The 288,358-nt window shown below is 43.0% G+C and overlaps 1 protein-coding gene across 2 annotated transcripts; it reads left to right on the top strand.

Moving 5' to 3' along the window:
- Nucleotides 1-117,891: 117,891 nt before the first annotated feature.
- On the top strand, nucleotides 117,892-272,007 carry GALNT2 (polypeptide N-acetylgalactosaminyltransferase 2). Of its 2 annotated transcripts, none has more exons than XM_073338037.1 (16): nucleotides 117,892-118,063; nucleotides 198,351-198,444; nucleotides 208,291-208,444; nucleotides 223,023-223,121; nucleotides 223,218-223,285; nucleotides 224,137-224,202; nucleotides 227,222-227,343; nucleotides 235,034-235,121; nucleotides 239,292-239,379; nucleotides 240,546-240,649; nucleotides 243,153-243,279; nucleotides 250,741-250,833; nucleotides 251,017-251,100; nucleotides 255,634-255,760; nucleotides 268,416-268,535; nucleotides 271,502-272,007. In XM_073338037.1, the coding sequence occupies exons 1-16, from the start codon at nucleotides 117,953-117,955 to the stop codon at nucleotides 271,655-271,657; spliced, it is 1,701 nt and encodes a 566-aa protein (XP_073194138.1). In that variant the 5' UTR covers nucleotides 117,892-117,952; the 3' UTR covers nucleotides 271,658-272,007. The 2 variants fall into 2 exon arrangements, with proteins under 2 accessions (XP_073194138.1, XP_073194139.1); XM_073338038.1 differs by lacking the exon at nucleotides 117,892-118,063 and adding an exon at nucleotides 163,116-163,157.
- Nucleotides 272,008-288,358: the final 16,351 nt, after the last annotated feature.

The raw sequence follows: 288,358 nt of genomic DNA, 5'->3' as shown, positions 1-288,358 counted from the left end.
TCATTCCTAGACTTCTCTGCCAGTTGTGGTGGTTGGATTTGTGACATGGACACCAATCCACTAGGAACTTCGTTGAGGGGCAACATGTCTTGTGGTGTGTGGTAGGGTTCTTTACCTCTAACTACAGTAGGATGATCTAGATTCCAAGGTCAGAATCTGTGATATGGACGTCTCCCCAGACCACATCCCCAGGTGGTTAGCCATAGCACCTAGTGGCTCAAATCCAGGGATTGGCAATAGGGGAACCTGGGCCCTCCCACTCCTCCAGGTTCCCACTCAGGGGCAGGCACATCAGGTGTGCACCCTGGGCCAGGATATCATCCAGCCTACCCTCTGGGTTACTTCCTACCACTTCCCTGCTTCTCCAAAGACATGGTGAAGGCCTAGCCAATAGCCTGCAATGCACCCCCTCAGAAGTGGATCAGAGGGTTCCCTTCCCCACTCACAAACAGATGTTTTGTATCTCTTCTCAGAGATGCTAGTCACTCCAGTTGAGGTGAGCTTCAGGGTGGTGTGCAGCTCCTACTGGACTCCTGCAGGAGATATCTGTGCAGGCTTGTTCCCTTTCACTGACTGCCCTGAGTGAGCTGCGCTGCACCCTTTTCAGCTTCATCTCCACTACAGCACACTCACCAGGTTCAGCTGGGTGGGGCTTCCTGTTACCAGAGCATTCCGTAACCCTCTCTTTCCCAGTGTGGGGTTTGTACACCCCATCGTACCCTGTGATAGCTATGTAGTAGAAAGACACCATGCTCCTGGATCCCATTCCCCAGACCAGTGAGAAATAATGCTCGACTCTGGGATCAGCGTTGCCAAACATTGTCGATAAAACCTGAACTTCTCCAGGCTCACTTACACGCAGTCACCACACCAGCTGGATTAGGGGTGGTATTAATTGCATTGTCTGCTCCTAAACTTCTTTACAGGGCTTGGTGGAGGCTTATTAGGGGAGGGAAAGTATGGTGAGGATTATCAGGGTCCTGTCTGAGTCTGTCCAAAAAAAGAAATTCCTGAAGGGGGGGGCAGGGGGAGTCTTGTACAGCTGACGGCAAACGTCTGCAGACTAACTGGGATATTCAGTTGGCAGATGGACTAAACACTTCCTGGGTTTGTGCCAGTAAGTCAGACTGAATTTAAAGATGAAGCACCCATTGCCTGGGAAAGAAAGCCTGTAGTCCACTGATTAGGAGCACTTCCTGGCAGCTGTTCGTGCACTAGCTGCTACACAGCTCATTCTTTCTGCAAACCCCTCGAAGATGGGGCGCATGGGTGACTCTCTGTCGTAAATATGACCACCGGGGGCTACATACTGATACAAGGGTCAGTTTTGTGCAGGTGGCTGAATGGAAAATAATATCTGATTTGTAAAGGAAGCTAGGAACTCATAGCTTGCAAGAATTACTCTACCATAACAGAATAATGGGCCATTTAGTCAAATATCCTGTCTCCAATAGTGGCAAGTGCTGGATGTTTGAAATGAAGGTACAAATCCCTCTCCAATCCACCTAACTGCAGTAGTATTCCAGAGGGAAATTTTTTTGCCTGACTCCAGCTGGTGATTAATTTATGGTCTGAAGCATGATTTCTCTCCCTTGTGACTTTAGCTGTGCTACAGATCTATATTAGATCGGAACGTGTAGGGTCAAATTAATCTGAGGGGTAACTATAGTGATGCTAATGGCATTTAAACTAGAGATGAATTTGGAAAAGTATGCTACTAAATGTCTTTAAATTCTCTCGCTCTCCCCTCCCCCCATATCCTTTCCTATAGAAACAGTATGAGCCAGAGGGTTTGTTCCCCTCTTCATTTTTCTTAAAATGAAATGAAAACCCCAGTGTCAATGAAATATTGAGGTACATACTCTGATTAGAAACCCACCAACTAATAAAAATTTATGAAGACTAAGTGCGTTCAGTAAAATAAGTATTTTCCCAGCAGCTTATTCCATCTTAGTATGTCTAAATGGCCCATCTAATTTATGATGGCAATTCCATGGTCATTCCTCTTAATCTCCCATTCTATATAATTTGCTTCTCTCTTTTAAGCATATGGTATACATTTTTATTGCATGCATGGGAAAGAGACACAAACTCAGACACTGAACTGGTGCCAACTCAACATCTTGACTTGCCCCTTGAACATAAGCTTATATAAAAGATAATCAGTTTTTCGGCTGATTGTACAACATGTGCAGTGGTGATTAGAGTCTGTATTTAAGACTTGGCTGCCAAAAAAGACTTCTTCACTTACAGGCTTAAAAACTATTTCCAAGTAAGATTCAAACAAACCTGGGATTGGCAAGCAGATCTGTACAATTTACATACAGACACAAGCAAATATATCTCCTCTTACCTCTATGCCCCCATAGTATCGTTCCAGTGTACAGCATACATGTTCACCATTTGCAATATAAATACCACCTCCTCCTCAGGGCTGGAAAGTAAAAGATCTGGACAAAAGTGATTCTACAAACTTGACAAAATGCAACAACAGCAAATAAAAATGAGGCCATTGCTGGGAGAGGGGTGCACAAGGGTGAAGCTTGAATCAGGGTCTCTTGATTGTCAGCAAAGGTCCTGGTGTTTCCTGATTTGTGCTGCAGCACTGGTCAGGCTGTTTGCATTCTGGGCAATTTGGATAAAACAAGAACCAAAACAAGTCTTCACTCAACACCCGAACTTAACTTTGTCTGACTGTTTGTACCTGTTTGTTTAACTTTACAGTAGTTCCTGACTTGCTGAAGGCTGATAACCTGATCTGAGGGGCCTGCAGTTAGATTTCCAGCTTTAAGAAGGTTAAATAAAACTCTTATCTGCCTGCTTATCCAAGGCAAGCCTGGATCTCAGGATTGGGGGAGAGATCCTTTCACTGCTGGGTCATCAATTCAATCTGACTCACATACGTAGAGCGACTTCCTCATTACCAGCCGATGGCTGTTCAGTGGCCTATATGAAATGAATGTGATCATCTCAGTTTACTTCTTAGGAGGCCAGTGTTTGTCCATGTCAGAAGAGCTATGGAAGATATGGAAGAATGACCCCATTTTACAGATGGGGAGCTGAGGCACAGGTAGATGAACTGTTTTGTCCAAGGTCACAGAGGGAAATTGTGAGCTGAAAACCAAACCCAAATCTCCAGAGTCCCATTCCAGGTCCTGATCCGCTAGATTATCCTTCTTACCCCTCTGTAAGTGGGTGTACATAGGAATAAGGGAGCCTAAGTGGGTGTAATTCAAATGCCAAAGGGCTGGAGGAGAGGGGTGTAACAGGAAGAGCAGGTAACTGAAGGGTGTATATTGAAGTACTACCCACCCTACTGTAACTTACATCATCTTGAACTTTCCTTCACCCCTCTGCTCTGTAAGTTACATCACTATGCACTCACTTACATTCATGTAAAACAACTTGCCAGCATGTAACTCACCCCACCTTACCTGCCACCCGCGACTTCAACCCATTGCTTCTAAGATTCCACATCATGGCATCTAGAGACCTTCTACTACAGGGACCAAAATTATTTGAAATTGTTGGGAGCCAGGTATGCGCATCCAGGGCATTTGTCTGAATGAAAAAGAGAGACCTTCTGAGTCTCAGAGAAAGCTGTCAGGCTCAGTCAGACTGGGGCTATAGAAGTCATGTAGAGGAAAAGCCATTTGACTTCTCTTCTTTTTTTTTTTTATAACCTCTATTTCTGTTAAGATCATAGGCCTACAGCAGATGGTGAACATGTCCATCTCTATGTACCTGTGTTTAAATTCATTTTATTTCCCTTTACTTTGCCTTATTTCTGCCCCTTCAATTTAAAAAATAAATCTGTTTATCACATACAAAGTGACTACCTCCAAATCTTTCCACATCACTGTAAGGCCTTAGCAAGTCTTTAGTGCAAAGCTGAGGAGACAGACAAAAGGACAGACTTATCTTTGCACTTGTGCTGGTGGAAGGGCAAAGAAAGCTGGCTCGTGTCTCCCCTATTTAGGGATTGGGTCAGCTCCTGGCACAGACCAGAGCAACCAGAAAGGCTGCCCTAACGTGTACCCCATTTAATAGCCTCTCTGAGCCATTGTAGGGTCTCACTCTTATCCGGCTCACTTTCTACACCCAGAGATGCTAAGCCCAGCTCCCTTAAAGGACCAGCCCACCCTGCTACGCTGCTGGAAGTCAGTGGGAACTGAGGCCACTTAGGACCCTGCCAAAAGGGAATCTTGCAGGATTGGGCCCTATACAGGGAGGCTGGAACAATTTGTGTAGTAGGGTGCTGAGAGCCATTGAACCAAACTGTAAACCCTGGATATGATGGAAACCACTTTAAGCCCGGGGGTGCAGCAGCCCCCCCAGCACTCTTCTATCCAGCACCTATGGTCCTATAGAAGCAAAATAGCATGCAATATGTTCCAAAGTTACTAAATGATTATACTGTGTGAGTGTGAAGCACCAATGGTGTGCTATATCTCTTGTTGGTATGGAAAGGACACAATGCTCTGCAAGGTCTCTTCAATTTATAATAGCTATGATCCTATATGTCAGGATGCGGGGAACATAATTACTACCTGAGCAACACTTAAAGGACCAAAACAAAGACAATAATAGCTTCCAGGGTGGGTGGGTGATTTCATAGTGCTGCAGATGATGAATAAGGGGTGGGGGTTACTGGAGGCTCAAAACTGCCTAGTGACTTCCCCATTATTGGCACAGGGGTCTGCTCAGTTATCTCATGTTTCATTTGAAATACATTTGCTTGCTGCCAGCAGCTTTGCAGTCTTAGTCTCAGACTTGCATTGCCATAGAAACAATCTCTCACCTCCCTCTGTTCGTAGTACATTTCCCTTAAAGCATCTTTCTTCTTTACTTATCCACTTCATCTTTTCATTTGCTACTTCTCTCCTCATTATGTTGTTCCAATTCCCTTGCCTTCTATCTTACTCCACTATAGCTAAATATTTACCTCATAATCGTACTCAACTCGCAGCCTCTGTCTGTGTGGCTGTCAAAATCCTGTAATGATGTATCTTAGCTAGGGAAATCAGGCCAACTAAGCATGTGTATGTGTGTGCGTGCACACATGCGGGACAGGAGGTGGTGTCATAGGGATAGACGGGAATTGGAGCGTCTTGACGTTGATAGACCAATTTTAACTTGTACCTGATAAATAAGGAATGGGCCTGTTTTAACAGAAAAGGTAGTGTGGAATTGTGAGGAATTTCCTACCTGGGTCACTTCCTCTGCTCTCCGAATAACTAGAAGAAGACAACAAACATGATTCTAGGCACTGTGGTCAAATGGAATCACTTCAGGATCACTCAGCTGGTGATTTTTATTTTGTTTATTGTATGGTTGTTGCCACCCTCTGCTCTCGAATCTAAACTTTAAATTAAAAAAAAAACAGTAATGTCAGTAGCCCTTGTGGTTGCAAAGGTGACTCAAATCTTATTAGAGAAGCTTTTCCAAACTACCAGGATAGAGTTTTCAAACATGGATGCTTAATGGTTATAATTACTCCTTGCCAAGAATCCAGCCTTTGCTTAGACACTCCAACTCTCAGAGAGCTCTCAATTTAACTCAATTTAAGAGTCCTGGCCTGAACTACCTTAGAATCATAGAATATCAGGGCTGGAAGGGACCTCAGGAGGTCATCTAGTCCAACCCCCTGCTCAAAGCAGGACCAATCCCCAATTTTTGCCCCAGATCCCCTAAATGGCCCCCTCAAGGATTGAACTCACAACCTGGGTTAGCAGGCCAATGCTCAAACCACTGAGCAATCCCTCCTTGGGGAAACTGAGGCACTGAGCTAGGCAATGACTTGTCCCAAGTTATCCAGCAGGCCAGTCACAGAGGCAGGAGTAGAATTCAGATTTCCTGAATTCCAGTTCCATGCTCTATCTGGTAGGCAGCACTGCCTCTCTAGATGATTCCAAGATGGAATCTCCCAGTGGCAAATTGGCATTGCAGGCTTCTTTTGTATCACTGGATTCAGAGGACCCCCAGAGCACTAGAGATCATTTCCTCAGGTCTTTATTTCTGTAGTGCAGCATGCAAGAGAATGGAGGGTGACGAGCTCTGTAGTGTGTGTGCCTTTTCTCTGTTTCTAGCTTGGAACCCCATGCTGGGGTCTAGGGCAGGGGATTTATATTATTAGGATGCCCTTCTGGGTTAACACTTCAGTAAAGCCCTCTGCTGATGTAGGCTTTCCCTTCAGTGGCTGATTGTTTAATGATCAAATAAACCATTCTGGTAATAAAAACAACTATAGATGGTGCTGGGGTGGGGTAATAAAACAACTATAGATGGTGCTGGGGTGGGGTAGAAAATCTCAAGATGCCACAGGCCTGCTTAGCATGGGTGCCACCAGGATGGATAAATATCTAATTGCTAATATAAAAAGAAAAGAAGCAGAAAAACAATTAATCTTTCCGTGTTTCTTTATGCATCAGAAAGATGTGATAAAAGGGGAAATCGGGAAAAAATCTGAATTTGTGCCCCCTTTGCACATCATCCATTGATGTTGAAAGAAAAACCAAGTGGGACTGTAATAGGTGGGTGGCCCTTCACTTGTTTCTTCTGATGTTGAAATGCCTTCCATCCTGTGGAATGAGTTTAGGAGAGTTTCAGACTTCTTCCTTTTCACAGCGATTCTGCGCTTCCCTTCATTTTTCCCCTGAAGCAGCCAGGTACCAAAATCTGTTTGTAATAGCATATGACAGTCTTTGTTTTCTGCAGGAATTTCTACCATTCTATCATTTCTACCATTCTACCATTTCTATCAGTCCTGTCAGATTAAGTGAACAGTCACAAGGTCTAGCCATCCATCAACACAAATCAACCTCCCCATAAACATACTGCTGGCACATCTCATGGGGATTAGGAAGATTTATTCCTCTACTGTTTCTCTTTTTCTGATGTCAGAATGATATAAGTATAGTTCCTTCAATATTGTGCAAAACTCCCCTGGTCACTTTGGTGCCATCAGATCACTCGTAATCCCCTTCTCTCACTCATCTTCTCTTTTTCATGCCGTGGTGTCCCGTATACCTGGAACTCCTTCCCTATTGTAATGTATTGAGCTGGCTTCATGTGCATAGATGAAGTTGCCCCTTGAAGGTGACTGTCACAGGGTGGCTCTGTCGGCATCCAGTGTGCCACATTGCCTGGCCTGTTTCTTGAGCTCTTATCCACCAACACACACCAGCTTATTAGCCTTTCACCATGTGTATATTTATTCTTCACTTAAGTAGTATAACAGAACATATGCCATCTTACAGCAGGAAACTTCCACACAGCCTTCTCTCCCCATCCTCTGAGCTCTCCCCTGCTTCCTCTTCCTCCCAATTACTCAGCCAATTGCCTTGTTAGCCCAGCAATTGCCACCAAGTGTCAGTAATTCCCAACACAAACTGGTCGATTGGCTTCAATTCAGCCTGCATCTTCCCAGGGCTGCAGCAACTGCAGTGACCAGGGTGTTACTAATAGTGTGTGCCCAGTCACAGTGGTTCACATAGACATTCAGGCAGAGGTCCCCAAACGGTGGGGTGCACCCACCTAGGGGGGCGTGGAGGAACATTTTGGAGGGGGCAGAAGCTGGGGCCTGGGCCAGTCCCCATGGTAGGTGGGGAGAGAGCACCACCCAGCCCCACTCCCAGCCCCAGCCCCATGCCCAGGGTCCCAGCTGCTGGCCCCATACCCAGGGCTCCTCTCCCAGCCCAGTTGCTGGACCTACGCCTCCACCTCGGCTGACGACCCAGGGCCCTGTGCCTGGCCCCACCCCAGTCCACAGCTGTGGCCCCCGCCTGAGCCCCCTTACCCCTGTCCCTGTCTTCCCACTCCTGGAGCTGTGGCCCTGCTCCCAGTTTGGGGGGTGGGGGAGGTGCATGGACAGGGGTAAGGAGGGGCATGAGATAAAAAGAGTGGGGACCACTGAAGTGAGGGATCTGCAGCTCCTAGCAGCTACAGGACAGCCTAAGTGGTCGCAGTCTGTGTTTCTGGAACTGAAGGAGCAGGGTTCCCATGTTCTTTAAAATGAGATAGTGGCACGGTGTAGACTGGTTCTTATTAGAGACTGTCTGCAGTAATGGGAGAACTGGAAGAGGCCGGAGATGTTTTGAATAGTGGGAACAGAAACATGTATTATTAGCACTAAACTCAAACACATTCTCTAGCCTGTGTAGAGCAGGACAAGCCTTGAGCTGTGCTACATCAGGTCAATATTTCCCCAGTAGGGCCTAAGATATAGACAAGGAATAAACTCCAGGGGACAGATTCTTCCCTTTTATAACTCCATTTAAAGTCAGTGAGTTAGACAAGATATGAATCTGACTCCAGGTGTTTTCTGTGTTTAAAATCTAGACTCTCTAGTATCAAAGCTCAGGGGGGCTAGTCCAGATGTGCCGAATCCATATAATATTGCAGCACCCTTTCAATTGCTGTTGATGTTTTTCTGTGATTAAGCTTGTTTCCCTCTGGAAACTTAATTATACAAAAACCGGTTGCATGAAGGATCTATCACAGACTTTTAATGAACTTTGCATCTCAGTAGCACCGAGAACCATTAGCACCTACAGATGTTTAATTCATTATCGAGAGTATCCTAGTTTTCTGGCCTGAATTCCCACTTGCACTATGACTCCTTTTGACTGCTCTGGCAGAGTGAAGGGGTCTTAAAGTGGGCGTGACTTTAGAGCTTCTTTTCACTGTCAGAGCAGTGTAAAAGAGCCTTAGGGTAAATGAGAATCAGGCCCAATATGATGAGTAACAAGCACTATATAAAGGATAGAAATTTTATGCTATCACCTATAAGATTGCTAGCAGCTTTCTACATCTCAGCAGCAATCAGGATTAAGCTCTGCATAAGAGTACATGCTGTCATGGTGGCCCACTTAGTAGTTTTCTTGCCTTTAGACCAGAAGGTTGAGATTAGAATTCAACACTAGTATTTGGGTCTCTACCCAAGCCTGACATTCCAGGGCAGCTGGACAGGTGGCTGCTCTTTCAGAGGTGCCAGCCACTGGATGCCTGATTAAATGGAAGTCCCACTTGCCCATCCCTGTTGGCTGCCAAGGTGGCCTATGGCCCTTCTTGAAAAGAGCAGGGGCTTATCCAAATTTCCAAATGAATAGCCCCATTGACCAAGCTGTTGTGGGAGCCATTGCTCAATGCATAGTGGCCACTCCTTCACCTACACAGTCAGTACGCTGCTGAGGGCCTGATCCTGTAAACTCTTACTACTGGATGAAGTGCTTGCTTCCATGTGTAGTCTCAATGGGCCAAATTCTGCTCTCGTTTATACCAGTGTATATCTGGAGTAAATCCCTTGAAGATCGCAGCTCTCCTCTGGATTTATACCTGGGGAAGATAAGCAGAATTTCTTCCATGGAGACCACTTGTGGTGGTAAGCATTGTGATAGGTAGTAACTGGTTGTAGGATCAGGCCCTTGCTTGGGACTATTTAAAGGGCTCTGTGATACCTTGAGTAAGAAAGATGCTACAGAAAACCAACTTGATAAACGATGATGTTTTATTAAAAAGCAAAAAGTGAATGTCCCCAAAAGTCACCAACTCCCACAAATGCTCAGCTGTTACTTAAAAAGACTGGTACACTTTATCATTTTATGATGTCCATTGCTTTAAAGGTAACTCTGGAAAAACCGTAATAATTAGAATTTAACATCCTACTCAATGCATTTTTTTTTCAGTCAATTTAAAAAGGGTGATAAAAATATGCTAAAAATTGCATTGACGCATCTGTTAGAAAATGGGTACAGCTTTGCATGTCATTTGGGGTCAGAAAGCACTCAGAATGAAATTTTAAGAAAACCAATGTAGAGCACACATCTCTCCCCAACTCACATAAACCACCAAAGTGTCTGACCCAGTGCCTGCAGTGCTAATATGTCATCTGTATGCATGCAACATATGGTTGATCAATATTTGAACAAAGTCTGATACTCACTCTCCACTCACGTATGCCGGTGTACTCCCATTGCCTTCCACAGGATTACTCCCAGTTTATAGGATAATGAGAGGATAATTAGGCCCACAATATCTGCAGTATATTTGTGTATCTATATTATATAAGAACCAAAATGTACTTGATGAAATACATAATTAGGAAGTTAATCACTGCTTGGATGCTCCCAGAGCTCTCTGGCGCAACGCAATTTATCTTGACAAAGATTCATATGTCTCTATTCTGTTTCCTTCTCCTTTTTAATCTCGCGGGATCACATCAATGCTTCTATCCTTTCTGAGTGTGTGTCTGGGAAGATGTAGCTCCCACTATGGCTGTGTTAAGTACACATGCATTGCATTGCTTTCACTGTAGATACTTTTATCATATGTGGGGTTTTTTGATCATACAGGAAAAAATCCTTCCTCAGATGCACATAACAGTGGTGCTGTGTTCTGGGGAGTTCTTCCAGGTCTAAGGCAGGGAAAGTCTTCCAACACAGCTGGAGCTGTACTTTGTCTGTTATTCCAGCCTGAGGTTTGGAATAGCCTCTGTACCATTTACATCTCCTCTCCTTGGTTGGGGTAGGGCAAAGGGTGGATCCACTGATCCCACTCCCAAATCCTTGCTTTGCACCAGTGACGAGCGAGTCCTCCTGGAGCTGTCCCTCTCTCTGAAGAACAGAGCCACTCCACTGATTCTGGCCTTCTCTGATTGCAGAAGAAGAGGGAAGAGTTAAACAAGAGCCCACTCACTTGCCAACTATTTGAACTATATTAATATGTTACAAACCAGGAGAGAATGTGGTCTAGTTGTTATGGCAGGGGCTTAGTGTCAAGATTCCTAAATTCTGTCCTCAGCTCTTCCGTTCACTTGCTTTATGACCTTTGACATGTCACCTGACCTCTCTGTTCCTCGATTTACCTTTCTGTAAAATGGGGAATAATAACACCTACCTTGCTGGAGCTGAATATTGGAAGATCACTTGGAAATCCTTGGTGCTGCCCTACCACATATATAAGTATTTGTATAAATGAAGTAGGAATAACCATTTCAAAGGAAAGCTTTAGCAAATGCTTCCACTGTCATGTCTTTGACATAACTCATGCTGACTCTTGTCTTCCATAGAATAAATGGAACTGCACACTGCATTGAATGGCATATGCTGAATTCTTTTCTAGTCTGTTTGGGGAGGGGAAAGAAAAAATGAGATGGTAGCAGTTACTGGCAGGGGAGGCTGACAGAATACAACAGTGCTGTGTATAAAATATTTAATCCCACAGAGTACGGTGGTACAATGAGGCTGCCATTGACCCGGGTAACCTTAGTGAATATTGCATAAAGGACCCTCTCTTCTTGTCGCTATAAATAAAATCCTGATTATTCATAATGAAATTTGAGTCTTGATGGCCACACATCTTAACAAAAGCATTGAGCTCAAGGGTTCTGCTGCTTTATGTGAGCTCCTGGGTCATCTGAAACAGGTGGCTTCACAGACAATTGTCTTGGAGTGTGCAGGATCTGAGCTCTAGCACTTTCTTCCCCTGGCAGTACCTGCACTAATATGGAACTAAAAACAAATATTTGGCGTCAGAATAATGATACAATGATTTAAAAAGGGAAACAAAACACGAGGAACACTACACAGAAAGGATACAGAAGAAAGAGTGTTAACTTCGGGTATGCCCACACTGCATTGTAAACCTGGGCTTACAACAGCTGGACCCGAGTCTCACAGCTGTGCTAATGCATCCATACTGCACTGTGCAGACCTTCTGACTTGGGTCTGTGGCTTGAGCTACCTCCACATTGCAAAATGACAGGACTTGGACCTGAATCACAGTGGGACTCAAGCTCTGACCCACCCCTAGCAGGGTCTTAGGACTTGGATCCTGAGTGCCAGCTGGCCCGAGTCAGACTGTTTTGTGTGTGAATGGAATTGGGGCTTGGGCTCAAACCTGAGTCAGAGCCCAAGTTTAGTGTGCAATGTGGATGTACCCTTAGGGTATGTCTACACTGCAATTAGACATCAGCAGCTGGCCCATACCAGCTGACTCAGGCTTGTGGGGCTGGGGCTAAGGGGCTGTCTAATTGCAGTGTAGACATTCAGGCTCAGGCTGGAGTCCAGGGTCTGGGACCCATCCGAAGCCCCAGTGTCTACACTACAATTAAACAGTCCCTTAGCTCAAGACCTGTGAGCCTAAGCCAGCTGGCATGAGCCTTCCATGGGTTTTTAATTGCAGTGTAGACATACCCTTCAAGGCTCCACTGGACTAATTCTCATTGCTGGTTACTGTTTTACAGTATGTTCTCCTGTACTGACCCAAACATTTGAATTATGCTGCTTCACATGATGTGAATTTCTCCTTGTGGTGGGGTGTACAGGTATTTTCATGCCTCCAGAAGGATATCCAGAAGCCCAGCCACTCCCTGCTCCAGTGGTGTCTAGGAGGAAACCCCAATGAGCCAGATAATGATTTGGAGTCACATGGACTACTTTCTAGCAGGGTTCAGAAGCAGCTCCAGGAGCTATTACCAGCTGGGAGATATTAGGTGGACATTGAGCATATTTAGTCTCAATGCCCTAAAGAAGAGGTGGTGCTCTCAGACGTAAGACAGCATCAAGGGCTGTTGTGCTGACCAGAAGCCAGAGCAGAGAGCTCTGGGGAAACATTGGAGCTGCCCTTGATGTTTTTTATTCTTGAGTTTAATTCTGGTTAAACAACAAGGAAAGAAATGCAGCAAGAAGTTGATTAGAGCCAGTTATGGCTCCATGATCCTCATGGCCAGATGTTGCTGTCAGACCTCACTGATATAGGGTCCTTAATGGTTCATATGCCAGTGGAGGGTTGGTGAAGTGGAACTGAACTCCACCCTGCCCCTTTCCTGCCCTCTCCCACTCCCTACTCTGAGAGATGGGGGTCTCAACAGCTGGGCAGAAGTGCTAGCAGTCAGCTCCCCTCTGAGGGTATGTCTACACTACGGAATAAGGTCGAATTTATAGAAGTCGGTTTTTTAGAAATCAGTTTTATATATTCGAGTGTGTGTGTCCCCACAGAAAATGCTCTAAGTGCATTAAGTGCATTAACTTGGCGGAGCGCTTCCACAGTACCGAGGCTAGAGTCGACTTCCGGAGTGTCGCACTGTGGGTAGCTATCCCACAGTTCCCGCAGTCTCCGCTGCCCATTGGAATTCTGGGTTGAGATCCCAATGCCTGATGGGGCTAAAACATTGTCGCGGGTGGTTCTGGGTACATATCGTCAGGCCCCCGTTCCCTCCCTCCCTCCGTGAAAGCAAGGGCAGACAATCGTTTCGCGCCTTTTTTCCTGAGTTACCTGTGCAGACACCATACCACGGCAAGCATGGAGCCCGCTCAGGTAACCGTCACTGTATGTCTCCACTGTATGGCAGATGCGGTACGGCATTGCTATACAGTAGCAGCAACCCATTGCCTTCTGGCAGCAGATGGTGCAGTACGACTGGTAGCCGTTCTCGTCGTGTCCGAGGTGCTCCTGGCCACGTTGGCTGGGAGCGCCTGGGCAGACATGGGCGCAGGGACTAAATTTGGAGTAACTTGACCAGGTCATTCTCTTTAGTCCTGCAGTCAGTCCTATTGAACCGTCTTATGGTGAGCAGGCAGGCGATACGGATTGCTAGCAGTCGTACTGTACCATCTTCTGCCGGGCAGGCAAGAGATGAGGATGGCTAGCAGTCGAATTGTACCATCTTCTGCCAGGCAGGCAAGAGATGAGGATGGCTAACAGTCGTACTGTACCATCTTCTGCCGAGCAGCCATGAGATGTGGATGGCATGCAGTCCTTCTGCACCGTCTGCTGCCAGCCAAAGATGTAAAAGATAGATGGAGTGGATCAAAACAAGAAATAGACCAGATTTGTTTTGTACTCATTTGCCTCCTCCCCCATCTAGGGGACTCATTCCTCTAGGTCACACTGCAGTCACTCACAGAGAAGGTGCAGCGAGGTAAATCTAGCCATGTATCAATCAGAGGCCAGGCTAACCTCCTTGTTCCAATAAGAACAATAACTTAGGTGCACCATTTCTTATTGGAACCCTCTGTGAAGTTCTGCCTGAAATACTCCTTGATGTAAAGCCACCCCCTTTGTTGATTTTAGCTTCCTGAAGCCAACCCTGTAAGCCGTGTCCTCAGTTGCCCCTCCCTGCGTCAGAGCAACGGCAAACAATCGTGCATCTGAGTTGAGAGTGCTGTCCAGAGCAGTCACAATGGAGCACTCTGATGGGGCTAAAACATTGTCGCGGGTTGTTCTGGGTACATATTGTCAGGCCCCCGTTCCCTCCCTCCCTCCGTGAAAGCAAGGGCAGACAATCGTTTCGCGCCTTTTTTCCTGAGTTACCTGTGCAGCCGTCATACCATGGCAAGCATGGAGCCCGCTCAGGTAACCGTCACTGTATGTCTCCACTGTATGGCAGATGTGGTACGGCATTGCTACACAGTAGCAGCAACCCATTGCCTTCTGGCAGCAGATGGTGCAGTACGACTGGTAGCCGTTCTCGTCGTGTCGTCAGTCGTCCCTCCCTCCGTCAGAACAATAGCAGACAATCGTTCCGCGCCTTTTTTCTGTGTGGACGCCATACCAAGGCAAGCATGGAGGCCGCTCAGCTCACTTTGGCAATTAGGAGCACATTAAACACCACACGCATTATCCAGCAGTATATGCAGCACCAGAACCTGGCAAAGCGATACCGGGCGAGGAGGCGACGTCAGCGCGGTCACGTGAGTGATGAGGACATGGACACAGATTTCTCTGAAAGCATGGGCCCTGCCAATGCATGCATCATGGTGCTAATGGGGCAGGTTCATGCTGTGGAATGCTGATTCTGGGCTCGGGAAACAAGCACAGACTGGTGGGACCGCATAGTGTTGCAGGTCTGGGACGATTCCCAGTGGCTGCGAAACTTTTGCATGCGTAAGGGCACTTTCATGGAACTTTGTGACTTGCTTTCCCCTGCCCTGAGGTGCATGAATACCAAGATGAGAGCAGCCCTCACAGTTGAGAAGCGAGTGGCGATAGCCCTGTGGAAGCTTGCAACGCCAGACAGCTACCGGTCAGTTGGGAATCAATTTGGAGAAGGCAAATCTACTGTTGGGGCTGCGGTGATGCAAGTAGCCCACGCAATCAAAGATCTGCTGATATCAAGGGTAGTGACCCTGGGAAATGTGCAGGTCATAGTGGATGGCTTTGCTGCAATGGGATTCCCTAACTGTGGTGGGGCCATAGACGGAACCCATATCCCTATCTTGGCACCGGAGCACCAAGCCGCCGAGTACATAGGGCGTACTTTTCAATAGTGCTACAAGCTCTGGTGGATCACAAGGGACGTTTCACCAACATCAGCGTGGGATGACCGGGAAAGGTACATGACGCTCGCATCTTCAGGAATTCTGGTCTGTTTCAAAAGCTGCAGGAAGGGACTTTATTCCCAGACCAGAAAATAACTGTTGGGGATGTTGAAATGCCTATATGTATCCTTGGGGATCCAGTCTACCCCTTAATGCCATGGCTCATGAAGCCGTACACAGGCAGCCTGGGCAGTAGTCAGGAGCTGTTCAACTACAGGCTGAGCAAGTGCAGAATGGTGGTAGAATGTGCATTTGGACGTTTAAAGGCGCGCTGGCGCAGTTTACTGACTCGCTTAGACCTCAGCGAAACCAATATTCCCACTGTTATTACTGCTTGCTGTGTGCTCCACAATATCTGTGAGAGTAAGGGGGAGACGTTTATGGCAGGGTGGGAGGTTCAGGCAAATCGCCTGGCTGCTGGTTATGCGCAGCCACACACCAGGGCGGTTAGAAGAGCACAGGAGGGCGTGGTGCGCATCAGAGAAGCTTTGAAAACCAGTTTCATGACTGGCCAGGCTACGGTGTGAAAGTTCTGTTTGTTTCTCCTTGATGAACCCCACCGCCCCTTGGTTCACTCTACTTCCCTGTAAGCTAACCACCCTCCCCTCCTCCCTTCGATCACTGCTTGCAGAGGCAATAAAGTCATTGTTGCTTCACATTCATGCATTCTTTATTCATTCATCACACAAATAGGGGGATGACTACCAAGGTAGCCCAGGAGGGGTGGTGGAGGAGGGAAGGAAAATGCCACACAGCACTTTAAAAGTTTACAACTTTAAAATTTATTGAATGCCAGCCTTCTTTTTTTTGGGCAATCCTCTGTGGCGGAGTGGCTGGTTGGCCGGTGGCCCCCCCCCACCGCGTTCTTGGGTGTCTGGGTGTGGAGGCTATGGAACTTGGGGAGGAGGGCGGTTGGTTACACAGGGGCTGTAGTGGCAGTCTGTGCTCCAGCTGCCTTTGCTGCAGCTCAGCCATACACTGGAGCATACTGGTTTGGTCCTCCAGCAGCCTCAGCATTGAATCCTGCCTCCTCTCATCACGCTGCCACCACATTTAAGCTTCAGCCCTGTCTTCAGCCCGCCACTTACTCTCTTCAGCCCGCCACTTACTCTCTTCAGCCCGCCACCTCTCCTCCCGGTCATTTTGTGCTTTCCTGCATTCTGACATTATTTGCCTCCACGCCTTCATCTGTGCTCTGTCAGTGTGGGAGGACAGCATGAGCTCGGAGAACATTTCATCTCAAGTGCGTTTTTTTTTTCTTTCTAAGCTTCACTAGCCTCTGGGAAGGAGAAGATCCTGTGATCATTGAAACACATGCAGCTGGTGGAGAAAAAAAAAGGGACAGCGGTATTTAAAAAGACACATTTTATAAAACAGTGGCTATACTCTTTCAGGGTAAACCTTGCTGTTAACATTACATACATAGCACATGTGCTTTCGTTACAAGGTTGCATTTTGCCTCCCCCCACCGCATGGCTACCCCCTCAACCCTCCCCCCTCCCTGTGGCTAACAGCGGGGAACATTTCTGTTTAGCCACAGGCAAACAGCCCAGCAGGAGTGAGCTCTTCTGAGTGTCCCCTGAAGAAAAGCACTCTATTTCAACCAGGTGACCATGAATTATATCTCACTCTCCTGAGGATAACACAGAGAGATAAAGAACGGATGTTGTTTGAACGCCAGCAAACATACACTGCAGTGCTTTGTTGTACAATGATTCCCGAGTATGTGTTACTGGCCTGGAGTGGTAAAGTGTCCTACCATGAAGGACGCAATAAGGCTGCCCTCCCCAGAAACCTTTTGCAAAGACTTTGGGAGTACATCCAGGAGAGCCGCGAATGCCAGGGCAAAGTAATCCTTTCACATGCTTGCTTTTAAACCATGTATAGTATTTTAAAAGGTACACTCACCAGAGGTCCCTTCTCCACCTGCTGGGTCCAGGAGGCAGCCTTGGGTGGGTTCGGGGGGTACTGGCTCCAGGTCCAGGGTGAGAAACAGTTCCTGGCTGTCGGGAAAACTGGTTTCTCCGCTTGCTTGCTGTGAGCTATCTACAACCTCATCATCATCTTCTTCATCCCCAAAACCTGCTTCCGTATTGCCTCCATCTCCATTGAAGGAGTCAAACAACACGGCTGGGGTAGTGGTGGCTGAACCCCCTAAAATGGCATGCAGCTCATCATAGAAGCGGCATGTTTGGGGCTCTGACCCGGAGCGGCCGTTCGCCTCTCTGGTTTTCTGGTAGGCTTGCCTCAGCTCCTTCAGGTTCACGCGGCACTGCTTCGGGTCCCTGTTATGGCCTCTGTCCTTCATGCCCTGGGAGATTTTGACAAAGGTTTTGGCATTTCAAAAACTGGAACGGAGTTCTGATAGCACGGATTCCTCTCCCCATACAGCGATCAGATCCCGTACCTCCCATTCGGTCCATGCTGGAGCTCTTTTGCGATTCTGGGACTCCATCATGGTCACCTGTGCTGATGAGCTCTGCATGGTCACCTGCAGCTTGCCACGCTGGCCAAACAGGAAATGAGATTCAAAAGTTCGCGGTTCTTTTCCTGTCTACCTGGCCAGTGCATCTGAGTTGAGAGTGCTGTCCAGAGCGGTCACAATGGAACACTCTGGGATAGCTCCCAGATGCCAATACCATCGAATTGTGTCCACAGTACCCCAAATTCGAGCCGGCAAGGCCGATTTAAGCGCTAATCCACTTGTCAGGGGTGGAGTAAGGAAATCGATTTTAAGAGCCCTTTAAGTCGAAATAAAGGGCTTCATCGTGTGGACGGGTGCAGGTTTACATCGATTTAATGCTGCTAAATTCGACCTAAAGTCCTAGTGTAGACCAGGGCTGAGAGAGGAATTATCTGTGGCTGGATTACAGCCCCTTTGCACCACCATCTCAGTCCATCAAAGGACTTGTGAGTCAGCTAGAGAATCTAGCTCAGTGACTTTTTCCAAGGTATTGTCAATTTGGGCTAAGCCCACTTGCACTGAGCCAGAGAGGGAGATCTGTCCTCAAACACAAACCTCTAGTCAGCTTTCCCTTTCTTTATTCTGACCTCTGACTGCCAGAAGCTGAGGCTGGATGATAGGATGGATCACTCAATAAATTGCCCTATTCTGTTCATTCCCTCTGGAGCATCTGGTGCTGGCCACAGTCGGAAGGCAGGATACTGGGCTACATGGACCACTGGTATGACCCAGTATGGCCGTTCTTATGTTCTTATGACCTGGGCCTTCTGCACCCTCTTTGAACACTAAACAGACAGACCCAGCAACATGCCAAGTTTAATGGGAGGAAGTGATGGTTCTGTGGCTAAGATGGATCCAAAGGAGTGCCACAGTAACATATCACCATGTTGTGACGTTTGCATCAAGACTTCTTGGTGCTTCATCATGTTACAACACAAAATCTCAGTCTGATGCTATGTTGGCCTTAAGCTCTTTTAGGAGAAGACCTGTACTCAGTGGAGACTTTAGGAGAACGGATAGATCAGCCTTTCAAATTTCAGGAGTCCTACTATATAACTATTCATCTTGGGCTTTACATTTTATTCTTCATACAGACCATGGAACTGCAGCATATAGAAACGTCTCCCTCATTAACCCTTAACATCTGCAAAGTTCTGTATGAATATTAATTAAACTTCCTAACTAGCCTGTACACAAGTTAGGCTAAATATTACTAGCCTCATTTTACAGATGAGGAAATTGAGACCATGGAGATTCTCAATGTTTAGATACAAAAAGTCAGAGGTTAAATTATTTGCCCAAGGTCACAGACCTGTTCGGTGTCAGAGCAGAATTTAAATCCCAGGAGTTCCTCTGCTCATAACATTACAGTCTGCCATCATAATGGTGAGCATGATAGGTGGCACCATATACCCTGCCAACAAGTTCAGAGAAAATTATCACACTAGACTGCTTTTAAAATATTTTAAGTGTACTAATTGAAAGCACTAACTCAGATACCAGGAAGATGGGGACAGTGGTAAACACCTTGATAATACAGTCTGAAAGTGCTGATCCTGCATGTGAGTAACATTACTCACAAGGGCTTACAGGACCAGGACCAAAATACACAATACACAGCTTGAAAATTTCCAGCTTATTTGAAAAAGACTTAGAGTGCACATTTATGGTAATCTATATAAAGGCTCCTATCGTTAGAAACAGCTAGCAACAGTCTGAGGTCTTCAGGGCAAGATCAACCAGTGAGAGTTTGTTCTCATGATGTACTGCCTAATCTTGCTGGGAGCTTTGATTTCATTGGAGGTGGAATCCTCTCTCTACTGATCGGATAGTTCCACTTAAGCGCTGCATTAGCCTCTTACCCTTGAAAGCTCATTTGATATATTTCTGACTAATCTCTGGACTTCTAAAAATTGTTTACCTTAGACACAATCCCGTCACCTCCAAGCATTCACACAGTATTTACACTGATACTACAGTCTACATAAAGACAACGAGGGATAGATTTCCATTGTTAAATATGCAGCTAAATAGGCACATGCATAAGAATGGAAATATTTTCAGGAGTATGAGAGGCAGTGTATTCTAGTGGTTCGAACAGGGGGCTGGAAGTTGGAAGAACCAGGGTATTCTACCTAGCTCTGCCACAGACTTTCTGTGTGTTCTTGGTCAAGCCACTTAGCCTTACCGTCTCCTTTTTTTAACCTGTAAAATAGTGCTGATAATACCTTCCCCTCCTTTTTATAGCACTTTGAGATCCTCTGATGAAAAGTGTTGTAGAAGGGTACCGTGTTACCTGGAGTACCTTGTTCAGCTGGAAAGAATTCTTTTTTATTTGTTTGAAATTCTGCACACCTAAAGGGCTCTCCAGTTGCATATATAGCTTGCCATTAAAGTTTAAAAAAACCCAAGAAATTTCTGTACTCATATCTACACCCTGGTCAACATCCCTCATGCTCATTAACATACACGCAGTTTATGTCTGCGTTTGCACTATGTAACCTTTCATACATCCTTTGTACCAAAGTTGGGCATTATTAGTAGGGAAAAGCTTTTTTTTTTTTAAATCATGCTGACAGAGAGCGCAAATAGTTATGTAACTTAAAAAGCAAAAAGTTATTCTCCCCTTCCAGTTCCCTTATTTCTCATTTTTTCATACCTATAATTTGGAAATACTTGCTTCTCCAAAACAGTTCAAAAACACACCCTTTGCCTTTATAACCTACTAGCTGGGTAAAAAGAGTTTAGATTTGATTTTAGTTTATCTAACAAAAACACAGGGACTTGCTGGGGATTTATATAGGTGGTTTCAGCAGATTCTTTTTAATTATTGGATTTGGATTGTGACAGAGAAATCGAACTTGGGGCTGTGTCTGGCTCCAAGAATGCGTTATTAAGGCCATGTCTACATTAGCAAGCTTACAGCATGAGGCACAGCTGTACCGGTACAGCTGTGCTGCTGTAATATCGCTTGTGTAGCCGTGCTATGCTGGTGGGAGAGAGCTCTTCTGTCGATATCATAAAACCAGCTCACTGAGTGGTGGGAGCTATGTTGATGGGAAAGCATCTCCCGCAGACAGCACTGTGCACACGACCACTTATGCCAGCAAAATTTGTGTCACTCGGGTGTGTTTTTTGCACACCCCTCCGCGGCAAAAGTTTTGCTGACATAACTGCTAGTGTAGACATTTTTAATCTGAGTAAGTCTTAGTAATCAGACTTGAACAGAGCATGCTGCTGATCGTGGTCTGTGCTACATCTGATGTAGATTCTATATTTCAACAGTATTCTTTCATTTGTGATTACGCAATTTGGTGCCAAGGATTTTGCTTTATGCATTTTTTCATTTTTTAACTGACTATTTGAGCTGTGTCATAAGTTTATTAAACACTGAAAATATGTATGGTCCTGTGCCAGGGTGCAAGAGCATGGTAAACAAAAGGTTAACTCTGATTTCCTCTCCCTCCTCCCTTTCTCAGGAATGGGGCAGCTGGGGACTAAGGGAGGGGAAAAATGCCTTTGGGATGCAGGCTTCCACACCAAAGTTTTGAGGAATGGATGAACCCCAGGGTGGAGGATTTTGTGGCTGTTTTTTGCAGCTTATGGTAAATCATTTGAATTCTTTCATGGTTATAAAGACTTGCTGCTCACAACAGACCTGACTAGTTTCTGATATGTCTTGTTTCTGGTGAGTCACCACCATCCCCCATCTGCACAGCTCCCTCAAAAATTTGATTTGTTGACAAGGAGAGCAAAGCTGATTCACTTCAGGGTGTGTCTACTCTTGGAGCCAGCTTGAGGAGACATATCTGTGCTAGATCTGATTAAGCTAGTGTGCTAAAAATAGACATATGAGGTAGGGTTGCCTACCCTCCAGGAGTGTCCTGGAGTTTCCAAGAATTAAAGATGAATCTTTAATTAAAGGCTATGTCACGTGATGAAACCTCCAGGAATACATCCACCCCAAATTGGCAACCCTCGTACAAGGTACATATTTGGGGCAGCTATCCCCTCCCACCCTTTGCACCACCACAGCTACCCTTCTATTTTTAGCACACTACCTCAAGCAGAGTTAGCATGGGTACATCTACCCACCCACTAGGTGAAAAAACACTGTGTGTAGACATACTATGTCAACAGAAGAGGGCTTCTGTTAATGTAGCTAACTCTGTTCTGGGAGGTAATGTTCGTGCACTGACAGAAATACATCCTTCTGCTAGTATAATTTCCATAGTGATATAACCTTTGTAGGTTTTTGAGCTTGCTTAAATTCCATTGGATGCATAGTTCTAAAATGCTTTGAGATTCTAACAGATGAAAGGTACAATATAAATATAAAATGTTATTTTATTAATACTTACATATTATTTTTTCACATGGAGCTGCACTGAAGAAGTCTCTTGAAAAACTTCCTGATTGATCTAAAGATCCTCCTGAGTCCTTAGGATGTCCTTGCTTTTGCTTTTATTATTATTTCTTCTAGGAGACCCTGACTTTCCCATCACTGGGACATGCTGACTTCTGCCTGCCACATTGATTAAGCAACTTGCCACTCAGTGTTACAAAGGGAAAGCTTTCTACTGGCTTTCTGATATGCTGTCTGGTCTCTCATGGCTAGCTATCAAATGACATATTCATGTGTCTGTTTGATTCTTAACACAGAATCACTGTAAAACAGCCTGTCTTGAGTTCTTTATCTAGCAAGTGGCACTGTCCTTTATACATAGGAACCTCCTTGTATAGACAGGATCAAGGTTACTTCGTAGCTTTCCCTTTTCTGGACAGGGTCAGATTAAGTTACTAAAAGTTATTTATAACTGTGAGGTGGGTTGCTAAATATACTAAATTGAAGGGGAGTCAAGTTCTATAACAGAAAATATATGAAAAAGTTAATTAGCTTATATTTGCTATAACAAACTCAAATACAACATTTCAAGTTTGTTACATGATTAAGGCTGGTTTGGTTTTGTTGTTTTGTTTTGTCATAATAAAAATGGGGACATGTAATTTTTGTTTAAAAAAAGAAGAGGAAACTCATGTTACAATATTTTAATTGTTTGTTTTTCCCTGTAGTAAAGTATTAAGTATCAGTCATTACATATATATATATATATATGATCACATGTGCTGACTGGTATATCTTATGTTGTGATGCATGGTATACACATGTCTTATTTTACTGAAGCATGGTATACATTGCTAAGTAATGTGGTTTGATGGATCCCTAAATTGTGGTTTTATTGATCTTCTGTCACATCTTAAAAAACAAAACAAAACCAAACCTTACAAAGTGCTATTCCCCATGTTGGATACATATGATTTTAGCTGATGACTGTGATGACTGTTTAGTTGCCATGGATCACTAACTCATTTTAGGTGTTGAGTGATTCAGAGCAATAGTTTTTAGATTCCCTCCCCCCCCCCAATTATACAGTTCTCATGGAAGGCAACAGGAGTTGAAGGTTTACCAACACTTTCCAGGGTGAGTCTTTGAATCCAAATTATTTACACACACAGAGGAAATGAAATGTTCATGTAGTAACACACCAACTCAAAGCAGCACCACACCCTGCCAGAACAACAGATGCAAAAACCTGCAGACATCTCTCCACTGCTACAATGATCAACATCCCCACAACGCACGTTTCAAGATCCACAGGGTGCCTATCATAACGTGTTCCTCATCCAGTGCACTAACTGTCCCAAAACCAACTAAGTGGGTGAAACCAGACCATCACTATGCTCTCGAATGAACTCTCACAGGAAAACGATAAAAGACAAAACCACCCTATCACCTGTAGGCGAACACTGGTCCCAAAGTGATCACTCTATGTCTGACCTCTTAGTCCTCATCCTCAAAGAAAACCTGCACAACACTTTCAACAGACGAGAGCTTAAATTCATCACTCTGCTAGACATCAATAATCATGGACTGAACAGAGAAAGAGGCTTATTACAAGTGTTAACAAGCCACTCTGCCTGGAATGGTCCCTTACAATATGCACTAACTACTTATGCTAAACAATCTGCATTTTGTTGTGAGGCTGGGAGTTCCTTTCCCTGACCTAAAGAAGAGCTCTGGGTGGCTCAAAAGCTCCTGTCTCTCCCCCACTGAAGTTGATATCGCCTCACCCACCTTTTCTCTCTAATGGCAAAAAGAGCTGGCAATTCATGCTTTGTGATTACTCATTCTGGAAGGGTTTGATATTAAATGGGGTGGGACACAACTGGCACAGCTTGGCAGGATATTTGTTCTAATGTGACATGTCCGTTGAAACAAATCCGAACATGTAACTCCCTTCATGACAAGCAACTGCCCTGTTATGTGGCAGTTCTGTGCCAAAAACCCTGTGGGTAAACTCTCCACTTCCCCTCCTAAAATCTGTTATGCGTAGGAAGGCTGAAGTGTTCTACCCCAGAAAAGATAGAGTGATCCCTGGGTCTGCAAAGTCTAATGCCTAGGATCTGTGATGACAGGCATTAGGAGTCCTATTGTCCCTTGTATGGTTACCCACATGCGTAGACTAAGCTCTTTAGGACAGGGGCCGCCTGTTCGTTCTGTGTGCATGCAGTGTCTAGCACGGTGTGGTCCTGGTCTGTGAGTAGGAGGGCTGCTAGTGACTACCACAATACAACTAATAGATAATAACAACAGGGGACAGGAAGCTCTTACAGTGTTTACAGCTGTGGAGACAGCAAAGGGGCCCTTCTCCATATAACTAATGGATCTGCAGAGGTCAGGGACATCCTCGTAGAAACGCTGTCTCTATGTGCCAGCCTCCTGGCTCCTCCAACTCTCAGAGAGTGTAACTCTTGCCAGGAGGGAGCTGTGCTGCTAGGGAATCTCCACCAACCACATCCCCTGGAACATGCTTTCCAGGAAAGGTTGTTCCCTCTGCAGGGACGGGGGCAAGTGAAGAAGCTAGGGCAGACAGGGACAGTACTCATTTACACACAAAAGCCTTGAGAGTTTTGAAGGGTGAGGGATGATGCCAGAGTGAACAGACATTTCTTCCCCTCCCAAGTATAGTCACCAGCCCACACAGAGGCTAGTTCTCCCCACTGTGTGTGTCCCCCACCTGGATTTGCTAGGTTCTTGTCCCTTCTGTCCATGGAAGCAGAAGGCATGATAGGGCCCTACATAAATATGAGTTAACTGTGCAAGCGCCCGGAGCATGGTTCTAATGTGCATCTTTCAACATCACTTTTTAGATGGCACTGCAGTTTTCTTTATTCTATCGGAAAATGTAACTTTAGTAACAGTTTAGGCTTATTTTGTTTGTGAAAGCAGGAGCCTGGTAGGGATGATTTTGGGCCATGGCTGGTATGTATGAGCGGTGCCGATTCACTGGCCCACAGCTGCATGAGGGAGTGGGAGCCACAATCACTTCTCCTGTCCATACTCTGCAGTAACCACCAAACAGCCACGGCTGCACTGCATACTGCAAACTGGTGCTATGAGGATTCTGAGCCTCCTTTACATGTGGTAGAATTTCCCTGAGTCCGTGGCAGGGTGTAACATAAACTGAGATGTTTCCATTCTAGCCAGGTGGCCAATCCAGCCAGGGATACATTTGGCCCGCCTTGTCGATCTGAAATATACAACCAAAGGACAGTTATTTATATTTCTGTAAAACTGAGGCTGGTGGGAAACAGTGCAACTGTTGTTTTAATAGCAATCAGGAGGGGTGGGAGGCAGAGTGAGATGGAGACGGGAATGCAAACGTGACAAGGACTGAGAAATTATTTAGGATGCACAACCCAAAGCAAATGCATTCTTCAGTAACACTGTGCAAGTAACCCTATTAGTACTGTAAACTTAACAAAGTTGGAACTGGCTAAGAACAACTGCTGTGAATGACGTTACACTGGAATTCTGTCCCTGCATTAGTCTGGAGAGGACACCGAAATCAAAGTGAAGATGTGTTTATATTTCTGGGCATGAATGAAACCTATATTACTGAAAATTATCTACACACCTTTAGGGGGTCTAAGACTGCCTCTGTCAGTCTGTTTCCATCTTGTGCAGTGGTTATTCACAATGCCTCGGAATGAGCCAGAGGTCCCTATAAAATATAATGTATCTCAGTGAAAGGCCGCCAAGGCACTGTCTCTTTACTCTGGAATTATGGCGTTCATATTAGCAAGTCTACTAAGAAATTCATATTCAAGAATTGTGCACTCTGCAGAAATGTCTCATGGAAATTAGATTTCAAGAGGCGAAAATAGCACAATGCCCCGAGATTACAGAAAGTGCAGATCCTTTTTTGTGTTTTCCCCCATTCTCCCAGCAATTAATTTTTCCCTCTGGCACAATTTGAAGACAATAATTTTCTTTCATTAATTTACTGTCTACCTGTTACAGAACATTATTTTGATGAGTTTTTTAAAACACAAGCACTTTTTTTAAATCGCACTTTCATCATAAATCTGCCAGAAACATTTAATGCCCCCAAGCGACTGCTGAGGGCACTCATCCATGTTGTGCATATTTGGCCAAATGCAGCCCTGGGGTAAGCAGACATCAGTCTCCTGAAGTCAGTGGACTTGCACCTGCTTATATCACAGCTGAATTTGGCCCAATAGCTTTTGCAACATGAAAAACAAGCAGCGGTGACTTTTTATATTCAGATTGTGTGCGACTAAATAATGCCATACAGACAGATTAAATTCAATGTGCTCCACTGCTGGATGTGCATATCCACTCTCTTACTAGACTCCCTGTCTCAGAAGCTGACCGGCTTGCTCACTCAGTTTGAGAGAGACCAGGAATGTCCTTTGATCTTGGCCTTAACTAATTCCTCCAGACTAATTTTGCCCTCCCTTCCTCAGGATGGCAGAGAGAAAGGTAGCTGCCACCTCTGTCTGGCCAGCCAGCTCCGTTAATTTCACTCCTTTTGTATATATAAGTGTACATGGACAAGCCCAGTGGCTCGGACCATATGGCCTTGAGATTCCAGACTTCCTTCTGCTCCCTACTTACTGGAGTAGTAGCCACCACCGGCCTCTTATTGCTTCACCTTGGAGTGCTTCAGAGCCATCAAGAATGAGACTGTGCCCAGCTCTACCTAATCCACTGGTTAAAACCGTTCTCAAAATGTTATTAAAATCCTGCCTACCTGACAGTGCCTCTCCCTGTGACATACAGTCACAGTTACAGTCCACAACAGCACCTGAGCTGGATCCCCCTCATTTGAAGAGAGCAGCTGCTGGCTGGAGGTTCTCTGGACAGGGCTTCTCCCCACCTTGGTCAGAAATAGCCCAAACCTGATGGCCTGTTAGATGTGATGGCTGCCATCTTAACACACCCTACATACTTATTCTGGACAGGAACTTCCTGAGCAACTGCGGTTCATACGAGTTTGAAACCTAGATGAGCCCCTACTTATATGCTATCTGCTACCTTGTGCAACACACTGGGGGTTGACCTAGGAACCTCTAGAGCTATCAGCATAAGTGCTATGTTGAGTTAAAGAACCAGGATCTGTAACTGAAGGCTGTAACAGTCTCAGGGTCCTCCGTGGATTGGGCATGGGAGGCGGGGGGCATGTAACATTGACATCTTCTGTGACTTTGGGCAAGTCACTTAACACAAGTGCCTCGGTTTCCCCATCTGTAAAATGGGAATCACTATATTTACCTACCTATACCACAGTGTTGTACAACATGTGTAAAGAACTTTCAAAAAGTGCTACCTTCTAAATGCTAACGGCTGCCTTTTTCATCCTAGGAGTCCTATTTACAGCGGCTCAGCTTCAACAATAAATTTAAATGGAACTTTTTTATCGTTATAATGAATACATTAACTTATGCCAGGGCGATTTTATGATGTGATATGATTTCCTTTAGAAGGTGATTTTGAACATTTAATGATACAACCTTAGCTAGAGCTTTTCACTTCTACAGATGCCATAGCAATTGTGTTTTAATGTAAGGATCTTGATATTTTAGAATAAAAAGAGGAACTATTCTTTGATGCAAGCCCAGCATTCCTTCTGGTTTGCTGACGTCCTTTCAGAAGACAAAGGATCTAATTCATTACGGCCTTACACCTTGTATAGTCACTTGCGCCTGTGCACAGTGGGCGTCAAAGGTTAGCATTATGATCTTGTAACATAATACACCCATTTTGCATCGGTACATGGTGCTACACAAAGTGGCAATGATGGAGAATCAGACCCAAGGACTCAGAGAATACTCAGCTCTTAAGGTCTTCAAAATATGATACTGAAATTCCTTGTTTTCAGTTCAGCAATGTGGCTTTGTCTACCTTACAGAATTAAACAGTTACTGAGCATGGCTGTCAATCAGCTTAACTGAACTGGGACAGCTAAACTGCAAACATAGACAAGGACAAACCAAAGAGTGCCGAAGGCAGTTAGGCACTGTCTATACTTGCAGACACGACAGACCTGAGAGAAAACCAGACAGAGCTTGGCTCTAGAAGGTCTTTCAATTACTTAGCCATAGCTGGACTGAGTGTCTTAGTTCTGGTTCAACCTTTTATAGCCCTTAACTACACCCCTTTTCCCATCACACATTGCTTCAGTTAGAGAAAAAATAAATGATACACAGTGGTGCTGGAATGAGGGCAGCTGGGGATGTGACTGAGCCCCCTGGCATGAAGTAGTCATAACAAACACCCAATATATGGTTTCCATGGTTTTCCATGGTTTCTGTCATCAGCACCTTCCCTAGAAAAATTGTTCTAGCACCCCTGGACCATACACCTGATGTAGTGGAATTGGTGCTGTTCTGCAAAGCCCTGCTTTGGGTTATGCTTTTGTTTGTGTACAGACACTCCCTTGAAGCAGGATACTTGACTGAAATGGAGTCTTCCTGTGGCACAGGTAAATACCTAGGGCTTTACTTCCCTTTTAAACTAGTAAGCATGCTCCTAGCCTTAGGATCTGTAACATTGTCACACTTATCTATTCGGAGAATCTTTCTCCTTGCCTCAGCCCTTATGCTTCCAGTCTGGGGTGGAACAAAGGTTTAGTGGAAGGAGCAACCTGGCCAAAAAAATAAAAAGAGAAATTGTAAGGATTGCTGGGACTAAAACCTATGTCTGGGAGCAGCTGACGTTGGCCCAATGCCACTGGGAGGCCATGCAGAGCCTCTGCCAAAGAGCCCTAGAGAGATTAGATGTCACAGGAAGTACCACCCAAAAGGGCCAGCACAACAGCATCTGCAGCCCTCTGATTGGCTCACACTTACTATTAACCCTTGAGGGTGCCCCAGTTGTCTGGTCAACCACACAGACTTCTGGCTTGCTGCAGCTCCGGACCTTGCCTCACTTTTCAATCTCCAGCCCTGGCCTGACTCTGACCCTGACTCTTTCCTCTTGCCTTCCGACTTCAGCCCAGTAACTACTCCTACTCTTTGCTCTCCAACCTTGGCTTGACTGCGACCTTGACTCTTGCCTATTGATCCCAGCCCTAGCAGTTACTCTGATCCCTGCTCGGTGACTACCACCTTATGACTTTCCTTGGTACTGTAACACCAGCCCAGCATTGACCCCTAGGCCAGACTGCCTACACCTTGCTCTCTTAAGGTTTGTCAAGACCCCTTTTGACCACCTCCGCAGAAGCCCCTTAGCAGGGATATGTAAGGGGCAGGTCTATCGCCACCCAAGGGACACCAGGGGGTACCAGATGAGCAGGAGCAGATTGCCCAACTCTGAACCAAGAACCATGTGCTGTGGGCCCCAGTGACAGTTCCTAGCAGAAAATCAGACACTCCACCAGCAGCTGGCATGCTCCCAGGAAGAAAGGGCTGTGCTCCAGGTTCAGGGTGGGCCACTGCCCTCCAACCAGGATCCATAGTACCATCACCTGAACATTTTGATGGGAACTGCCTGAAGTTCAGGGGTTTTCTGAACCGATGCCCATCTCCTTTTCCCACTCTGCCCTCTAATATAACCCACCAGCCAGTCCCAGGGTGGGATTGATGGCCAGCTTGCTAGCTGGAGAAGCACTGGATTGGGCCTGCAGGACAGTGCAGTGTTAACCAGTTGGAACACCTCCCTGAAAGCGTGTTCTGCAATTACTGATAGCCCTTATTGGGTTTGCTCAGTGGAAGCTGCCTCATATGCTGCCTAGTTCCAGCGACTTGTGGCTGATGTCAAATGGAACGAGGCAGCCCAACTTCCCTAATTTCAATGTGTACTTAGTGAGAAGATAAAGACCGAGCTAGCTTGTCTGGAGACCCCGAACAGCTTGGATGCCTTTATTGATGTCTGTCTCCATGTCAGCAGTTGGCTGCATGAACGAAAGAAGAGGGGAACCATGCCACCACCTCACTCACATGCCATGCCAAAAAAACCCAGGCCCAATAACAAACCAATCCAAGGTGATCTGGTCTGCTGATGCTTGACACTGGAAGAGAAGGAAAGGTGACGGCACAATAACTAATGCTTTTATTGCACAGTGCCAGGACTTCCCGTTGCCTCTTGCCCATTGTGGACCTTGACCAGCAAAGAATCAGGAACAAGCAAGCCCAGGTCTGGCTTGTAGGGAAGGCCTGGGCACTGTCAGGCACTATACTCTGGAACTATCTCCCAGTCCTAGACGAGAACCTGATCTAGCTCTTGTGGGTCCTCTCCCCACTTCCAAGTACAGATACAGTTACTTACCGTGGACAGGGCATAGTTGATTCCCCCTCAGTGAGCCCTGATCAATTCTGGGACCACCAATAATTTCATAGACACCAAGGCTATTCAAGCCCTACAAATTCCCCTCCGCTTGAAGCCTATGTCCATTCTTGTAGAGATGATAGACGCATTACTGGCCCTGCAGACAGGAATGACCCAGGAAACTGTAACCCTAGAGACTGTACTCCAGTGACATCAGGACAGACTGCAATTTAATGTGATTTATTCTCTATGCTTCTCCCTGGTTCTTGGCATCACCTGGCTGGACCAGCACAATCCTTGTATCTCCTAGTGAGAGAAGAGGATCAGCTTCCCATCTCTACATCACCAAAGGGTCTCCCTGCATTCTGCTAGCCCCAACCTGAAAACTCTAAGGTTTTTGCAGATAATAATCCAGGGCCTGCCTTAGGGAAAATGGCACTGTGGGCATACTTGTATTTTGGCACCCCCCCATTACTCCTTGCCCCCACAGGCTCCCTGGGCTTCCCCCGCATCACTTCTGGGCCCCTTCCCCAGTGTTTAATTTGTATTGAAAGAGATGCCATAGGCTAGAGCTCAGCCCTGGCACAAATTAAGCACTGGCAGGGCGTCCAGATACTGGTGGGCGCTGGCTGGGCACCCAGCTCTGAAGGCAACGCCACCACCATCAGCAGTGCAGAAGTACGGGTGGCATGGTATAGGGTGTATTGCCACCTTTTGGCGCTGCTGCTGTGGCTTGTGGTGCCTGATGCTCGGCATGTGGCTCAAGGCGGGCTTCACACTGTCACACGGTGGCTGCATCTTGCCATAGCCCATGACCCTCCTGGCTCACCCCGGGCACTGTTTCAGGTTTTGGGGGGTGGGAGGAAACTTCAACCATGATTCCAGGGACTTAGGCACCTGAAAACTCTAAGGTTTTTTGCAGATAACAACTTAGGAATTAGCTGACAGGAGCACTGTATCTTATTGTTATATAAAGAAAAAAAAAATATATACAAACTCCAATTAAAGCCATGTTTAAAGTTTATATGTAAATTTAGAATAATCAGGAGATAATACAACAAAAATATTCCCAATCCCAAGCCTTGAGGTATCAGTTCTAGAGCTCTGATACAGACACAGAAACACACGTTTGATACATTGTACACTATTTTTATTAGAGATACATAAAAATAAATAAAATCTGCTTAAAATCTGTGTTACTGCCATTATCTACTCTATTTTAGTCAATTGTTTTTCACTAAAAACATAATTTTAACATGTGATTAAGGTTTTTTTCCTTTTATTAAGAAAGGGAATTTTTTTAAAAATTATTTTGGCATTTATATTTACTGATCCCAATTGTGTATGTGACTCACTAGCATTTGACTCCATCATTGCTATTGTATCATAGTTGGAACTGCATTTATTTTCATGCAGATTTTAAGTTATTTTACAGATATAACTAAAAATACAATTTGAAAATAAACAACCTTCATCTGCCCAGTGTCTAAAGTTATGTGTTTAGCTAATGTTTTTTCAACTGGCACTGCTAAGGTAAGTACAAGCTAAAGTTACGTTCTAGAAGGATACTATTATTTGATTGTACCACTTTAAATAACGAATGACAAAGCACAATATGATAATAAAAGTAATAGTGATAATTACTGCAGCCAGGACAGGTTAGGCATTTTAGAACTCACTACTCAAAGAATTAAATGTAAGCATGAGAGAGAAATAAAATTATTACATGCACAGACCAGTCAAAAAACTAAAATAATTGCACTTGTAAAGAATAAAATTACAGAGAACATATATGCATTGCAGGAAGATCCACCAACAACAACAACGTAAGTATGTGTTGGGGGGTGAGGGTGAACGAGACAGCGTGTGTGAGCTGGGGGAGTGTGTGAGCTGGGGGAGTGTGTGAGAGACCACACGCTACCCCTTTAAGAGAGTGGCACTCACCAGCCTGAAGGAACCAGCAACTCCGTCCCTCTCTTGGTGAGCCCTGTCCTCACCCCCACCCCCCACTCTGTGGAGATGGGGTACATGGGCGGGGGGGCCAGGGATCAACACCTGATTAAGAGAGCTTTAAACTAGGAATTTGGGGGAGATGGTTGGGAGATGTCCAGGTAATCTCCATGCCGGATTTTAGCATTGAGAGGAAAGAAAAGGAAGTAAGAAAGGATACAGCCGTGGGTAGGAGGAAGGGCAGTGTGGATACCAGTCTAATAGGTCATACTGGCTGTAGAATGACTGTGCCTAATAGGGTACAGAGTGTGAGCGAGGCCAAACAGCAAAAATTAAGATGTTTGTACACCAATGCGAGGAGCCTAGGTAACAAAATGGAGGAACTAGAGCTACTGGTGCAGGAAGTGAAACCAGATATTACAGGGATAACAGAGACCTGGTGGAATAGTCGTCATGACTGGACTACAGCTATTGAAGGGTATGTGCTGTTTAGGAAAGACCGAAATAAAGGTAAAGGTGGTGGAGTAGCACTGTATATCAATGATGAGATAGAATGTAAAGAAATAAGAAGCGATGAAATGGATATGACTGAGTCCGTCTGGGCAAAAATTACACTGGGGAAGAAAACTATTAGAGCCTCCCCTAGGATAGTGCTTGGCGTGTGCTACAGACCGCCGGGATCTAATTTGGATATGGATAGAGCCCTTTATACTGTTTTTAATAAAGTAAATACTAATGGAAACTGTGTGATCATGGGAGACTTTAACTTCCCAGATATAGACTGGAGGACGAGTGCTAGTAATAATAATAGGGCTCAGATTTTCCTAGATGCGATAGCTGATGGATTCCTTCAGCAAGTAGTTGCTGAACTGACTAGAGGGGATGCCATTTTAGATTTGGTTTTGGTGAGTAGTGAGGACCTCATAGAAGAAATGGTTGTAGGGGATAGTCTTGGCTCAAGTGATCATGAGCTAATTCAGTTCAAACTGAACGGAAGGATTAACAAAAATAAATCTGCAGCTAGGGTTTTTGATTTCAAAAGGGCTGACTTTCAAAAATTAAGGAAATTAGTTAGGGAAGTGGATTGGACTGAAGAATTTATAGATCTAAAGGTAGAGGAGGCCTGGGATTATTTTAAATCAAAGCTGCAGAAGCTATCGGAAGCCTGCATCCCAAGAAAGGGGAAAAAATTCATAGGCAGGAGTTGTAGACCAAGCTGGATGAGCAAGCATCTCAGAGAGGTGATTAAGAAAAAGCAGAAGGCATACAGGGAGTGGAAGAAGGGAGGGATCAGCAAGGAAAGCTACCTTATTGAGGTCGGAACATATAGGGATAAAGTGAGACAGGCTAAAAGTCAAGTAGAGTTGGACCTTGCAAAGGGAATTAAAACCAATATATAATCTATAGTCATATAAATAAGAAGAAAACAAAGAAAGAAGAAGTGGGACCGCTAAACACTGAGGATGGAGTGGAGGTCAAGGATAATCTAGACATGGCCCAATATCTAAACAAATACTTTGCCTCAGTCTTTAATAAGACTAAAGAGGATCTTAGGGATAATGGTAGCATGACAAATGGGAATGAGGATATGGAGGTAGACATTACCATATTTGAGGTAGAAGCGAAACTCAAACAGCTTAATGGGACTAAGTCAGGGGGCCCAGATAATCTTCATCCAAGAATATTAAAGGAATTGGCACATGCAATTGTAAGCCCATTAGCAAGAATTTTTAATGAATCTGTAAACTCAGAGGTTGTACCGTATGATTGGAGAATTGCTAACATAGTTCCTATTTTTAAGAAAGGGAAAAAAATTGATCCGAGTAATTATAGGCCTGTTAGTTTGACATCTGTAGTATGCAAGGTCTTGGAAAAAATTTTGAAGGAGAAGGTAGTTAAGGACATTGAAGTCAATGGTAAATGGGACAAAATACAACATGGTTTTACAAAAGGTAGATCGTGCCAAACCAACCTGATCTCCTTCTTTGAGAAAGTAACAGATTTTTTAGACAAAGGAAACGCAGTGGATCTAATTTACCTAGATTTTAGTAAGGCGTTTGATACCGTGCCACATGGGGAATTATTAGTTAAATTGGATAAGATGGGGATCAATAGGAAAATTGAAAGGTGGATAAGGAATTGGTTAAAGGGGAGACTACAATGGGTCCTACTGAAAGGTGAACTGTCAGGCTGGAGGGAGGTTACCAGTGGAGTTCCTCAAGGATCTGTTTTGGGACCAATCTTATTTAATCTTTTTATTACTGACCTTGGCACAAAAAGTGGGAGTGTGCTAATAAAGTTTGCGGATGATACAAAACTGGGAGGTATTGCCAATTTAGAGAAGGACAGGGATATCCTACAGGAGGATCTGGATGACCTTGTAAACTGGAGTAATAGTAACAGGATGAAATTTAATAGTGAGAAGTGTAAAGTCATGCATTTAGGGATTAATAACAAGAATTTTAGTTATAAGCTAGGGACACATCAATTAGAAGTAACGGAGGAGGAAAAGGACCTTGGAGTATTGGTTGATCACAGATGTCTATGAGCCGCCAATGTGATATGGCCGTGAAAAAAGCTAATGCAGTCTTGGGATGCATCAGGAGAGGTATTTCCAGTAGGGATAAGGAGGTTTTAGTACCATTATACAAGGCACTGGTGAGACCTCACCTGGAATACTGTGTGCAGTTCCGGTCTCCCATGTTTAAGAAGGATGAATTCAAACTGGAACAGGTACAGAGAAGGGCTTCTAGGATGATCCGAGGAATGGAAAACTTGTCTTATGAAAGGAGACTCAAGGAGCTTGGCTTGTTTAGCCTAACTAAAAGAAGGTTGAGGGGAGATATGATTGCTCTCTATAAATATATCAGAGGGATAAATACTGGAGAGGGAGAGGAATTATTTAAGCTCAGTACCAATGTGGACACAAGAACAAATAGATATAAACTGGCCACCAGGAAATTTAGACTAGAAATTAGACGAAGGTTTCTAACCATCAGAGGAGTGAAGTTTTGGAATAGCCTTCCAAGGGAAGCAGTGGGGGCAAAAGAACTATCTGGCTTTAAGATTAAACTCGATAAGTTTATGGAGGAGATGGTATGATGGGATAACATGGTTTTGGTAATTAAATATTCATGGTAAATAGGCCCTGTGATGGGATATTAGATGGGGTGGGATCCGAGTTACCCAGGAAAGAATTTTCTGTATTATCTGGCTGATGAATCTTGCCCATATGCTCAGGGTTTAGCTGATCGCCATATTTGGGGTCGGGAAGGAATTTTCCTCCAGGGCAGATTGGAAGAGGCCCTGGAGGTTTTTCACCTTCCTCTGTAGCATGGGGCACGGGTCACTTGCTGGAGGATTCTCTGCTCCTTGAAGTCTTTAAACTACGATTTGAGGACTTCAATAGCACAGGCATAGGTGAGAGGTTTTTTGCAGGAGTGGTGGGTGAAATTCTGTGGCCTGCGTTGTGCAAGAGGTCAGACTAGATGATCATAATGGTCCCTTCTGACCTAAATATCTATGAATCTATGAAACACCCCTTCCCCCCGTACAGCAAACGGGAAGCTCCCAGGAGCAGCTGGCCAGGGGTGGCTCCAAGGCAGGAGGCAGAGCCGCAGGGCTGCAGAAGCCAGCAGAGCAGCAGGGGGAGAGGCACCCCTGCTCTGGAGGCGCCCTGTTTATAATGGCATCCTGGGCTTTCGCCCAGTTCACCTCTATGTAAGGCCGGCCCTGTCGGGCTCCTTCAAAAGATAGGAAGGGATCCTAGATGGCAGCACCTAGCCAGAACAAACTGCTCCTAAAACTAAGCCCACATCTTCTTGATAAATACCTGGATTGTGCAGAAGATTTTGAATAAAAAAATGTGGACAAGCTACCTCTGAACTGAGACTAGGACAGCCCCATAGGCCTTCAAACCAGAGCAAAGGCCCCTTATGATGGATCTATGCAATGTCAGAGCCGAAACTGGAAGCCCTTCGGGTGTATATCCAGGAAAACCTGGCCAAGGGCTTCCTCTGATATTCCATCTCCCCAGCAGTAGTGCCGGTTCTTTTCATCAAGAAGCAAGTATTGCTGTTCCTCTGTATAGACTACTGGGCTCTAAACCAAGTGACAGTCTGAAACAAGTATTCCTGCCCCTAATCTTGGGGTTGCTAGATTGTGTGCCACCTTTCAGAATTTTCACCAAACTGGGAGGCTTACATCCTAGTGTGGATTGGGTCAGGACACAAATGGAAGACTGCCTTCCAAACCCACTATGGGTACTTTAAATACTTAGTAATGCCATTTGGCCTGACCAACACTAATGTGACATTTCAACACTTTTTGTGAAAGATATGTTTTAAAGATATCCTGGACCAGTATATAGTTATCTATCTTGATGACATACTTGTGTTGTCAGAGAACACCAAGCAGCATTGTTACCATGTCCATTCAATCCTGGAAAGACTACAGGAGTGCAGCCTGTATTTGAAACTAGTGAAATGTACCTTTTGACCAATGCTCCACAGAATTTTGGGTTATATACTTTCCCCAGTGGGCATTAAGATAGACACTCCCAGAAGTTAGAGGCAGTTCCCAGGTTCCCTTAGTAGTTGCAACACTTCCCGGGCTTTGCAGACTTTTACTGACAGTTCATTCTGGGCTTTCAGGGCAAATGGCCTCCATGACAAACCTCCTCTGTAAGGCTGTCAAATTTGTTTGGACACCTGAAGCTCACCATGCCTTTGAGCAGCCCATGGCCACTTTCACCACTGCTGCCATTCTGGTTCACTCAGACCCAGCCTAGGCATTCACAGTGGAAGTCAGTGCATCCCCTGTAGCCACTGGGACCGTACTCTCTGAGGCATGGGCCACAGCAATTGCTTCTCCTCTGCTCATATGCAGGGCCATCCTCAGGCACCCGAAAATTTGGGGCACCCCTGGGTCTTAGGGTCCACCCTCCCACCTCTTCCTATGCCTCTTGTGACCCTTCCTGCAGGCTCCCACCAGAGCTGGCTGCTGCAGCTTGGGGAGTCTTCCTCCAGAGGGGATCTAGTACTTAAAAGTGAAAAAGCCTTCCAGCCTGCCAGACCTATTAGCACAACACTGAAACTGTTAAAGAGCCATTCAAGTGATAATGAAGCCATTTAACAAGCATTTGCCAACTCCCAGGTATATACTGTCAGTTTCTGAATTTACTGACAAAAACAGTTGTGCATTACTGTGATACTTACTCAGAACATGTTAGTCTACAGGATCTTAGTTTAAAATTTGCTTTAAAAATATTTCATTCGTGTGTTGCTGAAGATTATTAAATCACATCTCTAAAAAATCCTTGCACAGATTTTTAGATGTACAATTGAGTATTCATCTTTAGCCTTAAATGCTTGGATCTTCAGACATATCGTTTTTTAAATAAATCCTTCAAAAGACCACCCTTACCTAAAATACACATGCAATCCTGAGCTGCCGTCGGGCATAGGGGCACAAGTTTAATAATGCTGCATAGGGCCCAATAAATCCTAAGGATGGCCCTGCTCATACAGCTCCTGAAAACTCACCCCTGCAGAATGAAATTATGAAATACTAGATAAACAACTGCTCTCGATTAAATCAGCTTTCAAAGAATGGTGCCATCTCCTCAAGGGAGCCTGACACATGATGCAAGTCTTTTCTGACCATAAGAAACTTGAATATCTGCAGAAGGTTCAAGTGTTGAATCCAAGACATCTTAGGTGGGCATTATTCTTCTCTCAGTTTGACTTCATCATCACCTATTGCCCAGGAATGGGAAAGTCAACACTTTATCCTGAAGAGGGGAATACCTAGAGGGCAAGGAGCCTGACCAAGAATGATCCTATCTCGTAAAACCTTGCAATTTCCTGAGCACAACAGGAGAGTGGGTTTGTTTGGGGGGGGAAACCTGGATTTGTGCTGGAAATGGCCCACCTTGATTATCATACACATTGTAAGGAGAGTGATCACTTTACATAAGCTATTACCAGCAGGAGAGTGGGGTGGGGGGAGAGAAAACCTTTTGTAGTGATAAACACCCATTTTTTCATGATTTGTGTGTATAAAAACAAACATCTTCTGTATTTTCCACAGTATGCATCCGATGAAGTGAGCTGTAGCTCACGAAAGCTTATGCTCAAATAAATTGGTTAGTCTCTAAGGTGCCACAAGTCCTCCTTTTCTTTTTGTGAATACAGACTAACACGGCTGTTACTCTGGAACCTGAGCACCAATGTACACCAAGACCTGATAGATGGGTTTAATCTGATCCACCTTACAGGATAACCCATTACCCAGGAACTGATGGAAAAGCCTGAGCAAATGAGAACCAGAACCAAAATGCAGTGCTTCACACAAGACTGGGTCACATATGTTGACAGGCACATATATGTTCCACCGGGGTGCCCCTAGAAGGCGGTGATTCACCTCTGCCATGACACACTATTGGTGTGCCTGCTGCATGGCTTCCCTTTCTTATTGCGACCCCATATGCCAGCCAAAGACCAGGATGACACTGCTGATAGATCCTGGGCCTCAATCCTCTGGACTTCATAGTGGAACTCCTTGACTCTGATGGCCACACGATGGTCTTGGCCATTGTAGATAAACTGACCAAAATGGTGCACTTCCTCTCCTGTTGCGGCTTACCCTCTCTTGAAACAATGGCCCAACTCCTGGTGGTGCATGTTATTTGTCTCCATAGGGCTTCCAGACCATATCATCTCTGGCTGAGGCCCATAGTTTGTCTCATACTCTGGGCACAAAATGCTTCGGTTACTGCATGTTCTTGCTTTTACCTTTTCCATGTACCACCTCCACACAGATGGGCAGATGAAGAGGGAGAACCAAATACCAGAGCAATAGCTAAGGTGTTTTGTCAACTATCACCAAGATAAATGGTCCTCCCTCCTGCCTCACACTGAGTTTTCCTACAACAGTTCTGATCACAACTCCATGGGGCAGAGTCCCTTTTTTCACAAATTATGGGGTCCACCCTTGCTTCCATTTGGCGTTACTGGTGACTTCCTCAAACCCAGCAGTCGCTGACTGAATCCAATAGATTCACCATATGCAGGAGGAGCTTGAGAACCACCTCAAATGCAGAAAAGGACAACAAGCAGTATGTGGACTGTTGATGCCAGGAAAGCCCAGCATTCATAGTGGGCCAAAAGGTCTGGCTTGTAGAAAAGTGCCTCTCTATGAACAGACCATCCTGCAAGCTAGACCCCAAGTTTCTTGGACCTATTTGGATTTGTCAGCAAATCAAACTCATCATTTTCAAATTACCGCTTCCCTGGTCCCTTAAGATACACTCTGTTTTCCATATATCACATTTGGAGCCTTACATGGAGGACGCCTTTTCTGACCAGGCCCAACCGCAGCTGCCACAAGGTCACGAAGACTACATCATCTGTGCTATCCTTGACTCTAGATGAGAAGGCTGTACTACCTCATAGATTGGGAGGGCTACGCTCCTGAAGAGCGCTCGTGGGAACATGCTGCCCATGTCTGTGCCCCTGACTTGGTGAAAAGGTTTCATCAAGACAAACCAGGCCTGGCACAAACCTGGAGGAAGGGCATTGCTGAAAAGGGGGCTATGCAAGGATCCCTGAGACTAGAACCCAGGTCTGCAGCACCTGGGGTAGCCTACATCAGCAGGAGTTCATGCAGCACTATTACCAAACAGCACTATGAAGATTAGGCGCCACAAGAAGTACCACCCAAAGGGGCCAGAGTGACAGCACTGAGACCCTTGATTGGCCTATGATTACTATTTAATGCTGGAGGGAGCACCAGGAAGCTGTCCGGGCAACCATACAGATTTCTGGTTTGCTGTTCTCCAGAGCTTGTCTTACTTTCTAGTTTCCAGTCTCTGACCCAAGCCTGACTCTAACCTTACTCTTGCCTCCTGACTTCAGCCTGGTAATTACTCCTGCTCTTTAGTCCCTGACCCCAACCTGACTCTGGCCCTGACCTGATGGGCTGCTTTGGGAACCTGGGCTTCCAAGATCTGTGACTCCAGGGCAGCCCACCAGATGGACTGCCCCACAGCCAGGGCTCCATCCCCTTTTGTGGAGAATTTAGAAATATTTGTTTTTTGTTCCAAAATGTAAACAAAATCAGATTTCAGAACATCGACACCCTCCACAGAACAGGGTGCCTTTTTCCTCCCAGCTCTGTAAGTCAGTCACCACTGCAGAAGCTGGTCTTGGTGGAGCCACATCTTTGCCCAGGATGGGACACGGGGCCAGATTTGTAAAGGTATTTAGGTGCCTAAAGCATAGGTGCCAGAAGTAGGGCTTCTGGGGGTGCTACTGCACCACCGAGCTTGAAGTGGTTTCCATTATAGCCAGGGTTTACAATTTGGCTTAATGGCTCTCAGCACCCCTACTATACAAATTGTTCCAGCACCCCTGGCTGAGAGATGCAGATAGGCATCGGTTGGGATCTCTAAAAGGATGTAGGAGCCAACTCCCATTGAAATCAGGTGTCTAGGAGTTAGGTTTCCCGAAAGCACCTAGACACCTATTTGGCGTCTGTCTGCAGTTTTAGGCACCTGAATACCTCCAGAATCTGGCCCTTAACCCACCAGAATCTGGCCTGATTGCTGCTGGGCACCTGCAACTCCTGTTGATGCTAAAGAGGGTGTGGGTATGCAGTATTCCTCCGAATCAGCCCAGTGCTAGTATTTATGATATCTATGAGGATTTAATGCTTGTGTGATAAATGTATTCAGTCTCTCTCTTTGATGTATGTGTTTGAAAAAAAGTATTTTAGTGATATGGCTCACTTCCCAGTGTTCTGAGAAAGTCACATATGTCCACTTTCCTGTGTAATCTGATAATTTACTGCAATTAGTATTTGAAATATTTCTGAGCCTCCAGTTACAGTAGTTAACCCGTATTTGTAAAATAAATATTGTCCTTCACTATCACATTGCCCGGTGTTATGTGATCATATAATGAAAGGCCCTATTGCAATGCATGCTGTGTACGCACATGAAGAGTTAAGGTTTTCTGAGGGAGCTTTGCCACTGAATTTCCTAATTTGCATTTGTGGGTTTCAATTATGACTTTAATGTTTGTTAGCTTAGACTTTTTCAAATTAACATTGAAATTCATGGTTGATTTCTGATCTCAGTACTGTAGGTTCATTCCAGCTGCCTGTCCTTTGATAATGGATTTGGAGGTATCTGGTTATCTTGTGCCTATTCTGGCATTTGGCCAAATTAGTCATTAATCCATCCTACCTTGCTTCTACTCATGCCCATCTTTAAAAGAATATATTAAATCCTAACTGTCTGTGTGTCCCCAGAGACCTCAGATTTTTCCTCCCTCTCCTTTTTTCAGTTGATAGGTTTTGTTCTTTTTAGTGCTTATGAAGGATGCTGGATTCCCAGCCTTGGAGCCTGAAGTCCTGTCTCTTCAGAACAAGCACAGCTTTCTCATACTGCCCTGCCCACGTAGCTTAAACCTGATGGGACAAAGTTTAGGAGGGGAGAGAAGGTCGATCTCCATGCCCATTTAACCCTTTGCTGAAATGATAGTTGATGGAACAAATTAATGCCTGGGGACCGGTGGCGCTGATGCGGATTTGGATGTGGATATTTCACTAGGACCTTGACTGACTCCACCTGGCATATTTTATGGAAACCACTGACCAGTCACAACCTACATGGGCTAGGTTTCTCTTCTGAATGTAAAACAAAAACACAACATTGTATTGCTCCATAGATATTTCAGTTGCCTGTGGTGTAGCCTCATGGGTTTCCCTCAACTTGTTATTCTCTTGGAGTGAAATTCATCACGGTGCCTAGGCCCTGAGGTGGCTCCCTGCACAGAGATGAATGTTACCCTTGATGAGTAAAATGCTGACTATTAAACACTGCATAGTAAAAAAAAAAAAATTTTTTTTAAAGACAAAATAGATTTATTTAATCCAATAAATTGATATTTTTTCAGTTCGCTTTTAAATGATAAATGGGAAGGCTCTTCATTAAATAAGATGGTTCTATTTTGTTCCTTGTACATCAAATGAATTCTGTAGATTCAGTTTCTGGGAGCTCACACTTTGGTTTCTCATCATGTGTATGTTTCTGCCTCTCCCTCTCCAGAAAATAGGATCAAATTTACTATCCCCTGGATTAGTACTAGCCTGAAATCTTACCATGCTGGTACCAAAGGAATGATAACAGCATCACAGTGAAGACTTCTTTCCTCATTTATGGTGTTGTAAAGTGCTTTGAAAATGTAAGAGTGCATTGACATAGCTTAACATGATATCTGTCCTCATTGTGGTTTTTATTTTAATAATGGGATTTGGAACGATAGCTTAGTATAATAAGTAAGTTTTGAAATATCTACACTTCTTAGATCATAAGTAACACTGACTTAGGCCCGGATCCTGTAATTGGATCTGCCTGGACAGACACTTACTCTCAGATGGAATTGCACTGAAATTATGGCGCTTGGCATGGATCAAGGTCCTACCTATGTGGAGCTGGTTGAAGGATCTGGGCCTTCATGTTTATGATCATGTCTTCCTCTTGCATCTGGCCCAGGAGGCTGATAAATTACAACTTTCTGACACCTAAAGGAGCTCTTCTTTAGCTTAAGTGATAGAGGTCTGTGCTCTTGGTGCTGAAGATCCTAGGTTCAGTCCCCCAAGATGACCACAGTGTCTGTATGTGAGCATTCATTACACTGGTATCCTGGAGAATTGACTCAGCTCTTTGTCTTATTGATGTAGTATGATTCAGTTTTGTGAACTTCCGCGTGTCTTTCTGATGAGGCTTTACAAATGATATGCATACTAAAGATCTCATGACAGTTTTATAGAATCATATAAGTGTATGCATGTAAGAGACTTCAAGAGGTCATCAAGTCCAGCCCCCTACACTGAAGCAGGGTCAAATAAACCTAGGCCATCCCTGATGGGTGTTTGTCCAACCTGTTCTTAAACACCTCCAGTGATGGGGATTCCAAAATCTCCCTTGGAAGCCTATTCCAGGACTTAACTACCCTTATAGTTAGAAAGTTTTTCCTAATATCTAACCAAAACCTCCCTTGCGGCAGATTAAGCCCATTACTACTTGATCTACCATGAGTTGACATGGAGAACAAGTGATCATTGCCCCCTTTATAACAGCCCTGAACATATTTGAAGACTCTTATCAGGTCCCCTTTCAGTCTTCTTTTTTCAAGATGAAATATGCCCAGGTTTTTCAGCCTTTCCTCATAGGTTAGATTTTCTAAACCTTTTATCCTTTTTGTTGCTCTCCTCTGGAGACATTTGTCCATATCTTTCCCAATGTGTGGTGCCCAGAAGTGGATGCAATACTCCAGGTGAGGTCTCACCAGTGTGGAGTAGTGTGGGACAACAACAGTAGAGGCTAGTCACCCCTGGTTTTGACCAAAATCCCACCCCCTCCACCCAAAGTGTTGCATGATGTACTGTGTGACTACTGCTGCTGCCTTCTAGCCTGCACTTGACTGCATTTCAGTGGTGCTATAGGTTTTTTCAGAGTTGTACAGCACCCTGGGATCATTCAGGATGAAAGGTTCTGTGATATAAATATATTATGCAAAAAGAAAAGGAGTACTTATGGCACCTTAGAGACTAACCAACTTATTTGAGGATAAGCTTTCGTGAGCTACAGCTCACTTCATCCGATGAAGTGCATTGCATCCGATGAAGTGAGCTGTAGCTCACGAAAGCTTATGCTCAAATAAATTGGTTAGTCTCTAAGGTGCCACAAGTACTCCTTTTCTTTTTGTGAATACAGACTAACACGGCTGCTACTCTGAAACCTAAATATATTATGATTATTGATTAGATATTCCTTTACATGAGATATTTATAATTTGGTACTTGAGATGTTACCTCTTGTTGCTCATTGCTTGTAGCTGATGTTTCTGCATGGAAACTTGAAGTCCCCAACAACTGAGGAGTTTAGGCAGAAACCTCCCCCATGAACATGTTATTCCACAAGGTATCTTGCGCCAGTCTCTAAAGCAGCTTGTATTGGACAGACACTGTCAGGGACAAGGCACTAGACTAATGAATCACTGGTCTGGTTGAGTATGGCAATTCTTATATTCTCTTGTTGTACTTGACACCTTCTAGTAAACAAAATTACAATCCCTAAAAAAAACAAACAAAAAAAACCCTATAAAACCAGAACAAAAGTTGTATAGCTAGTGTAGTACTGTAAAGTAGAAATCAGAACTCTCTCTCCTCCTGAGTGAGACAATGCTATGCTATGTATCAGCCTGATACTGGATCCGGAAGGGATGCTGTGAAGAATGAGGTTGTTACATGGAGTATTTATTTTATAAGTATCATACGCCTCTCAGGTCAGCTGGATGATGTTAAGCTGCCTGACTGCCAGGAGTTAAATCAAAAAAGGCTATTAAGGGAGGAGCAAACAGGAAATGAAAATGGCAAAGAGAAGGTTCCTTAAAGGAGCAATGGGGGGAGAGCCCCAGCTTGGTTCCCAACAGGCTGGCATGGAGATAATTGGCCATACCCATCTCTTGTTTCTCTGCCCATGGGTTGAACTTTAAAAGGTCACTCCCAGCAGTCAATTGCACATGCACTTACTATGTGCTCTGTCCATTGTGACGTATGACTGAGAAAAGCTTGCTCATGTACCTGCTGCAAGCTGTTTATGTTTCTCTCTCTTTGGCACTAAAGGAGCTCAGCCAAGGGTATTTGATCAACAGCTGTTTTGAACAGGAGAAATCACAGATTCTGTGGCAGCATGGTAGACAAAGAGCCTTCTATATCATGCAAAGTAGGAATGCGGGGAGTCTGTTGTTGCAAATTAACTTCAAATGAGATGTAAGCAGTGGGGCTGCTTTCCATGCATAAAAACTGATCGGGTTCCCTCTTGGCAAGGCCAGGGCAAAGCAGAGTCATGGTAGGAATGCTAATCTTGGGCTCACTCAGCACAGAAATAGTGCCAAGGTCCATCAAATGACATTGTTATATTTATAAAAAGCCAAACAACTGTATAGTTACAGCACAATGCAGTCACTGCTGGGTTGAGAACCAAACTGTGAACACCACAGTATGCAACAATGGTCAATCAGGGTTATTATTTATTTTATTAGGGTTGGGTAAAATGCGTGCCAGTATAGAGTGAATGCTCGCTCTATACGGGCATTCACTCTATACTAGGAGTATTTCTCTGCAAGAGGGCTCAGCAGCTGGGACGGAAAGAGGTCAAGGCTGCAGTCATGTGTGGGGAGGGAGTGGGTGCCACAACCAGACCGTGGGCAGGGACGGAGAAGTAGTGTCATGATAAGTGTAGTATACGGAGGACTGTGTTGGAATTGCAGGCTATAACTTTAAGAGTGGGGGGTTTTCCTGGCCCTCCTTGCAGGCTGGAGCTGTAGCAAAGCATGAGAGCAGAGTCACTCTGGAAAGAGCCAGTTTAAAGTAAAGTGGGGTAAGTTGTGCCTTGCTGCCTTAGGGAGCAGCCTGGTTTTTCTCTCTGTGTTTTTGCATTCTTCTATGTTCTGGATTCTAAGAAATGAAGTAGTGGGTAATTGGCTGCATAAACCCGGCAGTGATGATGAAGGGGTTAAAGAGCTGCTGTGCGCAAGGCTGGCCACTTCCCACTCACCCAGTCAGTTATGTCAGGGGTGGAATAAGGGCTTAAAAGCAGGAAGTTCCATATAGTTGCTGAACAATTCTGGAAGAGAGTAGACGGTGGCCCAAGAGAGACTCCTGGAAGCCTTCAGGAAGGCCATTCACCGATTTCTCCCCTCTCCCTTCCCAATCCCTACTCCAGTGCCCTCAAGGAGACAACAGACTCTCTGGTACACCCGCTGGGTAGGATAGGTTCCGCAAGCCCTTGTAGACCTGGTTTAATTTAAATAACTTGACATAAGTAACTTGCCTAGTTGCTTAGTGGGCATGATTGGGTAGGTGAGTGGAAGGTTAAGTTGTCATAACAAGCAGTATGCTGGAGTCAGGGTGGCTAGTTAAGATAAGAAGGAACATACTGATATTAGTAAGTAAGCCTAAAGGTAGATAAGGCAGAAGTCAGATTATGCATGGACCAAATAGGTTCCTGAAGAGTAACCAAGCCAGACATGAAGTATTTGATGCAATGTATTGTTAGGAACTAGTGTTGGTAGAAATGTAGGTAAGAAAAAGATGTGTTATATGACTTTGGATCTGTGATGTACCCTGCATCCATCCCTTGTGTTTGAGTCTGATCAACTCAGCGTAGCTTTGCTGTATGCCAAATATAAGCACCTGAGTGACGAGATTGGAGTTGAACTGAGTTTTTGGGGAACCGAGTGGAATAGGGCTTGGGGGAACGCCAAAAGCCCTAAGAGTAGCTGTTAGCTGGCTGATACTGTGACCCTAACCCCTTTGAGGATTAGGGACTCTACGAAAGGGACTGGGGGAATGGGAGCCAGGAGCCCCACTCTCTTCAAACACTGTTGGACTATTGGACGCTATTTTGTATCATAGAGGCTCCTCCTAAGGCAGATGGGGGCACCCTAAGGATTTTTCAGTGTCCAGACAGCAGGAGGTTCCCCTCAGCAGCCGAGAACTGTGACAAATGGTGGAGAATGTAGGCATGAGATCTCCCTTGAGGTAAGAAGAGCTGGGGGTGTGTGACAGAAAGTTACTTACACGTGTGGGCTGTCTAAGCAAGATGGACTTGGACAGGCTGCTGAAATGGCTGACAGAAAGCCAAGAGCAACAAGCCACACAGCAGCTGCTACAATTAGCTACGCAGCAGCAGCAGCAGGTGCCATAGCAGCAAGAGCTGCTAAGGGAAATAACGGCACGACAGCAAGACCAACAACAGCAGGTCGAACAAATGTTGTTTTTTTTCAAGCCAAGCAGGGTGGCAGTGGGGGCACCAACAAGTCCGAGGATGAAATCTTTCTTCGTCGGTGAAGTTGGCAAAAGTGGGCCCAGATGATGACCTTGAATCCTTCCTTATTTAGGCAGCCTAGTGGCTACAGGAATGCTAGGCCACTCTGGTGGCCCCTTTCCTCCTTGGACCAGCCCAGGCAGCATGTGGAGAACTGGATGTGATGGCCACACAGGACTACTTGAAAGTCAAAATGGCTGTTCTTTGTGTAAGTAGCTATTACAGAGGAAACCCACCATCTGCACTTCGGAGAAGGGACATACTCCTTAGGAGCATGACCCCAAGTGGTAGTTCAATGGTTAAGGGACCATTGCTGGCACTGGCTAAAGCCAGAAGCCAGGACAGGGGCACAAGTAGCTGAAATTGTGTTGGTGGAACAGTTCATGCCCCTCCTATCTGCTGGCAGAAGGGCCGGGGTGTTAAAATGTTACTCAGAGACATTGGTGTCTTGGCTGATGAAGGAACTACACAGCCTATGAAAGTTAAGACACTGTGAACATCAGTCTATCATCTGCAAACAGACAGTCTAGTATAACTTTTAATAAAGCTTTAAAAGAAATGTTTAGGAAATTTGTGATCACAGACCCCAACCATTGGGACCATCTACTCTCTTCCCTGCTATTCACCATCTGGGAAGTCCCTCAGTTCTCCATGGGCTTCTCACCTTTTGAGTTCTTATGTGGAAGACAACCCTACAGTGTTTTAGAACTGTTTTGAGAGTCCTGAGAAGAACGGGGTCCTCAGATGTCCAACATGCTCCAACACGCCCTCTGGTTATGGACACGACTTAAAGAACTGGAAGCATTTGTCAGAGAGAAACCTCTGCAGGCTCAACGCAAACAAGAGAAGCCCTATAACTGCAGAGCTTGATCGAGAGAGCCATGTGATTGGGTACTGTTACTGCTACAGAGTCTAAACTGTTGGCCAACTGGCAAGGGTCCTTCAAGGTGGTTAGAAAGGTGGGCCCTGTTGATTATGAAATCCTGCACTCAGGGAAAAGGAAAAATCCAGATGCATCATATAAACCTTCTAAAGGCCTGGAAGGTCAGGGAGGGGCTTTTCATTGAACCCTGCACCCATATCCAAATTCAGGCCCTGATTGATAAACCTGTGAGTCTGTAAAGATGGAGAAAACCTTACAGCCTGAACAAAGGACAAGTCCAGCAATCTGTTCCCCATGGGTCTTCTCATCTACTCCTGGAAAGCTACACTTGATCTCTCCTCATATTAAAACAGCATCAAGACAACAAGTGAGGGAAAACCTTTACCCCCTGCCCCGGAAAATGTAGGACCTACTTCAGAGCTTCAAGCAGTGTTAGACCTGGAAGAGGTAGAGGTTCTAAAGTAAATGGAGACGCCCCATTGCCCTGGTCCCTAAGCTGGACGGAATGGTGCATAGATTTCCACAAAGTCAATGCAATATCTAAATTTTATGCCTATCCCATATTACTGGAGTGGTTAGGGGCAGCAGAGAATATATCTACCAGTGACCTTATCAAAGGGTACTGGCAGATCCCTCTTACACCTGACTGCAGGGAAAAGATGGCTTTCTCCATACCATTTGGTTTGTACTAGTTCTGCACCATACCATACGGGCTCTGTGGTGCATCTGTGACCTTCCAGAGGTTGATAGATAAAACCTTACAACCCCATTGACAATATGCCACCACCTATCTGGACAATATTCTCATCTATAGCCAAAATTGTGGGGGACAGCCTGAAACAGGTAGCAGTGGTACTTTAATACCTCACAGAGACAGGATTGACGGCAATTTGGTGAAATGCAAGATGGGGAACCATGAAGCCATGTACCTGGGGTATGTGATAGTAGGTGGCCAGCTGCAACACTGGATGGACAAAGTCCCCATTTTGATGAGCTGCCCTGTCCCTCTGATGAAAACACAAGTTCAATGATTCCTAGGATTGGTCACATACTATTGATGTTTTGTCCCGGGATTCACCACCATTGTACGTCATATAGCAACCCCTTTTTGTTAATTACAGACCATCCACCATTCCGATGGTTGAACAAAGCGCAGGAGACCAATCCTTGAATAATGTGTTGGTATTTGTTACTACACTCATATAGTCTCTGAGCTGTCACCAAGCTGGAAAAGCTCACCAAAATGCTGCCTTTTCCCCCTGTGATGGGGGAGCCCCTCCCCCTGCCAACTCTAATACCCTTACCCCAATCTGGAGGGGGGAGGGTGTGTGACGGAGTGTATAAGCCCTGCACTGGTGATGAAGGGGTTAAAGAGATGCTGGGGTCAAGGCTGGCCCTGCCCCTCTGGCCCTGTCAGTCCTCCTGTCAGAGATAGAATAAGGGCTTAAAAGCAGGCAGTTGCAGACAGTTGCTGAGCAGCTTTGGAGGAGAGCAGACAGAAGCTTTCCAGATCCCAGAAGAGACTCCCAGGGGAACTGGTCCCAGAAAGGCCATTCACTGATTTCCCCTTCCCCGCAACCCATCCGTGCCCACAATGGAACAGTAGATTTTTGGTATACCAGCCAGGTAGGAGAGGTTCAACAAGCCCCAAGGTGAGCTGTTAGGTGGCTGGCACTGCTATCTTTGACCCCTTTCATGGTTAGGGAAACTGGGACTATACTAAAGGGACTAGAGGAGTGGGAGCCAGGAGCCCTGCCCCCTTCAAAACACTGTCAGAATAGTTGACCCGATTGTGTATCGTGAAGACACCTGCTTAGGCAGATGGGGGCACCCGAAGGAATTTTCAGACAGTAGGAGGTGCCCTCAGCAGTTAGAGAGCTGACACATAGTGATACTCTTGCTGGAAGGTTTCAGAGTAGCAGCCGTGTTAGTCTGTATTCGCAAAAAGAAAAGGAGGACTTGTGGCACCTTAGAGACTAACCAATTTATTTGAGCATAAGCTTTTGTGAGCTACAGCTCACTTCATCGGATGCATTCAGTGGAAAATACAGTGGGGAGATTTATATACATAGAGAACATGAAACAATGGGTTTGTTACCATACACACTGTAAGGAGAGTGATCACTTAAGGTGAGCTATTACCAGCAGGAGAGCAGGGACAGGGACGGGGATGGGGATGGGGACGGGGGGGGGACCTTTTGTAGTGATAATCAAGGTGGGCCATTTCCAGCAGTTGACAAGAACGTCTGAGGAACAGTGGAGGGTGGGAATAAACATGGGGAAGGTTGCAATAGGTGTGCCTATTTTCTCTCTGGGTGTGCCGTGAACATAACAGAAAGGTTTGGCATGTGCAATAGGGGCGGGCTATACATTTGCTGGCAGTCTGGGAAGCGAGGTGGAGAGGACAAGATTTTTTTGCTGTGGGAAGCAGGATCAGTTCGGGCATGTCATAGGTGAATGGAAGGAAGGCTCAGCAGCATAGTTGGAACAGAGCTCTTTTCACAGGTGGTGGTAATGGGCAGGGCTCCACAGTGGGAGGTTTGGTCCGAAGGGATGGGGTTGGGTGCTTGTAGGAGGGGGCTGTTGCAATGACAAGTATAATCTTCTGTATTGTAATGTACTTTGAGGATGTGGGGTCTCATCCCTGGTTATCAAAGTGTCAGACATCTTCACTAAAAATATATATTCACCCTGAAGACAGGTGTCCTTGCTCAAGGCAGGTACACTTTTGATTTTCTTCATCCTAAAGTTTCTATGTAAACATTAGGGTCCATCCCCCCTATCAGCAAATTTGAATCCAGATCCTAACTCTGCAACTCAGCCCCATCTCCACTTGTAACCACATCAGCCCACTCTCTTGGATGCTAGGGAGAAAATTCATCTCTCCATCTGGCCCTGTTCATCTCATTATTGAATGCATGGCATGATTGTAAGATATTTTACCCTCTGCAGAAAAAAATCACATCGTATGTCTCATGGAAATGGTCTCATTTACAAAGAGGAAGAAATGTCCACAACTGCTAATACTGCCCTGGACTCTCTGTCACTCAAAGTGCTTACTACCTTTCTGCTTTGCTCTCTTGCATGGGACTGCTTTGGTGACTTATCCAGTGTGAGGGTATTAGTGCCCCAGCCTTCTGCACCTCTGTCTCCTCTGCATTGTTTTAATCATCTCATCTGTAAACAAACAGCTCCTAGTCTATTTTAGTGATAGTGCTCATGAGAAATGACAGATTAATAGTCCTGGATCCGGATGTCCTTCTTAGACACAGAACAGGTACAGCATGGACAGTAGCAACATAAACTTTCCCAAATCACACCAGTAGGATGCTGCAAACCTGCCTGGAAGGAGTGACCACTTCTAAGGCCAGGTCCACACTAGAGAGCTTACAGCAGCATGGCTGTACCAATGCAGCTGTGCTGCTGTAAGGTCCCCTGGGTAGCCGGTGTATGCTGACGGGAGAGAGCTCTCCTGTCCAGTGTTCACATAATTAAAGCACCCGCAACGAGCAGCGGTACCTATGTCGGCGGGAGAGGTTCTGCCACCAACATAGTGCTGTCCACACCAGCACTTCTGTTGGTGTAACTTATGTCGCTCAGGGGGGTGGTTTTTTCGCACCCCTGAGTGGCATAAATTAATCCAACAAAAGTGCTGGTGTAGACATAGCCTAAGTGTGAGAGGGAAGTTGGCTCTCCAAGCCTATTTATTTCTTGACTGCTCTGCTGAGACTGACAACAGGAGTGTAGATGGCTGTGGTGGTTGTGATAAGGACTCAAGTCTGTTAAAATCACCCTCTCATTTCACATGGGATGTCAAACACCAGCTGGTCACTCAACCAATGCCAGCTTGAAACCTGAGCTTCCATGTTTGATTTGCGGTCAAAAATCTCTGTAGCTGGAACAGAGCATGTCTCCAACCCGTTCACCCCTCTCAAGCATGGGCTTGATGCAGGAATTTCTGGGTAAAATTCTATGGCCAGTGTTTATATAGGAGGTCTGACTAGATGATCATAATCGTCTCTTCTGGCCTTAAAATTCATGAATCTATGAAAGTGACCATATGTTAGACTAGCAGTTCTCAAACTTCATTTTAATGCGACCCCCTTCTGAACACAAAAATGAATATATGACCCCATGGAGGCGGAAGCCAAAGCCCGAGCCATGCTGCCCCGGATGGGGGAGGGCTGAAGCCAAAGCTTGAGTTTGAGAACCACTGTGTTAGAGTACCCTGCCTTAGGAAATGTCTCAATGAGAATCTTACTTATTTCTCACTTTCATTTAAAATCTGTTTTTTCCCTCCCCTTCAAGATTTATTTAATCTCTTTCCCTGAGCTTTATCTAATTAAAACAAAAAATGCTTTATGTATGTGAGTGTTCTGTGAACTTTACTCAGGAAAAATGCGGAATGTACCAAAAGCACAGACCAGGTTTTGTATACGTGGGGTTTTTGTTTGGTTGGGTTTTTTTGCTACTCAGCAAAGCTTTTTTTTCCTCTAGTAAAAACATGGCTACATCCCCAAAACTCAAGTAGACAAAATAGTCAGATTTTCTTAAGAGAACAAAGCAATTATGGAGGAGATGGTATGATGGGATAATATGGTTTTGGTAATTAAATATTCATGGTAAATAGGCCCAAAGGCCTGTGATGGGATATTAGATGGGGTGGGATCTGAGTTACCCAGGAAAGAATTTTCTGTAGTATCTGGCTGATGAATCTTGCCCATATGCTCAGGGTTTAGCTGATTGCCATATTTGGGGTCAGGAAGGACTTTTCCTCCAGGGCAGATTGGAAGAGGCCCTGGAGGTTTTTCACCTTCCTCTGTAGCATGGGGCACGGGTCACTTGCTGGAGGATTCTCTGCTCTTTGAAGTCTTTAAACTACGATTTGAGGACTTCAATAGCACAGACATAGGTGTGAGGTTTTTTGCAGGAGTGGTGGGTGAAATTCTGTGGCCTGCGTTGTGCAGGAGGTCAGACTAGATGATCATAATGGTCCCTTCTGACCTGAACATCTATGAAACTATGAATTAAATAAATACTGTTTTATTGGTCAAAAAAAAGATGTTTGTTGCACATTGCAAACAAATGCTTCTCTAATGTGTCACTGCACAGTGCCCAGCTCAGTGAGGCCGGGATCCTTGAATTAAAAGAACTTTAAGGTGGCAAAGTCAAGCCCTCAAAAGTAAAAAAATTCAGTAATTACAGTTGCATGTGCATTATAATACAGTCTCTAATTATATTATCACATACTATTTTTTTTTCTACAGGGACCCCTGCCTCATTCGGTGCACAGGATGGATGGTGCTCATTTAATAAGCAGCTATTCAATATTTTGTAATCCTCATTGGTCAATGTTTGGCCCCAGGTCTTATTTACTGCACACTATTCCGACCCTGCTCCAAAGACAGAATTATTCATTTCCTCCTGGGCTTTTCTATGGCGCTCATTATCATAGCATCTGAATGCTTCACAAACCTTCATGGATTTATCTGCACAACACCCTTGTGAGATATCATGGCCAAGGGGGCACACAGAGAGAAGTGAAAGAGAGATAGGAAATAGAAATTTAAAAACCTAGAGATTCAAGAGGCAACATGTGAAGAAAAGGAGAGGATTCAAATGAATCCCTGAGAACAGATACAGGAAGTGCCCTTTCCTCTGATGTGCAACTGACATGGGATTCTCAGTGAAGGATGAAGTCATGCATATGAACATAAACAAGAGAACTGGAGAAGGAAATCCCTAAATCACTGAGGCTGTGAAGATCTGTCCCTCTGTGGAATGGTGACAGACCCAAGGATTGCTGCTGGAATAGCACAGATTCTGCAGCACTTCCAGATCTTAACATCCCTGACTTCAGAACTGAACAATATTCAGAATGCTAATCCAAGATGTAAAAAGGACAAGTTAACTACTGAGGAAAGATCAGAAATCAAAAGACATAACTTTGCTACATGTCCCTTAGCAGAACCTCCCCACTACTGGAGTCTCTCCATATGGAAAACTAAGCAGAGCCCTCTAACATATAGAATCAGTGATCACCTCCTGGAAGAAGAAAATGGGGGGCTGGAAACCCAGAACTGAATGATTGTGTAATTTAGGTGACAGAGCAGAGATTGAAAAGCACAGATATATGTGGCTGACTCCCTTGTTCAAGACAGCAGGGATAGTGGAAGTGACTACCTCGCACTATATTAGTAAAAGACTTTTCATCAGAAAATGAGGGAGTAAAATACTGTCTAACTATGGGAGACAGGAAAGAGGCAGCAGGAAGAGTATCTCAGCTCCACACTATGACATCATCCTATCAGCTTCAGCACAAAGCCCAACTTCCCTCTGTGACAGAGCTCTGTCCTTGCCTCCATGGCTCCCACATTTCCTGAGAAATGTCACTAGTCTCAGAAGCTCACTGTGACCCTCCACGTAACCCTTCTCTCTCTAGAGACAAGGGTCACAGTCTACTGGGCCATTTTCATCATAAGCAAGCAAGGGAGGTGAGGAGAAGTTATTCTTCCTTGCACAATCTCTGTTGCCTCCCAGTCTCAGTGATTAATCAGGGGGCAAAGGTGGGGGGGAGGGGAAGGGAGAGCCCAGGCCCACCCTCTACTCCAGGCTCCAGCCCAGGGACCCTAATAGTATCAGCTATGGTAGCTGACCTTTTAGAAACATGACATGTACAATTCCCTGGGCTACTTCCCCCACAGCAGCCCTCACTTCCTCAAACTCCACTTCACCCTTACCTCAGGGCCTTCTTCCTTGTGCCTAATATGGTGTGTACTACTCAGCCTCTCCAACAGCACAACTTCCTTCCACAGCTCCTGACATGCACACCCACCTGACGACCTGGAGGCTTTTAAGTAGTTTCAGCCAGCCCATGATTGACTTTAGGTGTCCCAATCAACCTAGCCTTCTCCCTGCCTTCTGGAAAGTTCTTAATTGGCCCTAGGTGTCTTAATTGACCTGGAGCAGCTGCAATTTCACTTATCCTGGTGCCAGGGATTTGTTTAGCCTGGAGCTAATATATCTATCTCCCACTACTTTTCCATAGCATCTGGCCTTGCCCCGTCCCATCTCTCACACTGTGAAGTCAGCACTGAGGCCAGCATGGCACCAGGGTGGGGTGTGAAGCCTGGTCTGCCTTTCCAGATGGGACTCAGCAGTTCAGCAGAGTGGCTGGGTGTATAGTCTATGGCCAGAGACACACAGGGAAAGTTAGAGAGAGAGAGAGAGAGAAAAGGGAAAGGAAAAAACTACAAAGAAGAGATTTAACATGCAATGTGGAAGGAAAAGAAGAATCAGTCAGAGAAGTCCCTGGGAACAGGTTAGTTCTTTGTGTGAAGAACAAGGGTATTATGTGTGTGCAATTGGTCAGGGTGCAAACAGGGGGACAAGCTCAGGGAACTCCCTAACTCAGTGGGGTGATGAAGATTTGTCTCTGGCTGAGAGCTTGGGATGTGGTGCTCTGAGCTCTATGAAGCCTGGAATTTTCCTGGTGCTCGGAATGGTGGTTTGGGGATATTTCCTGCTCTCACTAGGAGGCAAGAAAAACACTATAATAAGGGATTATAAAGAAAATAGACAAGTGACCCAGCTCTGGTTTGGGGATCTGGGCCTGGGGCAGTTTAGCTGGGAGAAAATGTATCAGAAGGTGAGGAGCTTTGAGTGTGTCTAACAGTTTGGCAGGAGGGACTAATGCAGAGGGAGCGATGGATTCATGGCTCTCATAGATTTTGGTTGTTGGGGAATTGAGCGAGTCAGCTAGCTCTGCTGAGCCTTTACAGCTCACAGTCAGACTGGACAACATTCCTTTTCCACTATGAAACAGGAATTTAATTATGGCACCTTCCAACCTGAAGAGAGTTCTCTCTTGTCCCCACACAGCTGGCAGCCAGAGCCCTGGAGGAACCCAGGGGATGGACTGTAGGAAAGTCCCAAGCAAGAGGAGACATTTGGCAGAACAATTGATCTGAAATCCCAACAGGGAGAGTGGAATTAGCATGAGCTAAAAAAAACCCCAACAATTCTGATTGGAATCAGTATCTTGAAGCTGCATTGAATCCCCTCATACTCCATGTTCTTTCAATGCACACGAGACGGCAAACCAGACTCGTGGGCAATGGCTGAGTTCAGAGGGGTAAAATCCCCTCACATTCCCCATAAGGGTAACAGGTGGAGACTTCTCACTGCAAACCAGACTCGTGGGCAAGGGCTGAATTCAGAGGAGTAAAATCCCCTCACATTCCCCATAAGTGTGATAGGTGGAGACTTCTCATTGGGACTAGTTGTTGGGTTGAATCTAGAGAGCAGGGCTCACCCTCTGGCTACTGAGGCAGAGAGATGATGAGAAGAACAGTACCAAAGAGCACTGAAAGGAGAGAGAGCTAAGCCATGAAGTCCACCCAGAGGCTGAGGATCCAAGTGGCCCATCTCTGGGAGCAGAGATGGCGTGTAACTGTTGACAGTGGGGGACACAAATTTAAAGGTTCGGGTGGTATGCAGCAGGATTCAGGGCAGGGCAGCATATAAACCCTGGCAGAAATCTGGGGGGGGGGGGGGCACATGACCCCACGTGCTGCCTCCCCACCCCACCATGTCACCTCAGTCTGGGAGTGAAAGAGCAAACACTTGAGAAGAGTAGATGGTGAAAGGAAACAGTGACTTTACCAAAGGAGCTATTACTCACAAAACTGTATGAATGGAGGAAGATCAGAAGTGGGTTCAGTTAGCAGAATCCTAATAACCTCAGGTAAGGCTGTGCTGGCATTAGTTACTGGAAGCCCCAAGAGGAGGCTTGCATGGGCAGCGGGTATCATAGGCCAAACAGCCAGCCCATGCTCCACTTCCAACCCCCTCCACCTGCTTCCCACTCGGCATGGCTGTTGGATCATATTAAAGAAGTTCTGTATTAAAATCACAAATGAGTTTGATTCCCCAGAGTCTAAATTCCAGGGTATTACTAATTAAGAGGTCTCTTGGTTTTTGGTACTGTTTCTCTCCCTCTATGTGTGAAACTTGCAAGCTGCTAATTGTGTTAGTACATTCTAAGACAGAGTCTGTTCTCAAAGCAATTCACAGAGAGAGAGACTCAAAGCAATACTCTAACAACAGAAACAGCACCCAGAGACTCCCCGCCCTTTTGTTGTATTAACAATTATGATTAAAATAGAGATAGAGGATGTATGTGGATGGATGCTTGGTGTGGATAATAACTGAATGATCAGGGAGGTGCCAGCCTAAGAATCCAGTGTCCATCGGCTGAAGAAGGCGTCAAGTGGAAATAATCAGAGGACCACCCCCGGTGGGCAGACTGGAATCCACCCAACAGCCTCAAGAATGGGAGAACCAAAGAACAAGATAACATCTTGGAGCCGTCAGGAATGTGCTATCTGCTGATTGATTCAGCAACAGCATGATGAAGCAATTCCCATAGACTGGCATAGGAAGAAATTCCTATAAAAATAGACTCTAAAAAGTGAGAACTTTGGGGTCTGATTCTGCAAACCAACTTCCAGGAGCATCAGATGAGCATCTGACAAGGCCCTGCTCCCTCCTCATGTCCAGGCCACCTGGCCAGTGGCTTGGCATGAGCAACTCTAAGGCTGGTAACTATGATAACAACCTTGCAGAACCTGTGTGTGTGGGGGTGTGTGTGTGTGTGTGTTTGTATGAATGAATGTGTGAATAAATATGAGATTGAATGGAATGTTATAGCTATAACTAACTGCTTACTATGATTCTTTCTGTATTCACAATAAATGTGGTATTTTGCCTTTTTCCCTTTAATAAGATCCTGCTGGTTTTTATTTTATTGGTATAACATTTCTCCAGTCTCTCTGTGAGGTGGACCTGCCTCAGGCTGCGCCACCCGCCCTCTCATCGCTCTGGGGCTGGAGGCACTAGCCTGGGGGGAGGGCAGCGGCTGCAAGGGCGGGGGCGTGGAAGGGAGGGCGTGGAAGGGGTAGGGGCTAGCCTCCCCCAGCTGGCGGTTCATGTGCTGCCCATGAAGACTGGGTATTTTTATAGATCTTCTTAGCACTGAAGGGAGTGCATGTGTGTATATTCATGGGGGCTCTTCTGTAAATGATTGTGAAACAGTATTCCAGAAACTTAACCATGGTAACAGCCTGACTTTCATTACTCCACGATAGCCCATGAGCTAGATATTCACAGTGTCTAACACGTTACAAATGCTGAGCTCCTTGGGACAACGTGAGTCTAGAAAGTACATCTGACATAGTGCTGGCCGAACTTTGGTCACACCACTTATAAGAAGCAAAATCAAGGCTATTGATAAACATTTGCTAGAACCCTTGGTGTCAGTGGAAGAAGCATCCTCTTGGTTGGAGAATTTGATCAAAAGCTGCCCAGAAGAGACTACTTTTTGGCACAGGAAGGCTCTGAGGGGGGAGGTGTGTAGCAGGGTGACTGTCTCCTTAAGGGTAGTAAGGAAGAGAGGTCAGTGAACATCTGTTCTGTGCTGTGTCCTTTTAAGTTTTGGGATTTTTAGATCAGGTGAAGACCTAGGGAAGGCAGAGCTAGGTGTTGGGAGCCAGGAAGGTGTCCCAGAGGAATAATTAAGCCTTGGGGAAAACCCAGGCTGCTGTTTCTTTAAGGGCCTGGGACCAGGAATCTTACTGCGTGGCTGGGGCAAGGCTGGATAAGCTTTGGAAAGAAGTCTGTATAGGGCCTGCTGGAGGAGAAGCTGTCTGAGGGTCTACAACTGGCTTAAATAACTCCGTCTCTGTATACTGCCACAGAGAGCAAATTCCAGGGGAGAAGACGACTCCAAGCAGATAGGACTGGGAATGATGAAATTTGGAGTCTGAGGAGTTTAGAAACCAGGGTATTACTGGAAGAGGGAAAACCTTTGTAGAGTTTTTAAGGAGTCCAAGAAAAGAAACTGAGGCAGGATGTTGCTAAGCAATGCTTGGTTAGAAGGGAGCACTACAGGGAAGGCATACACCTTTATAGGACTACTGTTATCCAAATAATAGAGAGACATTTGATTTTTGTTGTGTTTAATTGCAACATTGACAATTTCAAAGTGGTTTCCATTTTTTCAAGGGTCAGAACTAACCTGCTTTTTTTCTTAATTATTCACTACATTTTTTTAAATCAAAAACTTTTATGGAAACTAAATGGAACTGTTTCGATAGCAGTTCAGACATTGTTTTCAACAACAACTCTGAAGTGTGAGGGAGGGAATGTGAAAAACATTGAAAAAGGCAATAGTTCCTGCTTTCCTTCCCTCCAAAATAAGTTTCCTTTTTGAAACTTTTCCTAACACCCAGCTTTAATAAATAATAAGAGGGCTGTCTGTCTGGAATATAAATATTCCTTGATCCTTCTGTACCATGGGAAGCTTCTTCTCTGTCAGAGATTGGGTATTTTTGTTTCTGTGTTATACTTTTGCATGTGGTGCAGTTGAGTGACTATCTGAGTGATAACAGGCTGTGGGTATTTTCTGGCTTATTGACATTCTAATCTCTTCTCTTTGCTGTTTTGCTGTTCTGGAGGCATGATCTCGGGGCTTCATGACACCAATTTATATATCAAATATCTGGCTGTCCAACATCTTGACAGATGAAAGGGGACGTGACAAAGTCGGTCCGTCAGTGGTGCTTACCAATGGTATGGGAAAAGAGCCTGAAGCATGAGCGGAAAACCTGCCCACAGTGGCTACAGGTCCACTCACCAGATGGAAGTTGAAGAACAGTCTGCTTCCTGGTTCACCTGCGGGCCTCAGCCTGCGTTCTCTGCTGGCTCTGCACGGTGACTGCACCAGCCTTAACCCAGCTTCTCCAAACTGAGCGATTGTGGGCAGGATTTTCCCAGTTGTCAGTGGGACCACTGAATTTATTGGCACCTGTCCTTGCTTGACTTTGTAGCAAAATCAGAGCTTTGGCCTTCCTCTGTGTGGCTGGCAGTTCTGAAGTTGGAAAGTCTGAAACTTAGAAAATAAGATACTTGGTTCCAAATGACTAAATTACAGCATGACTCAGTGTCATGGCTGGGTAACTGTGCCCCAGAGCTGAAGCACCAAATCATTGAAATAGTATGGACTGCTACAAAATGGCATATTGAATTGAACAAAGGCCTGGATCAATGAAGCTATTAACAAAGCAACCTTCTGGGGAGCAGAGACGACATAGAGGCCTATGTGATGATGCCCAATAGTCTTTTTTTGTTTTGTTTTTTCTTTAAGTACAAGCTATATGGCATGAAATCTGCAATGCACAGAACAGTGATGTATTAAAAAGGTCTTTACAACAACCCCTGTAATTGAATTTCCAGGAAAAAAAACTCCTCTCTCTCTCAAATGCCAACACTCATTTTATCTGATCCACTGACAATGTCAGTTAATCACTCCCTTGGAGGCAATGCTATTAGTGACAGCATCAGGCCTGATACACTTGCCCCCTCTTACTTGATCGTTTCAATGTAAAGCCTCTTCCATATCCCAGAGAGACTGCTTCTCCCCACTTCTTCTTCCATCATAACCAAAGGCGTGCTAGAGAACACGTCTTGTGCAATGACAACTGTAAGGCTCCAGACAGGGAACAGCACAATCACACTGCAAGTGAGACTTTATTGGAAAGTCATAAATTATTCTCCCCCCTACCCCCCCGCAATATTATGTGACTGGCTGATATTGTACCTAATGAATTGAGTGAGCACACAAAGATTTATTGACATAGAGACTCTGCTGCTATTATGAATTCACCATGTTGAGTATTGTAGGGGCCCAGTGTTTGCAAGGCACTCCCCACCCCCCAAAAAAACCCCAAACCTAATTGTCTCCAGACTTATAAAAGTCCTTGACATGGCAAGAAGATCATAAGGGATATTGTGACTGGTTGGACCCCTTCGGAAGCCACTGATGTGCTGAGATACCACTGAGTCTACCTGTTCTGCCAGCATGGGCCCCCTTTAAACTGTCTTGCTGAGCCAGGCTATTAAAGCCTCCTCTAACACACACACAGGCAGGGCCACACACAGCTGCAGATCAGCTCTGGGAAGACTCAGTTTAAGGGACTTGCTTCAACACTCAGGTGTCCACCTCCCTTGGAGTGCAGACCCAAAGGTATATTATGAAATCCACCTCCTCCCTTAATGTGGAGGAAGGTATGCACAAGTCTCCCCCCCTCCATCACCCCCTAGTTAGAAATTACAGAAACTGGGTTATATTATAAACAAAACAAATTTTATTAACTACAAAAGGCAGATGTTAAGTGGTAAAAGGGGTAGCAAACAGAACAAAGCAGATTACTAAGAAAATGAAACCAAACATACAAACTAAGTTAGTTTCACTAAAGAAATTGGTTACAAATAGTATTTCTCACCCTAGATATTGTTGCAGGCAGATTACAGAAAGTCTTGAAAGGCAGCTGCACTGGTCTCCCTCTTGAGACCTCAGGTATTATTACTCACGAGCTAAACTCCCTTCCATCTTGGGCTCAATCCTTCTGCTCCCCTCCCCCATTCAGTTCTTGCTTCCAGGTCTTTTCAGTGTCTCTTTGGGTGGGGAGGCAGAGGAGAACCATGATGACATCACTCCCCTGCCTTATATGGCTCTTGTGTAAGGCGGGAACCCTTTGTCTTCTAGTGGAAAACCACTGGCATTGCAAAAGGGGAGGAGGGGTATCCAGTACCAGGTGACTCGGACCCCTATCTCTGCATGGCTGTGGCAGCCATTGCTCGTTGGCTGTGTCCAGCATCCACAGGAAGACTAAGCTCTTTCACAGTCCATTGTCTCTGCTAATGGCCCATTAGCCTTGTCTGGCTTTTCCATTGTTGCACCTAAAAGGCTGGTTGGGGGTGACACCCAAAGTAACACATTTGAAATACTGATACATAGTTAATATTCCTAACTTCAGATACAGAAATGATACAGGCATACAAATTGGATATTCTGTGTCTGTCTGTCTCTCTCTCTCCCACTCCATGAGAGTGAAGAATAAATTGGGGTGAGTCCAATTACTCAAAACTTAATTAAAATAACTTTAAAATGACTTAAGCACTTATGCAACAAGTGATTTTTGGTAACAGCTGTGCATGGACAGTTTAATAGCTAGTGAAGCCAACACTGTTTCTTTAATATAAACAGAATAATTAATCAGCAGTTAACTCTTTTGACCAGCTCTATCTATTTAATTATTGCTGCTATCATTAAGCATAACAGCTTATTTCCCAGGATTATTATACCAGTTGCCAGTACTGAATTCTATGTATAGAGGTTGAAAGCAGTTTTCATGATAACCTTTTATTGCCACATGCTCATCACTTTCTAAATCACTCCTGCCTCTTGGCCTGAAATGTTCCATGTGTTATCAGTGCTTGGGAGTGAATTGTTCTAGAAAAACTGGAACAAAACGTTGTGTGCCATTTTTGCATTATTGCGGCCTGAGGACGGGGTAGAATGCTCTTCTCCCCTGTAAAAACAAACCCTAAGCACACTTTTGTATGGAACTACAGCTTAACGTGGCTTAGAGGGATAGGTCAGTGGTTTGAGCTTTGGCCTGCTAAACCCAGGGTTGTGAGTTCAATCCTTGAGGGGGTTGCTTAGGATCTGGGGCAAAAATTGGGGCTTGGTCCTGCTTTGAGCAGGGGGTTGGACTAGATGACCTCCTGAGGTCCCTTCCAACCTTGATATTCTATGATCTATGAAGTCTGAAACATGCCGTGGCCATATTGTTAACAAAGGCCCAACACTTTTGCTTGGCTTGAAATTAGCTAGGTTTGATTTAATGAATTACAGGGTGTGCACTAGAATATTTTATTAAGTCTACAGGTACCTGACAGTGATGGAGACAGCCCAATTGCTCCAGTTCCTGGTGGTCTTACAATCATCTTCACACCCTTTCACTAGCATGGGGCTGCCATTATGTGACATAAATCTTACGTGAGCTGTGCCACTGGGAAGGACGAGAGTGGTAGACCATCAACAACCCAAAGAAGGTTGTCAGCCTTAGTGATAAGTGGGGAGAGAGATGAAGCTAAGAGAAGATAAGTCTAATGGAATCCACAGAGTCTGTAGACAATAGCCAGAGACCCACTTGGGGCTGGGAAAGAGAGAGAGAAAAGAAACACGAGAGGCAACCTGGCTTTGCCTTTTAAACCTAGCCCTAGAAAAGCCCTTGGGACAATGGAAAATAAGACTATGGGGAAGTTATTCAAAGGGAGGCATAGGCCCCTAAGTTATGCTTCCAGATCGCTGAGGTATACATGCAACTCTGGATTGTGCATTTGCATTCAACCAGTAGAGCATCTAGTAGGCCACAGGCACACTCAAATAGTCAGTGTATGGGCATGCAGCAGGCATCTGCATGCATAAACTAGGTGTGCGCAAAAATGCGCGCAACCATGTGTGCCTAATTTTGAGTATTTGGCCCTGCGGATATTCAAGAGTTAAGGATTCTTTGAAAGATATAAAAAGTCTGAAATGCCCACCAATGGGTGCAAATTTAATCCTCTCATCAGAGTTAACAATAAAGATAGTCCCCTGGATTCCCAAGAAAAGAAAACAGGAAGTCCAGATGAGTTATTATAGAACAAGCTAGTAAGAAGAAGCAATTGGAAGCAGCACTCAGTGGGGCAGTCGAATCTAATAAAGTCTTGATGGATCAAATAGAATAGTCAACGAACTGGTCCCACATGCATGATCTTGGCTCTTAGACCTGCTAGCAGCAGTAGAAAAGAATAAGTTGAACACCAGAAGACCCAGGTGGAGTCAAGCAAGCCTCCGGAATCCCTAGACGAAGCGGAAGCAACAAATTTCCATTGGTACTTACAGCAGTCTTAAAAATGTCAGATTTCCACAGCAAAGACTGGATGGTGGTTTTTATCCAGGAAGAAAAGAGCACAAAATGTTGCTCTTTGTAGATTTGAGTCAGCACAGACGGGAAATGCAGTGCATGCCTTCATCTGCAATGTGCTTTCTGTAAAGGGCAAGTAAACCCTGTCTCTTTCTGCCTTGTAAAACTCAGGGTGAACTCTACAGAATGTGTGCCAGATTCTGCTCTGTGGCATTAGCATAAATGTGGAGCAGCTCCACTTATGTAAATGGAGTTACTCCAAATTTACACTGGTGTAACTGAGAGCAGAGTTTGCTTCTTATTGCCTGTATTTTCTGTCAGCCAGAATCTCTCTCTCACTGTCAGGCAACCCACACTCAGGATTTGACCCAATATGGATAATAAGGGAGCACCTGGCTAGAAAAGTTATTGTAAATGGCACTAATTGCCTTCTATCATGTTGCTCCCTGTCCTTTTACTTTATAACCTAATGCCTATAGTTTTTAAAAGCCTCTGTTAGGCCAAACAACACCTGCTGATGATCTCCATTGATCTGCCTCCCTCCTGCCATATTAAGGGCCTGATCCTGGTCTCAGATCACTGTAAATCAGGAGTAACTCCATTATAGTCAATAGGGTTACATTGGTATAAGTGAGATCCAAATCAGGCCCTAAACCATCCCTTCTTCAAACAGTCCTGTCAATCACTCTGTGTCAATTCTGTGCAAGAGAGTGGGGTGGACAGATAGAAATATGGGTTTTGCCATAACAGAGCAGACCACTAACCTGTGACATCCAAATTCTTTTCTCCAGCTGTCACCCATACCTGGCTCTCAAGATGAAGGTGAACTCTGCCTCCCTCCCCCAACAAGCTCATCCTCCTCGGTTATGCACCTGCCAGTTTTGCATTATGGGGGGAAGAAAATTCCCCTCCCCAATCCCTGAAGGAGCTTAGCTCAGTCTTTGGGAAAAAGGCAAATCTTGTCTTTATAGGCATAATTACATATGCTACTAGTGGCCATAAAACTTTAAACACCTTTTAAAATCTAGCTCTATTCAGTCAGCCACAGAGGCAGAACAGACAGTTTTAAAGAAAGATTTAAAAACCATGACTGTTATTCTTGGCAATAACATAAACTGTCGGTGGCTAGGCATCCACATTTGGGTTTACCCCAGCAGCCAGCTTGCATTAACACTGAACTCTTAAGCAAACCAAACAGCAGCTATGCTGGCTGACAAAACAGCTGGGGGCGGGGGTGCAATAAGATGGAAATGCCGACTGCCCCTCAGCATACTCGCTGTTCCATCTGCCGCTGCTGGGCCGACAACAGTGCAGATGTAGGGCCCAATCCTGCAAAAGCTTACTACTGAGCGCTGTGCTCACTGTTGTAAATAGGGCAGTGAGAAATGCACTCGATATTAAGTGACTGAGGCCTGGGCCTTTAATCAGGGCCTGATTCTGATCTTAATTACCTCATTGCAAAGCAGAGGAATAACTCCATTGAAGTCAATGGGATTACATTGGTGTGAGATCAGAATCAGGCCCTTAGTGATAATGGTCCCTCATGTTGGATGACTGGTTTTTTGGTGTGTGTCTCCTCCATATTGTTGTACAGCCAAGATGTGAACCATGTTCTATGTGGTTCACAGGCTGCTACTCTACTAAGTTTTTCTCAGCTGAACACTGACACTGTTTTACCTCAGTTATTGTGGTAGTTCTAAACCTGTGTACCACATTTTCTGAGGGTGGGATTCTTCTAGCTCTTTTTTTATCCAAATACCATTCATTACACATGCCCATTAACACAGATGCCACAATACTCTGTACAGTTATTCCATCCTGTCAAGGTTCCTCCCCCACTCTGAACTCTAGGGTACAGATGTGGGGACCTGCATGAAAAACCTCCTAAGCTTATCTTTGCCAGCTTAGGTCAAAACTTCCCCAAGGTACAAAATATTCCACCCGTTGTCCTTGGATTGGCTGCTACCACCACCAAACTAATACTGGTTACTGGGGAAGAGCTGTTTGGACGCGTCTTTCCCCCCAAAATACTTCCCAAAACCTTGCACCCCACTTCCTAGACAAGGTTTGGTAAAAAGCCTCACCAATTTGCCTAGGTGACTACAGACCCAGACCCTTGGATCTTAAGAACAATGAACAATCCTCCCAACACTTGCACCCCCCCCTTTCCTGGGAAATGTTGGATAAAAAGCCTCACCAATTTGCATAGGTGACCACAGACCCAAACCCTTGGATCTGAGAACAATGAAAAAGCATTCAGTTTTCTTACAAGAAGACTTTTAATAAAAATAGAAGTAAAAAGAAATAAAGAAATCCCCCCTGTAAAATCAGGATGGTAGATATCTTACAGGGTAATTTGATTCAAAAACATAGAGAATCCCTCTAGGCAAAACCTTAAGTTACAAAAAAGATACACAGACAGAAATAGTTATTCTATTCAGCACAATTCTTTTCTCAGCCATTTAAAGAAATCATAATCTAACACATACCTAGCTAGATTATTTACTAAAAGTTCTAAGACTCCATTCCTGGTCTATCCCCGGCAGAAACCAGCATATAGACAGACCCACAGACCCTTTGTTTCCCTCCCTCCTCCCAGCTTTTGAAAGTATCTTGTCTCCTCATTGGTCATTTTGGTCAGGTGCCAGCGAGGTTACCTTTAGCTTCTTAACCCTTTACAGGTGAGAGGAGCTTTCCCCTGGCCAGGAGGGATTTCAAAGGGGTTTACCCTTCCCTTTATATTTATGACACATCCAATGGGCCAAACTGTGTGGTAACTTCTGTGAATTCATACCTGATATAAGCCGGTGCAACTCCCCTGGGAGTCTCCAAGTCAAACTGAGCAGTGAGGTACATGGTGCAAGTCACTTGTTGGATGTAAGTGGATTGTAAAACAGGTCTAAATAATACAGTAGTGCCCCCAATTGGGCATTGAGTTAATGTACAAAATGAATGTGATTTCCATGCCAGGACAATGGAAGGACGAGTGGTCTTGTCGTAATAATATTCAATTGCAAACGGGATGAATTAACCTTGGTTTCACTTGTCTGTCAACATGCAGGACTTGTTTCCCTCACATCAGTTATATTAAACGTGGGTAGGTTTTGATTTTTTAAAATGTCTTATCATTTTGTATTGCAGTCATACCTACTAGCCCCAGTCATGGACTGGGACCCCATTGTACTGCGTGCTGTACAGACACAGAACAGAAAGATGGTCTTTGCCCCAACGAGCACACTTATGTACCACTCTTAATCGTCAACCTTAAATTAATTCTTATACCTAGAACTAAGTAAATAATGTGGGGCAGGGGAATCTGCTGGAATCTACAAATGTGCAAACAAAGACTTGCTGCAAAGATTGCACGAGGTATTGCTATGCTGTTGGAAGAAAGAGACTGTTCCACCAGATTAAGAACGCTCATTTCATCCAACTTTATAAAAACAAAGGAGACAGAAGTGATTGTAATAACCACAGAGGTATATCTCTTCTTAACATTGTGGGAAAAATCTTAAGCCATATTCTTTTACCTAGACTTCAAACTTTAGCTGAGAGAATCTATCCTGAAAGCCAGTGTGGCTTCTGCTTGGGAAGGACCACCATAGTCATGGTCCTTTCTGTAAAACAACTGCAGGAAAAGCGCAGAGAGAAGCACTGTACCTGGCTTTTATAGATTTAACAAAAGCTTTTGACATGGTTAGTTGGTCATGGCTTTACATTGTTCTGAAAAAGCTTGGTTGTCCACCTATATTGCTAAATCTTGTGAAAACCATACACGATGGCATGAAGGCAACTGTAATGTATGAAAACCAGGAGTCTGACTCATTTAACGTCAACAGTGGAGTGAGGCAGGGTGGTGAACTGGCTCCCACATTGTTTAATATTTACTTCCCATTCCTGCTTCAACATGCATTCTGTGATGTTTGAGAAGGTGTCTATCTTAGCACGAGACATGATGGAGGTTTGTTTAACATTGCAAAGTTCAGAGATAAGACGAAGGTGAAGGAGATCATTATAAGGGACCTGTTATTTGCAGATGATGCAGCCCTTGTGGCTCATAGTGTTGATGCCCTACAACATCTTATTACCAAGTTTCTGATTCATGCAAAATCTTTGGGCTAGCAATAAGCTTAAAGAAGACTGTTATCACACACCAAGGCTCTTCAGAACCAGTTCCAGATATAATTTTAGATGGTATTCATCTAGATGATGTTGACCAATTTTGCCACCTGGGCTCTACCGTAACCAGCAATATAGATCTTGATGCTGACTTACTAGTGATAGCTTACTAGTAGAATCAGCAAAGCATCCAGAAACGTTGGTCTTTTGCAAGGTAGAGCCTGGAACAATAACAAATTGTCAACTAAAGTGAAAATCTGTATTTATGAGGTATGTATTTTAGCCACTCTTCTATATGGCTCAGAAACATGGATGACTTACACCAAACATACCAAAAGACTAAAAACAATTTTCATAGAGATGCTTGCGTAAAATTCTTCGAATAAGATGGCAAGGCAGGGTGACAAATGTGGAAGTTTTAAATCATGCTGGTATGTCATTCATAGGAAAGATGATTAGTGTAAAAAAAAAAAAAGACTCCGGTGACTTGGACATGTCAAGCGAATGCTGGATTACAGGATCCCAAAGAGTGTGCTGTACTCTGAAGCTTGTGAAGGGTCTAGAAAGAGAGGCAGACCTCTGTGCAGATTTCAGGATGCTTGCAAAGATCATTTAGCAATCTCTGTGGATGATTGGGAAAGGAGTGCAGAATGCCAGTCTCGTTGGTGGAGTCAGCTTGTAGAGGGAGTGAGGCATTGCGAGGCGGACTGGATCAAGCTTTGTGATGACCGGCATCTGAGGAGGAAAGAATCTGCTGCTCAGATTCAGAGCATTGCTCGTGTATGGGTGTGCCCTACCTGTGGATGGGACTGTCACTTGCACATCGGACTCAGCAGCCATGGAAGAACTCATCGGTGCATACACTATGATCTCTACAGAGCGATGGTGCCATTGATTGAGTCATACCATTTTTGTGTTTGCTTTCCACCAGCATTTAAGTTGTGGACCTGTACTGGTGCAAATATTAAGGGAACATAAATTTCAAAGTTGCATTCATACATATTCACTTAAACTGAACTTCAGACTTTCAGGTATTCATGTTTGAAGTCTTTACATGCTCATCCAGTCCCGGAACAGAAACAATATGATGTACTTTCTCTGTTCAGTCACAGCTAAGTGTCCCAGCTTGCATCTGGAATATTTATGAGCAATCCAAAGAGTAAAGATTTTGCTAAGATATTTGTCAGTTAAATTCAAGTCAATAAATTTGAGGAATTAATTCTCTGCTCCTAAATATTTTATAAGCAGAAAATTGGGATGAATTAATGTAATCAATTATTCACTGTGAATTATTCTGTTTTACCCATAACTCTCCTGTGAGGTCATTAAGTAAATGCTATTATCCACATTTTCATAGATTTTTTTTTAAGGCAAGCAGGGACCATTATAATAATTTAGTCTGACCTCCCGCAGAACACAGGTCAGAGAAACTCATCCAGTAATTTCTGCCTCAAGCCCATAATTTCTGTTTAAACTACATCATATATTTCAGGAAGAGTTGCATTCTTGATTAGAAGACTGCAAGTGATAGAGAATCCATCACATTCCTAGGAAAATTATCCCAGTGGTTAGTTACCTTCGCTGCTGATTTTTTCCCCTTGTTTCTAATCTGAATTTGTCTAGTTCCAGTTTCCAGCCATTGCACTTCATATGTTTTTCTGAAATCTCTTCCCCATGTAGGTACTTGTAGACTGTTGTCCAATAGTCTTAAACCTTCTCTTGGATAAACTAAATACATTGAGCTTCTTAAGTCTCTCAATATAACGCATAGTTTTCCAGGCCTCAAATCATTCTTTCTCTTCTGAACTCTTTCCAATTTTTCAACACATTTTTTTGAAGAGTGGAATTCTTCACACTTTCTAAATATTACAGATGACAATTTCCTAACTTAAAAAGTATTGCATCCAAAAGTTTTTTGATTAGACTGTTTTTGGGTATGTTTCATCCATGTGTATGTGTGTGTGTGTCCAGGATTAGAACCAGGATTATTACAGCTCAGGAATTAATTTACCGCCTTGTACTTGGACTGCTAGATCCTACCTCTCTTAATTTGGGGTACACAGAAATAATGGACAAAGTCAGGATTCAATAAAGTAAAAAGAAGAAAGACCAAAAATAATCTTCGGGATTGTTGCAGGATTGCTTCCTTTTGAAAAGCACAAAGTGTTTATTGTATATGTATTTGCTAAGTTGGAAAATTATGGACCATAATGATCTGGGTTCCAAACTATCTGGAGTCAAGAACTGAGTAAATGCCCATATAGTTAAAGTTCTAAATTCAAAAGCAGTTGGCCCCAACAGGCCATGATGAGAATGAGAAATCCACTCTTCAATTTCTGCATTTGCATGTGTCATATTTGTCTGCATACTCAGTTAGCAGGAGGCAGCATTCTCTATAGGTCAGAGCAGGGGAATCAAAAGGAAGAAGTGCTGGATTCTATTCCTAGCTTTCATATTGGTTTTACTGTGACTTTAGGCAATTTACATATCTTTTCTCCCTGCCTGTTTCCCTGTCTGTAAAGCTGGGGTAACATGGTGCATTTGAGCGTCTTAGATGAAAGGTGACATATAATTATAATTCTTAAAACTCCTATACTCACTCCCCTTTTAAGTGTTGTTTGATGTATCAGTTTCCCCATAACAATTGTGTCCGAGACTGTGGTGAATCAAGAGCAGAGACATACTTGTTACTTTCTATCCATAATACAATTTACCTCCAGAACTTAATCTGATTTGAATTTTATTTTTGCCACCCCAATAAAAGCATTGCAGGATCCCATAGTAACTGCACTGCAGTGATTTCAGTTATGTAAGAAGAAATGAAACTTCAGAAACGTGGGTCAGCAGAGGGCTTGGACTAATTATGGAAGACAGACCCCACATTGTTACACAGTTGTTTTGGAGCAGAAGCAGATCCTTTGTGCCTGAGAGAGTTTGGTGTCATCTTTGCCACATCAATCTCACATGTATCAAAACTTTCTTTGAAATATAAACTTTAAAAAAATCCCTCCACTTTTCTAAACCTAACCAACATCTCTGCCAAAAAAGGCATAAACATTCCCATGTGCACATGCAAAAAACCACATGCACAGCACAACAGGAACAAAACCCCCACATATTCCAAACTGCAAGAAAAACATGATTATTGAAAAATTTTCCATTCCCTCTCATAATGGGTTGTTGGCTAATCTCAGACACAAATGGATTAAAACTCTGTATCGTCATCCAAATTTTGCTTCTGTTAGCATTGCTTAACTGTACCAATTTAGTTGAAAGTCCACACCACTTACTCATCACTCTCTGTAAAATAATCCTCAAGTTCTTTTTACATATATTCCACCTTAACCTAAACCTGGGCTCCCTAGTTCAGGTATGTCAAATGACCTCCCTTAGGAACTCATGTGTAAATGTATCATTTAGCTTGTTTAAATTCTTCATGGCACCTCCTGTCTTCTCTCAAGCCAGTCTAGTAAACCTTTCCTCGTATGTAAACTTGTTAATTCTAGTCATTCTATTCCATGCAATAACTACTTTAAAAGATTGTTATAAAGTTTGCAAGGTCAGGAGCTGAGAAATTAGGATATGCCGGAATTAAAAGTTTCCTTTGGGCATATGCTTTATGATACAGTCTTTAATTATATGATCATATACAATCAGGCCCTTTACACTTGCACAGGCTTTACACCAGTGTAGCTCCATTGACTTCATTGGAACCAGTCCTGATTTACAGCAGCATAAGTGATATCAGAATCAGGTCCATTCAGTTCCGTGTTTCTAATCTAAGCCCATTCATTGTCTTTGTTGAGATTATCCTTTAAAGAGCCATGTGCCTCATTCTTAATCACTCTATTTTAGTTTCATCTGTAAATTTACTGATCTTATACATTATTAATATGTCAAGATCATATCAGTTAAAAATAACTGTTCCACTATAGGTCTCTATGGGACTTTATTCCCCACCAACTTCCACAAAGAATATTAAGTGGTTCTCAAACTTTGGGTCGTAACTCCAAATGGGGTCGCACTATCAGCAGATGGGGTCAGGGTGATTCCTTCTGTGCAGAGGACACCATTTTGCTCTACAGCGCATGACCTCATATGTACAATTCTGCAAGGTCACAATGCATACAGGATGCCATTTTGCCCTACAAACTGGCATTCTCTGCAAAGCATGACCTCGCACGTACCATAGGTACAAGGTAACACTGTGCAGAGGACACCATTTTGTAGAGCAAAATGGCATCCTCCATGTGGTGTGACCTCACATGCAGAGTGTGTGCAAGATCACATTGTGGGGAGGATGACATTTTGCTCTTCAAAATGGCATTCACCATTCTGTTTGGGGTCCTGGCAGGAAAGACTTCATTAAAATGGGGTCATGCCAGCAGAACATTTGGGAACCCCTGCTATACACCTTTAACTCCAACATCTTTATACCTATTAACTGATTCTTTACTCATCTTCATAATTTAGCTAAATCTTATTTAGAGATTTAATTCAATAACTCACCAAATGAAATTTTGTCAAAGTTTTCTAAAATGAAGATATATTAAAATATTTGTGTCTCATTCTCCATTCATTTACCCTGGAGACACTCAGGAGTAACTTCACTGAACTCAGAGGATTTACACTGGTGAAAAATCTGTCAGTCTAGATTTTTATGAGGTCACCCATCACTGTGGTATTTGAATTTCTTTAAATTTGTATGAGAGGAGAAAGAAGTCCAATAATTGTCTTGTCTCTACTAAATCAACAGTTATTTCATTAAAAAGATAACCACATTTGTCTGATATGATTTACCTTTCAATGAACTATCCTGATTCATGCTTATTAGACAATTCTTTCAAAAAGTACAATTTTTTGTTCAATTCTTTGATCCCTAATCTCTCATCTCAGCTGTGGTTGTAATTATCTGGCATTTGTTCACCTTTATCTTGTGTGAGTGATTGTTTATCACTGACTCAGTAATCTCAGTACTCTCAGCCTGTCCTCATTAGTACCCACAAACACACCCTCGAAAGATGTGATGCTAATCCTTTCCCTTAATAAATACAGCACTAGCAATCTTTCTTTGATTTCTCCCTTTTTATTTTACATGAATATCCCTTGCTACTTGTGTTTCATTTTTTTCTGGGAAAGGTAGAGTGTCACAGCTAAATACAAGGTGGAACAGATTCTTAAACATCAGAGTTAACACATGTTGCAAGGGCCCATTCAAAATTAAGTGAGCCCTGGGTACTAGGATGGCTCCCCAATATGCCAACCACTTCATGGTCCACCTTGAGGAAGAATTTCTGGAAAAATGCACCACAAAGCCAATTATATAGTTGCAATAATATTAATGACCAGTGTGTTGCCAGTGTGCATTTGATACCTTACATGGCACCTTTTAGATACAGACTATGACAACAGTGAGTTGGTCAGGCCAGCAGAGGCTCACTGCTACATACGGGGAGCCCTTTCCCCTCTGGCACTGGGGTGCTCTTAGGCTCACCCTCTCCATGGTTCCTTTCAAGGAGGGCCTGCAGCATGGCTTCCCCATAAAGATTTTAATGAGGGATAGGACCCGGATGATCAACCTCCAGCCAATGGCCTGTTTTTTTTCTGAGGGGTTCCTGTGTGCAATGCTGCCTACAATTTCTTCCTAAGTGAAGACTTAGACCTACAATCCACAATTAAATTCCTTTTGGTATCCATTGCACTCCTTCTCTCTTCTTGTTTTTCTGCCACTTGCTATCAATATAGTCCTGGTGCTATTTGTCCCACTTTTTATCCTTTCCTGTGTGTTTACATTTAGATTGACATTATTGCTGTTCAGTGGGTACAAGGGAGAGAGACTATATAATCAGTGAATGGTATTTATAAAAAGAAAATGATTTGGTACCAGGGCTCAGTAAGCCAGCATATATTTTACGGACAAACAGCACCAGTGCTGGTATACTGCAATATCACATGGAGAGTGGAATTCATGGCTTTGCATAAATTAGTGCAGTGCTTTGACAACGAGATTGATGAAATCGTCACTCATACCTTACAGAAGAAATGGCTCACACAAACTTCTTTAAATCTCTTGTCATTGCCAGGCTCCCATTTTTTCCCCTCATGAACTCAAAAGCTCAGGATGAAAATACTCAGAGAATCCCTCCAGCTTCATAGTTTCTGTCTGGCATCTATATTTCATTATGAGGGTACGGAGGCATGTGCTCTGTATGCCCTGCCATATATTTTTTAATATCCTGAGGGCAACATTTCTTGTAGTGATTAGAGAATGGGGTTTCTTGTTCGTCTTTTAAAATTATTATTGATATGGCCTCAAAAAGGTGGTAGGCATTTTACAGAGAAATAAAAACGAGGTCCCATGACTTGAGCTGACAGTCTAAGGTCCCTATCCTGTGCACACTAAGTCATGCACAGAATTTTACACGTGAGTAAAGTTATGCAATAGGACCAGTGGCATGTGTAAAGATACATGGGTGTAAGTGTATGCAGATTAGCGTACATATTGTTATAGCAATCAGCTACAACAGAGTGTGCATTAGTAGGTTAAAGGTGCGATTCTCGTATGGTTGAGTGGCTTATTATTATTCCAGTATGTGGTGTTGTTTGCTCTTTACACAACAAAACAGTGTGAAGAACCCACATAGGCACCGTTGGGTCCCAAAAAAATGGTGTTTACTAAAGGCAGTATACTGAACCTCCACATTATTTGAATCCTTCTTTGTGCTAGGAGACAAGGAAAGGATTTGGATAATGAAGAAGGTCAGTTTATAGAGGAGGCCACCCTGCTGCTCAGTGGCTTCTGTGGGCTGCAGAGGGTTCCCTGCACTGCTTCAGGGTCGGTGGCACCTTGTGCCCGCAGGCACAAGCTGCAGGGAAGCCTGTGGTACTGGCGTGGCAAAGCAGAAGCTTGACTGTGGGTCTCTGCACTGTGCCACCAGGAATGCAGCCTCCCCTCAACCCCCCCAGCACCTTGCATCTGCCATAAACGAGATGGCAGGAGCGGCAGCACAGGGAGCCCTCTGCAGCCCTGCTGTCATGGGACTGAGTGTTCAGGGCCATGATACCACAGCTGGCTGCAGTGGGCTCCCTCCCTGCACTGTCTCTTCTGCTCTCTCAATTAGCCAAATTAAATCTGTGCCCCCCATGCTATTCAGATAATCAGGGGTATACTGTGTGCACAAACACGTAACTCCTAGCTATCTATGGGTTGTGGCTGGGAATGGTTTCTTGTGGCTTCTAAAACACACAACCTGGTGAGCACCACTAGACGATCACAAACTATTAAAAAAAAGGGATACTGCCCTGTTTCTTTGGCTTCTCACTTTTATAATTCAATTTAAAAACTAAATTATTTTGTGGAACTTTAAGCAAAGTATCCTGACACTGTGAAAAGTAGTTCGAAGAAAATGGCTGAATCGTGGTTTCATCACCAGCCCTGAGCAAGGTGCTGTACATTGGTACCCTATCCTGGGAACAGACTGGGAAGAAAATTGTGACTTGGGGTATGTTTACTCAGCAAAGAAAACCCCGCAGCTGGCCTGTGCCAGCTGACTTGGGCTCACAGGGCTGTTTCAGTGCTGTGTAGACTTCCAGGCTCAGGCTGGAGCCTGGACTCTAGGACCCTGCTTTCCTTTATCAAGATGCAATCTGGAGTACTTAATAATTCCCAGCTTAGCTTTTGCAATAGCAAATGAATTAAAAGTGGCTGAAATGCGAGCGTGGCAGCTTAAAACTATCACTGTCTCCTTCAGCCCTTCACTTTCTGTCCTCTCCACATCATATTCCCACTGACTCTGTTCATCCCCATACCTACCACAACTTCATCACCCTACCAATGCTTTTGCCACTCACATGTTGTCAAATAGTGCAATTTGGTGAGTAGGTACCACCTGTCCACTACTAGGAACTAGCATGTGGCTGTGACTTCACCCAAAAGGCCCCAACTGACTAATCAGAATGTGGCTTTTCAAAAGCAGTTCCCAGTCTCTACTGTTATTTACAGAGCTGGGTTGTTTTTTTTTAATAAAAAGGTTTTTTGATAACAATTCTAAAGAAATGTGCATTTCCATTCAAAAAATGTTTGTAAAATTTTGTATTTTGATAAACAATTTCATTTTATTTTGGCAGGGTAAAACCTCACTTTCATTTATTTACTCTTTTTCCCTGGAAAAAAGGGAGGAAAAAGTTATATGTGTTTGTCCTCAACTGAGGCAAAATGAAACTGAAATTTTTCAACCAGGTCCAATTATTTATTTAGCCCCTTAACCCAGTTGTCTCTTTTGGTTCAAGCAGTTAGCCAACATTTGGGGCCTTACAGGGTGTTTCATGGGTAGGAGAAATGGATTACAACAGTCAGGTTGTGATGGGGTGTCTCCGCTGCAATAGCCCACAAAGGGTTAATAGAACCCTAGGGAGGCTGCGCAACAGACAGCCAATGGGAAAGGACCCTTAGGAGGCTATTCAGGAAACAACCAGTTGGAGATTGCTATGAGGAGCAGCCAATCAGGGCCGGGCAGGCCCACTTAAGAAGAGCTGCAGGGCAGAGCGAGTCAGTCGCTCCCTGGAGCTTGGGGAGGTAGGAGGACTGGTTGCCTTGCAGGTAGAGGGCAGCTAGCACTTTGGATAGAGCAGTGCTGGGCAGGATCAGGGGAGCGAGGGTAAGCTCCTGGCTGACTGCTGACATTCCAGGGCCCAGAGATAAGGGCGGAGAAGGTGCTGGGGCTGGGGCTGGCCCAGGGAAGTAGACTGTTGGGTTGGAGGGGATGCAGCACTGGGCTACCATCTTCAGAGTCCCTGGGCTAGGATGCAGAGTAATGGGCAGCCTGGGTCCCCTCCCCCACTCTTGCCATCGAGGAAGTGGCTGAACAATGGACTGCTGTTCCCCTGGAAGGGGCAAAAACAGAGTGTGACACAGACACAGCCTGAGGGCTGTGTCCTGAAGAAGATGCTGTATCCATGCTTCCTGGAACAGAGGTGACAGTGGGTGAGAGTGCCAGCAGAGGGTGCAGCACTAATTCCCCGGACAGTCAGCAGGAGGCACCGCAGTGATGAGTAGTGCCCCATCACACAGGTATTTCTCTGATGCAATCCTGTTTACTTACAAAGAATGTACACAAAGTCCTGTCTCCCTGAACACAGTAGGAATCAAATAAGAGGTGGCAGTTGCCTTGCTCACAATTCCAAGTCATCTTTTCCAGCCAGCCCTCTACCCCAAAAGCCCTCTTGCTTGGTTTTCTCTCAGGGCTGTGCTTCTCTGGCTGTCTCATGGTGCTTCCTTTTCTGCTGGCTTTGTGCATCAGAGCCGCACATGCACAGCTGCAATCCAATCAATTCCCCCTGTTTCTGCTCTCACTAAAAAAAGGGCATTTAATTACTCCCTCATTTTAAGTTTAACAAAAGGCAGCTAGCAAATCCTCCAGCATAACAATACACACAGCTCTTTACAATAAGCAAAATGGATAACAAACTCCTACCTAAAAAGCTGAACCTAAGGATTTGATCCTAAGTGATCCTCAGCACCTGTCAGGATCAGGCACTAAAAGGCACAAGTGGGTACAATACAGCATAATACAAACAGAACAGACTCAGAATCGTGGATGATCAGTATGAGCTCAACCCTGTGAGGAGTTGAGTGCCCTCCACTCCCGTTGACTTGAGCTGCTCGGCACCTTACAGGAGTTTGGCCCTGTAGCTGTAGTGCTTCACAGAAGAGATGGGGTTTGAGAACATTCTGGAGCAGAATAAGGCATTAGCTTGGTGAATAATAGTAGGGGGTGGCTATTCCAATGTATGGGGTGGCATAACCGGTGGCACCACGTCTGGAGTGGGTACAGGACTCAAGGGATGCTGCCAGTATGGGAGTATGGAAAGAAGTTTGGTGGAGATGGAGCAGGTGTAGTAGGCAGGAGCAGCGTTAAGGAGACCTGTGAAATTAAGGGGAGGTTTGAACTCTGTGTAAAACAAGAGAGGAAGTCAGTATGGAAGGTCCAGGGGTGCAGGAGGGGAAGGAATGGTTAGAGTGCCTGGAAAGGAAGCTCGGTGTATCTCAGTGCTTCTCTTGTGTCAGTGATCACATTGTTTGTAAAAGCATATGCCATGGGGATGAGCTTTGAGGACTGGCTAGTGTTTTAAACTGCTACCTACAGGCCCTGTCTTTAATCACTCTGGGGAATTTATGAATGGATTCGTTTGCCTGTGGTCACAGAAATTTCATTAGCAGCCCTTCCTGGGGGGAGGAACAATAGAAATGGCAGTAGGTAGGAGCAGGGGCCGATGCAGATACAGAAACAGTAGCAATCCACGATGCAGAGGCAGGAGGAAAAGAGGTGGAGATGGCTGCAGCAGAATGAGGAGCTGATATAACTGAAAAGAGCTGCAGCAGTAGACAGAATTTCCCCCCACTCTGAATGCACAAAACAATGTTAATGCTAAGGTTTGAATTTTAGTTGTGTGATGGTTGGGAAATGCAGAGGTGAACTTCCCACAACGGCCCTTGCGACTCCTCTCCCCCAGCCCTGTGTTCAGCCTCTGGGAAGCATGTATCCTCTCTGAAGACTAAGCCCCCATCACGTGTGAAATCTTTTAAAACCAAGTCACTTTGGAATCACCCAAGCACAAAAGGGGTATGGGGGCAATTTAGATCTGTCTCATCTCTCCTTCTCGGCAGGTGGAGGGGATGAAAACCTGGCAAGTCTGGAGCAAGAGGGAAGCGCTGCCTCTGCAACATAGTTTCCTTTTCACCCCAGCCCTCTGGAAGCTCCCCGGCCAGTTCATGGAAGGAATCAAGCCAGTGTGGAGCTGGAAATGGCTGACCTCTGCAGCAGCTCCACCCCCTCCCCAAAGCCCTGTGGCACCTTGACTGAGGTAATTTAATGCTGACTCTGGTCCAGATGTTGCCACCCTTTACTCACACTGAGCGGTACCTTGCTAGCATGAGCAGAGCCATTTTATGTAGTAATAGAACCAGAGAAGAAAGGGTGGGAGAAACGTGGCTGGCTGCCAACACTCACTTTCTTGTTGTCCTGCTCTGTGGTTTGAAGACTCCGAAGGGAGAAAACACGGAGCTGGTAACATAAAGTTCATAGTCTATAAAACAACCCTTTGGCGCTACCTAGCAATAACTGTAACACAATAACTGTAACTGTAACTGTATTGCTACCTAGCAATAACTGTAAGGTTTTGTTCGACCCCTTATTTGTTTGGCTCAAATGCCACTAAGATTTGCAGTGCATCTGCCTATTTATTGAAAGTATCTGAATGTAATTGGTAAATGGTTTCCAGATGCTGTTTGTGTTGCTTTTTCTGACAGGTGATATTTTTTCCATAGTCAGGATAGCCCTTAGTCTGGCAAACTCTTGGTCAGTGGGGAGAATCTGGGGTCTTTTCCAGTTCAGCTGCAATTGTGATCTAGCTGCTAACAGCAAAGACTTTGGAAGCTTTTTAAATGGGTCTAATGGTTTTATGTTGTGTGCACCTAGAAAAGCATGTGACCCTCTTAACTTTGTTGGTGTGTTAATCATTTCATGCAACAAGGAACTGCAGTCTAGTTGCTAGACTAGACAGTGGAGTGTAGATTAGAATAGAATTTGGTTCCCTGGTATTGAATGCTCGTGCTGCCAGTGTCATGGACACATACAATGATTCCTGCATGAGAGGTCAGAGCAAGGAATTGGAAGCTATTATTGTTGCTTTATAAATCAAAACAAATAAATATTAGAACATCTCCTGTTTTAAGGCACTGTCCAAAAGTTACCCCAAACACACGGAGTACAATTCTGCTCCACCTTTATTAGGTCATCTAATAATTAATTAATACCTAGCTCTTATATAGCATTTTTCAGTTGTAGAGCTCAAAGCATTTTACCAAAGAGGTAAGAATAATTAATTATTTTCATTTTACAAATGGGGAAACTGAGGCACCAGGAGACAAGGTAGCTTGTTCAAGCTCACCAAACAACCTAGTAGCATAGCTGGGAATAGAACCCAGTCCAGTGCTTTATCCACTAGGCCATCCCACCCACCTATTAATTTATCAGCCAATTTTTGTTGGTCTCTTGAGTGGTCACTGAACACAGATGTCATTGTACTTGTTCCTTCTCTCTGTTTCAGAGGGTTCTCAAGTTTTAGAAAAGCATTAGCATTCTCCCACTCTGTCCCTCAGAAAATGTTTGTAGCTCAATAGATTTGAGTGGAATTAGAATGCATCTTTATTCTTCCCTCTAGCCAGTGCCAGCTCCAGGCACCAGCTTCACTGCTCTTCCCGCTGCGGCGGCTTTCGGCAGCAGCTCCGCCGCTGTTGCAGTGGCGGCAATTCAGTGGCGACTGCTTGGGGTGGCAAAATTGGTAGAGTCACCCCTGCCTCTAGCCTCCCACCCTTGTCTTTAGTAATAGTGTTTGAATGCTGGAATTTAGGCACCAAAGATTTGCTATTTATTTTTCACTAACCTGGTGGTTGCCAGCCAGAGGAAGGAGTATTAAGAAAGGCATTTGGTTAAACACAGCATGTGCTTGGCTGTGGTTTTAAAACACTCATGTGAGTTGCCCCATTGAAGTCAATAGGACTACTTGGGTAAGTACTAGTCAATGTGCATGAGGGTTCCAGAACTAGTTCTGAGGAAGCAGGCGAGGTAAATACACCAGTGAACTGAGTTGCACTAGAATTACTTTTTATTTTTTAAATAAAGATATTCCAACCCATCTACATAGTTTAAACCCACACCTTTTGGGGATTCCAGTGCCCTTTGAGATGGCACTGGGTAGCGATTCCAAACTAGCTCGGCCTTTTCTTTCAATCCATAATTCATCATCCACACTTATTGCTCATTCATTGCAGCCCAGAACAAAGAGTCGCACAAGAGGCCTAAAGAAATCAAGCCAATAAAAATGAGGCAAGATAAAAAGAAAAAGTCACAAACCACAAGGGTATCAGAGAAGATAAATAATTTCATCCAAAAGGCTCCTTGGCATCAGCATCAGAAACTTGTACGAGATGTATCCCCATTTTTTTTTAACAAAACCCACAATGGGCCTACTCTTGAGCTGTGCTGCTGAGCAATTGATTCCAGTGGGAATTGTGGGTGGTGAGCACCTCTCTGGATCAGGCACAAAAGGCACCTAACTTACTGTATCACTGATAAATGTTGAAGGATAATGATAAATGAGGGCACCCCATTCCACGTTTAGACATCTTAACTGACACTAATTCTGCATGTTCAAATATCCGCATTGGGCATCCACATGCCAATATTAATGCCCAGACATGGGATGTGCACCATAATTTAAGTTCTGTAATTTGAAAATTGGGTTCCTAATATTGGAGAGGGAAGTTCTTCATAATTGGATTAGGCCAAGATTGAATGACTTGAACGATCCAGGCCCAGTGTCAGAAAAACATCCTCAAAGCTGTTCTCCAGTATCTCACACCTTCCCAAGTAGATTTGAGGACCCACATTGTTGATCCGTCCAGGTCAGGTTTAGACATTATCTATCCCATATGGTCTTACATCATTCAGCAATGATTTGTTCTAGCCCATTTAAGGAGAGTCATCAACTGACTCCAGTCCCCCATTAAACATTAGAATAGTAGTTGAAATGCAGGTGCAGGCCTGGAGGATGGGATTGCAAAACAGAGGGATTGTAAACTGGGGGCATCCTCCAGGCTCTGAGAATGACGTAGAGGATTCCTGAGGGGGAGAACAAACTCCCCTCCCCATCTCCCATCCCCCATATGTCTTTCGACTGCTGCACTCACCAAATTGAATGCCATGTTAATCTGGGATTTCTTGAAGATGAGTCCGTCTGGAATGAATCCAAATACAGAGTTTTGCAGATTGCAACCTGTAATCTGTCTTTAACTTTGAAACCAGCAGGCTCTGAAACTTGTAATTTAGAATAGGCTCCCTGCCGACGTAGTAAAGTACCATCAGCTTCGGACAGTGGTGAGCTGCCAAAATCTTAACAACGGGTTCCCTCCTCACACTATGAGGGGGTCGTTGCCCGCCCCCCGGGACTCCTGCCCCATCCAACCCCCCTGCATTCCTTGACGTCCCCCCTTCCCAGGACCCCTGCCCCCTCCCCTGTCCCCTGACTGCCCCCAGAACCGGGCAGGAGGTCTCGTGGGCCACCGTAGTGGATGCCCACCCCACCCCTAAGAGCCAGAGGCACCTGCTGGGGGGCGAGATGGGGAGTCCTGGAGCAGCTTACCTGGGGCAGCTCCCAGGAAGCATCCGGCAGGTCCATCTGGCTCCTAGGGGCGGGGGAGCATAGCTGGGGGGAGCAGGGGGAGCAGCCGCCCCCCACTGATCACACCAAAAGTGGCGCCTTAGGCGCCGACTTCCTGCGTGCTCTGGGGCTGGAGAATTCACGGGGAAAATTGGTGGGTGCAGAGCACCCACCGGCAGCTCCCCACCCCATGCCCGGCTCCAGCTCACCTCCGCCTCCTCCCCTGAACCCACCGCCCCGCTCTGCTTCTCCATGCCCGCCCCCCCTTCACGGCTTCCTGCAAATCAGCAGGGAAGCCAGGGAGGACTGAGAAGCAGGCCACAGCTTCCCGCTCAGGCCGAGGTGAGCTGGGGTGGGGAGCGGTTCCCCTGCGCGCCTCCCCAGCATGCCTGGGTTACCTGCTGCGGCGTGGGCGGCTCTTCTCGCGCCCCAGCTCACCTCCGCCTCCCTGGGCCTGAGCAGGAAGCCACCGCTTGCTTCTCAGCCTGCCCCGGCTTCCCGCACGAACAGCTGATTCGTGGGAAGCCTGGGGGGGCGGAGAAGCGGAGTGGGGCGGCGCCTTCAGGGGAGGAGGCGGAGGCAGAGGGGAGGTGAGCTGGGGGGGTGGGGCGGGGAGCTACCGGTGGGTGCTCTGCACCCACCAAATTTTCCCCTTGGGTGCTCCAGAGCTGGAGCACCCGTGGAGTCGGCGCCTAAGGCGCCAGTTTTAGCCAGTTGTTAAATTGAGAAGCCCTTTTAGAACCGGGTGTCCCTTGCGGAACAACCAGTTCTAAAAGGGCTTCTAAATTTAACAACCGGTTCTAGCAAACCGGTGTGAACCAGCTCCAGCTCACCACTGGCTTCGAATCAAAGAATGAACAGCTTGGGCACATACATGAGAGAGGACAGGTATAGAGCCAGTCAGCCAAGAAAGCCACTCAAGAGCATAAATTCACTGAAGTCAGTGGGGAATTTTACCACTGGCTTCAGTGGGAGCAGGAGAAGGCTGACCTGTTGGAATAACAGATCAGGACAATATAAAACAATGCTTATACTGGTGATTGCATTATAATTTGAATATTGTCCGTGCAGAGCTGCCTGTGGGTACATCTACACTACTGACTGTTCACATGTCCATGCACGGGCTTGTGCCATAATCCCACTATTAGTCACAGTTAAACCCCAGAAGCACGTGCCTGAAGGTAAGTAAAGGGCGAGTAAGCTAGCATGCCTGCAGGGTGTGTGGTAAGTACATGCCTGAGGCTATGGCTACACTTAAAATGCTACACCAGTGCTGCTGTGCCCCTACAGCAGTACAGCAACTCCCATCGCTGTAGTTAATCCACCTCCCCAAGAGATGGTAGCTAGGCCGATGAAAGAATTCTTCCATCGAGTTAGTGCTGTCTCCACTGGGGGTTAGGTCAGTATAGCTTTGTTTTCAGGGGTGTGAATTTGGGGTAGTCCAGGTTGTGGCACGAGCCCGCTCTGGTGCCAGGTTGCAGTGAACAGGTGTATGGGGTATGTACCAGGTCTCGAGTTTCATTAGTCCTCCACCCGCCATTCCCACAATGTGCTGAATTCGTTTTTTCCTTACCCTGACAAAGTCCAGGTCCCTGTCCCCCTGCACGCTGGTAGAAGCGCTGCTGCACTGACTGACCACAGCAGAGCAGCGTTGTGCTGCACCTCCATACAGGTGAAAATGGATCCACTGCTGAGAGCAGCTTTTTTGTCCACTGGGGATACCTGGATGCTGATCAATGTGTGGGGGGAAGTGCACCATCCTCAGACATTCAGCTGGAGCAGCAGGAACGTTCACCTGTATCCAGAAGTTTCACAGAGGCTGGAGCAGGCGAGCGTTGAGCAGGCTCTGTCCCAGTGCCAGGAACGCATGAAGCACTCGAGGCTCCCATACAGGAAAGCCAAAGACTCCAACAGTCAGTCCTGGAGGGCTTATTGTATAATGTCCCTTCTATGAAGAGCTGGACTGGGTGCTGTCAAGAGCCCCTCGTACTGAGCCTGAAGGGGCTCACAGTCCCCTCCTCGGCCCCACCTATCTCATTCTCCACGAGGACACTGATGAGGGCCAGCGTGAGGAGGAAGTAGGGTCCGTGGGATGCGCCAGAAGACTTGGAGCATGTGTTTCCGTGGCTGTACCCAGACGGCCAGCTTCAAGAAACCTCCTGTGATGCAACTGAGGAGTACCTTGAGCTGTGTCAGGAGCCAGAATGGCTACATTACAATGGACCCCCACCCTCTCCACTGATGTGCCCTCCTGCTCTAGTGCTATATTCCTGATTTTAGTATCAAGAGCATCTGAAGTCCTGTGCCGACTTTTCCTCCTTGGACAATATGCCATGCATTGCTACGTCTCTGGGTCTTTGAACTGAAGTGCTGAAGTCACAGCATTGTCATGCCTCATCCCCCCACTGAACTCCTCCAGCATTCCCCCCACCCCCATCTAGCCCCAACTCTGCTCCACCTCAAAACGGGCCTCAAGCCAGACAGAGTTCTAAATCAATGATTTTTATTGATTTCTGATGACCCAGAAGTATACAGTTGGCTTCTCAAGCTATTTTTTCAAAAAAACACTTTATAATGGAAAAAATCAGCGTGCCCCAGTATCTGTTTAATTCTCAGCCAGCCAGCAGTCATGCAGCAATGGTTCTGGACCTGTGTGGATTGGTCAGTGAGATTTGGAAAGGACCTGGTTGGGGAAGGGTATAGAAAACTTTACAGTTGGTTGTCTAAGGAAAGTTTACAGCCTCTGTCCCTGGTATCTGCCCTTTCCCGGCACAGAGCCATGCTGCACAAGCTTACCATTATTTAGCCTCTTCTTTCTTGTGGGCTGCAAAATTTGACTGAGAGCAGCAAAGGCAATGAGACAGGTACATTCCTAGAATGCTGGAAAGTATCAAAATCGTGGCCTTCTACAGCAAACTTATGTTATGTGGGGGGATTTCTCGGCTTGTTCCAATGGCCAGAAATATAGTGCTACTCTTCTCTTTGAATTGGCAAGACCTTTGACTCCCATGAGCAAATCATTCCACAGGGTAGGAGCAACACCCCAGAGACAGCAGAGGTAGGTGGAGAAAGACCATGGAGGAGCTGCTCAGAGGGATGGACGGGAGAAACCAGGAGCAATTTGAATTCCTCAGGGCATAAGAGGATCCGGCTCTTCAGCTGGAAGAGACACTTATCACCAGGTCAGAGAATGGGAGCACTCCCTAATGGAGAGGCTCCTTGAACTGGTGGCCAAAAAGAGTATGGTGTCTGCTTGCTGCTGACACCCCAGAACCAGCCCATCAGATGCTGCGCCCTCCGCTTCCTCTGGTTGTCACCCAGGATGCTGCCAAGCCAGAGGATCCTGTCACAGTGACTGCCCCCAGCTGACCAGGAGGAGAATGCTGGTCCTCCAGGAGTCCTGGAACACCACCACATACCAACCCTGGAAATCTGTCACAGAAGATGTCCCCAGTTCTCACTCGCCGTCACTGTCCCCCCGTTGCTCACCCCTGCTGATAAGGAGGTGGGCATAAAGACATTAAGCTATGGGCAGCGTTCTCACTTGTGAGTGGTTACTTTGGTAACAATATGGTGTAGTTCTGTTTTCAAAATCTTTCCATTTTCTAACACATACTTTTCATAATTATGCTTTGCTTACTGTGTGCTTGTCTTCCTTCCTAATGAACTGAAAGTGATTTTTTCATTCTTCAGTGGGACTCAAGCTTCCTACCTCATGTAATAGAGTGGTGGGTAAAAACTTGGTGCCATCTTAGTGCAAATATTTTTGAGTCTCCCCCGAAAGGTTCAGAAATATCTTAAGTCATGTGGATACACGGGAGGGATGGGGAAAGGGCAGGGTATGGTGTTATGTGCTTTAAAAATCACTACTATTTTTCTCCGTAGCAGATGTCTAAAACACACAGAAAAAGTCAATCAATGGGTTAAGGATTTTATTACACATGTTGAAAATCAAAACCCAAGAACACTAAGAAAGGAAGAGGGAACATAGAGGTAATAATGTCAGCCACTCCTTGGGAAACCTTAACGCCTGGTCTACAGTACAAAGTTAGGTCAACATTAGCTACCTTGAATTGACCAAGTTGTGCACAGGTCTACACTTAAAGTTGTGTCCCATCGATGTAAATGCCCTGTTATGCTGACATAGTAACATCACCTCTCCAAGTGGCATTGAGCCACGGTCCATGTACATAGGTCAATCCAGCATAAGTATAGATACTGTGTTACCTATGTTGACCATAACAGTCCTCCAGCCGCTGTCCCACGATGCCTGACATTGGCCACGCTAGTCACAATTGTTAACTCCACTGCCATGGGGAAACATAGACCAGAAGGCCCCCATCCCCACCTGCCTTTAAACCCCCATGAATTTTTGAAATGCCTTTTCATGGTTGTCCAGCTGAGCAAGCACACGTAGCAGCTCTCCACTGTTGTGCCCAACTTCCCAGCCAACCTTGCAGGCTACACGCTCCAGATGCGTTCCTGCTTGGAGTAGACAGAAGATATTGGATCCCTGGGCCTCTGGGGAGAAGAAGCTGTGCAGGCACAGGTACAGACCACCCTTAGAAATGGAAAAATCATGGAGCAGGTCCTCAAGGAATCCATTTTGAAGCACTTGGAGAGGAAGGTGATCAGGAACAGTCAGCATGGATTCAGCAAGGGCAAGTCATGCCTGACCAATCTGATTGCCTTCTGTGATGGGATAACTGGCTCTGTGGATAAGGGGAAAGCTGTGGACCTGATATATCTTGACTTTAGTAAAGCTTTTGATATGGTCTCCCACAGTATTCTTGCCAGCCAGTTAAAGAAGTATGGATTGGATGAATGGACTATAAGGTGGATAGAAAGCTGGCTAGATCGTCAGGCTCAGCGGGCAGTGATCAACAGCTTGATGTCTAGTTGGCAGCTCATATCAAGCGGAGTGCCCCAGGGGTCAGTCCTGGGTCTGGTTTTGTTCATCATCTTCATTAAGCTGGATGATGGGATTAGTTGCACCCTCAGCAAGTTCGCGGATGACACGAAGCTGTGGAGAAGAGGTAGATAGGCTGGAGGGTAGGGATAGGGTTCAAGGTGACCTAGACAAATTGGAGGATTGGGCCAAAAGAAATCTGATTGAGGTTCAACAAGGACAAGTGCAGATTTCTGCACTTAGGAAGGAAGAATTCCATGTACCTACAAATTATCAGTAAACAGCAATTGAATTTTCATTAATTTACTTGTATTAGAAGAGGAGTGCTGCAACAGGGGTAGGCAAATTACCGCCCGTGGGCCAGATCCAGCCCATCAGGGCTTTGGATCCAGCCCGCGGGATTACCCCCCATGGTGCCACAGGCCCTGTGCCGCTCTCAGAAGCGGCCGGCACCAAGTCCATGTGGCCGGGGGGGTGGGGAGAGGGCTCCGTGCATTGCCCTTCCCTCCAGGCAGCACCCCCTGCAGCTCCCATTGGCTGGGAATGGGGAACCGCGGCCAATGGCAGCTTCGGGGGAGGTACCTGGAGGCGTGGCAAAGGCAGCGTGAGGAGCCCTGTGCCCCCTCTCCCCCAGGGGCCAAGCAGGGATGTGGTTCCGGCCGCTCCCCGGAGTGGCGCGGCGTGGGGTCAGGGCAGGCAGGCAGGGAGCCACTGCCATCCTGGAGCCACTTTATGTAAGTGGTGCCAGGCCGGAGCCCGAACCTCTCCTGCACCCCATCCCCCAACTCCCTGCCCTGAGCCCCCTGCTGCACCCTGTGCACCCCAACCCCCTGCCCTGAGCCCCCTGCCACACTCCACACCTCTCCTGCACCAACCCCCTTCCCTGAGCCCCCTCATACACTCTGTACCCCTCCTCTGCCCCCATCCCTTGCCCTGAGCCCATTCCTGAACACCGCACCCCCTCCCACACCCTGCACTCCCTCCCGCATCCCAACCTTCTGCCCTGGCCCTGCATACAATTTCCCCACCCAGATGTGGCCCTCGACCCAAAAAGCTTGTCCACCCCTGTGCTACAACAAAGAGTTGGTATCTGCTTTTCATTGCCCTCTAGAGCTAGGCAGGGCGGCCATGAGGAACAGTTTGTTTATGCACAAGGGATGTCCCTGGAATCCTCCTGAGAGATCTTGATGAAACTTCCATGGATGTACTCTGCAATCCCCATGAAGCAGAAGTGCCAATGAGCATGTCTTGTTTACCAATTTAGGAGAGCAAGGGAAAGGGGTGGGGTTGCTGAATCTAAGTTTCACTTTCTGTGCATACTATACTGACAATGGTACTTCTGTGTGTTTTATCTGTAGCTGTGGCTGTTGCAGTCTTAAGGTGTACACCCCACCCCCACACACACACACCAGTGAAATGACTGACCCAGATAAGGGGGAGAAAAAAGAGGATGTGGAAGGACATGTTCTGTGAGATCCTCCAAGCTCATGCTGCATGAACAGAGGGCCTGGAGGGTGGATAGTACAGACTGGATAGAGAAGGAAAGAGCAGACAGGAGAAAGAAATGCATCAGGACCATGGGATGGTGTTCCATGAAGGAGGAGTGCTGGGCAGAGACGGGCTCCACCTTACAAAGAGAGGGAAGAGCATCTTTGCGAGCAGGCTGGCTAACCTAGTGAGGAGGGCTTTAAACTAGGTTCACCGGGGGAAGGAGACCAAAGCCCTGAGGTAAGTGGGATATCGGGAGGAAGCACAGGCAGGAATGTCTGTGAGGGGAGGGCTCCTGCCTCATACTGAGAATGAGGGGTGATCAGCCGGTTATCTCAAGTGCTTATATACGAATGCACAAAGCCTTGGAAACAAGCAGGGAGAACTGGAGGTCCTGGAGATGTCAAGGAATTATGACGTGATTGGAATAACAGAGACTTGGTGGGATAACTCACATGACTGGAGTACTGTCATGGGTGGTTATAAACTGTTCAGGAAGGACAGGCAGGGCAGAAAAGGTGGGGGAGTAGCACTGTATGTAAGGGAGCAGTATGACTGCTCAGAGCTCCGGTACGAAACTGCAGAAAAACCTGAGTGTCTCTGGATTAAATTTAGAAGTGTGAGCAACAAGAGTGATGTAGTGGGAGTCTGCTATAGACCACCGGACCAGGGGGATGAGGCTTTCTTCCGGCAGCTCGCAGAAGCTACTAGATCGCACGCTCTGGTTCTCATGGGTGACTTTAATTTTCCTGATATCTGCTGGGAGAGCAATACAGCGGTGCATAGACAATCCAGGAAGTTTTTGGAAAGCGTAGGGGACAATTTCCTGGTGCAAGTGCTAGAGGAGCCAACTAGGGGGGAGCTTTTCTTGACCTGCTGCTCACAAACCGGGAAGAATTAGTAGGGGAAGCAAAAGTGGATGGGAATCTGGGAGGCAGTGACCATGAGTTGGTTGAGTTCAGGATTCTGACACAGGGAAGAAAGGTAAGCAGCAGGATACGGACCCTGGACTTCAGGAAAGCAGACTTCAACTCCCTCAGGGAACGGATGGGTTGGATCCCCTGGGGGACTAACATGAAGGGGAACGGAGTCCAGGAGAGCTGGCTATATTTCAAGGAATCCCTGTTGAGTTTACAGGGACAAACCATCCCAATGTGTCGAAAGAATAGTAAATATGGCAGGCAACCAGCTTGGCTTAACAGTGAAATCCTTGCTGCTCTTAAATACAAAAAAGCTTACAAGAAGTGGAAGGTTGGACATATGACCAGGGAAGAGTATAAAAATATTGCTCGGGCATGTAGGAATGAAATCAGGAGGGCCAAATCGCACCTGGAGCTGCAGCTAGCAAGAGATGTCAAGAGTAACAAGAAGGGTTTCTTCAGGTATGTTGGCAACAAGAAGAAAGCCAAGGAAAGTGTGGACCCCTTAATGAATGAGGGAGGCAACCTAGTGACAGAGGATGTGGAAAAAGCTAATGTACTCAATGCTTTTTTTGCCTCTGTCTTCACTAACAAGGTCAGCTCCCAGACTGCTGCGCTGGGCATCACAACATGGGGAATAGATGGCCAGCCCTCTGTGAAGAAAGAGGTGGTTAGGGACTATTTAGAAAAGCTGGACGTGCACAAGTCCATGGGGCCGGACGAGTTGCATCCGAGAGTGCTAAAGGAATTGGCGGCTGTGATTGCAGAGCCATTGGCCATTATCTTTGAAAACTCGTGGCGAACGGGGGAAGTCCTGGATGACTGGAAAAAGGCTAATGTAGTGCCAATCTTTAAAAAAGGGAAGGAGGAGGATCCTGGGAACTACAGGCCAGTCAGCCTCACCTCATTCCCCGGAAAAATCATGGAGCATGTCCTCAAAGAATCAATCCTGAAGCACTTACATGAGAGGAAAGTGATCAGGAACAGTCAGCATGGATTCACCAAGGGAAGGACATTCCTGACTAATCTAATCGCCTTCTATGATGAGATTACTGGTTCTGTGGATGAAGGGAAAGCAGTGGATGTATTGTTTCTTGACTTTAGCAAAGCTCTTGGCACGGTCTCCCACAGTATTCTTGTCAGCAAGTTAAAGAAGTATGGGCTGGATGAATGCACTGTAAGGTGGGTAGAAAGTTGGCTAGATTGTCGGGCTCAACGGGTAGTGATCAATGGCTCCATGTCTAGTTGGCAGCCGGTGTCAAGTGGAGTGCGCCAGGGATGGGTCCTGGGGCCGGTTTTGTTCAATATCTTCATAAATGATCTGGAGGATGGTGTGGATTGCACTCTCAGCAAATTTGCGGATGATACTAAACTGGGAGGAGTGGTAGATACGCTGGAGGGCAGGGATAGTATACAGAGGGACCTAGACAAATTGGAGGATTGGGCCAAAAGAAATCTGATGAGGTTCAATAAGGATAAGTGCAGGGTCCTGCACTTAGGACGGAAGAACCCAATGCACAGCTACAGACTAGGGACCGAATGGCTAGGCAGCGGTTCTGCGGAAAAGGACCTAGGGGTGACAGTGGACGAGAAGCTGGATATGAGTCAGCAGTTTGCCCTTGTTGCCAAGAAGGCCAATGGCATTTTGGGATGTATAAGTAGGGGCATAGCAAGCAGATCGAGGGACGTGATCGTCCCCCTCTATTCAACATTGGTGAGGCCTCATCTGGAGTACTGTGTCCAGTTTTGGGCCCCACACTACACGAAGGATGTGGATAAATTGGAGAGAGTCCAGGAAAGGGCAACAAAAATGATTAGGGGTCTGGAACACATGACTTATGAGGAGAGGCTGAGGGAACTGGGATTGTTTAGTCTGCAGAAGAGAAGAATGAGGGGGGATTTGATAGCTGCTTTCAACTACCTGAGAGGTGGTTCCAGAGAGGATGGTTCTAGACTATTCTCAGTGGTAGAAGAGGACAGGACAAGGAGTAATGGTCTCAAGTTGCAGTGGGGGAGGTTTAGGTTAGATATTAGGAAAAACTTTTTCACTAGGAGGGTGGTGAAACACTGGAATGCGTTACCTAGGGAGGTGGTAGAATCTCCTTCCTTAGAAGTTTTTAAGGTCAGGCTTGACAAAGCCCTGGCTGGGATGATTTAATTGGGGATTGGTCCTGCTTTGAGCAGGGGGTTGGACTAGATGACCTCCTGAGGTCTCTTCCAACCCTGATATTCTATGATTCAGGACATAACGGACCTTCTCCCTCAGCAAATGAAGATGCTGCAGACACTTGTGGACATCCATGTTCAAGAAACCTGTGTCAACTCCCATTGCGGTCTGTGGAGAACTGCATCATAGTCCACCCCTACACCTTCCCCCATCCTCAGTATCTCTCATAGCCACTGGGTCAGCATGCCTATACCTACCACTCCACACTGCAGGGAAATTATGGACAACCACAGTTTCACATACACGGACCTGTGAAAGCCACAGTTGATGTATGTGTACAAAGGACATCAATGTTCCTTCCTCTGATTTATTTATTAAAGTTCCTAAATTTTTTAAATCTAAAATGTATGTACTATTGTGTGTTTATTATGTTCTTCAGAATGTTTGTTTGGTGCTGTTTTCATAATTGAATAAAACTTTTATTTTGAAAGTGATTCATCTCTATTAGTTTACAACACATGGTATGTAATGCCTGCTGGCAGTGAAAATAATGCTCTTGTACACTCGCTACCCATTGGATCAGTGGAAAACAGTGTGGTCATCATAAATGTACAGCAAGCAATCCAACATTGTTACCTGCACTGACCGTGATATATGCACAGATGTGCACCAAGCTGCACACAGTTCCTAAGTCCCCAAACTGCAGCACCACGCTGAACACAGTACACCACAGTGCATTGCTGTAGCTTGCTGTTAAAGTGCTCTTTCAAAACCTCCCTGAGCTATGCAGCTCCTCACTGAACTCATCTGATAACCCTTGTGTTTGGCTGTTCAAACTCAGCAGACAGTAGCTCCTCCACCACCCTTCATCACTATGGCAAACTTCCCCCCACCTTTGCTTCACAGTTATTATGCAGGATGCAACAGGCAGCTATAACAAATGGGATATTTTTCACACTGACATCCAATCTAGTGAGTAAACAATGCCAGCGCCTTTTCAGTCTACCAAAAGCACATTCAGCTGTCATTCTGCACCTGCTGAGTCTGCAGCTGAATCTTTCCTTGGTGCTGTTGAAGTGGCCAGAACGTGTTCCTGGAGGTTTTGTCAGATGACCTAATCTTTAAGTCCTGGAGAATCCAGGACAGTCCTGGAGGGTTGGCAACCCTAGTGGCCAGTATATGGCTTCATGAGCTTGGGGAGTAAGGGGCAGGCAGGATCCCCCAGGATCTTGACTGGCATTTCAACATAGTTGATGGCAATCCGCCAACTGGGAAAGAAGGTTCCCTGCTTGTAGCTTTTTGAACAGTCCTATGTTCTTAAAGAGGCAAGCATCATGCACCTTCCCTGGCCAGCCAACACTGATGTCCCAGTGATCCACCAGTGAAATGTCCTTTCTGATGATGTACTCTGTGACAAGGTGCTTTGGGGCCAAAATAGTGATGGGCATGGCATCTATTGCTCCACTGCAGTTCGGGAACCCCATAGCTGCAAAGCCATTCACTATGTCCTCCATATTGCCAAGAGTTAAAGTCCCGAGTAGTAGGAGATGATTACTGGCCCTGAGCACTTGCATGACATTGGTCCCCACAGTGGGTTTTCCAACTCCAAAATGACTTCCTAGTGACTGGTAGCATTCTGGCATGGCAAGTTTCCATAGTCTGCTCACCACTGGCTTCTTCAATGTCAGTACAGTCCTGCAAGCTCACTGCACAGATCCAGGAATGGGTCCTTGTGCATCCAGAAGTGCTGCAGTCATTGCTCGTCATCCCAAATCTGCATTATAATGTGATCCCACCAGTCAGTGCTTGTTTCTCCAGCCCAGAAGCAGCGCTCTACCATCTGCAGCTGCTCCGTGAACACCACCACCAACTGTGAATTGTTTCATGCTATGTCCCACAGCAAACTGTCCTTCAAGAAATGATCATGTTCCCCACGGTTCTTCTTGCGGCTCTGCAAATACAGGAGGTTCATGCATCCTGCGCTTGCAACACTTGTGACAATAGTTCAGAGCTGTGCAGTTTCCATGCTTCTGTCAAGTCCCAAGCAGGTTCATGGGAGAGTGAAAATAGCTGTGAAAATTATGGGATAAAGATGATATTATGGGATGGAGAACATTGCTTATGGGAAATTGACCCCTTGCTTCTAGTCACCTGTGCACAACTCGTTTATGCTCCAACTTGCATTGCCAAAACTACCTAAAAGGCAGTGCACTGAATGATGGTGGGTTGCTCACTGGGATACCAACCCATTGTGTGCTGCACTGTCCATCGACATGTGCACTCCTGGTGCATATGCAGCACAGTGAAGCAAGAAGCCAAGTATGCACAAATGATTTATGAACTGCAGTGGCTGTATGCTGACGTAATGTGTGCCAGCAAAACTTTGTAGTGTAGACCTGGCCTAAAGAGTTTCAGCTGCACTATGGATTAGTGCTTGTTAACAACCGTTACTTGCACTTAGTACTGCTGACAATAAAAAGTCAAAACCCACAATTGGTGCAGTCTTCCCTACCCAAACAAACCATCAGAAGCTCATTAAAAAGTGTAAGTACTCCCATAACAGAACTTAAGGCGTATGAATAGTGAGGACTAAAACATTGCACAGTGACTGCATAACAAGTTGTTTGCAATCCGCCACAGAACAGCACCAACCCCAAGCTGATAACCCAAAGGAGGTGCCCGGTCATAATTGTCTTTAATGTGTGCAATCTCACACAAATGCATGCCTAATGAACTTTGGCTCCAGGGGAACAGAACCCTCACAAAGCTATGTCTCCTCAGCACCTTGGCATCATGAACCTTTCTGGTGTTTCCCACATTTGCAGTCATTAATCTGCCTGTGGTTCACTAAGCCTTGCAGAACGAGTGAATAAGTAACCTTTTAGGGTCACATATTCACTTGCCCCTGGTGTTAGGCAAAGTATTGGGGCATGGGTGCCATCGATGGCCCCTAAACAGTTTGGAGACCCATCCTCTGAAATCCAGCTTGTATTGCTGGAATTTTTCTAATTGCAACCACTCTCTGGGTAAAGCACAGCGTTAACTGCCGCACAAGCCTGTACAACCGTGACTTTGACAGTGGCCTTTCCAACCCCAAAGTGGAAAGTGGTGCAGCCAGCTCCCACAGGGCAGTAGCAACCTTCTTCTGAACAGGTATTGCTTCCCTGAACTGAGTGTTCTGGTGCTGGAGGGTTGGCTCAAGATCATCTCACAGCTCCATGAAGGTCTGTTTCCTCATTTGGAAGTTCTGAAGCCACTGCCAGTCCTCCCAGCTGTCCAAAACAATGTGATTCCATCATACCATGCCAATTCTTCTGCACCTGAAGCAACAGTCAACAAAAGAGCATCCTGTGACAATACTGACATTCACCATATCTGTACAGTGTGAGCTGAATGAATTGTCATTGACCTTCAAAGTCAGTTGTCTTTGATGTGTCATAAAATGCTGCCCAACTTCCATTTAGCGTCTTGCTGAATGCCCACTCCACCACATAATCATGTGTCCTGCAATAAGGAACAGGAGCAGAACCACAGCAGCATCCAATAGCTCCATGTCTTCCACACAATTTTGCAGGGAATAACAACAAGGAGGCAAATGTGTAAAGGTGAGTGAATAGTACAAACAACACACAGCAGTGTCGTTTCTAGAGTGTTTGTGATGCACAGACCCTTGCGGTACTGCCCCTGAAATGGTAACGCTAACATCACATAACAACAGAGGCAGTGTGGATGAGGGTATACATGTGTACACAGCATTATACCCATGTCCAGTACAGCGTATGTGGTCTCTCGGGTGCAGATATGGGAAACGTGGGAGCGTTACATGATCCACTATTTGAATGTGTGTGCAAGTGTAGACATAGCCTGTGTTTTTAAGAGTTTCCAAGAAAATTTGCTATCAGGTAACATGAAATGCAATAAAACTATCTTAAAAAAGATATTAAAATTCTGACAAAAGTGATGAGGTTAAGAAAGCTAGGACCTTCAGAGGCAATGTTTTAATCTGTCCCTGTCATACATCCACTTGTGCCTAGTGCACTCAGATCACTGTATGCGGGGCTTTATACACACTAGGCTAAATGCTGCCCTGATGCCCCAAACAGCCCCACAGAAGTCAATAGTAAATGAGTTCAACTACCTGTCCCCATTTTTGAGATTCTGCTGAGCTCTGAGGCAAAGAGATAAAGGCCTTAATACAGCAAGACACTTAAGCATGTGCCTAACTTTGAATACTTGAGTAGTCACATTGATCTCATGTTGTCAACATTAGGCTCATGTTTAAGTACCTTGCTGAATCAGGGCCTAAGGCCCCCCCAGTCTAGGGTGACCAGATGTCCTGATTTTATAGGGACAGTCCCGATTTTTGTGTCTTTTTCTTATATAGGCTCCTATTACCCCCCACCCCGTCCTGATTTTTCACACTTGCTGTCTGGTCACCCTACCCCAGTCCAGCTTAACTTTCAGCATGAGTAGTTCTACTGACTACAGTGAAACTAATGTGCTTAGCTGGATCAGTCCCCTAAGTGAGCTACCGCAGGCTGCCGTGGCATAGTCAAGACTAGAACGCAGGACTTCCCAGATCCTTGCCTTATACTCAGCCAGCACTTCTCTCTCTCAACTGTGGTCAACTATTCATACCTCTGGGATGGGCAAAATTAGCCTGGGAATCTTTCAGAAGCAGACTTTCTCTCACTATGTTGGCACTTCCAGTTCTGGTCTCAGCTAGAAATGAAAAATAAAACAATCAGCCAAAGAATTCAGACCATCCAAAAAGTTTTAGGGAAGGAGAGAGGGAGAATTCTAAGACTACATCTAGACTAGGAGCTGTGATTCCCATCTCACACAGACATACTTGTGCTGGCTCTCCTCTAACCTCGCACACTAAAAATAGTAGAGTATCTGGGCCTACACAGGCAACGACAGCAGTGCCAATTACATGCCCACAGGGTTCAAATGGGTTTGTACCGGACACGGCTAGCCCATGCTGTCACTAGCCTGTGCTAGCGTGGCTACACTACTAATTTTAGTGCACCAGCTTGACGAGAGCTAGCACAAGTACGTACAGGTGAGCTGGGAATCACACCCCTAGCTCATAGATGTAGTTTTCGTTTGGGTCCAATCCTGCTCTCATTGAAGTCAATAGAAAAATATTCATTGACTTCCATTGGATCTCCGTCAGGCCTTTTGCCCAAATTGAATCGTGTCTCTTTCCTATAACTAAAAAAACGAACGCAACAACCTGGCTCGTTCTCATTCATAATGGGGAGATCCATTGCAAACAACTGCATTTGCCAAATTAGCATGTAAACCTATAAAGAGGTAAAGCCAACACATTGAACATACTCTGCTTGTTCATTTTGACCATTTTAATTACTTTTTATTTTGTTGGTAATACAGACTCCATACTGTACTAGGAGCCATTCTGTATTACATTTTCTAAGTATAATAAAGTCTTAGCGTTATGGCAACTCATCACAGTCCTTGTTTGCCATCAAGTGCTTGCTGAGCACTGGGCAGACACAGCCAGTGTGAACATAAACATGTATGGCAATATTTGACAAAACCATCAGAAAGGAATGTTGGAAAAAGTTGAGTAAATTGTCTGGAATTTCATTTCCTTGAGCCCTTCCCAGGACTTTGCAATTAGTTTATACAATAATAATACCAAGCACTTAGCTAGTACTGCATGTGCCAGATCCCCAGCTGGTGTAAAGTGGCACAGCTCCATTGATTTCAGTAGCACGACACTGATTTACACCATTTGAGGACTTGGCCCTATATTTTCCAAGGGAAATTTACAAATGAAAAATACCAGTATGGCTCTAGTCAGCAGTGAGTTAAATTAGGATTTCCTCTGTGTTAGAGGGGAGAGAGAATGCAGAGTGCGCTTTCTCCCCTGGTGCATCCACACAGGGTATTGGCGTAACCACTCTCTCTTCCTGCTGTGGTGTGCGGGGTGACTCCTGCTAGCACTGCTTGCAGCGCTGACTGATCCCAGCAAGGTCCCTGTAGGTCAGGCCATGATCTTACCTGTTGATAAGTATATAGTCAATTGCTTGACCACACTTTGGTTTGTTATGAAACATACACAAGAGACCAAATAACCAGCATCAGTCAGGTTCATTGCAATAACCCGATAAACATTCTATACAATACCAGTCTCCGGGAAGCCATCTCATTCAGCAGTGTTACATTTACCTTGTGCAGAAAGTGTGCTCCCAAAGTTATATCCCTAAAGCCATCTTTTAACACCCTACCCATTTACAAGTAAAAGGTACTGTGTATGTCATCTGAAACTAGCTTTAACCAATCAATGTTCTACCTTGTTTTTCTAGTACTATGGTGTACCCCTTATCTCTTTGTTTTGAACATGTGTTTCACAGTAGAGTAGTACACTCATACAGCTTGTCCTCTTTCTTTGGGACATTACACTACAGGCCTGGGAGAGTAACTCCCTTTCTGTTGCTATGGTAAAGCACTCATCTGTCCTGATCTTGACAGCTTCCCTATTTGCTCAAGCCAAAACTTACTTCAGTGAATGCAAGGGGTTATGGGGTACTTCGCGTAAGTGAGCAGGGCTATATAAAAATTATAGGCCAATTTAGGCTATATAATTGCTATAATATTTGTGCTTAATGCATACTAATATATATATGGTCTGGCTAATACATATTATTAATGTGATATGCATATATGCTAGCCAGCATATATTAGTCAACATACCCCTTCTGAATGGCTATTAGTAGAGCAGGCTTTTTCTTTCCTTTAAGAAGATTGCAAAACATGTCTCCAGATAGATGTATCTGTTTTCTTGGTATTAGAAACAGCTAACATGATTTTCCTCAAATTTTGTGAAAAGGAAAAAGAAAAAAAAGTCCTAAAGTTCCAACTCTATTTTTATTCCACCTTCCTCAGGGAAATCTTCCAACAAGGGCTCAGTCTTGCACCTATTGAAGTCAATGGCAAAAACCTTATTGTTTCAATGGGTGAAGGTTGAACTCTAAACCTATTTGAGTTGTGCCCAAGTAAGGACTTCAAGATTTGATCCTACATTCACTTCTGTGTTGAGAATTTGTTTAGCCAGTTTCTACCTGGAATCCATTTTAATAGCAGGTTCATATAAACTCTTGTAAAACGGGCTTTACAGTGGAAACATTGGCATGAACCTTAGTTACAGTGATGAAAAATCAACATCATTGGCTATAATTCTTGCATCTTGTCTGGGCTATTTTGTTTTCAGAAGCCTCAAAGTTTTCTGTAGAGAAGATGGTTCTCTATCCAGGTGACTCAGAAAAGAACCTTAGCTCCAAATGAGGTGTCTGAGATAACAAGATGTGGGTAATGTGTATTTCCAAGCATTGTAAAGTTAGCAGCCCTTTTGCTACAGAATAACAGGGAGACACTACTTGACAAATATGTTTTTACGGTAGATAATTCATGAACTAGTGTGAAGAGATTTTTAAAATGCTTCACTGTGTTATGGCTACTGAGTCAAATTCTGCCCTTAGATTGTACCTGTGCAACCCCCTTGAAAATAGTGGGGATAGTGTAAAGTTGGGGGCTGAAGTTGGTCCATCAACTCTACAAGAGGAGACCGTGGAAAAGTGGGGAATTCCAATTCAGATTCAGAAAGACAAGTAAGGAGGGTCAGTAACAAGATGTTAAAGCCAAAGAATTAACATCTCTGTATCTCTGTTTGCCTTTGGTTTGAAATAGGGATGAGACTTTACCCACAGGGATTTTACCAGGCTCAGTTAATGTTTGTTGTGGTGCTTTGTGATCTGGGATGGAATGTGCTAAATGTAAATGCTGGCCTGATTTTGGTGGGAGTGTTTTCTGTGCAAGGGTGCAAGATCAGTTTTAATTAGTATTATTAGAATTAGGCAACAATGAATTTCCATGTTGAGTTGCCTAACTCTCTGGCTGTGCTTTCAAGTTAAACATATGTTTTTAATTATGAAAATGATTAATTGGATCCAGGGGAATTGAATCACAGTGAGCTCTGTTGTTCTATATCATGGAAAAAACCCTGTGATGCGGGGATGCTTGTGTGGTGTTTCTGATGCATTGTTTTCTCCAGAGAGAGGGGTTTGGAGGCTGCATTGCAGCTGTCTGGGGAGCCCTCTAACTGCACTGGTAATCAGCAGATTTCAGGGATACATAAACAGAGCAAGTTCCTATGTGCAGTTTCTTGGTGCCTCCCCTCTCTGGCAGCACAGTATCACTCCGGAGCCCAGCTGCCACTCATGGCAGGTCATGGCTAAGGATAAGATTGTGTCATGGAGGTCATGGAAGTCATGACTTCTATGACTTCCAGAGACCTCTGTCACATTTTCCGCTTCAGCCCCAAGGAGGTGGGGCTGGAGCTGTCAGGCGTCAGGGGCCCTAGAGCCCCAAGCTGCCATGGGCAGCAGGGGGCCCCCCACTGCTCTCAGCTGACACAAACGGTGGGGGGACCCAGCGCTTTGAGCCATTGCAAGCAGTGGGGGGCCCCTGCAGCTCACCACCACCAGATCTGGAGCTCCCAGCTGCTGTGGGTGGCGGGGGCCCCCGTAGCTCTCAGCTGCCATGGGCAACAGGAACCCGGAGCTCCAAGCCACAGAGCGGGGACTCCAGAGCTGTCAGCCACAGCGGCAGCAGATGCTGGCCTTCCCCACCCCACCCCCATTTTCCCCCTGCAGCAGGACTCAGGCTCTCAACCCCACCTCAGCCCCATTTTGTCACAGTTATTTTTAGTAAAAGTCAGGGACAGGACACAGGCTTCCGTAAATTTTTTTGTTTGCCCGCGACCTGTCCCTGACTTTTACTAAAAATAATCCTGACAAAATCTTAACCTTAGTCATGGCAGTCTATTACCCCCCTCTCTTTGAGGCATGCAGTATGGAAAAGAAAATATACAGAAGCTGCTGCGGCTGTGAGCTGCACTACCTTGTGAAGGGATTTCCACTGAAAATTCCATGAATTGCAGAATGGAGAGGGCCATATATAGCAACCACCTCCCCATCTCCTCTCATTGTCAGCTGGAGAGGCCTCCAAAGCACACAGAGCCCCAGCTGCACAGTAGTTGCACTAAGGAGCTTCCAGCATCCCGAGTAGGCTCTGATCCTCCCCTTCCATGCTAACTGGCCAGATTTAACTCACAGGTATGTTATTTTCATCCTACCATATGTCTCAGCAGAGGGGACAATGCAGCTCAGTATTTGGCAGAGGAAAAGTAACCCTGGCAATTCCTTCATTTCAGTAGTTTCACCTCTCTGCCAAACAAAGAAATCAGCAATGCACATACGCCATATTTTTCTATCAGTTATGTCCTGGCCAAGTCCCTGTTGACATAATTCTGTGTCAGTAGGGTTGCCAAACCTCCTGGTTTCGCCAGGAGTCTCCCAGAATCAGGCCCTATCTCCGGAGGCTACTGAAGCCATACCAGGAGATTTTAGGTGCTAAAAGTCTGGTGGCGCAGGGGGCTAAGGCAGGCTTCCTGCCTGCCCTGGTCCCCCACCGCTCCTGAAAGCGGCTGGCACATCCCTGTAGCCCCTGGGGATGGGAGAGGGTCTCTGCGCACTGCCTGCACCCCGTGTGCCAACTTCGCAGCTCCCATTGGCTGGAAACTGCGCCCAATGGGAGATGTGAGGACAGTGTTTGTGGGCCCTGGCAGCATACGGAGTTCCCTGCCCCACCTCCAGGGGCTGGACATGGCAGCTGCTTCCTGGAGTGGCGTGGGGCCAGGGCAGGCAGGTAGCCTGACTTAGCGTTGCTGCGCCACCGACCGGGAACCACCCAAGGTAAGCGCCTCCCGGGTGGAGCCTCCACCCTGCACGCCAACCCCCTGCCCTAGCCTGGAGCCTCCTCCTACACCGAAACTCCCTCCCAGAGCCTGCACTCCTCATCCCCTCACCTCCTCCTGTACTCCAACCTCCTGCCCCAACCCTGAGCCCCCTCCAGCACCCAAACTCCCTCCCAGAGCTTGCACCCTGCACCCTCTCCTGCACCCCTGCCCCAGGCTCAGCCCGGAGCTCCCTCCACACTCCGAACCCCTCAGCCCCAGCCCAAAGCCCGCACCCCAACCCTCTGCCCCAGCCCGGTGAAACTGAGTGAGGGTGGGGGAGAGTGAGCAATGGAGGGAGAGGAGATGGAGTGGGTGGGGCCTCAGCGAAGGGGTGGGGCAGGGGTGTGGCCATGGGGAAAGGGCGGGGCTAGGGTGTTTGGGTTTGTGTGATTAGACAATTGGCGACCCTACATGTCAGCCACCCAAAATCTGATATTGCGTCATGGGAAGTGAGTCATTATTTACCTCACAGTGAAAAGAAAGGTTCTGGGTAGAGGCAAAATTGTATAGGATGAATATATTTATTCAAGATTCAAGACTGTAGTTGACTGGAAGTGCGTCATTCATTTACAGGAATAAAAAATTGCTATAGCAGTGTAACTGTAGAGGCTTTTCTTATTCATATATGTGCATATATGTCTGTATGTTTATATACATATATTTGTATGTGTGTGTTTTGTGTATATATATATCTATCTCTTTAAATTTTCAATTAACATGAGGTGTGTGGCGAAATTTCCTAGTTGGCTTTGAAAATCACAGCACACACATATATACTTTAGTTTTCTTTCTTTGCTAGTCTGTTTACTCCACATATATATATAGTCAGAATCAGCCGGTGAACCCACAAATAAATTATGCAGACTATCTCACATAAGGGCTAATTGCTTATGCTGGTTATTATAATCTGTGCATTTGTACACTATAGCAATTGGACTTACATATTTCTGTAAGTAAATTTACTATCAGTAAACCACAAAAGGCACCTTAGTAAAACAAAATCCAAGAAATGTTGGATTCTGTCAATATTTTATGTGACCATAAGTGGGACTTGCACAAATAAAAAATTGCTTAGAAATTGTCAGTTTCCAAACTATAAAAATACTTTAAATTTAATCTGCACTTATTGCCTTATTGCTTGTGGGAGGCAGAGTGAGGAGGCTCTGGAATTTTACCAATTTAATGATGGCATGTTCGCAAAAGAAATAGAATAGTCTCAGTACAGTTTTCCCTATGGATAAGCAACCAAGTACTAGTTGCTGTCAAAGTGTCAAAGAGTAACAATTTCTGGTAATTACTAAACAGAGGGAGAGCCAGCGACCCTTTGTATTCCATACCAGTCCCTCAAGACATCCAGTTTTGCTGAAGGAGAGATTTTACAAACAGAACTTGTAATTAAAGTCAGTTGAAGTCTGAAGAAATTAAATGTTTTTGTGAAGCTGCCAGCACTTGACTGTAGCAACCTGCCATGGGTGTCGGAAAAGACAGAGGGGAGAACTGCTCTGGGTGTGGGGAGAGGGTCCAGAGTCTGACAGTGGAGGAGCTGCTTTTGCGGGAAGCTTGGTGTCTCACATTAGGGGAAGCTGCTGCTTGTGAGAGACCTCAGTGTCCCAGACTATGGGGAATTACTCTCTGTGGGATAACTTATTGTCTTAAAATAGGATAAACTGCTTTTTGTGGGAGGCTTCAGTGTCTCAAACAGGGAAAGGAGCTGCTCTTTTGGGGGGCGCTTTGGTGTCTCAAACTGGAGGACATGCTTTTCCTGGGGACAGTGTAGGCCTTAAGAGAGTCTCCTTCATTCCCACTCAGCCAGCCCCACATGACCTGCTCCCCACAGCAGGCAGAAAAACCCAACCTCCCTCAGCCTCCCCGTGTTTATTACAGTAGAGTCTGGTGGAACAGGCTACCCCATATTTGTCTTGTTTATTAGCATGAAGCAAATGGAGTACTGCAGCGGAGGGATTTTAAGTGGTTTGATATTAAACATACATTATTCCTGGAAGGTCTGTATGGTTTAAAACAAGCAGAAATAATCTGTAATAGATTACTCATCATCATTATCTCACACCTACACTGGAATATAGTATTTCTTTTCTCATTCCAGTGTCGTCTTCTGTTGGCAATCATCCAATGTCCTCTATACATTTGCCAGAATGCTTATTTCTACCTCTGGCTGCCGTGGGCATAAAATTAATCTGATAGGTTGAAATTGCATTCCTTGCTAACCAGAACTGTAAATCTTTTGTAACTCTTCTTCCCCTCAGAGTTGGCAGCAACAAGGGCTGGGTTCAATATCTAGGGGATCCATTCCAATAACACAATGCAAACCGGCTCGAGCCCCCACCCAGTGACCTGGGACAAATATATACCACCCCCACTGGGCGCCTTCAAGAGGCAATACTTCCCCTCTCGCAAGCACCTAGTCTGAGTGTAGCAAAAAGCCTTTTAATAACAGAGAGAAACAATGTGGCATTATGTTGGGGAAACACCACCAACAGGATTCATAACACAACCCATGAGCAAAAACGCACTCCAAGCAAATTGGGGCATGCCCTTTCCCTTTGTTTCTTGAGTCCAGCAACCCCAAATCACCCAAAGTCCCAAAAGTCCAGTGACCCAAAAGTCTCAGTCCCTGGTCAGGGCAGCCCCAGAGTTCAAAAGTTTATCTGCAGAGCTTTACCTCCCAACCTGGGTGGAGATGGGGGCGGGGGTAAAAGGCACCTTACATGATCTGAAGCTGACCGCCCCACAGCTCCATAGGCCTTCGCTCCGCAGCCCACCAGCAGTTCCCGCCGTCCCACGAACTGCTCCGCTCCGTGTCCCACCAGCAGCTCCCGCCATCCTATGAACTGCTCCACCAGCCTGTCCACAAGGCACTCCAGCCGTCCAGCAAACTTCTCCACAAAATATCTTTAGGCTCCCCCACTACTTAACACAATACTCAGTGATTTCAGCTCTTCGTCAGTTCAGCTCTTTGGTGAATTCAGCTTATAGTAGGGGAGCCTCAGTGCTGGTACACCATTAACCCAAAGCGAGCTCAGCAGCCTGTAACTAGACTCCTCATGAAATAAAAATTAGCTCTGATATTCCACAGTGGAGAGAGGAGAAAGTGCAATTAGCATGTAAGGCCCTCACCAAGGGGCCCATGCCACAAAGTATTAATACTTATCCCTAACCTCTCTCAATTCGCAGAGTTTTGGAACCCATGCCTAGTGAGTGCTACTTAGTTGATGGTGAGTCCCTCCATCATAACAAAAGGCCAAGTACAGTTCCAAGCACAGTTCCCATAATCAGGGTAATAACAATTTATTCTTCCTGCCCCAATAACAGAGACACTGGGGATCCCACAGCAGCCAAAGTGACCATTTGGGCAGCTATGGCCTCATTCTTGGCGGGGTGGGTGTGCCTATGCAAATGAGATAGGCCCCTGAAGTTCTTTTCTATAACTTGCCACACCTCACCACCAGATGTCAGGGTGGAGCTCATCCTTACACTGCTTACATCTTAAATCCCTGAAGAATCTAGAGGAGAAAAACATTTCCAAAGCTACATCAGACTGTAAATGACTAGCACAAGTCAGACGTTCCACTCTCTTTTCAATAGATGGTTATACACAGTGATTGTATTGTATTGATCAGCTGGTGGCATCAGGAAGGAATGCCCCCTCCCCCTAGCATATAGCAATGCCCAATTGACTTGATGTATTTTGGGGGATTTTTCAACTTCCTGTGACTCATCACATACTGGCCACAGCTAGAGCTAGGAAACCAAGCTTGATGGCTCAACAGAGACTTGTTCCAGTACAGCATGGCTTATGTTTATATTAGATCAGACACCAGGTCTTACATGTGTGTCAGCAGTCTTTGGAAGTGAATAGCTGAAATGTTTGCTGAGAGCTAGTAGCTTCCAAAATCAAGAGTCTGCTGTGCAGTTTGAGTTACAGTTAATTCCAGACTTAGCCAGCTGGTGTTCACCTGTTTAGCCATAGCCCTCAATTATTTATCCAACACAAGTTATACAGCTCTGTATTACTGCCGTTTGTTCTTGAGTTCCATACTCTTGCCCCCAAAAGTAATAGAGATCCACAGGATAATCTCCCACATCAATTTCAAGTGACTGGAAATTCCTTGCTAGCCTTCATCGCAGTGTTTTGAACAATGTGATGAGGAAAGACATTCATAGGCTATGTCTACACTACCACCTATGTGGGCAAAACTTATGCTGCTCAGGGGTGTGAATATTCCACCCTCTGAGTGACATAAATTACACCTACATAAGCACTTGTGTGCATAGCGCTATGTTGGTGGTAGAGCTTCTCCTGACAACATAGCTTATGCTGCTCGCAGGGTAGGTTTTTTATGCCAATGGGAGAGCTCTCTCCCGTTGGCATAGAGCGTCTTCACCAGACGTGCTGCAGCCGCACAAGTCTGTTGGTACAGCTGTGTCGCTGCAGTGCTGTATGTGTAGACAGGGCCATGGACACTGGATATTTGGCTTATTATAACAATCTGTAACCCACTAAGCCCCCTTTTTTGTCCTATGACTGCAGAGGCGTTAACTGGCCACTTCACCTTGAATGGTTCCTCACAATATGCGCTAACTACTTATGCTAAACAATCTGTTCCACCTTGTATTTAGCTGTGACACTCTGAATACCTTTCCCAGACCTAAAGAAGAGCTCTATGTAAGCTTGAAAGCTTGTCTTTTTCACCAACAGAAGTTGACCCAATAGAAGACACTACCTCACCCACCTTATCTCATTCCTTGGCATCGGCATAGATACATAGAAATACATTTTGCTGTCATTTACACCCACATACACCCTTAATTTCCCACGCTCCACACCCTCCGCTCTCACTATTAATAAATGATGCACCGTAATTATAGGCAAGTTTGGCAGGTAGTCAGACTGAAAAGGTTGGGCTGTATGCTACAGGGGTGAGTTCAGAAAGTCTTAACGTTGCAGTCATCGTTTTTAGAACACCATCAACTTAAATGGAACCTTTGACCCATCCTGGTCCCAGATATTTTTCTTTCAAAAATAAATTATAAAATATAATTCTCCGTGTCAGCCTCCAGCCTCCCTCAGGTCCCTTGGCCAATACTGACCCAGTGCTTCACTGGCATTTATCTGCAGCTCGCTCAGAATCCCACCATGTCCCGTTGCTCCCCACATATGTGTCCACTCCTTCAGTTCAACCATGTAAAACTATTTTGTAAAGTCTTTGGTTCAGATTCTACCCTAGGCTGTCTGAAAGAGGAGAGGGTTCCCATCAATTTCAGCAGGAGCCACATTTGGGCCTTTGAGGGCACAATTTGGCCCTTTATTTTAAAATATTTTGGTATGCTTCACAGCAGCTGTATAATGACATTTTTGGAGGGCAGGGACAGATCAAGACTAAGAAGTATCCATAATCTCTTAGGATCTCTCAGTCACAAACCAGATGTCTCTCTCCTGCTCCTTTGATGAGTAATAATACGAGCTCATGGTACAGTCAGGCAACTGTAATATTGCATCAAAGTGCCTCTGCCCAGATATCCACCAGGCACTGCAGGGCCTGAGAACATGTGCAGTGACATAGGGATCTGCAAGGGTGTAAATTGGAAGTAACTCCGTTGAAGTCAGTGATTTACACAGGTGTAAAAACTTCCTGAGCTGTCCCTGGTCTATGCATCTCCAATACAAACCAATGCCTAAAAGACACAATTTGGCCTTCAGTGCAATTTTTTTGTATGAAATTTCCTAGTTTTTTTAAAAGAAAAAATATTAAAGGCTAGACTCTGCTGCTCTTCCTCATGCTGCATCCTACTCCACTCCAGGAGTAGTTATATAGAAGAAAATGGGAGTATTGATGGAATGAAGCTGGGCAGAATTTAGCCCAAAATGAAGAAATTCCTGCAACCTTTTCTCTAGCTGTTGCTACCTGCTCTAGCTGTAATAAATGTGATTAGACCTCTTGGTAGATAATGCCAGAAATCTGACATTGGTAGGGTGACCAGATGTCCCGATTTTACAGGGACAGTCCCGATTTTTGGGTCTTTTTCTTATATAGGCTCCTATTACCCCCCAGCCCCTGTCCCAATTTTTCACACTTGCTGTCTGGTCACCCTAGACATTGGCCACTCTCACTTGGTGGTAATTCATTGTTTTGATGCAATACTTGTAGTTTAACATTAGTGTTCCATGAATTGGTAGCAGTGTCACATTTGCTTTCTTTGAGTGCGCGTGTGCACCTTAATTCAATTTCCTCACAATTTCTTTTTGGCTCTGCTCCATCCGTTCTGATTCTGTACTTTCTATACTTTCTATACTATACTGAGAGGGCTAGTTGATCAAACTTAGCATCTAAGATTCCAGTGAGATCCTGAACTAATTGTGGTTTGAGCATTGGCCTGCTAAACCCAGGGTTGTGAGTTCAGTCCTCAAGGGGGCCATTTAGGGATCTGGGGCAAACATTGGGGACTGGTCCTGCTTTGAGCAGGGGGTTGGACTAGATGATCTCCTGAGGTCCCTTCCAACCTTGATATTCTATGATTCTAATTTGGTTTTCTGTCAAACTCTTCTAGTAGAGCTTACATAATAGGTCACTGTTTTGACGACTGGAGGAAGAAGACAGCTGGCTAGGGTCTGGTGGGCCCTGCTGATGTTTTCCTGGCTTTTAGAACAGAAGAGCTAATGAAAATAATGGTCTTATGAGTGGCTTCATATTTGCCTTTTGTTATTATTACTAAAACACATGGTATGCTTGGAGGCAACCTAGCCAAAAAAACAATGGAGAAAAACTGAAAAGATTACAGAACGCCAGTAAAGAACATCCTGATCTGATCCAGGGAAACTCCAAACTGCTGGGGAAATTGTTTTATTAAAGTAATGCACCAGAAAACTATTTCAATGTGATTAATTGCACCAAGATGTATTACTCTCCAATAAGCCTAGAAGGATACCACCCTCCACAAAAAGACTGGACTAAGCAAATTTATGACTTGAGAGATTAAAACAAGCAGGTTTACTATACAAAGCCAGGTTTTTAGTTCCAGCTGACCCCTCCAAGAAAATGCCTTGAAGCATAAAAAAACCCAAACAAAAACAACAACAAAACAAAAACCAACACACGCACACCACAAGACATGAAGATTTTTGTCTTCTTTGTCTGGCTAAATCCTGCACTGTGGCCTGCTGGTGTACACGGATGCCTACTGAAAAGGGCATAGGGAGCCAGGCAGATCTCTCCACAGTGCATAAAGGTGTGCTAGGATATGTGTTTGGCTTACATGTTGGGGCATACCCCTCTTCCTCAAGGAATCATGACCTACAGGTTTGGTAGGATGTTTAGTCTCTGTTGCTATCAGATTTGCACGCAAGCCAGCAAGAGAACTCTTGTGTAAACTGCTCTAATGCACAAGAATAGTAAACAGTGCAGGCAGTTCATCCAGAACCAGCCTGCCCTGTAAGGGAAGAGAAGCTGTCCAAATTACATAACACATTTTGGTGATTTTCCAGCACGTCTCTCCTGTTGTAACACTTTGTAACACTGAAACAAACATGAAGAATTAAGAACCAACCCACCCACCCTTTCTTGCACTACATAAGTTATGGACAGCTCCAGGAGATTCCTAGGACAAATGCATTGCTGTCAAAACATCAAGAACTCCTGGCCTGGCTGCTTCAGTTAAAGGCAGGAATTGGCACTCTTTTTTTTGCCATCGCTGCCCCGTGGAATACTAAGATAAAATGTGTATATATATGCACCTCTAGGCAAATATTTATCCAAATTTTATATAATGATTAACCTAAAGAACTTCTCTTACTAACTTTGTACTGAACAGCTGAAGTATCAGTTCCTGTAGGATTGTCTTGGAACATCCGTGTAGAACGTAATTTATCACCCACAGAGCAATGAAAACTCAAACCTTTTTAAAAAGTCACTCAAATTTCACATGAATGGGCATTTGGCAAGTGTATTTTAGCAACACTGACACTGAAGTTTACCAGTAGAATGCCAAATGCTGACAGGTGCTCCCCACAGGTACTATCCGGAAAACCTGTGGCCAGCAGAGGTAGTGCAGGGTACAACCTGTCCCCAGACTTGCTGAGGGGCTACTCTCATCACAGAGGGACGCTTGGTGAAGCCTATGTGTCAAAGGCCATAGTCCACATATTTATGCATGTTCACTTTTAGGCCTGATGCTGACCCCACTAGTTATCTCCATGGTTAAATTATTCTTGCTCCTAGCAGGGATAATTGGTAGGAAGTTTGTATGCATTAGAACCATAATTACAGGTGCATATTAATATTGTTTTTGCACCCATCTTGAAAAAGGGAGATAAACGTAGGCCTCATTCTTCTCTCACTTACATTGGTTTTACCCCATTGTAACGCCATTAAGTTCAGTGGAGTTATTCCTTGTGACAAACTGGGAATTATCTTTTATGAATATTAAATGTTCTTCAGTCTCCCTGTTCAGTCTGGTATTGTTGCCTGCCTGAATGCATAGAGTTAAATCAAAGGAGGCTGTGAAAAACAAGAAGGATGTGGAAAAATTGGAAAGAGTCCAGCGGAGGGCAACAAAAATGATTAGGGGACTGGAACACATGACTTATGAGAAGAGGCTGAGGGAACTGGGATTGTTTAGTCAGCGGAAGAGAAGAATGGGGGGGGATTTGATAGCTGCTTTCAACTACCTGAAAGGGGGTTCCAGAGAGGATGGATCTAGACTGTTCTCAGTGGTAGCTGATGACAGAACATAGGAGTAATGGTCTCAAGTTGCAGTGGGGGAGGTTTAGGTTGGATATTAGGAAAAACTTTTTCACTAGGAAGATGGTGAAACACTGGAATGCGTTACCTAGGGAGGTGGTGGAATCTCCTTCCTTAGTAGTTTTTAAGGTCACTAAGGTTTGTAAGTTTTTAAGTAGTTTTTAAAGCCCTGGCTGGGATGATTTAGTTGGGGATTGGTCCTGCTTTGAGCAGGGGGTTGGACTAGATGACCTCCTGAGGTCCCTTCCAACCCTGATATTTTATGATTCTATGATTCTATGAAAAAGGGATGGCTGTTCAAGAACCTAGGAAAGGTGAAACCATCACACAGATAAGACAGCCTCTCAGGTACCCAGCTTCAAAGGATTTAAGATAACAATCAATAACTGGCTCCATCCAGATTAGAATGGGGTACCTTCCCCAAAGCTAAGCCTGAGATCAAAAGGAGACCTAACCCCAAGAAGACCCTAGAAAAGGGGCGGGAGGTTGAGATGAACTGAGAGGTATCACTGAACAGGCTGGTCATAACTGGAATCAGGGGGCTGTAATTCAGAGCCTGGTCTAAGAGTAGGCAAATTGCAGAATTCCATGCCAGAAGAAGTAAAAGTCCAAGGCCTGACACCAGTTGGTGGTACACTCCAAGACTCCAAGAAGGGACAATGTGCAGCTAGCCCAATGTCACAAGGCTGGGCTTCTTCCCAGCTTATCAAGGACGCAATGCCACACTCACATCTCTTTTACACAAGTTTTTATTGTCCAGACTTAACAAACAACCTAAAAACCATTCCTTGGCTCACTCTTTGCACCTCTGACTTTCACTGTCTCCCCTCCCAGGGGATTCTATTTTAGCAGTCCTATTCCGGTTCCGCTGGGCGGTGTCCACTGACTTCTTCTTGGACACCTTTGAGGATTACTGAGCAGGGTCCAGGGTTCTCTACAGTGTCCCCTTCTGAATACCTGATTTTTAACCTTTGACCTTCACTCCTGTTCCTGTTTTCTCATTCATTGTCCCAATAATTCATTTGTGGTCTGGGCTTAATGGTTCCTTCCCTGCGCTTCAGGGGCAGCCCTTTAGTTTTGATCAGGCCTAGGCTTGCCTATATACCACAGGCTCTACTGTCCTGCTTCCTGACTCTTTCTGGCTCGTTCTCTCTCAGCCAGTTCCTTCCCACAGCCGGTTCTTCATAGCCCCAGATACAGCCCCACCCTCTTAACTGGGTCAACTGGGAGCAGCTGCTCTGGCAGAGGGGGACTGTACCAGCTTCAGTTACAGGGGCCAGCCACCCTGTGATACCTGGGAACCATGACATACCTAATTTACACTTATGTGTGCAAGATGAGGTTCACACTTGGTATATCTATATCTAAATTATTGGATAAATTACCTTCCTTGTGAATTTCTTAAGACAAAATGTTATTTTAATAGATATGACATCATTTGTAGCTGTTTAAGTAGAAGAGATAAATTGACAAGTAAAATCATAAGTTAGCCATCTCTCGGAGAGATGCATGTCTCTCGCCACACACTGACTACGCAGAAATACTTTTGGAAGTTGAGAAAACAGTGAACATTACTCTGGTGGAGTGAGGGAGGAAAAAAGATTGTTTTTCTGATGTTGTACTATCAAAGTCCTTCAGCTTAAAGAGACATAGATGGAAAGTCCTTTCATTTGCGATCTCTCTTCTTGAATGGAAACACTTGCTGTTCTATTGGAAGCTCTGGAAAGGCCACAGTGCCAAGAAAACACACCGTCCCTGAGGTGCAGTCTCTTTCTTTGGAATTCTCTTGTTTCTCTGATGGACTTGTTGGGCCAGATTCTTCCCTGGTTCAGTAGAGTTACTCAGATGATGACTTTGGCTCCTTGCGTTGGAAGTAGAAGAGTGTGAGAGGAATTTCTCTTGATTGTTTTTGTCCTTGCCTTACGGAAATATATAAAATTTCAAAGCCAAAAGGGCCATAAAGGCTACAATCAAGGTTGGTTTCCATTTCCTGCTGTGTAAGGGCCTATTTACTGTCCCTTCCAAAGTACCGAATGATTAAATTTGGGGAAAAAATCAAGATATGACTTCTGAAAGCTATGTGAACTGAAATTATTTTGGCCATTTATTTTCTTTCTTACATGAAATATGCTCTTGATTGTGATATAGAAACCTGACTAATTTGTTCAAATGATTAGGAGACTCGATGCAAAATACCAGATTTTGCAGATTATGCAAACAAATATGCAAACAAACATGATAAAGTAATGCATGGTATATTTATTTATAATGCATTTTTAACTTTAAAAATCAAGGATACTATGTCAAACAACTACTTAATTGCATGATGAAAAATATTCTTGAGCAGTGTCCTGGACTATACAGTACAGTAATGACATAAATACTATATTGTGGCTTATATATCAAGCCACCAAATGTGTTAGAAAAAGCAGTGGAACTACTGTGTCAGACACAGTGTTGGGGCAGGTTCAGATCAGTCCATTTGTAGTAGCACCCCCACCTGGCAAAAAGAGAGCACCAGGAGATATGGACTAATAACACTCATCTGACAATGCTACGTCCTTGGTCAACCATGAGCATGATGTAGCGGATGGGATGAGGATTTCCAGGTTTGTGGTCCATTGAGTATGTTTGAACATGGTTCTACTGTATAATAAATTGAAGAATCTGGAAGAAATTTTTTTTTTCAAATTAAACAGTGTATTTGCTTATTACTGATAGACTGAGCCCCATGCCTTTGAAAAGATCAATTCAAGCTGATATGTGTTTATGGCATTTGTTTTCTACATTGGATCCTATTTTTCTGAGCTTTTCTGGTAGTCTACACCTATCTCTCTAAATAGATCAGGGAAATAATCTATCTAATCTGTTGTATTTCTAAGGTTCCTATCACTGAGGTACCTGAGGTTCTAATGCTGCACTGACTGGCACCTTTGTCATTGACTTCACTGAATGAAAGATCAGGGCCCAAGTGTGGAGCAACATGAAATGTAGCTTAAAGCATGCTCAGAGACAGTCTTTCTGTTTCCTCACTTTCCCATTCCTTCTCCACCCTCTTCTTCCTCTCTTCTGGCAAGTCTTTTTTTTCCCTTATTCCCCCTTCCACCTAGTGTGGGAGGTGGAAGGGCATGATGCTAGTGGGGAAAGATCTTCTTGAATAGGTGGTGAACATGGTTAGGCTGAGGCTCAGTCTCATCCTGTATAGTAAGGCATTCTGTAAGTGGGAGTTCTTTGTCCAATCATCCAAGAATCTTATCCTGGGCTATTTTAGTTGAAGTTTTCCTGCAGAGGGCAGCTGCTTTGCTGGGTCGCAGATGGATAGATAGTTTCTTCTGTTGCCTGGTCCTAGGCCATTAAGGACCTTGTTGATTTGGAGTATGACTCTGAATTTAAAGCAGAAATGTATAAAGTGCTAGTGGAGTTTGAAAAACAATGGTGCAGTTTGTTCTGATTTATCTTTGTTGCTCAAAAGACAGGCTGCCATGTGACGTATTAGTTGTAGTTTTCACTTGGTATTTCCTCGCATCCCCTGGTGAGAATGATTAGTGGTAGTTTGAGCTGTGGATCACAGTGGGTATAGTCTTGTCTGAGAGGAAGGGGTGGAATCCCGTATCCTGTCACAAATGGTAGAAAGTGTTCCTCACCACTGTTGACAATGCTGTGTCACTGGGAGCTGTGAAAAGTACAGCATGACCCTGAGGAGTCACACAAACCTGATAATCAGTGATCAATTATCCTCAGTCAAAAGCTGAGGTCAATGTTACAGCAAATCCCTCTAGGGATTCTCTCTTCTTTCCGTAATCTTTCTTTCAAGAGAGCTGTTTCTGTGCCATATCTCATTCTGAAATTTGATTGTCAGGGTTGAGAACACTGGAAGAAGTTACGTGCTGCTGGAATTTAGTTGTTACAAACTTTCTCAATAATTTTGCTCAGGTAGGGCAAATTGGAAATAGGGAAATAGTTTGTACAGGTTTCTGCAGAATTGGTAGGAAAATGGCATATTTCAAGGGGGCTAGAAGCATGCTATCTTCTGAAGGAGGCATTGATATCTGCATCAGGGGACATGATTTCCCTTTACATTCTCTGGATCATTCTACCAATGCTGCTCTTAAAATATGCTAATATTTTCTTTTGAAATGCATTCAAGATTGCTTACATTTTTCGCTTTAAGGCAAACTTAATTTAGTTTTTACTTTGCTGCGTAAGTAGGATAGGATTTTTGGGGCAGAGAAGAATGTGTGTGAATGTGCTATAATAGGAGAGGCAGCTTCTAATATATAATAAAGACTGCATAATGATTTACATTCTAACTCCCTGTGCTTTACTTGCTTACAACTTTCTGAAACATTTACATTTCAGGATGAAATTTTCTGGCCTTGGTGTCTGCCCAAAGATTAATATATTTGGAATGTTTCAGCAAAACTGAATATCAGAAGCATGAAAAATACATTTCCCATTCTAAAATAAATTACTGAAACCTTTCTATGACTTAATCAGCAGAAGGTTGAAAAGTGAAATCTGGCATAGGAGTAGCTAGCCCTTGTTGAGCAGAAGGGCCTTTGCTTTTTCCAGAGGAAATTACTTTGGATTTGGCTGAGTTATAAGCCTTTGAAAATTGCATAGTGAGCATGTGCAGTACATTATTTTGCTAAGCTTGGAAAGTGTGCGGCTATGGAAGGATTTGCTGTGCATGCACGGGTGGCTAATTTTGCTGTGAAATGAAAAGTCTAGTAATGGGACCATATGTTGCTGTGAATCAGTGAGGACACTGCAGGGGCTGCAGGAAGGTCTTCGAAAATCTGAATGAAGATCTTGAGGTTGTGAAGGAGGCAAGGAAGGAGTCTCATGGACTTTGTAAGCGGGAGTAGCAGTTTGTGGCTCAGGCCCCTTAGACCTTGTAAAGTTAAAAGAGATTGGGAAGGCTCCATATTTTAACACTTTAGACACCAGTGTGTGATGTTTTCTATGTGAAACAATTTGGTCGTTAGTACTGTTACTGGGTCTGTTAAATCTTCTTTGTATATGCTCCCTGGCTCAAAACCTGGCAGATCTGAACTGTTCAGTTAAGGAATCTTCCAGGGGCATAGGGCTGGCATACATGTTCCTACCTCAGCTGTGGCATAGTGGGTGTGGCCAGGGACAATCACTGGCTGCTGTGGCTGCCCTAAACTACACCGAGAACCAGGCCAGTGAAGAACTGGCCCCAGGATTGACCCTAGCTCCTTTGCACCTCCTCTCCTCATCCCCTCCTGCATTCAACATGCTTTGGGGGCACCTGAGAATCTCTCTCATAATGTTTATATGGCTCACTGTGGCCGAGACCTCTGAGAAGTGTACCTCACTCCAAGGAATGTCAATCATTTTGTTCCAAAAGTTCCACACGAATTGAGTGTCTCCCTCAATTTTATTGTTGAAAATTATTTACTTTCAAAACTAAGAATCATGAAACTGAATTTACAGAGTCATTTGCACTAACAGGATAAATCTCTTTGCACCATTTTAAGTTTCCAGCATCAATAATTGTTTTGTGTTCCTCATTTTGTGGGAAAATCTACACTGCAATCAAAGCTGTGATCGCATCATGTGTAGACATACTTGAACTAGCTTTCAGCTAGCTAGTATGAGTACCAATAGCAGTGAAGCCATGAAAACATGGACAGCCACATGGGCTAGCCGCCCAAGGGTCTTGGACAGGCTTGTACAGCCTGCACCAAAGCCAATGCTGTTGCAGTTTCACTGCTATTGATATTTGCGCTAGCTAGATTAAAGCTAGCTTGGGTATGTCTACTGGTGCTGTAATCACACCTGCAATTGCAGTGTAGATATACCCTTTGTCACACATTGTATCCCACATTCAAGCCTTGGGAGGTTCTATGAATGAAATCTTCAGATGCTGAACAACTACAGCACAGGCAGTCAGCCTTGGTATGAAAAGATCACCTCTCAGCTTCCAGGTCTGTGTAGTCTTCAGCCTCTCTGATGAGACTGTCAACAAAGTCTCTTCTTGGGTGAGCAGCAGGGGCAGATTTTTACACTCCTTTCCTAATGGCTACTGTTTTTCCCCCCTGCTAATGTAACAGAGCTTTTGCCAGCCCTAACACTGGTCCCTTGCCACATTCCCATACTGCTTAGAGTCAAGTCTACTAGAGACTGGCAACAGATACTGCAGCCATTGGTGCAGATGGACTGGCAGAAGGGCAGCAGGATTGGCAGAGGCTGTTGGCATCAGTAGACAGAAGAATCATAGAAATATGGGACTCTGTCAGTATATGCAGCAATAAAATGGACTAAAGTTTAAAAAAACTTGGTGAGATGATAGAGCAAACCTTTAAAAATCATGAATGTCAAGCCTAATCGGATACCATGATGCTGATATATATGCTGTTTGTTTGTTTTTTTTGGTGTTCTTTTCAGTTTCACATTCTTGTTTTATGTTAGCTCACTGTGAGAGCAGATGGCAGTCAGAACTGAACAACAGGAGACCGGTGGCACCAAAAGGGGCCCAGCAAGTGACAAACAGAAGTCAGCAAATCCCAGCGAGAACCAGGAGCAGCGTGGCAGCTATTTTGGGCTGCTTAGGGGTAGAGTTGAGGTAAGTGGTGGCCCAACCAGAAGGCAAGGGAACAGTGTCAGGAAGAGATGTCCCAAAAGCAACAAGTCAAAGTATGGGTGTGGGGCCCTGCATGGGTGGCTTACCCTTGTGGGAGGCTCCAGGCAGGCGAGGAAGAAGAATCCCTGTACAACCTCCAAGCCCTGCTAGAAGGATTTAACATTTAAGGTTGGAGTATATCTTAAAGATTTCTTACCTATTTGAATAAGAGTCTGTGCCAGGGGGTTGCACGGATTTAACTAAATCAGTTTCTAAACCGATTTAGTTAAACCGATGCAGTTTTCTCCTGTAAACGTGGTCTAGGTCAGAGTGGGTTACAAATAACAGGTCAACTGGCTAAACTTTCCGGAGAAAAAGATGACGATTCAGTTGTAACCTCTTCCTGTAAACAGCACCACTTTCTTCACAGGTGCCTCCCCGCTTAGGTTAGCCCCTTCCCTCCTTCGATAAAGATTCCCTTTATGCAAGCGTGCCTCTGGCTCAGATGCCTGCGGCTCCGACGAGGGGCCAGCCCTTCGGGGAGCAGCGCTGCGTTTGGGTGAGAAACTGATCCCCACGCCCCCTTGGCGCTTTATTCCCCCCCGGCTGCCCGTTACGCCTGTCAGGGCAGGGCGGGGCGGGCTAACCCTCCCTCTCCCGGGCGCTGCGGCGGATGCTCTCCCAGAGTCCCAGGCCGGCAGCCCCAGCGCCAGGCTCACGCGGCGCTCGGAGCAGGTGGCTCGCGTCACGGGAGGCTGGCAGGAGCCCCGCCCTCCCAGCCGGCGGGGCGGGGCGGTGGGAGGCCCAGCGTGATGTAACCATGGAGACGCCACTCGTCCTTCCCTGCCCCGCCCCTTGTGGGGCCGGGCGGCTCGGGATTGGCCGGGGGGCGGGCGCTCGCCCTCTGCCCCCTGACCCTGCGCGGCGGCGGCTGGTGGCCGTTTCCTGCTGGCCTGGCGGCGGTGGCGGCGGCTGCACGGGGCGGGCGGGAGGATGCGGCGCAGGTCTCGGCTGCTGCTCTGCTTCGCCTTCCTCTGGGTGCTGGGCATCGCCTACTACATGTACTCGGGGGGCAGCGCCGCGCTGGCCGGGGGCGGCAGGAAGGTGAGTGCGAGCCCGGGAGGCAGGGTCGGCGGGTCGGCGCGGCTCCCTTCCCCCGGCAGCGCCTCCCCGCTCCCGGGGCCTGTGGCGGTCTGGTCCCCTCCCTCCGGTGCGGGGGTTCCCCGGTCTCCCCAGCCCGTGTGGTCCGCGGTCCGCTTCCCCGCCACGCAGCCTCTTCCCTCCCCGGGCGTATGTGGGCTCCCCGCGGCGTGGCGACGTCCCCCTTTCCCATAGCGACCTGCTGGGGGGGCCCCTCGCAGCCCGTGTTGTGTGTGTCGGGGCGGGGGGGGGGGTCGCCTAGTCTCCCGGGCTTCCTCTACCGGGTGCCGGCGGCTTTGTCCAACCTCCCCTCAGTGCTGTCTCTGCTCCCTCCTAAGTGATGTGACCCCCGGGGGTGGGCAGGGAGAAGTTGGGGGAGAAGGGGATTCATTTCTTTTCCCCTCTGCCTCCTACGAAGGAGGGGAAGGGGGTGGGTAAAAGCTTGTGTCGCCCCCTCCTCCCTCAGCACGTTTTAAAAGGCAGATGGTTTCTTTGTGGACTTCAGACTGGTTTCACCTCGTCATTGTATGGATCGCTCCTTCTCCAACTGCAACGAGCCACGTCCCAGGCTATAGGGAAGTTTGTGTGGGAGGGTAGAGAATGGGGGCCGGGCCTGGGGCAAAGAGGGAAAGGGCAGGAAGAGCTGTTCTGACTAGCTATTCACCCATTGGAAAAAGCAACTGGTTAATTACATCGTCTCTTAAATATTATTTGGTGGGTAGCTGGGATGAAGTCCCCTTTCTGTTTTCTCCTCCTCTCTCTGGCTCCTCTTCTGCCACCCTTGCTTTTCCGCCTCTTCTTGGTAATTGCAGAGCCTCTCATAATAATCCTCTGTTCTTTTGCGTGTGTGTGTAAGAGGGTGATAATTCGGTTGTTCCACTTTTCAACCTAGAGAGGATAAATATAGTTTTAATCACAACAGTGGATATTTTTTTATTTCCCTGTCCCTTATTCCTCATTTTTCTAAACCTTATTTTTGCAGTGCTTTAACAAAAAGAGCCTGACTTCTCAAATGCCAGCTTAGATTGAGCTGGTGCTCCACTCCTTTTTTTAGTGGCTTAATTAATAATGCTTTGAAACTGCCTGACTAGATACAATTCAGAAGTCATTTAATGTAATCGTGTACTGTGACTTTTTAAGTAAATATTTTATAATATATTGTAACACTTCATTTGTCATGGAAATGTCAGGCTTTGGTTAGGTACTTTTATAGTCCACTTTCATATGGGTCCAAAGATCTTTAGACAGGATAACTTTTTTAAAATACGAAACTTTAATTTTTGCAGTGTCAAATTAACAAAATATGTAAAATAAGTTTTATATTATTAAGACTAGCAAAGCCAGGAAGTTTCGACTTTAAAAAAAGTTATGGGTAGGGGTAGCAAAATTGTCAGAACGTTTGTTATTTTGTACATATGCTCATGTCATATCATGTAAAAAACCAGGGTAACATTGTTTAGCTAGGAATTTGCCTTTTAAATCCAAACCTTAATTCTTTTTGAAGTAATGTTTCACAATTACAAGATGGGTCTGTATTTCCCATTAACGTTGATGGAGTTTGAATAGGTATTTTCAAGACGGACGTCTGCTGAGGGACAGATCCTACAGTAAATCTTGAAGTAAAATCATGTTAGTTCCATGAGTAAGAGTTTGTACAACAAGGGTCTGCATCTGAGTTAATGTTTTGCCATACTGTCTTTTCATAGTTCAAAATGAATTTACTATGCCGTAACTATTGAATAAAACTTTAATGTTATAACTAAATATTAATGTATAACTGTAAATACAAACCCTTCTTCTTAAACAGATACAGAGGGCTCATAGCCAAAATAAGTCTAGCATGTGATGGAATTAGGGCAGTGGTCTTAAAAAGCTCCTTTGTTGAGAGTGCATACAAGTGTATTTAGTAAGTAGAAATAGGCTGCTGATAGTATATAATCGAGGCAGGGAAAATTAGCTCGGACAAAAATGTTAATATTTAGAGAAATTAATATCAAGGGAAATATACTTGACACGTTATTTAACTTCATTAATACTAAGAGGGCTGTGGTATTGATCCTTTTTTCCAAATTTCATGACCAGTTACCATTCCATACAAAATTCAATAAGTCTGAACAGTTACAGTTGGGAGAGTTACAGCAAAGAGGAGCCGAAAACAGAGAAGAGTTAATAAGCATGGACAGGGATTTAGCACTGGATTAAAATATGCAAGACTAAAGTAATGCCTGGTACAGAGGAAAATGGGTATTGGGGCAATAAGAAACAAGTGGGGAAATTAACAATTATAGATGGATTGGTGATTTAGGATTCTGTTTTCTGTCAACGAAGCATAAAATTTAATCCCAACCCTTAGAATGGTTTAGTGAATGTAAGTAGAGGAAGAGATGTGTGAATGTAATTGCTTTTGAAATATCAGTAAAAGACTCATTGACTTAAAATGTCAGATCCTGAAATAAAGCAAAAACACACTCTTAGCTTTATGAATAGAAATGCTGCTGTGGTGAATTTCTTGGTCTAGATGACTCTGTAGTCCTAATTGCTCTCAAACTATTTCAGTACGGCAAAAGCACAGAAGAGTCTTTTGTGGAATATCAGTTTTAGTAGACTGAGTTCTTGGCTTGCTCAGTCTACAAATTACAGAACTGGGAAAAGGATGGTTCATAATTATATAATTAAAAGTTAGAATGCAAATTACTCAGATCTCATTCATACAAAGAACATATGCTTATGTTAGGATGACAAAAAAGTACAAATCTAGGGAATAATAATCCAGATCTATTGAATTTCGTGGTATAGGCCCATGTTCTGCAAGGTGATGAGGTCAAACAATTCCCATTGACTTCAGTATCTTTATTGATTATTTGTACAATTGTAGCCTAGGGACCCTAGTCATAGACCAGGACCCTACTGTGCTAGGTGGTGTACATACAGAACAAAAAGACAGTCCCTGCCCAAAGGGTTCACAATCCAAGTATGAGACAAGAGACACTGAAGTATATAGACAGATGGGGGAGTTGAAGTAAACAGTGAGACAGTATTGGTTAGCATGATAAACAGTGGTCTGTGCACGGCCTAACTTGTCATATTTTTTTGTAGACATTGTGGCAGCAGAGTGTCCTTAGGAGGGATATGAATGTGGATAATGAGGTAGCTTTGTGGATGTTTACAGGAAGTGTCTCCCAAGCATGTGGAGCAGCCCGGGGGAAAGCACAACTTTGACGGTGCTCACTACGGTGCATGATTGGGCCCATTGAGTAACCAGGACTTGAGCTTTTTCCCTTCTTAGAATTGTCTGACATCCTTAATTTGTGTTTCTGTTTCTTTGGTTCTCCACTTGCTGTCTTTCAGTGCTTGCACTGCCTTATAAAGAATGTGTGTAGCTAGTAGTGTATACTTTTACTGAATTAAGCTATTTGGGTTCTATATAAGTAGTGTGCTAAATAATGATGTGCATCGAAAACCTAAACATGGCTTATCAGAAACACAAACCTTGTAGTAATTTGGCTACAGTTTTGGGGGATGGTGAACAATGGTTGCCTTTTATGATGTGGGATATTTGATTACTTACTGTTTCAAAAGTAGCATACTTCTGTGATTTATTTAGCACTCTTTTGCCAGCAAGTTCTGCATATTCATTCTCATTCGGAACAAATAAACTTTCATGACTGCTCCCATTTTCAAAGCTGGAAAATATGTCTTCTGTTGGAGGTACGAAATGGTACACTAGTTATTACGTGGATAATATTTCACAGGGATTCTGCTCAAGTTAATGTATATGTGTAAGGCAATCATAAAAAGGCTGTTACCCAAACATATTAGGATTTCCCTGGCTGATTGCTTGGCTTTCTACAGCTATGGAAGAGAATGGGTCTATCAGGCCAGAAGCTCCCCTTTTTCCCCCCAAAGAGCAGCAGTTGGAGGGTCCCTCATTATTTTCACCTAAGGAATCTCTGATAATCGGGGTGAGCGGGGCCACTACACTGCAAGTAGAACTAGGAGCCACTCAGCTCATCATATGGGTAACTCTGCAGGATCGTCTTAAAGTTCAAAGTAAAAAAGTTTGTAAAATGGTTCCAGGATTTGTTAATCTCTGTTATTCCAGGATGTTTTGTGGCCTAGTAAAACTAGAGGGATTCAGAATTACAATTAGCTGAGCCGCAGGGAGGCAGGCTACTCCTGAGCTGGCTGTGTGTCTCCTCTCTACAGTTGATTTTTCTACCCCTTCACCTCCCCGCGCCCTTTCTGGTTTTCTGAAATGATAGCTTGGCTTACCATGGAGCAAGCAGAAAAGGAATGAATCAAAGAAAAAGGTTATGCCTTAACTCAAGAGTATATCTGTTCATTAAAAGTAAATCAAAGTCAGGGGATGGGGTGCTTCTATGGTAGCTCAAGGCTGACAGGACTTTAGCATTGTGCCAGTTAGCAAATGCAGCATATCTCTATAATGTAACTTTTTTTTTTTTTTAAAACCAGGACATTAAGTACAATAATGTTAAATGAAGCATATATAACAAGTATGAAGGCGAGAACAAGAAAACTACGTATAGAAATATGACACTTCAAATTCATTTTTGTAAGTTTAAGTGGAAACAAAAGGAAATGTTTTTCTCTAGTTTTTCAGTAATTGTAGTCTTACTTGTTTTAGCCTACTTTTGTCACCAAAAATGAAACTTCCTGGTAAGTGGCATTTTTAATTGACAGTGTCCATTTTAAGTTATAGCATAGGACACGTCAAGGAACGTATATAGAGGCTCTGGGCTGTTTTGGGAAAACGTATTTCAAAAAAGTGTGGGAGCTGCACGGAGCCTTCTCAACTTGGCCTCTGTTGCTTGTGTTTGAGGTAGGCCTTTCTGCCCATCTTATAACTTGAGGATTCTGAACATATAGCCACACAGGGAATTTGAGTTTGGGCTGCTATCATTTGAGATAATAACTCCTTATCCTATATGTTCTTGGATTTGGTTTGTTAGTATCTCAGTGTTGGGATGATTTGGCTATTCTTAATCTTGAACAGGTACCATAACTAGTTCTGTATGGCTCTTCTCTCTTCTTGAGTTCTTAATTTTCTAGAAAGAGCTTGGAACTAGAAGACAAATGATGCTCCTTTGTGTCTTGGAGGTAATAGGTAAGGCTAAGAGTTTTGTCATGGATATTTTTAGTAAAAGTCATGGACAGGTCACGAGCAAAACAGAAAAATTAATGGAAGCCGTGGCCTGTCCCTAACTCTTACTAAAAATATCTCTGACAAAATGGGGATCTACAGCTTCGCACACTACTTCAAGAAGGGCAGCTGCAGGGACTAGGAGCTGCCTGCAGCAGCTGGGGGCCGCAGGGTACCCTGCTACCTGCAGTTCCGGACATCTCTCACTGCCTGTAGGGGGCTGGGAGCTTGGGATTCCCCGCCACCCATGGGGGCCAGGAGCTGCCGCAGTGGCATGGAGCTCGGGGGTTCCCTGCCACCCCCGGTGGCCTGGAGCTCTGGAATTCCCCTGCCACCACCTGTTAGGAGCTTGCGGGGGGGTTTCCCCTTCAGTGTCTGTTGCTCCCTGGCGGCAGGGTGCTCTGGGTGGGGCGGGTCTCCCGTTGCCAGTGGTGGCAGGGAGCTGCGGGGGCCAACAGAGGCGGTGGGGGTACCCCACAGCTTCCTGCTTCAGCGGGCGGCAGGGGATCTTGCAGCTCCGGACCACGGCAGGCTGAAGTCATGGAGGCCACTGAAAGTCACAGATTCCATGACTTCTGTGACCTTCGTGATTAAATCGCAGCCTTAGTAATAGGTGATGCATTATTTTTTTTCTTGTAATTTGCCGTTCTTCATTTGAAAGGGAATTGTGATATGTTCTTTAATTACTGTTCCGCCAAGGCTTTTCTTCTTTCACTGCAGTACAGAAAAGTATTTTGAAAATGTAGTTATATGTACTTCCCGTTTATTAAAGTCTCATTTTACAGAATTATTTTAGTATGCTTTGACTGACAAAATGACTCCATGTCTGTGGTAGTTTTAGTCAGTCACCCTCATGGAACATGTCTTGTGTGAAACTTGGTTCATGTGCAGTGATGAACCAGAATTATGTAGTAGGCTCTTTCCCTGTTGCCTATGTACTCTTTGAGGTGATATTTTCATGGGAAACCTCACCTTTGCATGGAGAGATCGTGGGAAACTGATATTTAACTGCAAGACACCTGTCACTTTTGTCCTTCAGTTTAGTGATTTGTCTTTGGTCTCAATGCTGATGATACCACTCTTAAGTTACGTACGGTAGATATGGATAAGGGAGCTGTGCAGGGAGAATTGTCTAGTGGTTAGAACAGGCAACTGGGGAAACAAGACTCAGATTCTATTCATAGGTCTTCCATGAACATGGTGTATCATCTTGAGCAAGTCTCTTAAACTGCCTGTCTTTTAGTCTCCATTTTGCATGGCTATTGTGAGGTTTAATGGTTGTAATTCTCAAAGTATTATTCCATATTCCACTTTGATTTGCTGCTTCACTATGGTTTCTGTATACATCAACTTTAAAACTGTAGTGATGTTGCTCTTTGTATTTAGGAAAAAAGAAAAGGAGTACTTGTGGCACCTTAGAGACTAACCAATTTATTTGAGCATAAGCTTTCGTGAGCTACAGCTCACTTCATCGGATGCGTACTGTGGAAAGTACAGAAGATCTTTTTATACACACAAACCATGAAAAAATGGGTGTTTACCACTACAAAAGGTTTCCTCCTCTCCCCCCCCCCCCCCCCCCCGCTGGTAATAGCTTATCTAAAGTGATCACTCTCCTTACAATGTGTATGATAATCAAGTTGGGCCATTTCCAGCACAAATCCAAGGTTTAACAAGAAGGTCTTGGGGGGGGGGGGGGGAGAATAGGTTACCTTGCATAATGACTTAGCCACTCCCAGTCTCTATTCAAGCCTAAGTTAATTGTATCCAATTTGCAAATGTATTCCAATTCAACAGTCTCTCGCTGGAGTCTGGTTTTGAAGTCTTTCTGTTGTAATATCGCAACTTTCATGTCTGTAATCGCGTGACCAGAGAGATTGAAGTGTTCTCCGACTGGTTTATGAATGTTATAATTCTTGACATCTGATTTGTATCCATTTATTCTTTTATGTAGAGACTGTCCAGTTTGCCCAATGTACATGGCAGAGGGGCATTGCTGGCACATGATGGCATATATCACGTTGGTGGATGTGCGGGTGAACGAGCCTCTGATAGTGTGGCTGATGTTATTAGGCCCTGTGATGGTGTCCCCTGAATAGATATGTGGGCACAGTTGGCAACGGGCTTTGTTGCAAGGATAGGTTCCTGGGTTAGTGGTTCTGTTGTGTGGTATGTGGTTGCTGTTGAGTATTTGCTTCAGGTTGGGGGGCTGTCTGTAGGTAAGGACTGGCCTGTCTCCCAAGATTTGTGAGAGTGTTGGGTCATCCTTCAGGATAGGTTGTAGATCCTTAATAATGCGTTGGAGGGGTTTTAGTTGGGGGCTGAAGGTGACAGCTAGTGGCGTTCTGTTATTTTCTTTGGCCTGTCCTGTAGTAGGTGACTTCTGGGAAGTCTTCTGGCTCTATCAGTCTGTTTCTTCACTTCCGCAGGTGGGTATTGTAGTTGTAAGAATGCTTGATAGAGATCTTTTAGTGTTTGTCTCTGTCTGAGGGGTTGGAGCAAATGCGGTTATATCTCAGAGCTTGGCTGTGGACAGTAGATCGTGTGGTGTGGTCAGGGTGAAAGCTGGAGGCATGTAGGTAGGAATAGCGGTCAGTAGGTTTCCGGTATAGGGTGGTGTTTGTGACCATCGTTTATAGCACTGTAGTGTCTGGGAAGTGGATCTCTTGTGTGGACTGGGCCAGGCTGAGGTTGATGGTGGGATGGAAATTGTTGAAATCATGGTGGAATTCCTCAAGGGCTTCTTTTCCATGGGTCCAGATGATGATGATGTCATCAATATAGTGCAAGTAGAGTAGGGGCGTTAGGGGACGAGAGCTGAGGAAGCATTGTTCTAAGTCAGCCATAAAAATGTTACCAACAGGGGAGTGGGTTTGTGGGGGGGGTGGGGAGAAAACCTGGATTTGTGCTGGAAATGGCCCACCTTGATTATAATACACATCGTAAGGAGAGTGATCACTTTAGATAAGCTATTGCCAGCAGGAGAGTGGGGTGTGGGGGGAAAGGAAACCTTTTGTAGTGGTAAACACCCATTTTTTCATGGGTATAAAAAGATGTTCTGTACTTTCCACAGTATGCATCCGATGAAGTGAGCTGTAGTTCCTGAAAGCTTATGCTCAAATTGGTTAGCCTCTAAGGTGCCACAAGTACTCCTTTTCTTTTTGCGAATACAGACTGACACGGCTGTTACTCTGAAACCTTTGTATTTAGGGTTCTTCTGTAAATGGAAATGGTCCCCTGGAGTGATGCGGTTTAAAAAGGGTAGAGAATGAATGATGTGAGGTATAAGCACAATGCCTGTTTCAGTTTCTTGACAGTCATGCATTACAAGGTTTAGTGTAAACACCATCCATGCTCATAAGGTGTGCCAGGTCCTTCCAAAAATACTGTTTGGTATCTGATGCCTGTCTGTGATATAAATATGATGGCAGTTTTTTTCTGTTGAAGAATCTTTTGCGTTTATCCATACAAAATGCACTTTCCCATCCTCACTGTCAACTTCCCAACTGTCAGAGTAGTTAAGCACTGGAATAAATTGCCTAGGGAAGTCATGGAATTTCCATCACTGGAGATTTATAAGAGCAGGTTAGACAAACACCTGTCAGGGATGGTCTAACCATGAGTGCAGGGGACTGGAATGGACTAGATGACCTCTCGAGGTCCCTTCCGGTTCTATGATTCTATGAATGAGACAGACGCTTCTGCTCCTTTCTACTGAATTTAAAACTACCTGCATCCTACATGCATACTACATGGTAATTCTATGTGACTAATTTTTCTTTTAATATTTTGATACACTTTTGCACAAACACCTTCATGTAATTTTTAAAAATGAGCAAAAAAACCCCTACTGTATCCATGGGGGGCGGACATTGGCAAGAAATTTCATAGATGCTTGATTCCCTGTTGCACCATGTACCAGGGGTGCTTGAAATACAAAGGATTCAGTTGTGGAAAGGTTATACAAAGGATTGGCACAAAGCTAATGTGTTATGAGAGAACTGGACTTGACATAGCCACCATAAGCTGGAAGTGAGGACACCACAGAGTCAGGAAAATTTTGGCCTTGGCTTAGGCAGACAGAACAAAAACATCTGCACAATTGCAGTGTTACTAACTAAGATAGATAAAGTGAAAGGATAGACTCCTGAGAAGTGTGTGGGGGGAGGGGAGGGGATGTGAATAGCTAAACTTGATCTGGCTACCTGAGTTTGTAAGTTTCTTGCTAAAGTTGCTTTGTTGATAAGTAGAATAACGAATTATTTGCTGTTGGTATGGAGCTGCTTCAATGCCTTGGTAAAGCAATGGAAACTTTACTTCTTGTTAACAAATCTTGTTGATTTGGCATCAAGCTGTTGCCATCTGATGGTGTGTTGGCATAAGTCAGTGGTTTTCAGCCTGTGGTACGTGAACTGCTGCAGGGGGTTGTCTGCAGACTGCCTAAGATTTCCAAAGGGGTCTCCACACGCATTCAAAATCTTTTAGGGGTCCACAAATGAAAAATGTTGAAAACCATTGACCTAAGTGATCAAACGTCTCTGTCCAGCTATTAGTAAATATCTGAATCACAAAACCTCTACTACAGCTGGCAGACTCAGCAGAAAAGACAATGAGAGTTAGTCTCTGGGTGAATTATCTTTTCATGGGCTAGCAAAGGTTTTATCTGATTAGTGTTGAGGCACGCTGGCCAGGTGGTGCCAAAGAGCCTATGGTATGGGCACTGCCATTATATCTCTTCTGTCAAGAAGTGGACCATTTCAGTCTTCATGGCTGTCAATTCAGCATCTTTCATAATCCATAAATTTGCTCAGTTTTTTACTATGTACCAGCTTCTTGATTTTGCCAGATGCTGTTCTGTAACGTTCCATTTTGTAAGCTGAGCAACTTCTGTAACATGGCTCTAATTTTATTATTCTGATTTTTTCATGCTTGTGTTCTGAGAAGACCAGGTATTAGGTTTTTTTAGGCTGTCACTTTGCCATGAAAATCCCACTGAGATGCAGTTTTTACTGTGTGATTTATTTTAACAAATTGGCAACTGATTAATATGTGGAGCAGTTATTACCCATACATAATACACTACTTGATACTTTTTTGAAATTTTAATTAGGAAATGTTCTTTTTAGTTCCATCAGTTCAGCATCTGGCTTTCTTTTGAAGTTGTCTGCAGATGACCGCTAAATGACAAAATAATAATTGTAATACATACAAAAAAGACCCTTTGTGAAGTCTTTGGAATGGTTCTGTCATTTACCAGATTCTTCAGAACTATTCTTAATACCTCTAAAAAATGATAAATCAGTGCCAAAAATTACCGATTACTTCCTGAACCATTTTTCTTCCTATTGGATATATGCAGAAATGCTCCGCATCCTGCCACAAACCACCCCCTTTGGAAAAGATTGTAATTATTACTGAAGTCTACGGTATGCGGTACCATGTGAGTTAATGTCCTATGCCAGACTGTATTTCAAAGCCAAAGTCTTTGGCAAGGTTCCTAGGTAGTGGTGGCAGGCAAGACATTAGTAATGGTTAATTCATTAAAATTTCCTTTTGAAATGAGAATTCAAATACAGTAGCCCCTCTGTTCTGATATTAAACTTAATTTTCTACATTGCCCACAAGTTTTCAGTTTCAGAATTTCTGTTAATTACATCATAGAAAGTGGTTGGGGTGAAGGTGGATATTTTGGCAACTGGATAGGGGACATTTGGGCTTTTGCCACTTGAGGTTTGTGGAAATAAACATCTAGCTAATAAATTACTACTAAAAGTGATCAGCATTGAAGTAGCTAAGTGATGTTTACAATGTCATCTTCAGATTTCAATTTAAAGGTGACGCACATATGGGTTGTTGAGGGGGGGAGAAACTTGGGCTTATGCTCATTACAGCACAGAGTGGGGGGAAAAAAGCATGTTTGAAACTTTTTTTTTTGTGGAAGCCTAGCATCAGAAATTCAGGTCCTTTCTAGGTTGTAAGACTCTTGACTGGAGAATTAGTGGCATCACAAGAGCCAGCAAAGTAAAAACTGAGCAGCTGAAGAGAATGGATGTTTAGACTCTTCAAATTGTTTTTATTTTAATGCTTAACTCTCCTGCAGTGACTGATATCTATGATATAGAAAGCCTTTGCTAAGCTTGTAGAACCTTAAGGTAAGGTGCTATGCCTCAAAAACATCCCCAAGACCGTCCAAAAATTCTTGAGCAAACCCAGGTAAAACCAGATTTGACGTTCCTAGTATTTCTGAGGTTAAAAACAGTTATAAAGGCCTGAAAGGCATTGTTTCTATACAGTAACCCGTAAATAAAGGCACAAGCATAATTTAAAAAAAAAAAATCACTGAGGTTACACTTAATCCATTGAGATGACTAGGATGGTTCATACCTCTTAGTTTTGTTTCAGGCTATTTGCAAAAGCAAGAATACAGCATTGTATTGATTTACACTCATCTTGTCAATATTTTCAAGTAACTGAAGTAGTGTACATTCTTCTAGAAATGTCTAAGATCTTGTCTACTGCAGGAAGAACAGGAGTACTTGTGGCTTGTACTGTGGCTCTCTCTCGGAAAACTTCTCACCATTATGAACACTACTTTAGCAATGATGGAAACGCCAGGAAAAAGGCTGCCAAAATTGTCTTTAGTACTGGTTTGACTATAATTATTAGTATTGCGTAGAACCCCAATCTTGTGCTAAACACTGTAAAATCATAATAGACTCTCTATCCTGAAGAGCTTACAAAAAGGCTTGCTCCCAGAAGGGTTACTGAAACAGTGATAAAAATGGTGTTGGCAGTTTGTGGTCCTGTCTACATTAGTTTCCAATACTGCTGTGTCTTGTTGCTGTTTTCTTTTTAAAAAAAGTCCCTAATTTAGTCACATCTTAACCAATTAACTAGAAAATTAGCTGGCAAAGTAGACCAGCAACCTGTTTAGTGCTGCGCAGGTGCTCAGGAAACCCATCCAGGGAAGGGGTGCCCCACCCCCGGCCCCAACATAGCCTGGCCGGCCCCCAACTTGCTGGCCGGAGTGCCCCTACTCCGGCCTGAACCCCGCCGGTGCAGCCCGGATCCAGCCAGGGCGCCCCTCCCTGAACCCACGCCCGGCCCAGACCTGTCACGGCTGAAGCACTCCTCCCTGAACCTAGCCCTGTGGGCGCTGAGGGAGGGGCACCTATCCTGCAGCCTCAGAGCCTCCATGGTGGGGAGAGGCACCCCTCCCACCTCCAGCCCAGGTGCTGCTGGGGGGAGTCCTCTTTCCCCGCCATAGCCCTGGAGCACCCTCCTGCACCCAAACCCCTCATCCCCGACCCCACCCCAGAGCCTGCACCTCTAGGCGGAGCCCCTGCACCCAACCCTGAGCCCCCTCCCACACTCAAAACACCTCGGCCCCACCCACACCACATGGATTTTGTTATGTGTACTGATATGAAGGTGATGTGTCACACATCACCTCCATATTGGTGCACATAACGAAATTCATTCTGCACATGGGTGGGAAAAATTAGAGGGAACACTGGCTGAGATATCACCATATTTGTTTGTGTTGCGAAATGGTTTATTTTCCTCTCTTCTCTCCTGCATAATACATGCTTGTCCTGAACTGAAGGTTCAGATTATAAAACTACTTCTTGTTTCCTGTATCTGAGTGACTTTCTGCAATCATTAAAACATGCTGTGATACTAAAATAAATGGCAAGAAGGCTTAATATTCTGAGGTGGTGTCAAGTGTCACTTTCAGTTTTGGGAGCTATAATAATTATTTACTCCATGTCTGTATGCAAAGTCTTTATTGCCTGTAGTTCTGTTGTCTTGCTCTCACCTTTTGTGTGTGTGCTTTTTAGTTTCTTGTTAGCAGTCTTTAGAGCAGTTGTTCCTGGTATTGTCAGTCACAAAGAGTGTCCCTGCCAATTAATTTGAAAGCATTGATCTAGAATTACTGACGAGATAAGGCATCATCCTTATCCTTCCTTTCACTCACAAAAGACGAAATCTTCTGACCATACTGTCCAAGCAGGTAAACTACATAGCCTTGGCTATAAAAATTCAGCTCTTTTTGTGAGCATTACCTTTCTTAGTTAAAGTACATGGTCTTAATTATTCCTCCTGTAAAAACTGTCTTCATTATTTTGTGGCTGTCTGATTCTATTGTAGGTGTTGAAGTAAAATTACTGACCCGTGTATGGATGCCTTTTGTAATGCTCGAAAATATCACAAAACCCCTCTGACTAAATAAGTCTATCTAGCTATTCTGCTAGCTTTTCCATCCTCAGGCCTCAAAAACTCAGACTTTAAGGTCAGAAGGGACCATCGTGATCATATAGTCTGACCTCCTGCACATCACAGGCTACAGAACCTCACCTACTCCTGAAATAGACTCCTAACCTCTGTCTGAGTTACTGAAGTCCTCAAATCATGGTTTAAAGACTTCAAGTTAGAGTATTAACGATTTACAGCAGTTTAAACCTGCAAGTGATCTGTGCCCTATGCTGCAGAGGAAGGCAAAAAACCCCAGGGTCTCTGCCAGTCTCACCTGGGGGAAAATTCCTTCCCAACCACAAATATGGCAGTCAGTTAGATCCTGAGCATGTGGGCAAGACCTGCCCGGAAAATAATTTTCTGTAGTAACTCAGAGCCCCTCCCCATCAAGTGTCCCATCTTCAGCAGTTGGGGATTTTTGCTACTGGCAGTTGCCAGTGGGCCATAGGCCATCCCATTATACCATCCCCTCCATAAACTGAGCAAACTCAGTCTTGAAGCCAGTTAGGTTTTTTGCCCCCACTGTTCCCCTTGGAAGGCTGTTCCAGAACTTCACTTCTCTGATGATTAGAAACCTTTGTTTAATTTTGAGCCTAAATTTATTGCTCACCAGTTTATAGTCATTTGTTCTTGTGTCCACATTAGTGTTTAACTTAAATAACTCCTCTCCCTCCTTGGTATTTATCCCCCTGATGTATTTATAAAGAGCAATCATATGTCCCCTCAGCCTTCTTTTGGTTAGGCTAAACAAGCCAAACTCTTTGAGTATCCTTTCATAAGATAGGTTTTCCATTCCTTGGATCATCCTACTAGCCCTTCTCTGCACCTATTTCAGTTTGAATTAATCTTTCTTAAACATGGGAGACCAGACTTGCACACAGTATTCTAGATGAGGTCACCAGTGCCTCGTGTAATGGTGTGAATGCTTCCCTGTCTCTACTGGAAATACCTTGCCTGATGCATCCTAGGACTGTGTTAGCCTTTTTCACAGCCATATCATATCGACGGCTTGTAGTCATCCTGTGATCAACCAATACACCCAGGTCTTTCTCCTCCTCTGTCACTTCTACCTGGTAAGTCCCCAGCTTATAACAAAAATTCTTGTTGTTTGCCAGGTCATGCATTTAGAAACTCTTCATTATTAAATTTCATCCCATTTCTGTTACTCCAGTTTACAAGGTCATCCAGATCTTGTATGATATTCTGGTCCTCCTCCATATTGGTTATACTTCCCCGCTTTGTGCCATCTGTAAATTTTATTGGCACACTTTTTGGGCCTCGTCTATACTACGTGGTTAGGTTGACATAAGCTGCCTGGCATTGACCTAGCTGTGGAAGTGTCTTCACTTAAATTTGGCTCCTGCTGATGTAAGTCCTTCTCTACACCAATTTAGTAACACCATGTCACTGAGTGGTGTAGCGTCACCCTCGATGTAATTAGGTCAATGCAGCATCAATGTAGATGCTGTGTTGCTTACATTGATCGTTACTGGCCTCCAGGAGCCATCCCCAATGAATACAAGCGCTCATAGTGACCATGTGTACCACCAACACAAGGAGCCAAGTGTGCGTGTACACAAGTGATGCTAAAACTGTGGTGGCTGTATGCCAACGTAAGTTAAGTCAACCTAATTTTTTAGTGTAGCTATGGCCTCGGTTTTGACCGTTGTGTTAACATTCAGTGTAGTTTTAGCTGTGTTGGTCCTAGGTGTTAATGGGCCATTCTGTCTTGAATGGTCCCATACAATATGTGCTAATTACTTATGCTAAACAATCTTTCACTTTGTTTTGCTGTGAGGCTGAGAGTAACTTTCCCAGGCCTGAAGAAGAGCTCTGTGGCTCAAAAGCTTGTCTCTCACCATGGAAGTTTTATGTATTTCAAGGAATCCCTGTTGAGGTTACAGGGACAAACCATCCCGATGTGTCGAAAGAACAGTAAATATGGCAGGCGACTAGCTTGGCTTAATGGTGAAATCCTAGCGGATCTTAAACATAAAAAAGAAGCTTACAAGAAGTGGAAGGTTGGACATATGACCAGGGAAGAGTATAAAAATATTGCTCGGGCATGTAGGAATGAAATCAGGAGGGCCAAATCGCACCTGGAGCTGCAGCTAGCGAGAGATGTCAAGAGTAACAAGAAGGGTTTCTTCAGGTATGTTGGCAACAAGAAGAAAGCCAAGGAAAGTGTGGGCCCCTTAATGAATGAGGGAGGCAACCTAGTGGCAGAGGATGTGGAAAAAGCTGATGTACTCAATGCTTTTTTTGCCTCTGTCTTCACTAACAAGGTCAGCTCCCAGACTACTGCGCTGGGCATCACAACATGGGGAATAGATGGCCAGCCCTCTGTGGAGAAAGAGGTGGTTAGGGACTATTTAGAAAAGCTGGACATGCACAAGTCCATGGGGCCAGACGAGTTGCATCCGAGAGTGCTAAAGGAATTGGCGGCTGTGATTGCAGAGCCATTGGCCATTATCTTTGAAAACTCGTGGCGAACGGGGGAAGTCCTGGATGACTGGAAAAAGGCTAATGTAGTGCCAATCTTTTAAAAAAGGGAAGAAGGAGGATCCTGGGAACTACAGGACAGTCAGCCTCACCTCATTGCCCGGAAAAATCATGGAGCATGTCCTCAAAGAATCAATCCTGAAGCACTTACATGAGAGGAAAGTGATCAGGAACAGTCAGCATGGATTCACCAAGGGAAGGTCATGCCTGACTAATCTAATCGCCTTCTATGATGAGATTACTGGTTCTGTGGATGAAGGGAAAGCAGTGGATGTATTGTTTCTTGACTTTAGCAAAGCTTTTGACACTGAGTCCCACAGTATTCTTGTCAGCAAGTTAAAGAAGTATGGGCTGGATGAATGCACTATAAGGTGGGTAGAAAGTTGGCTAGATTGTCGGGCTCAATGGGTAGTGATCAATGGCTCCATGTCTAGTTGGCAGCCGGTGTCAAGTGGAGTGCGCCAGGGATGGGTCCTGGGGCCGGTTTTGTTCAATATCTTCATAAATGATCTGGAGGATGGTGTGGATTGCACTCTCAGCAAATTTGCGGATGATACTAAACTGGGAGGAGTGGTAGATACGCTGGAGGGCAGGGATAGGATACAGAGGGACCTAGACAAATTGGAGGATTGGGCCAAAAGAAATCTGATGAGGTTCAATAAGGATAAGTGCAGGGTCCTGCACTTAGGACGGAAGAACCCAATGCACAGCTACAGACTAGGGACTGAATGGCTAGGCAGCAGTTCTGCGGAAAAGGACCTAGGGGTGACAGTGGACGAGAAGCTGGATATGAGTCAGCAGTGTGCCCTTGTTGCCAAGAAGGCCAATGGCATTTTGGGATGTATAAGTAGGGGCCTAGCAAGCAGAACGAGGGACGTGATCGTCCCCCTCTATTCGACATTGGTGAGGCTTCATCTGGAGTACTGTGTCCAGTTTTGGGCCCCACACTACACGAAGGATGTGGATAAATTGGAGAGAGTCCAGCAAAGGGCAACAAAAATGATTAGGGGTCTGGAACACATGACTTATGAGGAGAGGCGGAGGGAACTGGGATTGTTTAGTCTGCAGAAGAGAAGAATGAGGGGGGATTTGATAGCTGCTTTCAACTACCTGAGAGGTGGTTCCAGAGAGGATGGTTCTAGACTATTCTCAGTGGTAGAAGAGGACAGGACAAGGAGTAATGGTCTCAAGTTGCAGTGGGGGAGGTTTAGGTTGGATATTAGGAAAAACTTTTTCACTAGGAGGATGGTGAAACACTGGAATGCGTTACCTAGGGAGGTGGTGGAATCTCCTTCCTTAGAAGTTTTTAAGGTCAGGCTTGACGAAGCCCTGGCTGGGATGATTTAATTGGGGATTGGTCCTCCTTTGAGCAGGGGGTTGGACTAGATGACCTCCTGAGGTCCCTTCCAACCCTGGTATTCTATGAAGTTGGTCCATTTAAAAGATATTACCTCACCATCCTTGTCTTTCATTGTGTAACAGTAAGAATTCCATTATTTGTAGGGTTTCTGTTTTTTAAACTCATGTGTTTTTTTTAACTGATAACTTCATTTTGCTCTTGCTCTGATCACTGTTCTAATCATTTAGATTTATAATGTGCCTCCTGGAAATCATGGTATAACATCACTTAATCTGTTTCTTAAACGTAAAATCTTAAACATCACAAGTGTTTGGCTATGGTGGTACCATGGTTCTGTGGCTCACTACTCCAGCCAAGGATGTGCTGCCACCAGGACAATGTCAAACAAACTATTTGTATATGGAAATGTTCTTTATGTAACACTTAAATCTCTCTCTCTTTCAGCCGTGATCTATGCATATATTCTATGGTCTTTATCCAGAAGTATCAACAATTATTGAAGTTGATGCTGTGGTAGCCTCCTTTCGGGACAAGAGAGAACTCCATTTGGGGAGCTTATCACTACTAAAGTGTTGAAGAAAGAGAAGGTTAGGGTGTGACTTGATCAGTCTAGAAGTACCTACATGGGGAACAGAAATGTGATTGTACAGGCTCTTCAATCTAGCAGTTAAAGTACAAGATCCAATGGCTAGCAACTGAAGCTGGGCAGATTTAGACTCAAAATAAGGCACAAACTTTTAAGTGATGGTAATTAATCATTGGAGCAGCTTAACTACGGTGATAGATACTCTGGTAGATTCTCAGTCACTGGAAATATTTAAATCCAGATTCTAAAAGAGATGTTTCTAATTCAAACAGGAATTGATTAAAGGGAGTCTAATGGCCTGTGTTATATACAGGGGGTCAGACTAGATGATTGTAGCGGTCCCTTCTGGCCTTATCTGTGACTCAACTCCAAACCTTAGAAAGAAGAGAGCTATTGGCTGAGCTATTGGTTTTTGTGTCCCAAGGGTTAAGTTAAGCACAGTGCCTCTGGCATTCTTGGCCTCTGCTGGCCTGGTAAATTGAGGCTTGGAATTTAACCTGCGTAAAACCTTATTAGGTTACTGGGATATGCCCTTTCAGTTTATTTTCACAGTTGACTGATGGCAGTCTCAGGGAAAAGTCTCACCAGCGCTTACAAATAAAAATATTCAAATGTTCTATTCATAGCCTTCCACACAGTATTTTAAATACACAAGGGTTCCAAGAACTTTTCATTCAAAGCTATTTGATAGATTTTTTTGGGGCTTTCAATGTCTACTTCTAATTTGTGAACTCTTTGTAGTGTGTAAATGATGCTCTATAAACTTAGTGCAAAATTTAGGAGATTCGAGCTGTTTGGCTAATGTACAAAGCATTCCGTAATGTGACTAGCCATGAAGAAGGTGGGACATTGCTTGTCTGTCAGGCAGGTGATAGCCAATCCTGAAAATTCTTTTACTGTACTCTTGTGGAGACTCCTGTTTTTTGCTATTTGTTGAAGTAACAGCTTCTAGTGACTCTGGCTGAGGTATTGTCTCCACTGCCTCAGCCAGTCCCTGGATCGAGGTGTGAAATCAGGAGATAAACACAAGAGGAATGGGAGAAAGTGCTATGCATGCTGTGCTCCCCTTCCGCCCCTCAACAGCTCCTTGGTCACTCTACCATAGTCTCATACAGGGAACATCTGTTGTCAGAAGACAGAAGGAGCAGTCTAGGACTAAGTGTTACTGTGCTTTACTTCTCATCCACTACTCTTGCATATTAAGAGGCTTTCCTCAATGACAGCTCTGAAGACCAGAAGTAAGAGTAAGAATCTCAGGAAAAAGTGACACCACCTACTTCAGTGGAAGTAGAGGATCTACCCCTTCCCTCCCCCCCCAGTGATAACTACTTTAATCTGGAGTTATAACCTGCCCTTTTCTTGCACTCGTTTGTAGTAACAATGACAAATAAGTTGGATGGCATTTCCTGGAGGGTTAATGGCTAGCTTTTGTGTAAATAGTTTGGGGTGCAGCTGATATCCATCGGCTTCTTTCAGCCAGTCACTAATCTCCAGGAACTGCCTTGTTCATAGATCCATCTTTGCTTAAGCTTCCAGATCCTGGAGTTACATGTAATACTGTATTTTAATACCAACTGACTCCAAACTTTCTCTTGTAGGTCATACTTGTAGATACAGATTCTCCAATCTCAGAAAGCAAATGCTGGTATGCTTATGTGCAACACTAATTACACTTAAATATCATTAATGAGAGTATTACATAAAGTATGTTTACTAGCATCACTGACTCCATCAACTGAAATTGAAAATCGTACTAACTTTAGGAGTTTCACTTAAAGCATCTGTGCAAACTAGGTATTAATGAATGGCACTTTTCCATATCCAAAAATGGACAGAGATTGAGTTTGAGGCTGCTGTCACTACCAAAGCTCCTAGTCAATATCACTGCCTACCCTACCTCACCAAACAGCTTTATTCCCCATAACATCTTTCCCGCCTCCTTATGGGAAAGACTGCTTTTGTTTTAACCCCTCCCCGCTCCCCCCACACACATATTAGCTGTTGTACATAATTATTTTATGCCTGCCTTTGGTATTGCCAAATCATGGGTAGGAGAGGGAAGCAACTTAGAGCTGCCGTGGAGGGAGAAGATACATGGACAGAAGGCAAAATCAACAAAAGGCATTTCTTTCAGCTTAAATAAACTGAAGAAACTATCCATGCAAGAGCTGGATAGGTAGTGATCCTAGTAGTTGCACTATAGAAGTGATGACTGGCTTTCTTCAAGTTTGCTTAAAACTGTACATACTATTTGTTCACTTAATTTGAGGGGGTTATATTGGGGTTGGGAGGCAGTTCAAGAGAAGTATATGTATGAAATGTATACAGAGTTGAATTCTGCTTTTGTTGCACTAACAATATAGCACTACTCAGTTTACCAGGATACATTTGCTTAGCTTCTGAGTTTACAAAGGAATAAACAGCCCCATGCACTGTGAATAATACTGAAGTTTTAGACTGAGCTATTCAGTATGCACTTTTGCTGAGTTTACTTGGAGGCAAATACAATTATTCCCGATTAGGTTAAGTACAGCATAAATAGTAAAAACCTCTTTCTCCAAGTTTTCTGGTTTTGTACTGCTGCCGCCGCCGCCTCCTACACACCTTGATTGCTTCCACACAAATGCTTTTGTGGTTTTTTACTTAATTTCTAGACACTTTAAAATAAGAAAATATATGCCATATTGAACTATGGGTTTACATGGAAACAACTGGATTTTTATTAGATAGCTGGGAACTGGATGAAATCAGGTCTCGGATCTGCTTTAGTAAGGTGAAGCTTTTATTTTACAAAATCCTTTCATGATACAAGCTAGATCTTTTTTTTTTTTTTTTTCCCCCTTCCTTCTTGATCAAGTAAAATGTTTGGACAACTAAAATGCGTGATATGGTAGGGTGCAAAACTAAGGGAAAAAATTGACAGGTCAAGGGTGTTACCTTGTCCAAGAATGCAGGACTCTTTGAAGTGTATGTCCTTGACTTGAGGATTTTCAAATGGAAGGGAAGTTCTTGTTTAATGCAAATATATCTCTATGAAGATCTAAACTATGAACAGCTACAGCAAGAGGCAGAAAAGTCCATCTGGAGTAGATGGTCTCAGCTCATTTTAGAAAAAAGTCTTGGTCAAAAATTAACAAAATGGGGTTCAAAGCTTTTAATTAACATTAAGGATTTTGTTAAAAGTATTCCCTAACCACATTTTAAAGAATTTTAATCATAATTACTTTCCTGAGATAGATCTTGGTTTGTTAATGTGACAGAATGACTGTCAAGGTTTGCCATCTTTTGATCTACAGCACAGATCTCCATCACTTGAGGTAACCAAGTCACTGGTAATATTAATAGGCTGTTATCTTCTATGTGGACCAGCCACTGAAAGAGGAAAAGACAATTTGCCACTTGGCCTCATAAATATTTGATATAGTTGTCTGCCATGTTAGAAACTTGAGTCCTATTCCCAACTCTGCCAAGGCTGGCCATGTGCACCTTTTGCTTATTTGTGAAGTTTGTGTGTGTGTGGGAGGAAAGTATTTTGCCTGCCTCTTACAGTAGGGGAGGAAAGGCCATGAAGTGCACAGAGCTATTAACACCAGTCAGTGGAAGAGCTGAATTTAGAATTTGTGGTCTGCTCTTGGCTCCCAGCCAAGCGTTCCTTCCCCTAGGCCAAAGCATAGTTGTCAAGTTTTATGCAGCTTTGTGTCCCATTTCTTGCCAGTGATAAGTAGTAATTTATTTACCCTTCATGGTGCCCTGGGGTAGTATAAAGGGAGACAGGAGACTTTCCAGTTCACTTTGCAGATGCTTGGTTGTGGGACCTGGGGTGACTAGAGAACTTGGAGAGACTAGTGAGATTTGAAGGAAGTCAGGCACTGTGTGTGTAAAAGGGGAATGGAGGCTTTTGGGGTGGGGCCTAAAGGAAAGGACAGAAGATCCTGATACATCAGCTCTCGTTTTGCACCTGCTTCCCATTATCCTACCTCTTGCCCTCCTCTATCACTCCCACCCCCGCAATTTATTCCTCTGAATTTGAGTCAGGCTGGGTGGTGGTTGTCCTCCACTGTGCCAGAGTACAGGAGTCTTTGACTGTGGCTACACTGCGGACTTACAGCAGCAGCTACACCAATGCAGCTGTGCCGCTAAAGTGCTGCCAGTGGAGATGCTCTAAGTCAACAGGAGAGAGAGCTCTACTGTCGACTTCGTTACTCCAGCCCCCTTGATTGGTGGTAGCTATGTCAGCAGAGAACCTCTCCCACAGTTCACACCGGCGCTTAGCTCGGTGTAACTTAGGTTGCTCATGGGGGAGGGGATTTATTCACTCCCCTGAGCAACATAATTTACACCGCTTTTAAGCTGTAGTGTATGCATAACCTCACTGTTCTCTTTTGGTGCCTAACACTGTAGTGGTCCCCTGGCTGCTGGGGAAAAGCAGTTGATGGAAAAGTCCTGCCGAGCTCCTGCAGCCCTGGACTGGAGCATGCCCAGTGCAGGTGGAGTCTTTTGACACGGTTTGGTACCAGCTTCTGCCAAACCTCTGGTGATTTTCCAGTCTTTTAATTCAGCCCAATCTAGGTGAATTTTCATGGGGAAAAGCAAAAGATACCTCTATTCCTGGGGCTAAACATCAAGCCCTTGCTCCAAAGCGTGGAGGTGATCGTCTCACAAAGAAAAGGTTGGTTTCAGAGTAGCAGCTGTGTTAGTCTGTATCGGCAAAAAGAAATGAGTGTAACAGAACTTCTAACATTGGCAAAACAATGTCTTTTTCACTAAAGTTCTCAGAAATGGCTGAAACTTGGGGGAGGGGAGGAGCCTGAGGGGAGAACTACCATGCAAAATTTCATCCTGAACACTTAATTTGACAGAGTTATAAGTTGCTGAAAACAAGATGTTGTAATGAGAAGTGATGGACAACTTTAACTCTTGGCGTTTCTGCCCATAATCAATTAAAAAAACTGTTTAACTATCTCTATGAAACTTGTATAGGAACTGTAATTAGATTACTTCATGAATCTGCAAACAGCCATCAGTTGATAATGACTTTTGGTTGCTATACACTGGATTGGATTCTAGTTGGAGATCTAGAATGACAAGTTCCCATTATTAATACCCAGAGTTATTTCATAATTATAACTGAATTAGGGTAAACCTTGTTTCCAATCTTTCATGCTACCAATAATGCAAATGAGTGGCTGTGGCACAAGACATGGCTGTGGCAGATATATGTTGTCTTGATGTCACAGCATTGGTCAGAAGTTATTTTGGGAGGAGGCTTACAGCCATGGGAAAGTTGGAAGGTGAGCTTGATAAGTTTGTGGTGTTACCTTCCCAAAGCAAAAGATTTGATAGGACTACACATTTTGAACTAGTCACTATTTTAGAGTGATGACTTCTGCCTATAGTTGTACTCTTATTTTACAATATATTGAGAGGTTTGTTATATTTTTGTTTTTATGCTACTTGACAAGAGAGCTTCTCTGGTTCTGTTCAGCTTAGCTGTCTTGCTTTTTTTAACACTATTTAAAAAAGGGAAGTGCTTCTTGCCGAGTCCTATTCCAGTTAGCTTTGCTTCTTAGAGCACTAAACTATTGATAGGCACACAAGATTAATTGGATTCTGATCATATGTAGGCAAATTTTCAGGAGCCTGAAATAGCCTGAGAAATATTGGTGCCCAACTGATCAAAAAATTCCTTTGCCAGACGACTGGTTTTAGAATGCTTTCTCTAAACTTCTGCCTTTATTCCTTCTCTGTTTGCTTCCCCCTTTCCACTCCCTGCCTCCCCAATACAATTGTCTCCCTTCTAGGATTTAATTATAAGGCACGTTCCACAGGTACCTTCCAAATAATGAAATAGTTCTGTATGTGAGTGTTAAATGTCCAGAGGGGAAGAGAGGTGTTATACTGAGTAAATTAGCAAACGCTGTCTCTTGCCTTATAGCTGAGTAAAAGATTGAAATGAATATATGTAAATCAACTAGAAATAGCTAGCACCTGTGTTTTCCCCGGAGTGTTTTCATTGTTTGATAAAAGCATGCCTGACTTTGCTTAACAAATTGTATTGTGTGAAATTGTAGATAAAGTATTTTGTCTGGTAAATAACAGTTAATTTTAATCAGCTAACAAGGTTTGTAAGATTGTGCCATTCAGAATAATCTACATGCTCTAAAAATTTTTAAATCCTCATATCTTGGTTCCCTTAAGACCAGCAGAATATAGCTGATCTCGTATCTCACAGTACCATTTGTTCTCCCACATAAGCTTTAGGACAGCCGTTGGATATTAGTGCTGTCTGTTTTAAACACAAGGCGGCAGACCATGACCTGATGTTCTAGGTCAAAGGTTCTCAAACTTTTTTTTGCCATGCTCCCCTTCAGAGATTCATGTCCCATGTGTACCCCTGTCTTGTCCCCAAGCCCCTGTTCAGCTCCCCTTAACCCTCTTGCTCTCACTCATCCAGCCCATTGCCACCTCCTGCAGCCCCTTTCTTCCCATGGCCAGGCACTTTGTCAGGCTGGATCTCAGATTTCTTCCATAGTAGAAGATCACTGCTGCTCAACCATTAGGCCAACCTCAGAATTAGTTTTAACTTTTCATCCAAAAACTTCTATGTTTGTGCACAAGTTAAGAATATTTTTTACAATCTGAAATACAAAGTGTAAAAATCTGAGTAAAAGCCTAATACGTATGTTGAGATAAAAACAGCTGTGTCCCTCCATATACCCACTCAAAACACTCAATCTTTACTAGTCTTAAAAATCCTGGAATTCATAATTCAACCAGATACTCTGACCTCTGTTTCAAATAACGTTGAAAAGTAGCTAAATGCAAAATATACTTGCTTTCTGAATCTCCTTTCATTAGCAGGAGGATGTAGGCTAGTAAATATGAGCTTCAAAGTCACTTATCAGTATATGTTGTGCGCTGACCAGTATGCGGAATACATATGGAGAGTAGTCTGAGCTGCATGTGACTTTAAAACAGAAATACCACATAATAGCCATTCTTCTGCTTCAGACTTCCTTAATGCTGCTTGTGATGTGCATTCCTAGAAAACTGATCAAAGTAGTCCCTGCCCTCCCTCACCCCCCCCCATATCCTGGATTTAATTTGGAAGTATTGTAAAATAATCTATACACACACGTTAGAGGCACCAAAGGTTTTTCCTTTTGAGTCTTCTGTTTTAGAAACTTGTTTTCAGTTAGAATAAGTGCAGGGTTGTGAGTTCAATCCTTGAGGGGGCCATTTAGGGATCTGGGGCAAAAATTGGGGATTGGTCTTGCTTCGAGCAGGGGGTTGGACTAGATGACCTGCTGAGGTCCCTTCCAACCTTGATATTCTATGATTCTAAGTGCAGACAGTATAGCATGTTGAGTGGGGCCTGTAGAAACCAGCATTAAATCTTCAAAGAAAAGCTGCTTTGCACTCCACAGTGGTGGAAAGGATGTCGCTCACATGCTTAAGATTTTTAATTGGATGCATTAGGGTTCCAGTTTTCCAAATGCAGTCTGTCTTCAGGATTTGTGTAGAATGGTACACATGAAGAGTTTGCAAGGCCATTCATTGGTATCTCTGATGTTAAATGCAGTGTTATATTCACTTCTAATAGGTTTCAGAGTAACAGCCGTGTTAGTCTGTCTTTGCAAAAAGAAAAGGAGTACTTGTGGCACCTTAGAGACTAACCAATTTATTTGAGCATGAGCTTTCGTGAGCTACAGCTCACTTCATCGGATGCATACCGTGGAAACTGCAGTAGACATTATATACACACAGAGACCATGAAACAATACTCCCTCCCACCCCACTGTCCTGCTGGTAATAGCTTATCTAAAGTGATCATCAAGTTGGGCCATTTCCAGCACAAATCCAGGTTTTCTCACCCTCCGCCCCCCCCCCCACACAAACTCACTCTCCTGCTGGTAATAGCCCATCCAAAGTGACCACTCTATTACCAACAGGAGAGTGAGTTTGTGTGGGGGGGGGGCGGAGGGTGAGAAAACCTGGATTTGTGCTGGAAATGGCCCAACTTGATGATCACTTTAGATAAGCTATTACCAGCAGGACAGTGGGGTGGGAGGGGGTATTGTTTCATGGTCTCTGTGTGTATATATAATGTCTACTGCAGTTTCCACGGTATGCATCCGATGAAGTGAGCTGTAGCTCACAAAAGCTCATGCTCAAATTGGTTAGTCTCTAAGGTGCCACAAGTACTCCTTTTCTTTTCACTTCTAATAGTCACCCACGCTGTACCTGTTTGAATGCACAAAAAATTGTCTGCGGATCAGTGTGCCTTGGGGTGAGGTTGCCACCTTATTAAAAAATAATGTGCAAGTGAACTAGAACATAATTAAAAATAGTAATGTGTGCTCCTAACTCACTGCCTGGGCAGGAATGTGTCCCTTCCAGTAAGCTTAGGGGAGCAGATTCATAACTTTTGAAGACAGTTTGTTGGCTGTAACTCCCAAGGAGTTTCTGTGATGATCAGGGTCCAGACACCCCCAGGGGAGAACAGAAGATTTGAAACTCCAAAAGCAAAGCTATTAAATTAGCCAGTTGTATACAGTGTTGTTGTACTGTTAAAATATATTGAGTAAGGTCTGTTATGAAAGCAGGGCCCCAAATCTGCTAGGAGCAGTGAGACTCTAGTACAGCTAGGAAATGTGAGCCAGGGCTCTGCTGGGAGTGGGGATCCTATTGGGTCCCTAAAGGGTCCCGCTCCTCTTTCTCTCCCCCCCCCCCAGTGTAAGAGGGGGATCCGTACTGGGCACTGCCATAAGGTGCTGTGTGTCAGAGCTTCCCTGGAATGAGGGAGACTCTTGGTGTTGAAAGTGCTGACAATTCATACTACCCTGGTAAGGTATAGGAAAAGCGCTGGTGTGAAGTAACCACTGGGGGAAGTATAGATGTCAAGAATGGGGAAAAGTGCCCCTTAATATATGGGTTTAGGGTGGTCATTTGAAATAGCTTCCCCCATCCCGCCAGGTTTCAATATAACAGAAAACACCCCATTGCATTTCTCAGCAAAAAAACTTCTCTCACTAAACAGAATTATTCTGTAATAGAAAACGAGTGTACTATCGTGTGTTCTGTAAAACGATTTAGTTCCTGCCTGTTCAATAGGGTGGGTCATGGTGTTAACAGACCACTCACCATTAGTATGGCTGAGGAGAAGAAAAGGAATTTTTCGTCACATTGCTATGCTGGAGAGCATAGTTTTCAGGAGTATTATATGGAGTTAAAATATATTGAGGGACTGGAGAGATGTGCTGCCCAGAAAAGAGGGGGCAGAGGTGAAGCTTACATCATGGCCTGTGGCCAAAACTCCTGCATCAAACTCTGTGTGACACTCAGGGTCGAGATGACCCAAGTGGAGAACAGAAGGTTTAATCTCTAAAAAATAAGCAGTGAGAACATAAGAATAACTGTACTCAGTCAGTGGTCCGTCTAGATCCCTACCCTGTCTTGTGACAGTGGCCTGTGTCAGATGCTTCTGGCCTTTGAGTCTGAGTTTTAAATACTCGAGTGTTAGTAGAATTCTTGTAATCTTGTAAAATGCTTTTTTCATTTTCCAATGTAGTTTTAAGATGGCATAGCTAGCACAGACACTCTGTATGCAGAAATAGTTGATCTCTGAATAAGTCTCCTGTAGATCATGCTCTTGATTCTTCAAAGAGCTCTCTATTTTCACCTCTAGGCCATCTTTAAAGACTCAAGCCTTACAGGAATTAATTCATTTGGACCCTTGCTATCTTTGTGTTCACTACTGCCTTTTTTTACCTTCTAGCCCTCTTAGGAAGATGCTGGGCAGACTGCATTGCAGGACAAAGGCCCAAAGTGGACTCTGCAAGCTGCAGGAGTTCTAGCTAGCAAACTGCATTGCAGATTCAGGGCCAAAAGGTGGACCAAAATATTGTTTTTAAAAAACATCCTTTTTTTGTTGGTCTTGTTTATGCATTTTGATCATCAGAAAATACAGCAAATATATTACAGCATGTGGCCAATTTGAATAGCTGAAGATCAGCAAAAGTAGTAAAAGCATCTCTACAGTCAGGCCACTTTTTAAAATCTGTGGTGGTCTTTCAGCTCATAGATGTACTTCTCCCTGTTCCACTACAGTAGACTGAACCTAATTGAACTTCTCAAATGGTATCCAACACATTGTTGAAAGTGAGCACTTATCTTGCCAAGTTTTTGGAGGGGATGGTGGAAATAAAACAGAGGATTTAGGCCTTTACATAATCAAGCTAGTTATTCTTACTTAATGTTCGTAATCAATAATGTATCATGAGAGGACTGGGGGAGGGAGGAGAAAGATGTCAATTCATTGTTCAGGTAACTGATTCCTATGTATTTTTTTCCAGCTTGACTTTGAAGGGGAAACAATAGCAAAAACTTTCCCAATGTTCCATGGTCTTATAATGTTTTAAGTCAAGAAGTATTTGCCTGCTGTTTGATATTAAGAGTGTAAATTGTGTGGGGAAGAGGCAATGAAGAATTAGCCCTGGAAAATTCCTGCTGATGCCCACACCAAGAGCAAAATATCTTTATATTAAAAAGCCTTACACTGTATCCTTTGTCCTTCTAGAGATGGAGCAAGTTTAACATTGCACCATGCTTAATTGGCTGGGGGAGCATCTGCCTGAATGTAAGCTGTCTTGTTACTTCTATTTTTGGAGAGATGCTATCCTCTGAAACACTTGTGATTGGCTAATTGAAAGCATCTTTATTTTTGTCATCACCCTTAAATGCTATTCCCTTACAATTCCCCCCGCCCCCCTTTTGCTCCCTGTTTGACTATAGGGGACTTTTCTTTTAGTTTCTCCCGTGCTAACTGGCTGCTCAGGTTAATAGTGAAAATGATTAATGTTTTAGAATGATATCAAATGCATAAAGTAAACTGAAAAGCTTCTCTGTTCTTTCAAGTATCAGAGGGGTAGCTGTGTTAGCCTGGATCTGTAAAAGCGGCAAAGAGTCCTGTGGCACCTTATAGACTAACAGTCATATTGGAGCATAAGCTTTCATGGGTGAATACCCACTTCTTCAGATGCATGGGTATTCACCCATGAAAGCTTATGCTCCAATACCTCTGTTAGTCATAAGGTGCTTCTGTTCTTTCAGTTATAGTAGTAATCGGTGGTGCATAATAGGGGGCACAGAATTTTCGGGCACTGTCCCTTTTAAATAGATAAGCTTGTCCCAAACTACGCTGGAATTACTGCACAGGGAGGTAATTACTACTGTTGTCGAAATAAATGCTTCGGTTGTTAAGGGTAATAAGTCTAGCTTACAGTAATTACTGACTTTAGTTCTGTAATTGACTGCTTCCTGAATGTGTACTTGATAACCTTAGATAGAGTGAAATGTTTCTAGTCTTAGAGTTTTTGTGCAGTGTCATATTAAATGTCAAATTGCCACAGGCTCCCACGACAACTGCCCTGGAAAAAATGCTTCAAAAACAGTTTTCTACTGTGGGATTTGGGGGAGGGAGGGAAGAATTTTACTCTCCTGTTTCTTCTGTAGGATTTTATTTCCCAGGAGATGCTTATATTGGGCAAATGCGGTTTTTATGCGTATGTCTACACAGCCGACGTTAAAGCGCTGCCGCGTGTAGACAAGGCCTACCCTAAGTTAACCTCATGGCTTTGTTTTTCTTCACATACTTGTGTTGTGTTTAAACTGTCAAACTAATGTTTTTGTAGTCTTAAATCCAGGACTGATACCATTTCAAATAACAAGGAGTACTTGTGGCATCTTAGAGACTAAAAAATTTATTTGAGCATAAGCTTTCGTGGGCTAAAAAGTGAGGTTTAGCCCATGAAAGCTTATGCTCAAATAAATTTTAGTCTCTAAGGTGCCACAAGTACTCGTTCTTTCTGCTGATACAGACTAATACAGCTACCACTCTGAAACATTTCAAAGAATGTGCTTGAAGCAAATACAGGACTCTTTCCTAACTACTGTGAGAAAATTTTACTTTTATAAAATAGGAAGCAATTTCCTTAAACTCCATATCCAAGGATTGCTCTCTACTGTCCTCTGAAAAACCCCTTGTTTGCTTTTATGGCATTTTGAATTGGGGGTGGGAGACACCTGTTCATGAAGAAATCAAATATTCTGAAGGCAAGTCTTGTTTGACTTTTATCCTAGCCAGCCCCCCGCCTCCCCTCTCCCTTCCTTTCTCTTATTTCAGGTTGAGTGAATTGCTTTCCTTTCCTAATGGCTTTGGACATATGTCTTTAGGAGGATATTGCAGAGGAGGAAGGAAAAAGTTGAGAGTAAGGCATTATTGCATTCTAAGGGAATTCTTGGTGACACATTGCAAATTCTTTTCCTAATGTCACTTGCTGAGGAAATAGAGATACTGTAGTGTTAAAAGAAGGGCTGTGGTGTAGAAGTGAGAGGTTGCACATTTACAACATCCTTTCCAGCAAAACAGAACAGTGCTTTTTGGTTTTATGTGTGTGTGTAGTCTCAGATCTCATAACTAAATCTTTATCCCCATTTAACACTGAAGATACTTCAGCACCTTTAAAATTAGAATGACTTTTTTTCTGGAGGTCTAGATTTTTTTTCTTCTTCTTTAGGATGAGGGACAGTAGCAAACTTTGAGCCACACAGATTTATTTGGCTTGTTCTGTTAGTCCTATTTACTCCACATTTCCATAATGAATTTTCTTGAGTTTTACTATGTGACTTCACAAGAACAGCAGTGAACAATCTGGCAAATCTTTGGACTTATAAAGGCTTTATATTTTTCATGTTAAAATCCTGTTTTGCCTTGCCACTGAAAAGGCAAATGATAGAACGAACTAAGTAAGCCTGATAGTGCGTAAAACAAACGAACACAAAAGCCAAACCCACAACATTTTTTAGGAAAGACTTAGAGCTGGTCTACACTACAGTTAGGTCCACATAAGGCAGCTTATATCTACCTAATTATATGCGTGTCTATACTACAACCTTCCTCCCACCAATGTAAATACCCTACTATACTGATGTAATAACTCCACCTCCCACAAGAGGTGTAAGTCTTATGTCTGTGTAATTAGGGTGACGCAGTGTCTGTGTAGACACTGGGTCCCTTATGTCCTCTGTCTTGTCAACTTCACGGCAGGAGTTGTGAAATTGACAAGAAAGCCCCTGTTCACCTGGAGAGCTGGGCAGCTTCAGACCCTGCTCCCATCTGGGAGACTGGGCAAGAAGCCAGGGTGGCTTCCCACCCCGTTCCCAGTGGGGAGCCAGGCAGCTGTGTCAGTTTCAGAGTCGTGAAACTGACAATGCTGCCAAGCTTCCTTCAGGGAGTTGGGGGTGGATTGAGAAGCCCCAGTGGCTTCCCACTCCTGGTAGGGAATGTGGGCGGAGGGCAGTCCACCCTCAGCTTGGGGGGCAGCCAGGCTCTTGGCAGGGAGCTGCCAGCAGAGCTCTCAGCTCTCCATGCTGCCCCTGTTTAGTTGGTGGAAACGCTGATGGTGGTGTGCACAACTGACCAACGAGGGTAGTGTAGTCATGCACCATCTCAGTAATTACTGTGTGGGCTGTAAATTGTCCTACTTAGGTTTGTAGGTAAACATTCCCTCAGACTAAAAACAAACAAACAAAAACACCCCTTAATGTGACTGACACACACACATATGATAAAACTTTGTAACTTTTACAGGTCTTTTTGTTGCCAAAAAGTTCACATAATTTCATATCTCATTTCCACCAGTTACTTATGATTTTCCTTTCCTAACTATGTGACAATTTGCTGTTCATTTTACCTTCTCTAATATATTGAAAAATCAATAGCTCCTTCTCATTCAGATCCAAATACTCTAGTAAACAGCATTAGGAAAGGGTTGGACTAGATGACCTCCTGAGGTCCCTTCCAACCCTGATATTCTATGATCTGTAAAGTGGTACTGGTAATTGCAAATTATGGTAAAAGCTCAAATGATGCTTAAATTTAAAGGCGGCTCCTATGAAAGAGAAGTGACGGCACTCTGGTAGGAAGATTGGTTAGGTGAGAAATTCTGGGTTGATTGCCACTTAGTAAGGTGAAACAAGCACACTTAACTGATTCCTCCAACTGTATTCAGTAAGTTGAAAGGCATGGATACTTGTACCTGACTTGTAATCTCTGCTCATATCATAAATTTCTGTCTTGAGGGTTTTTATACCCTCAATCAAAAATTTGGGCTGAAACTTGGGTTAAAGTGTTTTTGGGTAGGACTCTAGTAAAATTCAGTTGAACTTTTTCCAAAAGTAGTGAATAATCTATTTTGGAACAAAACACTTTTTAAAGTTTAGTTAGGTGGTGAGGGGGGAGAATAGTTAATATGAGCAATCCAATAGGGATTACAGCACAGTTACTATAAATTCAAAACCTATTCAGCTGCTTAAGATTTGAACTTGTATATAGGAACTCTGAATCAAGGACACTAATTGTGCCACAATAACCATGTTAGACTTTGGATCTATGGTCAGCTTCACTTTTTATGGAGAGCAGTTATTTGGCTAATACAGGAAAAGTTTTCAAGTACTCAGCAAAACAGTGGTGGGAAACTGGATGTTAATTGGATCATAGAAGTAGCCCGCTTACTACATTAAACTGAAAAGATTTCTTCACTTCCACATTTTTGGTGTAGAGAATAGGATTGTTGTCTCAAAAGTAACTGATTTGAAAAAATAGAGAGGGTAAGTGAAGTAACTAGCACAGAAGTTCAGTGAGCCTTTGTTGAAGCCCTCAGATATCAGCAATCATTTCCAAGTCTTTAGCTGGGTATGGATGTGAAAATATGGTGAAGCAGCTTGCGTGGTTTTCCTCGCTCTTGTTACACTCTCTGCATTAGAGTGCAGTGCATGCTGTGTGGTAACCACTGGCACTCGCTGTCTGAAAAAGAATTCTGTGAGCGAGCCTTGACAGTGCAGCTTTGCCCTTGCCCCTTCCCTTATCTCGGGTGTATAAATAGTTGGGGCGGTGCATGGGCTGGAAGCAAAGCAGCACTGGTTAGGGAAGCACTTTCTCCCTGGAGCTGTTGTTGCATCACATAGAAGTAGTTGAGCTAAGGTGTGTGTAAAGGCATTGCTTGCCCTCCCTAATCCTATGTAGGCATTCTATCCTTAGTTGCTTCCTGTTGTGTCATAATTCTTGTAGAAATCAAGAGTAGGTAAGATAATGGGTGGGTTTGGACAGCTATGCCAGCTCCAGCTGCTCTTCCCAGCTTCTGCAGCTCCTAATGCAGACATGGAGTAGGAGGAAATTTTCAGGAGAGGGGAAGAAAGAAATAAAGCATGCAAATATTTAAAAGAATGCACAAGAAAAAATGAAATGGGTTGGGAAGAGGATGGAGAAGGAGAATTGCATAAGTGGGTATGGTTGGTGTGCTGCAAGAGAGGAGAGTTGGCATTGTGCAGGGAGTGGATACTGTACACTGGGATTGTGGAGCAAATCATATGGTAGGGTATGTCTACATAGCAATGTAAACTTAGGGTTAGTGGGACTTGAGTCAGCAGACTTATGTCAAGGAACCCTGGGAGTGAGCATATGCACTGCATTTTAACCCTAGGTTAAGGATTTTCTGACTTGTGCTCAAACCTAAGGCTCTGGTGTCCACACTGCAGTGCACGGACACAAGTCTAAGTAACCCTGTCCCTGAGTCCCTAGCGCGCCCGCCCCCATGTGTGATTACTGTAACCCAGTAGTCTCCAATCTTTATGCCCAAGATCACTTTTGGAATTTAAGGGCCCCCCAGGATCTACCCCACCCCTTCTCTGAGGCTCTGCACTGCTCACACCATCCCACCCCCTCCATCGCTCGCTCTCCCCCACACTCCCTCACTCTCACCGGGCTGGGGGAGGGGGTTGGGGTGTGGGAGGGGGTATGCGCTTTGGGCTGGGGCCAAGGGTTCGCAGCGTGGGAGGGGGCTCTGGACTGAGCCTGGGAGAGACATTTGGAGTGCAGGAGGGGGTGAGGGGTGCAAGCTCTGGGAGGGAGTTTGGTGCAGGAGGGGGTTCCAGGGTGTGGGCTCTGGGAGGGAGTATGGGTGCAAGAGAGGGCTCTGAGCTGGGGCAGAGTGTTGGGGTGCAGGAGGGAGTACAGGGTGCTGGCTCTGGGAATGGGGCAGGGGGTTGGGGTGCAGGAGGGGGTATGGGGTGCTGGCTCCAGGAGGGGGCTCAGGGCTAGGGTGCAGGTTCCTACTGGGGGCACTTACCTTGGGTGGCTTCTGATTGGCAGGGCTAAGGCAGGCTCCCTGCCTGCCCCGGCCCCACTCAGGCACATCGACACCTCTCCCCCACCACGATCTGGGCCACCCCTCCACCCTGCCAGCTAGTAGTGCACCAGCTGCTCCTGGTAGGGGCCAACGCACCTCTGCAGCCCCTGGGGCGGGGCACATGGCTCCGCATGCTTCCCCTCTCTGCAGGCACTGCACCCGCAGCTCCCGTTGGCCACAGCTTCCCGTTCCCAGCCAATGGGAGCTGCAGGGACCGTGCTTACAGGCAGGCGCAGTGCGTGGAGATCCCTCCCCACCCGCGCCACGGGGATGTGCTGGCTGCTTCTGGGAGTGGCTTGGGGCCGCGGCAGGCAGCCTCACTGCACTGTCATGGCCAGAGATCGCGATCAACTGGGAGAGTCTCCAGGATCGACCAGTTGATGGTGATCGATGGCTTGGTGATCCTTGCTCTAGCCCTACCAATGTGTTGCACTGTGGTAAAACTCCACTGCGCACCCTGTTTCCTAACTGTGCTTTTGATGAGACCCAGGTGCCCATAAGAAGCAAATGAGTACCTAAACTGCATAATTAGCTGCTTTGGTAGCTGTCTCAGTAGAATGACTGTAGTTTGAGAAGGCTTTTTCTAGGGCTGTCAAGTGATTAAAAAAAAAATTAAACGCACAATTAAGTAATAATAGAATACCATTATTTAAATATTTTTGGATGTCTTCTACATTTTCAAATATTGATTTCAATTACAACACACAATACAAAGTGTACAGTGCTCACTTTTTATTTATTTTTATTACAAATATTTGCACAGTAATAAACCAAAGAGATAGAGATAGAGTATTTTTCAATTCACCTAATACAAGTAATGTATTATTACTTTATCATGAAAGTTGAACTTACAAATCTAGAATTATGTACAAAAAATAACTTCTATATTTTTGAATGCAATGTAAAACTTCAGAGCCTACAAGTCCACTCAGTCCTACTTCAGCCAATCGCTCAGACAAACAAGTTTGGTTACAATTTGCAGGAGATAATGTTGCCCTCTTCTTGTTTACCATGTCACCTGAAAGTGAGAACAGGCATTTGTGTAGCAATGTTGTAGCCAGCATCGCAAGATATTTACATGCCAGATGCCCTAAATACTCATATGTCCCTTCATGCTTCAACCACCATTCCAGGGGACATGTGTCCATACTAATGACGGGTTCTGCTCAATAACTATCCAAATCAGTGTGGTCCGACACATGTTCATTTTTCTTTTTTGGTTGTTTGTGTTCTGTAGTTTCCGCATTGGAGTGTTTCTCTTTTAAGACTTCTGAAAGCATGCTCCACACCTCATCCCTCTCAGATTTTGGAAGGCACTTCAGATTCTTAAACCTTGGGTCAAGTGCTGTACCTATCTTTAGAAATCTCACATTGGTGCTTTCTTTGCCCCCTGTTCAGAGGATAATTAGGACGTTAGTCTCCAGGGCTGTCAAACTATTAAAATGAAACTTTGCAATTCTTCATTCAACATCCCTTTTTAAAAATTAAGGTGTTTTTTGGTTGGTTGGGTTTTTAATCTATTTTTGTCCGTTTGTTTTGAAGCTTGAGATAAAATGTAGGTTTCAGAGGAAAAACACAGAGCCGAGCCTGGCTGTTGCCGACTACGAAGTGGTGAAGTGCATCCCCCGGAGGTCCCTTATCCCTATCCCCAGGAGGCAGGGATAGCAGATCCCCGGGAGGCTGTGCAAAAGTTTTGGGGCTGTCTTCCACTTACCACCCTGACAAGTCATGCAGCCCAGGGAGGGCGGGGGGGGTGGGGACTGAGAGTGGAGCGGGGACCCAGTGGCTGCTCTGCAGGGATGGGGAGGAGTGACTGGCTAGTTGTGGACCATCCCTCTCCTGGCTGTGCTGAACTGGGAGCTCTGTCGTTTCCCGTCCCTGCTCTGCTCTCTGACAACACTTCCCACCCCTGCAGCCCTCCTTGGGACTGTGTGTGCTGGGACGCCTAGGCAGAGTGCGCCAAAATCTGGCTGTGCTCTTGTGACCAGGAAGCAGCTCTTTGCAAAAGGCTTCTTCTGATCGGTCTCCATTGAAAACCCTTTGGCTGCAAGCATGCTAACGCTGATCTGAGCTGTTGCCTTTTGCAAAGGGAGGTATGGCTTCTGGTTGCAGTAGAGCGTAATAGATTGTCAGCATAGAAGGGACTCGGGAAGTTGCTCCAAGGAACTCTGGGATACATCTGGAAGACTTCCAGGGCCCAAGTCAAGCTTGGGCTGTATGCACACAGGAAAGTAATAGGGCTCAGACCCTAGGTTCCAGCTTAACATGGTCTTGGACTCTCCTGCCCTGCAGGGTCTTGGGACCCTAGGTTCACAACTGGTGTGTGGACACAAAGGGGTTAAGCTTAAACTCAGGCTTAAGCCTGAGCTTATATTGCTATTGCTGTGTAGACACACCCTTAGTGACCAGAGGATGGATCACACAAAGGCATCTTAAAACATTTAAATCCATTAAACTATTTTTATTGTACACTTGCTAATTATACTGGGTAAAACACATACCTATTCTCTAGCATCAGTTTCTAGAAAATGAAATGACAAATGATGTTTAGCATTTTACTGAAATTAAAATTTTATTAAAGTATGTGCAAGCATTGCATTCAGTATGGCAAGTAGGGAGTTCTGAGAGTGTCCGTGGCAAGCTTGAATCGAGAATAGTGTACCGTTGTTCTTATTTTGACTGCTGTTTCTACAGCATTTGATTTAAAGCAAGTACTAGTCTTCAGAACAATCTGTAATGGTTTGCAACTTTATGTAGGCATACTACAAGCTACCAGAAATAGAATTTTTAACATTGGTTAGACTTGAAATTCATCCATTTTAGCTGTTGGAGATCAAAACAAATATTTTAGCATCTGTTCTTCAGTAGGAACATCTTTTTCCCACTTCCACAATCTAGGGCTTGTCCACACACAAACTTGCACCACATAAACTAACTCAGTTTTAAATTCACTTCTTTTGTTGTGTGTGTACACAGGTTTGCACTGAATCTCATTTTGGAATCAAGTGTCCTATTCCTTTTAAATTGGCTAGACAAAATCAAAATAGATCACTTTATTCCAAAAAAAGATTGTTTGCACAGACTTGCACTGAAACAAAACTGATTTAGTTAATGTGGTGCAAGTTTGAGGGTAGACCAAGCCTTACTCAATGCTCCTGTTGTATAACAATTCCTCTTGTATCAAGCTGGAGGTACACTGGTACCAATATGCTGATTTATTCAGAGCAAAAAGGCTAGCAGCTTGTTTTGTGTGCCAAATCACCGCATACCTTTAGGATTCACCTTTTCATCTAGCTGCGGTCTGAATTATTTCCCCTTTCCCTGTAAGTTCTGTAAGAAGTTTGGGGACACAACAGCTTCTAAATTGCTGAAGTGATACTGATAATTAAACAATGGGAAGATCAGATATAGCATGTTGACTTCATGCTTTTATTTGGATCCTAAGAGTTGCAGCTTGAAACGGAATTCTTTGAAGTACTCTGCAGAAATTCAGAACTGAAATAGTCTAGCCTGAAACCAGAGGTGGCTGCCATGCTACAGGGATCTACTCATTCAAGTCTAGAGAAGTGCATAGTGTTGATCATGTTTTCTGTCCATTTATTATGATATTAAACTAGATCTGTTAAAGATTCAGGTACTTTGTTCCCACAGATGTAAAATGTCCGTCATACGAAGCCTCATGAAACCCTAAGGGGAACTTTGATCTGATCATAAAGTTTAGAAGATTTTGTTGGAAATATCTTACACATCTATGCCTGGAGGAATTTTGTTAAATCTTTGACACTCACTTTCATTTCTTCTCCCTACTCCAGTTTTGATTCATCAGAAACTCCCAGATCTGACTTTGTTCTGTTTCTGCTTGAATTATGTTCTTTTAGATAGTTTAAAAAAAAAAATATTGCTATGCTACTCTAGTTTTGTCCAAGTCCCAGGAAATACCCATATCCTCTTTCCAGTCAGGGTTGAATAATTCATACAAAGTGTGCATTAATTATTAAATCAGAACAGTTAGTTTTTAATCTTAGAAAATTCAGCTAAATGCCTTGGTTAAATTATATGCTGGTACTTAAAATAACACCCAGTGCATGTAACCTGTGCATCTTTTCATTCTGTTTGTTCGTTCGTTCGTTCTCTCATCAATAACTGTCTTCCATAAACATTTAATAGGAAAATGTGTGGATACTGTCTTCATAAACCTGTGGATCCACTGGAAAACAAGTGTGGCGTGTTTTCTAAGAGGGTAGTTGTATATGGGCTTCTCTACACTGGCGCTTTATAGCGCTGCAACTTCCTTGCTTAGGGTGTGAACCCCACCCCACCCCCAAGCACTGCAGGTCTCAGCACTTGTAAAGTCCCAGTGTAGACAGAGCACCAGTGCTAAGAGCCCTGCTCCCACCGCAGGTAGCTGTTCCCCTCGTGGAGGGTTTTTTTTTTTTTTATATAGTGCTGGGAGAGCTCTCTCCCAGCACTGGTGCCCTGATTACACAGCCTGTTAAAGTGCTGCCGCGGCAGCACTTTAACATTGCTAGTGAAGACATGCCCAAAGTCAGAAGCTCTAACACTGAATTAGACTGTCTACACAGCAGACCCTTGCAGCGGCACAGCAGTACTGCTGCACTGCTGTAAGGTCTGTTGTGTGGCTACTCTATGCCGACGGGAGAGAGCTCTCCTATTGCCATAATTAAACCACCCCCAACAAGCGGCAGTCGCTGTGTCAGTGGGAGAGTGTCTCCCATCGATGTAGTGCTGTCTACACCGGCACTTGTCGGTGTAACTTCTGTCGGTTGGGGTGTGATTTTTTTTTTTCTTCACACCGCTGACTGACAAAAGTGCTAGTCTAGATATAGTCTTAGTCACCTACGTTTAGTGAAATTAAAAGCTTTGCTGATAAGATATGAACCAGTGGTATTACATGTTTTAAGTTATTGAGTTTGAAGCTGTGATTTTTTTCTTAATGCTTCTTGATTACACGTTGAAGTTCCTTGCATGACATGGGCAGCTGAACATTCACTGATTTATAATACTTATAAGCTCTGTCAGCAAAATCTAGCTAGTCCTCTGATAGTGTATGGGAGGGAAGAGGAATACCAAGAACAACTCTGTCAATGGGGAAGTAGGAATGAGTTCAACAGTTTTGTTAGAATCTTTATCCTCCCAGTTCCTATCAGTCAAATGGTATTGAGCTCCATGGAATGATTACTGTAAAACACTATAATTCAGCACACCTTTCTGCATCGCCATTTGTGATGTGAATTGGTCATTTCAACCCCAGTTGATGGGTAGGACAACAAAGGGGAGACTGTGAGTGAGGGAATGAGCACTGCAGAGATTTGCTACCCAGAGTCTGTGGAGCTCAGGGGCAGCAGAGAATTGAGTGTTTACATGGTGCTGGTTCTTGTTCCCAGATGCCGAACAACATCCATTTTCCCCTCTTCTCCTCCCCCAGGGAAAAATACTTTCCTAGAACTATTATCTTACCTAAGCCATTACTGTAGTTAGCTCATGGATGTTGTGATTGCAAGTGGGGTTGGGGAGGTGGTTCATGCAGTAGTGAATGGGAGGGGAGGCAACCAAGAGGACAACCTCTCCTTAAAATATGGCCCTCATTATGGGGGAAAAAACCGAGACTTGCAGAAGCACATTCTATACAGGTCATTTTAATTTAAGTAGCCTATTTTCTCATCTTGTTCATGCTGTAAATGTTTCAGAAACTCAATTAGTTTGTCCGTGTAACATTCAGTCCTTTAAATTTTGCCTAATCTGTCATCTAACTTTGTGGCTTAGAAGGCAGGGCACAAGATCAGTAGCGAGGCTAGAAAAAGGGCATGGTAAAAATGGGTTTCTTGCCTGATGTAGCCACTCCTAATTTAACTTAATGTTTTGCTTACTTGATGATGTAAACAGTTTTCACTACTGTTAGCTCTATTGATTCTGCAAGTACTATGAAAGAGTGAACAGGATTCTGGTCTGACTCATGCATCAACAGAACAGAGTCAGGAAGTATGATTTTTAGATTATTCTGATTGTGTGTGACAGAACTCCACTTTATTTTAGATCCCTGTTTCAGTTTGATTTGCAGCAGTAAGAAACCCACCCTTGACTCAGTAAAGTAGATAGTTTGTTCTTTATGATAGAAAATGTGGAACTCACATATCACTTTTTTGCAGTCACTCTCCTGAATATAACTCAACTGTCCCTAAATAAATTAGGCCAAGAGGTATGGTTCCCATCACTTAATCAAAATAAAGATGGAATCCAGCTCTAAATCCATTAATCCTTGCTCCCTCTGTTAATTTTGTTCAGATTGGAAGTGCTGATCAAACTAGTAATGTCGTCTTATATTAAATATTTACAGAGGCACAGTTCTGCTAATACAGTGTTAGAGTTGTAGTTCAAACAAACTTTTACAAAGTGATATTTAGTGTGGAGTTCTTTCCTCTTCTTCCTCTCCTTAATTAGGGATTTTGGTACCTCTTAAACAAAGTGGGGTATTATTGCATATATGGTTTCCCTGCTGAGAGTGCCAGCTGTTAAACAGCTAGGGCTTCTTGTTAAGATGGCTTTTTCAAATTTTATTTTTTCACAAGAGAATAAAGATCTAAGCTGACTTCTCTTGCTTCCCCTTCAAATTCACCCTGCCCCCTCCCCAATAAAGTTAGTTAAATTTAATTACTATGGCACTACCTAACTCTAAAAATCCTGCCAAAACATTGTACCTTTCTCCTTCCCTCCCCCATTACACAAATCTGCTGTTGTCATTCTGGATAGCTTCTTTTCTTGTTTGATATGTATTGTTGATCACTATAAATCAATTATTCATTTAAGTACCCTGAAATAAATGCCAAATTAAAATGAAAGTGCAAGTTACACTTCGCACAACTGCATGTAGGTGTTTTCTGAATAGAGCTGAAATACATAGCAGCAAAAAAAGCAGTAGTTCATTTGTTAGTACTTTTCAGGAATTTACCCATTCACTTTATTATGTGAAATCACCCCCTGAGGAAACTGCATTAGATTTGTTTGGGTTTGATGGCATCTTGCTTTGAAGTGTATTTAGCAATATATTTAGCAGTGTCATAGTCAAAAGCTTTGTGATATGCATTTGTCCAAGCCAAATTTGTATGAAAAAATCCACCCCATACTGTCTGGTGTTTTAGGGAGGAAAATTATATTTTGGGTATAGATGACAGCTGATTTCTGGCAATTGGACAGTGAAACTCATAAAATCTCAGAGAAATGTTCTGATAGTAGGGGATAAAAGCTAATGTTAATTCTCTCCAACACATTTCAAGTCTCTACGGTTCTATTTACTGTTCCATTTGCTAATGTGGTATAATGACACATGCTCACATGAATTATTTGAGATACATATAAACTGGTCAAAACATACGTTTAGTTCTCCCAAACCTACAGAATACCACAAACCCCTGAGAAACAACTGTCTGTGAAGAGGATTGTAGTAATGAGTCCACTTTTTGGAAGTGCAAACTAGTTGAGTGTCCTGTTTTGAGCTGATACCTATATAATCTTTCAGTGAGTAATCAAGTGTAATTGTATAAGTTGAAAATGCTGCCCTGCTTACTCCTGCTGTGTAGCATTGTGGTATTGGGGAGGGGACAGTTTTGGCTACATGACACATAATACCCTTGACACATCTCATGGTACTATCTCTGATAACTGTCTGAGGAAAGGAAGAGTAGTGATTTCATCATGAAATTGCTTCAGAAAAACTGTTCTTAGAAAACTGTTCTTAATGCACTTAATACTGAAGGAACTTTTCAGTCTCAACAGTCTTTACTCTGCCATAAAATCCAAAAAAGTTTTGTGAAATAAAAATTCACTGCCCTCCTTTGCCCTCTGGAATATTCTAATACGTGGATTGCACTTGGAAACCATTTGGAGATGGGGACGTGTGCTTGGTTCTATGATTGTCCCATAGTATGTAACAAAACTGCAGATTCATTTGTGTTGTATGATGAACATATTCCTCACTTGCTTTTGGACAGTGTTCTTGTTTATGTTGGCCAGCAAATGGCCTTTGCTGGCATGGTGTCCAAAATTTTGATACAAAATTTATTATGAGTAGCTATTTGTAAGAAGCTTTTTATACCTCTATTTTGAAAATTGAAAGTAAATAATAATGAAGTATTGTTTGCTCCTTCTTGTAACACAAACCTAGGGGTCAACAAATGAAATTAATAGGCAGCAGGTTTAAAACTAAGAAAAGGAAGTATTTCTTCACACAATCAACCTGTGGAACTCTTTGCCAGAGGATGTTGTGAAGGCCAAGACTAAACCAGGGTTCAAAAAAGAACTAGATAAATTCATGGAGGATAGATCCATCACTGACTATTAGCTGGGATGGTGTCCCGAGCCTCTGTTTGCCAGAAGCTGGGATTGGGCAACGGGATGGATCACTTACAGAAGAATGGCCATACTGGGTGAGATCAAAGGTCCATCCAGCCCAGTATCCTGTGCACTGACAGTGGCCAATGTCAGATGCCCCAGAGGGAGTGAACCTAACAGGTAATGCTCTAGTGATCTCTCTCCTGCCACCCGTCTCCACCCTCTGACAAACCGAGGCCAGGGACACCATTCCTTCCCCATCCTGGTTAATAGCCATTAATGGACTTAACCTCCATGAATGTAACCAGTTCTCTTTTAAACCCTGTTATAGTTCTAGCCTTCACAACCTCCTCAGGCAAGGAGTTCCACAGGTTGACTGTGAGCTGAGTGAAGAACTTCCTTTTATTTATTTGTTTTAAACCTGCTACCCATTAATTTCATTTGGTGGCCCCTAGTTCTTATATTATGGGAACAAGTGAATAAATTTTCCTTATTCACTTTCTCCACACCACTCATGATTTTATATACCTCTATCATATCCCCCCCTTAATCTCCTCTTTTCCAAGCTGAAAAATCCTAGCCTCTTATCCTCTCCTCATATCGGACCTGTTCGAAACCCGTAATCATTTTACTTGCCCTTTTCTGAACCTTTTCTAATGCCAGAATATATATATATATATATTTTTTTTTTTTGAGATGAGGGGACCACATTTGTACACAGTATTCAAGATGCGGGCATACCATGGATTTATATAAGGGCAATAAGAGATTCTCTATCCCTTTTTAAATTATTCCTAACATCCCGTTTGTTTTTTTGACTGCCGCTGCACATTGCATGGACGTCTTCAGAGAACTATCCACAGCGACTCCAAGATCTTTCTTCTGATTAGTTGTAACTAAATTAGCCCCCATCATATTGTATGTATAGCTGGGGTTATTTTTTCCAATGTGCATTACTTTACATTTATCCACATTAAATTTCATTTGCCATTTTGTTGCCCAATCACTAAGTTTTGTGAGACCTTTTTAAAGTTCTTCACAGTTTGCTTTGGTCTTACCCCTCTCCATTCTGAAAATTTACCATTTATTCCTACCCTTTGTTCCCTGTCTTTTAACCAGTTCTCAATCCATGACAATTTAATTTACATAAGAGTCTTTGGTGAGGGACCTTGTCAAAGGCTTTCTGGAAATGTAAGTATACTACGTCCACTGTTTGTTTACCCTTCAAAGAACTCTAATAGATGTTCTTTGAGGGGGTCAACAAATCACTTGATTACCTGTTCTGTTCATTCTCTCTGGGTCACCTGGCATTGGCCACTGTCGGAAGACCGGATACTGGGCTAGATGGACCTTTGGTCTGACCCAGTATGGCCATTCTTATGTTCTGTTCTTGCTGTAAGCACAATTTTTAAAATATTCCTTAATAATATGCAACATTTTTCTTCAGCCTTATGTCCTAACAATATACTACATGTGAATTATTATTGTACCATAATTTATGCCCTGTTTGTGCAACTTCAGGACTGCAGTTTTTAGCTGCTGGGTTGTTCTTCATAACAGATAAGGAGCAGAGCCAGTCATGTCACCAGATTTTTTTTTCACTGCCTTCTGCTTAGAATTGCTATGACACTTCAACTTGGGTCTCTTTCTACTTTTGAATAAGTCAAGTACAGCAGGAACTCTTCCTATATTTTTCCTGTCTTCGTAAACCTATATTTTCACCAGCAAGGCTTGACAGTTGTACCTGCCAGCTATTACATGAAGGGTTAGGCCTGCTAGTCAGTGAAAAAACACCTGTGCTTCCATGACCTCCGCAGTTTAAAGGGATGAAATAGTTTGGGCAGTCTACCTATTTGTGTTGAACTGACAAGGTTACAATCAATTTTTTATTTTGTTTAAAGATTGCAATTTTGACCCGTTCTCACCTTTCTCTCTATCTAGTTTCACTTCTCTTTTTTTATGTCCTAGAATAGGTAATGGTATGTCTCTTTCTGACTTCTGAGTCATTTTTCCTCCCTTCCCAATATCCTTTCCTGTTTTTCCCCCTACATTGTGTGGGCTACTTCTGCCTTCATATGTTCAAACTCTCTGATCCCTATTCTGTGTTTATAAAGATGTGCATACCATACTTCTGTAGCTTACCCTATCAATCTCTTCCACTGTACGCAGCCCTCCACCTCATATCTATCCCAGATGCATCATACATACAGCTTGAAATTTTTTAACACACAGTAACTTTAAAGACTAGACTAAGATGAGAGGCCCTATTGTCCAGGGACAATACTCTAGTAAGACATCAAGCTCTATCTCTACCCTCTCCTGCTTGGAAAGGGAAGAGCTAGGATTTCAGTTTGGGAGCTGTCCCTGTATCCTGTCCAGATGTGTTCCATCCCTTGGAGCCTCCAGTAATAGGGATCTGATAAACTTGAATAACCCCAACTCCCTGTGGCTGCTAGAAGGGAGAAGGTGCATGCATGTTCCTCTTCCTCCTATCCCAGAGCTTCCTGATTGTTGCAAAGATGATGGGACAAGGGTCTGTTTTTTTTTTCCCTTTCTAGTGAATAGCTATGGTGCTTTCCACTTTTCCAAGCTGTTCCAAGGTAAGTGACCTGATTATTGACTGCTTCACTTGTTGCCCTCAGGGTTCCCAATGGTATAACAGAAAATTGAAAAGACTAGTCAGTCAATTTTCACTTTTTTTGTAGTTTGGGAAAACTTGGAGTATCAGGAGCAGCAATAGAAGTTCTGGGAGTTGTCTGCAGATTTAGAAAAGCATCACTGTAACAGTTTGCACTCTTTTTGCTTCTGGAATATTGTCTTCTCTTCTATACCAGTCTACTCAGTTACAGTTCCTCCTTGCCAATGGAACGGAGTCTTTTGATGGTGTCATTCTCAGATAGGAGGGTCCAATCTCTCAACTCTGGAGTAGGTGCTTATGGAAATTCATGTGCAGAAGGAAATGTCCAAGATGGTGCTAGAACTATCACTTCACTTAGAATAGAATCTGGCTCGCTTTCTCTCTCTCTGGGAATATAAAAGCCAGACCCAGGGAGAAGTTTGTTCTGCTCAACTGAGGCCTACACCAAGGAGTTAGATTCTCTAAAAGTAAGGTACTAATATTTGCTGTGTAGAGGCAGGGTGATCATGAATGAGAAACTTACCATCCTAGATGGATGTTGAAAAAAGGGGTTGTTTAAGTGTTTTATGGCTTTTGGTTTCTTTTGAAGCTATTGAACTCTAAATTGTTTGATAGCTAAACCTTTTGGAGCAAGGATAGATTTAAATTCCAGTCACCTACAGAGCATTTTTTTGGACTGGCCAGTAAAATATTTAGTGTTAGTAAATTCAATAGTCAATGTGAAAGGCTGATTGTGCCTTAGAAACCCACACTATGGATGACTCTTTTTTTCTCACCCTTCTTAATCTTAATGATTTTGTCCAATGTTTTGGGTGTATTTTAAACTTAAAGCACACAAAGGCACTGGTAACTTCATCACATAAAATCCTGGGAGAATTGAAATTTTCTGTGTAATACACTGACTTTTACCATACTGCTCTAGAAAATACCAGTCTCCAGACAAATCTGTTAAGTATTCAATATAACCAACACCTTTATATTGATAAATTTTAAACCTCTCCTTCCTTGTAGCTGCATGTTATAATGTTAAGGGCCTACTTTTCTGCAATAAATGACTTTACATATTACAAGCTGCCCGCAAAATGAATTCTAAATGCACTTTTTGTTTAAACTTAGATCTAACTTGTATCAGGTAGGCATAATGTGCAGAGTACTTGGTGGTTTTTGCTTCCAGCAATGAGATGTTTTAAGTATTGCTCACTACCAGAGGTCACTTACTGATTTTGCTCTCCACATTTTTTCCCAAAGGTGCAGCAGTATTGCTTTGAATTTTTTACTCAAATTTTCATGTGGTTGTGACATGCTGTACCTCAAAATAGCACTCTGTAACCCCCACATTCATCATTTGTATATGGTTGTGATGTTTCATGCAAAGCATGCCTTATATAGTACCATATGAAACGTCATGATCTGCTGAAACTCATTGTTCTGTCAAAATATGTATATCATTAGTGGTATGAAGTTATGAGCTTTTTCTATATGGTGGTTGAAATACGTTGTGAATTTAGGAGACACCCACAATTAGCTCTCCAGTGACAACAAAGGTGGCCACCCACACCCAAATGGGTGTTAAACAATCATTGTGAGCCATTGACCAGCAGGGAAAATAGGATTTCCTGTGGCACAGCCTTGAACTCTGGGACTGCTGTGCCTCTTTAACTCTCCAGCCTGGACTCTCTCACAGTGCCTTGGGTAGTGACAAGCAGCAAACCCCTCCAGGCACAATCACTTAGCTGCGAGCATGCAGAGACACACCCCGCTAAGTTACATGAATGTTCTCTAAACCACTCATGAACTATACAGAGTGAGACACCAGCAAATCTCCCCAGCTTTACATCCCAGTAATCTACCACTTTATGCTGCTTAAGACTTTCTCTTGAGCAATGTGAGCTCATTAGTTTGCCACTTTATCAAAGGATAGTGAACATGAACCAGCCTTTGTAATATGAGCAGATTTCCCCAAGCATTTCAGACAAACTCACTGTTTAAGATAAAATATTAAAATAAGTTTATTAGCTACAGAGTTATAGATTTTTTTTAAAGTGATTATAAGTGTTAAGCTTATAGGACAAAGATGCTTACAAAAGAAATAAAAGTAAAATTGCAGTCTAAATTCTAAAGCTTATCAGACTAGGCAAGATTTGAATCAAGCAGGTTTTCTCACCCTAATAGATATTACAGGCAGCTCACAATTCTTAATAAACAGGGTGAATTTGGTGCCAGGCTAAGAAGGAATCTCCTCAGTTTAAAGTCTTTATCTTCCAAGCATTGTTGTTGCCTTCAGCTTAGGTGGAGCATTAGAGAGGTGGTTTTATACTATTTTATACTCTCAATTCATGTCCCATGGAAGATACTGGCCCAAACACACCCACTTCATTTTAAGGCCCCCCAACAGGACAACTAAGGGTTTCAGGCAGTGGGGTGTTTTTAGAGCAAGTAGAGAGTGAGTAGAGCCTAAGAGTCCGATACACATGTCTAAATGCACTTAAAATGCCTTCACTAAACAGTGCTACTCTTCCAGAGAAGTAGATGGCGTCATGGAATTGGCCACCCAAATATCCCAGGAGAACCTGCTTCAATACAGGAAAAAAACAACCCACTGACCTCATGTCCCAAGTTGTCACTGACCACCCTACACTGGAATCTATTCAGGGGATCATCAAACAATTACAACCCATATTTCTTGGGGACCACATCCTGAAATAAATCTTTCCCACACCCCCTCTTCTAGCCTTCAGACAACCCCCAACCAGGCTCATCAGGAGAAGAAAGCTCCCCACAGAACAGGGGACACAAACTAAAATGGTACCAGACTCTCTTAGAACAGACGCAAAATCTGTAGACCTATCTCCACTTCAAGATTCGTGGGTCCATGTGCTTATTACGACCTGTGGTATACCTCAGTGCATCGAATGCCCCAGCAACAGCTATGTGGGTGAAACAGAGCAATCACTGGTCTCTCAAATGAACTCATAGAAAAATGATAAGACAAAATCACCATATCTACTGTGGACATACACTTTTCACAAAGTGAGCTCTCCATATTTGATCTCTTCCTCAAGAGAACCTGTATAACACCTTCAAAAGGCAAGCCTGGGAACGTAAATTCATAACTCTGCTAGACATTAAAAAAGCATGGACTCAACAGGGGCTCTGGTTTTATGGCTCATTTTGTCTATTTGTAATACACCCATTGCCTGCTAACCCATAATTGCCCACTTCATTTTAAGTGGTTTCCTACAACATAGGTTCTCAACCTTTTTCTTTGAGCCCCCCTTCAACCCCACCCCCAACATGCTAGAAAAACTCCAGGGCCCAGCAGGGGGCGGGGAAGGGGAGGAGCCCTCTGGGCCAGGAGTGAGACCCTGGGGCATAGGCGTAGATTGACTTCATTCACCGTAATATTTCTCTTCCTGCACTGAAGTGACATATGCTATTTATTTAAGATAGGAATCTGATCCTGAGATTTGGTGGTGGTTTTTCTTTAATCAAATCTGTGCCCTGTGAGATGCATGGGCTGGCTGGCACTAATGGCATCTCACCTATTTATCATTATATCTAGAACTCTTTGTTTTGAAACAATTAAATATGTAGTTATGGTGCATATTTGACTTGGGCAGGCTAACTGTGAACCATAGTGGAAATTTGTATTCTTCATTGTTAATTTGTGATGTACTTTAAAGTTTCTTTATATGTTAGAAGACTGGAGGTTTGGTGTTAGAATAGTTATTGCAATTACCTGAGTAACAATTTTTCCAGCTTTCATTTGTGGTGGGAGGTCATGTTGACTGATAATCTAACATTTCTCTGTCCCTGTCTTCAACTGATGGCGGGGAAAGGGCTGAGAAAGATGCAGATCCTGTTGTTCTATTGCGATGTCACCCTCCTACTCCATTCTGAACATTTAGGAGCCCTCTGGAAAAAACAGGGAAGACTAGATGCTTCTAACACTCACAAAGTTAAAAATCAGGAAGAATATTTTGTTTTTAGATTACATTAATTCAAGTGTAATAATATTGGTAACTTTATTTTATAAAAAGATAAATCCGTATTTAAAATTCCACAAAAGCCCACGGGATGGGGGAGGAGGGGGAAGATGTAACAATCCTAAAAAGCTGTCTGTTGCTAAGCATGAAAGATGAACTTTTGCATTTTAGCACAGTTATCAAAGATACCAAAAATAAATTCTGACTACTTAGAAGTGCACAGTATACATTTGTAAAGGAGCAGTAAAAGATACCCACAGAACTTTTCCTTTCTATTGTTAGAAATTAATAGAAAAGTGGCTTATTTTTTTAAATAGTGCACTGGAACATGCTAGCCAATTAGCCATGTTTTGTTTTTTATTTTTTAAAAAATAAAATGGTTTTAGCAAGTAATACTTGAACAAACATTCCAACAATTTAGACCCAAAATTAGACCTACCAATTGTAAAACTGTTATCTAGTGGAATTTATTTATACTACCATATAAAAGTTTGAGGCTTTTAGACAACCCCCTGTGCCTTTGAGGAACAATGTCCCTTTTCAGTTTCTTCTCCTACCTTCTTTTCTCTGATAACAAGTTTTGCTCTATGGGTACACACACTGCATTTTGTCTGTAGTCATTTATTTCCAGGTTTGTTTAGCAAATGGAGGTTAGCTGAGCCAGGAGTGAGTCATCTTGAGAGAAATATGAGAAATGGATAAAGTAGGAGTCCATGTGGAGGAGCAGGGGAAAACCAACCTTAATTTGCTTGTATTATAGTAAAATTTGGCAGTTTGATCATTCTAAACTCTTCACTATTTTTTGGGAAATGTCTGATTGTATGCAGTGGTGGTGTTGCTGTGTTGGTACCAGAATATTGGCGAGAGACTCATAACTGACTGACATGCATATATAGCACTTCTCTTAGTGAGACGAGCTGGGTAAGGAAATATCTTTTATTGGACCAACTTTTGTTGGGGAGAGAAGCAAATTTTCGAGCTCTCACAGCTGTTCTTCAGGTATGGGAAAGGTATGCAGTGTCACAGCCAAATACAAGATTAAACGGATAGTTTAGCATAAATAGTTAGCACATATTCTAAGGAGCCATTCAAGGTGAAGCGGACAGTTAATAACTCCGTAGTAATTGAATAAAAAGGAGGGCTAGTGTGTTACAGATTGTTGTAATAAGCCATAAATACACTGTCTTTATTAAGACCCTTTTTAGAGTCCAGCAAAGTTATTAATGGAAGTTCCCAGGCAAATGTTTTGAAAGTTTTGTGCAGGTTTCATTTGAGTATGAGGACTAATAGGTCCTATATAGAGTGGTTGCTTTTCACAAAGTGTTCACCTATAGGTGATAGGGTGTGTTTGTCTTTTATAATTTTCCTATGAGAGTTCATTCGAGTGTGTAGTGATAGTCTGGTTTCACCCACCACAAAACCAGTGATATACCTGAGTTACATCAATGGTATTTTCATTCTCCAGACAGACAGCTTAAACTCCCTCATAGATTTCCACCACAACTTCAACATCCACCACCTGTCTATTAAACTCTCTGGAACAGTCCCACTCTAGCATTAACTTCATGGAGACCACAGTCTGCTTCAGACAACTGTATATAAGAAATGAATGGATTGCCACACCTACTTCTTAGATCCAGTAGCCACTGCATATACACCAATAAATCTGTTTTAGTGGTATCGAGGCACTTAGATACCACAGAATATGCGCCGAGTAGAAAGTCCGGAATATGCTGCTTAACACACTCAGACCTGCCTTCATCAAACAAGAGCGCTCCTCCAGAGAAATAAATCGCATCATGGAATGGGCCACCCAAATGCCCTGAGAGAACGTGCTTCAGTACAGAAATTGAATCCTCTCTGATTACACACCCCTACTTGTCACCTACCACCCCATGCTGGAACCCATATGGGATATCCTCAAATATCTACAACCCATACTTGATGGGGACCCTAGACAGAAAGAAATCTTTCCTGAAACACCCTCCCGCGCACACTTTTGTCTTCAAACACCCCCCCAACCTTTCCACGCTTATCAGAAGCAAGCTCCCAGCAACCCAGGACACACTCTCAAAGCAGTGTCATACCCTCTCAAAACACCAGATGCCAAACCTGCAGACATATCTCCACTGCTACAATGATCAATGCCCTTTACAACACACCTTTCAAGTTCTATGGGTCCTGCACATGCCTATCACAAAATGCCCGAATAACAACTATGTAGATAAAACCAGACAATCACTATGCTCTCAAATGAACTCACACAGAAAAATGATAAGACAAAAACACCTTACCCTCTGTGGGTAAAATATGTTTCACAAAGTGCCTTATTCTATATCTGACCTCTCAGTCCTCACCATCAAAGGAAACCTGCACAACACTCCCAAAACATGAGCCCGAGAACTTAAATTCATAACTTTTCTAGACATTAAAAATCATGATCTTAATAAAGACACTGGATTTATAGCTTATTACGATAGTCTGTAACTCACTATCCTTCCTTTTTGTCCTATGACTATAGGCTAACTGGCCACTTTACCTTGAATAATTCCTTAGAATGTGAGCTGTCTGTTCAGTCTTGTATTTAGCTGTGACACACACTCAGTACCTTTCCCAGACATGAAGAGCTCTGTGTAGTTCGAAAGCTTGTCTCTGTCAACAACAGAAGTTGGTCCAATAAAATATATTACCTCATCTTGTCTAATATCTTGGGACCTACACAGCTGCAATATCACTGCAGGTAACTTCTCTTAGTATGAGAAAAGCAGTGGCTGCCAGGTCAACTGTTTGATCTCCCATTCTGTCACTTTCACTTGCCGCTGTTCCTGTAAGGCAGCGGTCTCCAAAGTGGGGTGCGCAAGACTATCCCTAGGGGTGCACGGTGGGAGGAGCGCCGCTGAAGGAGCGCTGCTGGCACGCCGGCCGCAGCTCAGCTCTCCCTGCTCTGTCTTCAGCGGCGCACCGGCCGCAGCTCTTCTTCTTTTTTTTTCTTTTTTCATTCCTTAGAGCTGGTCCTGGGGGTGCATGATCCAAAAAGTTTGGAGACCACTGCTGTAAGGAATATGCTTGACTGCTCTCTGTTGTGGTTGTATCACAAAATAGGCTGTTCTCCAATGCTCCTGTAGTCTGTTCATCTAATTGTTTTGTGTTGGCAAGGGACTTTGTATTCAGACAGCATGCTTCGTGGCTTCCTTTTGAAATTCCAAGGATGAGAAAGAAAGGAAAGCATAATCGTGTAACACTTTGATACTAGTGTAATGTAGGACTTCAGTGATCGTTAAGAACATTCATTTCTCGAAGACCTGCCTGCTCTTCTGGACAGCTATATTCTGACAAGGAACTTAGAAAGGAAACTTTTTTTGTTTGTTCTTTTAGTCAGATAAAAGTAGTCCTCTTTCAGCCCACACCTTGAATACTGTATGCAGTTCTGATTGCTTCATCTCAGAAAGAATATATTAGAATTGGGAAAGGTACAAAGACAGACAGCAAAATTAGTTTCTATATGAGGAAAGTTTAAAAAATGGGATTTCTCAGCTTGAAAAAGAGACAACTAAGGCGTTATATGAGAGAGGTCTATACAATCACAAATGGTGTGTGGAGAAAGTGAATAAGAATGTTATTTGTCCCTTGGCGTAACACAAGAACCAGGGTCACCTAATTAAATTAATAGGCAGCAAGTTTAAACATAAGGAAGTATTTCTTCACACAATGCAGAGTCAACCCTTGGAACTCCTTGCCAGGGGATGTTGTGAGGGCCAAAAGTATAACTGGGTTCAAAAAAATTAGACTTATCCTCCATGAACTTATCTATCAATGGTAATTAGCCAAGATGGTCAGGGATACAATCCCTCTAACTGCCAGAAGCTGGGAGTGGGTGACAATCGATCACTCAAAAATTTCCTTGTTCTGTTCATTCCCTCTGAAGAATCTGGCATTGGCAACTATCAGAAGACAGGGGACTAGATGGTTTGACCAATATGGCTGCTCTTACGTTCTTAATATATTTTGGAATTAATGATTAGTAAAGTTTCATAACAAAGCAAAGCCTGATGGAAACCAATTACCCAGTTTCTGAGCACTTAGGCTTGATCTACCCTAGCAACTTAAGTCAGTGTAACTGCCTCGCTCAGTGGTGTGGAAAATCCACACCCCTGAGTGATGCATCTAGGTTGGTATAACTCCTGGTGTACACAGCGCTGAGTCAATAGGAGGGCTTTTCCCATTGACACAGCTACTGCCTCTTGGGGAGATGGATTGCCTACACCAGGGGTCTCCAACTCAGTTTACCCTAGGGTCAGTGGCAGTCCTCAAATCCTCCCAGCAGGCCAATAATGTCACTGAAGATGGTGTTCAGAAAAGAAAACGTTTATATTGTATTTTTTTAATTTCAAATTTCTTAGAAATAATAAAACTGTCATGCAACGTTACACAATTCTTTGCCTGCCAGAGAGTTTTTAGTGTTTGCCAGACACCTGGCAATGCTTCAGTTCTGTCAGTTTGTTGATTTGCTTCAGGGGCTGCAGCAAGATGTGCATCAGATAGTTGTTCGGTATTTTGACATTATAGTGGAAAAAAGTAACGCTGCCTCCATGGCTGACTCTGCCCAGCAACTAGTGATGGTATCTCTGTCCCTCTCCCCCAGCCAATGGGAGCTGCGGTGGGCGGTGCCTACAGCAGACATCGCTGGCAGCAAGGCTGCATGCGTCTCTCCTCCGCGGGCCGCAGTGGGGAGGTTCTCAGGCCGTAGATGGCTGGTGGACCGGGACTTTGAGACCCCTGGCCTACGCCAACAGGAGAAGCCCTCCCAACTGTGTAGATAGCATCTTCACTGAAGTGCTATGGGCACCGCTGCAGCCTTTTAAGGGTAGACCAGCCCTGAGAGTCATTAAGGGTATGTCTACGTTGCAATTAAAAACCTGCGGCTGGCCCACGCCACGTGGCATGGGCTCAAGGTAAGGGGCTCTTAAATTGTGATGTAGACACTTGGGCTGGAGCCTGGGCTCCAAGATTCTGTGAGGTGGGAGAGGCCCAGAACTCAGGCTGCTGCCCAAACCCAAACATCTACTCTGCAGTTAAACAGCCCCTTAACTCAAGCCCCATGACATACCTAAGAGGACATTGTCAAGGCTGGTATAGATCAAACACTAGATCTTTCTCTGCCATTGGTTTTCATACCATCTAATGTCTTTTTCTAAACAAATACATCTGTGCTATACTCTTCTTTCCTTCATCTGCCACTCCCACCACCTAAAGCTAGCAGTCCAGCACTCATGAGCATGAATGCCTGCGGTGCTGTGGTAGAGTGTGATGAATTGTGCTTGTTCCAAATGGCTCACGTTTTAGATATAGCAACTTTTTTTCTCTGCAGCTTGATGCTGTTGGAGTTTCATCCTGCAGCATGGCTTTAATAGGCTTGGACCTGCTGGAGTTTGCAACTTAGGACTTGTTGACATCAAATCCAAAAACATGCTGGTATCACCCTCTGAAGGAAAATGCAATTTGGGGGATGTCATAGTTCAGATGAAGTCCTTCAGAAGAATATTAGGCTTTTGCTTGGAGGATAAGCCATTCAGGTGGGGTCTGTCCTTGACCAGACAAACCAATGCTCTGGCAAGGACCATTGAGTATAGTAAAGATGACAGTACTGTAACAGAAAAGCATGGGCCCAATCTTTTTAACTAAAATGCAAATGCAAACAGAGGTTACCAAAAAGTTTGCGTGTGGAGGGGAAAGGTGGAAAAAGGTTACTTTTGCAAACCAGCTATCATGAGATGTGTATATCTTTCCCCTCCCCTACTTCATACTTCTCCAGAACCGTAGTGCTTGCCTTGTCTATGGCTGGTCTAGGAATTGCTGTATTGTACTGCTTTGAGGGAATAAACTAACGTTTGAAAGATTGCTAAAGTCTGTCTCTAGCTTAGCATTTCCAGAGCCTTGATGTCCTGGATTACCAGTCGTTATCCATGAGGTCAGTTTCCCTCGCCCATATGCTTAGGCAAATGAAAAGATCTATGAATTTTAAAAGAAAAATTAAATATCCTTATTATCCCATTGCACCTCTAAAAGAGTAGTGATTCTATAAAGGAACCATCTGCTTTCTGTTAACTGGAATTTTTTAAAATATAATTTAGTACTATATCCTGTTTAACTATATGAATATTGATAAATATTCATTTATTTGCTTCCTTTCCTTATTTGCATTGGAGCAGAGCCTTAACTTTCTTTTTTCCATGGTGATTTCTTCCTTACGGGTTTTGGCAGCTACCAGAAGTTTGCAGATGTATTATCCAAGTTCTCTTTGTAAGTCAGATCACTCTTCTTTCACACAACCTTTGTGGGTATCTGAGGAAGCTCTGGTTCTGTTGCAATTATAATTAGAAGGGAGCCCCAATGATTTCTTGTATTCTTCTCTATTCTACCTAATCTTCCTTCTTTGTATCAACATGATGGCAGGAATGATGATGATTCTTATGACCTGGGTAGCTGATTTCTTTCTTGCCTCTAGAATGTTTCAGGACAGCTTGCTTCTGCCGTGAAATGCATTTTCATATCTTTTGGTTCTGCTGGTGCTGCTGCTAACAGGGTTCTGTGCATCTCAATGATTATTTCAATTTTGAAAAGAATCTCCTTAATATCAGATCTGATTGCCTATAAGGTATTTTCTTTTCAGTTCTGCTCACTGTTTATTTTTCCATTGTGCTGGGGGGAACTTCCTCAAATATGAATTTTAACTTTTTTTTGTTTTGAAATTTAGTCCTCAGGTGTTGCTTTGCAGGTATAGGAAATCATGTACTGCTTTTTTCGGGGGAATAGGGAGAGGGTGTGAAGTGATTGCCTATGTATAGGAGTTTTTGTCTGACTATATTTAAATTGTTCACTTCTTTTTAACCATTCTATAAGGAATGACTGTATCTCAGAGTAAAAAATTGCTTATTAATCCATAGGCCTGGTAGAGTGCAAGAAGGTGTGAAAAATTCATATACATCGAGGAAAACTGGGATAAGCAGAATATTAATTAAGAGTAGAAAAAAATTGGTTTTTTTTTTGAGACTTGAAAGAGCCACATATGAGAAGATTTAGATGTAAATGCATAAAACTCTAATAGGACACTCCCAGAAGTACAAGGTCTGCTTGCTATATTCATAAGGCTTAGGAAGTGGCGTTTACCAGTGAGCCATTTCTGAATTCTTAATCTGCTAAAGAAGCCTTCTAGAATTGTTATAAAATTTGCTATCCCAGGCACAAATATCTACTCTGGTCTTCACCATGACGACAAAACTGTTTTAGTTACCCAGAAAAAAAAAGTCCCATATCTAACAAATCAGTCACATTTTGTGTGTTAAAAGAAAAGGAGTACTTGTGGCACCTTAGAGACTAACCAATTTATTTGAGCATGAGCTTTCGTGAGCTACAGCTCACTTCATGCCACGTCATGCATCTGATGAAGTGAGCTGTAGCTCACGAAAGCTCATGCTCAAATAAATTGGTTAGTCTCTAAGGTGCCACAAGTCCTCCTTTTCTTTTTGCGAATACAGACTAACACGGCTGTTACTCTGAAACCTGTCATTTTGTGTGTTGCCTCATAGGTACCACAGCAAAAATTGAGTAAAGTTACAATCTGAATTTTGCTCCTTGTGTTTATACATTGATGAATTATTTATTTACATGCTATTGGTGGCTAAACTCCTGATTTGCTACAGACTGCTAGATCAAACCGAGGAATAATTTCCAACAAATGGAAACTGACATCTCTCCTGTAGAAGAAGACTTGAACTCTGTGCAGCTTTAAGGCTTGTCTCTTTCACCAACAGTAAAATGTTATCTCCTTGTCTCCTCTCCTATCCTGGGACCAGCTGGCTAAAACAACACGGCAAAAATCACTCACTCCTGTTTTATGTTCTCTTAATGTTAACCAAATGGTTAGATGAAAGTGTGGAAGTAGATAAAGGGAATTTGGTGCAGGCCTCTGAAATGAGCAGGAGTCAGGCTAACTCTAGCTTTAATAACGCTAGATTTGTAGAAGTGAGTGGGAAAAGAACTGTGAAAGAGGTAGTTGTGACCTTGTATTAGATAAGAATAGAATGTAGACTAAAAAATTTGTGAGAACAATAAGATATCCTGAAAGAATGTGTATAAACACTATGCAGCTGTTGCTTATTATTGTCTGTAATAAAGGTACACATGCTTGCTCTAATTGTTTATCTTTAGAGAGACCTGCCTAGTTGGGGGAAACCCTGTGTCCTAGTGCGCTCTCTCTCTCTGTGCAATTGCTTGAGATAATAAAGTGTATCTGACTTGCTGCACCCAGCCTGAGAGCGAGAACTGTGTTTTTCTCCGACAAAAGTATACATTTTAAGATAGTTTGGTGGTGCTTAGGACAACTCTTCTACGTTGTCTCCATTAGAAATGACCCCATGCTGATTGCTCAGTACCTCCAGTAGGATATAAGAGAGCCCCCACATTAGTCAAGATTACTTGTACAGGAGTAATCTTAACAAGATTGTTGTTGACTGATTAAGTTCACATACTTTAACCCTAAAAATGTTAACTCCTAAAAGAGGCGAAATTCCAACCAAAGTCGTATAATCTATTTGTTGGATGGTGCTGAGCACTTGAGCTGCATGTATTGTCAAGGCAAAAACTGTGATGAACATGGTTTTTAACTGTACGTGGTCTGTGCTCATTCACACTTGCAACTAAACTGTGCATCAAAAGTTCAGCTGCACCGGTTGCTGATACTACTTGCTGACAACAGGTAATGTGTCTGTAAAGTTGACAATCCCAAAAGTTAGTAGAGAAGGGCAAAGGGAACTGGGAGCAAACTTGCAGAAAAGCCATAAAGATTCTTTCGGTCAGTCAGGACATACAAAAACGACCCTGCGGAGTGCGGTCTTCTGCCACTTTTATTTGAGCATCGCAGCATACTTCATTTGCTTTCAGGATCACTGTGCCAGGTTTAGCCTGGTTAATGCTCCATGCACATTTCCTTTTGTAGTGCATATGAAGTGGAGAGAAGAATACTTAATTTATAACTAGAATGGTTTCAAACCCCCCCCCCCCCCCCCAGTGTTGATGGTGGAAAAATTTGGTTATTCGTTATTCCGGATGCTGGGGAGTTAGCCCCTTGTGTGAGACAGGAGCTGCTCCAAGACTGTGGAGATAGAGTATCCATGAGAGCCAGCTTTCAATCTGTTCCAGAAACTACCTTTCAAAACATGAGACCTTTGGATAGCTTCAGAGTAGCATTAGTTTTTTGTTTTTGTTTTGTTCCTTTTTTTGTAGATTCATTCAGCCCCAAATGAGGAAGACTGGGTGGAAGGTAGTTGCTAAAGGGTAGGCACTTTTATTTTGGCATAGAGATGGGGAAGTGAATAGAGCAAGGCAGTGGTGCTGAGGGAAACAAGGGAGGGATGAAGGAGGTGGATTTTAAAAAAAAACCTCTGGAACCACCAGAATACATGCATAACCTCTCCAGTCGCTGCTTGTATGTTTTATTCTGCTCCTCATCTTCTCTGCTGCTTTTCTATTTAGACAGGTCCCTGACTTACCCTAATATTGTAAGCTGTTCATGTCTACACTACCCACCAGATCAATCTAGTCTAGATGCGATAAATCAATCCCTGAGTGCTCTCCCGTCGACTCCTGTACTCCACCGCTGTGAGAGGCATGGGCAGAGTTGACGGGGGAGCGGCAGCAGTTGACTCGCCATAGTGAAGACACCACGGTGAGTTAGGTCTAAGTACGTTGACTTCAGCTACATTATTCACGTAGCTGAAGTTGCGTAATTTAGATCGATTTCCTCCCCTCCCCTCCCCCCCCCCCAGTGTAGACCAGGGCTTAGATCTATCATACCTTAAATGATAAGTTAAAAATGCAACAGCCTCATCAAATGAATCAATTAAAGAAAAATAAATACTATTACCAAAAATAGTCAGTTTGACTGCTGTGGTGTGTTTTCTTGCAGTCTTAGAGGGAGATGTTCTTGTTTCTTGTCGTGGGATATTCTTGGTTCCCTGAACCAGAGGGAATGTGCTGGTATTCCAGGGTTGTGTTAGGACAATGATTTTTGAGTTACTAAAAGGAGTATCTATCTGCAGTGTTTTACCCAGGATGAATAAAAAATCAATTATTTTTGGAGGGAAATGATTTTTTAAAAATAAATGGATTTTTACATTTTTTTGTAAATGAAATTTGAATTTATTACAAAATCTGTTAAAGCCTAAATTTGTTATAATCCCTCAAATTTTAAATAAAAAATAATTGTACTGAATATATGTGCCTCAATCAAAAACTTTGAGTTAAAGGCTGTTTTTCCTGTATGAAGACAGAATTGGGGGGTGGGGGAAGAAATCTAACTTTTGAGATCTGGCATTATAAATATGGCACAATAGGCCATGCATAGTATTAAGGGCTTTATCCTGGTTAGTAAACTTATTTTTGCGCTATTCTTATGGACTGTTTTGCCATGTCTTAGATTGTCAGAAATGTGGTGGTTTTTTGTTTTTGTTTTTGGTTTGGTGGATTATTTATGAATTTCAAAGTGTTAGTGTTCAAAATATAATTGGCAATTTGTTGTGGGCGTATTTATCAATTACATTTTTAAGATTACTGCTGGATTTATGAAATTTTTTTATTGCTCAATTTAATCAAACATCAAAGGTGAATTTCCTAGGAAGATTTCCTGTTTAAAAGTAAAGTTTTATTAGACATTTAGGAATTTTAACCTTTAAAAATGTTTTTTCCACTGCTAGAGATAAGGGTTTAAATAGATTTAGATTATCCTATGATTTATTAATTTCCCCTATGAAACTGGGTTCAGAGTAAATTATATCATTTGAACAGTAGCACAAACAGCTGCAGTAGGCAGAATCTTTCATTTACAATCTCTTTTTTTTTTTAAAGCAGTGCACTCTATATTTTTAATGAGTGAGAATGACTCTCTTACATTTTAGTTTCAGGGTCCAGCTTAGACATAAGGGGTTATGAGTGTTCATCTGCAATGTGAACAACTTTAGAGTCATTTGCTGGTACCACCATCAGTGCTGCAACTTAACTTATGTCAGATAGTAAATTACTTTATATCAAAAAAGACTTTTTTTCATTGTCCAGTAAAAGCATGCGTGAGTTTGTAACCAGGACCAGCAAACTCCAGCCAGACTCCATAGATGAAAAAATAGTTTGGTTCATTTATGTGACTCCCTTTTGTCTTGTTCAGAACAAACATTTAATTGACATGTTTCAGTCATTACGACCAGGCTGCACTCTACCTGGCAGAGCAGACATTTCTGGAAGATTGCTGACTAGAGTGTATGAAAAGGAAATTGAACAATGTGCAAAAAAAAATTGATGGGAAATTCGTTAGTCTGAATTTTGATGGGTGGAGCAATGTACACAATGATCCAGTAATATATATTTGTGTGACAACAGAAGATGGTGGTGTCTATTTTACAGAAACAGTTGACACATCAGGAAATACCCATGCAGAAGAATATTGAGACATAGCAGTAAATGCTATAACAAACTGATCAAAAATTCAAGTGTCAAGTGCACTGCTTTGTCACAAACAGTGCTGCAAATGTAGCAAAGAGGAGAAGAAATGTAGAAGAAGATAATGAAGGGAACCTGAAACTACTTATGTGGGTGCAGTGCTCATCTGACGCATCTTGTATTTAATTTTTTGGCTACAACTGCAAGAATAAAGGAAATTGTTGAAATTGCAAAATAGTTCTGTAACAACCCTTTGCTTCATCTTCACTGAGAGCAGCATGATCCAAGCTAAGGGCTTGTATAAATTACCCACAGTATTGACGGGCAGTGATCGATCCAGCGGGGGTCGATTCATTGCGTCTAGTCTAGACGCGATAAATCAACTGCCGAGCGCTCTCCTGTCAACTCCGGTACTCCACCGGAGCGAGACACGCAGGCTGAGTTGACGGTGGAGCGTCCGCTGTTGACTCACTACAGTGAAGACACCGCTGTGAGTAGATCTAAGTACGTTGACTTCAGCTACATTATTCACGTAGCTCAAGTTGTGTAACTTAGATTGATTTCCCAACTCCCCCACCCCCGTATGTAGACCAGGCCTAATTCTCCACCAAGATGTACAATGGAATTCAGTGGATGACAGCTTTGAGCTATTTATTAAGAACTGACCTGTTCCGATGACAATTTGTGAAGAAAATTGTGATTAAAATAGATGGAACTATCACAGCTAAAGTAGTCAACATTGGACTAAAGAGAAATGTAGAAAGATATGGTGAATATACTGAAACCTCTTTCCATAGCCTTGGACAAACTGTAGAAAGATTGCTGCTCAATTGCTGTTGAAATTTGGAAAGAACTTTGAGACATTGAAGGAAGAAATACCCAACAACAAAGTTAAATTGTAGGCATTAGGGAAATGGATATATCAAACGCTTATTCCACCTCATTTTCTTGCCAATATTTTTAACCCAAAGTAGCGGGGTAGATGTCCAACTGCTGAAGAAGATACTGCAATGACATGGGCATCTAATCACCCATCAATCATGCCAACCACAATAAATTTCAGAGCTGGAGGTGAACCATTCCAACATGATGTTTTAAAGAGTCACGCCACTGAGATGGTGGAAATAGCTTGCTTGAACCTGGAACTAGAGTTTGTGGAAGTGCTAAATCAGCTTTTGACAGCAAGTAGCATCTTGTGCAGGCACAGAAAGGATTTCCCCCCCCCCCCGCCTCCCCCCATTTGGACTAGTTTTTTCAAAGTGGAGACATTGGGAGTTGAAAAAGCAGGAAAACTTCTCTCTTCCAGTCTACGAATACAAACAAAGTGGGAGGGGATGAGATCTACTAGTTTTAAAAGTCTGAAGTACAGCCTAAGTAACTTAGGAGGCTCTCTTTTTCATTTTCAGTAGGCGCTTAAGCTCTAGTCACTTTCTGTTAGGCACATATGAAAATTTTCACTAGCTGACCTGAATTAATCAATTTAATTCTCTGATTACAGCTAATACCTCTGTTCCTTTAATAAATCATTTTAGTTGTAAATGTGAAGCATGTTTTGATAAGTTTATATATTGAAAACACTTAAGGTTGTTTAACTCAGTTCCAGTTACCATCCTAATGCAGCTTGACACAAATCATTAACAAAGTTAACTATCTAGTAAATAAGCAATATATCATTTACAATTTTCTGACATACTAAAATGTACCATGACTAGGAAAATATTAAGCGATGTAATTGCTTAAATAATGTATATAGTTATAGGGCATCCTCCTAGGCAGTGCAAAAAGCAAATCTAGTGTGAAATCTCTAGTTGTAAATCAACATGTTCTCATGGTTATATCGACCAATCAGAATGCCCCTTTCTTTAGAAAATAACTGAAGTACAAATTTCAGAGTAGCAGCTGTGTTAGTCTGTATCCACAAAAAGAAAACGAGTACTTGTGGCACCTTAGAGACCAACAAATTTATTTGAGCATAAGCTTTCGTGAACTCACGAAAGCTTATGCTCAAATAAATTTGTTGGTCTCTAAGGTGCCACAAGTACTCGTTTTCTTTTTGAAATACAAATGAAGTTGATGAAAATCAATTTAAATTAAGGTTTTCCCCTTGGTGATTTAAATTGCTGATTTAAGTAATCCACCCTGATTTTACCACAAAATGTGGTGGTCCACATGCTTGATCCTTTCCTCCTGTCTTTTCCTGTCCCAAGACAGAAGGGATCCCTAAGGAAATATACTTTCATGTGAAAGGGGATCTTTCCTGGTCTGCTGTTTTTCATATTTGCTATTTTGGAATGACTTCTAACATGTAAATTTAAAAAATTTGCTCCCTTGTTAGGAATGGCAGAGAGCTCTCTACAGAGATTGAAGCAATGGAGTATGCTACTATAATACTGACTCTTGTAGAAATGCTAAATAACTGGAGTTAACTTTCCATTGTCTTGCAGTCTTTTACATGCTGTTCATGACTTCAAAAACACCAGTTGGCTTCCATTTCCCAACAAGATTAGAGTTCATGTTTAGTTTCCATTGGGCTGCTGAATAGCTAAGTTTGGCATACGTTGGCAAAGTGATTTTTAGAAATGGATGGTAAATACTGCCTGACTGGTTTAAGTTTAAATTTTTCATTGAGAAGCTTTCACTTCTCGTGATTTATGAACAACTTTGTTAGGCAACCTGGATGACTGAAATCAAACTCTGAGCTGTTTCTCCTGTTGTAATTGTCCAAGTTAAGTTTCAAGACTTTCCCTTGTTGGTGGGTTTGATTATAGTACAAAGGCTCTTTTTACACTGCACCTGGTTTATCCGTCATGCTTGGATCAGTCCTTAATTTTGTTTTTTTCCCCCTCTTAGGTCTGTTTCTATTGTGTGCTCTCTGTGCAGGGTTTGTTTTAGAGTTCTCGGAACAGTTCACAGTTGGTGACCTCTCCTCTGTGAAGGGAATGCAGATGAATAGGCCACTGCTTGAGCAGACTTTGGCTCTCATCCTCTTTTTGCCAGGCCTCAGCATTCATGGGAAAGGTTCCCCACCTTGTTTTAGAATGAGATTAAAGATCTATCAAAGTTAGAGTTTGGAGCTAAAAGTTTCAGTTCCAGTTTACTGTGTTGCCTATTAGATCTATTATAGTATTGGGATGTCAGTTAGTTGGCTCAATAATTTGTAATCTGTTTTCCCTTTAATTTTATTTAATGTTTGTCAGGAGATACTTCAGTGGACAGCTATCTAGCTTCTTGCAGTGTCAGAATAAAAAATGAAATCCAATTAATGCTCTCCCAGGCCCTCTATGGGCAGCAAGCTATGATACCTCCAAAATCTTCATCTTGCATGCTTTCATAATCTGTTATGGAGTGTCTCCCTTCCAAAGGTGAATAACAAGCATTTATGCAGAATAGGGATATTTGCTTAATGTTACAAAATGACCTTTTAAAAAAAAATCAAAATGTTTAGAGCGCCTTTTAAAGCAGTCTGGATAAACTTCAGCTATGCATGGCTAGTATATTTATGTATACCTGTCTACCTGTTTATAATCGCTCAGATATGTGGGTGACTCAATGGTATTCCAGGTATAAATTATTGATTTACACTTTTCTCAGAAGTGGAGGGCCAGAAAACACCAAACGTGAGTTACTGTTACTTTTGTGTGTTACCCTCAGTTGAAAACCATATTGCTATGAACAGAGTTCACAGCAAGAAAGGTGAGAGGCTGTGCATCTCACTTTAAGCTATAGATTCATATACACTTTAGTTTGTATTGGTAGAGAGCACTACAATTCGGTGCTGTTCAGTGGCTGCATGAAACAATTGGTGGCTTGGGTAGAAATCCTAGGAGAATTGGATAAGGGTTCACATTTGGTGCTAACTGGTATCTTGGTGCAAAACAATATTTTCAACAAGACATAGCACTTTTTCCATCAAGATATGTACCTCACTGCTTTTTATGTTTTAAAGAAGATGCAAAGACCTAAGCCACCCGCTTGTGGCATATTTCTGAATACTGAAGGTAGCATTCCTTCAGTAAACCTATGTGTGCCTTTTACCTCTTTATCATGTCTAGAATTTTTCTTCCTTTTGACAGGAATTTGAATATCTTTCCCATTCTATGAAAACACATTTAATCACATACCAGCCATTACATCACAGAAGCAAATATTAGCTTAATGATCTAGAGTGTTTCATAATGTTTCATAGTGTTTCAAAGCTGAAATGTTTGCACCATAAACTCAAGAAACTTTATCCTTTACAAACAAATCTAAATTTAAACTTGTACTGTAAAAATCAGTTGCCATACCCAAGTGTAATGTCAGAATTTCTATACCCATAGGAATTTAACTTTACTTTCAATGATTAAAAACAGGTCATACAATGAAACAACAATTGCTGACTATAGGGATTATTGGTAATAAGATGAATTGATTGGCCAAACCTAAAAACAGATTGCTTGTCCACATCTGAATAACTCACCAACCTAGCTTACTAACTCAATGAAAATAAAATAACAAAAATGAGTTAAATACAAATTCAGCACGTTTCTCCTTCTAGTCATCTAATGGGAAAACTGCATGTGGAGTAGTGAGGAACTCCTTGTCCTGCTTATCTATTGAGTGACCTTGATGTAATAGGTATCTCTCTTCACTCTGACCGATGTAAATCCTACCAATTTTGAAACTGTTTTAAACGGGTTTAGCCTCTTCAAGGTGAGTTTTTTTATTAAAGATGGCATTTTAAAATGCTCCAGAAAAGTGTCTCTATCACTAGATCATTCCCATATTTCTCTGAATAAGATCACCTAAGCAAGTCAAGGTAATCCCATTGTAATCTGGCTGTACATCTTTAGAAAAATTTTGGACAACATATTGCTGGCACTATCCCTTATCAAAACCTTTGGAGGCCCTAATCAAAGGCTAATGAGAGAAAAGGGAGTGTCCAGAGGTGGGATGGGGAAAAAAACTTTTGCATGTTTGAAATCATTTAATTTTGCTCTTGTTACTGGATTTTGAAATGAGTGTAGAAATCTCTAAGGGCTAGTCTACAGTAGAAGCGCTATAATGTGTCTCGTGAAGATGCTTCTGCCCTATTGACATAATAAAACCACTTCCCCTTGAGGCGGTAGCTGACATAGTGCTATACACACTGAAGCTTAGGTCAGTGTAACTGATGTCACTCGGGGGGTGGCCTATTGACACCCCTGAGTGACATAAATTATAGTGACAACCTGTAGTGTAGACAAATCCTAAATCTTCAGGGGAGGCAAATTAATCATTATACATTACCTTGTGCTTGGCAGAGCACTGTATAGGGAGCTTGGTTCTTTTAGCACTCAAAACCAGTTTGTGTATTCATTCATGGCCACCCCACTTGAAAAGTCTTGAAAGATCATCTTTAGCTTCAAGATAGGCTCATGAAACCTTAGATGGAAAAGTTTGCCTTCTCATAAGATTTTTAAAGAGACTTCCTATAGAGAAGTTTCCACTGGCATAGTACAGTCATTCTGTTTGGGGTGGTCTTTCTCTTCGGAACTCCTGGAACAATTAGGATCAGACTTGGATATTTGGTGGGATTTGTCTATAAAAAGTTGGAATGCAGAAGTATGGAGGAAAATACAAGGGCAGTGGTTGGAGGCAGAAACAGCCATTTAGATTCAATATAAAGCAGATTTTGTTATAAGGCTATCTATTGAAAGGTGTCATAAAATAATTTTACCAACGCAGAGACTTAAGCTGTAAACAAAAGCATACTACATATCATTCATGAAGGAAAGGGAAGTGCCCTACTGTTGTCCTTAAGTGGCTGGGATTCTTGAGGATCTGAAACCAGAAATTAACTCACCTGCAGAAGGTTGATTTTCTTTTTTGGTGGTTCAAATTCTGTAGTTTCTGCATCAGTGTTCCTCTTTTAAGGCGTTTGGAAGCATGCTCCATACCTTGACCCTCTCAGATTTTGGAAGGCATTTCAGATTCTTAAACCTTGGTTTGAGTGCTGTAGCTATCTTTAGAAATCTCACATTGGTACCTTCTTTGCAATTTGTCAAATCTGCAGTGAAAGTGTTCTTAAAACGAGCAACATGTGCTTGGATCACCATCTGAGACTGCTATAACACGAAATATATGGCAGAATGCAGGTAAAACAGAGCAGGAGACATACAATTCTCCCCCAAGGAGTTCAGTCACTAATTTAATTAACTCATAACATCAGCAGAGAAGCATGTCCTCTGGACTAGTGGCTGAAACATGAAGGGGCATGTGAATGTTTAGCATATCTGGCAAGTAAATACCTTGCAATACCAGCTACAAAAGTGCCATGTGAATGCCTGTTCTCAATTTCTGGCGACATTGTAAATAAGAAGTGGGTAGCTTTATCTCCTGTAAATGTAAACAAACCTGTGTCTTTTAGCATGGCTGAACAAAAAGTAGGACTGAGTGGACTTGTAGGCTCTAAAGTTTTACATTGTATTGTTTTTTGTAAGTTGCACTTTCACAATAAAGAGAATGCACTACAGTACTTGTATTTGGTGAATTGAAAAATACTATTTCTTTTGTTTATCATTTTTACGGTGCAAATATTTGTAATAAATATTAAGTGAGCACTGTCAACTTCATATACTATGGTGTAATTGAAATCAATATATTTAAAAATGTAGAAAAACATCCAAAATATTAAGCAATAGAATACCAATTGAAATGTATTAAACACTGCAACTAAACGGCGATTAATCGTGATGCATTTTTAAAATTGTGATTACTTTTTTTTGAGTTAATCACGTGAGTTAACTGCGATTAATTGACAGCCCTAGTTATAAGAACTGTTGTTCTCTTAATATTGTGAAAGTAAAGCTGGGTTGGAGTGAATGTACTTCCCATCTGCTTCCCTGTCATGAGATCTCCTTTATTCTAAGATGTATAAAAGTTGCAGGGGTTTTTGCAGCCACTCCCCTTCTTCTCCCCCCCCCCCCCCGGCCTCTTCATTTTTGCTCCTAGTTTTTTATATTGTAGTTCAGTTATTGCCTATTCTGTTTCCCTGTAACAGTCTATGGACAGTTGGATAGTAATGCTGCAAGTACCCAAGCGACTGAGGGGAAGGGGTTTCTAGTAATTTTTTTAAACCTCTACTTGTGTTTGAATAAGTGGGAAGAAGGATCTTTAATAAACATTCACGAAGCCTCTTCCTTTCAAATAAGGTCTGAGAGAACACAGTCTCATATTTTCTGGAGGACCAGAAATCCAAAGATTTGATATTCCTGACATATATAATAATTAAAAAAAAAAAAAAAAACCCTTTCCAGCTTTCCCTAATCACTATATATAAAAGGAATTTTCTTTTGCAACTTCCTACTCCCATCTACTTCTAGAAGCAAGTGCTGAGTTATTACATTCAAAGGTGTTTAAAGGATTATATAGTGAAGCCTTTTGATACTGCGGAATTACCAGTTCAGAGAGAACAGTACAATCCCAATATTTATAAAGGTTTTGGAAGGATCAGTGGATCTGCAACTCTGACATCTTTATCCTGCATTAGGTAGATATTTATGACTAGTTAAAGGATATTTGAAACTACTATGTGTAATGACATGATTTACCTTTCACAAATCCATGCTGACTTGCCTGAAAAACTGGATTATTTATATGAAATAACTGCTGTCTTGAGTTGTCGAGAGAGGAGCCAATAAAAACTTTCAACAAAGTTAACGTGATTATATAAACTCTGGGGCAGGTAATAAATTAAAGAATAGTTATGTAACGAGCAGAGAACATTAAAGGTATGGGTATTCAGGGAAGCTGTACAGAGCTGTCTTTGTTGGGACCAATATTTTCAAAAAAATATTTATGTAATTAAATTTGCAGATACTAACATTGAGGGAATGGGCAAGGCTCAGACTCATGTAGCTGTTGTATAGGTTTAGTGGTATATAAAATGTTAAATATACCTAAGTAAGTAGAACGTTTATGGAGTTAGTTAATATACTTGAAGGATAGGGTTAGAGTAACCAATAGGTAACAGATAAATAGAATGGGAGAGCATTATCTATGAGAAATCTTCTTCTTGAGAGAACTAGCGAGGAGACACAACTGAAATATTTAAACGAGCTGAACGTTGTTATAAAATGAAGCATGATGAATTATGATGAGCAATTGCACTTCTTTGCCAAGTGCTCTTACTCATGGTATTTCACCGGGTTCAATCTTTTCAACTCCCTTCAATGTGTGTGTGAAGCCACAGGGAGAATGAGGTGCTGTGAGCATCAGTGATATTGGTATGTTTATAGTCAGATCCTATTCACAAAGGTCGGACAGAACCATTTTTCTGCTCTGCCAGTATCTGGTAGAGATGAGACTACACGACACTTGAACTGCTACTGGGTTAATCCAGTTTTTAAGTCTGTGCCTTGGAAAAGGGCAGTGAATTGATTGTCACAGGATATGTCTGCACCGCAGTTGGACGTGTGATTGCAGCTCGTGTAGGCACACCCATGCCAGCTTTCATCTGGCTAGTGCAGCTGAAAATAGCAGTGAAGATTCAGCAATGTGTAACCTGGTGAGGGCTAGGAACATGACTATTATAACAGAATGCCATGTCTGCTGTAGTTTAGGTTAAAACCAACGTTCTGTTTAAACTTGATTTTTCTAAGTGCTCTAACATCTACACAGTTACTTAGCTTGCCTTGAAATTTGGTGCCATGGCATAAGTGTCTCACTTGAGAGGCATGCCCAGAGAAAACCAGGACACAGAGTTCAGGTACATGCCTGTACACCCTTAACTCTGCCCTCTTTTTGAGCATTGCTCGTATTAGCCCATAACACATACTTGCACTTCTTTGCCCTGCAGTGAATAAGAACTACCTACACCTGCCCTACACTCATACACTTAACCACTCCGCTGAAAGAACACCACATCCACTAAATTTTCCCACTCCTTCATCCTCTTTTACAACCCTTGTCTTTATGCACACAGTGCCATCAAGCACTGTGCTTTCATTTACCCTTTATTAAATGCATAGACCACACTCCTCTCGCACCTAGCTGCTGACAATCCCCATGGCAGGAAGACTCCTCTGCCCTGGTAGTGACACAGCCTGCACAGTACAGCACTGAAATGGGGCATATTGGATCTCCCAAGATGCACATGCACTTCTTCCCTTTGATCACCCACAGAGGGGTCAGGGAAGAGGCGGCTCACATCTCCTGCAGAGGGCCACATTGACCCAGATCGTCTTATATCATAATCACAGCTCTTCCAAGTAGCTCCAACTTATTCCTCCTCCATTCAATGCAGCTACGCCTAACACGGTGAATGGAGCTGGAGTTCATGCAGATAATTCCCAGTGGCTGTTGGCATTTGGGGGTGAGGGGTGGGGATTTCTAGGGGATGGGGGACAGGGGCAGAGTTAAGGTTTCATGGGTGTGTACTGTAACTCTGTATTTCCTGGTCTTCACAAGTTTAAGTTTTGCTCAACTCAATGTTCTGGAATAGCAGGGTACAAGATACCTCAGCGCCATCTTAACTCTCTGTTAATGGAGCTTTTTGACATTTAATATACTCAGGGTTCTGGGCAGGCACGTACTGCCTGTACTGAAGCCTGCCCTGCCATGGCTTCACTGCTGTTTTTATATTAAAGCTCGTGTGGGTGTGCCAACATAGGTGCAATCACACCTTTTGAGTGCAGTATAGACATACCCTGAGCCATGGTCAGGGTACACTACACTAAGAGGTCAGGTCGAATTTAGCAGTGTTAGATCAATTTAACCCTGCACCCGTCCACACAACAAAGCCATTTTTTTCGCCTTAATGGGCTCTTAAAATCAATTTCTGTACTCCTCCCCGAGAAGGGGATTAGCTCTGAAATCGACATCGCCAGGTCGAATTTGGGTTAGTGTGGATGCAATTCCATGGTATTGGCCTCTGGGAGCTATCCCACAGTGCTCCATTGTGACTGCTCTGGACAGCACTCAACTCAGATGCGCTGGCATCCATGTAGATAGGAAAAGCCCCGCGAACTTTTGAATTTCATTTCCTGTTTGGCAAGCGTGGCAAGCTGATCAGCACAGGTGACCATGCAGATCTCATCAGCAGAGGTGACCATGGAATCCCAGGATCACAAAAGAGCTCCAGCATGGACCGAACGGGAGGTACTGGATCTGATCGCTGTATGGGGAGACGAATCCATGCTATCAGAACTCTGTTCGAAAAGACGAAATGCCAAAATATTTGAAAAAAATCTCCAAGGGCATGTAGGACAGAGGCTATCACAGGGACCCTCAGCAGTGCCGTGTGAAAGTTAAGGAGCTCAGGCAAGCCTACCAAAAAACCCAAGAGGCAAATGCCTGCTCGGGGTCAGAGACCCAGACATGCCGCTTCTATGATGAGCTGCATACAATTCTAGGGGGTGCCCCTACAACTACCCCACACCTGTACGTGGACTCCTGCAAGGGAGTCTCACACAATAGGGATGAGGATTTTGGGGATGAGGAAGATGATAGTGCGCACCAGGCAAGCGGAGAAACCGTTCTCCCCGACAGCCAGGAACTGTGAATCACCCTGGAGACAGCACCCTCCTAACCCGGGCTCCCGGCCCTTGAAGGCAGAGAAGGCACCTCTGGTGAATGTACCTTTGTAAATATAATACACGATTTAAAAGCAAGTATGTTTTTAATGATTGATTTGCCCTGAAGACTTGGGATACATTCACGGTCAGTACAGCTACTGGAAAAGTCTGTTAACATGTCTGGGAATGGAGCAGAAATCCTTCAGGGACATCTCAATGAAGCTGTCCTGGAGGTATTCCCAAAGCCTTTGCAAAAGATTTTTGGGGAGGGCAGTGTTATTGTGTCCTCCATGGTAGGACACATTACCACATCAGGCCAGTAGCACATAGTCTGGAATCATTGCATAAGAAAGCATGGCAGCGTGTGGTCCCGGTGTTTGCTGGCTTTCAAGCAACATCCGTTCTTTATCTCTCTGTGTTATCCTCAGGAGAGTGATATCATTCAAGGTCACCTGGTTGAAATAGGGGAATTTTATTAAGAGGACATTCAGAGGTGGCTGTTCCTGCTGGGCTGTTTGCCTGTCGCTGAAAAGAAATCATCCCTGCTGTTAGCCACGCAGTGGGGGGGAGGGGTGAAGCGATCATCCCAGAGAATTGGTGGGGGGGATAGTTGGGTTTGTGCTGCATGTTAACCCGAAAACATCAGCCCCTCCTTCTAAATGGCCAATGTGTCTTTCAGTTTTGCTCCCCCTTTTTTTCATCCCTCAGCTGCAAATGTTTCAATTCGTCCTAGAGGCTAGCGTAGATAAGAAGGCAAAAAAAAAGCACTCGCGATGAAATGTTTTCTGAGCTCATGTGGTCCACCCAAACTGAAAGAGCCCAGCAGAATGCGTGGAGGCAGACAATGGCAGAGTTCGGGAAAGCACAAAATGAACGCGAGGACAGGTGGCTGGGGCAACAGGAGAGGTGGCGGGATCAAGAGGAAAGGTGGCGGCAGCATGATAAGAGGAGGCAGGATGCAATGCTGAGGCTACTGGAGGATCAAACTAATATGCTCTGGTGTATGGTTGAGGTGCAGGAAAGGCACAGACCACCACTGCAGCCCCTGTGTAACCAACCGCTCTCCTCCCCAAGTTCCGTAGCCGCCTCACCCAGATGCTCAAGAACGCGGGTGGCGGGGGGCCCTCCAGGCACCCAACCACTCCACCCCAGAGGACTGCCCAAGCAACAGAAGGCTGGCATTCAATAAGTTTTGAAGTGCAGTGTGGCCTTGTCCACCCCCCTCCCCCAGGCTACCTTGGCAGTTATCCATCTATTTATGTGACGAATTAATAAAGAATGCGTGAATTTGAAACAACGACTTTATTGCCTCTGCAAGCAGTGATCGAAGGGGGGAGGGGAGGGCAGGGCGGTTGGCTTACAGAGAATTAGAGTGAACCAAGGGAGTGAGTTTTCATTAAGGAGAAACAAACAGAACTGTCACACCGTAGCCTGGCCAGTCATGAAACTGATTTTCAAAGCTTCTCTGATGCGCAGCGTGCCCTGCTGTGCTCTTCTAACCGCCCTGGTGTCTGGCTGCGCGTAATCAGTGGCCAGGCGATTTGCCTCAACTTCCCACCCCGCCATAAACGTCTCCCCCGTACTCTCACAGATATTGTGGAGCACACAGCAAGCAGTAATAACAATGGAAATATTGGTTTCGCTGAGGTCTGAGTCAGTAAACTGCACCAATGCACTTTTAAACATCCAAATGCACATTCTACCACCATTCTGCACTTGCTCAGCCTATAGTTGAAGAGCTCCTGACTACTGTCCAGGGTGCCTGTGTATGGCTTCATGAGCCATGGTATTAAGAGGTAGACTGTGTCCCCAAGAATAACTATAGGCATTTCAACATCCCCAACGGTTATTTTCTGGTCTGGGAAGTAAGTTCCTTGTTGCAGCTGTTCATACAGACCAGAGTTCCTGAAGATGCGAGCGTCATGTACCTTTCCCGGCCATCCCACGTTGATGTTGGTGAAATGTCCCTTGTGATCCACCAGTGCTTGCAGCGCCATTGAAAAGTACCCCTTGTGGTTTATGTACTGGCTGCCTTGGTGGTCTGGTCCCAATATAGGGATATGTGTTCCGTCTGTCGCCCCACCACAGTTAGGGAAACCCATTGCAGCAAAGCCATCCACTATGACCTGCACATTTCCCAGAGTCACTACCCTTGATAGCAGCAGCTCAGTGATTGCGTTGGCTACTTGGATCACAGCCGCCCCCACAGTAGATTTGCCCACTCCAAATTGGTTACCGACTGACGGGTAGCTGTCTGGCGTTGCAAGCTTCCACAGGGCTATCGCCACTCGATTGTGAACAGTGAGGTCTGCTCTCATCTTGGTATTCTTGTGCTTCAGGGCAGGGGAAAGCAAGTCAAAGTTCCATGAAAGTGCACTTACGCACATGAAAGTTTTGCAGCCACTGGGAATCATCCCAGATCTGCAACACTGTGCGGTCCCACCAGTCTGTGGTTGTTTCACTGGCCCAGAATCAGCGTTCCATGGCATGAGCCTGCCCCATTACCACCAGGATGGCCAAATTGCCAGGGCCTGTGCTTTGAGAGAAGTCTGTGTCCATGTTCTCATCGCTCTTGTCACTGCACTGCCATCGCCTCCTCACCTGCTTTTGCAGGTTCTGGTTCTATATATACTGCATGATAATGCGCGAGGTGTTTACAATGCTCATAACTGCCGCAGTGATCTGAGCGGGGTTCATGCTTGCTGTGGTATGACATCTGTAGGAGAGCAGAGTTGCAGGGGAAGCGGTGGTTGGATGACCAGTTTTGCAGACCTACCGCACTGTCTGCTGTTAGGACACAACAGCTGAGCTGGCTGCACACTTGCCGTGGTATGGCGAGACCGAGAACAGCCGAGCAGAGTTGCAGCGGAAGTGGCCCTGGGAGACCACTAAGAGAACGGAGTGCCAGCGGAAGCAATGGATGACGACGGTCATTTCGAGGACCTGCAAGGTGGATTCATAGCATCAGGAGAGTAGAGTTGCAGCAGAAGCTTTGGATGACGCTGATGGTTTGCAGACCTACTGCACCGCTGCTGAAAGCAGTATGGTGCCCACCTGGAAAAAAGGCGCGAAACTATTGTCTGCCGTTGCTTTCACGGAGGGAGGGGCGACTGATGACATGTACCCAAAACCACCCACGACTGTGTTTGCCCAATCAGGCATTGGGAGCATAACCCAGAATTCCAATGGATGGCGGAGACTGCAGGAACTGTGGGATAGCTACCCACAGTGCAACGCTCCAAAAGTCGACGCTAGCCTTGGTACTGTGGACGCACTCCAACTTAATGCGCTTAGTGCACTAGTGTGGGGACACGCACAATTGACTGTATAAAATCGCTTTCTAAAAAATCGACTTCCATAAATTCGACCTAATTTCGTAGTGTAGACATACCCTGAGTGTCCAAGCAGCCATTGGAAATTGATTGCTGACCCCTTTAACTGAGATTATATGGCACTTGCTCAGTACTTGATTTGTAACTTGGCTTGTGCCCTGTCCTCTAAAATTTAGGGATGCCTGTAATAGGTCACTGCCTACACAAAGTCTGAATTACATATAAATGCATATATCCAGACATTAAAATTCATATTGTTTTGTCTGTTTAGTAAGTCTTAAGTGACTTCCTGCTAAAACTTAATTTGTCAATGATTTCTTAATTTTTATTGTGACAGCCCATAGCTAGAACATGCGTTTGCTTTGGATAATTTTAATATTTTGTATTCAGAGTGGTGGCTGTGTTTAGGGACTTTAAATTTTTATAATACCATTCAGTCATAGAGTATGTCTACATTTCAATTAAAAACCTGCAGCTGGCTTGTGTCTGCTGTCTCGTGCTCTCAGGGCTCAGGTAAGGGACTGTTTTAATTGCAGCGTAGACATTCAGGCTCAGGCTTTAAGACTCTGCAAAGTGAGAAGGTCTTGGAGCTTGGGCTGCTGGCCAAGTCCAAATGTCTACACTACAATTAAACAGCCCCATGCTCCAAGCCTGCTGGCACAGTCTGGCTGTGGGTATCTAGTTGCAGTTTAGACATACCCGTGGTGTCAGTTAGTGAATGTTTTACATTTTATTTCTAACACCTTGTTACAGACGTGCATCCTGTTGTGATTTATGACAGAGTTATAATTCTGAAATATTAGTAAACGGAGGAGTGTTATGGTTGCTGTTGAAGGAGCTGTCCCAATGCAAAGTATTTTATCTTCTGGGATTGCTGTTTCTGAACTCCTATGGGTGTCTAATCACAAGCACCACTGTAATCATGTCTGTAGCTATCACATTGAAAACCTTTGTTTGTAGAAAATCATGTAGAAAGACTTTCTATATTCTAACTTTTGGTAGGAAAATATATATGGGAATATATATATATGGTGAGAAACAAATGATGTAACTTGGACCTGTGGAATAGGGCTTTTGGCTAAACAGTCCTTGGGTTCTGTTTCTGGTTATCTTATTTGTCCCCTGCTTTTGTATGTATTTGGAATGCCTCTTGCTAAGCAATTCTTTACAGGGGGATTTAGAACATACAGCACATGTAGAATAAGAGCTATAGGTTTCCTATTCAGTGCTTATAAAAGAGCCATTCTCTGCAGTTACTAATAAATATAGAAGCCGCTCTAAAGTCTGAAAAGTAGCTAGACAGACCTTTCTTTTGTTACACTGTTATCATGCTACTAACAATTTGCAAGCATTAGTGCTCACAGTCACTATGTCCTTGACCCTCTTTTTTTTTTCCTGTGGAGGTGTGTGGAATTCGCAAAAAGAAAAGGAGTACTTGTGGCACCTTAGAGACTAACCAATTTATTTGAGCATAAGATTTCGTGAGCTTATGCTCAAATAAATTGGTTAGTCTCTAAGGTGCCACAAGTACTCCTTTTCTTTTTACGAATACAGACTAACACGGCTCTTACAATTCCACACGTTTCAGAGTATTTTTCCTACTGAAGCTGTCTTGGCACACTCACGGTAGTATCGGATAACTCCAGGTTCTTGTGAATCAAACAGATTTATGATTAGCTTATTAGATTTTTCCAAATCCAATGTATCTGATACCTCAATATAAATAGCTTCTGTTGCTGAGCCTGCACTTGCCATAGAAATATGTGCCTATGCATATCTGTTTGCATAGACACAGTCAAATTAATTTGAGAATAAATGAGTGCTTTGACCACTGTTTGTAAAAGACAAACGACTTATTGCAGGAAATATGTCTTAGTTCGTGTCTCAGTTTTTCTTTTCAGGGTTGGAGAGGTAATAGGATCATGGATTTTCATTTGTGGGTAAACAGCTGTGTTCCAGATATTTTGGGAGGTAGCTTATTTCTGTAGCCTGCTAATAGTACAGACCAATAGGTGTTCCTTCTCCCCACCAATTAGCTGGGCAGGAAATGGCCACTGAAAATTCAGATCTTCTACCTCACTGAGACCACGTCTCCCTACTTCTTTTATTATTGACATCCACTGAGCCAGTTGCTAACCTGCACTTAAAAATCCTGCATGCATTGACTGACCAGCATGTCTGATGTGAGCTTGTAAATAAGAACTGGCCTTTCACTTTAGTTTCCTTAAATGTCACCAAATGCCAGAAGGAAGGCATGAATGATTTGCACACCCAGCCTACTGTTTTCTGCACCATTAAATCGATATAACTCTTTACCTTAGCATTGAGTATGAATACGAATAGTAATGTTAAAATACTCTCCTATGGCAAGCATAGCTATACCTGCAGTATCTTGCGCTTACCACTGAATGCCATTCCACTGAAAGAGTCTGACATAAATATGTATGGCTATAGATACTGAAGGGGAAGAATGTCCTAGTCAATTAGTCTAAGTTGTTATAGCTCTCTAACATTTTGCTCTAGGCTTCAACATGTGGGACTTGGTACATACACTTATATTTTGTAAAAACATTCTTCACCTTTGGACATGGTTCTCCTAGTCACTGCTCTTGTGATAGTTTTACAAATTTTAGAGTTGTTGGCAACTGTAGTAATATTATGGTGCATTAGTAATCAAGTCCAGGTAATCGGCCTTTGTTTTGAAGGGAGGCTTGATACCAAGGAGTTTGCTTTGGCAGGGAAAGCAAACTGATCGCCAACTTAACCTAAATCAGAATCACAAAAAAAGTTAATTTAAAGCTGATTTCTAGGCAAAACTTGGTAGAGTTACGTTTGCTAAGGAACATAATGTTTAAAAAGGGGGGAAATGATGTCTTTAAAAGTAAGAAAATAAACCATTCCAGGAAGGTGGATACACTGTTAATAACTTCTAATTGTGCAGACATACAGTTATCAGATTACATACTTCACAAACAGAATTTAGCTCTGCCCATCTGTTAATTTCAGGACAGCTGAAAGAAGGAAATTGATGGAAGAGGAGCTTCCAAACATGAGTGAGAAGCCAGGGGCAGAGGAAGCTAGCCTTTAAGGGAAACCACACATGAGTGCAGAAGGAAGCCAAGGGTATTGACTATGAGGCAAGGGCTTTCTGATGGTTTACTTACCAGCAATAATGAATCATTGTTTCAGAACTACATATCTGATTTCCGGGAATAAATATTCCTGAACTGCACAGACCAGTTATGTGCTTTGGATAACTAATATTCTGCCCATCCATAATTCTCCCATAATTTCAGTTGGATTAAGTATTCACTTCCTGTGCTAATCTCTCATGCACTGTTTTCACACCTGTCACATTCTACCCATGAAGTTCAGTGAATTCCTGTATATACTTTGTAAACCATTTTGAGATTAAAGTTGTCAGGGTAAATGTTCTCTATTCAGGCTAACAGTGCCAAGTGTGTATCTGAGATTGAGTGTTTTTGCGTGTCCCTTGTACAAGGCAGACTAATGGGTTTTTCTGTTATAACTAGTTACCTCTTTAAGATTTAAGAATTTAAGATTATATAATAAAGCTACCTATGTGAAAGTAGGACCCATGTATTTTTGTGATGCTATGGAATGTACTGCAGAATCCACTCCTTACTGCAGAGTTGTACTATAGAAACTAAAACTTCCTAGCTCTCATGGCTGTAAAGAAAATCTACCTGATCTGAACAAAAGTGTGAGGTTTCCCTGAGGCAGCAAACTACTTGAAAAGTATTGAACTGTATCATTCATCTGAGATTTAAATTCTAAAACCTAAAGATGACCATTTAAATATCAACTTCATTATGTCACTGCTGATCTTTATCAGGTATATGGAGTTAACACGTTTATCTCACAGCCTCCAACTGTCTGCCATGCCTTTTTGGATGCTGAAACCTACAAATATCTCCTACCCAGCTTTTCTGTTACAGCTTCTTTGATGCAGTTGTACGTTGTCAGTACAAATGTTTGTGGCACACTGAACTTGAATGAAGCTGGACCAGATTTTCCAGTCTGCTGCACCATAGTGCTGTAAAAACAAGCCTCTTGCTGTAGAATATAGCTTACCACAAAGTATGTGACTCTTGTAAATGGCCAAGGAATTCTGAATAATCAAATTTCTGATAAGCATTATTTACTCCAGTCTGTTCTGAATCTATAAAATCTCAGTTCGGACTTGCAGCTTTTTTCAGTATTTGCATGGGTAGTGGCTGTTTAAAAAACAGCATCAAAAAGCCTTCTAAAAATATACTTATGCTTAAGCAGCAATGCATGTAAACTTTGCACACAAAGTCCTTAATTTTGAATTTGGCACTGGTAAACTACAGTGAGTGGGAGCTTTAGAAATGCTTTGACAGATGTGTACTCTGAATTTTCTTGAAAGGATAGGATATTTCTCCTTTATAGGGACACAAAATTGAAATCTAGACAGTATTGAGTGACAAGTAGTTTCACCAACTACACCTGCCCTTGAGTTCCCTTACAAATTTTTACTATTTTATAGCTAATGTCAATGTCTGCCTTCCAACATCGTTCAGATCAAATATATTCTGTTAGCAAGTGTTTCAGCTGCCCTTGCTTGCTCAGCTTTGACTCTGTGTGTCAAGCTTGTCAAGTCATTCCTTCTCACATGCCACCATCAATATTAAAGATTCTGCAGGGCAAATCCTGCCCTTAGTGGGTTTTCACAGGGGAAACTGACTCTGTAATTGAGACTTAGCAAATAACTGTAATGCAGGAGAAGGAATAGAATCTTCCTTAATTGTGTTGACTCTGTAGGGCTAATAGGAGCAGCTGACTGAATAAGTAGAGTGCAGATGTGTAGAATAAAGGCTTTTCCATAGACACTTCATAGTAAAACCTCACTGTCGTAATATACCTAATTACCAAATATAGTCTTTTAAAATAAATGCTTTCTGTTATCCCACTTTCTCTTCCAACTTGATTCTGTGATGTATCCTAATGCTGAATTGATACCAGTTGTTTGTATGGTAACATGAACACATGATTATGAGTTCTCTGTGTGATGAAGCAGGAAGAAAAATGGGGCTGTTAGTCAACTTTCATCCTGTATTTATCAATATCTTTACTGGAATTAAAAAAGACTGATAGTTGCTTTTTCACTAAACGTTAGCATTTTTCACTATTACTATAGTCAGAAATCCAGTGGAACTATTATTTGAAAATCTGCTATCAGCATGGGTTCTGCCAAAATGGGTGCCTGTAAAGGGCAACTTGCTATGGCCCTTTCAAAAGTTTTTGTATTGGAAAACCACTTCCCAGAATATGATGAAAATTAATAACTTAGCTGTGTAGTATTTAGCTTTTATTATAAATATTCAAGTAATAGTGCTCTGAATGTGCAAACTGCTGGACATACACTATTTAGCTTTTGTTTTAGTCACACTTTGCCATCACAATTCTTTGTAGAAACAAACTTCAGTATCACAGATTACATTGAGGTTCACATTTCCTAATAAATTTTCTATTTGAGAGCAAGATATTTCTTCCACTAAGTAGTTGCCACATATGTTAAATGTTTGATCCAGTGTCTAGAACCCTGTTTTATTTTCCTATTTTTGGAAAAATTGGGGAATTTGCCATTCTCTCCCTTGGTGCCTAAAACAAATCTCTTGAGGTTTTTTATACCCTTAAAAGGGTCTAAAGGCCATGTTAGTGTCAAAGAGTAAAAGTGACTAGTCATCCCTTTTGAAAATACAGAAAATTAATATAAATTAATCATACCAATTTAAGAAATGGTTCTAAGTTTTTTTTGTTTGATTTTCAGGAGGACCCAAATGACATTGATGCACTAAAAAAGAAAGACCCTCGCAGTAACAATGGGGAAGACAAAGCACAAAATGTGGAGACCCTACCTCCAGGTATTGCGGTAATGTTTGTTGCCAAAGTAAAAAATCCAAAACTAAGAGAAGCTGGGGCTGTGAATTTTTCTGATAGAGGCTTTTACCCAGGAAGGGAGAGAATTATTATGCAAAATGTGGATTTGCTTTAATTCTGAAAACTTCAACTTTCTGAACTCTAGCCCACCTTGCGAGTAAAAATACCTATTTTGCTGAGGCTTGGTCCTAAAATACTCTATCTACATTTGATCCATGCCTGCTCATGCTATAAGCTGTTCCCTGCGTACAGATTCATTTGTTGGAAGAAGGCTCTTGAACAAGAGGTGCTCCAGTTCTCTCCACTGGTAGGACTGGCAGGTGGTATGCACTCCCCATTGGAAAGTGATACTTGACACATGAGCCCAGTGTTGAATCTTCAATCAGGAGCAGGTCATTTTAGCTACAAATTGAAAAACAAAACAAAACAGGCTTTTCTGATAGAGATTGTGTTTCTTTTGTGTAACAGCCTGTCTAGGCCAGGGGTAGCCAACCTGAGCCTGAGAAGAAGCCAGAATTTACCAATGTACATTGCCAAGGAGCCACAGTAATACATCAGCAGCCCCACGTCAGCCAACGCCCCTGGCTCCCAGTGCCTCCTGCCCACTGGCAGCTCCGTTGATCAGCACTTCCCTCTCCATCCCTCCCTGCACCTCCCGATCAGCTGTTTTGTGGCCTGCAGGAGGCAGGGGGGCGAACAAGGACATGGCAGGCTCAGGGGAGGGAAGGGGTGGAGTGGGGACAGGGCCTGTGGCAGAGCCAGGGGTTGAGCAGTGAGCACCCCCCAGCACCTTGGAAAGTTGGCACCTGTAGCTCCAGCCCTGGAGTCGATGCCTATACAAGGAGCCGCATATTAACTTCTGAAGAGCCGCATGTAGCTCCGGAGCCACAGGTTGGCCGCCCCTGGTCTAGGCTAATGTATGGGCTATAAGCTTTATGTGCTCCAAAGCAAAGTGACATCTTTTCCCACTCATATCTGACATTCTCTAGCATATAACGTATGAATGGAGCAAGGAGTCCAGTGTCTTTATTTAAGAGGAACAGGGACATTTCCTGAGGTATGAGCTAGGAAAGCCTCAGTTGACCGTGGGATGTGCTCATTTATGTATTTATCAGTATAGGTTTGTTCCTCTTCCTAATACTCCTGTTGCTGTAAAACTGCTGTTTTGCAGCAGTGGTAAACATGCACAGGTAGAATTAAAGTACCAAGGAGTAAAAAAGCTAATAACTCACTAGAATGGTCTCCGATGCCTAGCACTTGAAGAACAAGTGTATCTTGCAAAGGAGATTACTTTCTACCAGATGGTTCCACAATATATTTTCTCTCATTGATCTTCTGTACATATCCAGATGCTTCGTTGGGAGCAATTATAACCCAAACATCTGGACTAGTATAGATGATCTTGAAGAAAATTAACAACCTAGGAGAATTTTCCTCTGTGCTTTAAGCAGGATTTGCTATAATTTCCAGCATGTTTTTGTTTTGTAATCTTAAAATCTGGTGCAGCATAAACTATTTAAATTAATGGTTTTTCCACCCTATGGTCTTTGGCCCAGCTTGTCTTAGTCACTTAAGGAAATATAATTGTTATGAACATTTATTTTCTAGCAAAATATATATATTTGAGTATTATGCACACCACAGATTAGAAATTAAATTTTTTTAACAATTTATTTTCCAGTTTATCCATGTGCGTAAACACTTGGTGATAATTCAGTTAGTTTGGTTTCTAGCAGTCATTTTTCTGTACAGGTTTTTCCTTAACAGGCCTCTTTGCAAATATGTTTAATACCTCTCAGTTTTACTATAGTTTAGCTTTTCTTGTGACTTTTAGCTACAGCTCTTCATTTGTAGGGATTGGGCTACTTAGTCATGGTTTAGGGCAATGGTCTTCAAAGTATGAGGCATACCCCCCCAGGAGGTGTAGTGGGGGCAGGGAGGGAGCATCACCCAGCCCTGCCCTGTCCCATCCCCAGCTTTGCTCCAGCCCCAGCCCTTGGCTCCCACTCTCAGCCCCTGGCAAAAGTTTGGGCACCACTGGTTTAGGGCTTCCAGGCATATATCAAATGCTTTTGGCTTTCCTCCTAAGTAGGTGAGACCTTTCCATTGGTCATAGGGCGAAGACACAGGTGTTGGGATGGGTATGGGGAAAACATGGAAAGGGAGGATATAGAGGTTTGTCCTAAAGATAGTAAGGGAGAGTTCAGGAGCTGGAGAATATGGAGCCAGGAATGAGACCAGATGCCAGAATGTTCAGAAAGGAGGTCTGTTGACCAGTCTCTCCTACCTGAGTAAGAATGATGAATAAGAATCAACATACTCTGGCAGAGTACACAGCGCTCAAAGAATATATTGTCACAGTATTATACTCTTAAAATAGTATGAGCATTTTTAATGAGTGATGCACATAATGTTGTGAATACACAGTTATGGGATCTTGAATCCAGACTTCTGCAAGCTTTGTGCAACTTTTTTAATGGAAGTGGTTAGGCTTCAGCTATTTGCCTTTTTCCTTTTTTTCTCTCTTTGGTTCACTATTCCCTTCCTGCTTTTCAGTTGAGGTTTAGGAGAGGTGCTGCTTGTTTCGGCCTTCCGCAACATTGTATTTCCAGAGCTCCAAGGAAAGCAAGGAATTGTTTTCTGAGAGCTCAGTGCACAAATATTTTAAAAAGTAGAACTTGGGAGTCAGTCTTTATACAAAGCCATTAACATTTTAAAGGTAAATTGACATTTTACCATCAAAAACTCTATTCATGGTGCTGTGTTCAGGGGTTCTCCCAACAAATTTTTAGGTGGCCTCAAAGTGTGGCCACCAACTCTTGCTGGTGGCTGCTGACAATTTTTCCTAAAATACTTAAGTTTAGGAAAAACAAATAAATATGCATGCATACATGTCCAAATCATTGTAATTTATTTATACAGGTTTTTTTTGCAGACTTGGTAATTAAAAATTAATATACAGTTGTCTGTTCTTTACTGGCCTAAACAGAATAGAAACACAAATAAGGTGCTTTGCATGTTTTGCTTTTTTGGTTGTGTTTTTTTTAGACTTGCTAGCTAGTAAGTCTGTTGCTGTGAAAAGTGGTATTTGTATATTTGTTAATATCACCTTTCAAGCAGACCTACTCAGCCCCAGCAAGCTGGGGGACAAATTAAGCCTTGGATGGGGAGGTGAGTAGGGGGTCATGGGAGGAGATAGATGGGAGGCAACTGGGGTGATGGGGGTGTCAGGGCAGAAGCCTAGAGTCCTGCTGCATGGATGGGGACTGGAAGAGACAGCGGGAGCCAGGGGTGATGTGTGGGGGATGAGCCCAGAGCTGAAGCTGGAGAGCTTGCGGCTGGGGGATGGAGCCTGCTGCTGCAGGGACCAGCCCCTGCTGGTGGCCCTGGGGGAGGGGCTGCTGCTTTGTCCTCCCCCCCCCCCCCCCCCAAATCGCCTAGGAGGCTGTGGCTGCAAGAAAAAACCATGGTTGCCGTATGGAGCCATGGTGGCCGTATTTGAGAAATGCTGTCCTAAATCATTTGATACATCACTGCATCTTCAACACCGTAGGGAGCTAAATTCCCATACTGTGAAGTGGTGGTATCAGCTTTAGCAGGGGTAAAGCAAAACCCTGACTGCTTGTCATGACAGATTACTAAAGAAGAGATTTATTTCCAGCTCGTATGTATTAGTATCAATCTTTAATTGTATTAAATTAACCATTTGTGATTATACATTTTAATTAAAAGCATTGCATTTCCCTTGTTGAGTAAAGGAGTTATTAACTACACCTTCGAACCTGATAGTACAATTTTTATAAAGGACGTATAAAAATAATATTGAGACTCTGAGATTAAAACTAATCAAGGAACCTTCCCTATTTTAATTACTTAGTTAAAAAAAATTTCTGGCTCTCTTCCCAGTACAGGTTACTCCATTTTAGACTAGAGTAACATCAAAAATATTTTAAATGGTCCTTCTTGGAGAGGATTTAAATGTTACTGCACAACTGAAATGACATTCCAGTTCTCTTCCGCTCCATCTCTTTGATAACAAACACAGTCTAGCAGTTACTGACATCCACATTAAGGTAACTATACAATATATCCCACTGGTATTGACCTATGTTTAGTTGTAAAACTAGGTCCAAAAAGTGAGCTCCTAATCCCCACATCACCTGTGGCTGCTACTTGGGTTGAGGATTTCCTGAGTAGCTCACCTGCTATTCTTTCCCGCCTTCAACCCCCTCTTTCCTTTACGTATCCCCCATATGCTGTTCCTGCTGGGGTCTTGCTCCCCATCCCACACAACTATGCCTACTGCTGGAGTTTCACCTGTTCCCTTCCTTCACATACAAGTTCATCTGCTCGGTCATCTCTTCTCTACCAGTTCAGTTAATTTATTCTGTGGCCCATTTCCTTCTCCCTTTTCCCCTCAGATCTCCTCTGTTCTTTTTCCTCCAGGTTCATTCTGTAGGCCAGGGATGGCCAAAGCATGATATGTTCAGCTTCCCTTCTGTCCCTGGCCAAAGCTAGTGCAAGTACTCTAGAGTCATCTCTGCCAACCTTCTACAACTTGGAAATTCCCCAATCTCCAGTTGCTTTATTACAGCAACTCTGTACCTTTTTTGCTGCTGCCACCCAGGATCTGGCCCTAAGTCTTGAGTTAGGGAAAAGGAAGCAGAAGTAGAAGTGAAGATCCTTTTAAAGTAGATAGCTCTAATTTAGAGAGGGAAGACAACATAGAGACGACTGTTTCTAAGTAGAACTCTTTTCAAACTTTTTTAGGCGTCATCTGCTTTTTAAAATAAATGAATATGCTTTCATAAATTCTAAAGCTACTGTCACTAGCGCTTACAAATAAAATGTGAAACAAAACATTTGAAAATTCTTTTACTTACCTGTCAACCCAAATTCAGGCTTTTGAGTTTCCTTAGCTGACTGCATCACTAATGCCTAAAGCAGTGCAAGTCTCTACTGCTCTCTTAATCTGTTAGTGATTAGGAATATGATTTTTCTTTTTCTTTTTCTTTTTCTTTTTTTTTCTTTCAGTCTTGTTGGATACTAACTTCCTGTCCTGAAACTTAATCTGATATCCTATATGAATCAGAACCACAATTTTTGGGGAAAATTTTATTTTTAGTTTAACAGTGAGTGTCTAATAAGCTAAATCAAAACTACACTGTATAGCACATACTCTACAAAGTTTAGGAAACATGTTCTATCAATATCGCATCAGGTAAAATATAAGCTAAATATTTAATGTATTTGTACCTGCCTTTTAATGCAATTTGACAGTTGGAAACAGACCCCACTCTCCAAGCCGCCAATAAATGCTCACCAGTAGCTCTGAAAAATGAGTTCCCCAGTAGTAAAAAGAAAAGGAGGACTTGTGGCACCTTAAAGACTAACCAATTTATTTGAGCATAAGCTTTCATGAGCTACAGCTCACTTCATCGGATGCTGTAGCTCACGAAAGCTCATGCTCAAATAAATTGGTTAGTCTCTAAGGTGCCACAAGTACTTTCCTTTTTGCGAATACAGACTAACACGGCTGTTACTCTGAAACCTTCCCCAGTAGTGCGTGTATACTGGGAAACAAAGCAGATAACATATAAAAATACATGATCAGTTGCTGGAGAAGGTTGATTAATCGAGCCTTTAATCTTAAAACTTAATTATTAGTAAATTGTCAAACACTACCCTCTTTACAGCTTCAGAGACAATATCCTTGTTTTTGCTGAGCCACATTTTAATTTCCCTTTGCACACTTACAATTTACAGTAGTTCACTTGAACTGTTGTAGTTTATAACCATGCAATGCCACATGAGCAATTCTAGCTGATGTAAACCTGTCTTATGAGAACACTTGCATTGGTCCCTCCAACTGCTGCCGTACCAGAGCATTGTAGGTACGCATTCCACAGTTGCCAGTGCAAGTCCCTGAAGCAGGGGTTGGTGGGAATACCATTTCACTATTGAAGAGGTGCTGTAACTATTTTAAAAAGTGATTCATATGCATTAACATTTTTAATGTATACAGTAGTATGTATTTTGTAAAATTAAATGTCAGTATTACATTAAAATAGCCTTTATTTTTTAATCCAGAAAAGCTTTAGGATTGAATGCATTGCACTTTATAAAATGGAAAACTATTATTTGATGCATATTTGAAGTTACTGTAGTTTAATATGAATCATCAGGTGTATATGTGATTGTCACAGTTTTGGGCTAACTAAATCTTTGACCTCTGTGGTCTGCTCAAGGAATCCCCTCTCAGGCCTCTAGCCATCACCATTCTCTGAGCAGGGACACATATCCCTCTCCCTCTTAACCCAGGGGGTTTAGACTTGCAGCCCCCTTGTTTATCTCCACAAGTCTGAGTCCAACACCTGCTTGTTGCTTTCTCTTCCAGGGCTTTGACCAGTGTATGCCAGTAGTTCCAAGTAGTCAAACAGCTCTTTCAGAGCAGAGTACATTTATTTTAGGATAAAAAACCTTGAAAACATGTAAAACAATAAGAGGATTAAATGCCTGTTAAGTTCACCAGAAGCCCCCACCCCTGCCATCAGTTTACAGGAATTGGAATCCCTGATAAGTTCCAAAGTCTTTCAGATCTTTCAGTCAGGCTTTGCCTCTCTTGGTTATCTGGTCATGTCCATTTGTAGCCCAAGAAGCCCCTTATGTCAGTTCAAACTCTGTTTTTATATCCAAACCCTCCTGTTTTTAGTTTCAAAGTCTCCTGAAACATGTACAACCAGTCACTGTCCCTTTCCCCAGGTGGTCAGGCGTCAAACACTGGGTATCTGCATAACCAGCCTTGGGATTTTGCGTTGATCATCCATCATGATTCCACAGGGAAACCACCTGGTGAGCCAGGAACAGACAAATACTTAGAACATTCACAGCTCTTTGTATCATGCGTGCCCATAGAGCCTGGTCTATCTCAATATAATAGTCTCTGACTTTTTTCATGCTTTCAAGGGCTCACTCAAATATACAGATAACATTCCTAATGTTAGATACAGAGGTCTCGAGATATACCTGTTTGCCATATCTCTCACAGTGATATTGCACATATTGTTTACTGGAGTGCTTGCAGGGGTATTGTGGAACACTGCTAGGAAAATCAGCTCCCATGGTAGAGCTGCAGCATTAGCACTAATGGTATATGCTGTCTCTGCAAAAGTGCTGAGTGACTTGGGGCAGGAGAAGTGATAAGCCTTGTTTCAAATAGGAGCAATTGTGCATTATTGCAAACTGTTGTGTGAAGATGTTGCAAGTGTTTGCAATGTCAGAATTCTCAAGTGTAGAACTGACTTCAAAGGGTAGATCCCTGAAAATGTCCTGAGAGAAATTTTGGAAGACTCATAGAAGTTTCTTTTTACCACTCTTAAGGTTGGGCTTTGACAGCTACAAAGTGTTCCCTCTGTTGCATTTTCACTAATTGGAAGCTGAAAATCTGTTTTTCTACCCATAGTGCTGTAGTCTCCCCTCTTGCTCGCTTCACAGGTGCTAAATAAATGTTTTTCAGTCTGTTACATTTTGGTCTCTCTGGTTCTGGCTTTTCTGCATATTTTCTTCAGCATCTTTTGGGAGGTAAATTCATTTGTAGGAGGTGTTCAATCTGAACTAATTGAATAGCTCTTAAACCTGTAATTCAAAATATAGGAATCTATGTTCTTTCTCTGTGACTAGACTGTCTTAAAATATTTACTTCCCATGGCTCCTCTGCTTTTCACTAGTACTTGCTGTTCAGGTAAACTGTCAGTATTTGAACTCCAAACACCACCACCGCAGGCTTGGTCAGAGCTAACTTCATTCATCAGCTCCTCAGATGGCTCAAACTCTAGAGAATCTCAAATCTACTCAGTGATTTTCTTTTCAGTAAACTGTTTCCATTCTTGATGGATTTTTGTCTCACACAGTATTTTGGTATCAGTCTTATTTTCCAGCAGAAATTCCAAGTGGAATTCTGGTTGGCTATATCTTCAGTTAGTTGTGTAACAGACAGTCCTAACTCACTTTGCACACTGTGCAAATTGGCAACAGTAAAGGTGTATTTGAAATGTCTGACCAATCTCTGGCTGCCCTAATGAATGCCTGTTAGGCCACATCTACACTACCCGCTGGGTCAGCGGGTAGCGATCGATCTATCGGGGATCGATTTATCATGTCTAGTGTAGATGTGATAAATCGATCCCAGATCACTCTACTGTCGACTCCGGAACTTGACCAGGATGAGAGGCGGAAGCAGAGTCGACGGGGGAACGATGGCCGTCGATCTCGCGCCACAAGGACGCAAAGTAAGTGATTCTAAGTCTGTCTAGGATACGTCGACTTCAGCTATGCTGTTCTCGTAGCTGAAGTTGCATAGCTTAGATGGATTTCTTCCCTCTTCCCCCCTTCTCCCCCACTCCCCCCCAGTGTAGACCAGGCCTTATACTAGTACACCCATGAAGCAGAGCAGCAGGTTATGGGTAAAGTATCCTAAGGTATATGCTTTATTTGCCTAAAAACTTTTGTTAGCATCCATGGGGTGCTCCAAGAGAATGACACACTCTCTGCCAATCTGCCACTTACTGGACTTTCCCAAAAATACCTCTGAAATGACAGTTCCCTGTGTTGCTTTTGAAAAACTCCCAGTGAAGCGTAACTTCTTGTGAACATGTTAATTATCAAACACACTGACCCCAAGAGAGTGTTGCTTTGTGTCGTCATTTGTTTGGTGTCAGCAGCATGCTTGGTGCTACACAGCAACTTTAATATGGTGCCTTCAAGAACACTTTGCAGTAAAATAGCAATTAGTTGTTAGGGGTAACACTATTTGTGCTCAAGTGGTTTTGAGTCAGAAAGCATAAATCCTGTACCATTGCAATAGGTTGGCTGTCAGTGGCCATATAAGGAAGGTTAATTTATTTTAAAATAAAAATTAAGAACAGAGAATTTACCATTTGTTTTCTAGATGCAAACCAAGCTTCTGGTGTATATCACAAGATCAGTAATTTTATGAAAGTGTTCATCCTCTCAGAAGAGAACATTGCTTTATCTTAATTCCTTACTGCAATGTTAGAAGAAGCAGGCTTCGGATAAAGCATACATCTCCATAAGCATGCCAGTACTGTATTACCAGGGATCGCATAGTGTGCTCCTTAGTAAAGAGTTAACCTGCTCATGACAAAACCTAAAAGCTACAAAGTGTTCCAACTAGTTCATGTATTTCATATCAGAAAGTGGTCAAGTGTCCTAACTATTGGTAGCATTTATGTCTTACAAAATAACTTATAAAATTTACTTTTAACCAAGTTTATGAAGAACAAACCTTTAGAGCATGGAGATACAAATCATTATTTTTTAAATATGAGACTGGCTAAATTAAACCATAGAGGTTTGGTTTAGTGAAGTTAATTGAAATCTAAACTGGAAAAATTAAGTGTCTGTCTTGGGGTGTAAATCTGTGCTTGAATGATCAGCTGCCTGATGTGGAAATGCCCTTTTAAAGTGGAACATATGGTTCCTGAGGTTAAAACCTGTAACTGAGGAAAGCAGCATGGTCTAGTGATTACAGTAGCAGCAGGACTAGGAGTCGGAATACCATTAATTCATTTCCTACTGAAACTTTGCACTAGTCAATTGTGTGACTCCGAGCAAATAACTTTGTGCATTAGTGTAACCCAGATATAAAAGAAGTGTATTGCCTGCCTCATTGAAGTGTTAAAGCTTCATTTATTTTAAAGCACTTTGATCCGGTAAAAGTGAAAACTTTGATTTCAGACATTTGAAAACTAGAGCTTAAATGCTTCAGATCTGTGATGCAAATATTTAACTTTGGGTTTCTTCCTTTTTAGGAAAAGTTCGATGGCAAGATTTTGATCAAGACAGTTATGTTGGTGTCACTATGGTCCGATCTGGTCAAGACCCATACGCTCGTAATAAGTTCAATCAAGTAGAAAGTGACAAACTGCAAATGGACAGAAACATACCCGATACCAGGCATGATCAGTAAGTGCCAAACTCAGCAGTTGTTGAGTTAATCAGTTACTCTTAATTTATGGCTCTTGAGTTGCATAGGTCTCTTCTATACCCTGCACGGTTGTGTCTAAACTGCCAAAAATGAGAATTTCCTGGCCCAAGCACCTGGACTGATGCTACGACTTGGCTTTAAACATGATAAAAAATGTTTAAGCTTGCCTGCACTTTGTCTACTGTACAGTTTCTACTTTTCTTATCACCAGTTGAACTGGTGGTGAATTACATGTCTTGTTTTTGCTAGTGTTGACAAAGACCTGGTGGCCGTTCTGTAGTGTGTGTGTGTGTCTAGTGCTTTGCTATTACTGGATCCCAGGCAGAATAAGCAAAATGCCAAAAACTGTAGCCCTTCTGTTGCAGGTTGCCTGCGATGGTTCAGGAAGAGTCATGAACTGTCTGAAGCTCAAATCCCGTCCTGAGTAGCTGAGCTGTGCCTCATGGAATTCCTTCAGGTCTGGGGGTTGATAGAATCCACACGTGTATACCTACTCTTGCTCCAGCCTCAGGCTATGGTAGCTTCCACACTGCTTGTGCCCCAAAATACACCGGGTGAACATTCAGTGGATTCACAAAGCAGTGGGACGACTGGGTATCAGTGTACAGGAATATAAGAGAGCTCCATGACATGTCGTGAGTGCACATGTAGTGAGCAGCTCACCTGCACATGAGTTAGTATAAGGAAGAGGGCACACTTGTTTGCCCCAAGAGGTGTGAACTACCTCAGTTTATGTCAGTGGGGTGTTAACTTTGAAGTCTGTGGGTGTGCATACACTACGGAGACAATACTGGCGTAGCTACAGCACCATAGCTATGCCGGCATAACCCCATGGTGTGTAGACGCACTAACAGCAATGGAAGGGGTTTTTCTGTCACTGTAGAAATGTCACCACTTAAAGCGATGGTAGCTAGGTTGACGGAAGCAGTTCTCTATCTATGTAGCTGCATCTACACTGGGGGTTAAGTTGGTGTAGCTATGTCAGTTGGGTATGGATTTTTTTTTTCATATCCTTGATGGCTGTAGCTATGTTGACCTAAATTTTAAACCTAAACCAGTCCTGTGTGTCTCTAGACGTGATAGAGACTATTCAAAGAAACTGTGATCCATTGCTGATAGTGGTAGTCAGGTTCCCTCTGAACTGATACTGAAAATGGCTTAACTAACAGTTTAGATGGGAGAAAACCACTTTCATTATCAGTTTAGGGAGACTCTTTGCTGACCACGCTCTTGACAATGGATTGCAATGTAGATTGTGGGGGTGGGGGGAGAAATATGTGTCGTCTTTAGCTTTTTTGAGCATTAAAACTATACTTTTGGAATGTCTACGAGACTTCGAGCATTTCCCTCTTGCCCATTTTAACCTTGTGTGAACCTTGAGCACTGAGGACACGTAGGCTAAATCTTCTGACTTGTTACCCACTGGATGACTTATCAAGGTTTGCATTATTCATGATACTACAAAACCCAGTATTATATTTTGTCTTATTGCAGAGTCACTGGATAAGGATATGATTCTTCAGCTGTTAAAGATTAGCTAGTTATATAGTATTGTAGACAAAGAAACCTTATTTTTAATATGTATACGTAGGTGTGGAAACTAGGAGTGCGGGGAGTGCTCCAGCACCCCCAGGTTTTACGTGGGGCCACTGGCTTGGGTCCTGGCTTGGGTCCTTGGGTCCTGGCCACCAGCCCTGTTGCCTGGCTGCTGGCCCCACGCCCAGGGCTCCGGGCCAGGGCCCCACTTCCAGCCTGTGGCCCCAAGCCCGGGACTCTGCTTCCCAGCCCTGCACCTGGGGTTCGAGTCCAAGCCTCTGGCCCTGTACCCCTGGCTCTGGTCCTGGCTGCTGGCCCTGTACCCAGAGCCTGGGGCTCTGCTCTTGGGGCAGTAGCTTCACTCACTGGCCCTATGCCTGGGGCCCTGCACCCAGCCCCCCGCTCCTGGGGTCCCAGCCGCTAGCCTCACTCCCGGGGCTCCACTTCTGACTCTGCATGTGGAGTCTCGTCTGTGGGCTCATGCTTGGGGCTCTGCTCCTGGCCCTGTGCCCACCCCCAGCCTTTCCCTCTTACCCCTGTTTGGGGTTGTGTCTCCCCCCCACCCCCCCCACCCCCGAGACACGGCATTGCTCCCGGCTGCAGCTGAGGGGGTTGCGGATAGGAGTAAGGGGCTGGATTTCAGTGCCCCCACTGTTATAAGGGTTCCAGCACCACTGTATGTATTTCAAAATGGTGTGCGTAGACCTCCAAGTGTAAGGCTGTAAATTACACTCAAAATTGAAAGTGGCTCCCAGAGTCCCTTGTCATACATAAACTTGCTTCAGTGTTGGTGTTTACACTTAATATTTCCATAAAACTATCTTGGTGTAGTGAAATGAAGAGTTGCTGTGTGGGATACTGATTTATCAGATGAACATATTCGTGTGATCAAATCACATAAGCTCGGGATTTGTCTTTTTGTTTCATGTGAAGCTGAGCAGCATTAAGTCATGCTATTGGTAGTGAATGGTATTGGTGCTCGATGATGGAAAAGCTGTTTAGTTTCTGTGAAGTAAAGAGCACTTTAGCATGAAGATTGCTTTGTCGTCACTATTTTTTTTTCTTCTGGAGTTCAGTTTATAGGAAGAGGTTATGTGAGTAACTAGTGAGTTCTCATTACCAGCTGTTCTTGGTAATTACAACATTCTGGACAGTAACTGACCTGGCATTTCAGTGAGTGGCACATTATGACCCTAATTTAGCAACCACCTATGCTCCCCTGGACATCAAGAGTGATTATTCTAAAAAGTGAAAGAACAGAAAAAGGGATTGATTTCTTTAAAGGGAGGAGTTGGCATTTAACACAGAATTCTAGAATGACGAATGAGTCAGGTACTCAGCCTTTCTGATCCAGCCCTTCTCCCCCCTCAGTGCTGTTAAATGGCCAGGAAAGAATGCTGGAGAACCCACACTGGTGTCTGGGGCATACCTAGAACACATTTAGTAAATGGAATAATGAAATCCAATTGGCTGATAGATTGAAGAGGCTAAACTTACAGGAGCCCAACCAAAACTGAAAAACAAGTCTTTTTTTTCCCCCTTCCCTCCTTGAGGACTGGGTGATAAGAAAGGATGGTTACAATTGTGAATTGTTTTGTCTTTTCCTTACTTCAGGCTGCACATAGTCTTATAAATATTTATATGTTCTGTTTCAGAGTAGCAGCCGTGTTAGTCTGTATCTGCAAAAAGGAAAGGAGTACTTGTGGCACCTTAAAGACTAACAATTTGTTAGTCTCTAAGGTGCCACAAGTACTTCTTCTCTTAATGTTCTGTGGTTTCTTTCAGAATGTGCCAAAAGAAATGTTTGGATCAGAGGGTGTCCTCAGCTGTTTGTGATCATGGATTATTAGAATGAACATATAAATTTGAGAATTAACTTACTTTGTTACCCCTATAACTACAGAAAAAATAGATTTATCCTTTTACTTTCTACAGGTATAGTTATATTGTGTGTCCTTAATTAAATTGTGTTCCATTTTCAGAATGCCTTTTGAGTTCACATGGCATAAATCAGGGGTTCTCAAAATTGGGGTCAGGACCCCTCGGGGGTTGTGAAGTTATTACATGGGTGGTCATGAGCTGTCAGCCTCCACCCCAAACCCAACTTTGCCTCCAGCATTTATAATGGTGTTAAATATGTAAAGAAGTCTTTTTAATTTAAAAAGATGGTTGCACACAGCGGCTTGCTATATAAAAGGGGTCACCAGTACAAAAGTTTGAGAACCATTGGCATAAATCTGTGTTTGCGTCAGTTTTTTCTAATAAAGTCTGTTATAGTGGCCACCTATCCCAATACTTGAATTAGATTTGTCTTTGAAAAAATGATGTTTTTAATACATCTGTGCTTTCCACTAATAATACAGCTTTTTGGGGTAGCTGAGAAGTGTAATGGAATTGAGCTCCACCTATTAAAAAAGGAGGCAACAAAAATAGTCCTTTTGGAGACTATTAGGCAGAATAATTGCCGAAAACAGAAGTAGCTCTCTTGCGGTGTCTAGCCCTTTGCCAAACTCTTGTCAGTCCATTGGCTTATAAGATAGATGACATGTGGTTGCTTTACAGCTGCTGACCTATTGATGGTCTTGTGACTTAGGCTTGGTCTACACTAGAGTTGGATTGACATAGGCTGCCTTATGTCGACCTGGGGCATGCACAAGGGGGACAAGTTGGGACATGCCCCCCCCCTCCCCCCGAATTAATTGGCAGAGGCACAGAACTCCTCCAGCCCCGGTGCTGTGGCGGCAGCACAAAACCTGCCCCTCCAAAAGCAGTGAAATTTAAATTCCTTTGCACGCTCCTGTGTCAACCTAACTATGTAAGCGTCTACACTGCAATGTTGCTTCTGCCAGCGTAAGTTGCCCACTCCACCCACCTAATAACTCTCCCACCACGAGAGGGTAGTGCTTAGGTTGATGTAGATAGGGCGGCACAGTGTCTGTGTAGACACTGCGTTATACTTTAAATCATCTGTTGGCTGCCAGCCCTGCGTGGGGCTTATAGCCGGAGCCCACCCACCCCAGGGGTCCCAGCTGGAGCGGCCTGGTGATGGGGCTGACAGCTGTGAGCCCCAGGGTGGGGGGGGGCGGGGGCGTATAGCTCAGACTGTGGGCCCTGGGAGGGGGGTGCCCCAAAATGCCCCACACAGTTAAGTCTGTGGAGATGCTCCCAGTGAGGACGTGCACCACCAACAGAGAGGGTGTAGTGTGGCCATGAGCAGCAGTGGCTGTACGTCGACCTTCGGCTATGTCTGTTAGCACTTCTGTCAGTAAAGTTTATGTCGCTCAGGGGTGTGGAAAAAAACCACACACACACACACACCCCCAGAGCGACATAAGTTACACCAACAGAAGTGCTGGTGTGGATAGCACTATGTCAGTGGGAGATGCTCTCCTGCCGATATACCTACAGCCGCTCATTGAAGGTGGTTTAATTATGCCAACGGGAGAGCTCTCTCTCCTGTTGGCATAGAGCTGCTACACAGGAGACATTACAGCGGTGCAGCTGCAGTGGTATAGCTGTGCCTCTGTAAGGTCTCTTATGTAGACATAGCCTAACTTAGGTTGACTTAATTTTGTAGTGTAGCCAACGTCTTACTCTTGGGTCTATTCTTTTGTGTTCTGTTATCACCTTCAAGAGCTTAGAGTGTCTTGGCTTAGTACTAGTGGCTCTTCTCGCTCTCATCTCGGTTAGTTTGTTCCCACCCACACTTCTTTGGTTTTTGGAATCCATCTGCTCTAGTGCTGACTGTAGACTACTATTTTGGTATTTAGGCATGCCAATTTCATCTCAGTATCTCATGCTGTTTCTGTACAATTGAGAACATTGGCATAGTGCTAATACAGTGGTTCTCAACTGGGGGTCCGTGAGTCCCGAGCCGACCCGTGGGGTTAAAGCTGGGAGCCCCAAGGTCCCCCCAGCATCCTTTGGGGCAGGAAACCTGAGGCCCCTCTCCCACCCATCTGGCACCTGAAGCCCTGAGTTGTGCCCCACCCCCAATGCCCTGCAGGGCTAAAGCCCTGACCCCCACGCCCCCTCTGGGTTATAGAATTTGTATAGCATGGGGGCCGGGGAGGGAGAGCTCAGAAAGAAAAATGTAGAGAACCCCTGTGCTAATGGATCCACTTTTAGCACTTAACAGTCCCCAAATGGAAAAGTAAATGTCCCAGAACCTTCATTGAGAGATTTGATGGTCCTCACAATAAATTTCAGCTTAATCCATCCATTTTGTATTCTCATTGAACAGGAGAAGGGTAATTGTGTAACCTTCATACACAACCCCAGTGCTGTTCAGCAGTCCGCTCAGAAGCAGTCCTCCTGAAAAAGGATAGGCCTGATATTAAACTCCAACTTCTGTCATCACATTTTCTGAGCCAAAAATGGAACTGACTCTATGTTCTGCTGTAGCTGTAAGGAAATCTGAGACTTTGGTGCCTTGTTTAAAAAGCAGAAAGGAAATGGAGAGTGCCTGACTTGCTTGTAAATTCAGTGGAAATGCATTCTAGTAGGGGTGTGAGATGTCTTAGACTATGAGTGTATAGATGGGCTCACTAACCAGAACAGGTTGATGTGTTCTGAACAACCACGCTTTTCCAAGCTGCACATAAGAGCACTCAACTGTGGGCATTGCACTCCTTATCCATTCCCCACAAGACTGCTTAACTGAAATCTGCATCTGAATGGAATAGAAGCCAGATGAAAATAAACCCACAATCTTTTTGGTTGTCTTCCAAAGTGCTCCCTCTTCCTTCCCTACTCACTTGCTTTGCCAAAAATACTGGAGACAGGAAGGGAATTAAAGGATTCATAGGTGGCCTGTGAACAGGTGATTTTCCCACACTTCAAAACACAGCCCACACACTGTATAGGGCCAAAGCTCATCCCCTTTGTGGTGATTGGCTTTATTTGCAAAGAAACAAATAATTGCATTTCAGTAGCACTTTGAGACCCCAATTGAAATCATAGTTCCATTGTGTTAGGTGCACCTAGTAAGAGTCGTTCTCTGCCCCAATAACAAATTTCAGCCCAAGCCTTCTCCCCTTCTTTAATGCTGATAGGTTTACTCCCTGAGTTCTGTTGAGCCTGAGGCTTCTCAACCCATACTGTTGCATCCACCAGTGAGCCGTCAGGAATACATCGGCCGTTCCCTGCAGCATACAAACACCTGCTGAGAGGGAGGGCCAAGAGAAGGACTGCCATGCTGGTACAGGAGCTAATGGACTCTTAATTCTTGAGTGAAGCCTAAAATCTGATGCTTCTGTCTGCATTTGGGGTGTCAAAGATCATGAAAAGCACAAGTAAGTTACTTTCTTCTCAGTACAACTAAGCACATCTCTTCAATAATACAATAAAGCCTTTTTTAGAAATCTGTGGCAGGAACTTCTCCTTGAAAGTAAAGTGAAATGCAAAAGGAAGTTTGCATGTTAACAATTGATCTAATACACTTTCTATGTACCATAATTAAACAGCCTTGAGAAAAAGGGGCCCTCAAACTTACTGCCTTTTAAAGGAAGAAATAATCAATAAGAGCACTTTTTCCCCCAGGGTTGTGCATTCAGTGGATTTTTAAAGGGATGGTGGTTAAATTTAGATTTTAAAAACTGTTTTTATCAAGTGTTCAAAACACTCTATCAAACACATCTGTGTGGAAAAAAAAAAGTATGAAGGTAAAGTTATTTCATTTCAGAATAAAAGCTTGCAGACTGCTTCCTTGATTTCTGAAGACTTTTTTGCTTTAAATACAGTGTAAGCAAGGTTGGTGCAACCTATTTAATCAAGATTAAATCATTAGTCATTCACAATGTGGAGCTCTTCAATAACTTGAGGAAAACAAAGTGAAACGAGTGGCTTGCTTGTAGCTCTTGAATAAATATACTTAGTGCCAAAAATATTAAAATTAATGGAGTCAATCATAAGTAGGTTAGATAAAATACAGAAATGAAGTAGTTAGGTTAGTTAAACATGGCAGTGCTTTAAAGATGGGAGTAGCTAGGAGAGGCAGAAGAGAGGGGGATGGGGAAGGTATTGGCATCACCTTTGTTTTCTTTAACAATTTGTAACTACAAATTGTATAGCAACCTGAAATTTCCTCACACTTGTGATAGGCACGCTGATTAGAAGAAGATCTTGTATATGTAACGTTAATCATTCTGGAAAGCAGGAAGAATTCCGTTGCTGCCAGGAAAGTATTGAGGGCTTGTCTACACTCTCAGCAATGTAGCTGCATTGGCTTAGTGAAGACGCTACCTATGCTGACAGGAGAGTTTCTCCCATCAGTGCAGGTACTCCACCTCCCTGAGAAGTGGTTGTTATGTCAATAGGAGACGCCCTCCCATCGACATAGCACTATCTACACTAGGAGTTAGGTTGGTATAACTGCGTTGCTGAGGGGTGCGGATTTCCGCACACCAGAGCGATGCAGTTATAGCAACATAAATTTGTAGTGTAGACCAGAGCTCAGTAAAGTGGAGAAACTTGCCTACAGTGTACTGAGAAGTTGTAAAGAGATGGCCTTTTATTTGCCTTTTTGAGGTAAACTTTAATGCATGAGAAATCTAATCCTACATCTGTTTCAACACAGCACTTTCATTTTAAAAAATAAAACCTCAGCCCCCATCTTGTTATAATTTTAATGATCTTACTGGGTAATGTGCATCTTGGAGAGTTCCTCCTTTTGTGTTGAATTGTGATAGCTGATATCCTTTGGACTTGGCTAGAGTAGATGTATGATATACTTCGTTATGCTTAGTTTCTCCATCTGCAAAATGGAGATGATACTTTCCTTTGTGGAGTGTTTTGAGATCTACTGATTGAAAAGCTCTATAACAGCTAGTTTTTGTTGAGGTGGATTGAAAGAGTTTCCCACAATGGTTTCCTATGCTGTTGAACTCCATATGTTGACTGTATGTAGGATGTATAGGTCTGTTTGATCACTTTTCACTAAATCATCCTATAAGGACAGCCTACTCTGGGGAGAGTTAGAAGGGTCCAGGGAATAGGAAGCCAACAAGGAAGATGCTCCTGGGAAAGGGCTGCTTCTGTTTTATGCTTATCACATGGAGCTTGCATTAGAACAAAAATTGACAGTCCCTCTGTAAATTTTAGTTTTTTAGAGTAGTTCTCAAAATGGCATCCACTGACTGCTCTGTCCAGTTTCCACCATATGTCAAAATTGAAGTGAGTCTGTTGCTTTTAACTGGGGCAAAGATAATCATGCCATCAGCCTGGAAACAGAAAAGTGATTTGAAATATTTGATAGAGTGACAGACACAGAGAAATGCTTTTAAGATCTGAGTTTGTGTCACTGAGCGTCATGTTGGCTCCAGCTAAATTGCAGGTGATTTGGGTGGAAGTAGTATATTTTCTCTGAATAAGTTGCTAATTCTTTTCTAAAAAAAAAAAGGAGGGGGGGAATTCATATGAGGATTTATCTCATTCTTTACTTCCTACATTTTTTTTTTTAAATATGGAATCCTTAAACTGCTTTTACGAGTTAAGCTTGTAGATATATTAACTTCTATTTGACATTTATTTAAATAGCAAGGCATTTTACCAGCACAGAATTTTCATCTTTTCTTTAAATTCTGAGGGTGTTTAGAGGAATTAAACAAGTTTCCAAAAGGTATTTTCTTTAGTCATAAAAGTGAAATTAGATTTGAGGTGGGGAGAGGGAGAGAGTTTAGACAGATAGGAGCAGCCTGGGACAAATGGAAGGCAACACTGAGAGGATCCGTTTTTTTGTTTTTGTTTTTTTTAAACTATCTCCATGATATCAGGTATGCTCATATAACAGTAGGCTTTGATGGCCCCTCACAGTAGCAGTAACTGTTGTTATCATGGTGGATGCCTCTGTACAGTTGAAGTTACTGTGGTAACAATGCTGAGCACTAACATGACACAGGCAGCTTTTAAATTTCAGCTTGTAGCTTCAATTTTAACAAAGTTTTAAAATCTTCAAAAAAGGTCTCTGCCTTGCCATGCTTCTGATGGCATCCTTTTTAGTAGTCTTTGAAGTGACGTGACACTTTTAATTTATAGCACTTTACTGTGCCCAAATAGGTTTATAAAGAATTGATTATCCAGCACAGCTCTAGTATTAGTTAAAGATGGTTGGAAAATTGGCTGTTGATCAGATTTATTATTTTATTTATTTTTAAGGGAAGTCCAACAAAAAAAAAACTTTTTACAAAATTCCTGACAGTGGAGTGGCAGGATGTGCATCTTGAACACAACTGCAGTATCATCCTATTTTGCAAACAGTTTGTGGTTCCATGTTAAGGCTGAGTTGAGTTTTGCACTTAAAGCAGGAATTCAAACACTTTATGCATGAAGAAAAGAATATCCTTCCAAAAATTGCAGTACTTTTTGAATATAGAATGAGAAATATAAATAGGTCACATTTAAAATATACAAGAGGCAAATTCTTTCAGATCAAATTTGGAGCCTTGGATTCTCCCTCAAAATAGGAGTGAATTTATTCCCAAGCTTACCCTTTTCAAGGCGAGAAGCTTCCCTGCATCAAATAACTTGACATTTCATAAGATGCATTCTAGTTCAAATTTCCTCATTTGCAAAAGTGCAACAACTAAATGAAGTTAAATGTCACATTTTCAAATCCTACTACATTTTATGAATGTTAACTTCATGATTCACTGGCAAATAGAACAGACTCAAGGTCATTAAAGTGAGATAAGTTTATCCTAAAGAAAAGCAGGTTAATGCTGTTTTTTGGGAATACTAGTTGTAATGTTAGGATATCTAATCCATTTGAGTTGCTTTGGGCCAAAAAATAAAATGCATGACAGCAGATTTAATTTTCAGCATACAGAACCTTTAAGGGACTGTGTTGTGAGCCTCTACTGGTACAACCATTCACAGTGTTTAGGGCAGTGGTACACAATTTTTGTAATGCTCGAATCCCACTGGCAACCTGCTGAGAGCCAGAGTTGTGTGTAATTTGCATATAAATGTACATAGGATTTTAATAAGAGAACTGCCCCCCCCATGGTCAAACACACGTGTAAAAATTGGGCACTTAAATTGGTAGCCTGGCTTTCAAAAGTGCTGTGCTATAGACAAAGAAGTGTTGGACTTTTTGAACTGTGCTGGTGCTATAGACAATATCCAGGTGCCCATTCTGGGCTTACTCCATTAAGTCAATACCTTAACAGAGAAGGCTGCAACTTCCTGGTGATCCAAGCATTGGTGTATCGCTGTGGCTGGATCCTGCGTGGATGTTTAGATGGGGGTGAAAACATGCGTTATACCTTTTTAGTAATGCTCCACTTCTCTGCAGTGGACAAAGGGGCATGGTATTCTCACCTCACAATGGACATTAATGTGGTATCCAACTTCACTGTCACTCTACAGACCATGAACACCAATAGATTGAGTCACGAAGCCAAACCTGGCTCTGCAAATCTTGATGGATAACAGCTCAATTAGAGCATATCTACAGCTGGGAGCAAGCCTCCCAGCCTGGGCAGACAGACTTGTGCTAGTGCACACTAAAAATAGCAATGGACATTGCTGCACCAGTGAAGGCTTGGGGTAAATACCTGAGTTGGACCCGCCCAACCTCCTGGATTTGAGCTCAGGTGACCAGCCTGAGCCATTGAGGATGCAGCAGCATCCATGCTGCTATTTTAATTGTGCTACCTGAAGCCCCTCTAATGCAAATCTGTCTGCCTGGCTGGATGGCTTGTTCCCAGCGGCAGCGTAGACCTTCAAGCCTTGATGGGCATAGCCTTGACGTGTAATCACAACTGTTCTGTGAATATTTGGGTACCATTGCAAGCACTAGTGTGTATATGTATGTGTCATGCTATCGGTGTGCTAGGGATTTGGAGTTGTTAACACTAAAATTATGTAGTGTAGATGGGGCCTTTTATAAGCAGGAAAGGCAGAAGCTTTCACAGCTCTAGCCACTGCCACTTGCTTCTCTATTCCATAAATATTTATAACTTGCCGAGTTTTATGTATAGATCATTGACTCATGTCCTCAGATGTGGAGAATGTTTTTATGCAGGCAGATTCTTTTTTTAACATTTTAAGAAGAAAAATGAGATTCTTACCTAAAAGTGGATTTGATTGTATATTCTAAGCAATGTTTTGTCTGATGTGCTGAGCTTGCTTTAGCTGATGGTGTAGCTAGTCATGGCTGCCCGAACCTACATATTTGTGTGCTTTAGAACAGTGGTTCTCAACCAGGGGTAAGCGGAGGTCTTCCAGGAGGTACATCAACTCATCTAGATATTTGCCTAGTTTTACGAGAGGCTACAAAAAAAGCTCTAGCCAAGTCAGTAAAAACGAAAATATACAGATCATGACTTGTTTAGACTGCCATATATACTATACACTGAAATGTAAGTACAATATTTATATTCCAATTGATTTATTTCATAATTATATGGTAAAAATGAGTCAGCAATTTTTCAGTAATAGTTTGCTTGTGACCCTTTTGTATTTGTATGTCTGGTTTTGTAAACAAGTAGTTTAAGTGAGGCGAAACTTGGGATATGCAAGATAAATCAGACTCCTGAAAGGGGTACAGTAGTCTGGAAAGGTTGAGAACCACTACTTTAAAACACTCAGCTTCTAATAGTAATTAAAAGGACATCAAAGGAAATGAAGTCACTAAGATAGACTAGTGTACATCATTATATGTGGACAAGGATCATTTTTTTAATTCCCCAGACTTTTTGAGATGCATACCATAGGATCTCTTCTAAAGTGCAGCTTTCTCCTGCTCTGTTAACTTTGGAAGGGAACACATGCAATAATTGATAGTATTTTTCAAAGGTATTGCCAATGAGATTTTTAAGCAGCTTAATTTCTCATAGGTCCTGTGGGGGATTAAGCATTTTGGGATTTTGTCTTTTCTAGATTAAACTCTGCACCTATTAGAGATGATGAAAAGTTAGTTGTTAGATGGACTACCCTACCATTATTACTGTTTAGAAGGATTATGTTATGTGTGTGTTTGCACAAATATCATTTCACAGCTACTCTTGTTTTTCAAATTCTGAATTTTAGAATCCTAAAATATAGATTTTTAGAATTACATAGAATATTGTATTTGTGAGCAAGGTCAGTACAGTGCCAGCCACCTAGGAGACCTGTACATGGAATTGGATGTTGAAAGTTGGGGATTGAGCATGAAATTGAGCACCAGTCTCAAACAATCAGAGTGCAGCCCTTTAAACACTCATGTTTAAGAGGTTTACTTAGCTATTTATATTTGGATTTATATAACATGTATTTATCCAAGTTCTAAGTATTATAAAGAGCTTTTTAAAGCACCATTGCACTGAAGTAAAATACAGCAAAAAAAGACCTTTGAGGAATGAATATGTTCACCCTTAAATTCTGATATTGGAATTCGGCATTAGAGAAAATCAGATTTCCCAGAACCAAGGAACTTAAAGATTTGTAATATATTATAGTTCAGGCTCAGATTAGGCTCAGCTTAGGCTCAGACTAAGTTCTACCCAGATCATCAGTGGTATTTTCTAATTATGTTTTAAAGATGTTGGTCTATCCCTTTTTAAATGTAATTGCCACTTAATCTTATATTTAGCAGGGATTGCAATGCTAGTAGTACAAAATGAACTGCTCAACTGAAAAGTGCCTCATCACCTTTGCAAGGGAACAAACACTTTAAAAGAAAATTGAAGACTTGGTCAGATAAAACTTTAATTTGTTTTTCAGTTACTTATTGGGTAAAAATATTTTATGGGAAAGTGCTTCCTCTTTATTTCTTGGAAATAGTATTGAATTTTTATCTAGCCTAACTAGAGTGAGTGAGTGTGTGCATGTGTGTGTGTGTGTATGGTTGGGGGTTTAAAAAATATGGTTAAGGGGTTAAAATGTCACTTCTCAATAAAACATTCCTACTTAATGCTGCTCTTCAGTCAAGTTGTTTCCACAAGCAGTAGTCTGAAATGCCAGTTTTAATTACCAGCTTTTTTAAAAAATAGAACTCACAACTTGAGTAAAATTTTGTATGCATACAGCAGCTTCACAAGAAGATTTCAAAGCAGTTTCCTGCTGTGCTTAAGCAATATTCCCATTTGAAAATTGAGTACTACATCAGTTTGCCCCATCTTTTAATTATTTATTTATTCAGTACTTTATTGTTGCATTCAATCACTCACTGGGAAAGTAGGCTCACCTTCAGGACCATCATTATTTCTGCATTTTCTTTCTCTTCTTTCTCTATCTTCTGTTTTCCCTCTTCCCAGTGGATTTCACTTTTAGCACTTTTCCCATGTCATCTGCTAAAGTGATGAGGCAACAAAACAGTTAAATGTCAGAATGTTTGCTTGCTGGCCAAACTCAGGCAACAGCTGAAACCTCTCCAGTGACAAAAGAGCTCCAACTTGTTCTGCCATCTGCTTGCTCTGCCTTGCTTGTTACTGTTGCACAGTGTACATAGCAGCTCTTGCATGTCAATTCATAGTTTTTACCAAACATTGATAGTAATAGCATATACATACATCTAGACTTGAGTCAGACACATGTTATGCATCCCTGAAAACTCTAGATATATTGATGTGTGCATTTTGATAGAGAAAAGTGAACACTTGAACCCTGTTATTTAATTAACTGTAAAAATCACGTGCTTTCAAATGGTCCCTCAATAAATTAGTCTGAAATACAAAGTACTGTGTAAATACTTTTAATAAAGGGTTATCTGTGGGTTCATAGCAAATCAAATTTGAGCCCTTTTGTCACTGGTTGGAGAGACTTACCTTGTCCTTGAAAATGGCCAGCACATAGCTGTTATAACTTTGTGAACTATAAACAAAATACTCTGCTTAGAGCAGTTACCAGAATTGTCAGAAAGAGGAAATTACTTTATTCTAATGTTACTCACTAGAGCCAAGTCTTTTAATCTTCTGAAGGATATTTAAGGTAGATGTCTTGTAGGACATCCATTAACTGTATTGGTAACAGCTTCATAATGGAGCTCTTTGCAATGTGAGTACTATGAGTTTAAATTACAGGGTTTTTTGTCTTTAGGTGTCAACGGAAACAATGGCGGATAGACCTGCCATCCACTAGTGTAGTGATCACCTTCCACAACGAGGCCAGATCTGCTTTACTTCGAACTGTTGTCAGGTATACAGAGAGAGATCCTGTTGCCCTGCAAGCCACTCCCATAACTATAATATGGAAGGTGATCCCTAATTAGTTATCTGACTTCTCTTTTTTCAGTGTGCTTAAAAAGAGCCCATCACATCTTATCAAAGAAATCATACTGGTGGATGACTACAGCAATGATCGTAAGTACTATCGTCGGGCCTGAGCCTTCAATATCCTTATTCATGTGACTTGGAGTTCGGAGTTTCAGGTTCAGTATTTGATCTTAGTTTTGTCAGATTCATTGTCATTGCCATTTAACTATGAAGAAACATGCAGTATGTAGTTCTTGCTGGGTGCAGATCAAACAGGAGAAAGAGCTTGCCATAGTATAAATGTTTTTATTATAAACTTCTGGTATTTGCACCAGCCATTTGATATCACTGCTTTAAAAGGGGGCTGACACTTCAACAATTCATACTGCTACTAAGAAATAGAAATATAACTCACTTTTCACTAAGCTTGGACAATAAAATTAGGCCAATCAGTATAAATTCTGTTTACAAGTCAGCGTCTACTTCATTTCACTGGCGAGTTCAGATATATTAGCCGGATGCTGCAAAGTTTGGGTTGTAAACACCGCAGAGACGTAATACCTTTTTAAAAAATGTTTAAAGAAAAATAAGTTAATTTTTATGAATATATCTTGTAAAAGCCTATTTCTACAAAACGTAAAAGTTGCGCCTAAAATAAAGGTGGCAGGATACCTTTAATTTACAGGAACATACATTTTGTAGCACATTAGAAGTTCATCACATCAGAAATATTGGGAAAACTTAAGACAAGCTCAGTTTTTCAGTTGAATAATTTTTCACCTATTTGTGACGAGACGAGAGATTCATTTTGCCGTTTTATTGATTTATAAGTATGTTAAAATGTAAATATTTTGAAACTTTAATTTTTTGCTTTTCATTGGTGAAACAGCTAATTTTCTGATTTATTTTAATGATTATGTCAAGTTGCATGTCATTTATTTAATTCATGTCTCACCTAGCTGAGGATGGTGCTCTGTTGGGGAAAATTGAGAAAGTGCGGGTCCTTCGAAATGATCGTCGAGAAGGTGCGTTTTGTGAAATTACTTTGGGGAGGGGAAAACGTAGGCCTAAAAACAAAAAGTAACTACCTTGGAGAACAGTGAACTTGAAATATTTTTTTTTAAAATATGTGCTATGTATTCTGTATCTCTTTGTGCAAAAAAGTATACGTGGATTACTAGTGCAACCAAAAAAAGTAATGTTTAGGTGTGTCAATAAGGTAACTTTCCAGTCTGATTCAGGCACTTCTTTCCTCTGTCTTGCTATCCTTCCCATTGACATTGCACACTAGTCTCTCGCTTCACAGCATAGGAGCCCTTCAGACAGCAGTTTTTTGAATATGGGGTTTAAAACCTTAGACATGGGAGACTGTCCTACAGCTGTTTGTTGATGTAACTTTTGTGAGGTTGACAGCTACTATAGCTGAGAGTGAACTATCAGATATGTCCTTATTCATGTTTATAAATATTTGCCTACTAGGCTGCCAGTCTTGCCTCTGGGGCAGCCAGAATTATTGGATGTTTAATTATAAGAGATTGACACACGTGAAACCTCTTGGCACTGTATAATGAAAGGTATACTTTGCACAAGAATTTCCATTATGCTGAGTGTTCACTGCTTCAATATATTGTTTGGACTTTGCTTGTAAGCAATACTTTGGGAGGGGAAAAAAGCATTGATGACTTAGAACACTCACTGGAATCTATTGAGTAAGGGGGTGTCATTTTTCAGATCGTAACTGCATTTAAAGTAAAAAAGAACAAGATAATTGTCACTGGAATACTGATTTAAAGTTGAGATCTTAGTGTGATAACAAACATTTTCAAGTGTTTTTAACTCTTCACAGTACTGTAGAGAGGGAGAGCTAAATTCTTTCTGGCTCATACATCTAGAGAGCAGGATTGCACAAGTGTAACTGAAGGCATAATTTGGCTTTTACTAATCTTTTACTAATAATGCATGTCCCAGAAAAAACTATTTATGAACAGTTATGAGAGTGGATTCATTTTGCATGGTGTTTTAGAGAGATTAGGTATGATTCCTGCCCTGAAGAACAAGCAGTCTGTTTTTATTAAGATTTTTTCCCCTAAACGTACAGCCATATACAAATTTACAAAGAACAATATGAACAAAAAACAATGCATTGAAAACATTTTAACGTTTTGTTGTTATCAAAAGCATGTGTTGTTATTATGTAGAAAACAAATATAGAAAGCAAATAAGTATTATACTAAATTGATACCTTATTGATCTGAACATTAAAACTTAAGAGGAGCAAAAATAAGAGAAATGAAGTGTCACATAAGAAATTAGAAAAGCAGAACATGAAGATGGACAAAGGCAAAAGGTAGGAAAATGAGAGTATGAGTTAAAAAGGAGTCATAGTAAGCAAATTGGAAAGCCTGATATTTTTCAGGCATAGTGCAAGAGAGTAGAGAAGGAATCTTGGGAGTGGAAGTTAATGCAAGCAAAATCCAAAGGTTGTATTTTGGGAAAAGGGACTTGAAAGAGAAGAAAGAAGATAGTTGGTGCCCCAGTGGGATGTTCTACATGGAGGGCGCAATTAATTAAAAACAAAAAGTAAGGTATGTAGGTAGAGTGGGAAGGAGACAAAGGAAGGAACAAGGGGTGATGGTGGTCAGAGCACAGAGGGCGAGGTAGGGGGAAAAATTAGATGAAATGTAAGGAGGGTAGAGCCTTAAGTGAGGATGAGGTGTTTAAACTTCATGTAGAAAGACACCATGAAAGGGACTTCATTAGCTGCTGAATGTCAGACTGAAGGAAGGGAAAGATAAGTTGGGAATGCAGTATTCCATATGACAGTTATGCTTTTGAATGAGGCTTTTGGCAGTGAGGATGGAGAGGAAGGGTGCATTTTAGAACATTTTATAGATGGAGAAGCAACAAGATTTGATGGGAACTGGAGTATAAGTAGAGAAGGAAAGTAGGGAGTTAAAGATATAATCCCAGGGTTGTAATCTTGAACAACAGTGAAAACAATGGATTGTGGTAAATTAGGGAGTTCAGTATTTACTATGTTTTAATTTAAGTAAGAGGTGAGACATTGATTGAGAGATGAGACAGATGAAGAGAAGTTGAGGGCGGAGAGGTAGATCTGAGTTGTCTGCATAGATGTGGTAAGAGACCATAGGAACAGAGATGATCACTCAGTTAGCAATGGTAGAGGAGAGGGTAAAAAGGAGGGAACCCAGGGTAAATCTCCCAGGGACATACACTGGGGGAAAGGGAGAAGTGTGTTTGCCAAAAGTTACTTTGGAGTGGTCAGCCAATTAGGAGAACCACCAGAGAAGACAGTCTCACAGAAGCCCAAGAAATAGAGGATTGGAAATGGAGAAGACACGTAAACATGGAATAAAAAGTCCTAGTTTTGTGAACAGTTTTGATGTAGTTGAGAGGGCGAGATGCCAGACTAGAAGCAATCCAAGAGGGAGGAGCAGAAAGTGTGCTCAAGGAGTCTTGAGATAAAAGGGAAGGGGAGAGTTTTGGCAATGGTGTCCCTTTTTGCAAATCTGCAACTGCCTGGGACAGGGGCCACTACAGCAAGTTCATGGGAAAGTTAGGGCTTGTCTAAGTATGCAAGTTATACCACTTAACTATACCAATATAGATTAAAGCAGTACAAGCTTCTAGTGTGGATGGAGTTATGCAGGTGTAAAGATACTTATACCAGTATAGTTATTGCTGTAAGGAAAGAGGAATAAGATACTGTCAAAGCACTGTTTATACTAGTATTACTACCTCTGCACTAGGGGTTGCACTGGTATAGCTATTTTGGTAGAAAATCACACCTAATCAAAATAATTAAATACAAAAACTGTAGACCAGCCCTTAACAGATTGGAAATTCGTCACTTTTGGTCATTTTATCCTCTCATCGTTTCACTAAATCTACACTAACAGCTGGTTTTATAGCTAGGCTTGTTAACAGGCTGACTGGAATTACATTTTAGAGCACTGAGTTATTGTCTGTTTACTGTTGAAATTCTTCCTCCTGTGATGACTTATTTAAATTTTTCCCCCACAGGCTTGATGCGCTCCCGTGTCAGAGGGGCAGATGCAGCACAGGCTAAAGTACTGACATTCCTGGACAGTCACTGTGAATGCAATGAGCACTGGCTGGAACCTCTTCTGGAGAGAGTAGCTGAGGTTAGTTTAAGGTGTATGCTTACCTGGTTATAAAATGATTTATACTGCCTTAATTTTATGCATATATAAAAAGATTGTTTTCTCTTTGAAGTGAGAGGAAAGAGATGACATGAGTGTTCGCTGATGAAAGCCCACGTCTTGGTCATTTAATCTAAACAGTGGAGCTTAATCTGTAAATACTCTTTCTAATTTTTCTAAGCAATTGAAACATGCTTCTTGGTTCCTCAATGACTTTTCTTTGTAACTTTTTTTTAAGAAACTGTAAAGCTAGATATAATTCTCATCACCCCAGTGCAACTCCATTTATGTGACTGTTTATTCCTGTGTGGTGTTGAGGATATTCAGATTGGTAATGGGAAAAGTTGGGCTATGTACTCAAAACTAATTTATGTCTGTGGAAAGCTGTTGGTAAGATTGGTTAAGAGTACACACGTACTCCATGTGTTAACTGTATTTTTTTTACTTGTTGCTTGGTAAGCAAGCAACATCTTTAATTTCTCAAAATTCTGTATAAGTAGAAGCTGGTCCAAGCGTTGCCCCAGGAAGCATTGAAGAAAACTGCAAAAAGCAAATTGCCTACCTTTCATCTTTTTCCCCCCACTTCTCATTAAAATGCCCTTTTAATTTACCTATTCCACAAATGTTTCCTCTCACAATGACCCTACTCTAATTCCCTCTTTCTACATAGTGGAGTGGGGAGTGGAGGGGATGAAAACAGCGAAACTCTTGTTTTAAAATTACATAGGCCTGCATCAGTAGCTGAATTGATCAAACCCGAGCCCAGGGTGGCTGAAGCACACTGCTGTCTGGAGCTTCAGACGAAATCACATCCAAAAATCAGTTTATAATGTACCAAACTATGAATACAATAATAAATAATGCAGCCTTCGTCTTTAAAACAGTTTCCATTAGATACTTTGTCTTATTAATGCCATATTCCTCTACCCCAGTCTCACAAAAGAATTAGTCTATGCCATCAGTGCTCCAATTCAGAACAGATGGATTATAGTTCTTCTTATTACCAACAGGCAGTGGGAGCTACCAATTTCTATTTTTGGTACTTTCCGCTGTTTAATTCTGTGGTACCTTGTAGCTAGTTGATGTTTTCAGAGATGCTGTACCTCATATAGCCCATGCTCATTCACAGTGTGATTAGGGTTCTATTTCCAATTGTTAACTTCAACCAAGTCAAACTTTGACAGTACGAGAGTAACTAATTAGCGCCTAGAGTGCCTGTGGCTAAATACATCACGTCAGTGCTGATATTTCTTAGCACTTGCTTAAAGTGCCGTGTATCAAAGCCCCCTTAGCTGAGGTTCCATCTATCCCTCTGGTTCTGTAGTGCTAGAATGGTTTCTCCTATGTCAAAAGGGAGCAGAAAACCCCCAAACTAGCAAGCAGTTCTGTAGAGAATTTCAGAAGGAGCAAGGGAAAGGAAAATAATAAATGTTTTGTGGGAAGCCCTGAGCTTACGATCTTGTTATGCCAATACAAAAAAGTTAGGGAGAAGTAAACTCTTTTGAAGCCCACTAGCCCAGCTGGGCTGAAGCCTCTCCTTACTGGGATATAGGAAGTAAACTCAAAAAGAAAAGGAGGACTTGTGGCACCTTAGAGACTAACCAATTTATTTGAGCATAAGCTTTCGTGAGCTACAGCTCACTTCATCAGATGCTTATGCTCAAATAAATCTGTTAGTCTCTAAGATGCCACAAGTCCTCCTTTCTTTTTGCGAATACAGACTAACATGGCTGCTACTCTGAAACCTGTCAGGAAGTTCTGAGCCAGTACAGCTCTTTATAGAGGGCAAATATTTTTTCCCCCGGGCTTGTTTGTTTCTGGTTTCTGTGCTAGTACAGTGCCATTATGCACTCTTCGGGCTACACTTGACTGGTTTTAGGAAGTTAAATTGGGAGGTAGGAAATTTCATTTAACCCCTTCATTAAAACAGAATATGGTACCTTTTATTCTGAAGTTCTGACAGGATAATGGAGCACTATAAAGTGATTTACTCGGAAGAAGGATCTGATGCATTTTGCTCCATGTGTCAGCTATCTCCAGCAGGATAGAAGTGATTAAATCCACTTAAACTTGTTTCCTCACCATTATCATATAACAAATACCTCCCTGAGAAGCAGAAACATATATGAACTAATCATATCTGAAATCCTGAATGGTTCTCTATTTGATGTATTAGTTTCACTTTTTGCATTGTAACCTGGTTGATTTCATATATTGTTCAATGAACATAGGACTGGTCTCCTGGATTGTTAAATCCGGTCCCCTACTATTATAGGCAACCCACCATATAAACCCATTTATGAATGGGATGGACTTCAGGTTTCTCCATTGGGGAGAAGTTAGAGTATGATATATCCTGCCCTTTCAGAAAGAAAGGCAAGACTCCCTGACTAGATGACTGGAGGTTATGATAATGGAGCTCACCGCTTCCAGGTTTTATGCCTGCTCAGGTTGGTAAGGCCTGGAAACAATTCATATACAGTACGTGATGGCTCTTGGTTAACTTATGTGTTGATCTCAGACTTGCTCACAGTGCAAACAATATGTAGTTTGGCATTAATTGGCACTTTTTTTATTCTGAGCCTAAAAGCGGAATGGATGTGAAAACTCACCTGTTTTAGGCCTAGAGATGACTTCTTCAGGTCATGGTTGGGACACATTTAATAGGGCAGTGTGGAAAGCCTGCACTGCTGCTGCCCTTGCAATACCAGCTTTGTAGGTAGGTAGAGATCTTCTATTTCCAGTGCTGCTCAGTGGTCATTGGTTTTTACAAAGATTAAATACACTATAAAAGTTGATGAAAACATCTAATGGGATGGTTGGGGGGCGGGGGGAGGAAGGAGAGCAGTTTTAGCAGAGCACAGTACAAATATCTTAGTGTGGGGGTTTAATTGAATCAGTTTACATGATTCTCATGCTGTAACAGCATTGTCACAGTTTCCCCTCACAGATCTCTCCAGCGTACGACCCTCAGACATTGGGCCCCTGCCTTCTGTCTGGGAGTGGAATTCCATGAGTCTCCCACTCAGACTGGGTTGCTGAGCTGCAGCATCCCAGTTTACTTGTATGATTCCTGAACAGGCCCAATTGGGTTTAGCACCTGCAAGAGCCTTCCCATAAGGAGCAGTGGCCAGTAGGTGTAAACAGTGACTCAAAGCAGCTTTTTCAAAACAAAGTTTTACACATAGGAACATAGCAATCAGAGAAAAGGGTTAAAGCAACAAAAGGCCTACATGCATGTTGTCTTACCTACAGCTTAGCATTCCCTCAAAGCCTAGCGAAGTCCAGCTTATCCCAGGTACTCCTGCTTCTATTGACAGGGGTTCCATCTGCTTCCCTGCAGATTCTCTTCCTGTTCTATGGTCCTCTTTTTATGCCCCTCCAAAGTTTTTGTCTGACGTGGGACTCCTGAAACTGGCCAAACCGGCTTATGCACCTTACTGGGGGGGAAGTCAAGGATAGGCTTCAATGCAGATGATTGTTTGCATTATCTGTTAGGAATTGCAGACTGATTGATGTAAAGCCGTACTCTGATCTCTGCTGTGAAGTGAGCTCCTGTAGGAGCTAATCCTTTGAAACCAGGTAACAAACTTAATGATAATCTAATAAACAATATTAATAAAAATAATACAGATAGCTCCCATGTTCTTCACAAGCCTAGATATTACGTCCTTTCTATTTGGCATTTTCTGTTTCCTATATTTGTTCTATAAACAAGGGTGGCATGCATATCTGGGGACAGTTTAATTCATGATCTCTGCTATCACAGCCTAACTGTAGACTGTGTAAACTTTGATCATCACTCTTACTTGATAATCTTATTTATTTAAAACGAGGTTTGGAGGAAGAGAAGATGGCATTGTGACTGAGTGAGACTGGTTTTATTTCCCCGTCTCTCAAATTTCTCGTGACTTTCAGTGAGTCTCTTAAACTTTGTTCGCACAACAGCAAAATGAGGTTATCAGTAGATCCTTGTAGTATTGTGAAGCTTAATCTTTGTGAAACCATTTGAAATCCTCTAGAATTTTAAAAAAGCAAAATATTTAGAATTCTGAAAATACTTCCTGATGGTTTCAATAAAGTATATGATGCACCAAATCTGTAAAGCCTGTATTACTTCTCTACCAAATATTAAAATGAAATACTGTATTACTTTGAATTTCCAGAATCTAGAGACTCGTACTGTGTTCACACTTCATTTCCCTTCAACGTCACCACAAAACACACACACCTTTTCAGTTCTATATGCCGTTGCAAAGTATAGTGGAAAACCTACAGAACAGAAGCAGCAGACTAAAAAATGTAACAAGATTTTCACTTAGCCTTTGTTCTGATTTTCAAAATGCACATCAGACTTCCTATAGGATTTCAGCAATGCAAATTAAGTATCTTTTCGCATAACAAATGCAGTTTAATTAATGGCCATTTCAGGGGAGCCACTGAATTTAATCTTTTCAGTGGATGGTCCTGTACCCCCTATATACTGAAGCCTGAATATCAGTTAACACTTTATCTGCATTAACAGTTTTATTAGCATGGTGCAAGAATTAATATTAAGAATACATAAATGCTCTGTCCATTTTGTAGCCCCTCCCCCTCAAAAAAAAAAAAAAAAGCATCTATTGCTTTACGTCATGAGGAAAACCAGGGATGATATAATCATTTAAAAAAACTGGAGAGTAATGCAGTATTAGAGAGCTACTGTCTGGCAGTTTGAACCTACGATTTAGTTTGTGGGATATTTTAAAAAAAAAATATAAAAGCTTTATAAAGGTTTTGTATAAACATTGTGATACTAGTGCAGGGGTTCTCAAACTGGGGATCAGGACCCCTCAGGGGGTCGCAAGGTTATTACGTGGGGGGTCGTGAGCGGTCAGCTTCCACCCCAAACCATGCTTTTCATCCAGCATTTATAATGGTGTTAAATATATTAAAAAGTGTTTTTAATTTATAAGGGGGGTCACACTCAGAGGCTTGCTGTGTGAAAGGGGTCACCAGTACAAAAGTTTGAAAACCACTGTACAAGTGTATGGGTATCAAAGTGAAATGGACCGGACTAGAATTCCTGGCATGTGGGAATCAGATGGATATATAGTCAGCAAGCTGCCACCTACTCCATTACACCCACCTCTGACATGGAAGGCATGGCTGGAACTCTGCTGTGTTCTGGCAATCCCCTCCTGGTGTAACAGTCCCATATTGCAGAGCTGCAAAGGTGGTTTGAGCATCTTTTACTGCCACTCAGCTGTGCCAAGCAGAATTATTTTAGAAATTGCAACCCAGAAAGGTTCTCTCAGAGATGGGCTTAGATACTGAGCAGTATTTAGTGTAGAATTGGTTGCTATACATGGACATCCAGTGCTGGTTGTACTATAAAAACAAGCAGATAGGCTGCAATGTGTCTGCGTTCCCATTGTGAGGCTGCTCCCTCCGCACTTACTTTTAAACAAGGATGTTTCCCCTACCGCTATCTCAGTATTTGGAAATATTTTTACCAAAGTAAAACAACAACTTGTTTTGTTTTTGGTTGGTTTTTTTTTTTTGTTCAAACGTCTTACTTTCTGGGGGGTTTCATTTTTTTGTTTTTTGTGTAACCCATTCGTATAAATTAATGGAATAGTTAAGATCTAGCATACTTGAACTGGGTGGAAAATTGACTGCTTATTTTGAGAGCACAAAAGGGATCATTTAGCGCCAGTCTTTGTCTGTGCAGTTTATATCTAGGATTAGCTCGGAGCAAGTGGATATATAAAAGGTAGGGGAGCAAAAAAGCTTATATTTTGCCTTTTCTGGCCTGTCCTGTGTCTCAAGCTTGATTTGTGTGTCTGGGTTTTTCTAACCGAGACTAAACTAATTATTTCATTAGTTGTCTCTCTACTATGGATGCAACACAGTGTTCAAGGTTTAAAGTCTTCGATGAAGGGTCATACTTGGCCTATGTGCCACAACTGAAATGATATTGGTTAGGACCCTTAGCTTGAATTTTAACTACAGACCCAATTAGATCCTCCTTTGACAAATTTAGTAGGCTGTAAATTTCAGACAACCTGCTCACTGAAGGTAAGATGACCTGACTCCTGTAAAATACTCAGTATTTCACAAGATTATAGGTACTTGTAATAACTTGCAGTGGCTATACTGAGATCATTAGGGAGTTAGCAATTTAAGATTAAATGAAGATAAAACAAGGTGATACCTTTCATGACTTGGCATATTTAAATTGATTAACCAGAGGAGAGAATACTTTACAGCAATCACTTTCAATATGTGCAATTATAATATTCTTGCAAAAGTTCAGTAGTGCAAAGGACAAAATGATTAATAACCAATTAGAGGTGCAAAGTGTAGGGTGTTGAACCCATTACAGAAGTTATATACCCTATTACTTTACATTAAAACTAACCTCATAAATACAATTAAAAGCATAATTAAGAGATTTAGCTTTGTACCTTATTTAACATGAGTGCTTACTGTATTATAGATTAATCAAAATAGATCTCCTCTCCTTTATTGGAGACCTGTTTACATTTTCCATACTACTTAATCTATAGGGATTTCTTGAGTTACATGTTTTGGTCCTGCCCCTAATTGATGGCATTCTGTTCAGAAATGTTATCCATGCATGTCATCAGAGTGATGCAATCTGAATCTTACATCTGAGCCCAGAGTTCTTGTACTATTACTTTGCATGCAAGCAAATATATTTCAGGATAGGTCATCAGTTGTTTGAACAATCAGAAGTTATGTTTGAATGCGTTTCTGTTCACTTAACAGAAAGAAATGGAACATGCCAAGCTATCACATTTGGAATATCACAAAATCAGTAGTTTTAAGATACTGAGACCTTACCAAGATCCTAATGGTTACATTCAGGGGTAACGGGAAAGCAAGTTTTGTGAATTTGATAAAATGCTTTGCATTTGAAGAACATGTTGTTTGGAGTAGCATTCAAAGCAATTTCACTACTGGTGGGTGCAATATCTGTCCAAAGGCTTTGTTGCTAGCAATTAGTGACTTTTCATGGATTTAATATTTTGACCTTCTTTTTCCTACCTAATTGAGTATTTGAATGTGGAGTCTATTGACCTCTTTAAGAACCCAGGTTTCTTACATTCTGCACTGGCATGTAACATGATCAGTGCTAATGAAAGAATCTCCTGATGCAGTAGCGTCAAAACATTTTTTATTTATTTTTAAATTGGGTTACGGTGGTAGACTAGCAAAGACCTGGTGAGTACTGCAGTATACTGGATTGCAGGAGACTTGGGATCTGAATTCTGGAGCAGCTTTGACACGCCTGTTCTTTGGGGTAGTTTTAAGCTAAGAATGGTGCAAGTGCTTCTGACTTGCCTTCTGAGGTTTGATGTGCAATGCAGTGATGTCTGCTTCAGGGTAAAGTCAAAGGGAGGGGATTAAATTTGTATAAAAGTAGCCTAGAATGAAGAGGGGGGTGAAAACCATAAGACGAGGCAGCTGCTTCTGGAGGTGATGGAGAGAACTCTCTTGCTGAGAGAGCCAATAGGAGAAACTCTTTCTGACTGTTCAAAGTGAGTCAAAAACAGGAAAAGGGGTGCTAATGGTCTCCCACTAAATGGTTCAACATCTCATCCTGCTTGAATCTTTTTCTATTGATTTCATTATTTCAATATTTACTTTTTAATATTTATTTTAGGACAAGACCAGAGTTGTGTCTCCTATAATTGATGTAATTAATATGGACAACTTCCAGTACGTGGGGGCGTCAGCTGATTTAAAAGGCGGTATGTACCTGTACTGGAATATGAGTCAACAAAAAAATTAATGCATCAAAGCGCAAAACATAATTGCTGCATTCCCAGAACTGACAGCATTAATGCACCCTTGTTCCTTTTCACACATCAGGTTGGTGTTTTCACAGTGTCTTCCTGGGCTTAGACTGGACTCAAATTGGATTCTGATTCCATTATTTGAAAACTGTTTCTTTTGAGCCATAAACAAACTCTTAAGGTTTATACTACCCTGTTCTCATGCAAAACTCTCACCAATGTTTATGGTAATTTTGCATGCACTTCAGGAGAAGCATATGGCACAGTATTTGATTCTGGTCTTAGATGATAAGGCATTTATCTCTATATAGCTTGGCAAGTCATCAGTAGTGGTGTGTGTGTTGATTTTTTTTTTCCTCACTCTCTCTGCCCCTGATGCATGCATGCATGCACATTGTTTAAAAATTAAAACTAAACTCTCATCTCAAACAATTGGACTAAACTATTTGACATTACAGTCATTAATTGTGTGCATGGTAGGGTACAGTGGCTACCTTTAAAAATATATATATATATATATATATATATATATATATATATATATATATACTGATTAGAAAGATTCTACCATTCCATTATTCCTTAATTTTATGATGGAGAACTCTGTTAGAAATAGTAGTGTCTTTCTTTCAAAATAATAAATTAAAAGCACTCCCTGAACCTATTGTGTGAATAGTTGACTGACAATAAACACTTTATACAACACTTATAAAACTTCAAACCAGGGCTGAGCTCTTGGGTGCTGCCATTAAAATACAAGACAAAGCAAAGTGGATGAGTGACAACCCTGGAAACTGAACTCTGTTCACATGACAGTACTGTGTAAGCAGTGTCAGTGGAAACTCCTTCGTGCTGATCTCCAATGTGTTTCAACCATGGCTTAGAGGGGATCCGTTCAGGGAGGGTAGTTCAGTTTCCATACCCATTTAGTCTTTAGTGTTTACTGAGACTGCCATTGCATTTGCTAGTTACATTGGCTGTCTTAGGAATGATCCCTACTGATGAAACTAGACTGAATATGGTCAGTCTTCACTTCAGATACTACGCTTGAGTATCAAGTTCCAACCTGTGACCTGGAGATGAGAGGCTCCTTATCCCTTTATTAATACGCTGAGGCATGCAATTTCCCCACAATTATATGCTCATTATTATAAAGAAGGTAAATAACTGAATTCTAAATGTATACAAAATTAGCACTTCCTAAGCATTCTGGTGGTGGTATGTATACATGTGCCAGCTTTCTAAAATATGCAAGTCTAGTGTTTTTGTTTGCCATGCTTTTAAATCATAGAATATCAGGGTTGGAAGGGACCCCAGAAGGTCATCTAGTCCAACCCCCAAATCCTGGATATCTGTGCACTGCTATTTGTGCATTGGAATTCTCTGAGGTAGTATTCCCTCCTTCCAGCTGTGGACTAGCTGCCATAGTGGTTGTGCTGCTTAAACCCTTGCTCCATGGGAATGGGTGGAGGGAGGAAGAGAGGGTAATGGTGAATGTATCAAATAGTCTGCTGCTACTCCTCATGTTACTCCTATGGAGCTGTGGTTCCCCAGTCCTGCCCACTTGCCCCCTATGAGTTTAAGCATGTGGGACCCTCTGCTATCATGGATTCAAAAGGTGGGATTTGCCTACTTTTGAATTTTAGCAATAGAAATGTTGCATGTTCAAACTTTTAAAAATAGTTTAGAGGTCTGTTACATGAATATGTGGTGTCCCCCTGTTCCCTAAGGACAGACTCCAATCAGAGTCACTGGGACATGTGGCATCTCTGGCCATCTCAGCAAAGGCCAAAGACTAAGCATGGAAACTGAGCTATCCTTTCATCCCTAGATGTAGTCTCTCCATGTCATGACTGAGACATGGGAAATCTTACTTACACTGCTTTTATACATGATCTGTGGGGGGAGAACTTAATTACCCAGGACTAGCAGTCTGGTGTTTTTTCCAAGCACTAAATTATTATTATTATTTTATATTTTTTAAAGGGTAGGAGAAAGGGAAAAAAATTCCTTACATTCATTTCTAAATCTGACCACAGTTTCCAAATCCATGTATTTTCATCTTTTTGGTCCAAGACAGTTTTCAACCTCTTCATACTGTTAATGTTGTAAAAGTGTTGTTACCTGTTGAAAAAATATTTTCAATTACTGTAATAGAATGTTATTAAATTAGATCTAAACACTTAGTGATAGGAGTGTCCATAAATTATCTTGCACATGAAGGAAGAGGAAATACCTTTTTCACATGAGGCCTGCACTTGAGTGATACATATAAACGTGCTGTTTAAAACAACTCCTGTTATCGAGTAGGTGATCTCGGCTTCTTGAGCTCAGGCTTTCCCCAGTCACTGAAGATGGTGAAGCAAAAAAATACTATCATTAAAAGTGCTTTCTACGCTTATTCTGTGTTGTTTTGTAACACTCTCCTGCGTTCCAAAAGAGACCCCTTGTTTTCAGTATAGGGTATGTAACTCTATGTCTCAATAGTGCTTGTGCACTGGAACAGCAGCTACAGTATAGGTCACTGTAATTCAAATCATTTTATGGAGTACAGAATAAATTTGACTTAATAGGATACAGAGTATCAGGGTACATTTTTCTTGTTGTGATGGAGATTTTGTTATCTAATGTAATACTACTTCCTTTTATATGTAAAAGTGCTTTTTAAGAGATGAAAGCTCTAAATATAATGTGGAAATGCTTTTTTTAGTTTTTATAGAATAAACATTTTATAGGAACCTCCAAACTTGTCAAGAGGTTTGCCCTGTTGGCACGCTTGTCTGATGAAATACTTCAGAACTACTACTCATTTTCTGTGAATATAAAATTAATATAAATATCTTGTGGGGTCAAAGATGGATTCAGCTGTTTTCATTTTGCTGTCCATATCAATCCTACCAGGCAGAAATCTATTGGCACGTGTTAAGGATCCTTAGTGCAATAGACTTGGTGGGGCAAATGTTTCCTGAGCCAGTTTTGTCCTTTTCCGATCTATCCCATTTCTCCAAAGGCAAACTGCTATACCTCCATTCAGAAAAGGAAAACCTCTGATCTCTCTTGACAAATCTGGAAATCCTCTATTAGATGACCTAATCTGTTCTAAATGCTTTTGGTAGCAGGTGTAGTGTGAATAGCTGTCATGTTAGCCATTACGTAATAAGCATTATAGCTTTCTCCTAGTATAGTGTGTAAACTTCCATGCTTCAGGGCATGAGGCTTCCTCAGAGATGTGGGAATAGGAAGAAATTTTCACTGTTGACCAATTATCCCATAGCTGCTGGGTTTCTCGCACCTCCTTCTGAAGCATCTGGTACGAGTCACAGTTGGAGACAGAATGCTGGACTGGATACATGACTAGTCTGATCTAGCTTTGGCAGTTTCTATGCTTGTTTTTCTAACCTTAATTCACAAAGCAAGCTGTCCAAAGAGAGAGGTTTTTCACCCTTACATAAAACAATTTTAGTTAAACATAAAGCACTGCACCTGAAGGTTTTAACATGCCATATTTTCTAAGCATGCAGTTAAAGAAAGTGGCATAAGTAGGTTTCCAAACTAGGTAGGTGAACGAAATTGCAAATAACCTGTGGTGACATCCAGGAGAGTGCTGCTTGTAATAAACAGAGACGAACAAATAAACAAACATTAGCTGCTGTGGGAGTGATAGGTATAATCTGACAAATCAGATAATTGTGGTAATGACCTCTCATGTGTCCATGATGACTGAAAGTTCTTTGATGCTCTACTTAACCAGAGGTGTATGAGACTAGATCCATACCAAGGCTTTTTGTTTCTCATTTAGTGTTGCTGACTGTGGATTTTAAAATACAATATAGAAGTATTTCAAGATAAATTTAGTTTACATTTGAGCCCATTTCTGTCTCTTATCTAGATTCTTCTCTTCCATCCTTTCCTTTTCATTTCTGTTCTCCCCTCAAATGTTTACCTGAGTTCAGATGTTCATTTGAATCCTTATGTTAAACTATTTGTTTTGCGCTAACCATCTAATCTGAATGTCCGTTCCCAATTTTTAGTAAGAAAAAGCATCAGTAAAAGCTGAACAATGAATTAAAACCTCAATTAACTTTCAATTTTTTTCCTTTCTGATTTCCCCCACCCCCCTTTTAGGCTTTGATTGGAACTTGGTGTTCAAATGGGATTACATGACACCAGAGCAAAGAAGAGCAAGACAAGGAAACCCAGTTGCTCCCATAAAGTATGTTCCTGTCAACATCTTTCCCCTCACAAAACAATGTTGTAGATATTTTTAAAAGTGCAACTTCCTGAGCTACTATCTCCCAAATATTGTCTTTGACAAATGATCCCTATGCTAACTGATAAGTGCTAGGGAGTCCTTTTATGAAAGTTTAAATGCAAGACAAAAACTTGCAGGACTATAATGTTTTTCTAGAACATTGCCTGAAGCTGAGTCATACATTACCTTTTTTCCTTTCCCATCCTTCATGTATGGTTTTTAGTTTTGTGCAAGCTGGTGTTGTACCACATGGAACAGAAGCAAGAAACTGATAGTACAAATCTGTGGATTTGAATGGAAATAATCACTGTGATTCATTGTTCAGCTTCCATTATTGATAAACGTAATAAGAAAAGTCTGATAGCATTTAATAGTTAACATCAAGAGCTTCTTCTGTTTTTCCCTTTTTCTAGAATGTGTAGAACTATTTTTTAACCAGCTTGTTGGCCTGTTAAACATCATAGGTTAACTATCAACAGTTAACTGTCAGATGTATATGACATGAACACATTATAATATATACCCTATGTACACCACTTGGCTTGACAAACATTGCAAAATGTAAATATGACTGAATGGACTACTTCATTTCCCCAGCTGCAAAAAGAGGATATTTACCCTACCTCATTGGGGTGATGAGGCTTAGTTCTTTCATTGCTTGTATAGCACTCTTGAGACCTGAGCTAGAATTTTGCACTTATAAGTGCAAAATAACTATTATTTCTAAGGATCTTAGTGTACTGTCTGCACTTATAAGATGACCCCTTCTTTCTTGAATTGAAATTAATACCTTTATTATGCTAAGACTATGTTAAAGGTTTTAAAATTCAGTTTGACTCTGAGTACATGTCCTATATAAAAGGAATGAGAGACCTGAATAAGGATCTGGAAATAGAAACAAACTTTAGGTATATAAGCCATGAAGCAGTATATTCTTTAGAAATGCTAGTGTGGTGGTATGCATGTAGTGCTATACAAGGAATAGTGACTAAATGCCTTCAAGAGAAAAATATTGCAAGACTACTTCAAGTAAGCATTCAGCCTTGAAGGTTCAAATGATAAAGCACAATAAACTGGCAGATCATTAAATATTTAACTTCTGACTTTTCTCCCTTCTGTCTCTTTAGAACCCCAATGATAGCTGGCGGGTTGTTCGTGATGGACAAATTCTATTTCGAAGAGTTAGGAAAGTATGATATGATGATGGATGTGTGGGGTGGAGAAAACTTAGGTATGTACATGGCTTTCTTCTGTTTGTACAGTCAGGATTTAAATGACAGTTAAGACTAAGTGGATTATTGGCAAAAATTCAGAGACCGCCAAGCTTCAGATTAAAATAAAGAATTAGAACGGGGTAGGACTAGAATGTTGAATATGAGTGACTGAGAGGGAAGCATTTGTTATCTATACAGTTCAATTATTTTTGTGAAAAGGCAGGCCAATAAAATGGAAGTAAGAAATTACAGGAATACAGATTGCATTTTTGAAAAATAATTTCTGGTATAGCTCTAAAATGGCATTCTCTTCTAGCTAAATTGATTAAAATGCAGCAGTGTCTAAGTGCTACCAGTTTAAGGGACTTCGTAAGATGTTGCTGAAATTTAATCATGTAAAGCAGAACACAGAAGTTCATGGGTTTAATCCTCTTATGTATACTTTAAGAAATCAATTAAAATGTAGCTGTCTGAAGACTGATCTAATATAATTTATCATCTGTCCTAGTAGACCACTTGGACCTAAGTTTAAGATAGTTCTATTATTTTGGGAAAAAACTGGCCTTTGGCCATGTTCTAATGCTTGTTCTTGGGCTAAGGGTGATATTTGAGCTGAATAATTCTGTTTTGGTTGTTTGGGTTACAGTAACATGAAGTTTTCTGCTTCTGCTAGGAGAGGTGTATTCAAAAACATTTTTCACTGTGACAGCTTTTTAGAACTTCCAGTTTGCTTCTGTCTTTACTGAAGGACTATATTAATGGGTTTCAGAGTAGCAGCCATGTTACTCTGTATCCACAAAAAGAAAAGGAGTACTTGTGGCACCTTAAAGACTAACAAATTTATTAGAGCATGAGCTTTTCGTTCCTTCTGTGGGAACACAGCCCTGAGATCCCTGTCCAAGCGCTTTCTCTCCTGCTGTCCCACACGTTCTCTATACGGTTTCCTTTCACTCTTTTGGCCCGAATCCAGAAGAGCACTTAAGTACATGTTTAATTTTAAGCATGAGTAGTCCTACTAACTTCATGTGCCTAAAGTTAAGCAGGTGCTTAAATGCTTTGCAGGATCAAGAGCTTGAGGTGGGGCGGGGAGGGCAGGCTGGAAGCTGTAATTTCTCAAGGTGAAGAGTTTCTAAGGGTATGTCTACACTATGAAATTAGGTCGACATTACAGAAGTCAATTTTTAGAAATCGATTTTATGCAGTCAATTGCATATGTCCACACTAAGCGCATTAAGTTGGCGGAGTGCATGGAACTTGGGGAGGAGGGAGGGCGGTTACACAGGGGCTGCAGCAGCAGTCTGTGCTCCTGCTGCCTTTCCTCCACCAGACGCCAGAACATATCCATTTGATCCCCCAGTAGCCTCAGCATTGCATCCTGCCTCCTCTCATTACGCTGCCGCCACCTCTCCTCTTGCTCCTGCAACCTCTCATCTTGCTCATCCCTCCTGTCCTCGCGTTCATTTTCTGCCTTCCTAAACTCTGCCATTGTTTTCCTCCACACATTCTGCTGAGCTCTTTCAGTGTGGGAGGACTGCATGAGCTCAGAGAACATTTCATCATGAGTGCGTTTTTTTTCTGCCTTCTCATCTGCACTAGCCCCTGGGACAGAGATGATAGGGGGAGCGTTGAAACATTTGCAGCTGCGAGAGGGGAAAAACAGGGAGAGTAGTATTTAAAAAGACACATTTTAAAGAACAATGGGTCGACTCTTTCATGATGAACCAAGCTGTTAACATTACATAGTCGCATTTTGCCTTTTATATTGAGGGCCTGCTGGTTTGGTGTGAGAGATCACGCATGCAGGGCCGGGCAACAGAATTTGGCTTGCAGGCAGGTATTTCAAAATTTATTGTAAAAATAAAATCAACTTCAATATTGAATACAAACGCTATCTTGTTGGACTGAATTCGTGATTATTTCAATCCTTTTTTTAAAAAGCTACCTTTTTGTGCAAACTGTGCCAGTTCTAATTCCATGATCTGACATTCAGAACAAATCCTCCTAAACCCCATATGACTTCTAATATTGACATCTGTTGTGTGCTTACCCTTCACCCAGCTCTCTGCTGAAACTATGCAAACTAGCTTCAAACTTTTATCAATAAGTAAAACTCTACATAGCTCACACTTGAATTTAGTTGTTTTGTTTCGCATCGGTCCACTATAGATTTTAATCTCTGGGCCGAAAGCTGTGTAAACTCTCTAGTAAAACTCACCAGTGGAACTTTATAAATACTGGCAGGCAAAGGGATATAAATCCATAGCTGCTTCTCCAGAGTTTAGAGAACACTGAAGTGAGACTGTCAGACATGCTGAGCGCAGTTTGTTAGCTTTTTCAGAGAGTCCTCTTTACTTTTCTTCCAGGCAAGTACTATAAAAGCTCATTATGTTCTCTGCAAGCTAAATATTTTCCTTTAATCCTACGTGACATAGTGCATATATTGAAAAAATGTGTGAAGAGTCAGAATTTACAAATTACTTTAGGTTTATGTGGATACTTATCATGCATTCCTAATTGCAGAGATTTCATTCAGAGTGTGGCAATGTGGAGGGAGCCTTGAAATTATCCCATGCAGCAGAGTGGGTCATGTATTCCGCAAGCAACATCCTTACACCTTCCCTGGTGGGAGTGGTACTGTGTTTGCAAGGTAACTATTTGCAAGTTCTTGGCTAAACTGTGGAACTGTGGATTTTGGGTTTTTTCCAGTTAGCCAGCAGGTGGCAGTAACTTCATTAAACTTCCAGGGCCTTTTACTAAAAATATGTACAATAGGATCTGAAGTGAAAATCTTATGAAGAAATTTTTTAATTAAAAGGAGATTACCTTTCAGCCCTAGTGATAACTCAGATGCTGAAATTAGGGCAAAAATAAAAATTGGAAGATTAAGCTGATAGTGGTGAAATGTTTTAATAAAGCGGTGAGGAATTGCCTGCTATCAGCCGGAAGAATTCTGGGCCAAATGGGGAAAGGGAAGCAATGGAAAATATTTTAACAATGGAAACTTATCAACTTTGAAAACTTTGTGTGTATATCTTCTTAAAAGGTCTTGAGGGAAATAAAGGCTTTATCTTCAGTATTCAGTCTGTTTTTAAAAGATGAAGAAAATTAAATTGTTCATTTTTCCACGTCAGACACTCAGAATCCACCAACGGTGTGATCTTTTTGTACATTTGTGTGTTACATTTTGGTTTGGGGTTGCTAGTTCAATACTAAACAATTCTGTGGTGTCATGTTAATAATCACATAGGCCCAGATTCTGATACTTGCAATGAGTAGTACCTATTAGAATCTGACCTGTCAAAAATATCCACTCCTCTTTCTTTCTGTGTTTGTTATATGAAGTTTTCCTTCCTTATACTGTAACTTTAACCCTCCTCCCCCACCACCACCTTTTTGGGGAGGCAGCATGGTTCAGAAGTTAAGAAATCCCATCTCTGCTATTGATTCACTGTGTGAACTTGAATCACTAACTTTTTCTCAGTTCTGTAGAATGAGGAAAGTGATTTTTATCAACTTTTGTAAAGAGCTTTGAGACCTATGCATCAAGGTACAGTATAAGTACATTGTAGTAGTCTTACATTCACGTGTTTTTTTCCCAAAGAATCAGAGATGCAGCTTGAGGCCTGGTCTACACTTAAAGTTTAGATCAACATAAATATGTCATTAAGGGGTGTGAAATTGAGCACCATAGCTATGCCAGCCTAACCCAGTGTAGATGCTACTAAGTTGATGGACGAATGCTACCACCACTTGGCAAGGCATATGGAAAAACCCCTTCTATCACTGTAAAAAGAGTCTATATTACGTCACCACAGCACTGTAGCTGAGCCACTGTAGTATCCGTAGCATAGACAAACCCTTATTCTAGGCACAAAGTATGTCGAGCATTTGCGTTTGGGAATTCCTCCAAGTTCTCCCAAGTTGATGAAGCATCAATAATTTATAGGATTTACAAAATGCTAAATGCAAACAGAATAAAATGTGTTTTGTACTGTAGGGATTCTGGAGCCCAAGCAAATCATATTTAATACGAGTCATCTAGAGCAGTGGTTTTAAAACTTTTTTTTTTTTCTGGTGACCCAATAGAAGAAAATTGTTGATGCCCGCGATTCGATGGAGCTGGGGATGAGGGGTTTGGGATGTGGGAGGGGGCTCTGCATTGCGGGGGGTTGGGCGGCTCGGGGTGGGGCAGGGGATTGGGGCGTGGGCTTACCTCCAGCTGCTCCTGGTCAGCAGCACAGTCAGGGTGCAGAGGCAGGCTTCCTGCCTGTCCTGGCACCGCGGACTGCGCTGTGCCCCAGAAGCAGCCAGCAGGTCTGGCTCCTAAGTGGAGGCGCGCAAGCGACTCCAAGTGGCTCTTGCCCACAGGCCCGCACCCCCGAGTGCGGAGCCAGTGCTTGGGGTGGGGGCAGCACACGGAGCCCTGTGGCCCCCCTGCCTACGAGCCGGACCTGTTGCCAGGATGCAGTGCGGTTTCAGAACAGGAAGGGGCTACTAGTTTTCACTGGCTGTCTGCCAGGGTCTTTGGGTGCTGAGTAAGGCAACCCAGTGCCTTGCATTCCACGATCCAGTGCTGGTCGCAACCTGAACTTTGAAAACCACTGATCTAGGGAGCCCAGACATACGTTCTTCACACCTGGAAGCTTTTGAGCCAATCCCTTAGGCAGTGTTTCACATTAGATAAAAGCTTTTGAGCCAATCCCTTAGGCAGTGTTTCACATTAGATAAAATACTCTCTTTGGAAGTGCAAATTGATTCTACTTTTTACGCAGCACTAATGAATTGGCTGATTTGGTGAAATAAAATTACTGGTCTTGTTTCTCTGAATAGTTTTAGCAGGGATTTTTCTTTAAATATCTGCTTTCCCCTTTCTGTTGAGATCTGAATGTTATGCTGCTGTGGAAAATTATTAATGGCACATGTGAAGAAACAAAAGATTGATAATGAAATACCCTGTCTTGATTACATTATATTAATATTACACCAGGGAATAAGATGATCTACTAATTCCACTATATGGGTTGGGTTTATGACGTAACTGCATATCAATTTCACAGTAGCTTTCAGGGTCATGTTAATGAAAGACTATGTAATTTGCACACTGCTCTGCAATTTTCAGTTTTGGGCTAATGCCAAGACGCTTTTCCTCACAAAAGACTTAATAGGTACTTAATAGAGATGGGCGAAATTTTTCAGACAAATAGCTTACTAGCCAAGAAAGCATGTTTGGGTTAACCAAAACTATTTGCGAATTTGTATCAGATTCACAGAACTGTTTCAACCAAACTGGAAAAATCAAAATGTTTTGGTAATGTCAAAGTTCAACTTTTTGGTTCTGACCAAAAATTCTATTTTAAATTTCAGGCATTTTGACAAAGCAAAGGAAAGGCAGACACCAGATTCAGAAAATGACAAGAGGTGGAGGTTCATCCCTTATAAGTTTTAGCCCAGTGGTTAGGGCATTCACCTGGAATGTGAGAGAGAGAGAATTTGAAATTGTGTCTCCCACACTGAGGGAGAGTACTCTACAGTCCAGGTTGCAGTGTCATTCTCACACTTTCCCTGTACAAATTGTCACTATGAATGACAATGGATAGTCATTGGGCCAGGGAGAAAAAGCTTTTAAGGGAGGCACCATCACCACCTTCTCCAACAATTTTGACAGGTTTCAGAGTAGCAGCCGTGTTAGTCTGTATTCGCATAAAGAAAAGGAGTACTTGTAGCACCTTAGAGACTAACAAATTTATTTGAGCATAAGCTTTCGTGAGCTACAGCTCACTTCATCGGATGCATTCAGTGGAAAATACAGTGGGGAGATTTATATACACAGAGAACATAAAACAATGGGTGTTACCATACACACTGTAATGAGAGGTTTCAGAGTAACAGCTGTTAGTCTGTATTCGCAAAAAGAAAAGGAGTACTTGTGGCACCTTAGAGGCTAACATTTATTTGAGCATAAGCTTTCGTGAGTTCCACTGAATACATCCGATGAAGTGAGCTGTAGCTCACGACAGCTTATGCTCAAATAAACTTGTTAGTCTCTAAGGTGCCACAAGTACTCCTTTTCTTTTTGCGAATACAGACTAACACGGCTGCTACTCTGAAATCTGTAACCAATGTCTCTCTTGCTCTGCCTTTCCACATGGCTGATTTTCCTCCTCCTCCTCCCCCTTTGGCTGCCCAGCTGCATCAAGGACTGAAAGGCGGTGAAAACCCTTTCAAGTCACTGTAATTGCTTTGGGGGGGAGGGGGGGATAAGGTTAATTATTACAATTTTGTTTATACTTGAATTGCTGTTGACTAAATTAGGAAGTATCCCTGACAAAAGCCAGAAGCAGAGGGGGAGCTGAAAAATAACTCCTCGGTTTTGGCTGAAAGGGAGTTTATTTAGAAAATTAGCAGTTTCCACAAGGAAATTATCGTCAATCAAAACGCAGAGATTGTTTGAGCTTCCTCTTTGCTTGTGGTTTTTGCACTCAGGAGTTTTTGACCAGCTTGTGGTCATTTCATTTCCCCTGCAGAATCAGAAGGATACAAATTAAAGATGTCTTTAACTCCCAAAGCAATATGTGTTTCCAAAGATAACATAAGAACAGCCATACTGGGTCAGACCAAAGGTCCATCTAGCCCAGTATCCTGTCTTCCAGCAGTGGCCAATGCCAGGTGCTGCAGAGGGAATGAACAGAACAGTCAATCATTGAGTGATCCATCCCCCGTTGTCCACTCCTAGCTTCTTGCAAACCAGAGGCTAGGGACAGCCATAACATGGGGTTCGCAAAAAGAAAAGGAGTACTTGTGGCACCTTAGAGACTAACCAATTTATTTGAGCACAAGCTTTCGTGAGCTACAGCTCATTTCATCGGATGCTCAAATAAATTGGTTAGTCTCTAAGGTGCCACAAGTACTCCTTTTCTTTTTGCAAATACAGACTAACACGGCTGTTACTCTGAAACATGGGGTTGAATCCTTGAACATCTTGGCTAATAGCCATTGATGGACCTATCCTCCCTGAGCTGATGAAGATGGGTAATGTCCCATAAATCACTAGAGATTTTTATTGCCAAATGTACAAAATAGGCTTCAGAGCATGGAAGGAGTTAATGAAATAAAACTTTAATTCCCCAAACGATCACTTCTAATTTTGTAAAAGGTAATAAGGCTCCCTCTGGGAGCAGGGGGTGTGTGTGAAGAGAAAGTTTTGACAGGAGGAAGAGCTGAAAAACTACATTTTAGAGACTTTAAAAAGTTTGTACTGGGAATATTGTCCATATCCTTCCTGTCCAATCGTACATACCTCAGGAGGTCAGAGAGATGTCTAAAAATGACCTAAAGTACATAACTACTTAAAATAGAAGGTTTCAGAGTAGCAGCCATGTTAGTCTGTATTCGCAAAAAGAAAAAAGGAGGACTAGTGGCACCTTAGAGACTAACCAATTTATTTGAGCATAAGCTTTCGTGAGCTACAGCTCACTTCATCGGATGCATCCGATGAACTGAGCTGTAGCTCATGAAAGCTTATGCTCAGATAAATTGGTTAGTCTCTAAGGTGCCACTAGTCCTCCTTTTCTTTTTTTTAAAATTGAAGGTGTCTCACAATCTCCCAAGTCTAGAAGCAAATGCTGGGTTCCACTGAGAAGATGAGAATCTCCCCCTCTGTCATAAATATAAAGGGAAGGGTAAACCCCTTTGAAATCCCTCCTGGCCAGGGGAAAGCTCCTCTCACCTGTAAAGGGTTAAGAAGCTAAAGATAACCTCGCTGGCACCTGACCAAAATGACCAATGAGGAGACAAGATACTTTCAAAAGCTGGGAGGAGGGAGAGAAACAAAGGGTCTGTGTGTCTGTCTATATTCTGTCTTTGCCGGGGATAGACCAGGAATGGAGTCTTAGAACTTTTAGTAAGTAATCTAGCTAGGTATGTGTTAGATTATGATTTCTTTAAATGGCTGAGAAAAGAACTGTGCTGAATAGAATAACTATTTCTGTCTGTGTATCTTTTTTGTAACTTAAGGTTTTGCCTAGAGGGGTTCTCTATGTTTTTGAATCTAATTACCCTGTAAGGTATCTACCATCCTGATTTTACAGGGGGGATTTCTTTATTTCTATTTACTTCTATTTTTATTAGAAGTCTTCTTGTAAGAAAACTGAATGCTTTTTCATTGTTCTCAGATCCAAGGGTTTGGGTCTGTGGTCACCTATGCAAATTGGTGAGGCTTTTTATCCAACATTTCCCAGGGTGCAAGTGTTGGGAGGATTGTTCATTGTTCTTAAGATCCAAGGGTCTGGGTCTGTAGTCACCTAGGCAAATTGGTGAGGCTTTTTACCAAACCTTGTCCAGGAAGTGGGGTGCAAGGTTTTGGGAAGTATTTTGGGGGGAAAGACGCGTCCAAACAGCTCTTCCCCAGTAACCAGTATTAGTTTGGTGGTGGTAGCGGCCAATCCAAGGACAAGGGGTGGAATATTTTGTACCTTGGGGAAGTTTTGACCTAAGCTGGTAAAGATCAGCTTAGGAGGTTTTTCATGCAGGTCCCCACATCTGTACCCTAGAGTTCAGCGTCGGGGAGGAACCTTGACACCCTCAATAGCATAAAGCTCCTATTTCTAGCCTTACAGAATCTGATGACAACATACTATCAAATTGTGATATTTTTATGCACAGAAAATCTGTTACTGGGACAGGATTGCCCAAACCAGTTCTCATATGAGGTAATTTTTGGCATATAGGAATACCATATTTGAAAGAGAAGGGGAAAATATTTCTTTGGTAGGCTGACCTATAAAGAAAAAGCTTTTGGAAGCTACCTAGCATTTTGGAATATTACAAATATTTGTAAGTTTTGGGAGTGATGGGCAACTGAGGCAGTCAGAGGTGTGTGATATTTATCATTTGGTTCTGTAATATTTGCTACATGGATGCTGCTTCTGTGTATGCATATGTAACACACCAGGTTTTTTGAAGACAACATCTAATCAGGTAACATGTTTCTGTGCAAGATTATCTATTTAATGTTGAACTGATAAAAGCTTAGAGTTGCTTTTTGTGACTGTACTCAAGCAGAAGAGAACTTTTTTACAGAATGATGAGAGGAATATTCTGGAGAATGACAAAGCTTTAGTCACGTTGCAGCTCAGAATAGGTTTAAAGACACTCTTTTTACATAAAGATAAATATATAAAAATACACAGAAATCTCTGAAGAGTTTGGACAACATTTTCATATCTTTAATGCAGAATTTGTAACACTATTTAAATGTCTAACCTTCAGCTTATTCTTTGTCATCTCAGCTGTAACAAAACCTCTAGGTTCATAAGTCTAAATGTTTCACCACTTAAAATTATTTATCCGTTCAAGGTGGTGTGTAGTGGAGGAACAAAAAGGAGGTTGAGAAATGCACATTCCATAAGATGGTGTGTCAGTTTTCTCTGGCTTTAGTGAAAACTGCTTGTAAAATAAAAGGCAAACTGTCAAATATTGCCAGCTGTTGAGATTTTAGATTCTTCCAAGTTGCTGATTCAAAAACTACTCAGTAAATTTGGTTTCTTTGCAAGATGTGGCCTAATGAATTAACAAAATTGCTTTCAAAAAGAGCTTTGTAGAAAATGAAAGCCTTGCACTAAACTTTTTACCTTTTCTAATTGGAAGCTGGGACCTGCTATTAGGGCTGGTCTGCTATTCCTGATTAACACCATGTATGAACTCTTTTATTGCAAAATAAGTATGTCCACACATGGAATTAATCAGGAATAGGTAATCCACTTTAAATTCACACCCTATCTTCTTATGGGTTAATTTTCATGTGTTGACAAGCCCTTAGGCTATCTCTACACTGCGGGACTATAATGGCATAGCTGAGGCACTTGGTGTGGATTTTTCACACTCTTGAGCATTATAGCTATGTTGACCTAAATTTTAAGTGTGGAGCAGGCCTGCTCCACAAGGAAGGCACAAAGTCCATTCCAAATGTGTGTGCTTCAGTCATAGCACCTCTCTGCTATGTGTAGTAGTGGGTGGGGAAAAAATAAACATAATCAAAACAGACAAAAATAAGTGTCATGATTGTGACAGGAGTAAACATAATCTGCATCTCAATTTGATTTGTTCCTAGAAATACGCGTAGGGCAGCAGAAGTGTGGATGGATGAGTACAAAAATTTCTATTACGCAGCAGTGCCTTCAGCCAGAAACGTACCTTACGGCAAGTAAGTCTAATCTGCTGCTTCTTGCTATTCACTTATTCTGTTTGCCATTAGTAGTTCATGAGAGCAAAGGGGTGTTTCATTTCTTTGAAATATATTTCTACTGATAAATGTCTCGCTTATTAAATGTGCTTTAAAATGCATCTAATGCAACTTCCAGAACTTGCTGTTTTTGTTTCTCTCTAGTATTCAAAGCCGAATGGAATTGAGAAAGAGACTTAGCTGCAAACCTTTCAAGTGGTATCTTGAAAACGTCTATCCTGAGTTAAGGTGAGTCTCAAACAGCCTTTCTGTTTTCTGGCAGCGTAGGTTCTTTCTTTACCTGGCTTTGGCCAGAAACTTTACTATGTCTCCTCTGCACAGGCATCTAGGATATTAGCTAGTTAAAACATGCAGTTTTTGCTTAGTACTTTATTCTGCTTTCATTTTCTTCACTGACCCATCCCCTTTCCTCTTGCTCCATATCAATATTGCAATTGCATCATGTGATTCAGTTACTGCTAAGAGGGCTGACTTTCTTCTCCAAAACTGCTGTACTCTTGGGCTAGCTGCTTGCTGGAAATGCATCATTCTTCATCCTTCTCTGCTCTCCTTCAAGCTGTTAGCTTCACCAGTGTGACATGCTTAGCTCTGTGAGAAGCCTTAAACTAAGTGCAGTGAAAAACTTTTACTGCCAGTTTATTGAGTGATCCTCCCATGTAGAGTTATGTGATAGGTTAACTGAGGTCTTCAGATGAAAACATTTAAGGTACACCTCTACCCCGATATAACGCTGTCCTCTGGAGCCAAAAAATCTTACTGTGTTATAGGTGAAACCGCGTTATATTGAACTTGCTTTGATCCACCGGAGCGCGCAGGCCCGCCTCCGCGGAGTGCTGTTTTACTGTGTTATATCCAAATTCATGTTATATCTGGTCACGTTATATCGGGGTAGAGGTGTACTTTGGAGGCATTGGTTAGAGCCCAGGCAAGAGAATATCTGGTGGATTTCCATTCATCTCTTCTGTAGGACAGAAAAATCTTCAGAACTGTATTTATTTAGCAGACAAAGATTTTAAATGAATAAAACCACCATTGCTCAATATCCTACCACTAACCCTACCTGTCAAACCTAGGGGGTCTGTGAGCTAGTATCTGTCATACAGCTAATCTTATTAAATAATTGTAGAATAGTATGTGGCTTTTATACAGTAGTACATTTCTTGCTGTAGGAATTCCAAAACACTTTAAGTTAGAATACAGTTAGATAAATACTGGTAGTACAGTGATCTTTGTAGGCAAAAGCAGCAGCTAATATACCCTCAGTAAAAACTTTCACAGACCCATAAATATTAGAACCTGTCTTATAAAGAGGGATGATAATGGTAAGGAGACCAGTTATTTTTTTTTCTTTTCAAAAAGTGCCATGGGATATATACTTTCCCTTAGAGTTGGGCAAAAATGATCTATGATGTCCCTTTTGAACAGATGTTCCTCTCCCTGCAACTCCCCCTCACCCGTACCTACCGACAGTTATGCTTTAAGGTCTCTTGTTTTAGGATTTGCATGAATTTCATTTGAAACTTAACTAGAAAATTTAAGATTACTCGTACCTTCCTGCAAGTCCTCAAGCAGCTAATAAATTTGGCATTTTGTAGCTTTGTTCTTTCACCATGTCACCATCTTGAATTTTACCTCAAGATGGCAATGCTAAATTTTAGTTGATGTATCCTCAATGGAGGCTTATAGATAACTTATAACAAATACTATACCCCAGTCTTCAGTAAATAAAGCATTATTAAACTGTAATTCTTTACCATGTCAAGCTTTTAAAATATTAGCTTAATTTATTTTAGATATTAGCAGTTAATTACGGCTTAAACCTCCTTTGTAAAGTCAGTGTCCCAGACCCTCATTCTTTCCTAATAAATGGCTCTTTTTAAAAATGAACCTTCCTTAAAAGTTGGGGAGCTCAATGGTTAGTGTTCAGATCCACGTTAGATTTTATGCTAAACTACTTGTTCAGTTGTGGCATAAACTCTCCACCTGTCTTTGCAAGGCTTTGGGGCCAAAATGTCAAGATTTCAGTTGCATCCAAACTAGAATAAAAATTTAACAATCACTGCAGTTTTGAATCCAACCTGGAATCAAAACCGTAGGGGTGGGTTCTGTGCAGGAATTACTTGATGAGATTTTATGTCCTGTTATGCAGGTGGTCTTCTAGGCTTAAAAAAAAACAACAAAAAATCTGACTACAAGTGGTGAGAACTGGGAAATCACTGTTTATCGATTTATAAATCAATCAATCATATGCAACTCAGTTTATCTGGGTAAGATTATCCTGCCTGAATTTGTAGTTAACTCAAAGGAAGTTGCCGGGCTAACCCACCAGAAATGAAACAGTGGCAAAAATAAGACCTCTGGGGTAAACAGCTTCAAAGGAGTTAACAATGGCTGGACCATCAACAGGGAAGAAATTGTCTGGCTTCATCCAAACTAAAAAGGTTTACTCTTCCCAGGGCTAAAGCCAGGGATCTTGGAGGATCCTAAACCTCAAAGACTTTAGAAAATGGAGGAACTTTGGGTGAGCTAGAAAAGACTGCGCAGAGTATGTCAGTGGAAAGTGGACAGTCTGGCAAGCACAAAGGAATGTAGTCTGCTTCTCCCTGCCAGAGAGAGAATCAGCAGGGCAGAGGGGTTCTTACATCTTAAACTTTCCTTGCCAGCTTTTATAAAGCAATACCCATGTGTGTAGATGTTCTGTTTTATCTTTTGATCTGTGTGCTTTGTACTTTTGAAGAATACAATTTCTGTGTCACTGCAAACTTATGTTGTCACAGGCTCCTGAAGGGAAACTCTTACGGGTGCCAAAAATGAGGTTGGGCTTCTGGTGTTAACCGTGGTTGGGAACCACTGGGGGTTGCAAGTCAGAGACCCAGTCACAAAGTGGTTGGACTGCTTGGTTCCACCCAGAGTGAGGTGCAGGAACCTGGCCTGTCAGGGTGTACTAAAGATGGACTAAGGAGACCAAGGTGCAGTTCATCCTGTAGCTCTGACAAGGATTTGGATTCAAGGTTCCAGTTTTGGCACATTCTGTAACATTAATACATATATATTCATAAATCTACATGAAAAATGTTGAAGTTGCAAAATCAAATGCACAAAAATTAAGGAATTCCAGAGTAAAGTTTGCCTGTGCAACTTTAATTGAACCCTCTTAAATTGTATACATTATGATAGTATTTAAGTGACCCTATATTTTCCACAGGACATCTGCCTTATTCAGTGTTCAGAGTGGAGCAGTGGGATGGGTGTGAAGGGAGGCAGGAACCTATCCATCATCTAAAGAAGAGGACTGGGGGACACAGGGTTGACCTGAGTGCCTGGAGAAACTGGTGGAAAGCAGAGGCAGTAGGAGCAGGATGTGGGAGGCAGAAGTAGAAAAGGCAGGATAACCCAAGGCCACCTCCCCACTCTATTATCCTGCCATTTATCCGTATTCCACCATGTCCATTTCCATGTTTATTCCTCTGCATTTGAGTCAGGCTGTCTTCTTCTCCCCTTCTGTGCTGACTGGGTGCCAGTAGTGTGAACACAGGAGAAATATTCTGTGCTCCTAGTTCTGGTGCCTAGTGCTCAGCAGCCCAGGGAAACAATTGCTGTAAAAGTCCTGCTCAGCTTTTTTTTTTTTTTTAAAGCATGCTCAATGCAGATGAAATCTTTGCTGCCAGTCCCTAAAAAGCCTCTACTGAATATGCGTAATAATCTTGGGGCAGGGACTGTCTTTGTTTTCTATTTGTACAGCACCTAGTGGTCTCGGAGCCACTAGGATCGAACCCAGGGCCTCTGGAGCTTAGTGCATGAGCCTCTACTATATGAGCTCAAAGTCATATGGTTGTTAGATTAACAAGACTGCTCTGTAGCCATAGCTCTCTAAGTGGTCTCAGAGCCACTAGAGGGGACAGAACACCACACCCAGGAAATTGAGTAACAGGTGCTGCCCCAGAACCTGCATGGGGCATAATAAAGCACCTGGCGTATTATACCTGCCACCCATGCCTAGCACAATATGGTCTTGGTCCAGGATTGGCGCTCCTAGGCACTATGGTAGTACAAATAGTAAACCATGATCTTCCGTGGTCTATAGAGTCACCAAATAGTGAATTTTTCATGGGGAGCACAAAAGGCAGCTCCTTAATGGCACAGAGACACTCTGACAAATGTCAAGTCCCTGCTCCAAAGCATGGAGGCATTAGTTTCTCAAAGGAACAGTTGTATTTGTGAACATTGACAAAGCAACATATTTTCCGCGAACTTCATTTTCAGAAGTGGTAGAACTGTTTTTTTGCTGAACTTACAGAAAAAAATCAGCCTAAGGCAGAACTGCAGCATGCCAAATTTCTGCCTCAGTGGTTAAAGTTTGACAAAGTCATGAGCTACGCAGAAGAGGGATTTATAATGGAAAGAGTTACACAGTGGAAAGTGTTATAGAACCTTAACTACACACATTGCTGCCAGCCACACTTGTGATGGGACTTTCTAAGGCTCATGTTCATTGTAGTTCTCCAGTATATTTCAGTCATATTCAATCTTTTAGCCTACAAATCTACTGGACTGCTTAGTTATGAGAGCAGGGTCTCTTGACCAAATAATAACTTGTAACTTCTTCAAAATGTTGTGGGGAGTGGAATATAGCCTGTGTACCAAATAAAATAATTGCCTGTTGCCAATTGCCTCATCTAGAAAGCTGTTAAATAAAGGAAGGGCATCAAAGTTAAAGCAAGAGAGAAATTGAATTAAAACAAATGTTTCTTTTATATTTAGGGTACCTGATCATCAAGATATAGCTTTTGGGGCTTTGCAGCAGGGTACCAATTGCCTCGACACTTTGGGCCATTTTGCAGATGGTGTTGTTGGAGTTTATGAATGTCATAATGCTGGGGGAAACCAGGTCTGTATGCTATTAAATTATTTTTTAAAAACCTATAGTATTTTTGAAAAATACAGAATTTGAGGCAGGCAGGCAATGTGTACTAGTGTTGGAAAGGTCGAATCAACAAGGTTGGCTAAATCACTTGTCCCTCAAATAACTTATCATTTTGAGTTTTAGAATCATAGAGGCCAGAGATGGAAAATGGGGATCAGCTAATCCACTCTATATCTCAATATTTTAAATTGTCACTCTTACTCTGTAGCCCTATCCCATCATCACCAAAAGTTACATCTTTCCTGTGGGGTATGTCTACAGAAAAATAATAGTTTGGGCTGAGAGTTTGTATCACCATATTCTGTAAATGTCCTGAAGACAAGGGGAAAAAACAAATATTTTTTATATGGGGCTGTTCCCTTTCCGAGTTGGGGGTTGCGAAGTGTGAAAAATCTTTCTTAAATCCCAGACATGTTCTTTCAGAAAACACATCACATCCAACTCTTTTACAGTAAAGATGGTGTTTCAGTAAATCCTTTCCAATCCTTCTTTTAAAAACTAATTGCAAGTGTGTCAAAGCAGTAAACAAGAACTGACTGGAAACATTAATTACTGCAAAGGATCTAATTATACAGTGGTGTCTTACAGGCACCATTAACAAACTACTTGCATATGCTTTTTCTCTAGTTTCCTGTGCTTGTTTTGTACACAAATGGTTTTCAAATAGAACTCAAATACAATTAAATTGATATTAACATTGTTAATAAATAAATAACAGGATATATAGTTAATTTGCTAATCAGTCAGTTTTTTCTACCACATTAAACTATTAATCGAATCTCTTTAAATTAAAATGGGGGGGCGGGGGGATCAAAATGAAAATCTGACCAGGATCACAAAACTAAAAAATACGAAAAATTCCAGAAAAATCATCCTATCAATCTGAATGTATTCCTACCATACCATCAGCTTTAGAGGCATCTTCAATTTCAGTCTCTTCTCCAGAGACGAGAGAGAAATGTTTCCAAATGGTATTGTATTTGATGACCTTGTGTAGCTGCAGCTATAGCCAAAGAGCACACAGTACAACTCATGAGGAGAGTTGAAAAAAACTTTAAGCCTCCTTTGTACTTCCCTGATCCTGGGCCAGTTTTTTCCTGATTTGGTCTCCAGTGGAAGTTATCACAGCTTGAAGGGGATGGGATTGTTCAGGTACCAGTACTCCAGAAAGAGTTTCTGTAAAATTAATAGACTAAATCTTGACTCTTGTTTAGACCCTGCATCTGGTATTTTGATCAGTGAATGTTTTGAAAACTGTCCTGGGAATCTCCCAAGTGGATACAGGGCAGAGGCTGACTACTGTGGCAAACTTGCCATATTCAGAATGAGCCTTGACATTACATTCAAAAAGCTAGTCATTTAAGTATGAGAATATCTTTGTTTGAGAGACGTAGCAACCGTTGTTGTTGTGTACTTGATAAATAATGTTGGCACAGCAGAAAGGGCATAGCGCTAATACTGAGAGTGACTGTTGCTCACACACAAACTGAAATATTTTCTGTCATCTGTGTGAAAATACTCATCCTTTAAGTGGAGAGCCCCAAACTGGCCTTGAGAGGAAAAGGTAAATATTAGGGCTGTCAAGCGATTAAAAAAAATAATTGCGATTAATCACACTGTTAAACAATAATAGAATGCTATTTATCTAAATATTTTTGGAAGTTTTTCCACACTTTTAAATATATTGATTTCAATTACAACACAGAATACAAAGTGTACAGTGCTCGCTTTATATTTTTATTATAAATATTTGCACTGTAAAAATAAAAATTGTATTTTTCATTTCACTTAATACAAGTACTGTAGTGCAAACTCTTTATCATGACATTTGAACTTACAAATATAGAATTATGTACAAAAAACAACTGCATTCAAAAATAAAACAATTTAAAACTTTAGAGCCCTACAAGTCCACTCAGTCCTCCTCCTTGTTCAGTCAATCGCTGAGACAAATGTTTACATTTGCAGGAGATAATGCTGCCTGTTTCTTATTTACAGTGTCACCTGAAAGTGAGAACAGGCATTCACATGGCAGTGTTGTAGCCAGCATTGCAAGATATTTATGTGCCAGGTGCACTAAAGATTCATATGTCCCTTCATGCTTCAACCACCATTCCAGAGGACATGCATCCATGCTGCTGATGGGTTCTGCTCGATAACAATCCAAAGCAGTGCAGACCAATGCATGTTCATTTTCATCATCTGAGTCAGATGCCACCAGCAGAAGGCTGATTTTCTTTTTTGGTGGTTCGGGTTCTGTAGATTCCGCATCAGTGTTGCTTGTTGAAGACTTCTGAAAGCATTCTCCACACCCGTCCCGATCAGTTTTTGGAAGGCACTTCAGATTCTTAAACCTTGAGTCAAGTGCTGTAGCTGTCTTTAGAAATCTCGTATTGGTACCTTCTTTGCGTTTTTTCAAATCTGCAGTGAAAGTGTTCTTAAAATGAACAATATGCTGGGTCATCATCCAAGACTGCTATAACATGAAATATATGGCAGAATGCAGGTAAAACACAGAGCAGGAGACATACAAATCTCCCCCAAGGAGTTCAGTCATAAATTTAATTAATGCATTATTTTTTTTAATGAGCATCATCAGCGTGGAAGCATGTCCACTGGAATGGTGGCTAAAGCACGAAGAGCCATAACCATGTTTAGCATATCTGGCACATAAATGCCTTGTAATGCCGGCTACAATAGTGCCATGCAAACCTCTGTTCTCACTTTCAGCTGACATTATAAATAAGAAGAGGGCAGTGTGACGGGTTCGGTCATAGAGACCCCCTTGGGACTGTCGCCTGACATGCTGAGACTACCTCTGAGCCCGTTTTCTCTGCTAGTTTGGGCATTCAGAATCCTGTTTTGTTGAGTTAGATATGCTAATCTGCTGCAACACAGACCCAGGGTCTGACCCACGACCCCAAAGTTGCAGACTTAACTGAAAACGGCTTAGCAAGGGCTCCTGTCTCTAGCACCCAGCTCCCAATGGGATCCAAACCCCAGATAAATCTGTTTTACCCTGTATAAAGCTTACACAGGGTAAACTCATAAATTTGTCCACCCTCTATAACACTGATAGAGATGCACAGCTGTTTGCTCTCCCAGGTATTAGTCACTAACTCTGGGTTCAATAATAAGCAACAGTGATTTTATTAAGTATAAAAAGTAGGATTTAAGTGGTTCCCAAGTAACAGACAGAACAAAGTAAGTTACCAAGGAAAATGAAACAAAACATGCAAGTCTGAACCTAATACAGTAGGAAACTGACTACGGGTAAATCTCACCCTCAGAGGTGTCCCAATAAGCTTCTTTCACAGACTAGACTCCTTCCTAGTCTGGGCCAATCCTTTTCAGACCGGTGTTGTGGGTTATGGCCTGGGTCCAGCAATCACTCACACCCCCGTAGTTTCAGACCTTTTGTTCCAGTTTTTTCAGGCATCTCTTTGGGGTGGAGTGGTCCTGTCTTGAGCCAGCTGAAGACAAAATGGAGAGGCTTCCAGGGCCTTTTATATTCTCTTTCTTATAGGCGGAAACCCCTTTGTTCTTCCATGCAAAGTCAGAGCAACAAGATGGAGTTGGTAGCCATGTGAGCAAGTCACATGTCCAAGAATGATTCAGCTTTTTGCAGGCCAATTCCATTGTTTACATGTTAGTTTGAACGTTCCCAGGAAAGCTCAGATGTGGATTGGCGTCTCCCAAAGTCCATTGTCAGTTTCTTGATTTGGCACTTACTGAGAATAGTCCTTTCTCAAGAAGCTGGCCAAATGCTTCACTGAGGCTACTTAGAATCAAACACATTGAGATACAAGTACATAGCCAATATTCATAACTTCAAATACCAAAATGATACACACATACAGACAGCATAATCATAACCAGCAAATTACCACCTTTCCATAGACACCTTACTTCACCTCCTTTGTACAAGATTTGGTGCTACTGTAGGAGCTTGGTTGTAACAGTGATCTATACGGTCACAGTTCATGTTAATAACATCGCAGGCAGCATTATCTCCCGTAAACTTCAACAAACTTGTTTCTCTTAGTGATTGGCTGAACAAGAAGTAGGACTGAGTGGACTTGCAGGCTCTTAAGTTTTATGTTTTGTTTTTGAGTGCAGTTATGTAACAACAAAAAAATCTACATTTATAAGTTGCACTTTCATGATAAAGAGGTTGCACTATGGTACTTGTATGAGGTGAACTGAAAAATACTATTTCTTTTGTTTATCATTTTTATAGTGCAAATATTTGTAATTTAATATAAAGTGAGCACTGTACACTTTGTATTCTGTTGTAATTGAAATCAATATATTTGAAAATGTAGAAAAACATCCAAAATATTTAATAAATTTCAATTGGTATTCTATTGTTTAACAGTATGATTAAAACTACGATTAATTGCAATTATTTTTTTAAATTGTGATTAATGTTTGAGTTAATCACATGAGGTAACTGTGATTAATCGACAGCCTTAGTAAATATGATAGAAGCTAACGTCAGCAAGTGAAACTTCCAATGAAGCTGTACAGCTTCTGTAGGTTCATAGTTGGACAAAGGTTTTTTTCTGTTTTGGTCTGAGAGAGAATCTTCCTCTGTACTGCTGAGGTTATTCTTCTTTGACCACCAGCTTCAGCAAATACTACACTCTGAACAGTTACTCATGAAAGAGATTGGTTGGGAAGGGACAGGACTTGGAAATGGCTTGCATAGCCAAGATGAAAGGATTCTAGGACCCACCAATCATAGTAATTCCACCCTTAGCCAGAAAGAAACACACCACCTGACCTCCAAAAGAGAAGCAGAAGTTAAAAGTGCTCTGGGCTTTTGGATAATATTGTAAATTTGTGTTCTTCCTGTTGGAGATGATAAATAGGTGGCAGAAGTTGAAGTAGCTCTCTACCTAAAAGCATTTTTTGCTGCTCTGCCTCTTCTGATGTTGCTGAGGCTGCTGCTTATGTAATTGAGGCTGGCTGCCAAGTAAGGTCTCTGATACTGGAAGGAAGATGTCGAGAGCGTCTTCTGGCCTGATAGAAAGAGTCCCACAAACAGGTGTTCTTCATTTTCTCTTGAGGCTGAAAAGATCCCCACACTCTTTCCTCTTTCACCTAAATGAGAGGGTTTTCCACATGGGCCTGAGCTTTAGATGAAAGACCCAGTGCGTTGAACCAGGAGTATCATCTGAGAAAACTGCTGATGCCACCATACAAGTTGAAGTATCTGAAGCCACCCACAGGGCGGACAAATCCCTCCAGTGGCAGTTCCTTTGCTGGCATTTCTGCTCCTCAGGAAAGTGGTTGACCAGAAGGAGTATTTGTTCCCAAAGATTAATTTTTATTTTGAGGTCTTAGATTTCTATTTTTATTATTTGTTCTGAGAGGTATCTCTAATTTTCTTAAAACAACAAAAATCAATATGAGTTCTATCTATTCTTAATGCATGTGTTGCTATACAAACCAGTAGACATTTTGTTTCCAGGAATGGGTGTCTGATATGGGCTATATTTGAAGAAGTTTTTGTGGAGACAGCAGTGTGCTTGAGTGGACTGGGAAATGTATGGGAAGACCTGGGTTCTAGTCACAATTCTGCCACTGGTTCACTGTGTAACTTAGGTAAATTTACCTTTCTGTACCTCAGTTTCCATATGTAAAATGGGAATAAATATCTCCTTTGCAAATACCTTTGAGATCTATGGATGCAAATTACTAGAAAGTAATACCTACCGCTTAACTGGATGTTGTTTGATGGAGAAATTCTTCATAACATTACCATTTTACCTACTATCCTCCCAGAGGATATGCATTTTAAGTTAGTTTTTATATATGTGGGATTGACTTCACCTACAACATTGAAAGGAATTGGCACAGCACCATAGTTGCCCACATTCCATGAAGGGCTCGTGCAAGAATCCCCCTGAGAGCAGTGGCTTTACGATGTTGATCCTGGTGCTCCTGCCTTGCTTGCAGACAGGAGCACAGATCCAGGAGAGGTGATCTGCCATGATATGTCATTATGGAGAGCTAGTTACAAGCTAATTCTTTTTTCTGCATTTAAGCAACCACCCACTTGAAAAATCCTTTCAACCCAGTGTATTTGAAACTACCGGTATAGTATCCTGTCCATTCCTTTCTCCAATTAGTTTGAAAAGACTGTAATGAAGGGAAAATTGGATTTCAACTTGTTTTAGATGCTTTTGTGCTTGGTTTTGAATAGCTTAAAGATCATTTTATTCAGCTCTGACTAAGGCATGATTGAGTAAACAGAGGTCCCTTTGTGAGTAGACCTAGAACTCTGCGAGGTTTTAATTTTCTTTCACCACTCATTGGAAACACTGAGGCAATGCTGATAATTCTGAACATAGTCTTTTGAAGTATTAACTATCTTGCTCAGGACTGACCTGAAAGCTTTTCTCGTGGCCCCGTGAGAGGGTGGAATTTTTAGCAGGGATTTTCACTGACAACATGAAAGCTTTAAGATTTAACTTCACTTTAAAGGGAAGTTCCTAGAAGAATAATACTTACCCCTTGTTATGTTGGCATACCAAGGCTTTAACTTAATAGAGCAAGTGCAGAAACCCAAAAGTCTGCCTCTCTGGTTAAATGTAAGCTAGCAGCTGCCCAGGAGCAGAGATGAGGGGTGACATTTTTAAACGGGAGATATCAGAATTAACTTTCTATAAGGGGAAAGAGTATCAAACATGCAACTTTCTTGCTTCCTAGTGCCACTTTGACTTTAGTGTTTTATCTGATGCAGTCCACATTGGGAAAGTGGGGAATCATGAGCATATCTGTACATACATGCTGTATTAGGGTATAGGAGGATTCCCACCTGAATCTGGAGGGTGGATTCTGGTTTGTAATCTGTTAACCCACCCAACAGAATAAGATGTCTGATCTGAATTGGATAATTATCTTGATAGAATGGGGGGTCGCTCCCAAAACAGGATGGTGGAAGTGAGATGGTGAGCGCTGTACTCCATTTGGGAGGGCAACATACAAGAGGATGGGAACTTCATGGTTTGATAGCTTACAGACAAGTATGTAGAGTTTTGGTAAGGGTATGGTATAGAGGAGGTGTTATGTTGTAAAAATAGATGCAAGGGGGTGGATGGATTTAAGTGGAGTGCTTGTCCCAAAACCAATGAAGATGCAAGGGGCAGAGCTGAGGTTGGTGTTGGACTTCAAATGTATTGACTTCGGGGCAGTTAGGTTTTTAATCAAAAGTACTATCATGATTTTTATCTGAACCCAGGGTTGGATTGTTCAGGTGTGGGTGGTACAGATTAATTGCACCTCTTCCAAGCTGCTATCTTGTGCTCAGAACTGCTTCATACATCCCAGCATAATCTGAGAGTGACAACTCAGTTTGGCACCATGAGTAGGTAGAGGAGGGGTGGCCAACCTGTGGCTCCTTGCATAGGCACTGATTCCGGGGCTGGAGCTATAGATGCTAACTTCCAGTGTGCTGGTGGGTGCTCACTGCTCAACCCCCTGCTCTGCCCCAAGTCCTGCCCCCACTCCACCTCTTCCCCCAAGGCCCTTGCCCCTTTCCCTGAGCCTGCTATGCCCTCGCTCCTTCCCCCGCCGCCCCATAGCCACCTGTGCATGTGAAATAGTTGATTGCAGTGGGTGGGGGGAGTAGGCACTGATTGGTGGAGGCGCTGGGGAGCGGCTGGGGGGCTGCTGACATATTACTGTGGCTCCTTGGCAATGTACATTGGTAAATTCTGGCTCCTTCTCAGACTCAGGTTGGCCACCCCTAGGGTAGAGTTTGAGAGAAATCCCTCCATATCTTTTTGCCTATCAAGAATGAGCCACACTCAAGGAAGCCCACTGGGGCATCTCAGCTCAACCAAGGGAAGCCAAGCCCAACAAGCCCAGTGGAGCTCAGAAGAGCTGCAGGATTTTATTTTGAATATCTGTGTAATCTACTGTGAGAATTGCCTCATTCTGGCAATGTGGGGTTGGAGCCTGGAAGAATACTCCACCTTCTCCTTTCTAACTTGCCCCCTCGGTCTGTCAGTGTCTGGTAATCTTCAAGGAATGACAGCAGGTTTTTCAGTTTTAATTAGGCTTTTATTATTTAAGTAACAGCTATGCAAAGGAAAGTTTTATATGCAGACAATAGGGGGAAGATTTTACTGAGTCACCCATTAGGGCGATTTGAGTACTTAACTAGAAAGCATCTAGAGCAGTTGTTTTCAAACTTTTTTTCTGGCGACCCAGTTGAAGAAAATATTCACGCGACCCAACAAAGCTGGGGATGAGGGGTTTGGGGTACAGGAGGGGGCTCTGGGTTTGGGGGTGCAGACTATGAGGTGGGGCCAGGGGTGCAGGAAGGGGCTGGGCAGCACCTCCAATGGGACTTCTAATGGCCTGGTCGGCATGCTGACCAGAGTCGCCATTGCCCAGTGCCTTACATTCCGCAACCCAGTACTGGGTTGCAACCCACAGTTTGAAAACCACTGATCTAGAATGCCAAGGCTGTCAGACAGTGCAAGCCTACAAAATTGTTTTGCTTTAACTTTCCAAAGGGAATGCAATCTGAGCCTTAACACTCAACTGTTGACTAGGAATATCCTTGTTTCTCTCCAGTTATGATGTTATGCCACCATAGTTCCTCTGGAACTTCTACCTCTGTGGACACTGCAGGTGTGAATTAAAAAGTACCTAGCTTTTGTTAACATAGTCCTGTTAGAAAGTGGACTATGGTAAGTAGGCTTAGGTACCTTTTAATTTGCCAGCAGCATGCACACGGGGAAGTTAGATTGCAGCACTTTGGTGCGCTCTGCAGTTCATATCTACATAGTACATTCTGGGGCACTGTGTAGACGTAGCCTCAGTTAGAGCTCATTGGAGCCCTCCTGAAACATAACTAGAGTCAGAAAATTAGTGAAGATTTAAAAAGATATATATTTTTAGAGAGCCTACGTTGTTCACAGAAGTGACCAGCTTTACCAGCTAGCTGGTACTGCTTATTTCCATTAAGCATCAATGTGGATCTCTGAGGGTATACATATCAATGGTTTTGATGTTTAGAAATTCACATGAGGGTTTTAAAATATTGGTTCCTTTACATAATATTAAATCAAAGTCCTAACAAATGACCATTATTTTTACTTTGCTCTTAAACAATGGCAGTTAATCGTATAAGGATTGGAGGGAAATATCCAGCAAATGTCACGTTTCCGTTACCTGAAACTACACATTTTAAAAATACTTTGAGTATTTAGTTTGTTTTAAACTGGAGTCTGAATTTTAGGTAGGTTTGTGGTTCACAAAGGGATGGTGGGGAGTTAACAATATTCTTGTGCTTTCCTTTACACCTATGATGTATAATTTCAATGTCTCTAACTGATGAATTGCTAGCAGCTGTTTACTAAATCGGTATGATGGTAATAGTTGGTAATGGTAGGAGATTGGAGAAATTCTGATTATTCTTTTTGTGTATTCTCATGAGGAAATTGAGTCATTCTTAATCTAGTGGAGTTGCAAGAGAGAATGCATGCCAAAAGTGCAGTTAAATCAGAAGATAAATCAAATGAAAAATTTGATGATATAATCAGCTAATCTAATTACGGTCATGGGTGTTGCTTGCAAAATAGTTGTTAATGTTATGGCTAATAAATTGAGTCCTGTGCAACTAGGTCTCCTATTACACAGCTCAGAATCCTCCTCAGGCACCAGGAGTAGACTTTATTCTTGAAAAGCCTAATTAAGAAGCGAATTGAAAGTGTAGAGGTAGCCTTCAATGGTAGAGGGAATTAGCCTGGGAGGAAGAAGGAATCCAGAGAATGGGGAGTGATCAGGAGCTGTGACCAGGCTCCCGGGGGGCCACACTGAGGTTACTCAGTTAGGGCAAACTGCAGATAATGAGGCAGACAAACCCCAAAGCTGGTGGATATTCCAATACTTAGATTTACCAAACCAGCATACAATAGCTTCTGTAATACCTCACTGGTTACTCAGAAGCCAAAACACAGTTCCCTTATAGCAGCCCACTCTTGGGCTTCCTCCCAGACAACCAAGTTAAATATGATGAGGATTACTGAAAATCTTATTCCTCATATAAGAAAGTTCTACCAATCCCAAAAGGGTCAGACACATTACCTCCCGAGTTAATGAATATTTCAGATCTTCCCTAAGTACACACTTACAGCCAATTCTTATTAACTAAACTAAAATTTATTAAAGAAAAGAGAGAGAGCATATTGGTTAAAAGATCAGGATACATACAGACATTAATACATTTCTGAGGTCAGTTTCATAGTAGAGATGGTGAGCTTTGTAGTTGCAAAGAGTTCCTTCAGAATTAGTCCATAGGTTATAGTCCAATGTTCATATCCAGGCTGATCCACGTGGGACTGGAGATCTCAGTCTTACAACTCAAGCTTCCCCTGCATAAAGCATCAAGCAGATCTGAGATGACAGGATCAGGTCCCAAGAATTTTTATACAGTTTTTGGGCAGCCTCTTTACCATACAGTTCTGGGTGAACAATAGGCTTTTGAAGTGTAACATTCTATTTCCTATACATCACTGGAAATTAACTACCTGGATTAACATAAGGTAATGTATCCATTAACCCGTTTATCACAAACTTTAAAGAGGCCATAGATGAGTGGTTTTCAAACAGTGGGTTGTGACCCAGGTCAGCACTGTCGCCTGGGCCATTAAAAGTCCCATCAGCATTGCTGCTCAGCTAAGGCAGGCTAGTCCCTACTTGTTCCAACACCACGCTGGCCCTGGAAGCGGCCAGTAGCATGTCCAGCTACTAGGCAGGGGGACCAGAGGCCTCCGCGTGCTGTCCCTGCCCCAAGCACTGGCTCCACACTCCCGGACAATGGGGGAGGGGGAGCGGTGCCTGTGGGCGAGAGCCACGCAAAGCTGCTTGCGCACCTCTGCCTAGAAGCCAGACCTGCTGCTAGTTGCTTCCGGGGCGCAGCGTGGTCCACGATGCCAGGACAGAAGAGAAGCCTGCCTCTGCACCCCGGCTGCGTCGCTGACCGGGAGCTGCCGGAGGTAAGCCCGTGCCCCAGCCCAGAGCCCACACACTGAACCCCTAATTCCCGACCCCACCCCGCAGCCCTCACCCTGCACTCCAACGCTCTGCCCCAGCCCTGAGCCCCTTCCACACCCCAAACCCATCATCCACAGCTCCGTTGGGTCGCGGGCATCACCAGTTTTCTTCAAGTGGGTCACCAGAAAAAAAGGTTTGAAAACCACTGATATAGACAATGACATTATTTCACCCAAGATTCATCTAAATGTTAATATTCCCTTTTGATCTCTGAATCAATCTCTGATCTCTGAATAGCTATAGTAATAGACAGGAACTGTCTGTTTACAGGGCTAACATCTAACAAGATATAAATAAACACAATTAGTATCACCTCTAACATCATTCTCTAACAATACAGGTTTGCATTTCAAAGTTCTAGCCCATCTCACATGGAATGGCCCTAATTACCATTTACATACTTTTTTTAACCTGTCTCTAAAGGTTGAATCTGGGTAAATTAGCCAGCAAGCTGCTTAACCCTTTTTGGTCATGTGTCACAGGAGCATAGAGACCAAACCTACCTTTTTCCTTTTAAGAAAATACTAGGAAGTTGCATACAAAAATGTGTTTAAAAGAAAATTTATTTAGGTGGCAAAATCCACTTGATAATTAGGTGGCAAAGTCAAACTTGATAATTAGGAAATGTCAATCTGTAGTTGCCCTTGCGACCTTAATTTGGCCTCTTGTGCATATGTATTATGATAGTATGTGAACATTTACACTGATGATTTTCCACGGCTCCCCTGCCTCATTTAGTGCCCAGGATGGTAGGAAGAACAAGTAAGCAGAATTATTGAGTGGGGAACAGTAAATCTGACACTTCCTAACTTTTAGGTATTTTGCAATCTAAACTTTCATTTAATGTACTGTCATGTGTGTAATATAAACAAAAGGTGGCTTTTATGTAGCCAGGTGTATAGCTACATCCTATCATGCATTACAGCCAGCAGAGGGAGCACAAGGCAACAGTGTTTCTCCAGAGTTATGCTGAGGCACTGAGTGGATGTCTATGCAGCGTTTTGAGACCACGTGGGCAGATTTGTGTTGGCGGGGCCCACACTAGCATTCTAAAAATAGCTGCATAGATGGCTCTTTGAAGATGAGGCTCATGCTTTGAAGCCTTGGCAGGTGGAGGGGCTTCAGATTCCAAACTGCAAGTATGTTGACCTGGGCTGGGAGGCTCCCTGCTGTGGGCTGTGTAGATGTACCAAGATGCAATTTCACAGTAAATTAGTCCTCAGCTACGTTGTGGGTTCTAGAGGACCATGTTTCAATATGGTTCCAGCTAAAATGGGCTCTGAATCTGACCAGTCATAAGTAAAGGTTGTCAGTTTGGAATATTAGTTTATACTTTTTAAAACTCTGGAAAAAGCACGCTTCAAACACTTGATGCTTTAAATCCGAAGTGGGGCTCTTGGTTACAGAAAGTCTCTTCTGAGCCTTTTTACAGAAGCCTAACATAGGCCAGCTCAGCATGTGTGCATATGTTTTTGCACCTTTCTATGTTCACAACTATATATATACAAATCTATATAATTCATTTTATTTCCTTGTCTTCCAGGAATGGGCCTTAACTAAGGACAAGTCAGTGAAACATATGGATTTGTGCCTTACTGTTGTGGACCGAGCACCTAGTTCACTAATAAAACTCCAGGGCTGCAGAGAAAATGACAGTAGACAGGTGAGTCCATAATGTATTAATGTAACTCACTGTGCAAGCAGTTCTACTGGAAAATCAAAAATCTCCATGTGTGCGCGCACACATGCATAACCTGCTGAGGTTCTTGGCCTGTACAAACCAATAGTTTGCTCCCTGCCCCACGTGTGTATGTATCAGGATGCAGATATGACACTCTGCCAGCAGGACAGTTGGGAACTGCAGTAGAAATGAAGTGATGCTGTGCTTGTGTGTTGAGCGCTTCACCCATTTGTGTGGCTGCAGAGAGGCATTGATAATAACTCGATTTGAGATGGACATGAAACTCAGAAAAGGAGTCCAGTGGAAAAGAGACAGTATTAGTGGAACAAGTGTAAGGATGCTACATTTTTTCCACTAAATTATATGGAGGTTAGATATTTAGAAGAGGGCTGTCAAAATCTCTTGGTAGCCTGCTAAAAGTGACCCCTCTTTTAAGGTCTCTTGGTGGTATTAAAGCAAACATTATTTTAATAATCAAGGCAATGTGCCCACAAGAATCTAAATGCTGGCAAACTAGGTAAACCTAAAACACTGAAACAACAAAGGCTCAAGACTGTTTCCTTTTTATGACCTTAACTGAGGAAAGATTAAAGATACATGCAGGCATATGTAAAGGCAAACCGCATTCCAGAGACCATGGCTTCTAGATGGAGAAAATAGCGTGTAACCCCTCCCTTCTGAAGATTGTAACCTGGGAGGCCAGGAGGTCCAAATTTAGGCCAAGTTGAGCCCTCATTTACACCCTTGAAACCCCTATGAAGTTTTGAGGTTGCATAGGTATAACTGAGGGTTGCGTTTGGCTCTATTTTCTATTGAAGTCTTTTTACTAAGGTATGTGAGTATGCAGTTGCTTAAAGTGCATTACGAAATATGGGTGGAAAGCTACAATAACACCTGCACAGTAAACTTTTTCCCTCCAAGTCCTCCATCAAATAATTCTAGTGAGAACATCTCACAAATACCTTAGAGGTCTTTTGCAGCTTTGCGCTCAGATGACCTCCTTCCTCTCCCCATCTAAAACCAATAAGAAATGCACTAAATCTGTCCGTATGAGGTAACAGTTTAGTATAACATGTTTACAGCAGTCGGGTCTCTAGAATATGTGGTTTAGATTTTTACTGATACGTGTTGTCTGTCTCTCTGTTTCAACAACAAGAATGTTAAGTGCTCATAGCACTTGTGTAATCTAGAGACTTTTTTATTTACATTGCAAGTGCATATTTTTCTTGTGTTCCTAAGTGAAACCATCATAAGTTAATATAGTAGAATGTAAAGGAAGACCTAACAAATAATTGCCAACATATATTACAGCTTAGATGTTAGTATAATAGTAAACAGTGTAATGGTAATATAATCATAAATGCAAGGAGCAGAGATCAATAAGAGGGGGGGTGTGCATTTAGAGGTTTTGTCCATGTAATCTCAATATACAAAGCTTGCCTTATAAGTAGGTCAGCCCAGCAGCGGTTGTGCATACTGCATGGGTCTACGCTATCAAAACTATTTCAGAGACAGATCCATAATATATTTTTGAAGCTCGTATTTCAGCGAAGCCTGAACATGTGGCAGTCTGTCTCTCTGAAGAGAATAGAGCTCAATTCCCTCTCCCTCAGCAACCAAGAACTGACATGTCTTACATATCATTTAAAAGGAAAATATTACAAGGAAAAGACTTTCTGGAGTTGGGGAGAAGGCAAAAAATGAAGGAAGACCTAGGACTGCACTTTGTGAGAGCACCAGGCTCCCTAAACAAATTGCATTATTAAGCAGCACAGTTATTTTGTCTTCCAGTTGCCATGCACAAGTAAAATCACATTTGCAGTGTCATCTCGGCAGCAAACCCCTTTCATATCGTCATAGAGAAGTCTGCTCTGCAAAGCCATGGCTTTTTCTTTCCTCCGAGCCTCTGTGCTTTTGTGCTCACGGAGCAACCGTTCTGCAAACACTTCATGACTGGGAGTTTGCTTTCTGTGAGATACTATTTAATGAGAATGTTAACTAGGGGACCAACGAAACATGTTTTACAAAATATGTTTGGGTCAGAACTTTCAGGTATCTCCCTTCCCTCTGTCAGCCCAACCCTTCTCATCCAGGAGAGGAGACCAGTTCTGCTTATGCCAGAGTCTATGCACAGTTGCCAATATTTAAGAAAATTTGGCAAAGGTCAGTTCTTTGAATAGGCTGTGACCTGCTAGGTCTCCATCTGTCAGAGGGTTTGTGTGCATTCTAGTTACAGTATTTACCAACATTGTCACAAACTCCACCCTTAAAGGCAGGACAAGTATCATCCCTATTTTAACAGATAGGGAAACCAAGGAAGAGAGTTCCTGACAAGGGTCACAGTGGGAAAACTGTCAGCCAGAAATACAACACAGGTGTCCCTTGTTCTGAGTCCCATACTTGGTCAATCAGACAACAGTCCTCAGCATTGGCCTGGCCAATGCTGCTTTTAACAGCCACAAATTAATTAGGTGGATTCCAAAAATTTGAGGGATCTATGGCCATGGTTTCCACAACCTCTGAAAGACCGTCTTGGGGATCAATTCTTGAGATTACAATTTGAAAACATTGTGGGAGGGGGGGAGCTGAAGTTAGTGCTGATATTTCTATGTCCCGCAGGTCAGGGGGAACACAGCTGCAGGCTTTGCAGGCCTCTAACCTGGCACTGCATTGGGATTGTATGTATTTGAGGAGAGAGCTGGACAAAATGACTCTGTGTAACCTCCATTTCTAGTACAAAGTATTAGCTGGATTAATGGTTCCTTTAGCATGGCTTGTGATAGTTTGGACAAGTCTTAAAGGACAGTATCTAAACTATTGTCTCAGTATTCAGAATTACCACAAACAGAGGCTAGGAAGGGATTCGAGGATGGAGAACTAGGAAGGCAGGATATGAAACACATCTTTATCCACACTTGGATAGCTCATTACTTTATTTTCTTTTCCAGAAATGGGAGCAAATTGAGAGCAACTCTAAACTGAGGCATGTTGGCAGTAATCTGTGTCTAGACAGCCGAAATGCCAAAAATGGAGGTCTTACCGTTGAGGTCTGCAATCCTTCTCTGTCGCAACAGTGGAAATTCACACTTAATCTACAGCAGTAGAAGGGCTTACACACACAACGCAATCTTGTTTCCTAGACATTGGGCAAAGTTTTGATTGCATTACTGATATATTTCTTAAACTTTCCACGGAACTTATATACCTCAGTATTCCATCTTCGTCTGAAAGTAGGAGAGAACAAAGCCGAACACAAGAGAACCAAGGGGACGTGGAACACTGCAATTATCTCACTGAACGTAGTGCAGCAAAGTTCCCTTCTGGTGTAAAGACTTACCAGTTCCTGTCTGACTTCAGTTTAGTACTTGCACAGCAGATGATTAACATCCCTAGAAACAATTGATGTACAGTAAAAAAATGGATCTTAACATGCAGAAGGAGGGAAGGGAATAGGGTGGGGGGAGGGAGAGTGGGGGAATATAAACTGCTAGGAGAAATTGAAATCTCCATTTACATAGAAATCCTCATTTGTGGTTTCCAGAAGCTGAAGTGTCATTTTGAAGGTTTTTTCCATGTGTAATTGGTATATTTGAATATGAACTTTTCTATGATGGACTCTAAATATATATATTATATATATAATATATATATTTTATCAGTTCCCAACTGTTTATCAGTTTTCCTCATCTTGTAATTACCAACCAAGTGATTAACATACGTAAACCGGAAAGTGGATTGGAATGTTGAGAGAACAAAACTTTGTGAAGGTGTGTCTTGTTCATGCTAACACTGGATGCTTTTGCTTTTCAAACTGGACCTGCTTCTTAGCACTTCACCATCTTTGGAGATTGTGGAACGCAGGAGGAGGAAGCGGAAACAGCAGAACAAACTGATGGATCTGCACACATCATTGCTTGGATTGTCTCTTCTGACTGGGAATTCAGTACATGTGCCCTGGGTATCTGTAAACTTGTACTTGATATTTATGTTGAACATTTCTCTAGTACTTGGTCTTTAAAATACTTTTTTCCTTTATTAAAAAAAATTTACATAAGCAGTGCAGCTCTTTCACAGGTGCAGCCATTGGGGTTCAGCACAGTTTTTTTTTAGCAGGACCCTGATCAGCGTAATTTCTTTGTCTTAATGAGTCAGGATAAGACAGAATAGTAGCATCACTGTGTACAGATAGCACAAGATCATCATAAATTTTAATCTGCCAGGATCAGCAGCTACATGATATCTCAGAGTTGCACTTGTTTAATTTATAAACCTGCTATGGGGTATCCTACTTGAGGGTTTTTTTATTATTATTCCTTCAAACAGAATTGTTGAAACTGATCCAGGCTCTACTCTGGGTACCAGCAGATGCCAAGTGGTGTTTTTAACCTTAGAACAAATACAATTTACAGTTTCAGCCCAATTGACATTTTTGTATTAAAGCAATGCTGTCACAGTTACCTTGACCCCAACGTTGACCTACTTGCTTATGTTTGCCTAGACTATACAAACTGTTAAGCTCACTGAAGCATTTGTTTTTAAAATAAAATAGAAAAAGCAAAGAGAGAAAGGTGCTGGCAACAACCCTGCACTGATAACTTGGAGATGAGCAGTTCAAAAATTAGTTTGGTACGATAATGGATCTCAAAAGCCTAAGGACTGATTATAAAGAGAGTTTTAGAAATATTGTTACTAACCCGTACTATGACAGTGTTCTTTTCCTTTTTCGGGGTCTCTGGGAGTAGAGTATGTCATGAGCTGCACTTTCCTTTCTGGCTGCATTTAGTACAGTAAGTGGAATCTCTCCATGCAAAATGGTTTTTACTTTGCAGTGACAGACATTGAAATAAGAGGCCCATAAATCTGTCTGATGTATGAGTCGGAGTTGCATAACATGCATTTGTGGAGCGACACCGGTGTCCTTTCGGGTGTACCAGGAACACTTAGGGAAGAGATTGAATCAGCGCTTCTCCCTTCTGTCCAGCTCTCCTACAAATACATGAAGAGGAGGGATCTCTCTCTTCCTCCCCTGCCCTTCAATCCTTTTATCTCCTCCAGTTAAAAACCTTGGGCATTTGTCTGTTTCAGGGTGGCATGCAGTGGATAAACAACTTGTTTTCAGCCTTCGGTTTCTCCACATCCAGACCCTTTGAGGGTGTCTGTGCTACAGGGACAAAAGACGCTAGATACTTGCTATAGCAATGTACGGGGGTTTTCTGTCACGGTAGCAAATCTGCTTTAGAGGGAGTTTTCTGGGTCAATGGAAAAATCGATCCATTTACCTAGCAGTCTCTATACTGGGGCTTATGTCAGCTTAACTCTGCCTCTGTGGTGTCAGGTTTTCACGCCCCTGAGCAACGTAGCTAGGTCAACCTAAGTTTTAAGCTTATATTAGGCCGAAACTAGCTGAGTTTGCCGAGGATGTGATTCAGTCATGGTGGGGATTGCTGCTACCCTTGAGAATAAACTTTGAATTCTTGAAGACTGATCTCAGCAGCAAATTCATTATGGTCTAATTGTTCTGACAGAAGAGAATTTAAAAGGTGCACTAAATTCATACTATGCTGCATTCCCCTCTATGACTTGGATCTTAGCAAATGGACAAGCTACTGCTAACTGAAATCAGGAGTGAGTCTGGATAATGTTGACTCTTCTGATTTCTACCTCTAAGCAGGATAACTAGTAAAAAGTCTTAATTTTTATAAATCCCGCCCCCCTCTTGATTGCAAACCAAGTCTTTAAATGTCATCCTACGTATTGTGAAACAGAAATCTCTCTCTAAACCCCTATGGAAGCTATGCAGGTGTGTCTTAATATAGGAGCTGTACAACAGACAGCATCACTGTATGTGTCGTGGGCACAGAACAGAAAAGAGGTGGTATCCTTTTGTTAGATATGTTTACATGACTGTGTGCCAAAGTTACTTACTGTGATTTAATTATTTTTAAAGTATCGGGATTATGAGCCCATTTTTCAGACAAGTAAAATTCCTAAGAACCCCTGAATCCAGTTGTGATGGAGTCTTCTCTGAAAGAACTTTTCTTATCGTCTTCAAAGCAAAAATGATGGTACACGTAAGCTTGTTTTGCAAATTTTCAAAATATAGTTTGGAAATCCTTTTCAGTTGGTTTAAAAAAAATCTGCTGTACAGAGCTTGTCCTTTGTTCATTTTATAGATGGAAACCATCCTTGAAAATTTTAACTTAAATAAAGAAAATAATTACTTTATAGATAAGATTGTGGTTGATGCTGTAATTATTTGGTTTCATGCATGATTATCTGGCAGCTGTTTCCACATGTTTTGATCCACTTGACTGCTTCGTGAGTGTCCTTTTTAAAAAAAAAAAAATTTTTTTTTTTACAGGTGTCTTTTCACAGGAGAAAAGTTACACATAAGTGAGTTTAAATGTTAACCTGTAGGAAACTCTTATCGAGGGTTTATTTTCCTCTTGATGACCAGCCAGTTCCCTGACTCTCTGTGGCTGCTGAGGACTGCTGTTGTAGGCAAGAAAGTCGTCTACTGCTGGGAGTTTCAGGAGGATCAGGGTCCTGCTTCATTCCTCCAGCATACCTGGTTTCCCCAAGTCTTCCCTCAGTATGAAAAAGCTCAGGGGAGAGGCAGCCTCTGGTAGCAACAGCTCAGGCCAGCAGCGAGGAACAGAATCTGGAAACACTAGTAGCAGAGATTTAGATGGGTGGGGAAAATGAGGCTCTCTAACGAGGCAGATGGGCGGGAATAACAGTGGCAGGGATAGAACTCTTGCAGGGGCATTCACTTCAGGTGGGACTTTCAACAGTGCTTCGTGTTGGTCTAGCTCCGCTCAGGAATCATACCAGTGCTGTGCCCCTCGGAAAACCCGAACCTCCCAAGGCATCACATTGAGAACTTCCTGGACAAAATCCAGAGCTAACTGGGGAAACACCTATACATCAAACTCAGTCTTCCCACGAATAATCTATGTAGTTCCACATCCATCTGTGAGACATCTCTGATGTTCCATCTATGCTGATTTCTGAAAATCTTGACTACCAATAAATGTAATTATTATAAATGAAACATTCATTTAGATCTGATTAATTCTCTAACAATTCTGTATTCCAAAATACCCATTAGAGACTCTTGATTCATTTTCAGTGCTGAATTCAAATGTCTGAATAATAGAAAAGCAGTTAATGGAAATATGTCCTCTTATTGAAAGTAGGGCTGTCAAGTGATTAAAAAAATAATGGTGCAATTAATAATAGAATACAATTTATTTAAATATTTTTGGATATTTAAACATTTTCTACAGTATCAAACTTTTGAGCCTGCGAGTCCAATCAGTCCTCCTTGTTCAGCCTATCGCTCAAAACAAACAGGTTTGTTTACTTTTGCACGAGATAATACTGCTCCCTTCTTGTTTAAAATGTCACCTGAAAGTGAGAACAGGCATTTGGATGGCACTGTTGTAGCCGGTGCTGCAAGATACTTACATGCCAGATGCGCTAAAGATTCATATGTCCTTTCATGCTTCAACCACCATTCCAGAGGACGTGTCCATGCTGATGACAGGTTCTGCTCAATAACGATCCAAAGCAGAGCAGACCGATGCATGTTCATTTTAATTATCTGAATCAGATGCCACCAGCAGAAGGTTGATTTTCTTTTTTGGTGGTTCTGGTTCTGTAGTTTCCACATCAGAGTGTTGCTCTTTTAAGACTTCTGAAAGCATGTTCCACACTCCATCCCTCTCAGATTTTGGAAGACACTTCAGATTCTTAAACGTTGGGTCGAGTGTTGTAGCTATCTTTAGAAATTGCATTTTGTCAAATCTGCAGTGAAAGTGTTCTTAAAATGAATATGTGCTGGATCATCATCCGAGACTGCTCTCACACAAAATATATGGCAGAATGTGGGTAAAACAGAGCAGGAGACATACAATTCTTCCCCAAGGAGTTCAGTCACAAATTTAATTAATAAATTATTTTTTTTAATGAGCATCATCAGCATGGAATGATGGCTGAAGCATGAAGAGGCATATGAATCTTCAGTGCATCTTGTGACACCAGCTATAACAGTGTCATGCGAACCCCTGTTCTCACTTTCAGGTGACGTATATAAGAAGCGGGCAACATTATGTCCTGTAAATGGAAACAAACTTCTTTCTCTTAATGATTGGCTGAACAAGAAGTAGGACTGAGTGGACTTGTAGGCGCTAAAGTTTTACATTTTGTTTTTGAGTGCAGTTATGTAACAAATCTACATCTGTAAATTGCACTTTCACGATAGAGATTGCATTGCAGTACTTGTATGAGGTGAATGGAAAAATACTATTTATCATTTTGGTGAAAACAGAATTTGATTTTCGCACATTATTACAGGCAGAGAATAACAGCTCTTACATTATCCCTGAGGAGGTAGGAAGGTAACCTCCCACCCACACCCCTCCCCCATGCTTGCTATAGACACTGAAATGAGAAAATAGGACTTGATGTACTAAATAGCCACAACTGCCACATGATTGGATTAAACCTTGTCAAATGAGTCCTCTCCTCTCCAACTCTGGCCAGCCAAGCCACGCTCCTGTGGGCAAGTCTGCATCCCTTCTGCAGCTGCAACACATTGTCTCTACTGAGTTGGCCATGTCTCAAGCTACCCCCGCATAGCATGCTGGTCAGCTTGGACATAGGCAAAGGTAGCCATGGACTGCCGTGCTCCACTGACCCTGGGCCCAGAACAGAACAGTCTCCACAGAGCAGCCTAAGGGCTGATCTAAGTGGTGCTGGCTGCCTGTGCCTCCAAGGGGCTGTTCTGGTAGCTGGGTTTGCTATGGCACCCTTCCCAGCTCCCCATGCATTGGCTGCAGGAAGTGGGGAGGAGTTACAGCAGCTCAGCACTCCCCAAGGTTCCCCCTGCACAGGAGATGTTTGGGGGTGGGTTAAGCCATCATTAGGGCAGTTGAGGATGTAGCCTCTTGTGTCTGCTGCTGTGGAAAGTGTGGCTGAGGGGCCCATTCTCCTCTCTGGTCCATGTATGTCACGGTGGGGTGGTGTACATGGGGCCATTAAAGTGCTTTTTAAGCCAATCTAATTATCTTTCAAGGGAACTGATTCATGATTTCTGAACACTTGGGGTTGGCAATGCTCTCATTCTGTGCCAGCCCGTAGGCAGCCCTCAGGAGACTGCTGTAAATTAGAGATTGGGGGGGTGGGGGGCCGAGAGAGAAAGAGACACATTGATCCTTTCAGCAGCATAAAATCTGGGTGGCACAGATGTGGCACAATGCTACCTCTGCCCGCCCTCCCCTCTCCCCCCCCAGCCCCCCCCCGGGGCTGTGTTCTGTGCTGCCCCTCCCTGAGCACAGAATCCAGCCCATCTAAACCTGACACGGGGGCCAGGTAGCACAGGCAGATCCATCCTGTTCGGCCTGGAAAATACCCCCTGTTCTGTAGACGAGTTTTGATCGTGGAAAGCGGATTTGTGCCCACTTATTGGACGTAAATCAGTGGGATAACTCTGCCCTGTTGCCGCAGGGGCTGCATTCCTATTAACAAAATAATGCCTCAGATCCATGCCCAGCTGTTTGAATCATGACATGTAAGCTCTTAGGACAGCAGCAGCAAGAAATAAAAACCCAATTCACCACTGCTTTTCATTAGCCATGGACCACTAGGTTAAGCTTTCCCACGCAATCAAATGCTGCAGGCACTGTAGTTAAAGGGACTCAACAATTGGGGAAAAAAATCACAATTCCCTCTGAACATGTTGCACCTGCTATGGCTTTAAGTAACCCCCTCATGTTAGCAGGAGAGAGCCGCGTTTGCCAAATATTTTTTTTCCCCTCTCTCTTTTCCAGTTTGTTCCCATTTTGCATCTGACAGGCCTTTGGGGCTTGTCAGCTCCACTGGTTTCTGGATGGGTAGTTGCATCACGCTCCCGCTTTGCTCTGGAAGGAGCTCACAGCCACACTCTGCAAAAGGGTGTTTCTCAAGAGCGGCAGCAGCAAAGCTGACTTCTGTAAAGGGATTGCTCAGTGCACGAGAAAAACACTTTACTCACAAAAAGAAAAGGACTTGTGGCACCTTAGAGACTAACCAATTTATTTGAGCGTGAGCTTTCGTGAGCTACAGCTCACTTCATTGGTTAGTCTCTAAGGTGCCACAAGTACTCCTTTTCTTTTTGCAAATACAGACTAACACGGCTGTTACTCTGCAACTTTACTTACAGTACTGCAGGCCGAGAACCTGCTGCTTTCTTCAGCTACATAAACAGAGCGGGGGATGGGGGGGGACACAGAGTAACCAAAGAGGAAGTAAGGGGGAGGTGGAGCATGGATCCAACCCATAATACTGAGTAACCAGTTAACGCCTTGATGACCACTTGACTACACCCACCCCCTTAATTTGCAGCTTGGATGTAGTCTTTTAAATCAGTGGTTCTCAATCATGGCGTGGGGCTTCGAGCAGGACCGTATTAGACTCACTGGGGCCCCAGGGCAGAAAGCCAAAGCTCAAGCCCCACTGCATGGGGCTGAAGTCTAGGACCCTAAGCCCCAGGCTGAAGCTGAAGCCTGAGCAATGTAGCCCTACTTGCTACCCCTTAATGCTGGCCTTGGCTTTTATATGCAAAAAGTCAGTTATTGTAGCACAGGTGGGCTGTGGAGTTTTTATAGCATGTTGCTGGAGGCGGCTCAGGAAGAAAAAGTTTGAAAACCTCTGTTTTAAATCACCAGGATCTCTTCTCCCTCTCACAGGGTTGCAGCCAGAGACTGACTTCCCCCAATTTACTGAAACCAATCTCTGCCTAACAGATTTGGCCTTGGTTCCCAGATCACTGGGACTGGGAACTTTTTCTTTTGGCTTTTATATTTTACAGCAACAAGCACAGAACTGACCATGTGGAGGGGTTTCCCAGTGCAGGTTTGCAGGGTCACTCCTGAATTCACTAGTGGGCTCAGTCCTGCTTGGCACTGCTAATATGTATATTCATTGACTGCAGTAGCTGAAGCCCCTAAATCTACTTCCATATGTACTGACTGTTTAACTCTACTATTACTTCATAAGGTCCCACTTTCTTCCCTTTTAGACAGTACATAGTGGGCACCTCCTCCTCTCTGGCTTTCTTCCCCTCAAGATAAAAAGCCTTCTGCTTCCTTTGCCTCTGGTCTTTTAGCATCTGCCCTCAGGGACTTGAGATGCTATTTGATAGTTACAGGTTTCAGATTGCATGCATCCAATGAAGTGAGCATGAAAGCTTATGCTCAAATAAATTGGTTAGTCTCTAAGGTGCCACAAGTCCTCCTTTTCTTTTTGTTTGATAGTTGCCTTTGGACACTTAGCCAGCAAATGCAATCTTGAGGCATTAATGACACTGGGCGGTTTTAAATTTACAAACTGATGCAAAACAAACTCCTCCACTGTGGAAACCCCCCTCAGGAGCCGGAGTCCCTTCCAATCGGCGTTACATTTTGTTTATTGAGTCAGTTTGATTTGTCCCTGCATTCTAACTGCAAATCTTATGTTTTCCACTGCTGCTTCCGTTGTTTTGGCTAATTCTACAGCTTTGGGCCAGGTTAAATTCTCATTGCCAGCAATTGTCTTTGTGGTGTTAATCGTGAGAGAATTCAAACAAATCTATCCACATAGCTCCAGGACATTTCCAAACGAGCAATAGTCTGTTCATCCTGTTGACTCTGCCACATACACAGCTACACTTTCACCTTTCCCCTTCGTTCTACTATGAAACTTTTCACAGTAATGTCTGGCTTTGGTGTGTAGTGCTTGTGAGGGGTGTTCACCCACAGCCCGACTGAAGGCCAATTAACTGCATAACCTGCACCTGGAGGGGAGCCAGGGCTCAATAATGCTTAATTAAGGATGAAGCTCACCTGGGCTGGCACATGGAGGACTTCTGTAAGAATAGGAAGAGAAGGGGACCCCAGGGGGAGAGTGTCTGCAGTCACTCCCTGACAGGAGGGAGGTTTGTTAGAGATTATAGGGCCTGCCAAGAAGTCAAAGGGAGAAATAGCCACAGGGAGTGGAGGAAGCTCAGATGGGTAGTATACCCAGAGGTTTGAAAGAGGAAGCTACAGAGAGCCCCAGGAAGTAACAACCAGGGCTGGGTGTAAGTAGCCCACAGTTGTAGAGCATAGGTCCCTGGACTGGATCCTGGCGTAGAGGGCAGAGCCGGGTTTCCCCTACTAGCCACCGGGGAAGTGGCAAAGCCTTGGACATAAAACACAGGCCTGCCTGGAACAGCAGCTTGTCTAGAGAGACCTTGCCAGACTCCTGGAAGGGGATAATTAAAGTGGTCCGGCCAGAGGGCTGAGTCACAAAGACCACCCAGAGTTCTGGAGGATGCAACTGAAGACAACAAGTGACGGTGGAAGGGGCGTCGAACCATGGCGAGCTAATTCTCAGATGGGCTGCTCGGAGGTGTGCAAGTGGTGAGTAGTGAACCCCGTTACCTTGCTCATCTTTTGCAGTTTTTCTGAACTTTTATCTCCTGGTTTCTGAGACTGCAACAAACTCCTTAAGAGGGAGTAAGTTTTACTGCCACAGGCGCTGGGGAAAATTGCTTTCTCTTTGTCCTTATCTATCATCTAACTTGCAAGGGAATGGTGGCCCCATCTTTCAGTGTATTGCTGTTAATCCTCATTTTCTGATTAAAGCAGCCTGTTCCCAGCCTGCAGTACTGGAAGTGAAGTGTGTTTCATGTACACAGAGTGGTGCCCTGACAAACGTGGTGAGGAAGAAAAAGATAAGAATGGCAATTTATGGGACAATTGAGGCATTTATTCAACTACATAAGGAGCTGAGAGAGGGAAAACACACACTAGCTAAAGTGGCAGTAAAGGAGGAGTGGAGCATGGCTCTCATCTATAATACTCTGCATAACCCAGTTAACCCCTGAGGTTCACTTTCCTACGTGGGACTGAAGGCTTAGCAGGTAGGTGTGTGCAGACATCAAAACCAAAAGATTGAGGATGGCTGGGCCTGAGTCTGTTGTTTAGTGTTGCTCCTAGGCCCTTGCTTGGGTGAAGTATGGCCTTGAGCCTCTCCCTCACGTTCACAGATTGCAACTAGAGAGCTGCGCCGGAGGTAGCATAAGCTACCCCGTTCCAGAAAATAAAGTAATGGTTGCTGAGTGGACGAGCTCCCTTCCATGGGGATTCGGGATCTTGGAGTCAGTAGACGTACCGGTTCCAGGCAGTACTGCTCAAGTGCACCTCCTCCCCCACCCCCCGGAGCAAATCTGGCTCTAAGTGCCACAACTGGGCCCTAAATTCAAAGGCTTGAGTCTGTTGGCGTAGACCAGGGCTCTCAAACATATGGCCCACGGGGTTCTTCCCTGCAGCCCGCCAAGCTCCCCAGCGTGCCGCGTCCCCAGCCTACCTCCAGGCCAGGGGTGGGCAAACTACAGCCCTGGGTCGGATCTCGGCTGCGGATTTGCCAACCCCGCAGTGGTGAGGGCCCCGCACCACTCTGGGAAGCAGCGGCCCCCGCTTCCCTGCAGCCCCAGGGGGAGGAGGAGCAGAGAACTCTGTGAGCTGTCCTTGCCTGTGGTTACTGCCCCTGAAGCTCCCATTCGCTGGGAACGGGGACATGTGGCCAATGGGAGCTTCGGGGAGGGGGTACCCACAGGCAAGAACAGCTCCCCACAGGGACAGGGTGCCTGCTGCTTCCCGGGGCCAGGGCAGGCAGGGAGCCTATCCTGGTCCTGGCGCGTGCCCCTGTCGCCCCAGAGCTGCTCAAGGTAAGCTGCGCCAGGCCGGAACCCGAACCCCTCCTGCACCCCAACCCCCTGCCCTGAGCCCCCTGCTGCACTCCATGGGCTGGGGTGGGGTGGGGTGGAGTGGGGGCCAGGGACAGTGGGGGGGGGGGGAACTGATGCGGCTCTCAGGCCAACGTATGAGTCCTCATGTGGCCCTCCTGGTGATTCGAGTTTGAGACCCCCTGGCGTAGACGTTCCCCAGCCTCACTCTCGGGAGCTGCCAGAGCAGCCAGTTCTTCAGCCAAGGCCTTTGGACTGAGAGAGCCCAGCTGCTGATCCTGGAGGGGTCGCTTCAGGAAGCAACAACAGAAACATTTAGCCCTGGCTGGGGTCTAACAATAGGAGTGGCAGCTTCTCCACTCCTCATAATTAGATCCCATTGGACCGTTCAAGTCTTTGGAGAGAGGGCCACGGCTTGTCTGTCACCCATCAGATCAGAGAAGGCAGAAGCATATTGTGCAGCATAAATGCTACTTTTAAAATTGGTCTAGTGCACAAAACCTTGAAATTGGCTGCAGTCATCCCAATTAAAAGAGAATCCTCATAAATATTGATGATTTATTAAAGCCACCTGGCTGCTGTTTACTTTATCAACCTCAGCCAACATTGTGAATATAGATATTCCGCAACTTGTATGACGGCCAACTGAAATATATATTTCAGAAGCATGGTAATAGCTTCTCCAGCACTGCATTGAGCCAACTCCTGGTTAAAGCTATGAATGATCTTCTGATTAAACTAACTGGTTATATTTTGCTTTGCTGATTTGATTGTTAGATTTGATTTGCAGCATTTAATACTAATCCTTTCTCAGTCTCGCTGCAGACTGTAGATTGTTAAGGGGCAGATTTAAGGGTCAGAGCGTGGTTAGCTAACATGCCGTATGGGGTCCAACGGACTGAGGTAGAACATCCAAGCCTTCAAAGACAGGTTGATTTTTTTCTCAGTGTATGTCCTCGCTACTCCTGCATTCAGCAACCGTTTCATCTTCTAGGCCAGGGGTTCTCACAACATAATTTTTGGTGGCCCCCCAGAGTGTGGCCACCAACTCTTGCTGGTGAACGCTCGAGAATTTTTCCTAAAATACTTAATTAACTTTAGGAAAAACAAATACACACGTGTGTGTCCACATCATTGTAATTTATTTATATAGGGTTTTTTGCAGACTCTAATAATGTACAGTTGTCTCTATTCTTTACTGGACCTAAACAGAATAGAAACAAAAATAAGGTCCTTTGCATGTTTTGATTGCTAGTTAGTAAGTCTGCTACTGTGAAAAATGATATTCATATATTTGTTTAAATCCGCTGTGAAAAGTGATATTACTCAGCCTTGGCAAGCTGGGGGGAAAATTAAGCCCTGGATGAGGAGGTGGGTAAGGAGGCAAAGGGGTCAGGGGCAATGGGGGTCTGGAGGAGGCATCAGGGGTCGAGGTGATGGCAGGGAGTGAGGCCAGGGATGGTGCCCAAAACCCTGCGGCTGGGGGACAGAGCCTGCTACCGCATGGCCAGAGTCTGCCGCCCACCACCCTAGGGCTGAAGCCCGAAGCCCAAGCCCTACCACCCTTGGGAAGGTGGGAAACTCTCACTAGTTGCCTGTTCCTATGGTGTTTGTGGCTCTGGAAGGGGGTAGGACCAACCCCTGCAGGCAGCCGCAGCGGAGGAACGCACCCTCCTCCCCCCCATTACAGCCCAGGAGGCTGTGGCTGCAAGAAAAGCCCTTGGTGGCCACATGCAGCCAAGGTGGCACTGTGGCAGCATTTGAGAAACGCTGTTCTAGGCATTCAATTATACTGTGAATATTTACTATCCTTGCCTCACCGTCTTTCATTCGAACTGCCCAGCTAATCCTGCAGAGTGCCTTTAGATATAAAGGTCTCCTTTCATCTACTACATCAATCCTGTCAACTTCATGGGCATGAAGTACATCATCAAGTTCCTCTTCCCTTTGCAAAACTGTACAGCTTGAAGATAGGGATAATTGTTAGACTTAATCATTAGTTTTTCCTATCAATGATTAGTCTGCAAAATATATAAATATTTCCTGAAAAGTTGTGAGGAAAAGGCCAGTCCGGATCTGAAGGTTTTGTTTAGCAGCATGAAGCAAAGCTACATTAATTGGATGTGCTGGGCAATGGATGTATGGTACACACACTTTGTATCCCTTGCCTGAAAGAGATTCTCTCAGTTTTGCTTGCAGTCCTACATGAGCTCTGATAATAACACTGGTCTCTTCCTATCCCGGTCCAGACATAATATTTGGGTTCTAATCCATACTTGCTAACTGGTCACACAAGGATGCAGCATCTGCCTCAGTTATTGCCACAAAGCTTACAACATGCTTTTTTATATCTACTTTTCCTTCAATGTGATCAATATTAACAAAGCAAAGCAAAATGCTCATTTGATCAACATAGCTAATATCCATGACTGCATCTGCAATCACAGGTGCTGACTTTTTTGTTTTTGCCGATGGGTGCTCCTCTCCGCCTCCTTCCCCCGCCATGCCAGTGGTGGGCGGAGCAAGGGCGGTGCCTTGGGGGAAGAGGCTGAGTGGGGGTGGGGCCTCAGGACAGAGCAGTGGGGCAGGGAAGAGGCTGAGTGAGGATGGGGCTTTGGGGTGGAGAGCAGTGTGGGGCCATGGTCTGGGCGCCAGGGCTCACAAAAGACTAATCCAGCCTTACAGATGCTGAGCACCCTTTTTTGTGGGTGTTTAAGCCCCAGAGCATTCGGAGTCAGTGCTGATGTCTGCAATGACAGTAAAAAAAATTAGCTTCTTTGCAGCTATTAAGTGCCTCCTGCTTTCTGAGGCTAAAAGACTTAAATTCATCATTCATTGTCTTGATCAAGTATTTCATTCCCTTGGTGTCACTTATGTTTGCTAAAATTCTTATGTCTGTTAAAAGAAAAGGAGGACTTGTGGCACCTTAGAGACTAACAAATTTGAGCAAAAGCTTTCGTGAGCTACAGCTCACTTCATCAGATGCATTCTGTGGAAAATACAGTGGGGAGATTTATATACACAGAGAACATGAAACACGGCTGCTATTCTGAAATGTCTGTTAAGTAGCTCAGTGATACTCACGCATATACAATTGTTGCTCTCCAGCACTTCATGGTGGCCATGGAAGGGGAAGACCTAAACTCGCTGAAGTTTTGACTGCATCAGTCCATTTGTTAGTACTTCTTGCTGTGACCCTTCACGAACTGTAGAGCTTCCATATGTGACTGCACATGGTGGTGGTTCTGCCCACAAACCAACATTGACTAGCATATTTTTCCAAACACTGTTAACCCCTTTGATTTTTGAATTTCTCTATACCTGAACAACAAAGAAGTATGATAGTGTGCATAATCTGAAAGATAGGAGCATACTAGCTGCTTGATATGCAAATCTTTGTGTGGTATATTTTTCATTCTATAAAATGAAGATGAAAAACAGCTGCTTGTAGGAAAAAATGAAAACTCTCCATTTCGCAGCTCTTTCAGTGGGCTGGCAGGGGACCAATCTGTATATGCATGGAATCAGAGAAAAGTAGGGACCTTGATAGTCCTGCCCCAGTGCAGGGGACTGGACTAGGTGACCTAAGTATTATCGAGGCTGTCCTGGACAGGTGTTTGTCTAACCTGTTCTTCAAAACCCTCCAGTGATGGAGATTTCATGACCTCCCTAGGCAATTTGTTCCAGTGCTTAACTACCCTCGCAGAGAGGAAGCTTTTCCTCATGTCTAGCCTAAATCTCTTTTGCTGCAGTTTAAGCTCACTGCTGTTTGTCCTATCCTCAGCGATAAAGGAGAGCAATTTATCACCCTTCTTTTTATAACAAGCTTTTAGGTACAGGAAGACTGTTCTCGTGTCCTCCCTCCCCCCGCCCCCAGTCTTCTCCTCTCCAGACTGAACAAACCCAATTTTTTTTCAGTTTTTCTCATGGGTCATGTTTTCTAGACCAGCGGCTCTCAACCGAGGGTCTGCAGTCCCCTGGGAGGCCGGGAGCCCTTTTGGGGGGCTGCGGAGCACCAGTGCTCTCCACGGGACAGAAGCCGGGGACCACAGAGCAGAATCCCAGAGCCCCAAACCCTGGTGCTCTCCACGGGGCAGAAGCCCTGAGATCAGGGGTGGAGTTGGGTGATCATGGGGGGCATTGTCTCCCCACCCCAATGCAGTGCCTTAGCCAGAGCCAGGCAGTCCTGGGAACAGCTCTACACCCCACCTCCTTCTCTTCCCCCTGCCCCTGAGGCCCTGCCCCCTGGCAAGGTTGAAGGCAGGAAGCTGGAGCTGGGCACTGTGGGGAGCTGCCACAGAGCGGGCAGGCGCAGGGTTCCCCCATCTGTGGCTGCTGCCAGTGCTCAGGACTGTGCCTGTTCCTCAACTCCCAGCCCCCTTTGACTGCTCATGCAGCCGGTAAGAGCCTCCGGGAGCAGCGACTGCATAGGAGGCCCAGCACACAAGCCCTAGCTACCCCCCTGCCTGCACCCTGAGCTATCCCCCGCTTGCACACAAGCCCTAGCTACCCTGCTCCCTGAGCTACCCGCCTGCCTGCACACAGCCCCTAGCTACACCCTGCCTGCACCCTGAGCTACCCCACTCCCTGCACACAGCCCCTTTGTTCACATGCTAGCCCCATCACTGACCTCCTATGTCCGTACACGCACTTGTGGGAGGCCACAGTTGAGTCCTGAATTCTAGAGGGGCCAGGAGTAGGGGTAGGGGAAAACCGGGCTCTCTAGCAATTTTCTATAACCAGTGGGAGCAAGAGCACTCTGGGACAGGGAAGCTAACGGGCCAAGCTGGCCCAGACACGCATGTAAAACCAGATTCTGGACAAGTGGTGAGGTAAATTGGATGGTGGGGTTATTGATGATAAGGTAGGGAGGATTGCTGGAAGAATGGAACGGTAAGGAAGGATTTGGAGGGGGGTGGGTGTTTGGAGGAGGAAAGTTCAGGATGCTGCTCCAGACTGAGCAGGCAGCATGAGAAGGTCGAAAGCCAAGAGTAAGAGGATGAAGAGAACAGTAAGGCAAAAGATTGGAAAGAACAAATGGAGATGACGTGGTGGGAAATTTGACCAGAGATTGGGGGGAGGTATGGAGGGGGGCGGGTGGGCAAGTTATGTAGGGCCCTTCTGGATATGCAGCTATCAGTTGGAAGACTGTAGATTGACTTCTGCAGGGATCAATGTTAAAATGTTGCTTTATTTCTGTAGTTTTTTTTTTTAAGGCAAAGCAAAGCCTAATGCTCACAGCTAGTGTGGTGACTAGCTGGATGTGCATTTAGCATGTCTGGATACATTTTTTTCATTGTTTTCTTATGTTTCCCTCAGCGTGTGCATGCCAGGCATTGAGCAATGTGTTCTACCAGGGGTTTATAATAGTGACATGTTTCATTTTCCACTGATGACTTCATAAAGCTATGGACCCTTGGAGCTCCTCAGCAAGACCTGTAGCTTGGGTGTGTGCAGTGTGCCACTTGCCATGTTTACTACGCAAACAAGCAAGATGTAGCCTGGTTGAAATGGGGGCAGAAGCATTGCTGCTCACCAAGGATTTCATGCTTCTTGTCTCATCAGAGCAAAGGAACACAAGAGGCCACCTTCAGGTGGGTGTGGCAGTTGCCTCATGGTGGCCTGAGCTTAGACATCAGCCCTGTAAAGAGGGGGTGTAACAAAGACTCCACACAGGCCTGGGCATCCAGTGAGTTATATATCCAGAGTCAGAGACATCCCAGAGGCCTGGTTTTAGAGCTAACGGGCTGCTGATACCTTCTCACCATCTCCTTTTCGTTTCTACCAGAACTTAAGAGGTGCAGGAATGATGCAAAGCAGCCAAACAGGAAAATGAATGCTTACTCTTCATTCCATTCTCTAGGGAGAATGTCTCCATTCCCACCTGTAATGTCTGCGAGAAGCTCAGGCAACAGGTCGAAAACAGAAGAAAACTCCTGGGTGGAATGGAGACAGGTGAAAGTGTTCCTGGCAAAGTGCCTTCTGGTCTGCTGACAAGGGTTCCTGTGTTTCACCCAGATGACGCAGAATCTACTCTCTGTATAGGAATCAACAG

Source organism: Lepidochelys kempii, chromosome 3, assembly GCF_965140285.1.
Source record: "Lepidochelys kempii isolate rLepKem1 chromosome 3, rLepKem1.hap1, whole genome shotgun sequence".
NCBI classification, from domain to species: domain Eukaryota; kingdom Metazoa; phylum Chordata; order Testudines; family Cheloniidae; genus Lepidochelys; species Lepidochelys kempii.
Note: the sequence above shows the minus strand (reverse complement) of the source record. Positions and strands in the feature narration are given on the sequence as shown.

Excerpts from the sequence above, each read along its gene's own strand:
- GALNT2 (XM_073338037.1), top strand. The coding sequence starts at position 117,953 with ATGCGGCGCAGGTCTCGGCTGCTGCTCTGCTTCGCCTTCCTCTGGGTG. Across the intron at positions 223,286-224,136 it reads GGATGACTACAGCAATGATC|CTGAGGATGGTGCTCTGTTG; the intron begins GTAAGTACTATC and ends TGTCTCACCTAG. Across the intron at positions 268,536-271,501 it reads GAGAAAATGACAGTAGACAG|AAATGGGAGCAAATTGAGAG; the intron begins GTGAGTCCATAA and ends TTTCTTTTCCAG.